This window comes from Callithrix jacchus, chromosome 7 (genome assembly GCF_049354715.1).
Source record: "Callithrix jacchus isolate 240 chromosome 7, calJac240_pri, whole genome shotgun sequence".
Lineage (NCBI taxonomy): Eukaryota > Metazoa > Chordata > Mammalia > Primates > Cebidae > Callithrix > Callithrix jacchus.
Genome location: NC_133508.1, coordinates 39,553,697 through 39,825,556, shown reverse-complemented (window position 1 = coordinate 39,825,556; position 271,860 = coordinate 39,553,697). Strand labels below are relative to the sequence as shown.

The following is a 271,860-nucleotide window of genomic DNA, read 5'->3' as shown; positions in this document are numbered from 1 at the left end:
GGCTGTGGGCCCATCCCTACTGGCTCTTGAGGATCAGCCCTGGAGCCTCCCTGCCTCCCCACGCCTGGAAGGAGCTGTCAATCAAGCCTTAACCTTCCTGGCTTTGGGAGCAGAGAGGCCCCAAGACATCCTCTGGCCCCACCCCATGGGTGTGGCTGCACAAGGCTGCCAGCCTCAGGCTCCATGCCTTAGAAACTTTTCCAGCCTGAAGCGGTGGCATCGGCGTCCCTGCCTGCACCCTGGGTACCTCTGTGCTGGGCCGGGCACCCCCATCCTGTGTCCCTCAGCCATGGTGTCTCCTCAGGCCAGGCCGAAGGCGGCAGCCAGGCCCAAAGACCCAGCCCAAGTCCCACAGGACCTGCGGGGTCTGGGCGAGGCCTGTCCCGCTGGGAGCCCAGGCGGCCTGGACCCTGGAACTGGAAGTCTGCTTGGAGGTGGGTGGCAGGATTGGGGAGAGCAGGGCAGATGGGTACAGGGTGCCCGGGAAGGTTGGCGGTGCTGGGAACGCAGGGGAAGGCAGGAGCTAGTCGGTCGGTCACTGTGGTTCAGCCGCTTCCAGCACATCCCACCCCAGTAGGACCTCGGCCAGGGCCTGGGCTGCCTGCAGGGTCTGGCGACACCAAAAAGCCAAGACACAGTAAACAGAGGCCACCACCTCCTCAGGAGCCCCCACCACCAGGGCATGCACCTGAAAGAGGAAGGTGGCCCCTGTGGAAGCAAGGTGGACGGGAGGCAGCGCCCAGGGAGGGGTGGTGGGGACCCGAGAGCCACAGAGGAGCTGGCTTGGCCACCCCCACACAGTAGGCATGTGGGCCTGTGCTCAGGCCTCACCATGGCTGCCCAGGCCCACATCCTGCTGAGAAGCCCCCAGGATCAAGATCCCCACCCTGCTGCTCTGTGCAGAGGGGACAGGAAGCCAGACAGAAAGACGGACAAATACACATACAGATTCACACACACAGAGACACACACACATACAGAGACACAGACATATAAACACACAGATTCACATACACAGAGACACAGACACACAGATTCACATACACAGACACACAGATTCACACAGACACACAGATTCACATAGACACAGATTCACACAGACACACATTCACATACACAGAGACACACAGATTCACACACACAAACATACAAACATTCACATACACAGACACATAGACATACACAGACACATAGACACAGATTCACAGACACACACATACACAAACACGGACTCACATACAGACACAGACACACAGATTCACACAGACACAGAGACACAGACACGCAGATTCACACATTCACAGACACAGAGACAGATTCACACAGACATACACAGATTCACAGACACACAGATTCATACAGACACACAGATTCACATACACAGAGACACAGATTCACATACACAGACACACAGATTTACATAGACAGATTCACACAGACACACAAACATACAAACAGATTCACATACACAGAGACACAGACACTTGCAGATTCACACATTCACAGACACAGAGACAGATTCACACAGACACACATTCACATACACAGAGACACAGATTCACATACACACACAGATTCACACACACAGATTCACATAGAGACACACACAGATTTACACAGATTCACATATACAGACACAGATTCACAGACACACAGATTCACATACAAAGACACAGACACACATAGATTCACATACACAGAGACACACAGACTTGCAGACACACAGACATACACACAGATTCACATACAGACACAGACTCACACAGATTCACACACAGACACACAGATTCACATACACAGACACACGCAGATTCACACACACAGATTCCCAGAGACACACACAGATTCACAGACACATACATTCACATACACAGAGACACAGACTCAAACACAGATTCACACAGACACATTCACATACAGAGACACACACACACAGATTCACAGAGACACATACATACAAACACACAGATTTACATACAGAGACAGACTCATACAGAGTCACACAGACACACACACAAACATTCACATACACACAGATTCACACACACACACAGATTCACATACACACACAGACACACATTCACAGACTCACACACATTCACACAGACGCACACAGATTCACATACACAGACACACACAGACTCACAGATTCCACACAGACACACATACACAGATTCACATACACAGAGACACACACACACAGATTCACATACACACACAGACACAGATTCGCATACACAGAGACACAGACACACACAGATTCACACACGCATACAGACACACACACAGATTCCACACACAGACACACACACACAAACACACAGATTCACATACACAGAGACACACATACAGAGACACAGACACACACATAGATTCACACACACAGACACACACACACACAAATACGCATGGATGCCACTGAGACACACACACTCATAGACACACAGATACACACACACCACACAGACTCAGACACAGAAAAATACACATGGATGCCATAGACGCACACACACTCGGAGACACACAGCAGTGTGCTCTGGGAAACAGGATGGCCCAGGAAAGCATGACCGGCCTGAGCGTGGAAGGTCCGCAGGCTGAGGGAACCTGCCCATGAGTGACCCTGGCCTGCAGAACTCCCTGGCCTCAGTTTACCCACTTGCTGATGAGGACAAATTGCAGAGACGTGAGCGGCTGCTGCTCCCCCACACCCCGGCAGGTGGCCGAGTGGCCTGCAGGCTGGGTCTCCAGGAGGGGACCCTCTGCTCTTCCTCCCCACCCGCCGGACCCTAACACAGACCCCACTCTCTGGGGTCTCTGTCCACGCCTCTCTGCTGTCCTCAACATCCCTTGGGGAACTTCAGCTCCTCTGGGAGGGCAGGTCTCACCCTCCCTATCCAGAGGGAGCCCAGACCTAGACTGAGCCTGGCTGGGGGACACAGAGGAGTCTGTGGGCCGGGGGGGACCTTGCAGGGGCGGCGCAGAACTAGCCATGACTGCTTTCCTTCCCACCTTCTAGAAGATCACCCAGGTCCTGAAGGCAGAGGAAAGGAATCCCAAGGGCCCCTCCCCCTGGGAAGACCCTTTCCTGAGGTCATCAGACATCAGACAGGCAGAGGAAGGCTGTGGAGGGCTCTGCCCGGGCTGTGTCCAAAGAGCAGCAGATCCTGGAGGATCCCAGGGAGCCAGGGACACGCTTTGGGGGCGGGGTTTGAACCGTGCCTGGACCCATCAGTCTCGCTCACAGCCAAGGCTTCCTGATTCCTAACTGATTCCACGTCATGTGAATAGAAATTCATCAATATGCATCATAAACAGAAGAGGACATGCAAGCTAGGAAAACATCTGCAACGATACAGCAGGTCCGTGTTCTCAGTACAGATAGAGCCCATGTCATTCATACAAACACGAGAGAAAGGCTGTCACCAGGTGCAGTGGCTCATGCCTGTAATCCCAGCACTTTGGGAGGCCGAGGCAGGCAGATCTTAAGGTCAGAAGTTTGAGACCAGCCTGGCTAATATGGTGAAACCCCAACTCTACTAAAAAATACAAAAAAAAAAAAAATAGCGGGCATGGCAGTGGGCACCTGTAATCCCAGCTACTCAGGAGGCTGGGGCAGGAGAACTGCTTGAACCCGGAAGGCAAAGGTTGCGGTGAGCCGAGATTGTGTCACTTCACTCCAGCCTGGGCAACAAAGCGAGACTCTGTCTCCAAAAAAAAAAAAGGAAAAACTATCGAAGGGTAGAAACTGGTGATTTAAGGAAAACTCTAATTAGCTAAGAAGTAAATGATCAATAATCAAACTGAAACATAATCAAAGAAAATCAAAATTAAAATTATTAATACACCCCTCCCAGGCAAAATAGCAAAGAGAGGTGTGGCATGGTGGCTCCCACCTGTAATCCCAGCACTTTGGGAAGCCAAGGTGGGAGGTCCTTTCCAGGAGAGAAAAGAAAGGAAGGTACTCTGGCCTCCCTGACATTCCAAAATCATTAAAATGCACAGCCCAAGCCCAGCATAGTGGCGGCCACCTGCAGACCCAGCTACTCGGGAGGCTGAGGCCAGAGGGTCCTGAGTTTGAGACCAGCCTGGGCAAAGCATGAAGAACCCCATTTTAAAGATAAAATGCATGGTCCCTCATGAAATATAAGGCTTTGCTATAAAAATTTTGAGAGGCAGGGTACTGTGGCTTACAGCTGTAATCCCAGCACTTTGGGAGGCCTTGGCGGGTAAATCACGAGATCAGAAGTTCAAAACCAGCCTGGCCAATATGGTGAAACACAGTCTCTACTAAAAATAGAAAAAAATTAGCCACCACAGGTGTGGTGGCGGGCACCTGTAATCCCAGCTACTTGAGAGGCTGAGGCAGAGAGAGAACTGCTTGAACCTGGGAGGTGGAGGTTGAAGAGGCAGGGGTTGTAGTGAGCCAAGATCGAGCCCCTGCACTCCAACCTGGGCAACAGAGCTAGACTCCGTCTCAAAAACATCACGCCCGGCTAATTTTTGTATTTTTAGTAGAGACGGGGTTTCGCCATGTTGGCCAGGCTGGTCTCGAACTCCTGACCTCAGGCGATCCGCCCACCTCGGCCTCCCAGAGTGCTGGAATTACAGGTGTGAGCCACTGCACCCCGTCAAAAATAATCTCTAAAGAGCCCTTCAGCCGAAAGTTCGTTACTGAAAATTATGCGGGCAAGTAAGGCGAGGAAAACCTTTGACAAAGGTCCGCTGCCAGGCTCCTCCGGACCGCAGGTGTGTCTGCTCGGGACGTCTCCCCAAAAGCCCCCGGCGCCTGCCTGGCAGCGGAGGCCACGCCCCGGAGCGCGCCATAAGCCAATCAGCACCCTGGGGCGGGGTCCAGGGGCGCGGAGGCCCCGCCCCCTGCGGCTCCGAGCCCAGCTTGCTCCCAACGCTTCCCCTCGCGCTGGGCGGAGCGTGGCCACTTCCGCCAGGAGATGCCTTTTGAGTCTTCTAAGTTAAGCCTACCCGATGGATTTCCTATTCCTTGAACCCAGACCTGGGTGGCAAACCCTCCGAGGCCGCTGTGTCCACAGACTGACAGATCCCGCCCTAAAGTGCCTGCGGTGGCACAGCCCGGGCGGAACTGACGGACGGCCGCGGGGGTGCGCTGAGCGCGCCATGCCTCCCCCGTCCGTCTGCAGTGGAAAGGCCCGGGCGTCACCAACGGGCGGCGGCGGGGTGGGGAGGATCTGAGCGCGCCGTGTTCCTCCGCGTCTCCTGCGGTGCAACGGCCCGGGCGGAAGCATCGGGCCGTCGCGCGAGAACGCTAAAAATCTCGCCGTGTTCTCCCCCTCATTTACCTTCAGTGGAACGGCCGGAGCGGAACCAACGGGCGGCCGCGGGGAAACACTAAAAATCTCGCCGTGTTCTCCCCCTCATTTACCTTCAGTGGAATGGCCCGAGCGGAACCAACGGGCGGCCGCGGGGTCACCGAAAAGGTCGCCGTGTTCCGCCCCCAACTGCCTACAGTGGAATGGCCCGAACGGAACCAACGCGCAGCCGCGGGGACGTTGTGGGCTGCGGCGCTTCTCCGCGGCCACGCCCGTGGGGCAGCGAGGAGCCCGGTGACGGGATCTACGCGTCATTTCCGGCTCCGCGGGCTCCCCGTGAAGCCCACCTGGGTCCGCCAGGCCTGTGCTCCGAACTGCCTTCGCCGCGCTTCTCAGGCCCCGCCCGCCAGCGTCTCTTTGTTGCGAAGGCGCGGAGGCCGAGCGCCATGCCTGCAGCGGAGACTGCGACCGGCTGTCGGTGGGTGCTGCGTGCTGGGTGCTCGGTGCTGCGTGCCGGTACTGGGGCTGAGTTCGCGGGCGCCCTGGGTTCCCGGGCCCAGATTCGCTTCTGGGGGTCCTCTCGTATGGCCGGCGGTTTGCGGGGAAAACGCTGCGGAAACGCGGGGTCTCCCTGGATTCGTACCCCTCAGCTTCTGCCCGGGAGCCCGTGGCGTTTCCCAAACGAGTTTGCGCATTTTCGCGTCCGTGGGTCCACGGCGACCCTCGCGCCCTGAAGCCCAGGAACGCTGTGTGGCGCGTCCACACAGAAAAAAAAAGAAAAGAAAAAAGAACGAGACACAAAACTCCTGAGAGCCGAGTCCCCGTTTGGTGCTTTTTAATTTTTTTAGTTTAGTTTTTTTTTTTTTTTTTTTAGTGGCGTATAACCTACTTAACCCAGAAGCCTACAAATCACATTTTAAGGCCAAACGAGACAGTGTTTTAATAAGGGTCGACTGGGCGCGGTGGCTCACACTTATATTCCTAGCACTTTGGGAGGCCGAGGCAGACGGATTACAAGGTTAGGAGTTCGAGACCAGCCTGACCAACATGGTGAAACCCCATCTCTACCAAAAATACAAATAACCAGGCGTGGTGGCACACGCCTGTAATCCCAGCTACTCAGGAGGCTGAGGCAGGAGAATTGCTTGATCCTGGGAGGCGGAGATTGCACCACTGCCCTCCAACCTGGGAGACAGAGCAAGAAAAGGGGTTGCTGAGAGAGGAATAGGAAGGCTTTCCCCTCCACTCACGTGTTTTCAATATAGCAAATCAGAAAATAGAGGGGAATAAAAATGAGTGGATCTGGGAGTCCAGGCTGGCTTTGTCTGCGTCTGTCACAGATGTTTCCTGGTGCAATGTGTAGGGCGCAGCGAGTCACCTGGCTGGGGGCACAGGGCATCCCTCCACTGGCACCTTTGGCGTTAGGCGCTTGTGTGGTCTCCAGCTTCTGGGTTTTGGAAGTGGCGTCAGCCCCGCAGCCTGAGCCTCTGCCAGGTGGTTTCCTTGGGATGACCTCCCTGGGGAGGTTTGAGCTCTGGGCATGGTTTGGAGATTTGGGACACATTTTGCCTGAAAGGCCCTTCTGGCTGTTTGAACCCACCTGGACTTTGTGACTGGAGCTCGGATTCTTAACCTCTGGTACAGGGGCCTGGGCAGGGGAGGTTCGCACAGTTGGGTGGGGTGGAAAGTGAGCTTGGTCAGTAACCCAGTGCTGTGTTGGGACCAGCAGCTCCTGAGGCTTTATCCCATGTTAAATCAAGGTTTTCTTTTCCTTTTAGACCTAGGGCTCCACCTGGAGACTTGCACCCAGACAGTGGAAAGGAAAGATGTCACGTCTGAGATGAGGTTGAGAAAGCCTGGGACACCTGTCCTGGGTGCTCTCTCTCACTGCCTGGTGAGCTTGCTGTGATGAAAGCCCCTGCCAGGCTGTGGGCATCCTGTGGAGAAGCTCACCTGGCAAGAAACTGGTTGGAGGATTTCCACCTACAGCCAGCATGGAACTCAACCTTGCATGCCAGCCCGTGTGAGTGAGCTCAGAGGCGGAGCCCAGCCCCAGTCGAGCCTTCAGATGAGGCCACAGCCCTGGTTCATGGTATGACTGCAGCTTCAAGAGGAACTGTAAACCCGAGGCACCTGGCTAAGATTCCTCCAGATTCCTACTCACAGGAGCCAAGATCAAAAGCACTTGTTTTGAGCTGGTAAGTGTGGAGTGACTGTTACAGGGCAGTAGAGAAGGAACATGCACCTTCCTCTTTTTTTTTTCTGAGACAGTGTCTCCCTCTTTTCGCCCCGGCTGGAGTGCAATGGCGAGATCTCGGCTCACTGCAACCTCCACATCCTGGGTTCCAGTGATTCTCCTGCCTCAGTCTCCCAAGTGGCTGGGATTACAGGAGCCCACTACCACACCTGGCTAATTTTTTTTGCATTTTTAGTAGAGATGAGGTTTTGCCGTGTTGGGCAGGCTGGTCTCAAACTCCCAGCCTCAGGTTATCTGCCTAAGTTCCAAAGTGCTGAGATTACAGACATGCCTTTTTTTTTCTTTTTTTGAGACAGCGTCTTTCTTTGTCACCCAGGCTGGAGTGCAGTGGTGCAGTCTCAGCTCACTGCAACCTCTGCCTCCAGGGTTCAAGCAGTTCTCTGCCTCAGCCACCTGAGTAGCTGGGATTACAGGTACACACCACCACACTTAGTTAATTTTTATATTTTTAGTAGAGACAAGATTTTTTCCTGTTGGTTAGGCTGGTCTTGAACTCCTGACCTCAAGTGATTCACATACCTTGGCCTCCAAAGGTGCTGGGATTACAAGTGTGAGCCACTGCGCCACAGCCCACTTTGTGGTATAGTTTGGTGAAACAAAATTCTTCATTTAGCCAATTTAGTCAGTCTGACTTTTTTTTTTTTTTATGGGTCATGCTTTTGGGGTTTGGTTGGAGATATTCTTGTCCTACCCTAAAAAGAGTCAGGAAGACATTCTCTTACACATTTTCCTGATCATAGGGTTTTACACATACAGGTTTCACGTAAGAGCAGGCCGCCTGGGTTCAAATCCTGCTATGAAGCTATATCTTCACTTTGTGTCTCACATGGGTGATGACCTCGCCTTTCCCAGAGGGCTGTTTCGGGGACTCACTGCTGTGCAGAGTGCTGAGGCCTCCTCCAGCACCACAGTGAGGGCTGTGTCAGTGTTACTAATTATTGTTGTCAACTGATACGGAATCAAAATCCAGTTTCTCTCTTCCACAGCCTGGTATCGTAGACTGAATACGTTTCCTTCGTCAACAATTCATGGTATCGCCTGTGTGGGTCAGAATTGTGCATGTGCTAGACCTATTTTTGTTTTTTTTTTGAGACAGTCTTGCTCTGTCACTCAGGCTGGAGTGCAGTGGTGCAGTCTTGGCTCATTGAAGCCTCCGTCACCAAGATTGAAGCAATTCTCCTGCCTCAGCCTCCCAAGTAGCTGGCACTACCAGCCCTCACCACCACATGAAGCTGATTTTTGTATTTAGTAGGGTTTCTCCATGTTGGCCAGGCTAGTCTTAAACTTTTGACCACGAGTGATACTCCTGCCTTAGCCTCCCAAAAAAGTGCTGGGATTACAGGCATGAGCTACCGTGCCCGGCCTATATATGCTAGACCTATTTCAAGGCCCTTATTCTTTTTTTCTTTTCTTCTTTTTTTGAGACAGAGTTTCGCTCTTATTGCCCAGGATGGAGTGCAATGGTGTGATCTCAGCTCACCACAACCTCTGCCTCCTGGGTTAAAGCGATTCTCCTTCCTCAGCCTCCTCAGTAGCTGGGATTATAGGCATTCGCCATCACGCCTGGCTAATTTTGTATCTTTAGTAGAGATGGGGTTTCTCCATGTTAGGCTGGTCTTAAACTCCTGACTTCATGATCCGCCCACCTTGGCCTCCCAAAGTGCTGGGATTACAGGCGTGAGCCACCACCGTGCCTGGCCTTTGAGGCCCTTATTTTTTTGCATTTGTTTATTTGCCCATCCCTGCACCAAGGTATCAGACTGAAGTACAAGTCCTCAGGTCTCTGGAGGATGCTGCTGCTCCCTCCCTGTGTCCCCGTCTCCTCGCAGGACACGTTTGTCTTTTACCCTTCATGCGCGCGTAGCTTTCCCTCTGTAATGGATACGTGTCTCATAGGGCTGGATTTGTCTTGAGATTCCATAGCTGCTGCCTCTGAGCTTTGACTCAGTAGCTGTGGTGTCCATTGGTGACTCAGTTGTGGTTATTAGGATTGTTGTGATGGTTGCCAGATGGTGGCTTCTAATCCCGTCCCTCCTCTGATGATCACGGACTGGGTTTGTACTGGGAACAACTTCCCTCCTTTGCTGTTGGTTCCTCAGTGTGGCCTCATGGGCTCTTGTTTTCATGGGGGTTTGAATCGTCGACCGTGTCTTTTACGCTGCCTTTCCAAGTGCATGAGCCTGCCCTCGGCTGGCGCCCAGTCCATTCCTGGAGCACAGACTTGCTGGCCCAGCTAATGTGACAGGCTCACCTGGTATTGTTCCCACCCCAGCCCTAGAATCAGTTATTTCTCCAAGGATCCTGATTGATTTTAGTGGAGAAAGAGATTTGTTGCTGTTATTTTTTGTTTTGTTTTATTTTATCTTGTTTTTTGAGATGGAGTTTCGCTCTTGTTACCCAGACTGGAGTGCAGTGGCGCGATCTCGGCTCACCGCAACCTCTGCCGCCTGTGTTCAAGCAATTCTTCTGCCTCAGCCTCCTGAGTGGCTGGGATTACAGGCACGCACCACCATGCCCAGCTAATTTTTGTATTTTTAGTAGAGACGGGGTTTCACCTTGTTGACCAGGATGGTCTCGATCTCTTGACCTCGTGATCCACCCGCCTCAGTCTCCCAAAGTGCTGGGATTATAGGCGTGAGCCACCGTGCCCAGCCTATTTTGTTTTATTTTTTAGACAGAGTCTCGCTCTTTGCCTAGGCTGGAGTGCAATGGCACAGTATCGGCTCACTGCAACCTCTGCCTCCTGGGTTCAAGCGATTCTCGTGTCTCACCGTCCTGAGTGTCTGGGATTACAGGTACCTGCCACAACACCCAGGTAATTTTTATATTTTTAGTAGAGATGGGGTTTCGCTCTGTTGCCCAGGTTAGTCTCGAACTCCTGAGCTCAGGTAATCCACCTGTCTTATCCTCCCAAAGTGCTGGGATTACAGGTGTGGGTCGCTGCACCCAGCCCCTTTAGTGGAGAATGATATTTAGAAACCAAGATGAGGTCACTGTGGGCGCCGTCCAGTTCTCGCCGTCTCTGGGCAGTTGTGTTGGTTTCGGGTGTATGTGTGCGTTTGTGTCGCCTGTCCATTCATCTGTTCAATGTTAAAGCCCGTGCGCTCTGGCCCAATAGCACCATCACAGGCCAACACCACAGGGTCATCCCATCCATCCTCCTTTTTTTTTTTTTTTTTTTTTTTTTTTTTTTTAATGAGAGAGAGTCTCTATTGCCTAGGCTGGAGTGTAGTGGTATGATCTCTGCTCACTACAACCTCTGCCTCCTGGGTTCAAGTGCTTCTTTTGCCTCAGCCTCCCCAGTAGCGAGATTATAGATGCACACTACTGCACCCCGCTAATTTTTGTGTTTTTAGCAGGGATTGGGTTTTTCCATGTTGGCCAGGCTGGTCTTGGACTCCTGACCTCAGGTGACCCACCCACCTCGGCCTCCCAAAGTGCTGGGATGACAGACATGAGCCACTGCATCCAGCCTCCTCTTTTCATTTTTATGTTTTCCCTGCAAGGCGGCCTTGAAGGATTTTTTCCCTATTTGCATCTGTCTTTACTTGGAATACCAAATCTGGCACCCATCATCTAGAAAATATGCATGTATTTGCTCAATCCAGAATTCCTAACCTATGACTCAGCAAAAAAATAAACAAAAGGGAGGCCAGGCATGGTGGCTCACACCTGTATCCCCAGAACTTTGGGAGCCCAGGAGTTCGAGACCAGCCTGATGAATATGATGAAACCTCATCTCTACTAAAAATACAAAAATTAGCCGGGTGTGATGGCTCACATCTGTAATCCCAGCTCTTTGGGAGGCTTAGGTAAGTGTATCATCACCTGAGGTCGGGAGTTTAAGACCAACCTAGCCAACATGATGAAACCCCGTCCTGACTAAAAATACAAAATTAGTTGCGCGTAGTGGCGCGTCCCTGTAATTCCAGTTACTTGGGAGGCTGAGGCAGGAGAATCGCTTGAACCCTGGAGACAGAGGTTGCAGTGAGCTAAGATCAAGCCACTATAATCCTGAGCTCAGATAATCCATGTAGCTCTAGCTGACAGAGTGAGACTCCCTTTCAAAAAAAACCAAAAGGGAAAAGCGTGCTTAGAGTTCAGTGTGTATCTGGAGCCCGTGTGCGTCTGGAGCCCTTGTATCTGGAGCTCCGTGTGTGTCTGAAGCCCTTGTGTGTCTGGAGTCCTTGTGTCTGGGGCTCCGTGTGTGTCTAGACCCCTTGTGTCTGGAGCTCCATGTGTGTCTGGAGCCCTTGTGTGTGAGGCTCCGTGTGTGTCTGGAGCTCTGTGTGTGTTTGAAGCCCTTGTGTGTCTGGAGTCCTTGTATCTAGGGCTCCGTGTGTGTCTGGAGCTCTTGAGTGTGGAGCTCCGTGTGTGTCTGGAACTCCGTGTGTGTGTGTGGAGACTGTGTGTGTCTGAAGCGCTTGTGTCTGGAGCTGCATGTGTGTCTTGAGCCCCGTGTGTGTCTTGAGCTCTTGTCTGGAGCCCTTATTTCTGGAGGTCCAGGTGTGTGCAGCTCTGTGTGCATCTGGAGCTCTGTGTGTCTCTGGAGCCCTTGTGTCTGGGGCTCCGTGTGTGTCTGAACTCCTGTGTATGTCTGGAGCGCCATGTGTATCTGGATTCCTGTGCATGGGGCTCTGTGTGTGTTTCTGGGGCTCCGTGTGTGTCTGAAGCCCTGTGTATGTCTGGAGCTCCATGTGTATCTGGATCCCTTGTGCATGGGGCTCTGTGTGTGTTTCTGGAGCCCCATGTGTCTCTGGAGCCCTTGTGTCTGAAGCTGTATGTGTGTCTGGAGCCCTGTGTGTGTCTGGGGCTCTGTGTGTGTTTCTAGAGCCCTTGTGTCTGAAGCTGTGTGTGTTTCTGGAGCCCTGTGTGTCTCTGGAGCCCTTGTGTCTGAAGCTCTGTGTGTGTCTGGAGCCCCGTGTGTCTCTGGAGCCCTTGTGTCTGAAGCTCTGTGTGTGTCTGGAGCCCCGTGTGTCTCTGGAGCCCTTGTGTCTGAAGCTCTGTGTGTGTCTGGAGCCCTGTGTGTGTCTGGGGCTCTGTGTGTGTTTCTGGAGCCCTGTGTGTCTCTGGAGCCCTTGTGTCTGAAGCTCTGTGTGTGTCTGGAGCCCTGTGTGTCTCTGGAGCTCTTGTGTCTGAAGCTCTGTGTGTCTAGAGCCCCGTGTGTCTCTGGAGACTTTGTGTCTGAAGCTCTGTGTGTGTCTGGAGCGCTTGTGTCTGGAGCGCTTGTGTCTGGAGCTCCTTGTGTGTCTGAAGCCCTGTGAATGTCTGGAGCCCCGTGTGTCTCTGGAGCCCTTGTGTCTGAAGCTCTGTATATGTCTGGAGCCCCCTGTGTGTCTGGAGCCCTTGAGTCTGGAGCTCTGTGTGTGTCTGGAGCTCCGTGTGTGTCTGGATCCCTTGTGTCTGGAGCTCCGTGTATGTCTGGATCCCTTGTGTCTGTGGCTCCCTGTGTGTCTGGAACTCCATGTGTGTGTGGTCCCTTGTGTCTGGGGCTCTGTGTGTATCTGGATCCCTTGTGTCTGGGGCCCCGTGTGTGTCTGGAGCTCTGTATGTGTCTGGATCCCTTGAGTCTGGGGTTCCGTGTGTGTCTGGGGCCCTGTGTGTGTCTGGAGCTCCATGTGTGTGTCTGGATCCCTTGTGTCTGGAGCCATGTGTGTGTCTGAATCCCTTGTGTCTGGGGCTCAGTGTGTGTCTGGGGCCCTGTGTGTGTCTGGAGCTCCGTGTGTGTCTGGATCCCTTGTGTGTCTGGATCCCTTGTGTCTGGGGCTCCTTGTGTGTCTGGAGCTCCGTGTGTGTGTCTGGAGCTCCATGTGTATCTGGAGCGCTTGTGTCTGAAGGCCTGTGTGTGTCTGGATCCCTTGTGTCTGGGGCTCCTTGTGTGTCAGGATCCCTTGTGTCTGCGGTTCCATGTCTGTCTGGAGCTCCATGTGTGTGTGGTCCCTTGTGTCTGGAGTGCTTGTGTCTGCATGTGCCTGGGGCTCCATGTGTCTGGAGCTCCGTGTGTCTGGGGCTCTATTTGTCTGGAGCGCTTGTGTCTGTCACCTGTGCACCCACATCCAGCGTCCATGCACCTGAGTTTTCTAGGCTCGTTCTGCTCCCCTCAGTGTGAATGTGTTGTTCATTTGATCTGTGGTGCGTTCTATGTATTCCTGTTTGTGTTCCATTTCAGAGACCCTAGTTGATTTAATTATTGCAAGTGACATGCGTTCATGATTCGAGAAGTCAGACTTGCAGCCGACTGCCTTCTCCACTCCCACCAAGCCCCTCCCCCATCACTGAAGAGTCTCCTAATTCTTGTGTGTATCCTTCCTGTGTTTCTTTTCTTTTCTTTTTCTGAGACAGGGTCTGACTGTGTCACCCAGGCTGGAGTGCAGTGGTGAGATCATGGCTCATTGCAGCCTCATCCTCTCAGACTCGAGCGGTCCTCCCCCCTCAGCTGGACCAGAGGTCCTGGGCACACCACCATGCCCAGGCCTAATTTTTGTCTTTTTTTTTTTTGTATAGATGAGGTTCTATCTTGTTACTCAGGCTGGTATCAAACTCCTGGGCTCAAGCAGTCCTCCTGCCTTGGCCTCCCAAAGTGTTGGGACTACTGGCGTGAACCACCACACCCAGCCAAAAAATGTTCTGCCTTTTTGTTTTGAGAAACTTTTTAGGCTTACAGAAGAGCTGCCGAAGCTTACCCATAGGCCCTTCTCTCTGCTTTCCCTGATGCGAGGACCTCACGGAGCCTCGGTTCCACTCACTGACATCACACGGCCCTGGGTGGACAGGCTGTGTTCAGGGCCAGTCTGCTCTCATCCACTCTGCGGTGTGAGCCGCCCAGGGTCCCGCGTGGCATCCAGCTGTCCTGTGCCTTGGGCTCTAGTCCTGGCTTTCATGGCCTGTATACTTTTGGATTTGCCAGGTGTCTTCTCATGATTAGATGTGCAGTTACACATTTGGGGCAAGAAAGGCTCAGTGGTGATGGAGCTTCCCCAGCAGCAGGCCAGGGAGAACAGGAAGTTGCTGTGTCTCCTGTCTGGTGACTTTGGCCCTTGTGAAGGCAGCATCTGCCAGTGTCTCCACAGTGAAGTTATACCTTCCTTCTTCGTAATCAGCAAACATCCAGCGGGGAAATCACTGGGGGAGGACACACGGCCATCCTTGAGTTTTATGGCAGGTCCTGTTTCCTCTCTGGATATCTGTTTGGTTTCGTTGGTGCCGCAGGGGCTGTTCCTGTCTGGTTTTGTCCACACCTGCAGGGCTGTTCCTGCTGGTTTCATGACTTTTCTGTCTACTGTGTTGCTTCTGCCTGAGAGCCTCTGCCCGGGGCTGACGGCCTCCTGGGAGCTTCCAGGTCACTGCTCCTCCCCCACTGCCACCACTCAGACTGGTGACCTTTGATCTTCTGTTTTCATTATTGATCTTCATCTGTAAACGTTCTCAGGCCTGAGTTGTGGAAGTTTCTGCCCAGAGAGGACTTGTTTCTCTGTCTGCCCACAGCTGGGTTCCCGGCAGGCCCTGAATCTGCCTGGCCACCCAAGCCTGGGTGGCCCAGCCCCACCTCCAGCTCCCTTCTCTTCCTGTTGGGAGGGTGGTCCTGCGAGCCTCCCTACGTCTCACGAGTGCCGAGACCCCTCACAGCTGCGCCGTCCAGGGTCCGGTTGGATTGAGTTGGAGCTTCCGTGGAGCCACCTGCCCATCCCCCATGAGGCAGAAGGCCCTGGTGAGGTTTTGCTTGTGCTGTCCTGTTAGTGATTTTCAAGGCCCACTTTGGTGCGGCCGGTCCCTACTTACTGTGGATGAGTTGTGATTTTATGACTTTATCATAGTAGAAAAGCTGAATGTGTTCAACAGAAACGCTGCCCTGAGTTCACAGCCGTCCTCTCTCTCTCTCTCTCTCTGATCTGAGCTCACAGCCGTCCTCTCTCTCTCTCTCTCTGATCTGAGCTCACAGCCGTCCTCTCTCTCTCTCTGATCTGAGTTCACAGCTGTCTACTCTCTCTAATCTGACCTCACAGCCGTCCTCTCTCTGATCTGAGCTCACAGCCATCCTCTCTCTCTCTCTCTCTCTCTGATCTGAGCTCATAGCCATCCTCTCTCTCTGATCTGAGCTCACAGCCGTCCTCTCTCTCTTTCTGATCTGAGCCCACAGCCGTCCTCTCTCTTTCTGATCTGAGGAGCTCACAGCCGTCCTCTCTCTCTGATCTGAGTTCACAGCCGTCCTCTCTCTCTCTCTCTCTCTCTCTCTCTCTCTCTCTCTGATCTGAGCTTACAGCCGTCCTGTCTCTCTCTTTCTGATCTGAGGAGCTCACAGCCGCCCTCTCTCTTTGTCTGATCTGAGGAGCTCACAGCCATCCTCTCTCTCTGTCTGATCTAAGGAGCTCACAGCTGTCCTCTCTCTGATCTGAGCTCACAGCCGTCCTCTCTCTCTCTCTCTCTCTCTGATCTGAGCTTACAGCTGTCCTCTCTCTCGCTGATCTGAGCTCACAGCCATCCTCTCTCTCTCTGATCTGAGCTCACAGCCGTCCTCTCTCTCTGATCTGAGCTCACAGCTGTCCTCTCTCTCTGATCTGAGCTCACAGCTGTCCTCTCTCTCTGATCTGAGCTCACAGCCGTCCACTCTCTGATCTGAGCTCACAGCCGTCCACTCTCTGATCTGAGCTCACAGCCGTCCTCTCTCTCTCTGATCTGAGCTCACAGCTGTCCTCTCTCTCTGATCTGAGCTCACAGCCGTCCTCTCTCTGATCTGAGCTCACAGCCGTCCTCTCTCTCTCTGATCTGAGCTCACAGCTGTCCTCTCTCTCTGATCTGAGCTCACAACTGTCCTCTCTCTCTCTGATCTGAGCTCACATCCATCCTCTCTCTCCCTGAGCTCTGAGCTCACAGCCGTCCTCTCTCTCTGATCTGAGCTCACAGCTGTCCTCTCTCTCTCTCTCTCTCTCTCTGATCTGAGTTCACAGCCGTCCTCTCTCTCTCGCAGGTCTGAGTTCACAGCTGTCCTCTCTCTCTGATCTGAGTTCACAGCGTCCTCTCTCTCTCTCTCTGATCTGAGTTCACAGCTGTCCTCTCTCTCTCTCTCTGATCTGAGCTCACAGCTGTCCTCTCTCTCTGATCTGAGCTCACAGCCGTCCTCTCTCTGATCTGAGCTCACAGCCGTCCTCTCTCTCTCTGATCTGAGCTCACAGCTGTCCTCTCTCTCTCTGATCTGAGCTCACAGCTGTCCTCTCTCTCTGATCTGAGCTCACAGCCATCCTCTCTCTGATCTGAGCTCACAGCCGTCCTCTCTCTCTGATCTGAGCTCACAACTGTCCTCTCTCTCTCTGATCTGAGCTCACATCCATCCTCTCTCTCCCTGAGCTCTGAGCTCACAGCCGTCCTCTCTCTCTGATCTGAGCTCACAGCTGTCCTCTCTCTCTCTCTCTCTCTCTCTGATCTGAGTTCACAGCCGTCCTCTCTCTCTCGCAGGTCTGAGTTCACAGCTGTCCTCTCTCTCTGATCTGAGTTCACAGCCGTCCTCTCTCTCTCGCAGGTCTGAGTTCACAGCTGTCCTCTCTCTCTGATCTGAGTTCACAGCCGTCCTCTCTCTCTCTCTCTGATCTGAGTTCACAGCTGTCCTCTCTCTCTCTCTCTGATCTGAGCTCACAGCCGTCCCCTCTCTCTCTCTCTCTTTCTCTCTCTCTCTCTGATTTGAGGAGCTCACAGCCATCCTCTCTCTCTCTCTGATCTGAGTTCACAGCCGTCCTCTCTCTCTCTGATCTGAGTTCACAGCTGTCCTCTCTCTCTCTCTCTGATCTGAGCTCACAGCCGTCCCCCCTCTCTCTCTCTCTCTCTCTCTGATTTGAGGAGCTCACAGCCATCCTCTCTCTCTCTGATCTGAGTTCACAGCTGTCCTCTCTCTCTCTCTGATCTGAGCTCACAGCCGTCCTCTCTCTCTCTGATCTGAGCTCACAGCCATCCTCTCTCTCTGATCTGAGTTCACAGCCGTCCTCTCTCTCTGATCTGAGCTCACAGCCGTCCTCTCTCTCTGATCTGAGTTCACAGCATTCCTCTCTCTGACCTGAGCTCACAGCCGTCCTCTCTCTCTGATCTGAGTTCACAGCTGTCCTCTCTCTCCCTGAGCTCTGAGCTCACAGCCGTCCTCTCTCTCTGATCTGAGCTCACAGCATCCTCTCTCTCTGTGATCTGAGTTCACAGCCGTCCTCTCTCTGACCTGAGCTCACAGCCGTCCTCTCTCTCTGATCTGAGTTCACAGCTGTCCTCTCTCTCCCTGAGCTCTGAGCTCACAGCCGTCCTCTCTCTCTGATCTGAGCTCACAGCATCCTCTCTCTCTGTGATCTGAGTTCACAGCTGTCCTCTCTCTGACCTGAGCTCACAGCCGTCCTCTCTCTCTGATCTGAGTTCACAGCTGTCCTCTCTCTCCCTGAGCTCTGAGCTCACAGCCGTCCTCTCTCTCTGATCTGAGCTCACAGCATCCTCTCTCTCTGTGATCTGAGTTCACAGCCGTCCTCTCTCTGACCTGAGCTCACAGCCGTCCTCTCTCTCTGATCTGAGTTCACAGCTGTCCTCTCTCTCCCTGAGCTCTGAGCTCACAGCCGTCCTCTCTCTCTGATCTGAGCTCACAGCATCCTCTCTCTCTGTGATCTGAGTTCACAGCCGTCCTCTCTCTGACCTGAGCTCACAGCCGTCCTCTCTCTCTGATCTGAGTTCACAGCTGTCCTCTCTCTCCCTGAGCTCTGAGCTCACAGCCGTCCTCTCTCTCTGATCTGAGCTCACAGCATCCTCTCTCTCTGTGATCTGAGTTCACAGCCGTCCTCTCTCTGACCTGAGCTCACAGCCGTCCTCTCTCTCTGATCTGAGTTCACAGCTGTCCTCTCTCTCCCTGAGCTCTGAGCTCACAGCCGTCCTCTCTCTCTGATCTGAGCTCACAGCATCCTCTCTCTCTGTGATCTGAGTTCACAGCCGTCCTCTCTCTGACCTGAGCTCACAGCCGTCCTCTCTCTCTGATCTGAGTTCACAGCTGTCCTCTCTCTCCCTGAGCTCTGAGCTCACAGCTGTCCTCTCTCTCTGATCTGAGCTCACAGCATCCTCTCTCTCTGTGATCTGAGTTCACAGCCATCCTCTCTCTGATCTGAGTTCACAGCCGTCCTCTCTCTCCGTGAGCTCTGAGTTCACAGCCATCCTCTTTCCTTGAGCTCTGAGCTCACAGCTGTGCTCTCTCTCACTTCCGGTGGGGTGTCTGTGAATTCCACAAGCCGTTCGGCCCGCTTATAGCCAGACTGCGTTAGGTGGCTTCGCCCAAGTGTCGCTGATGGGAGTGTTGGCACGCAAAGGTGGACGAGGCACGTTGAGTGCCAAAGGATGGGCGGGGGCTGTCTATGGAGACATCAGTGGCCTCGAAAAGATGGTGCACCGGGGCAATCGTCTCATGACGGCTGAGTGCCCACCCTGTTGCCCATGGGTCTCCTGGGCCCTGCTCCGAATGTGAGTGGACAGCAAGTAATTCTCCTTCCTCGGCCTCCTAAAGTGGTGGGATTCTAGGTGTGGGCCATGGCCCCTGCCCAAATAGGAATTTTTTCTTTTTTTCGAGACGGGAATCTTGCTCTGTCACCAGGCTGGAGTGCAGTGGAGTGATTTCGGCTCATTGCAACCTCTGCCTCCTGGGTTCAAGCAATTCTGCTGCCTCAGCCTCTCTAGTAGCTGGGACTACAGGCGCCCACCACCACACTCAGCTCATTTTTGTATCTGTAGTAGAGACAGGTGTCACCATGTTGGCCAGGATGGTCACGATCTCTTGACTTCATAACCCACCCGCCTCCGCCTCTTGAAGTGCTAGGATTACAGGCGTGAGCCACTGTGCCTAGCCATTCACAGCACTTTAGGTGGAATTCTTTTCCCCGACCCCGTGTAAATCTTGAACTCTCAGAACAACTTAGGAAGGACCCTGGGCCTTCGCACCCAGGTTCTGGCACCTGAGATGTGGCTTTTCCCCTGGGACCCATCCCCGAGATGAGGGATCTGGGTGCTCAAATTACCTGCCTTTCACTCTCAAGCACTTTCGAATTTGTTGTTCTACACAAGACGTTGTTCTTCCCGCACACCTGCCAGCGCTCTCCCCTGCCCCGGTGGGCTTGGGGTGCACCCTGTTGGCACCAGGGCTGAGCCCATTTTCCGTTGTAGCTTCAGCTCCATGAATATCATATTTGTTTCTCTTGTTGACAGGCACTTAGGCTGTAATTCTTTCGGTGTTTGCTTTGTCTTGTTTTGCTACTAACAAAAAATGCTGCATTGAACACTCACCTCTAAGACTGTTATGAGAAGCTGTGAAGAAACGTGGCCCTCTGTGCCCATGCCAGCCTCAGGGACATGCTTTATTGAAGAGACTTGGCCCCCTGTGACCAGGTCAGCCTCAGGGACGTGCTTTATTAATTTTCTTGTTTTTGTTGCTCCCTGTCATCTGCATGACCTTTGAAAGGTCGCACTCAGTCAGGCACAGTAGCGCACACCTGTAATCCCAGCACTGTGAGAGGCCGAGGAGAGCGGATCATAAGGTCAGGAGTTCGAGACCAGCCTGGCCAACATGGCAAAACCCCGTCTCTACTAAGAGTACAAAAATTAGCCAGGCATGCTGGCGGGTGCCCATAATCCCAGCTTCTCAGAAGGCTAAGGCAGGAGAATCGCTTGAACCCAGGAGGCAGAGGTTACAATGAGCCGCGATCACGTCACTGCACTCCAGCCTGGGCGACAGTGAGGCTCCTTCTCAAGAAATAAAAAAAGAATAAGCAGCTAGCATCAGGAACCACAGTTGTTGGTGCAGGCGCAGGTGCTTCTGTGGGAAGAAGAGGAGATATCGCCTCCTCCTGCAGCCCTGGAGCGTGGGGGCAGGGATGCTGCAGGCGAGGACCGTTCATGGTAGTAAAGTCATGTGGGAGGGGAGGGGAGAGGAGGGGAGGGAATGGAATGGAGGCCCAGGACCATGTGGGCACAACAGCAGGGACCAGATAGTCACCCAGACTGAGTCAAGTTGAGGCAGGGTCCTGGGGCCCCGGGTCAGTGTGACGGCCGGGGCTCAGCACACGCGTCCCAGGACTGGGCAGTTCCACCTCTGCACGTAGACACGGACAAGGGTGCTCCTAGTAGCCCAACCCATGTGCTCCTTGGCAGAATGGGTCCATCTGTCCTGCGGGGTACTGGGCAGTGACCCAACAGAGAACCTACATCCTGGTGTACCAGCACGGAGGGGCCTTTGTTTGCAATCGGTTTCCTGTTTAGCTCTTTTTATTTATTTTTTTTACTTTAAAAAATTTTTTTTAGGCAGGGTCTTGCTCTGTTGCCCAAACAGAGTTCGGTGGCACAAACAGGGCTCACTGCAGCCTTGGCCTCCCTTGCTCAAACGGTCCTCCCACGCCAGCCTCCTAAGTAATTAGGACTACAGACATGTGCCACCATGCCCACCTACTTTTTAAATTTTTTTTTCTTTTCTTTTTTTTTTGAGACAGAGTTTTGCTGTTGTCCAGGCTGGAATGCAGTGATGTTTTCTCGGTTGACTGCGGCCTCCACCCCCAGGTTTAAGTGATTCTCCTGCCTCAGCCTCCCGAGTAGCTGGGATTATAGGCATACACCACCACGCCTGGCTAATTCTGTATTTTTAGTAGAGACAGGGCTTCTCCGTGTTAGTGAGTCTGATCTCAAACTCCTGACCTCAGGTGATCCTCTTGCCTTGGCCTCCCAAAGTGCTGAGATTACAGGCATCAGCCACCACGCCGGACTTTTAAGTTTTTTTTTTTTTTTTTTTGAGACAGAGTCTGGTTGCTTCTCCCAGGCTGGAGTGCAGTGGCACAATATCAGCTCACTGCAACCTCTGCCTCCCTGGTTCAAGTGATTCTCCTGCCTTAGCCTCCCGAGTACCTGGGATTACAGGTGCACGCCACCACGCCTGGCTAACTTTTTTTGTATCTTTAGTAGAGATGGTGTTTCACCATGTTGGCCAGGCTGGTCTTGAACTCCTGACCTTGTGTTGTGCCCACCTCGGCCTCCCAAAGTGCTGGGATTCCAGGCGTGAGCCACTGCACCTGGCCAGACCCTCAAGTTCTTGATGCACAGAGAACAGCAGCATTGGTAAAGTGCGATTTCTGTGTTTTTGTCTCTCCACTGATAGTTAGCAAACATTAGGGTGGGGACTGGACTGCTTGTGTGGGGCCCATGGGCTTAGTGGGAGCACAGCGTTAGCAGAGAAGGGGACTGGGCCCTACTGCGGGGAACAGTTTTGCCTGGAATGCTGTGAGCATGGGCTTCTTGGTGGGAGCACAGGGTGGGCGGAGAAGGGGACTGGGGCCGCACTGTGGGGAGCAGTTTTGCCTGGGATGCTGTGAGTTTCTCAGATGGAAACTTAAGTAGACAGACTATTCTGGCAGAGAGCCATGCTTGGCCGGCCACGTGTGAGCTGGGAGACGCTTGTGCTTGAACTCAAGGTCCACCTCCACGTTGGTGGGAGATGAGTGGCCCCGTCTGCCCACGCCCGAGCCCGCGTGCTGCTGGTTGCTGGTCATTGATCCTGGGGGTGGTTTCTTGAGCGTCAGCTCCTTGCCACATGAGTGAATTTGCTGGTGACCGCAGAGTCTATGTAGCAGGTGCTATAGCAGTGTCCCCAGCCAGGGAGGCCCTGGTGCAGCAGCAGCCTTCAGGGTGGAAGGGAGAGGGCGAGGGAGTCTAGTGAGGTGGGGTGTGAGATCAAGACCTGCACCCTGGCCTCCACAGGGATTGGCTCGGGCAGGGCGGCCTGAGGCCCCGGTGTTCCAGCCTTTTGTTCTGCCACCCTGCAGCGCCCTTTGTTCTTAGATTTTCACCTAAGCCAGGTGGCTGCTCCACCCCCAGCCAGGGCCCCTCGGGAAATGGGCATAAAGTCTCCTACCTCCCTGGCTTAGGGCCTGTCCTGTCCTAGCTCCAGGGAGGCTGCAGCTCATGGAGGCTTTGCTCCCAGCTCCTTGTCACCCCATGCTAAGCAGTGGGCGTGTGCTGCTGAAAAGGAGAAAGGAGATGGTGTCTTTGTGGAGATCTGGTACCGTCAGTGGCCAGAGGAGTGGAGGAGCCCTTTGTTACTATGGGAACTGGAGGAGGGGCCAGCCTCCCCACTGATGTCTGTCGTGCCCTGGAGGCAGCTATCCTGGTGCACCGAGGGGTCAGGGTGCTTGGGAGCGTCCAGGTGGCACTGAGCGGGTGGTGTGATTGGCAGACAAGGAACCCTGGGTACATAGACACAGAGTAGGGGGAGGGAACGAGAGCGGACAGCCGCAGGAGCCCTGGTGTTGCTACCACTGGGGAGCACCAGTTCCCAGGTGTGGGGAGGCCGAGATTCAGGCACCTCTGAGCACTGCTGGGTAAGTGAACCAGGAGCTGGCACAAAGGCCAGCGTGAGGGCCCGGGAGAGGTCTCGGCCAGGGAGGGGGCGGCGTGCGGCCCTCAGTGTAAACAGAATATATCTGGTGTAGCACACATACAATTATGTAAACGTAGAAGGAGATTATGGGTGAGGTGGGAACCCCAGCTTCCTGGGGGAGAAAGAAGCGAGAGGAGGAAGGGTCCCGGGTTGGGCAGCACGGCCCACACCACACATGCTGGAAGCGAGGTTGGAAGACTCTGTGGGCGACCTTTCAGAGGCACAGCCGCCCCCCCAAAGTAGGAAGAGAAACCCAGGTGTGAGAAGCAGGAAATGGGCTGCCTGAGCGCTGTGTTGAGACCTGAGGGAGGTGGCGCCTGCGCAGACCCTGAGCTGGAAGGAAGATGCCCTCTGGTGCTCAGGAGGAAGCGTCTGTTCTGACCTGGCTGGAGCTCGTGGGAAAGGAAGGGGGGTGTCTCGCTTGAGAAGCCGCAGTCACCTGAACGTGAGGCAGGTGTGAGTGTGGTTTTATGCCACAGGGTCTGTCTAGAAAGTAGCACAGAATTAGTCCTGGGGCACACGGCAGAGGCAGCCACAGCACCCCTCACAAAGGCAGCTGCCAGCCAGGGCTTGAAGGGCCTCCAGCCCCAGGTCTGCCAGGAAGACGGTCAACTATGCCAGGAGACTGTCTCCCAAGAGCAAGGATCCGCCAGCACGAAGAGAATACAGGACTCCATTGCTAAAAATCTCTGGGCAGTGAATGATTGCAGTTTTTTTTTTTTTGAGACGGAGTCTTGCTCTGTCACCAGACTGGAGTGCAATGGCGAAATCTCAGCTCACCGCAGCCTCCGCCTCCTTTGGTTCAAGTGATTCTTTTGCCTCAGCCTGCCGAGTATCTGGGACCACAGGCGCATGCCACCATGCCTGGCTAATTTTTGTATTTTTAGTAGAGACGGGGATTCACCATGTTGGCCAGAATGGTCTCGATCTCTTGACCTCGTGATCCGCCCACCTCGCCTCCCAAAGTGCTGGGATTACAGGCGTGAGCCACCATGCCCAACTGAACAATTGCATTTTTTAAGTGATTTTCAGTTGGTGGTTAAAATGTCCTTTGAGGACATTAAATGATCAAAACAGGTAATGTGTTTCCTTTTCTTAGCGTTGTAGCATCTGCTTCTGTGCTTTGCTGGGGAGAGGCCCTGGTGGCCTCGTTCCTGCCACCCGGAGTCCCTGGGCGGTCTCGGTGGCCCATGCGGCCCAGCTCGGAGGCAGAGTCATCCTTTGTGCCGGTGGTTCCAGCATGTCGCCCTCAGTGAAGACCCTAGCACTGGGAGAGCTTGTTCCTGGCTCCGAGGAGAAGCCGAAGGGCAGGTGGCCTCTCAGCTGGGGATCTCTTTTTGGTCACCGAAGTGAGAAGATCGTTTTTGCCAAGAGTGACGGGGGCGCAGATGAGAATGTACTGACCGTCACCATCACGGAGACCACAGTCATCGAGTCTGACCTGGGCGTGTGGAGCTCGCGGGCGCTGCTCTACCTCACGCTGTGGTTCTTCTTCAGCTTCTGCACGCTCTTCCTCAACAAGTACATCCTGTCTCTGCTGGGAGGTGAACCCAGCATGCTCGGTATGTGGTGGCCCGAGGGAGCGGGGGCAGCTGGGGGAGTGGCCAGCAGCCACATGGGAGGGCGGGGTGGGGGCGGGGTAGCCCTGTTGGGATGGGACCCCAGCCTCTCCCAGGTGAGCCCGTAGATGGGGAATGTGCCTGCACTGGGAGGGCTGATTCCCCCTCAGCTCTGACCACCTCCCTTCTGCAGGCACGGTGCAGATGCTGTCCACCACAGTCATCGGGTGTGTGAAGACCCTCGTTCCTTGCTGTTTACATCAGCACAAGGCGCGGCTTTCTTACCCACCCAACTTCCTCATGACCATGCTGTTTGTGGGTCTGATGAGGTAGAGCATGGCTTGTTTGTGGTTGACTGTCTCTTTCAGTGTAAAATCCCTCTCCAGTTCCTAGAGTGGGGAATGCTGCGGGCCGCTGAGTTTTCAGTGCGGACTTTGTAAAAGTGTCAGGCTGTCGAGATACCAGATGAGTGTGGCTTCGTGGATCTCACTGCCACGTGTGTTTGTCAGCTTCTTTCCAGGCTGGCCTCAGGGCAGGGCTCCTCCTCCTCTCTGGGGTGTTTATAAGGGGTGGTGGAAGTCACTTCACACCAGGCGCAGTGCCATTTCCTAGGGGGTCGACCTAATGCAAGGCAGAAGTGGGTCCAAGGACCACATTGGTGACGAGGTGGGCGGGGTGGGGGCTGAAGGTACCCACCGGCCGAGCAGGCCCTTCGGAGAGCCTGCGGTTGTAAGTAGACGGACTTGCTCTAATCTAATGGTGCTTTTTCCTTATTTTTAGGTTTGCAACTGTGGTTTTGGGCTTGGTCAGCCTGAAAAATGTGGCGGTTTCGTTTGCTGAGACGGTGAAGAGCTCGGCCCCCATCTTCACAGTGATCATGTCTCGGATGATTCTGGGGGAGTATACAGGTGAGGGCCCCGGGCCCCACCCCCACCTGCACCCCACCGCCTGCCTGCACCTGTGCCTTGCCATCCAGGGCCTCCATCCGAAGTGCCCTTCTTTGCCGTCTCCCATGGGGCTCTGGGCAGGAGGCCACTTGGAGCGGTGCTTACACTGGCAGTGCCTTCATTTCTCTCCTGAAACATTTTCCACCCGGTCCCATGCTTGGGGGTGTCATGGAACCTGCCACCCACAAGGTGCTCTCATGCAGGCATTCGGAGGTTAGGGCAGGGTTGTGCCTTGTGACCCTAACTGGGTGGGGAGACAGGTGGGGACTGGGCAGATTCATGGCAAGCAAGATCAGTGAAGGTGCCAGGCACTGGCCTGAGGAGGATGAGCGGAGGCTGCCTTTGGCTGGTGCTGCGCAGATGGCTATGGCTCCTGGTCTGTGGGCCCACCTGTGCCAGCACCCCATGGCCTCTCCTGGGCCCAGCCCTTGACTTGGCTACAACCTAGGCTCCTGCCTCCCCCACCTTGTCCCTCCTCTCTCGCAAGCGATTTCCAGCATCCGCGTGCTGCATACGCAGTGTAGTGCATGAAATAAACCAGGGGCAGAGGCACCCACAGAGTCAAGCGTCTTGCACGGAGGGGTGGGGGGTAGGTGCGCACAAATGTTCGCTTGTTTAAGAAAACAAGATCTTAAGGCCAAGGCAGGTGTCTACCTTCGGGGGCAGGAGGACAGCCGAGGGTCTGAGGCAGGTGGGGCTGGTCCCACGTATGCTTGAGAACCACACAGTTTAGGTGATTATAATAAAAGGCCAAAAATCAACTCCATCTTTGTTTTTTGGTTTGTTTTTTTGAGACAGCGTCTCGCTGTGTTGCCCAAGCTGGCGTGCGGTGGTGAGATCATGACTCACTGCAGCCTCTGCCTCCCTGGCTCCCACGATCCTCCCGTCTCAGCCTGTTGGGGTAGCTGGGACATCAGGCGTGCGCCACCACGCCCAGCTAATTTTTGTATTGTGTGTGTTTGTGTGATTTTTTTTTTTTTTTACTGTGAATATACTTTAGTCTTTTTTTTTTTTTTTTTTTTAACAATTGAAACTTTGAGAATTCAGAATTACCAGTGTTGCCTGTAAGCTTCTTATCGATGCCAGACAAGGTTCCAACCTCACATGAGTTCCAGGCTGCTCTGCTGGGCTTTGTCCAGACGGACCTTTGTGGGGGCTGCTGTCCATTTCATGGGTTCTCCTGCCCCCAGTTTCACTTGGGAAGACCCAAGTCCTCGTGAATTGCATTGTGCGTGGCTCTCAGAGCACAGCTCCTGGCAAGCTTTTGCTTATTTTTTGTACAGCTTTTTTGAGTTGGCTAAGGCAGACTCCTCCTCAAAGCAATGAAGACACAAACATGCTTCCCAGTGACCTTTTCCTCCAATTCAAGTACTAGCCAGACTTGGATTTTCTGGAATGATTTCAGTGGCGGAACAAGAACAGAGATTATGATAGCTTTCGTTTTTTTGAGATGGAGTCTTTATTTAAGCATGGGATATGGGAAGAAAAAAGAAATGGAGTCTCGCTCTGTGGCCCAGGCTGGAGTGCAGTGGCACGATCTCAGCTCACTGCAGCCTCCACCTCCCGGGTTCAAGCGATTCTCCTACCTCAGCCTCATCAGTAGCTGGGATTATAGGTGCCCACCACCACACCTGGCTAATTTTTGTATTTTTTACTAGAGATGGAGTTTCACCATGTTGGCCGGGCTGGTCTCAAACTCCTGACCTCAGGTGATCCACCTGCCTCTGCCTCCTAAAGTGCTGGGATTACAGGCGTGAGCCACCGTGCCTGGCTTTAAAAAGCAATCCTAAAAATCATGTACAGAATGACACAGAGGAACCTTACTGCCCTTCGAGCCAGGCAGAAAGGAGCTGTTTATTTCCAGCAACTTTAACTTGTCAATTCAACCTCCAACCATGGTGGATGAGATGTTAGAAAACCAACTCTTGCTGACAACAGTGAGAAAATCTTGATATCATTTAGCAAAACGAAATCCTCAGGGGATGCATTAGAGAGCAATGGAGGTGCCGGGACCTGAGGCACACAGCTTCCAGAGCCTCAGGTAGCCCTGGGAGGTGACCCGTATTGAGCACCACCCTCCCCTGTCCCCAGTGCATTCGCTGATTGTTTCTGAGCAGAGCAGTCTCCTGGAGCTAGAGGGGCACCAGCTGGAATGGGCGTGCACCAAGGGGACCCCCAGACTCCAGACCTTTGGTGGGGATGGGAATCTGGTGCCGGAGGGAGGCGTCTCTGACACCCCAGCTGCACATCTGCAGCAGAACCGAGTCCTCCCTGAAGGGTGAAACGGCATTCACAGTTGCAAGTTCTCTCTGATTGTCATAAGCGTTTTCCGTGATTCGACCAGAGTTTCTGGCAGAGGATGAGACCAGGTGATGGCAAACGAGAGGACGTTCCTGGGGCTGGAGCCGTCCACATGGGCCCAGGTCCCTCCGCTACGCCAGGGTCTTGGCCAGGCCACATCTGTGGGCTTCCCGCCTTCACTTGTCTCAGAGGTTTCTGTTTCTTTTGAGGCAAGGTCTTGCTCGGTCACCCAGGCTGGAGTGCAGTGGTGTGATCACAGCTCACTGCAGCCTTGACCTCCCCCACGCAGGTGATTCTCCCACCTCAGCCTCCCTGGGAGCTGGGAGCACAGGCCATGTGCCACCACACCAGCTAATTTCTGTATTGTTTGTAGAGGTGGGGCCTCACTGTGTTGCTTAGCCCTGTTCTTCAACCCCTGGGCTTAAGTGATCCTCCTGCCTAAGCCTCCACACGTGTGAGCCATGTTTCATGGATTTTTTTAAAAATCCTTCACGTAAAAGTGTTCTGTTCCATTTCGGAAGGAAACAGGAATAAGCTCATCGTGGGTGCATGTGGAGGCTTTGGGTTTCACCCCCAGCCCCCCTTTCTTGTGCACTGCCCATGGGGACATATAAGTCTCCTTCACACACGAGCATTCACAGAACCGGGAAGGATTCCGTGGTTTGTCCACCCGTGACTGGGGCCCAGCCTCTCCTAGACGGTCTCGTGCAGCGTGAAGGCACCACTTTTGCGGGGGACATGGACTTCCATCTGCTTTATCTTCCAGTGTGAAGAACCTGACAAGTACTGTTTTTGGTTGTTGTTGTTGTTGTTTTTTTTTTTAAAGATGGGGTTTCACCATGTTGGTCAGGCTGGTCTTGAACTCCTGACCTCAGGTGATCCACCCACCTTGGCCTCCAAAGTGCTTGGATTACAGGTGTGAGCCACTACGCCCCACCAACAAGTATTGTTTTTGAATGGAGCATCTGTTCCTTTCCTAAGAGGGGAAGGGAACAGCCTGGCTCTTAGGAGGGAGCTTCCGCCGCTCACGGGTGATGTCCTCTCTCCAGGGCTGCTGGTCAACCTGTCCCTCATCCCGGTCATGGGCGGGCTAGCGCTTTGCACGGCCACTGAGATCAGCTTCAACGTCCTAGGGTTCTCGGCCGCACTGTCCACCAACATCGTGGACTGGTGAGTCACAGAGTGTGGGCGAGGGGGGTGAGAGCCAGTTCGCTTGCGTGCACTGTGGTGTGCAGATGTGTAAATGCAGATGAGCTGAGAATTTCTCCTGTCAGTCAAAGCTGGTCCATTCAATTCTGCCTTTTCCTACAGTCCTTGTAAGGTAATTTTTTCTGAGAAACAAGCCAAAATTTCAGGATGCACGGCCTTGATACTTAAAATGCCAACCATGGAGACACAGCTGATAAACGCTGAAAGGCCGGCGTGCACTCAGCACTGTGTCTCGCTTGGTGTGGCTGCCTGTGTCTTCACGTAGCCGCTTACGGCCAGAGCAAGCATGATCCCTGTGGCAAGTGCTCCCCATTTGGGAGCTGTGTGGCCTCCAGGTCAGGCGGATCGTCTGCTTCCTTGGTGGCCGTCTGAGTCCTGGTGTCATGATAGGATGAGAGGCTGACTCCCATGGTGAGGATGGCGCGTGGCAGGGTCCCAGCGGAGAGGGCCGTGTTACTTGCGTCCTGGTCACACAGCAGAGAAGAGGACTGGATGCGCACTTTGGGGGCTATTCAGATTCATTCAGAATTGAGCATCTGAGTCTCTGCAATGCTGTTAATAGCCACACTGCAGCCCTGGCAAAACCTGCCCTTTAAGAATGACCGACTGCTCCTGGGTTTCTCCTGCTCCCGGGCTTCTCCTCCTCCCGGGCTTCTCCTGCTTTTGAGAAAAGAAATACCCCACCAACAGTGTCTGAGAGTTTATCATTATTATTACTAATAAGCAAAGCAAGTTCTTGGGGAGATTTTGAATAACGTAGCTAAGTAAAAATAATAATTTGCTGGGCGTCGTTGCTCACACCTATACTCTCAGCACTTTGGGAGGCTGAGGCAGGCGGATCACCTGAGGTCAGGAGTTCGAGACCAGTCTGGTCAACATGGTGAAACTCCATCTCTACTAAAAGTTGGGCATTGTGGTGGGCACCTGTAGTCCCAGCTACTTGAGAGGTTGGGGAGGAGAATTGCCTGAACCTGGGAGGTGGAGTTGCAGTGAGCCGAGATCGCGCCACTGCACTCCAGCTGGGGCAACAGAGCGAGACTCCATCTCCAAAAAAAAAAGTAAAAATCATAAAAAATCATTTCATTTTTAACATCTCAATGCCTTTCCCTCCAGTGTTTCCCCTCTGTGTGGGTGGTTCTTGGGAGCACGGCATGGGTTCTGTCCCCGTCCCATCTGTGCCATTCCGTGTGCCTCGTGTCCTTCACTCTCCGCAAGCCTGGTTTCTGTGACGGCTTCGCGCACGTGTGCCATGACCTCACGATTCTCCTGTTACCAAACTGCCTCTGGCTCTTTGTATTGATAGGTAAATCTCCAGGGAACATCTTTTTCCAGAATCTGTGTAAATGCGTGAGTATCCTGTAGGGCAGATTCCAAGAAGGCCACGCAACAGAGCCCTTGAACTTTGCTAAAAGGCCCTTGCTCTCTTGTCAGATTGTGGAATGGGGCCTGATTTACGGTCCTGCCCACAGCAGTGCCCCACTGACCTTGCCCTCAACTGTTTTTCTACTGGAGGCCAGCACGGTGGTTCATGCCCATAATCCCAGCAGTGTGGGAGGCCAAGGAGGGCAGATCACCTGAGGTCAGGAGTTTGAGACCAGCCTGGACAACACAGCAAGATCCTGTCTCTAGTATTATTATTATTTTTTTTTTTTTTTTTGAGACTGTGTGTCATTCTGTAGCCCAGGATGGAATGCAGTGGCATGATCTCTGCTCATTGCAGCCTCTGCCTACCAGGCTCAAGCGATTATCCTGCCTCAGTCTCCCAAGTAGCTGAGAGTAAAGGCATGTGCTACCATGCCTAGCTAATGCCTGCCATGAAGCCCAGCTAATTTTTGTATTTTTAGTAGAGACAGGGTTTCACTATGTTGGCCAGGCTGGTCTTGAACTCCTGACCTCAGGTGATCCACCTGCCTCAGCCTCCAAAGTCCTGGGATTACAGGCATGAGCCACCTTACCCAGCCCTCTTATTTTATTATTATTATTTTTTGAGATAGAGTCTTGCTCTGTCACCAGGCTGGAATGCAGTGACACAATCTCGGCTCACTGCAACCTCTACCTCCTAGGTTCATGTGATTCTTTTACCTCAGCCTCCCAAGTAGCTGGGACCACAAGTGTGTGCCACCACGCTGGGCTAATTTTTGTATTTTTAGTGGAGATAGGGTTTCACCATGTTGGCCAGGATGGTCTTGATCTCTTGACCTCGTGATCCGCCCACCTCGGCCTCCCAAAGTGCTGGGATTACAGGCGTGAGCCATCGCGCCCAGACTATTATTTTATTAAAAAATAAAAATAAATTTAAAAAGTAAGCTTTTCCACTTGAAAAATTAGCTGGGCACGTTGGCACGTACCTGTAGTCCCAGCTACTTGGGAGGTTGAGGTGGGAGGATCAGTTGAGCCCAGGAGGAGGAGGCTGCATGAGCAGTCATCACACTTGCGCACTCCAGCCTGGGGAACAGAGCAAGACCCCACCTCTAACATGAATAAGCTAATTAATTACAATGTCTCTGAAAAGGCTTACCCCGCCTCCGTTTCAAGTCCACAGGGCAGCGTGTTGCCATCTGGGCTCTGGTCTGGCCCTCGTGTACCTGGATGTCTTGTCTTCACAGCCATCTGTTTTCCCTGTGGTTTGTGTGTCCTGATTTTGAGCCTTTTGCATATTTTTCTGCTGGGGTCTTCATCTTTTTTTCAGCCACGCACATGCCTTGAGAATCCCCAAGTGCCTGGCTGTGGCAGCTGCTAATTTACAGGAGCTCTTTATTCAAAAGAGGGTTCAGTGAAGTGCTGGCAGGCAGGGCCTTTGGGGTCCTCTGACAGCTAAGTGATGGGTAGCCTCAGGCAAGTCACTTACTCTCTGAATGCCTCGGTTTACCTGCCTCTACGGGGTATACCACCCTGTGTGCTCTGCCTGGACACCCCCGGCCAAGCGCTGGCTCAGCAGTTCAGCAGCCGCCCACTGAGGTCAGGCTGTCCCTCCGCTCGTGTGAACGCAGACACCTCATCCCCCGATGCTCTGTGCCAAGGGCTAGTGTTGATGCTTACTCTCTTCTTTTCTTTATTCTAGTTTGCAAAATGTTTTTTCAAAAAAGCTTCTCAGCGGGGACAAATACAGGTTCTCGTAAGTATTACTCATCACTGAAATCTCCAAGTCATAGACAAAGAGGACTTCCTGCTCACTTTAAGAGTCAGGACCCCCACAGACCTGACTCCCTTCCGCTCTAAGCTCCGGAGGGACCCACCTGGTTCACAGCTGCTCCCTGCAGCCCCTCAGCCAGCCTGGTGCTTGTTTGTCTTTTCGTTTCTGGGAAGCTGCAGTGGCCCTTGTCAGCTTGGGAGAGAGTGAACGTGTCGTGGGCTGGGTTGCTCAGGTGTGGTCTTGCTATGAGGGAACTTGGCCTCTCCGGATGCAGTGGGCATGTTCTCTTGCCACCAGTCCAGACGTGGTGGGGGCCCAGCGTGTTGTGTTGCCTGTGGTCTGGACGTGGCAGGACAGTGTGTTGTCACCCACAGGGCCCCGGAGCTGCAGTTCTACACCAGCGCCGCCGCGGTGGCCATGCTCGTCCCGGCCCGGGTCTTCCTCACGGTGGGTTTCAGAAACAGGCTGCCGTCCTTGCACGCCCGGCTGCCTTATCTGGCGATTGAGGAATAGACTGAATTCCCTTTCCAGGCTGTGTGCTGGGTGGTCGCGCCCAGCTCCGCGGTGGGCCCTGCTTAGCTGAGTTGCCCAGGGAGTTAGCTGCCCAGGTTTTTGTGTGTTGTTTGTTTTGATTCTTCATGATTCAACTTGAGATGACTTTTAGGTCAGCTTAATTTCTTTTTTTCTTAGAAAAACGTTTTTTTTTTAAATAGAGTCTGTTTTTGTCTCCCAGGCTGGAGTGCAAAGGTGCAGTCTCTGCTCACTGCAGCCTCCACCTCCCAGGCTCAAGCTATTCTCCTGTCTTAATCTCCCAAGTAGCTGGGATTACAGGCATGCACCACCATGCCCGGCTAATTTTTTGTGTTTTTAGTAGACACGGGGTTTCGCCATGTTGGCCAGGCTGGTCTCAAACTCTTGGCCTCAGGTGATCCGCCCGCCTGGGCCTCCCAAGATGCTGAGATTCCAGGTGTGAGCCACAGCACCCGGCTTCTCTAGATTGGAAACATCCTGTGCCCACTGTTGAATGGCCAGCAGATCAGACGTCAGCAAAGCAGAACCTCGAGTCAGCTCATCTGTCGATCTGAACACGCATCCGTCCACACGCGGCATGGAGCTTTAGCCGAGGTGTGCGTGTGCGTCTCGCAGACCTTGTTTTTCTCCACACCAGGGCACCTGGCCCTGGCTGCAGGAGTACATGTGGAGTGTACCCCTGCCCCTGCTGCGGCTGTCCCCTCCCTATGGACAGACATCGACTTGATTTCCCTTTTCACTGCTGGCCACAAAATGAAGAGCTTCCTCTGTCCTTTTGCAGATGAGGGTATTTCTCTGGCGTATGTTCTTGGGATTGGAATGGTTCACTGAAGGACTCTATATGTTTAAATATTCTTATGGCAGTGAAACATATAATGGATCATTTTAACTTTTTTTTTTGAGACGGAGTCTCACTTTGTCACCCAGGCTGGAGTGCAGTGGCATGATCTCGGCTCACTGCAACCTCTGCCTCCTGGATTCAAGCAATTCTCCTGCCTCAGCCTTCAGAGTAGCTGGGAATACAGGTGCACACCACCATGCTCGGCTAATTTTTTGTATTTTTAGTAGAGATGGGTTTTACTGTGTTGGCCAGACTGGTCTCGAATTCCTGGCCTCTTGATCCGCCCACCTCAGCCTCCCAAAGTGCTGGGATAACAGGTGTGAGCCTCCGCACCTGGCTGCCAACTCTTTTGCACTGTAAGCTGAGTAACGCGAAGTGTGTTGATGCTGCGTGTGGCCATCACTGCCCCCCATCTCTAGAACTCTTTTCATTTTGCAAACTGAATTACTATCATTAAATATTCCCCACTCCCACCCCCCAGCCCCGGCACCCCCATTCCACCTTCTGTCTCTGAGGTTGACGACTCCACGGACATCAGAGAAGCAGAATCGGATCTGTCCCGGGTCTGGCTTGTTTCATGTAGCATGCGTTTTCGAGGTTTATGCATGTTGTAACATGTATCAGAGTTTCCTTCCTTTTTATCTTGTTTACGTATTTCTTTTTTTGAGACAGAGTCTCGCTCTGTCACCCAGTCTGGAGTGCAAGTGGTGCGATCTCAGCTCACTGCAACCTCCGCCTCACGGGTTCAAGCGATTCTCCTGCCTCAGCCTCCCGAGTGGCTGGGATTACAAGTGCCGCCACCACGCCCAGCTAATGTTTTTGTACTTTAGTAGAGGTGGAGTTTTACCATGTTAGCCGGGATGGTCTCAGTCTACTGACTTCATGATCTGCCTACCTCAGCCTTGCAGAGTGTTGGGATTACAGGCGTGAGCCACAGTGCCCAGCCAGAGTTTTTCATTTTCTGTATCAACAGGGTCTTACTGTATTGCCCAGGCTGGTCTCAAACTCCTGGGCGCAAGCAGTCTTTTGTCTTCGGCTTCTCAACGGTGGCTCACTCCTGGGATTATAGGTGTGAGCCCCTGTGTTCAGCCTTCTTTCCTTTTTAAGGCTGAGTAAATACTCCATTGTGTGGGTGAGACCACATTATTTTCTTCATCCATCCATTGTGGGTTCTTTCTGCCTTTGGCTATTTGAATAATTCTGTAGTCAACATGGGTATGCAAATATCCCTTTGAGACCCTGCTTTCAATTCTGTTTTTTAGTATCACTTTTAATAATAGGTACCTCTGTATTAACTCATGAAATAACCAGACCTAGGGCTGGGCGTGGTGCTGGCACCTGTAATCCCAGCACTTTGGGAGGCCGAGGCAGCCAGATCACCTGAGGTCAGGAGTTAGAGACCAGTCTGGCCAACATGAAGAAACCTCATCTCTATTAAAAATACAAAAAGTAGCCGGGTGTGGTGGCGGGCACCTGTAATCCCAGGTGCTTGGGAGGCTGAGGCAGGAGATTTGCTGGAAACCGAAAGGCAGAGGTTGCAGTGAGCTGAGATCGCACCATTGCACTCCAGCCTGGATAACAAGAGCGAAACTCAGTCTCTAAACAATTAAAATTTGTAGAAATAATAACCAGGTCTAGCAGTAAGCCTAATATCTGTGGTAATTTGATGCAGTGATGAGGGCAGACATTATTTCAAGGTATCAGGAGCAACTGCTAACAAGATATGAAAGTATATATATGTAGATTTTTGGTTTTTTTTCTCTCTTGAGACGGAATTTCACTCTTGTTGCCCAAGCCTGTGTGCAATGGTTTGATCTCGGCTCACTGCAACCTCCGCCTCCTGAGTTGAAGGGATTCTCCTGCCTCAGCCTCCCAACTAGCACCAACAGGTGCACGCACCACCCCCAGCTAACTTGTGTTATTTTTAGTAGAGACGGGGTTCCACCATGTTGGTCCAGCTCATGACCTCTGTCATTTGCCCACCTTGGCCTCCCACGGTGCTGTGATTGCAGGCGTGAGCCCCGCACTGTGGTTTCTGTTTGCGTTTTCCTGTGACCGGTGACGTTCAGCCACTTTCATGTGCTTGTTGGCCATTTACATCCACATGTTGAAAACTGATCGTGCAAAAAATAAAAACAGAAAAAAAATGAAAATGGGTGAGCGGGAAGTTCAGTTGTCCCCTGGAGGCATTTCCAGAGCTGCCCTCAGTGCCGGCAGCTCTGCACGGTGACCGCGAGGGAGTGACGCTGGTGTTCGTGGTGGATGATTAGTACACGGAAAATGCACCCCAGTAGAGCGTCCTTTTGTTTTCCACATAGGATGTCCCGGTGATTGGGAGGAGTGGGAAGAGCTTCAGCTACAACCAGGATGTCGTGCTGCTGCTTCTGACAGATGGAGTCCTATTCCACCTCCAGAGTGTCACTGCCTACGCCCTTATGGGGAAAATCTCCCCTGTGACGTTCAGGTGCGCCGAGGAACTTGCCGGGAGGTTGGGGTGTAATACTGGGGTTCAGGGTGCCCTCAGCTCCCCTGAGAGGACATTTCTCCAGATTCCTGGTCTCCTGCCCTCTGAAGAATGAGAGGGGACCATGGCGCAGTGCGCAGTAAATGCCAGACTCAAAAGTGTATATGGAAAGTGATTTATTTTAAAGCAGAGAGAGAAAAAGGAGAAAGAGAGAGAAACAGCTAACTCTCACACTGAGTGAGAGAAAGAAAAGCCTCTCTCACTCTGAGTGGGAAGGGTTCCCAGAGGGGAAACCAGAGGAGGAAAGCTCTCACGCTGAGAGAATCCAGAGAGATGGAATCAGGAGACGAAAGAGCTTCCACACTGAGTGGAAGGGAATAGAGAGATGGAGACTAGGAGGGAAGGCAGCCTTTCACGAGAGAGTGTGGAAGGAGACTCCAAAGGAGAAATCCAGGAGAGGGAAAGATGGCTTCCACGAAGGGAGTGTTGGTGGAAGGGGACCCAAACATGGAGGCCAAAGGGGTGTGGAAGAAGGGTACTTGTAACCTTGGAGGAACCCCCACTTTCTCTAAGACACCAGGCCAATGAAAGGAGTTTCTCACAACTTCCGCTGGAGTGACTGACTCTTAGTTTCTTCCCACACCAGCGAAATTCAAACATAAACCATTAAGTCTTCCGGACTGAGAGAGATGGGAGGGGCGTGGCACTGGGAAGTTCTTGACCTTAAAACTACGTCCTCTGGCCAACCTGGAAAGGGAGAACATTCCCTCAAGTGTGTCCAGGTATTTTTATAAGGGACACGTGATTTTCTGCAGGGATGACTGTGGCTGTGTGCTGTAATTACTAGGCCTTTTCATACCCATCCTGTTTGAAATGCAAATGATAGACTGGGCCCAGTGGCTCATGCCTGAAATACCAACACTTTGGGAGGCCGAGACAGGCGGATCGCTTGAGGTCAGGAGTTCGAGACCAGCCTGGCCAAAGTGGTGAAACCCCCGTCTCTACTAAAAATACAAAAATTAGCCGGATGTGGTGGCGGGCTCCTCTAACCCCAGCTACTCGGGAGGCTGAGGCAAGAGAGTCACTTGAACCTGGAAGGCAGAGGTTGCAGTGAGCAGAGATCACACCACTGCACTTCAGCCTGCATGATGGGAATGAGACTCCATCTCAAAGGAAAAAAAAGAAAGAAATGGTAAACTGTGAAGTAAACTGTAAACTGTGTGAAACAGGTTTTTAGGGAAATCCCCACTAGAAGTAGTTGCATTTGAAGATTTTTGAAATGGAGTACTTTTCTGTCTAGAATAGCATGGCGTTCACTAGTCTTATCTGCAGGAATGGAATGGTCTCTTCTGGGCTGTCCAGTACAGAAGCCACTCTGCATACGGCTTCTGTGCACCTCAAATGTGGAGAATGTAACAGGAACCAAATTCTTAATTCTAGCTGAGGGTTGTAGTTTGAGCTTGAATAGATGCCTATAGCCACTGGCTCCCGTTTCACAGAGTGCAGCTGTACAAACTCGAGGGCATGGAGCCTTTGGCTTCTTTCCACTTCTGACTGGACAGATTGAAGGTGTGATTTTTAAAAATTAATTGTTTTATTTTCTATTTTTTCCTGAGATGGAGTCTTTTTTTTTTTTTTTTTTTTTTGAGACGGAGTTTTGCTCTTGTTACCAGGCTGGAGTGCAATGGGGCGATCTCGGCTCACCGCAACTTCCACCTCCTGGTTCAGGCAATTCTCCTGCCTCAGCCTCCTGAGTAGCTGGGATTACAGGCACGCGCCACCATGCCCAGCTAATTTTTTGTATTTTTAGTAGAGACGGGGTTTCACCATGTTGAGCAGGATGGTCTCTATCTCTTGACCTTGTGATCCATCTGCTTCGGCCTCCCAAAGTGCTGGGATTACAGGCGTGAGCCACCGCGCCTGGACTGAGATGGAGTCTTGCTCTGTCGCCCAGAGCTGGAGTGCAATGGCGTGATCTTGTCTCACTGGCAACGTCTACCTTCCAGGTTCAGGAGATTCTCCCGCCTAAGCCTTCCAAGTAGCTGGGAGTACAGGTGCAGTGGCTCACACCTATAATCCCAGCACTTTGGGAGGCTGAGGCGGGCAGATCGGCTGAACTCAGGGGTTTAAGACCACGCTGGGCAACATGGTGAAACCCTGTCTTCACTAAAATACAAAAAAATTAGCTGGGCTTGGTGGCGGGCACCTATAGTCCCAGCTGCTTGGGAGGCTGAGGCGAGAAAATCGCTTGAACACATGAGGCGGAGGTTGCAGTGAGCCAAGATCATGCCACTGCACTCCAGCCTGGGCTACAGAGTGAGACTCCATCTCAAAAAAATAATAAGGCTGGAGACCTTTTGGTAGCAAATAAAAAGGAATTAGCTTATGTCACCAGCAGGTGTAGAAATTCACACAGCTGGTATCAGCAGCTGCCCCTTCATATCCTATTGTGGAAGTCAGTGGACCTTTTTTCTGAAACTTCTGATCTGTCATGAGGAGGCAGAATTGTCCCCAAATGTAAAAGGAAAAGTAGACGTCAGGGCTGGTTGGGGCGGGGTGGGGGGGCACTCAGGTGTGACTCTCCCTCTTCTCTGCTTTTCATCTGGTCCAAGTCAGTGCGGTAAATTCACAGATACCCTCCGAGGTGGTAGCTGTGCGCGGTGCATGCAGTGTTCCTCAGCTGAGGAGCTTGCCCCTCCTCACCGGCAGGTTGCCTCATCCATGGCACTGCCTCGCCAAATGCTTCCTGAGTCCTGAGCAGGACGCATCTCAGCGATAGGAAGAATGGCTGTGCTTTCTGAGTTTTTCTGGAACTCATGGTGGTCTCCTAGGTTTGGTCACTGTCTTTCACCAGCTTGTTTCTTTTGGGGGTCAGGAATTATTTCCAAATGCTCCTGAAACCTGGTGTTTTAATGAATATTAGTGATTGTTAGCGATGGTTCAAAAAAAGAAAACTTTCTTTATTTTTATTTTTTTAATTTTTTGAGCTAGGGTCTTGCTCTGATATCTAAACTGGAATGCGGTGGTACCATCTCAGCTCACTGCAACCTCTGCCTCCTGGCCAAGTGATCCTCCCGCCTCAGCCTCCTGCGTAGCTTGGATAACAGAGGTCTGCCACCACACCAGGCTAATTCTTACAATTCTTTCTTTGAGAGGTGGGATCTTGCTGTGTTGTCCAGGCTGGTCTTGAACTCCTGGCCTCCAGTGATTCACCCACCTTTGGCCTCCCAAAGTGCTGGGACTACAGGTATGAGCCACCACACCCAGCCCAATTATTTTTCAGTAGTATTTTTTTGTTTTATCTAAGTTCATATTGTAAGAGCCACAAGTGCTCATTATGGAAAGTCTGCAAAGGGTATTTCACGGCTCCTTTATTTTTGCACAGCCCTAACATTTCATATGTGGTGCCCTTTTTCACCTAACTGGTGATCTCAGGGGATTGTTGTTCCCGGGGCTGCAAAGGCGCTGCGGGTGTGTGGCAGATGTTCTTGTTCTTTAGAGAGCAGGCTGCAGTACTCAGGGTGAAATGTCACAATAACTTTGATTTTCTTGCCCTTTAGAGAGCAGGCTGCAGCCCTCGGGGGTGAAATGTCACGATATCTTTTGCTTTTCTTTTTTCGTTTTTTGAGAGAGTCTCGCTCTGTAGTTCAGGCTGGAGTGTAGTGGCAAGATCTCGGCTCACTGCAACCTCTACCTCCCAGGTTCAAGCAGTTCCTCTGACATAGTCTCCCGAGTAGCTGGGACTACAGGTGGGTGCTACCACACCCAGCTAATTTTTTTGTATTTTTAGTAGTGATGGGGTTTCACTATGTTGGCTAGGCTTGAACTCCTGACCTTGTGATCCACCCTTCTCGACCTCCCAAAGTGCTAGGATTACAGGTGTGAGCCACCACGCTCAGCCAATATCTTATTCTTTAGCAAGCAGGCTGAAGCACTCGGATGAAATGTCACAATATCTGTAAATTACTTAAAAATATTTCATCCGGGTGCAGTGGCTCACACCTGTGATCCCAGCACTGTGGGTGGCCAAGGTGAGAAGTTCCCTTGAGCCCAGGAGTTGATGACCAGCCTGGGCAACATAGTGAGACCTACCTCAATTGGATGAAGCTGAAGAGGCAGATGTCATGGATTCCTGCCTCTAGATCATGGGACTTGGCTATTCCTCAGGTTTCTCTTTATCTGACTTTTTTAGTAATGAAAAGTACCCTGCAAAGAAAAGAAGGGATGAGGGAGCAGGCAAGCCCCCCTCAAAGTTCCGAAACCCCCTGGGCAGAGCTCACCATCACCTGGGTCCCCCGGAGCACCCTGGCCTCTAGACCCAGGCTCAGCCAAACTGCTGGCTGCCGGCCAGGGTAACCCTGACCCTGAGCTCCCCGGCTGCCCCCACCCCCCGTCTCTGCAGTGTCGCCAGCACCGTGAAGCACGCCCTGTCCATTTGGCTCAGTGTGATCGTTTTCGGCAACAAGATCACCAGCCTGTCGGCCATTGGCACAGCCCTGGTGACGGTTGGGGTCCTGCTCTACAACAAGGCCAGGCAGCACCAGCAGGAGGCACTGCAGAGCCTGGCTGCAGCCACTGGCCAGGCGCCTGAGGACCGCGGGGAGCCGCTGCTTATGCAGGACCCCAGGCAGCACCCCTGAGCGGATGCCGCATCCGTGGAAACGGGCAGGAACCCCCTCCTCCATGGCCCTGCTGGGCTGCAGGACATGGGGAGCTGAGTTGGGCATTTACTGCTCCTTTCTCGGTTTTCCTGTTGAGACCAGCAGAAACGCAAATGGGCTTCCAGGTATCACCTTCCTGGAGTGGAGAGCAGAGCCCATGTCAGCCGAGCCCATCGCCGTGTAATGTGAAAACAGCCTCTGCGGCTCCCATGCTGGGCAGAGTGCCCATGTCCTCCGTGGGCAGCACCCCAAGGTCCACTGGGAACCAGAGCTGAGTCCAGTGCCAATGAGAGCTGCTCCCTGCTAGAGCCGAGAGAGCACTCAGCTTCCCACACCAGCCTTCAAAGGCCCTGAGGCCCTGGACTGGCTGCAGACTGGCTCTGGGCATGAGGCCACAGAGCAGGGCTGACAGGAGTGGACAGAAGGGTCTCCTGCTGCCACCACAGGTGCTCAGAACTTCAGCCCACCTGGCTCAAGACTGTCCTAGAGGCATCGCAAGCTCCAGGCTATGATGGCACTCAAGGGCCGTGACCAGGAAGCCTTCCAGTTACTCTGTGAAGAGGGAAATCCTCTACCCCTTCCACACGCTGGGCTGCATGAGACTCCCCTCTGGGGTACCCTGCCCGTCACATTCCACATCCTGGGCTGTGTGAGCCTTACCCCTGTGGCACTGTGCCTTCCTACCTGTGGTGGTTTCCAGCCCTGAGGTTGAGGATAAATGCCTCGTATTTAACTAGGGGAGGAGATGTGTACATTCCTTTTCTTTTTTGGACTCAGTATTAGGCAGGCTGTTCTGAGGTCTCTGTGGGGTGTGCCACAGGACAGCTCCCTCAGAGCCCACTGCTCCCAGTCTGTCTCATCTTCGAGCACCTGTTCATTTCCCCACATGAGCACTCTGGCAGGACATTGCAGTATTGATGGTTTGGGCTGTGTGGCATTTACACAGCCATGCTCCTTGCTGAAATAGGAAGCGCTCACTGAATGTTTCTGGGGCACAGTGTGTGTCAGGTGCCCATCCCCCCAGCCCACTCTCCACAAGGGACAGTAGCCCTGCAACACAGGCCACGGGCCAGCTTGGCCCCTCCTTCCTCCTCAGTGTCACACATCCCAAGGGCGCAGGAGGAGCCATGTGTCAGGCAGAGGCTTCTGACCGTGCCTGAGCTCTTCACCCCTCATCTTGCACCCAGCGTGTTTCTCAGCTGCTGCAGTCTGCTGCCAGCCAGCTCCAGGGCTTGTCAATGGCCCCAGGTCTCACTTCCCTGCCATGCTCCTCAGCTCTTTGGCACCCATGGTCACTTCCCTGCCCGCCTTTTCAGGTCTCTGGCACCCATGGTCACTTCACTGGTTTCCCATTTGGCTTCCCACCTGGAAAATAGAAAAATAGCCCCTCTTGAAGATAAAATCATCCAGAAACAGAGCAATAATGATGACTCATAACTTCTACCTACTCAAAGTCTGCCGTGATGATGGGTCTTTTTAACCCACAAGCAACCTTATTTTTTTGAGGCAGTCTTGCTCTGTTACCCAGGCTGGAGTACAGTGCATGATCTTTGCTCAGTACAGTCTCGACCTCCCAGGCCCAAGCAGTCCTCCCACTCAGTCTCATGTAGCTGGAACCATGGGCATATGCCACTGTGCCTGGCTGCTTTTATTTTTTTGTAGATGGGGATCTCACTGTGTTGCCCAGGCTGGTCTCGAACTCCTGAGCTCAAGCAGTGTTTCCGACTCAGCCTCCCGTAGTGTTGGGAATACAGACATGAACCACTGCACCTGCCTCTGGCCACTTTTATAAAACCACTGCACCGTGAACACATTTTTCTCATGATTTTTCCTGGGTTTCCCTTTCTCTTTTCTCTTTCCTCAAAAGCTAATGGAAAGAAAATGCCCTGGAGGTGGCATGGGTGGGGGTTGGTGATCTGTGAGCACCAGAATTGAAAGCAACCCCCAGGGTGGCCCTGTCCACCTCCCCGTGGAGAATGTGGCTACCAGGTTTCCCACTGGCTTCTTTGAATACTGGTCTGGTGTAAGGAGAGGTGCAGATGCCTGGTTCTGAGCACCTTTGGAATTTCTGGTGCACATCCTGTGGTGCCTTCCCTTCCACCCTCACAAGGAGCTTCCAGCCTGTTTTGATTTTCTGTTTGTGGACCAGATAATGTTTTTCCAAATGATTAACAAATAGGGTGATTTCCTGTGTAATGCTGCTCTGGAGCCCGTGCAGTGGCCAGTGCTGTGCCCTTACCCAGGCACACCATCCCCTCCCCTGCCCCCTCCCTCAGTCACCTCTCCACTCCCAAGTCAGTTTCCAGTCACCAGTCTTCAAAGCATTCCCAGAACAGCCCAGCACCAGAGGCAAAACCCAAGGCCTGGCTGGGCCATGTTAATGACTATACAGACACATTTTTTAAATCACTTTGTCTAATACTCTTATAGAATAGTACGTTCTTGTTGAATGGTCACAGATGTGCTTACAGAAGCACTGGCACTGCATGTCTGACTTCCATTGGGTGTGTCCATCGTCACTGTCCGTGCCTTTGTAAACACACAACTCTTGAACCACCTCCTGGACTGAGTCATCTGCTCACTTGCATCGATACTTAGAGATGTGCAGCTCTCTGGCTTTCAAGGAAACTCCCTACTGAATGGCATAAAAAGATTTTGAAAATCCAGCAGTCATAATTCCCTGTATAACAGTATTAAAATAACCTGCCTGCTTGGGAAGAGGAGAACACTTGCACAACCCAAAATGTGTAATTTGTGAAAAATTAACATGCTGAGTCAGAAGCAGTAATCTTAAAAAGCTGTACAAAGAATATCAGCCAAATAGAGCTCTGCTTTGTAGCATGCCTTTAAAACCCTTGCCACAAAACCAGTGAGCTCTGCTTGCTGCTGCCCTGCTCCCAGAGGGTCACTCAAGTGGGTCAGTGGGAGGAACGGGAACAAGACAGCTTTTACCATCTGTCCAAATGATGTCCTGAGGCCTGAAAATACCTCCCTGTTGGAAGAAGTAAGGAAGAATGTTGTTACAGATAGAAATAGGCTGCTCTTTTGCCTTGACCAACATTGTACTAAGGGCATTATTCTTTCCCAACATACATACCCACGCTGCTAGGGGCCTTCGTTCATATAATGAGTGTCCCAGCTCCCCGATAAATCTGGCTAGTTCTCTGCCCTGGCTGAGGATACAACAGTGGGTCATCTACTCAGAGCACAGAAACCTGCAGCTTTCCTGCCTCGAAAGTATTTTTTCCATTTTCCTTGTGCGCCACCTGTTTCAGTGTGATGACTGCTGGATCCTTGTTCGTGGAAACTCAGTTGGAAACTTGCAACTAGCAAAGGCCTTTTCTGTTTTCCATTTCATTTGTCATTCAGCTGACTTGCTTTTTCAGACTGACTGCAGATGTGTGTGTCTTGACTTGCCCATGTGGTGTTTGGAGGCTCCACCTTGAAAAGGGAGAGTCAGGGCAACTTTCCCTACATGGGAAAACTTGAAAATTCGTTAGCAATATCCTACGTCAGAGCCAAATTCTATTTCCTTTATATCAAACTATGGAGAACTAAAAGCACATCATGTGTTTATAGTGTTTTGTATGTGACGCATTTCAGTATTTCTATTACTAGACTAGTGCTTTCTAGCAAATGATTCTGTTAACTTAGGGAGTCACTGGTTAAATCTGCTGTGGTGATAGGTTGATGCTGTGTAACTAATCCTGTGGATGCCTCCGTGTTATTTTTGTCTAAACTAAGCAGCCATGGTAGCCGCTATGATTTTTGCTCAGCAAAGTAAAATAAATGTTAAATATGGACTGCTTTGTTTTCTTCCTTCTGTAACTCTGGTGTTTATGCTACTGAAATGATCAAAGCTGGCTTCTTATTGCCTACACCAGCTTCTAGCAACCTAAAATGAGCAAGAGAAACCAATTCTCAAAAACAAGAGGCTGTTTGCAAACAGCAAAGGATTGCAATCCAGGGTTCGTCCACAGGCTCATCTCAGACTGGGACAAGGGCGAGCTTCTGTAGGCAAAAAGAAGTCCGCGTCAGCTATCCTGACACAAACATCAGTGGCAACAGGAGCCTGTGTGGTGGTGGCCTCTGTTAACTGGCGGGGCTGGCTGTTGCTCACAGACGGTCTTCACAGAAGTGGCTTAACCCAAACTTCTGGTAGGGAAAGACCTTTGTGGCGGCTCCCATTACAAGCACAAGTGCAAGGCCACCCCCCCCCCCCTTGTGGCCTCCAGCGTCAGTTTTCTTAGGGTTTGACATAAATGGCTGCATTTGGGTACTCACAGATTTCACAAAGGAAAGGTAAAATGGAGAGTTTCAACTGGGTGTGGTGGCGCATGACTATAATTCCAAAAATTTGGGAGGCTGGCAGGAGGATCACTTGAGGTCATAAGTTCAAGACCAGCCTGCCCAACATGGCAAACCCCCGTCTCTACTAAAAATACAAAAATTAGCCAGGTGTGGTAGCGCATGCCTGTAGTCCCAGCTACTAGGGAGGCTGAGGCAGGAGATTCGCTTGAACCCCGGAGGCGGAGGTTGCAGTTACCTGATATGCTACTGCACTCCAGCCTGGGTGATAGAACAAGACTTACCAAAAAAAAAAAAAAAAAAAAATTCCCCAATTCCCAATAACTCAGGAAGCAACATGAGAGCTTGGGTACACAAAAGAAGCATTTCATTCCAGGATGAAAAACATTCCCATACCCATCACCCTTGTGCCCTAGTCAATTTCTTCTCCCATTTTACATTTTCCCATTTCAGGCCCAGTAAATGCGGATATTTTTCTCCCATGGTCTCCATCCTGAGATTCAGGATGGGACTTTTCAAGTCAAGAAGATAACCTGACATATGGAAAGGGAATTACTCGTTTTGTCCACCTCTCCTGGAAGATTCTAATTCCAAAGGTTTGGAGTGGGGCCTTGAGAGTTAGGGGTTAGCACCTTACCCAGTTTGTCTGCACAAGCACTGTCAGCTTTCAAATCACAATGTAAAAGGCCAGGCATGGTGGCTCAGGCCTGTAATCCCAAGACTTTGGGAGGCCAAGGTGGGCGGATCACGATTTCAGGAGTTGGAGACCAGCCTGACCAACACGTGAAACCCTGTCTCCACTAAAAATACAAAAATTAGCTGGGGATGGTGGGGCATGTCAGTAATCCCAGCTACTTAAGAGTCTGGGGCAGGAGAATAGCTTGAACCGAGGACGCAGAGGTTGCAGCGAGCTGAGATCGGGTCACTACACTCCAGCCACTGCACTCCAGCCTGGGTGACAGAGCGAGATTCTGTCTCAAAAAAAATAAAACTTACATTGTAAAAGACCAAGCGCGGTGGCTCACGCCTGTAATCCCAGGACTTTAGGAGGTCAAGAAGGGCATACCACCTGAGGTCAGGAGTTCGAGACCAGCCTGGCCAACATGGAGAAACCCGTCTCTATCAAAAATATAAAAATTAGCTGGGCGCCTGTGGTTCCAGCTACTCGGGAAGCTAAGGCAGGAGAATCGCTTGAACCCGAGATGAAGGGGTTGCAGTGAGCCGAGATCGCGCCACTGCACTCCAGCCTGGGCGACAGAGCGATACTCCGAATGTAAAGTAACTATACAAATAAATAAAATCACATCATAAAAGCTCTCCCTGCCCTGCTTTTGCATAAGATTCAGAGTTAAACTCCGGGGATGGGCCTTTACAAGACGAACAGTTACAAGACGCATCTCGCGAGGTATCCAGCAGGTAAATGGGGCGGGCTCCACCCACCTGCCAGACTGGGGGCCCCAGGGGTCAAGGGGGTCTAATGCGGCGTCACAAGCGAAGGCACTCTACTCGCTAGCCTCGCGGCCGGCGCGGACAACGCGGCCAGAAGCGTCACAGTCGGATTCCGGGGGCCGGCCACACGTTCCGCGCCGGCGCAAACTGCTCCCAAAGCAGTAGTCGCTCTGTTCGGCGCCCTGATTAGTGCGTCACCAGCCCTCGCCGAAGTCGGAAGTGCAGCTCAAGGCGCTGATTCTTCTGGAGTCCTGGACCTGAGCAAGCGCGGTCTTATCAGTCCTTGCCGATACAGGAAGTGCCGTTCAGGGCGAGCCCCTGTCTTGGTCTCAAGTTTTGTGGCGGAGGCGGCTTATGCGTCATCATTAGGCGCCAACGCAGGAAGTGACGACACTCCTGGCGCGCGCCGGTCGCTGTTCGCTGTTTCTTCTCAGGCTCCGGGACCGGTGGCGGCAGCGGTAGCGGCGGCGGCGGCAGCGGCAGCGGCGGCGACGTAGGGGTGAGTGACGATTGGGCGGACTAGATGGGGGAGCGCGACGAGAACTGCGCACACTAGTTTCCCATCCGAGCGAGACTCGGAGCTGGGCGGACGTGGGGCCGGGGCCGAGCGACACCCTCGCTTCCCCGGCCAGTCTCATCCCGCGCGGAACTTCGAGTGGTGGAGGCGGCGGGCCCAAACGCTCCCTGGAGCCAGCGTCTGCCAGGCTGAACCCCAGGAAATAGCCCAGCGCCTGGGTCAGGCGTCCTTGTGCGCTAGCACATCTCGGACACCTTTCACCGCGGCCTCAAGGGGCAGCTGTCCAGTGTGCTGGCGGCTTCCCGTATTCCAAATATCTTTCTAGCGGATTCTGACAGTAAAAGCAGTGTTTGATGAGTGGCAGGCCCTGAGCTAAGAGCCTTTAAGTGGATGATCTTTAATCCGCTGTCGATACTGTCACGTAGGTGGTGTTATTCTGGTTGTGCAGAAGACCAAACTGAGGTGAATTACGTTACCCAAGACCACACAAGAAAACGGAAAAAAGATTTGATTTCAAGCAGTCATCTTTGAGAACCTATCTCTCTTTTTGTCGCCCATTCTATAATACTGTGGCTGCTTGTGAGCACACTGGAACTCCCGGGCTCCAGCGGTCTTCCTGTCTCAGCTTGCAGAGTGCCTAGAAGTACAGGCGCCCACCACTTTGCCTGGCTTACAACTTATTCTTTTTTTTTTTTTTTTTTTTTTGAGACAACGTCTTGCTCTGTAGCCCATGCTGGGGTGCAGTGACACAATCTCGGCTCACTGCAACCTCCGCCTTTTGGGTTCAAGCGATTCTCCTACCTCAGCCTCCCAAATAGCTGGAATTACAGGTACCCGCCACCACGCCCAGCTAATTTTTTTTTTTTTTTTTTTGAGACGGAGTTTCGCTCTTGTTACCCAGGCTAGAGTGCACCGGCGCGATCTCGGCTCACTGCAACCTCCGCCCGCTGGGTTCAGGCAATTCTCCTGCCTCAGCCTCCTGAGTAGCTGGGATTACAGGCACGCACCACCGTGCCCAGCTAATTTTTTGTAATTTTTAGGAGAGACGGGGTTTCACCATGTTGACCAGGATGGTCTCGTGATCCACCCGCCTCGGCCTCGCAAAGTGCTGGGATTACAGGCTTGAGCCACCGCGCCCTGCCTAATTTTTGTATTTTTACTAGAGACAGGCTTTTGCCGTGTTAGCCAGGCTGGTCTTCAACTTTTGACTTTGAGATCCACCGGTTTCAGCCTACAATTTAACCTTTTTTTTTTTTTTTTTTTTTTTTTAGTAGACTGAGTCTTTCATCCAAGCTGGAGTGCAGTGGCAATCTTGGCTCACTGCAGCTTTGAGTTCTCCAATTCAAGTGATCCTCTTGCCTCAACCCCCTAAGTAGCCAGGAATACAGGCGCACGCCACCACACTTGGCTGATTTTTGTATGTTTTGTAGAGAGGGGGTTCTGCCACATTGCCCAGGCTGGTCTTCAACTCCTTTGCTCAAGCAATCCTTCAGCCTTGGCCTCTAAAAATGCTAGGATTACTATCTTGAGCCACTGTGCCTGGCCAAAACTTCTCATTCTTAACGAGGATTTATTCTGAATCCAAAAGTGACTAAGTTCAAGTGTTCAGAAACAATAGAGCATCTAACCATAGCTTGCTGTGCCCTGATGTAGGCTGAATTATTTTTCTTTTCGCAGTGTTTTAACTCAAATGGGTGATGAAAAGGACTCTTGGAAAGTGAAAACTTTAGATGAAATTCTTCAGGAAAAGAAACGAAGGAAGGAACAAGAGGAGAAAGCAGAGATAAAACGCTTAAAAAATGTAAGCCATGTTTTTTAAGTAAGTGGTTTTCTTAAAGGAGATTTAATTTCTTTGCCCTCGTTTTTCCATTAGAACAACGCTTCTTCGGTGAAGTTCTTTTGTACTTCCAAATGTCTCAGGTGAGCCCAAAATCTATTCTAAAAATTACCAAAAACATTCAGATATTCAGTTAACAATTAAGGCAGATTGTTAACACACTAAAGCTGTATCTAGATTGGGCATATGTGGAGAATAAAATATTTTGAATGTTAAGTCATTAGGAAAATTGGACTAATTTTTCTCATTTTGTTATTAGTGTATTCATAATACTCTTTCCAAATATTTTTAATATAGTGGGAACTTGCCTTGAAATTAATAGAAATGTTTTACATCCTTCTTGGTTTGCATAAGTGTATTCAGAAAAGCTTTTTAGTAATTTGTAAGAGATATTGGCAAAATCCTCCTTCAGTAAGATTCCTAACACCATTCTGGGATGTTTGTGAGCACAGGCATACCTTGTTTCATTGCACTTCGCTTCACAGATGCTGTAATTTTTCCAAATTAAAGGTTTGTAGCAACTCTGCATTGAGCATTTTTCCAATAGCATGTGCTCACTTTGTTAGCTTTTTTTTTAAACGGGGTCTTTCTCCATAGCCCAGGCTGCAGTGCATTGGCACAATCTCAGCTCACTGCAACCTCTGCGTCCCGGGTCCAGACAATTCTCCTGTCTCAGACTCCCGAGTAGCTGGGATTACAGATGGCTTGCCACCATGCCCAGCTAATTTTTGTATTTTTAGTAGAAACGGAGTTTCACCCTGTTGGTCAGTCTGGTCTCAAACTCTGACTTCAGATGATCCACCAGCCTCGACCTTTCAAAATGCTGGGATTGCAGGCATGAGCCACCAGGCCCAGCCTAAACCAACTTTCATATGCACTGGGAAACCAAACACTTGTGCGACTCACTTCATTGTGGTGTACTGGAGCCAAACCTAAAATATCTCCAAGGTATGCCTGTACCGTCTGTGGTATCACCAAGTATTTGGTTTGTAAAATATTCCGTAGGACTCATTTTTGGTTCATATAAGCAACTAACATACTTGGCATAGAATCTGATGTTTCTTGTCATATATGCTATTTTTTTAATTCTCATCTCAGGTTTTCAATTACAGGGAGTTGTAATTTTTATGTAATGGGATTTGAACGAAAGCTTTTTATATGCTGTAACATTCAGAGTATATATGAAAGTTTGTTTTTGGATGTTGGCCAGGTTTGCTTATTATTAAAAATACTTGAATCTACAAATGAAAAATAATTAATCTATAAAGAAAATGATTAACTTTCTCTTTGCTTCTTAGTCTGATGACCGGGATTCCAAGCGGGATTCCCTTGAGGAGGGGGAGCTGAGAGACCACCGCATGGAGATCACGATAAGGAACTCCCCGTATAGAAGAGAAGACTCTATGGAAGACAGGTGAGCGGCTGTGCAGAAGCATAAGGGTGACTGGCGGCAGAAGACACTGAGTGCTGTACATAGCCGTGGCCTGGCTCGTCTTTCCTAGGGTTACTGTGATGGTGTATTGGTGTAACCTTAGGTTTACATCACCCTGTGACTGACTCTCATGTAGTATGCGTTGTCACCTCATGCCCTTGCCCTTTCTTTCTGTAAAGAAGTTTGCCATGTGTTAAAATGCTTAATAAAATTTACTATGTAAGATTTTGCACAGGCTGGGCCCATTGACTCATGCCTGTAATCCCTGCACTTTGGGAGGCCAAGGTGGACGGATCACCTGAGGTCAGGAATTCGAGACCAGTCTGGCCAACATGGTGAAACCCCATCTTAAAAGAAAAGGAAAAGATTTTGCGCAAATAAAGTAGAATGCTGAAAGATACCTGAGGGCCGCCCATCAGGAATGTTCATACTGGCTGGGTATGGTAGCTCATACCTGTAATCCCAGCACTTTTGGAGGCCAAGGCAGGCAGATCGCTTGAGCCTCAGGAGTTTGAAGTCAGCCTGGGTAACAGGGAGACCTCATCTCTACACAAAATAAGAAAGGAAGAAGATGAGAAAAACCAAATGAGTTTCCCTGCCATAGTCAGGTGCCATTCATGGTCATTGTTGGAAACACGATTGTAGGTGACACACAGAAAAATTAGCACTGAGACAAAAGATTTCTCAGTAAAGCAATTTTTACTTTCTGGACTTCAGGAAGGGTACCCTCACTAACCATCTTGCCACGAGGGTACAACAAACAAAGGAAAAGCAAACATATTTATCCCTTATGCATTTTGGGTTGTCCTTGCTGCTGTGTCTGATTTCCATTGACTGGAGCCAGACCTCACAATTCAAACGAAAACCCAATTGGCTAACAACTTAAAACTTTTTTATTTTTGAGATAGAGTCTCACTCTCTTACCAGGCTGGAGTGCAGTAGCGTGATCTCGGCTCACTGCAACCTCCACCTACTGGGTTTAAGCAATTCTGCCTCAGCCTCCTGAGTAGCTGGGGCTACAGGCATGTGCCACCATGCCCGGCTAATTTTTGTAATTTTTAGTAAAGATGGGGTTTCACCATGTTGGCTAGGATGGTCTCGATCTCTTGACCTCGTGATCCGCCCACCTCAGCCTCCCAAAGTGCTGGGATTATAGGCGGGAGCCACTGTGCCTGGCCTTAAAACTTTTTTAAACAGCTGAAAGCAGTGGCGAGCTATGATATGCCTGTGGGCATGTTCAGCACAGGTATCTTGGTTCAAGTACAAGGACGTAGAATGTACTACGTGCCTGTGCCTTTTGGGTTGAAGCAATTCTCCTGCCATAGACTCCTGAGTAGCTGGTATTACAAGCAAGTGCCACTATGCTCAGCTAAATTTTTTTTTTCCTTGTATTTTTACTGGAGACCAGGTTTCACGCTGTGGTCAGGCCAGTCTTAAACGTCTAACCTCAGGTACTCTGCCCGTTTCACCCTCCCAAAGTGCTGGGATTACTGGCGTGAGCCACTGCACCCTGCCAAAAGTGTAGAATCTTTGAACAGCTTTATTAAGGAATAAATAACATAAAATGAGCTGCCCATATTTAAATGTGGTGTGAGTGGCTGGGAGTGGTGGCTCATGCCTGTAATCCCAGCACTTTGGGAGGCCGAGGCAGGCAGATCTCCTGAGGTCAGGAGTTCAACATCAGCCTGGCCAACATGGTGAAACCTCATCTCCACTATAAATATATAAATTAGCCTGGCATGGTGGTGCACACCTGTAGGGAGGCTGAAGCAGTAGAATTGCTTGAACCTGAGAGGCAGAGGTTGCAGTGAGCCAAGATTGCGCTACTGCACTCCAGCCTGGGCAACAGAATGACACTCCGTTTCAAAAAAATCAAAATAAGTTTGGGCATGGTGGCTCATGCCTATAATCCCAGCACTTTGGGAGGATGGGGCAGGTAGATCACAAGGTCAGGAGTTTGAGACCAGCCTGACTAACATGGTGAAACCTCATCTCTACTAAAAATACAAATCTTAGCTGGGCGTTATGGTGGGTGCCTGTCGTCCCAGATGCTTGGGAGGCTGAGGCAGGAGAATCACTTGAACCTGGGAGGTGGAGATTGTAGTGAGCAAGATTACACCGTTACACTCCAGCCTGGGTGACAGAAAAATTAATGAATTAATTAATTTTGTTGCCTAGGCTGACAAAAAAATAAATATGATATATATATATATACATGCCCATGAAACTATCACCACAGTCAAGTGAATGAACCTGCCCTCATCCCCTACAGGTCCTCTGAGAGGCATTTCCTTCCCTCTCCACACAACGTCGATTTCTTAGATTTTTTATCTGAATCTTAAAACACCTAAAGTTTAGGAATTTATGTAATTTTTTTTTTTTGAGATGGAGTCTTGCTCTGTTGCCCAGGCTGGAGTGCAATGACATGCTCTTGGCTCACCGCAACCTCTGCCTCCCAGGTTCAAGGAATTCTCCTCTCTCAGCCTCCCAAGTAGCTGGGATTACAGGTGTGCACCACCTCGCCTGGCTAATTTTTGTATTTTTAAGTAGAGACCGGGTTTGACCATGTTGGTCAGGCTGGTCTCGAATCCCTGACCTCGTGATCCGCCTGCCTCAGCCTTCCAAAGTGTAGAGATTACAGGCGTGAGCCACCTCACCTGGCTTCATGTAATTTTTAAAATGATGTTTCATCTTCATTCTTAGCTGAATCTTGCATTTTTCTGGGTTGGAGAAACCTGATGCTTCTTACCACTTTCTCAAGCATGATATGGTGCTGTTGTGTTTTATTTCAGAGGAGAAGAAGATGATTCTTTGGCTATCAAACCACCCCAACAAATGTCTCGGAAAGAAAAAGCTCATCACAGAAAAGATGAAAAGAGAAAAGAGAAACGTAGGCATCGTAGCCATTCGGCAGAAGGGGGTACAGAAGCATTTATTTTCTTTGACGTCGTGTTCAAGTGTGGTTTCTTTTCCATTCCTACTCTTCTGCCTTCCCCAAAGCACCACTGAAAAAGAAGAGAGAAAGTTCTAGCTAAAAGCATCCATGTGTTCCAGACTGTTCAGAAGGCTGTTCCATTTTTTGCTCTGATGTTTTCTCCCAAATACAATTGTTTTGGAAAGTTTCTTTACATTTAAAATGACCTTAATTCCACAAGTTCGGGAGAAAACACACTGAAGTGGGTACTTGGTCAAGTCCAAATATGGATTTGGCTTGACCACTTTGCTCTCATACCAACAACAGGGATTCTTTTTTTTTTTTTTTTTTTTTGAGACAGAGTTTTGCTCTTGTTACCCAGACTGGAGTGCAATGGTGTGATCTTGGCTCACCACAACCTCCGCCTCCTGGGTTCAGGCAATTCTCCTGCCTCAGCCTCCTGAGTAGCTGCGATTACAGGCACGTGCCACCATGCCCACTAATTTTTTGTACTTTTAGTAGAGACGGGGTTTCACCATGTTGACCAGGACGGTCTCGATCTCCTGACCTCGTGATCCACCTGCCTCGGCCTCCCAAAGTGCTGGGATTACAGGCGTGAGCCACCTCGCCCAGCCAATAACAGGGATTCTTACGGGTGTTAGGCCAATTGGAGCTTCAGCCTGATTGAAATCTCATTTTATACATATAGTCGATTAACATGGCTTCATTACACAGTGTAGAAGCCCACTCGTAGCAAAGCTTTGTTATGTAGTCTTTATGAATAGTGTTTTTTTAATTATAAAATTAATATTCTAATTATAGTTTATTCAGAATAGAAAGTTTTTAAAAGCCATATTACAGTTCTGCTCTTCAGTGATATCAGAATTGTGTTTTTTTTCTTTCTTTATGATTAGGTACTTACTGCAGATACTTTACTATTTTCAAAGTTTTTTATTAAACGTAAAATCATGATTATTCAACTGGGTGCGCTGGTCCATGTCTGTAATCCCAGCACTTTTGGGAGGACGAAGATGGAGGATCACTTGAGCCCAGGAGTTCAAGACCAACCTGGCCAATATACTGAGATCCCGTCTATTTAAAAAAAAAAAATCAGAATTGTTTAACATCATTATTTAAATATATGGTGTTCTTTACTTCATTTAATATCATTTTCATGTAGCTTTTTTTTGTGTTTTATTTTTGTTTTGTTTTGTTTTGAGATGGAGTCTCACTCCTGTCACCCAGGCTGGAGTGCAGTGGTGTGAACTCAGCTCACTGCAACCTCTACCTCCCGGGTTCAGGCAGTTCTCCTGCATCATTCTCTAGGAGCTGGGATTATAGGCATCTGCCACCACACCCAGATAATTTTTGTATTTTTAGTAGAGACGAGGTTTCACCACGTTGGCCAGGCTGGTCTCAAATTCCTGACCTCAGGTGATCTACCTGCCTCAGCCTCCCAAAGTGCTGAGATTACAGGCATGAGCCACCCTGCCCAGACCTTTTTTTTTTTCTTCTTGAGAGAGAGCTTTGCTTTTGTCGCCCATGCTGGAGTTCAGTGGCAAAATACTGGCTTACTGCAACCTCTGTCTCCCCAGTTCAAGCAAGTCTCCTGCCTCAGCCTCCAGAGTAGCTAGGATTACAGGCACCCGCCACCATGCCCAGCTAATTTTTGTATTTTTAGTAGACATGGGGTTTCACCATGTTGACCAGGCTTGGTCTTGAACTCCTGATCTCAGGTGATCTGCCCATGTGTGGAATTACAGGTGTGAGCCACTGCATCCAGACTCATGAAATTTTTGAAGTGAGGTTTCTTTGCATGACACTTTATTTCTCATTAGGGAAGCATGCTAGAGTGAAAGAAAAAGAAAGAGAGCACGAACGTCGGAAACGCCATCGAGAAGAACAGGATAAAGCTCGCCGGGAATGGGAAAGACAGAAGAGGAGGGAGATGGCGAGGGAGCATTCCAGGAGAGAAAGGTGAGAGGGCTGGCTGCACTCAGGACTCTTCTCCTGAAAGGGTTGTCATGATGTATCCTGTCATGGTATGAAAGAAGAAGAATTTGGTAATAGAAGTCACATTTGGTGTAGAAGTGGTAGACATGGAAATAGCACAGTGAACGCCGGACAAGGCTGACCAAGAGAGCCGTCCCACGGGAGGGGCTTGTTACTGCGTCTGGAGTCACGAACAAGTGTGATTTGTTTGAGTGAAGACAAAGGGCTCAGAAATCTGCACGTCTGGCCAGGCGAGGCGGCTCACGCCTGTAATCCCAGCACTTTCGGAGGCTGAGGCAGGTGGATCACCTGAGGTCAGGAGTTCGAGATCCAGCCTGGCCAACATGGTTAAACCCCATCTCTACTAAAAATACAAAAATTAGCCTGGCATGTTGGCGGGCACCTGTAATCCCAGCTACTCAGTAGGCTGAGGCAGGAGAATTGCTTGAACCTGGTAGTCAGAGGTTGCAATGAGCTCAGATCGAACCACTGCACTCCAGCCTGGGTGAGAGAGCAAGATTCAGTCTGGAAAAAAACAAAACAAAACAGAAATTTGTGCATCTGATTCCTCCTGAGGGAGGTTAGGCAAGGGAGATTAGGAGCTGCCCTGAGCAGGGCCTGACTGCTGGAGTCCTCAGGCCGGTGGCACTTGATCAGGAGGAAGCTGGAGCTCAGAGTTAGAATCCGGATGTGATGCAGTGAAGGCTAGGAGGCCAGGCACACAACGGGGGAGGTGGAAAGGAAAGCACAGGGGTGAACTGCTCAGACCTGACGGCTGGCTCCAGGCAAGGAGGAGTGGAGCTATAAGGGATTCTGGGTATGGGGCATCAGGATGGAATGGAAAGAGGGTTCCTCTCTGACAAAGGTGAGATCTGCATGTGTGTTCAGAAGTGTTTGTGAGTTGTTTAGTCCAGAGTGGAGTCATCTCAGAGAGCACCAGTCAGGCCATATCCATGAGTTCCCAAAGTGAATGCTGTTGATAACTGTCTTTGGTGCAGCTGACTCTTCTTCACCTGTTCATTCAGGAGGTGCTGAGCATCTGCTCCATTTTGAGGTCTTCAGGCCAAGAAGCCGAGGGAAGCGGACTGCTTAGGGTTCTCTGGGTCATGCTGGAAATAGGCTCTGGTCCTTTCAAATAGCAGCAAAAACAACGATAAGAAAGGAGATTACAGGCTCACACCTGTGATTTCCGCATTTTAGGGGGCTGAGGTGGGAGGATCCCTGGAGCCTGGGAGGTCAAGGCTGCAGTGAGCTGAGATTGCACCAGAGCACTCCAGCATGATCAGCAGAGTGGGACCATCTCAAGAAGAAGGGGGATCCCAAAAACCTTGAAACAGTCTGGAAATAGAGACGCTATACTCTTGGGACTCCTGGCCATTAGTCTGTACGTTCCCCTTTATAAGCTCAGATTCCCAAGAAAGAACATCGCTATAGCCCCAGATCTGTTCTGTGTACCAGAAAAAGGCTATAGGCCAGGTGCAAGTGGGCCCACCTCTGCATTGAGGCTGAGTCCAGACAAAACCTGCGAGCCAGCCTGCTGCAGGGAAGGGAGGAGTCTGAAGTGGAAGGGTGTGGAGCCGTGATGGTTGCCAGCAGGCTGCAGCCAGGGCTGGGTGTACAGCACGTAAAGATTATGAGAGGAGGCCGGGCACAGTGGCTCACGCCTGTAATCCCAGCACTTTAGGAGGCTGAGGCGGGTGGATCACGAGGTCAAGAGATCCAGACCATCCTGGGCAACGTGGTGAAACCCCATCTTTAAAAAAATACAAAAAATTAGCCAGGTGTGGTGGTGCGTGAAACCGGAAAATGGAAGTTGCAGTGAGCCAGGATCATGCCACTGCACTCCAGCCTGGCGATAGAGTGAGACTCCATTGCAAAAAAAAAAACAGAGAGAGAGAGATTATGAGTGGAGCCTTGTTGATGCCTAAGGGTGTGGGAGACACTGAGGCCCAGAGGTCAAGGTCTGAGACCACTGGGAGGTGAGCAGCGTTTCAAGTTGTAGGGCCACAGCCCTACGGGGTCGTGGAGTATCCCCTATTGCTGTGTTGAGGCACATTATCCGAGAAGTAAAGAGACAGGACACAGAAGGACTAGAAAAGACAGCTGGGCTCAGGGGCCATGCCACTTATGAGCAGAGACAGGCGAGGCCCCGAACATCCACAAGTGTCAGTATTTATTAGGTACAAGGAAGAGGGAAGGGATGATCTTGTTAAGTGAGGTCATCATCTATAGGATTAGTAATGGGGCATATGTAATCACGTGAGTAGCAAGCGATGGGGCCACCTCATTAGGTCACCTGGGCAGAGAGGTGGGCCGTGCGCAGTAGTAGAGGGTCATGTACAGAAAAGGGGTCCACCCCCATTAGGTCACCGAGGCAAGGAGGTAGGCTGTGTGCAACAAATGTTGTGCGCAACACTTCTTACCAGGGGCTGGAGACTTCAAAGGGTTTCTAATAGAAGGACACTGTAAGCCAATGCAGTGGGAGCTGACAGACTTGTGCTCTTCTCTTAAGATATTTATGGGAGGATGATTTGAGCCAGCACAGAAGCGAGTAAAGACTGACAGGGTGTATGGCCGCCGTGACTGGTCACACCAGAGGGGTTCTTCTCCCTCGGTTACTTCCAGGATCTCAGGCCTGAGGCCCACTTTCCACAGGAACTAGATACAAGGTGCCACAGCTCCTTTATCAGGAGGAGAGGCTCCTGCTCCAAGCCTGCCATACAGCGTTTGCCCTTTCAGGCAGGGACGCCTCCACCTGGGTCTTTGGTTCTCGTCCTGATCTGCCTGTTTTCCCGTGTGCTGCTTCTGTTCTGTGACTGCTCTAGGCATTCCTCCTACTACAGACTATTATATGGTTATATAGAAGGATTCTATAAATCAGCACTAAATGTGTCGGTACAGCTCCAACTACAATATCTATATGATTATAGAGAAAATTATATAGAACTAAGTAGATATAAGTACTAAACATGATTATATAAGCTAGATATATGTAAGCAGTAAGTTATACCTCAGGCACTAATTGTTCTGACTGTAAACTAATACATGATTATATATAAAGGATTATATAAAGGAAAGAGCTCAGTAATAACACTATAAACTAAGTTATTCTTCAGGCACTAGTTGTGCCTGGGGTTTGCACAGCTCTCCTTCCTCAGTGCCCATCTGGGGGGTTACCCACACCAGTGACCAAATTCTTCTTGATGTATGAAGCATCCATGTATGCCAAGCCGTGTGCCAGACACCAAGTGTGCCTGGTCCCCGAGAGTGGAGCTTGGGATAGAAGTGAAGGTTGATAGGTGAAATTTGGGCTGTCATATTTATGTCCTAGAAGATGAAGACGGAAGAGTGAGCAAAAAGTGTTGGGGTCAGACTTCTGGCTAGGGCCAATTAAGAGCATCAAATCCAGAAATGGGCACAGTAGCATATGCTACTTGGGAGGCTAAAGCCGGAGGACCACACGAGGCCAGCCTGTGCAACACTGGGAGACCTTGTCTCTGACAAGAAAGAAACTGATAAAGGAGAATCTGAGAAGCACTGATGCTTGAAAAACTACTGAGCTGTGGGTAAAAGCAGTAAGAATCTGACCTTCTGGCCTGGGAGCTGCTCCCTTTACTGCCTCCTCTGTGCTTGTGGAGCATAGAGGTTCTGCTGGAAGTGAGGCCACAGGACCTGCAGTGCCCTTGCTGTCTTGGGAGCAGGTGCTCAGTTCAGAGCAGTGGGCGGTGCCCTTGCCCACCACCATCCTCAGTAGAGGGAAGAAGGAAAGGCCAAGAGGTCTGCCAGAGTGAAGTGCAGTGTGGCTGGGAACAGCCATGATCTAGCCAGAGATGTGCAGCAGAGACTGGAGAGAGCTCGAGCCACCCCCCGTCCTGACCATCCCTGAGGGCGCGCCCCTGTGAAAATGATGCCAATACAACCTGCACTCAAGTGCTCCCTGTCCACGCAACATCTGTGGGCCAAGGAAGCCTTGGTGTGGCTTGGGGTATTTGAGCCCAGCCTCTTCCAATGTTGGCTAATTGCTAAGCCATGCAGACACAGGGGTGACCCCCTAGGAAGCCAAGGTTGAAAGTTAAATCGGCATATGGGAAAGAACAAGGTGTCCATAGCTCTAAGGGGATGGATTTTGCAGACTTCAGCCAGACAGGTCATGAAACACATGACGATAAGTAAGGGGAAAACTTAGAACCCAGAATTGCTACGAATTCATTACCTAAGATTTAAGTATGACCGTATGACCCATATTGAGGGAGAACATCATCAGTAGAAACTATGTCTGAGTGTTCCAGATGTTGAATTTTGTGAAGACTTGGAAACAAAGACCTTATGGAAGGAACGGTAGAAATTGCCCATTCTGAAGAACAGAGAGGAAACAAGAAAAATGAGCAGATCCTCAGAGACTCGGGGTACAATGTCTGCTATGCCAAAATACATATGATGGGGGTCCCGAGAGAGAGAGATTTTTACAATAATGGTTAAAAACATGCCAAATTTTAATTTTTTTTAAAAGTGTCTGGACGTTCAAGAAGTGCGGGAAATTTGAACTAGAATAAATACAAAGTCACATCATAGTCAAACTGGGGAAAGCCGAAGAGAAAATGTTGAAAGGCTCAGGGAAGAATGACGCATCCCATGAAAGGCATACTTGACTACCACTGCCAGCCGACTTCTTAGAAACAGTGGAGGCCAGAAAGGCAGTGGAATGGCAGACTCAAACTGCTGAAAGGGAAAAACCTGTCAGCCAGGAATGAAAACTGTTCTACACCAGTGAAAGGGAACTGAAGACATTGAGAAACGAAGACTGGGGAGTCACTGTTGGCAAGACCTGCCTTAAAAGAAATACTACAGGAGGACCTTCAGCCTGAATGGGGATGACACGAGACGGTAGCTTTCACTGCAAACAGCAAATGTAGGTTGACTTAAATGATCGTAGAAATCTCTTTCTTTTCACATCTTAGGTGTTACAGGAAGTGTGATTGTATAAAATAGTTACACTGTGCTGTTGTGCGGTATAAGACACAAATGGACTGTGGGAAGAAGGCTGTGCCACAGGAGAAGAGGGTAGAAGGCCGGGCCACAGGAGGAGAGGGAAGAGGGCCGTGCCACAGGAGGAGAGGGAAGAAGGCCGTGCCACAGGAGGAGAGGGAAGAAGGCCGGGCCACAGGAGGAGAGGGAAGAAGGCCGGGCCACAGGAGGAGAGGGAAGAGGGCCGGGCCACAGGAGGAGAGGGAAGAAGGCCGTGCCACAGGAGGAGAGGGAAGAAGGCCGTGCCACAGGAGGAGAGGGAAGAAGGCCGGGCCACAGGAGGAGAGGGAAGAAGGCCGGGCCACAGGAGGAGAGGGAAGAAGGCCGTGCCACAGGAGGAGAGGGAAGAAGGCCGGGCCACAGGAGGAGAGGGAAGAAGGCCGGGCCACAGGAGGAGAGGGAAGAAGGCCGGGCCACAGGAGGAGAGGGAAGAAGGCCGGGCCACAGGAGGAGAGGGAAGAAGGCCGGGCCACAGGAGGAGAGGGAAGAGGGCCGTGCCACAGGAGGAGAGGGAAGAGGGCCGTGCCACAGGAGGAGAGGGAAGAAGGCCGTGCCACAGGAGGAGAGGGAAGAGGGCCGTGCCACAGGAGGAGAGGGAAGAAGGCCGTGCCGTGCCACAGGAGGAGAGGGAAGAGGGCCGTGCCACAGGAGGAGAGGGAAGAGGGCCGTGCCACAGGAGGAGAGGGAAGAGGGCCGTGCCACAGGAGGAGAGGGAAGAAGGCCGTGCCACAGGAGGAGAGGGAAGAAGGCCGGGCCACAGGAGGAGAGGGAAGAAGGCCATGCCACAGGTTTCGTATTTTACTGGAATTGAGATAAGATTGTGAGGCATGTTGTGATCCCTAGAGCAACCACCAAGAAAACGGCTTTTTTAGAAGTACAAATACTGAATTAAAATGGCGCGTTAACTGTGTGTAACTGAAAACCAAAAAGAGGGAAGAAAAAAAAACACGGAGCAAAGCAACAAAAGGTCAGTCCTACCACACGTGTAACTCTATGAGGTGCGAAAGGTCTCTATGCCCTGACAGGAGGGACAGATTAACAGACAGAAAAACAAGATCCAACTGTGCGCTGTCTCTTAGAGGGCGGGAAAAGACACACTATGCAAACACCAGCTCTGGTAGGAGAGCCTGAATGGCGATACTAAGATCAGACAACGCAGATGTTAGGAACTATTAGAGGCCGGGCGCAGAGGCTCAAGCCTGTAATCCTAGCTCTTTGGGAGGCCGAGGCGGGTGGATCACGAGGTCAAGAGATTTGAGACCATCCTGGCCAACATGATGAAACCCCGTCTCTACTAAAATACAAAAATTAGCTGTGCATGGTCTCATGTTCCTGTAATCCCAGCTACTTGGGGAAGCTGAGGCAGAAGAATTGCTTGAATCCAGGAGGCGGAGGTTGCAGTGAGCTGAGATCGCGCCATTGCACTTTAGCCTGGTAACAGAGCAAGACTCTCATTTAAAAAAAAAAAAGAAAAGAAAAGAAATATTAGAAACCAGCCTGGCCAACATAGTGAAAGCCCGTCTACTAAAAATACAAAAATTAGCTGGGCATGGTGGCACGTGCCTGTAGTTTCAGCTACTCGGGAGGCTGAGGTATTAGAAGCACTTGGACCTGTGAGTTGGAGGTTACAGTGAGCCAAGATCACGCCACTGCACTCCAGCCTGGGGGACATAGTGAGACCCTTTCTCAAAAAAAAAAAATGTTGGAAGCAACAAGGAGCAAGGACTTGATATCCACAAAAAGGCCAACGCAACAGGCAGACACAGTAATTATACATGTACATGCATCTAGCCAGAGTCCAAAGTCCATGAAGCAAACACTGATAGAATGCAAAGATATCAATAATTTATTCATTATAGTTGGAAATGTCAGCTGGGCGCAGTGGCTCACACTTACAATCCCAGAACTTTGGGAGGCCGAGGAGGGCAGATCACGTGAGGCTGGGAGTTTGAGACCAGCCTGACCAACATGGAGAAACCTGTCTCTACTAAAAATACCGAAATTAGTCGGGCGTGGTAACGCATGTCTGTAATCCTAGCTACTTGGGAGGCTGAGGAGGGAGAATCACTTGAACCTGGGAGACAGAGGTTGCAGTGAGCTGAGACCACTCCACTGTGCAACAAGGGCGAAACTCTGCCTCCAAAAGCAATTATTATTATTATAAGGAAAATAGAAAATATTTTGAACTAAATAAAAATGGAAAACATTGTGTCAAAATTGAGAGATGCAGCTATAGCAATGCTTAAAGAAGGCACTTATATGAAAAAAAGGAGGCTGTCAGGTCACAAACCAAGGCTTTCTTCACCTGAAGAGACTGAAGGAAGGAAAGCAGCAGAGCAGTCTCCCAGAGCGCTGGGTCCTGCACTGCAGGTGCCCACAAGGAGCGGCGCCAGGTGATGGAAGTGCTTAAAACTGGCTCATGGTGATTGATGGTTGCAGAACTGCATCAATTTCCTAGAAATCACTGGACTCAGTGGTTGAACTTTATAAGTTAGCTGTACCTCAACTTTTATTTTGAAGTAGGTTAGGATTCCCAGGAATTTGAAAGTAATACCTGGATTTGTGGAGGCCTTCAGCCTCCTCCAGCGGTGTGATCTGATGTGGACCAGCATTGGTCCAGTGCAGGTCACTACTAGACCATAGGCCTTTTGCCATTTTTCACGTGTTCATTTCTCTGCGCGAATCTTGATACTTTTTTTAAAAGCATGTTTTTCTCATTGTATTTGGACTTCAGAGGAACATGAAAAATTAATTAACTCTCACGGATCCATGTTAGCCATTTGGCCACTCGATGAGGCAGCCAAGCACACGTATTTCCGTCACTCATGGTTCCTGCATTCCCAATGACATCTTCTTTTCAGAGAGCTTCCCCTGCCCCTCCCTTATCATATTTGTGCCCACATAGGTGGGAAATGGTGGGGTCTATGTGCACAGACAATTCACCGAGTCACAGTCAGCATCGGGGCCTCAGCTTGAGTCTGCAGCCTCTTCCCAACTTTACCCAACAGCCTTTTATGCCTGTCTTTTTAGCCTGTACAGATTTATCTCATAATTAATTCAGGTTTAAAGTTGGTTCTCATACATACTTATGGAAATTCTCATGTTTTAGTGGAGCTGCTGAACAGAAATGTGCTAGGACCAGTGAGTGGTTTTTTTTTTTTCTTGTTTTTGAGACATGGTCTCACTCTGGTCAAGCAGTCTTCTCACCTCGGCCTCCAGAGAAGTTTGAACCATGGTGCTCACCACCATGCCCAGCTAATTTTCTAAGTTTTTGTAGAGATGGGTCTCACTATGTCTCCCAAACTAGTCATGTGGCTCATTAATAACAGGGCTCTCAGAATGTATATCTTGGCCAGCATAGTGGCTCACACCTGTAATCCCAGCACTTTGGGAGGCTGAGGCAGGAGGATCACTTGAGGCCTGGAATTCAAGGACCCATCTCTACTAAAAATTACACCTGTAATTCCATCAACTTGGGTGGATAAGACATGAGAATTTGAACCCAGGAGGTGGAGGCTGCAGTGAGCCAAGATCGTGCTACCACACTCCAGCCTGAACGACAGAGGGAGACTGTTTCAAAAAGAAAAGAAAAGAAAAGCAGCCAGGCGTGGTGGCTCATGCCTGTGATCCCAGCACTTTGGGAGGCTGAGGCGGGTGGATCACCAGGTTGGGAGATCAAGACCAGCCTGGCCAACATGGTGAAACACCATCTCTACTAAAATACAAAAAGTTAGCTGGCATGGTGACACACACCTGTAGTCCCAGCTACTGGGTAAGTTGAGGCAGGAGAATCACTTGAACCTGGGAGACGGAGGTTGCACTGAGCCAAGATCATGCTACTACACTCCAGCCTGGCGACAGAGTGAGACTTGGTCTCAAAAAACAAAAGAAAAGCTTTTTATGAATTAAACTACACGGAAAGCCCATTTACAAATGTGGGCAAAAAGCACGCAATAAGCAAGCTTTCTGTTTAGGGGGAATGATGGCGGGTGCCTCTTCCAGGGACCGTCTGGAGCAGTTGGAACGGAAGCGGGAGCGGGAGCGCAAGATGCGGGAGCAGCAGAAGGAGCAGCGAGAGCAGAAGGAGCGGGAGCGGCGGGCCGAGGAGCGACGCAAAGAGCGGGAGGCCCGCAGGGAAGGTAGGCAGAGGCGGGCGGCTGTGCTGGGTGGGACACGTGTCTGCTGTCTGGTGTTGGGCACTTGCTTTCACAGGCAGATTCTTAGTTCCTGCGCTTGGTTTTTTTTGCCTCTGCCTTTTTTTTTTTTTTTTTTTGAGACGGAGTTTCGCTCTTGTTACCCAGGCTGGAGTGCAATGGCGCCATCTCGGCTCGCCGCAACTTCCACCTCCTGGGTTCAGGCAATTCTCCTGCCTCAGCCTCCTGAGTGGCTGGGATTACAGGCACGCGCCACCATGCCCAGCTAATTTTTTGTATTTTGAGTAGAGACGGGGTTTCACCATGTTGACCAGGATGGTCTCCATCTGTTGACCTCGTGATCCACCCACCTCGGCCTCGCAAAGTGCTGGGATTACAGGCGTGAGCCACCCGGCCTTTTTTTTTTTTTTTTTTTTGAGACAGAGTCTCACTCTGTCACCCAGGCTGAAGTGCAGTGGCACGAAATCTCTGCTCACTGCAGTCTCCACCTCCCAGATTCAAGCAATTCTCCTTCCTCAGCCTTCCAAGTAGCTGGGACTACAGGCATGTGCCACCACACCCAGCAATTTTTGTATTTTTAGTAGAGATGGGGTTTCACCATGTTGGCCGGGATGATCTTGATCTCTTGACCTTGTGACCCATCCGCCTCGGCCTCCCAAAGTGTCGGGATTATAGGTGTGAGCCACTGCACCCAGCCTCTGCCTTTTTTTTTTTAAGACAGAGTCTCACTCTGTCACTCAGGCTGGAGTGCAATGGTGAGGTCTCGGCTCACTGCACCCTCCGCCTCCTGGGTTCAAGTGATCCTCCTGCCTTAGCCTGCAGAGTAGCTGAGACTGCAGGTGCCCCCTACCACACCTGGCTAATTTTTGTATTTTTAGTAGAGACGGGGTTTCGCCACGTTGGCCAGGCTGATCTTTGAACTCCTGACCTCAGGTGATCCACTCGCCTTGGCCTCCCAAAGTGCTGGGATTACAGGTATGAGCCATTGTGGCCAGCTGGCCTTTCCTTTTCATTTTCCCAATTTTTAGAAACTGTGGTAAAATATATAGAGAGTGTAAAATTTCCCATCTTAAGCATATCTGGCGTTGGGTGGTGTGAATGTGTTCACAGTGTTGTGCGACCACCCAGCCACAGAATCCTCTTCCTCTCATGAAACCAACACCATCCCCTGCGACAGCAGCATCCCACACGCAGCATCCCACTTTCTGTCTCTGGACTTGGCTGCTGGGGTGCCTCCTGTGAGTGGAATCACACAGTCGTTGTCTTCCTGTGACTGGCTTACTCACTCAGCGAATTCCTCCGGGGTGTCGAGCCGTGGTGGGGGTCAGGGCGATGAAGGAGGAGGAGGACTGGCCGGCTCACCGTGCTTCATTTCCTCGGCCTTACTGCCTCCCCCTCATTCTCCACGTTACTGTCTTGTGTTCAGTTGATTTTTTGGTAGAGAAATGTTTAAATTCTGCTCTCCTTTGATTTATATTCTGTCTCTTGACTTTGTGATTCCAGTGGCAATGACACTGAACATCCTGCATTTATAAAGCACGAGTTCGCATCATGCCAAGTTAACTGCAGTGACCTATGAAAACTTGGCTCGGGAGCATATATTCAGGGCAACTTAAATCTGTGCTTGCAGGCTGCAGTCCTTTGAAATAACACAATAGAGAAAACAGAAAACAAACTGCCCCTTTAGTGTTGCACCCCCACTTCTCTCAGTTCACATCACCAGCTCACATCTTTACACATTGTCCATAAATGATGACAATCACTTTGTAAATGCGGTTAGCCCTTTACGTAAAAAACAAAAGGCAGAGTTAAAAGTCATTGTTAAAACAATGCTTTTTGGCTAATAATTTCTGGTTTTTTTTTTTTTTGAGACAGAGTCTTGCTGTGTCACCAGGCACCAGGCTGGAGTGCAGTGGTGCAAGCTCGGCTCAGTGCAACCTCCGCCTCCCAGGTTCAAGCAATGCTCCTGCGTCAGCCTCCCCAGTAGCTGGGACTACAGGCAAGAGCCACTATGCCCAGCTAATTTTTATATTTTTAGTAGAGACGGGGTTTCACCATGTTGGCCAGGATGGTCTCGGTCTCTTGACCTCATGATCCACCCGCCTCGGCCTCCCAAAGTGCTGGTGGCGTGAGCCACCACGCCCGCCTAATTTCTGCTTATTATTTTTATTTTTAGTTTTTTTTGAGACGGAGTTTCACTCTTGTTACCCAGGCTGGAGTGCAATGGCGCGATCTCGGCTCACCGCAACCTCCGCCTCCTGGGTTCAGGCAAGTCTCCTGCCTCAGCCGCCTGAGCAGCTGGGATTACAGGCACGCGCCACCGTGCCCAGCTAATTTTTTGTACTTTTAGTAGAGACGGGGTTTCACCATGTTGACCAAGATAGTCTCGATCTCTTGACCTCGTGATCCACCCGCCTCGGCCTCCCAAACTAATTTCTGCTTTTTAAACGTGTTACTCTTAACACATTTAAAGATGCCCTTCATGGATCTTTCTTTCTTCGTCCAGCATCAGGTTTCTGTCTGGTGTCCTTTCATTGCACCCCACATAACTTGAAGGAGCATAGTCTCCAGGGCAGGTCTAGGGCTCGTGGTAATGAACTCCCTCCACTTTTGTGTATCTGGGAGCATCCTCGTCTCTCCCTCACCTTGGAAGGAAAGTTAATGTGTTTTCAGGCTCGCTGATGGTCTCTTCCACCTGCCCACTTCTGCCTTTGAGTTTCTGTTGTGAACATGCACTTTTTTTTGTTTTTTTTGAGATGGAGTTTCGCTCTTGTTACCCAGGCTGGAGTGCAATGGTGTGATCTCAGCTCACCGCAACCTCCGCCTCCTGGGTTCAGGCAATTCTCCTGCCTCAGCCTCCCAAGTAGCTGGGACTACAGGCATGGGCCACCATGCCCAGCTAATTTTTTGTATTTTTAGTAGAGACTGGGTTTCACCGTGTTGACCAGGATGGTCTCGATCTCTTGACCTCGTGATCCACCCGCCTCGGCCTCCCAAAGTGCTGGGATTACAGGCGTGAGCCACCGCGCCCGGCTGAACATGCACTTTTTAGCTCTGGAATTTCTCTCTGGTTTCTTGTTAGATCTTCTGACTCTATGGATATTCCCATCATGTTCACATGTCATTTTCTTGACTTTGTCCACATCTAAGTCTTTGTCTAGGACATCTACCATGAAGTGATTTTCAGGGACTGCATCTATTGGCTTATTTTTTTCCCTCTGAATGGGACATACTCTCCTGTTTCTGTGTTTCTCTTGTGTTTTCTTAGTCAAAAAATAGACATTTGACTCTCATATTGTGATTCTTCTGGTCCCCAAGGTTTACCACTTGCTGTTTTGATTGTCGGGGCTGTGGGGATTGGCCTGTTGTGTAAACATGAGGACTTCATGGGTCTTTTCCCAGCCTGCGCCTTTCCCTGGTCATGTGCAGTCACGTTTTAATTTTCCCATAAATACAGTTGTTTTTTATTGTTCTTGTCCTGAAACGTCTGCCTCCCAAAGAAGGAAAAGAGAGAAATGAAGTGGGGAAAGAAGGACCTGGTACTCATGCCGGAAACGCCTTCAGCTTGTGGGGGGGGCGGCCACAGCTGCTGCCTCTTCATGCCTCTAGGGTGTGGAGGATGGGTCCGTCTGCCCATCTGGAATCTGGGTCTGGCAGCTGCGTGCCGGGGGTAAGGGGCAGTGGGCTTGGGAGCTGCTCGTGTGCTAAGCAGGGACATTGACCAGAATTAACCACATTTCACTCTCCAAGATTTCCCCTGAAGTTGCAAACCTTCTGTCAACCCCAGGGACCCTAAGCAGTGCATGAGACTGATCCTGCCGATGCAATTGTCTAGGTGGGGAGACTGCTTCCCAGTGCTTCCTACTTCATCTTTCCAGAATCTTCTCCCACCCTTCCTTTTTGGCCAGTGAAGATGAGGCTTGAAGGTCCACCTGGGTCCTCAGGCTCACAGCCTCCAGGTTGGAGCTTTTTCTCCCTGGGCTTCTTGGACTCTGACCCTGAGTCTGTTGGCGCCGTGTGTGCGCCACAGGTGTGTCTGCCAGGTGTGGGTGTGGGAGATGAGGCAGTTGTGCCTGGGTGTGGCCTTTTGGGGAAGGTAGTGTTGCTAGTGCCATCTCCGTCCCTGCCCTGCACGCCAGTGTCTGCACATCACCGAACGATGAGAGAGGACTACAGCGACAAAGCAAAAGCTGGCCACTGGAGTCGCAGCCCGCCCCGGCCGCCTCGGGAGCGGTTCGAGCTAGGAGACAGCCGGAAGCCAGGTGAGGCCAGGCCGGCGCCTGCGCAGAAGCCAGCACCGTGTGAGTCTTTTCTGGGGGGTGTTTGGCATAAATTTGTAAGATTCATTTAAGGAAAGCCCAGCTAAGTGATTTTTTCTTCTAAAGAAAGTGATAGATGTGCTGGCTGCAGTACTCTCGTGTAGTGAGAGGGACGGAGAGCACCTGTGTACAGCCAGGTCATGTGTTTATCTGATGGGATATTCGTGACTGGCCCCATTGGAAGAGTGGCTCTTCTAGCATCTGTGGATGAGCTGGTTTTTTCTTTTTTTTTTCCGAGCCAGACGTTCACTCAGTTTTTTTCTTGTGTTGTGTTTTTGTTTTTGTTTTTGTTTAGACGGAGTGTTGCTCTTGTTGCCTAGGCTGGAGTGCAATGGCGTGATCTCGGCTCACAGAAGCCTCTGTGCCTCCCAGGTTGAAGCGACTCTCCTGCCTCAGCCTCCCGAGTAGCTAGGATCACAGGCATGCGCCACCACGCTTGGCTAATTTTGTATTTTTAGTAGGGATGGGATTTCTCCATGTTGTTCAGGCTGGTCTCAAACTCCCAACCTCAGGTGATCCGCCTGCCTTGGCCTCCCAAAGTACTGGGATTACTGCACCCAGCCAGATGAGCTGGTTTTCATACCAAGTGAAGTTAATCATTATGCAAAAGGCACTAGTTTTGGGGTGGTGTTAGCTTGTTTGTTTAAAAACCTTTCCCCAATTCACCTTTAATGGTTTATTTCATAAGTAAAAGAAGAGAAAATAGAAGAAAGAGACCTGCTGTCCGACTTACAGGACATCAGTGACAGCGAGAGGAAGACCAGCTCTGCCGAGTCCTCCTCAGGTACCTGGACCCACCTGGCTGAGGCCTTGACTGCTGCCACCCAGGAGGGCCCCAGTTCACCCTCCGCTCCGCCATCTTTCTACAGCGGAATCAGGCTCAGGTTCTGAGGAGGAAGAAGAGGAGGAGGAAGAGGAGGAGGAGGAAGGGAGCACCAGTGAAGAATCCGAAGAGGAGGAGGAGGAAGAAGAGGAGGAGGAGGAGGAGGAGACGGGCAGCAACTCTGAGGAGGCTTCAGAGCAGTCTGCCGGTGAGGCGCGTGATAGCTGTGTGTGAGGTGTGTTAGAAACTGCAGAGAAACAGCGTGGCAGGGGAGGAGTTGAAACTCCCTTCTATCTGGGACTCTCAGGAGACCTCCACATTGATTCTTTTTTTTTTTTTTTTGAGATGGAATCTTGCTCTGTTGCCTAGACTGGAGTATGGAGGCATGATCTCAGCTCACTGCAACCTCTGCCTCCTGGGTTCAAGTGATCCTCCCACCTCAGCCTCCCAAGTGGCTGGGATTACAGGCACGTGCCACCATAACCTGGATAATTTTTGTATTTTTGGTAGAAACAGGGTTTCACCTTGTTAGCCAGGCTGGTCTTGAACTCCTGACCTCAAGTGATCCACCTGCCTGGGCCTCCCAAAGTGCTGGGATTACAGGTGTGAGCCACTGCATCCAGCCCCCACATTTATTATTAAGAACACTTGTTGCTTATATAGGGCTGTTGGGTCCCACAGGGTCATGAGGTGTCCCTTATGCTGTGCTGAGGTGCAGGATCCGAGAAGTAAAGGGACAGGACATTGAAGAACTGGTGAAGAGCATTTGGACTCGGCGGGGAGGCGGGGCACGCCATCTGTGAGCAGAGATCAGCGAGAGCCCCAAATGCCCAGAAGCATCTGTATTTTCTGTATTTATTAGGTACAATCAGGGGGCAGGGTCGTGAGTGAGGTCATCATCTGTAGGCTTAGTAATGGGACATACATAATCACATGAGTCACAAGCGAGAGGGCCACCCCATTATGTCACCTGGGCAGAGAGGTGGGCTGTGCGCAGTAGGGGACCGTGCTGTGCCCAGTAGTAGAGGGTCGTATACAGAAAAGGGGTCCACTCCCATTAGGTCACCAAGGCAAAGAGGTAGGCTGTGTGCAACAAATGTTGTGCGCAACACTTCTTACCTGGGGGCTGGAGACTTCAAAGGGTTTCTAATAGAAGGACACTGTAAGCCAGTGCAGTGGGAGCTGACGGACTTGTGCTCTTCTCTTAAGATATTTATGGGAGGATGATTTGAGCCAGCACAGAAGCGAGTAAAGACTGACAGGGTGTATGGCCGCAGTGACTGGTCACACCAGAGGGGTTCTTCTCCCTCGGTTACTTCCAGGATCTCAGGCCTGTGGCCCACTTTCCACAGGAACTGGATGCAAGGTGCCACAGCTCCTTTATCAGGAGGAGAGGCTCCTGCTCCAAGCCTGCCATACAGCGTTTGCCCTTTCAGGCAGGGACGCCTCCACCTGGGTCTTTGGTTCTCGTCCTGGTCTGCCTGTTTTCCCATGTGCTGCTTCTGTTCTGTGACTGCTCTAGGCATTCCTCCTACTACAGACTATTATATGGTTATATAGAAGGATTGTACAAATCAGCACTAAAGGAGTCGGTACAGCTCCAACTACGATACTTGTATGATTATATAGAAAGATTATATGGGACTAAGTGTGATTATATATATAAGCTAGTATAGTAAGCCATGAGTTATACGATTATATATAAAGATTATATGGGACTAAGTGTGATTATATATATAAGCTAGTATAGTAAGCAGTGAGTTATGCTTCAGGCACATGGGGTCTGCACGGTTCTCCTTCCTCCATGCCCATGGTGGGTGTTACCCACAGCTTAGGTGAAGCAGAGCCCACATCGTGCTTGTGGCAGAGTCTCTCAGCACTTGACCCAGTGCCAATCTGAGCAGATGCCTCTTTTCCTTTGCAGAAGAAGTAAGTGAGGAAGAAATGAGTGAAGATGAGGAACGAGAAAATGAAAACCACCTCTTGGTTGGTAAGAGGCGCCCCTGGAGATAGGGCATTCTCCTTGTCTGTCTCCAAGTGCACAGCCCGCTCTTAGGTCAGCCTGTCCTGCAAGGCATGGGGCATGCCAGGAGCTGACTAGCTGGGAGGCCACCTCGTTCGTGGCCACTGCAGTCTGTGCTGGTAGGGCCAGCATCCCTCAGCGAGGCACAGTGCTGACCAGAGGCATCCTGAGTGCCCAGCAGGGAGAAGGAGCTGGGAAGCACCCCCTGGACCCACTGCCCACGAGAAAGGCCAGTCAGGCAGTGAGGGCTGTGTCCTTAGCCTGGGGGACATGGATCCAGGCATGTCCCCCATGTGACACTGCACACCTCCTCCCAGCTCAGCATCTGGGCTGTCTCAGCCCAGCCTGTGAGGACTCAGTGCCCTGTGTCCATGGGGCAAGAGCCCAGCACCAGCACCTCCCAGCAGGCCACGGGACAGCCCTGCCAAGAGCTTGGTGCCCCCAGGACAGGAGGAGGTTTGTGGTCCTTGCTTGTTACTAGCTTTGTATTTAGGTTCAACTTTTCCAGTTCCAGAGTCACGGTTTGACCGAGATTCTGGGGAAAGTGAAGAAGCGGAGGAAGAAGTGGGTGAGGGGACGCCGCAAAGCAGTGCGCTGACAGAGGGCGACTACGTGCCCGACTCCCCCGCCCTGTCACCCATCGAGCTCAAGCAGGAGCTGCCCAAGTACCTGCCGGCCCTGCAGGTAAGGCCCTCTGCAACCCCTGCAGGTCAGCCCCTCCCCCACCCTGTAGGTCAGGCCCTCCCCTCACCCCTACAGATCAGGCTTCCCCCACCCCTGCAGGTCAGGCCTCCCCTCAGCCCTGCAGGTCAGGCCTCCCCCACCCCTGCAGGTCAGGCCTCCCCTCACCCCTGCAGGTCAGGCCCTCCTGCAGCCCCTGGGCCACTATTCGCATTGGTAGTCTGAATTAGCACAGGGGCTGGCTCTGTCTGCTGCTTAGCACAGGCTGAGCAAAGCCTGGCCCCTGCATTGGCATCTGTTGCCTCAGGGCTGCTGGACCCACCTGGGCAGAGAGGTGCAGGCATGGCTGCCCGCCCCCTATGCTTCCCGGTCCTGCGTCTTCCTCTTGCTGGATGGCACTGGGTGGGCAGGGAGGCGCCGCAGGGCTGCTCTGGGGTGTGGAAGTAGAAGGAGGCAGCCTGGTCCTGGAGCCACTCTGCTGTCACTGCCACTGCCTCCTCTGCAGTGGAGACCAGTGCTCTCCTCTTGGCCCCTGTGTGGGTGGGTTACATGGGCCCCGAGGCTTCGTTACTGGCATAATGAGGGATTGGTGGCAGCTCTGGGAGTCAATGTTGATGTATGTGGCCATAAGCTTTTTGTTTGGGTGGATATCGGTGAGGGCAGGGTATTGCTGGGAGCAATTTGGAAGGGACAGGCCTGAGAGGGTGCCAGTGGCCTCGGCGGCCTGGGAGACCTGCAGGGGCTCAGCCTCCTCCTTGGCGCCTGTGGGTGGAGAGGTTCCCTCTGGCTTGTGTAGCCCATCTACTGCCCTGTGCCTGTGAGCACCTTGCCCGTACTCCTCCTGAGCAGAGGCATCTGGCACAGGCCACCCGAGTACATGAGGTCCAGCCCTGGTCAGCAGCCCCAAAGTCCACCCGTGGAAAGTGCCATGGCGTGGGGTGTCATGCTGCGCTGTGGCAGGTAGTGCCCGTCCTCAGTGTCCTCCTGGTACAAGCAGGTACACACCCAGTTTGACAGAGAGACTCTCGTGATAGCCTTTATTTGGAGACAGGGTCTGGCTCTTTTGCCCAGACTGAGGTGAAGTGGCTGGATCGTGGCTCACTGCAGCCTCAACTTCCTAGGCTCGCACAGTGCTTCCATCTTAGCCTCCTGAGTAGCTGGAACTATAGGCTCAAGCCACCATGCTTGGCTAATTTTTTTTATTTTGTAGAAAACAGAGTCTTGCCATGTTGGTCAGGCTGGTCTTGAACTCCTGGGCCTCCCAAAGTGCTGGGATTACAGGCCTGAGCCCTCACACCCAGCCAGATGGCCTTTAACACTGATTTTGTTTCATAATAAAGTGCCACATGGTCTTGAAACAAACATTGAAAGAAGTGAGCTGCTGCTGGCCCCACCCCCACCCTTCCCAAGGCTATGCCTTGCACCCACCCTGTGCCAGGTGTGCTACGCCCGTGGACACAGCCTCCCTCTCTCCGGCTGAGAAGGCCACTGAGACCTCACAGAGGCACTTCCTCCCCAGGGCTGCCGGAGCGTGGAGGAGTTCCAATGCCTGAACAGGATTGAGGAGGGCACCTATGGAGTGGTCTACAGAGCAAAAGACAAGAAAACAGGTGGGTGGAGTCCTGGCTCACTCTACCAGGGCAAAGGGAAATGGGGCAGGGCCTGGCTGTCCCAGGAGCTGCAGGCTGCACCAGGTCTCGCCTCACCTGAGCAGCTGCTGGAGGTCAGACCCCTCAGCACCTCTAGAAGCCAGAGGTCAGCCTGGTCCTGGGGCTCTGCTGCTTCCTGGCAATAGCAGGCGGCCTGCCCCACAGGGCCAAAGCCAAGGCCGGGGAGGGGTCTGTGCCGGCTCGCGTCTGCAGGGTTCTCTGCCTTGTGCCTGTTCATGTTCCCAGCGTTCCTGCCAAGCAGGGGTGTGAGCCAGGGACTCAGCCAGCACCTGAGGCCGGCTCTGTTGGCGAAGCCGCATGGCTTCGGGGCTCCCAAGTGGCTGTGGGTGTCTGTGGTGTGTGTGGAGAGTGGGGAAGCATGTCCTAGGTGTTGCCAAGACCCCGGCTGGGGCATTCTGGTGCCAGCCTGCCCCATCTAGAACAAGCCCTTCCTCTGTGAAATGCTAGTGCTTTGGGCATGGCCTGCGGTCCCCGCTGAATGAGGCTGTTATACTGTGATTTTGAGAACGCCCGTCAGTGCCATCTGTGTGTTCTTCACAGACGAAATTGTGGCTCTAAAGCGGCTGAAAATGGAGAAGGAGAAGGAGGGTTTCCCGATCACGTCGCTGAGGGAGATCAACACCATCCTCAAGGCCCAGCACCCCAACATCGTCACCGTTAGAGTGAGCAGGGCCCCGCTGCACCGGCCCTGGGTGGAGGCTGTTCCAAGCGGGGGCTGTCCTGTTGTGAGAGGGCTCCCCTGTGCTTAGCAGAGTCCTTCCCAGACCACACAGAAGCAAGCATTTGCCTCCCGGTGGCACTGAAGGTCCCTACCGTCCCCCAGCATGGAGGTGGTGGGGTGGGTGGGGCCTGGTGGCGCCCAGCACCCTCAGAGCCATGCCCTGCAGGAAATCGTGGTGGGCAGCAACATGGACAAAATCTACATTGTGATGAACTACGTGGAGCACGACCTCAAGAGCCTGATGGAGACCATGAAGCAGCCCTTCCTGCCAGGTATAGCTGCACCCAGGGCTCTGGGTACAGGGGCGGGAGTGGGGTCCTGGTTGCCCCCTTGGCGACATTGCTGCAGGGTGTGTGCCAGGCCAGCTGCATCCACGGGGAAGGCCTCAAGAGGCCTCTGTTGCTGCCGAGGCGAGTGGGCCAACCTGAGGGCCCCGGGCGGGGGCAGCCAGGTACACATGCATGGCTGTCCCCTCCCAGGGGAGGTGAAGACCCTGATGATCCAGCTGCTGCGGGGGGTGAAGCACCTGCACGACAACTGGATCCTGCACCGCGACCTCAAAACGTCCAACCTGCTGCTCAGCCATGCCGGCATCCTCAAGGTGAGCCCTGCCCGGGTGCTGTCCCAGGACCACCTGCCCGGCCCGCTCACAGCCACCCTTCTGTCCTTGCAGGTAGGGGACTTCGGACTGGCGCGGGAGTACGGGTCTCCGTTGAAGGCCTACACCCCAGTGGTGGTGACCCTGTGGTACCGTGCCCCAGAGCTGCTGCTGGGTGCCAAGGTGAGTCCCGGGCATCTGAGCACCTCCCTCCCCCCACACAGCCTCCCAGCTTGGCGGGCTCTGACCCTCCTGAGCCTCTCCCTGGCCCTTAGGAATACTCCACGGCCGTGGACATGTGGTCGGTGGGCTGCATCTTCGGGGAGCTGCTGACGCAGAAGCCGCTGTTCCCTGGGAAATCAGAAATCGACCAGATCAACAAAGTGTTCAAGGTGGGCCTGGGGCCAGCACATTCTCTGTGGCACGGGTCCCCTGCTGCAGGCGCCCTGTGTGGTTGTGGAGGAGCTGTGGGAATGCAGCTAGGGGGCCACCACGAGGCGTCCTCATGGCTTGTCTTCTCTGCTGGGACACAGGTGCCGGCACCGTAGGCCACTTGGCATGACTGTTGAAACACTTCTGTCTTTTAGGACTTGGGAACCCCCAGTGAGAAAATCTGGCCCGGGTACAATGACCTTCCGGCAGTGAAGAAGATGACCTTCAGCGAGCATCCCTACAACAACCTCCGCAAGCGCTTCGGGGCCCTGCTGTCCGACCAGGGCTTTGACCTCATGAACAAGTGAGTCCCTGTGTGGCCGGGCAGCCACAGAGGCCACAAGCCACAGCGCTGGCTTCCCTGTCCCAGGCCCACCTGCTGGCTCCCCCTGCTTCCAAAACTCTCCGGTGCTTGGCTCCCCATGCCCTTAGCCCCGTCCCACACAGCCCATCTTTGGGGGACACAGTGGGTCACACGAGCGCCTCCCGGGCCTCTGACCCTCTCCCCCAGGTTCCTGACCTACTTCCCCGGGAGGAGGATCAGCGCTGAGGATGGCCTGAAGCACGAGTATTTCCGAGAGACACCCCTCCCCATCGACCCCTCCATGTTCCCCACGTGGCCCGCCAAGAGTGAGCAGCAGCGTGTGAAGCGGGGCACCAGCCCGAGGCCCCCTGAGGGAGGCCTGGGCTACAGCCAGCTGGTGAGGGGTCTGGCGGGTGGGGCGTGCCCACGGGGGGGCTGGCTTGGGCAGTGTCCTCACGGTAGCCGACTCGTGTCCAGGGTGACGACGACCTGAAGGAGACAGGCTTCCACCTTACCACCACGAACCAGGGGGCCTCAGCCGCGGGCCCTGGCTTCAGCCTCAAGTTCTGAGGGTCAGAGTGGACCCTAAGTCATGGGGAGAACTCGGCGGGGACCACAGGCACAGCTTCTGCAGCTGGAGCTGCCATGAGTCTCAGAACTTCATCTTATTGTGTGTTCCATGTTTTATTTTGGTTTGTAAATTTGTAGAATTAAATCATTTTCCTTGTTGTGGAGGAAAGAGCTGTGTTTTCAGGTCTACTTGACTTGTGCCCAGGGATGGGGTGGGGGGCATCTGAGGGTCCCCCCCTACACCATCTCCCACTCTCGACACACATGGGGCTCACTGGGCTCTGGTTTTGGGGGGCTGGTGGGGGCAAGGTCAGTTGTGGAATCTTCGGAGCTGGAGACCCATTTCTGTGTTGGGATGAGCAATGCCTTCCTGCCCCGCCTCAGGCATCCAGACCAGCTGTCCACGCAGGCCCTGGCCCCAACCCCAGCCCAGGTGTGCTGGCAGCTTCAGCAGGTGTTCATACAAGGTGGTTAAGAGTTTTAAAATGTATTAAAAGTATTCTTGGAGGAAAGCTCCTGAGTCCTTTCAGTGGCCTGGGACCATGTCTGGGAGGGGAGTCGCAGGCCCCCCGGGCTCTAGGGGGACATGATGGGGTGGGCCAGTCTCTTCCCCGGGCAGGAGGGGTGCTCCTACCTCCCAGGGCCTCCACTCTAGCAAGATGGTCCCTTGGCCCCCACTTGCCCTGGCACCCTGTGCCAGTCCTCGCAACCCCCAGCCATACCCATTTGCAGAAGATCCCAAAGGCCCATCCCACCTCCTTCAGGAAGCCCCCGTTGCCTCCCTCCCCCATCTCTGAGCAAGTCCTAGACAGAGATCCCAGGATCCTGGGCTACCCCATGAGCTGCACCTGGCACTGGGGCCTTCCCTCGTCCCACTTTCCCAGGAGCCACCTCGGCAAAGCCCATGCCATCCTGGGCTGTATCTGTTGTCTGGTATGTGCGGAAGCAGGGGATCCCTGATCCTGAGGACGCCCACCTCCGGAGGGTCAGGGGCTAGGGTGTGTCCACCTGCCCAGACTGGCTGCCACCACCCTCCCAAGAAAGAGCAGGAAACATCAAGGAGAAAGTGCTTTATCAGCCGTGCTCCAAGTGGGCTCAGCCCCGAACTCGGACTCGCCAGGAGTAGGTGGTCAGCACGCGCTGCTGCCTGCGCACCACACAGGTGTAGGTGCCCTCGTTGACAGCGTTGGCGATGATGCTCAGGTGCGCCTCGCCCAGGGCCAGGTAGCCGGGGTAGGAGAACTCCAGTGGCTCCTGGTCCTTGTACCAGCTGTGGAGAGGGGGTGGTCTCCTGTAGGCTCAGCCCTCGCTGCTGCCTGGGCTGCCCACCCCGAGGACCACCAGCCTGCCCACTCACTACACTTTCCCCTTCTTGTGGAGAATCTTCTGGCCACAGCGAAAGGTCACGTTCCTGCCCTCAGGCACCAGCCTGGTTTTCGTCCTGGGGGGCGGTGGGGTAGCGGCCACCGTGGGGAAGGGGAATTCTGCTCGGGTTGGGGGGAAGAGCCCCGTCAGTGTCCCCCCAGCCCAGACCATGGCCAAGACCCGGCTCCCACGCAGCCCTGTCCCGGTCTTGGGCATCACCGTAGCAGAAGTCGCAGCTGCTAGGGCAGAGCCTCTTCATGAGCCGCCGGCGAGCGTCGCAGAAGCCCCTCCGCGCCCAGGACGTGCACACAAACAGCCTGTCCAGGCATCCTGCCGGGAGCGTGGGGAGCTCGGCCTGGCTCGGGACCCCCTGGTTACCCCCTCCCGCCCGACAAAGGGACTCACCGTAGAGTCGGTGCAGCCCCCACAGCTCGTCCTGGGACAACGCCTTCCAGCCGCGCAGCGTGGCGTTCAGGTGCATGAGCGCCCGGCCATGCTGCGAGTGCATCAGGCCCAGCGCGTGGCCGATCTCGTGGGCCGCCACGTGCACTAGGTCAGTGAGCCACACGCCTGCGGACCCCGCCGGTCAGCGCCTGGGAACCCCGAGCCCAGCCCCGCCGCCCGTGGCCAGCTCCCCGAGGCCCGGCACATCTGGAGCGCAGCAGCGGAGCCGCCCTCGGCCGCAGCCACGGAAAGATAAGAATGTTCTGGGCCCAGGCAGTGAGCTCGGCCCCCAGGAATGCAGCTCCAGCTACCGCTCCAGCGGCGCAGGGGGATGGGAAGGGGAGTTCAGAGCTGCCGGGACTAGGGGCTCCCACGGGCTCTCCTCCTTGCCTGCTTGACCCCAGTGGCAGCCACCACCCCGGAAAGTCCCTCCTGCCGTCCGCCCCAAATCCCGCCCGCCCGCTGCAGCCCCCGTGCTGCGGGGGAGAGGCCCCCAGAGGCCAGCCTGGAGGGTCACCTTTCTTCCAGCTGTAGCGCGTGGGGCCCAAGACCCAGTACTCGCTGTCGTCGAAGTGGATGCCGCCGTGCGGAGGGAAGAAGGCGTGGGCCAGCTCCCCGGTGGGGCCGTCGAAGCAGTGGTGCAGCGTGGACACCAGGCAGTCGGTGTGGTTGATGGGGTAGAAACCTGCGGGGAGAACGGGGCTGAGAGGCCGGGCGCGCACAGCCGGGCCGGGCTGGGGGCGGGCGCCCACCTATCCGGAGGTCGCTGGGCTGCTCGGGGGCCACCTCGCGAAAGCTGAAGGGGGACACGTCGCTCCACATGCGGAAGGCGGCAGCCAGGGCCCGCCGGGTCTCCTGAGGGCTCAGCAGGTTCCGCGGGAAGGAGAGGATCCTGCGGGGAAAGGTGAGCTCAGTGGGGGGCCGGCCGCGTCCCTCCCCCAGGGCCAAGCGACGGCGCACCTGTACGTGAGATTGAAGTGGTCCCAGCGCAGCCTGGCTGGGGTCAGCGTGTAGCGGCGTCTGCGGGAGGGCAGAGAGCCCGGGACGCGGGTGGGGGGGACGCCCGAGAGGCCCAGCACAGCGACATCTCCCTTCAGGGAAGAAAGTGTGAATGGGAGGCATCGGTGACGGTCCCCAGGGCCAAAAACTGCCCTGGAAAATGGACTGGAAAGAAACGGGGGTGGGGGTGCCCAAGGCTAGGAGCGGGCGTGACGGGTCCTGTCTGCCTGCGGTTTGGGGTCTACTATCCCGTTGTCCGTCCCTGGGAACGCGGCCCAGTGGAGTAGAAGGGGATGGACAGGAGGGCGCGGCCTCCCACCTCTCCCAACAACTGGACACAGGGGCCCTCTGGCCTCGGGACGCACATCCGGATCCTCAAACACCCCACAGACCCCGCATACGTCCTGCAGGCCCCTAGACAGACCAGACCCATAGACGGCAGACCCCAACCCAATACCTGGCCTCCCCGGGCCGCTCACCTGCGCTGCGTTCCCGGCCGGCACCGCCGGGGCCCCCAGCCGGGCCAGCAGCACCAGCGCGGGGAGGAGGCACAGGGCGACCAGCACGGCTCCGAGCCAGCGGCTCTCGACGCCGGCCCCCGTGGCCTCCGAGGGCACATGGCCCCCGCGGCCCATGGTGGACTTGCTGCGGGGCTCAGGGCTGCATGGGGCAGCACCGCGCGGGGGCCCAGGGCCGCAAAGCCGCCGGGGAGGATCCGGAGGGGAAGCAGCGGCTGGGAGGCTCGGGTTACAGCCCCGTGGGGGCGGGGGGGGGCAGATGGGACGGGAGAGCGGGGCAAGGCTGCCGGTGAAGGGAATCAGCTGGCCCGTCCGCTGGCCGAGCCGCCTGCTGCCTCGAGCGGGGGGCATGGGGACCTGGATCCGTTGGCCAGGGGCAGAGGCCTAGGCATGGGCTGCTGGCGGGGTCCTGGGAGTGGGGGGCGAAGAGGGCCCCACGCAGCCAGGGAAGGGCAGCGCCAGAGCTCCCGCTTCCGAAAGGGCAGCCAGTGGGGGGGTCCCCAAGCTGGCTGGGCACTGAATGGCCTGGTGGCTTTTTCCCAAACGGAATCCCCAACAGTCCCCTGAGCCCTACATGAGGGGAGCCTCCATCCCAGCCCAGGCGACTGAGCGGGGCCGCAGGGGACGCGCCGCCCGCCTGAGTGTCCCTGAGAGATGGGAGGGGACGGCAGGATGGGGACGTGGCAGTGAGTACGGTGAGGTGAGGGGGGTGCGTGGGTGGGGAAGGGCTGCAGAGGGTGTCAGGCTGCGGGGTCTCCCCGAGGGCCGGGAAGGGGCAGGCACTGGCTCGGGAACCCCCGTGGGGCGCAGCACGGGAGGTGTAGGGTGTATGGCTCCTGAATCCCCCTCTCCACGCTAGGCTCCAGCAAAGAGGAGAGGGAGACGGGAGGGGAACAGGAAGCCGAGCCAGGCGCCGGGCGTGGAGGTCTGGACCGTCCTGACTGTGGCAGGGGCGGGGAGCGGGTGCGCAGCAGCCCGAAGGCTTGACAGGGAGGCCGGCGTTCAGGCGCGAGCGGCTCTGGACTGGGAACCCAGGCCCGGCACCAGCGTCCCACGGGGCGGGGATAGAGAATGGGGCAGAGGAGTAGGAGGTTCGGAGCCAGACAGGCCTGGGTCCGGTCCCTCCCCGTTTTCCGCGCCGACCTCGGGCCCAGGGTGACTGCCGCGGCCGAGCCAGCTGGGTCAGCGCCAAGCAGATGGCGGCTGCCGCGGGCGGTTCTTGGAAAGCGCGAGCCGCTGGGCCCGGCGGTACATTTGCTCCGACACCGCCCCCCACGCCCCGCCCGGCTCCCCTCCCCCACGCCACGCCACGCTCGCCCCCGCCTGCGGGCGCCCTTCCCGGCTCTGGGCTCCCAGACCTGCCTGGGACGACCCCAAATCCCTCCTGGGCCAGGACCCCACAGGGATTTGGGGTCCTGGGGAGCGTTGGGGTCACTAGGTCAGAGGGCGATCCCTGCAGCCGCCCCCAAGACGCAAGAGAGAGGGGGACGGGCCCGGGGGCGAACGCGGGCGCCTGGGTGGCGGCTGCGCCCGCGCCCGAGGGAGTCCCGGCCTGGAGGCCGCAGTCTGGGCAGGAATCTGGATCTGAGAGCCGGGGGTGGGCAGGGCGGACCCCGAGGGAAGGGGAGGTCCCCGAGGCTCGCCCGCGTGTCCCCAGGGGAGGACCCCAGAGGCGCCCGGCCCCCCCAGGCAGACAACAGAGGCAACGTCGGAGAATCTTTTTATAAAACACACGGCGGGGGCTCGCGAAGGCAGCTCGGGCGCGGCGAGCGCGCGGCTCACACGAAGATCTGGATGCGGTCACGGATGGGCTGGCGGCAGATCGGGCAGGCGCTGAGCGCGGCGCCGCAGGGAGCGCATGCGCCATGGCCGCACTGGAACACGAGGCGGATGTGGCTGTCGATGCAGATGGGGCAGGTGATGCGCTCCTCCATCTGCCGGTAGCGGCTCTGCAGCTCCTCCACCAGCTGGCGCGGCGGGCCGGGGGTAGGGGCTGCGCTCACCACCTCGGAGCCGTCTGCAGGGTGGGGGGCGGGTGTGAGCTGGGAGCCCGGGGGCAGCGGGGACCCGGGGTGGAGTGTCATCTGGGACGGGTTGACCTGGAAGGGGAGCGGGTGCGGGTTGCGATCTGCAGGTGGGTGTGACCTGGAGGCAGGGCTGGGGCCGCCTGCGGGCTGGATGTGAACCCTGGGCGTGGGGCTTGAGGTGGTGGGGCGGAGTCAGGGCTGCAGGTGGGGTGTGACCTGGGGCGGGTGTGATATGGAGGCCGTGCTATGGATGGGGTGTGACCTGGGAGGAACTAATATCCAGCGAGGCTGGGGTGTGTTTCGGGGAGTAGGGTGTTACCTGGAGGTGGGGCTGGGGGGCAGGGTGTGAGTCTTGGGAGGGTGGGGCGTGACCTGGGGAAGGGCAAGTAGAAATATGGGTGGGGCCGGGGCTAGAAGGACCCCGGGTCGCCAACAGGAGCAGGAGGCCCCTTTGGGGCACCGAGCCTCACCCACCTGGGCGCAGTTTCTTGCTGACGACCACCTGGCACCTGATGCACTTCTTCATCCTGCGCGCGCACTCTGCCGAAGGAAGTGCGCGGTGGGCTAGGGCCGCACTGCCCCGACCCCCGACCTGGCACCCTCCACCCTCAATACTCCACCCTCCACTCACCCTCGCACACCGTGCGGTGCTGACACGGTGAGAAGAGCACCAGCAGCGCCAGCTCGGAGCACACCAGGCATTCGGCGGCCTCGGGCCCCGGCGCGGCGCCCACGTGCAGGTTAGTCACGGTGTTGGGGGTCCCGAGCGCGTGCCTGGTGCCCGGGGCCGCGCCCCCTCCCGCCTGCCGCTCCCTGCAGAGGGAGGAGGCGGCTTGAGCAGGGCTCAGAGGCCGCGGGGGCCCCCCCCTTTAGCCGCCCGCGGGCTCACCGGAAGCGCTGGGCGCAGCCCTGCAGGGCCTTGAGCACACGGCCCTCGGCGGCCAGGTCCAGCGGGCTCCGGCCGCGGTGGTTGGTGTAACTCACATCGGCGCCTTCCAGCGCCAGGAAGCAGGCAACCGCCGTGCCCACCGTCAGCTCGGAGCTGCCCGGGAGGCCCGAGGCCTGTAGCTGGGCGGCAGAACAGACGCCGGTAAGGGCGGGTTCCCGCACCCGGCAGCCCCAGCAAAGGGCGCTCCAGATCTCAAATAGAAGGCAGGGGCACCCGTTCCGGGAACCCGGGTGGGACAGACAGGAGGGGCGCCCTGCTGGGTGAGCTGAGACCCTAACCCCGTCCTCTCCCCACCCACGAGCACCACCCCGTCTCCCAGGCTGCTCCGGGGTGCACGCTGAAGGATCACACAGGACTTGGCTTCTGGCCGCTGCACCCCTGGAACTCCTGGCTCACTGGGCCGCCGCTGGAGGGGAAGGTGGACAGTGGCTCAGGCCCCGCCCCCCCGCCTGCAGCCAGCACCACGAAAGCCTCTCCAGTGCCCCGCGTCGCAATTCCTCACCCTGGACAGCAGCTGCAAGGGCCCTGGGTCCCCCCCGGCCCCATCCGCCACCAGGGGTAGCAGCTGCTGACGCTGCAGCGCCACGTGCAAGGCTGTGTCCCCCTCCTCGTCCTCGGCGTTGACACTGCAACCGGCGTCCACCAGCAGCGGCACCAGCCCCACGTGGGCCTGCTGCACCGCTAGGTGCAGGGGGGACTGCAGCTTCCGGTTACGCACATTCACGTCACAGCGGCCCTGGGGAGGGGTGGGCACTGGCTCAGCCCCGGGACCGCGGGCCTCCTGCTCCCCACCTTGGGCCAGCCAGTACCGCGCACCTCCCGGATGAGAATCTGGGCCACCTCGCGGTGGTTGTTGAGGGCTGCCAGGTGCAGCGCCGTGAAGCCGTCCTCCTTCTTGGCGTCCACCAGCTGCCGCGCCCGAGCCAGAATCTTCCTCACAGCTCTGTGGGAGCAGGAAGGTCGGTCTGGGACATGGTGCTGTCCCCAGGGCAGCACGGCAGGAGACTGGCGACAGCGGCGTGCCCAGCCCACACTCACAGTACGTGGCCCTTGAGGGAGGCATGGTGCAGAAGGGTGAAGCCCTGGCTGTTGGTGGCGGTGACGTCGATGCTGGGCACCTCGGTGAGGACCTCGACAATGCCACTGGCACCAGTGCCCGCCGAGATGGCAGAGTGCAGGGGCGTGTCTGAGTGGGCGTCCTGCCGGGGTGGAGTCACCGGTCACCTGGGGGGAACTTCCGTTTGGGTCAAGGGCCAGGGTACGCAGGGGCTGGCACTCACAGGCAGGTTGACATCACAGCCGCGCCCGCACAGGGTCCGCACCACCTCCAGGAAGCCCCTCTGCACGGCCACGTGCAGCGCTGTGCTCTGTGTGCTGTTGATGGCGTCCACCCGGCACCCAGCGTTCAGGAGCACCCTGGCGGCCTCAGGCTGGTTCCTGGGGGAGAGGAAGTGAGCAGGGGACGGCACTATGCCCACCGGCCAGACACCCAGGCACAGCTCCTCCGGACCCCTCCCAGGCCTTACCCCAGGGCCGCATAGTGCAGCGCAGTGTTGCCTTCATCATCCGGCAGGTCCACGCCCGCCCTGGCCTGTAGCAGCAGCCGCACCAACTCCACCTGGCCCAGGTAGGCGGCCACCTGCAGGGCAGTCCTGCCTTGGTTCTTGGTGTCCACCTGCCAGGAAAGCCAGCAGGTAAGTCCCTGGCCCTCTGCCCTCTGGCCGGTGCAGGAGGACGGGGGCAGGAGCTTGCCTGCTCTGGGCGCCTCCGCACCAGGTCCAGAGCCCGGGCTGCGTTCCCCAGCGCCACCTCCACCACCAGCCTTCCCGGGTGCTCCGGGTCACTCTTCTGGGCCCGAAGCTTGTCCAGGGCCACGCTCAGCGAGCCTGGGGGCAGGGCTGATGTTAGCAGTGTCCAGGGCGGCCCCACCTCCCACCGGCCGTGAGCTGGGCCGCACTTTTGTTCTCCCGGGCGCGCTCGGCCACGTCCAGGTTGGTGTCCTCCTCCGGCCGGTAGGCCACGAGGCAGGAGGGGCTGAAGGTCCACCGCTGACCACCGACCGCCACACGCAGGTTCCCATCTCCAAACACTTTCACCACTTTCCCGACGCGGCCCAGGGCCTGGGGGCAGAGGTGGGGGTCACAGAAGGTTGCAGGTGTGGGGGGCAGTGGCCTAGCAGCGGGGGCGGCAGGGGGACTCACGGGGGCCATGTCGTCCGTCCACTCGCCGTGGCCAGCCTGTAGTCGCTTCACTGTGTCAAGGTCGTCGATGACCCGTACCACGTCGCCCACCCAGAAGGAGTGGTGCTGAGCGACAGAGAGGGGCATGAGGGGCCCCCAGCTGTGTGTCGCTGGCCAGGCTCAGAGCGGGAGGGCAACCCTCAGAGCTTAATGAGACAGGCAGGCCTGAGGCAGCCCCAGGTCCGACCCCAAGGACCACCAGAGGCTCTGGTTGGACAAGAGCCCCAGGTGCCCAAGATTTTTCCCCAGCCCAGAGCCATGGGATTAGCATCCAGGCCGACAGAAGCCAGCTCCGGGCAGGTGTGAAGCCCTGGGGCACCATGCACTGGCCAGCAGCAGGCAGCATGGCCAGGACCCGTAAGTCAGTGTGGGGGCAGGGCCCCAGGACTGCAGGGTGCAGGACAGGCCCACTCCACCCCACCTGAGCCCCCCTCTGCTGGGAACCTACTCTACAAGCCTGTCTTGTGAGTCCCTTTGGCTCCTTCTTGAAGGTACCCGTGTGTCCTGGATCCCAGACCCAGAGCTAAGCTCTGACCCCCAGGCCTGCCCCTTCCAGGGCCGTCCAAGATGCCACTGCCGCCACCTCCAGCCCCACCCTGCCATCCTGCTTCCCAAGTGGCCCTCACCATCTCCTCCTCCCTTGGTTCCCTCCACCCTAGGCCAAGCATTCACCTCCCGGTCCTAACCAGCCACCCCCATCGGCCACCTGATGGCACCAAACGGGCATGTTAGGCAGCCCAGCTGCCTCCCTCCCAACGAGCTGTGCTGCCTTCCTGGTGTCCAGGAACGGAGGGAGGCCCTGCCCTGCCCACTCCAGCCAAACAGCTCCCAGAGACACACCATCCTCTGGGTTCCTTCACACCCGACCCCGCTTCTCCTCTACTCCACCCATTAGTTCCTCCCCTTCCTTCAGGGCTGAGGACTCATGGGTGTGGCTGGTACCCTAGTCCTTCCTGTCCTCATAAGGCCAAGAGTGCAAGTGAAAGGGTTACAGAAGTGAACAGATGGGGCGCAGCCCAGTCCCCCAGGCACCTTGGTGAGCGCCCCAGGGTGGAAGGTCCAGCGGGTCTCATGGTTGAACTGTACACGCACGTCCCCGCGGTCCGTGATGCGGTGCACGGTGCCCGTCTGTCCGATAAACTGTGGCGGGTCATGGAACTGTGGCTGGGTCAGGCTGGACACTTGGGGAGGAAGGGGCTGGGGGCCAGAGGGCTGGGCAGGCAGGGCACACAGGGCTCCGCGGTGGGGCAGCTCACCTCTGCCATCCTGGGATTCCAGCCGCCGTGGCCTTCCTGCATCTCCCGCAGGACATCAGTGTCCAGCAGACACTTGACTTTATCCCCGTGCTGGAAGGGCTGGCCATCAGCACTCACCCTGCGCTGCAACGGGGCCGGCTTGCCTGGGGGAGGGTGGTGGGCCAGGCCTCAGACAACAGCCCCTCCCTCCAGGACTTCAGCCAGGGCAGGAGGCTGATGGGGTCAGTGGGACAGCCCCATACCGAGCCTTGGGAGGTGGTCCTTGTAGTAGAAGCCGCCTGCTGCGTCGCCCACACACCTGAGGTCCACCTTGCCCTTGTGGCCCACACGGTACACGTTGGTGGTACCGTCAGCCCACGTCACGCTGGCCACACTCCGGCCTGTCTCCACATCCCAGCCACGGATGTCCACCACACGGCCTGGCTTCCCTTCTCCTCCTGGGGAAAGAGTCCCCGCTGGCAGGCTAAGGCTGTGCCTTCAGGCTGAGCTATAGCCAGCCACAGCCCAGCCCCCACCTCCCTGTCCCCTCTGCCTCAACTTACCATCCTGTGAGCCCCACTCCCAGTCGGGGCCTCGCACCACCTTTGCTCCCTGGAAGATGCCCCTGAGTGGGATCCTCGGGAGGCCCTGGCGGGGACTCAGTGTGACACTGCAAGAGAGCATGTCCTGAGCCACCTGAGAGCGCGGCACAGTGGAGTGGGCCCCTGCCCACCCAGCTTGCTAGGCTCCGCAAGATGGGTCCCAGCTCCCAGCCCCAGCAGGTCAGCGCCCTCCACAGGCTGCAAGGGGATGCCCCTGGGCTCAGGGGCCCGGAGTGAACCTGCGGACCATGTCCCTCCAGGGACTCCCTGATGCCAGGCTAAGGCGGCCAGGCCCACCCTCAGCAAGAATTCTGGGTGCAATCGTTCCTGCCTGCTGCCTCCTAGTGAGCCAGGGCACAGCCTAGCCCAGAGTGGGCTCAGCATGTGGGAAGGGAGGCATGAGGAAAAAAGGCCTGGCCAGCCGCACTCCACACACAGGCCCTGCAGGCAGCCAAGATCCAGACCACAGCTCCCTCCATGTACAGTGAGGGCCAAAGAAGAGAGGGTGACAAGGCAAGGGATGGGGAGGCGCCTCTGGCTGCCCTTGCCCCACACAGGCCAGACTCTCCAAGGCCAATGCCCTTGGAGAACAGCACTGCAGCCTCCAAGCCAGCCCAGGGGCTGCTCCAAACACGAGCCATCCTGCCGTCCTGCCGGAGGTCTCGTGCCTCCATGGGGGACGCTGGCTGCCTGATGGCCATTGCTCCCTGTGGAGCCACAAGCTGGCCACCCTCAGTGCCCCGCCTGTACCTGGCTCTGCGCGCCTGTCCATGGCACCACTGCTTAAGGCCGTGGCTTGGGAGTGGGTAGGAGACAGCGCCCTCCCTGGAGGCTGAGGCCCAGGTGGGCGTCCAAGGCCCCCGAGGCAAGGCCTGGTGCCCGCCACAGGGGGCTGGGCCTGGGACTCACGGGCGTGAGTGGGCCGTCTCGTAGCGGTCGAAGGCGTGGGCGAGCTCGTGCTTGTTGTGCATGTAGCACTGCGTGCAGAGGTCGTAGTCTAGGCAGACGCGGCACTTCCAGCGCATGCCCCGAAGCCCATGCTTCTTGCAGCAGTCACAGATGATGTTGGGGTGCCGGACGCCTGGGGGCAGGAGGGGGTCACAGGGGTGCTCCCACCCCAGGCCCCGCCCATCACACCTGCCCGCGGCACGCACCGATCTGGGCGTTGTCGTACAGCAGCAGGTCGTGCGCACCCTGGTAGCCAGCACGGTAGTTGGTGCGCGTGCCCTGGTCCCACTGCACGACCACCGTGCGGTCGGGTGTGGAGGGGCTGCCGTGGCGGCCAAGCTCCACCACCGTGCCCACGCCACCCTCGCCGCCGTCCTGCTGGCCCCACTTCCAGTCCACACCGCGCACCACTCGCATGCCGACCTGCACGCCCGCCTGGGGGTCTGGGTCCATGGTGGGCGGGGCTGCTTGAGACCTGTGGGCAGAGGGTACTCTCAGACTTTAACCACCACAGGGCACTCTCCCATTCACAGAGTGCTGCACAGGAGAGTGGAGAAGAGGCCCCAAGGGGCAGGCAGACTGGTGCAAGCCCTAGGGCTCAGGAAGGTGGTGAGGAGGCCATAGGGAAGGTGGGCACTGTGCCAACCTGGCACGGGACCCACAGGGCAGTCTGGCCCCTGGGATCAGGGATCCTGGCCCTGGGGCTTCCCTGAATGTCTGCTCTGGTCGGCACACAGTGGCCGTCAATAGGTATTTGTGTGAAATGTGATGCATTTGGATTGTAAATACACAAATAAAGCTTTCTGAAGAAAACCACCATCTCTTCCCGCAGCCAATTACTGTGTTGGACTTCACTAAAGTAAGAGCTGCTGTCCCCCAAGGCACTCACACAGGTGGATAGGCAGCAGCATGTGAACTGGCACCGTGGCACATGACCCTCAGAGAACTGGTGTCCACACAGGGTGAGGAGCTCTTACGACCCACATGAAAACGTCAGACAGCGCAACAGAAAAATGGTAAATGTGGCAGGTGCTATGCAAGACAAGCAGGCATCTCTCCCAGACACTGTTCCCAGGGGCCACCCGCTTTGGTCCTGCATATCAGGGACAGTACGGCGAGCCATAAAGTACCACGGAGCTTCTCTGGAAAAGTGGCCCCGGCCATGCCAGGGACTCACAACAGGCTGGACACTCAAGCAGAGGCAGGTTCCTGGGTCCTCAGGGGCCACTGGGTCCTGACACGGGGCTGAGTCCCAACCAAGCAGACGCGCCCAGCACACAGCGCAGGCTGGAGCTCACCAGCAGATGGGGAGGGGGTGCAGCCAAATGCAAAAGCCATGCCAGGTGGCTCCGGTTATAAAAGGTGCAAATCCAGGCTGCTGGAGTTGGGGATGAAGCCACAGGGCTCGAGGCCCAGGACTGCTCATCCCCAGGCTGGGCGCTGACCCCTAGAGCTCACGCTTCAGACACGAGTCATCGTGGGCCGCTGCTCTCCAGCGTGCCGGCCTGCAGCACGGCCTCGTTAACAAGAGTGGACGTGAAGTTAAGAGGGAAAATCAGGAGGTGGAGGCTGCAGCTGGCTGTGATCGCACCACCGCACTCCAGCCTCGCCAGGAGAGTAAGGCCCTGTCTGATAGGGGAGGGGAGGGCCACCATCACTCATTTCTCATTGAACCACTAGGACCCCACGGCCAGGAAAGGAGGCAGCCCAGGGGCACTGTCTGAGGCAAAGGTGCAGAGACACCACAGTCCTGGGAAACTGGAGCAGCACCTGAGGCTGGCTAGATGTGGCTGACATCCTCCACTGCCCAGGTCCACACGCCAGCCCTCCACCTGGACCAAAATGCAGTCCAGCACCTTCCATCTCTAGCCCAGCCAGTTCAGGAAGCATCCTGGCCCAGGGGAGCCTGCAGGTGGGTGACGAGGAGGGCCCACAGCAAAGCCCCCACTGCTGCTCTGGCTCAGGGGTCTGAGCCCCTCAGGTTGTCCCCCTAGTGAGGCCCGGCGGGGAGCCCAGACCCACTCCAGAGATTGAGTCCAGCGCAGGGGCTCTGCCTGCAGGGCTGCACTCCCAATCCGTGCCCAGCTGTGAGTCGGAACACAGGCAGGACTCCTGATTCTCAGGGGTACAAACCTGGCCAGCTTGGCCTCTGCAATTCTCCTTCCTCACCCCACCCAGGACCACTAGGGCTTCCACAGGAATGGGTGCTGTTTTAAAAGCACAGCTTTCCCTGGCCGTGCATGGTGGCTCACACCTGTAATCCCAGCACTTTGGGAGGCCGAGGCGAGTGGATCACCTGAGGTCAGGAGTTCAAGATCAACCTGGCCAACATGGTAAAACTCTGTCTCTAGTAAAAATACAAAAATTAGCTGCTGTGTTTTGGTGGTGCATGCCTGCAGTCCCAGCTACTCAGAGGCTGAGGCAGGAGAACCGCTTGAACCTTGGAGGCAGAGGCTGCAGTGGTCCGAGATTGAGATACTGCACTCCAGCCGGGGCGACAGAGTGGGACGCCGTCTCAAACAGAAAATAGAAAATAAAAGCACAGCTTTCCCTGTCAGTGACTAAAAGGAGCCCACCCAGCAGCTGGGCTCTGCTGCTTCAGGGAAAACCCGCATGGCCTTATCTGTCCAGAGGCCTCACCTGTTGGGTGACACTGCCTCCCTCACCTGGAGCCTCTGAGACCTTCCCAAGGTGTGCACCAAGCCTGGGACAGGGCAGGCTCCAGCACGAGGGGTTTCTTTTGCCTATGTCACCAGTGAGCCCCAGATAAGGGGAAGGGTCCTATGGGCGTCTCCATAGCCATCAGGTAAAGTGGCTGGCTCTGCCCTCCCCTGCAGCCTCCTGGCTGGGCCTCCACATCATCAGCTGCCACAGGTGGCAGAGAGCAGCCCCACCCTGTGCTCCAAGGCCCCACAGAGCTAGGAGCCCAGCCACCACCCAGGGTGACCCAGGCCCTCCCATGGGCCCCTGTGGCACCATTCCCCTCAGTGGGGCCTCTGAGGGCAGCCCCAGCCTGTGCTCTTCCTGTGCTGGGCCCGACCCCTACCAGCTTCAGCTTTGACTAAATGGCTGAGTGAGTAACAAAACGCAAGAAGCCGAGAGAATCTGTGCCAGGCTCCTGTGATGGCAGCAGCCCCCTTGTCCAGAGGACCCACCCAGCAAAGGCCACTTCCGGTCAGCCCAGCGCTGACTGTGCCTCACCCAGAGCAGGTCCAGGTGGTCACAGGTCCACCGGCCAGCCCAGCTCCACAGCCCCACCCTGATCATGACCCTTGACTCTCCAGACCTCTGCAGACCCTCCCATCCCCACTGGGGGATACCCTGGAGGGAGGTCACCCCTCCTGCCCCAGCAGCTTCCCACTGCCTGCTCTTCCACCAGCCAGGGGAGGCTCTTGGCGGCTCCGGCTCCCGGGATCCATGCACAGACCTCAGCTTCTGCCCGTGGCACACCCAAGAGGGCCGAGGCCTGGCCTGGCTGAACTCCCCAACTCCAGCCTCCTCTGCACAGGGCCCTTCCCCACAGAATGGCACAGGCAGGGGAGGCCAACTCGGCAGTCTGCCTGCAGGGGGGATGGGTGGGGCACTGCTCCTTAGGGGTGCAGGCCCCACCCCCTGCCAAGCTGTCCACCTCCACCAGAGCCACACGCAGCCTCCTTGCCAGGAGCCCACCATAATTGGCCACAGCCAGGGTCATGCTGGCCGGGGCCTCCTCCCTCTCTTTAGCCAGAGGTGGACTCGCTACAGGCAGCCGCAGAACAGACTGGAGGTCTCTGCTAGCAGGGGACACCCACCTGCCGAGACCCGAGATGGGGCTGGCAACTGAGATGAAGGACTTGGGGCAGGAAAAGCCAATGCTGCAAGCGGACAGTGTCACCCTCCTGCTGTGGGGTGGGGGCTGTCTCTGGCGCTGTGATCCCTCTGCTTTGAGGGGGGTGGAGGTGCCCTCTGTCTCCGAGCCCAGACTCTCAGCCACAGCCAGCCAGCCCAGGCTGGCGGCCACGTCTGTGAGACCCACTGGCCGATTCACTGCGGCTGTATGCCACTGGACCTTTCCAACAAGACGAGCCAGTGTACCCTGTGCCCAGCCTTGCCCTTGGGGGGAATGGGCAGAGAACAGATGTCTGGGGGTGGGTCACTGGTGGAGCCTCTGGGAATCAAGACCAAGTCTCAGTGGGCCCCCGCATCAGGGGGCAGCAGGGTAGGTTGCCAAGGCCATCAGCCTGAGACAGGGTGGCCGGTGCCCAGACAGCACCTGTCTGCAGTACAGCCTGTATTTTTAGCACAGCCAGCCAGCTCTCCAGCCCTGGCTCACAAAGTGCCACCCTCCCAGAGGCTGCCCTCATGGGAGCCCACCAGAGTTGGGACACAACTGAGCCAGACACGGGCAGGGCTTCCTCCCTGGCCTCACTTCTTGTGCCTGAAACCAGCCCCCAACTTGCCAAGGGCTGCCCCCCAAGGGAGAGGAGTACAGAGGAGCCCGGCAGGGGAGACGGTTGTGCCCGCCCACTCCACCTCTCCCCTGGCGCTGGATGTGAGCCCAGGGCCTGCAGCCCCAGTACCCCCTCTGTAGGGCCCCAACCCGAGGGTCTGGGGTATGTCCTCCCCTGCTTCCAAGGCAGCCCCTTTGTCCAGCATGGCACTGCCCTGGCGTAGCCGCCTCATCTGAGCGGGGCCTCCACCTGTGCCTGCCTGCCAACCCTTCTGCGGTGCCACTATGGAGGCAGACCACATGTAGGCGGCTCCCAGGCTCAAGAGCTCAGCATCCCAGACCCTCTGTGGAGGCCAGCAGCTTTTCTCTCCTCAGCTCCTTCCTGCATCTGCCCACCTGCCTTCCTCACTATCACCCCAGGGCCAGCAGTCACCCAAGACCACCTACCATCTGGCTCCCTGCTCCTGACACCCCAGCCCCGGGGCTCAGTACCTGCCTCTAAAGACCTCCCTGGTGTGCGTGCGGCAGGGTTAGGAGGCAGTGCTGAGACCCCCACAGCCAGGAAGGAGGAGCACCCTAGCCACGACCCAACACTTATGCCCCTCCATCTGGGAGGTCCCTTCTCACAGGGGACAGAGCAAACCTGCTAAGGGGCTAGAAGATCCTGTCCACCAGAGAGGGGCCTGCCCCATCCCCACTGTTCACGGGAGCTGGGGGCTGTGGGGTCGTACAGGCAGCCTGGCCATCTCAGAAGGAAGCTTGTGGACAAAAGGGCTCATCCCTGGGGCTTCCCTGACCATCCTGTCCTCCTCAGGCCATGGGACAGGCGCTCCCAGGTCTGGGATGGGGCCAGATCAAGCCAGCTAAGAGGGCACTGGTCACAGGCCCCATCCTCTGGGCAAGCCTGGGAGCAGCTTGGATCTGGGGACAGCGCTTACCTCGCCCGATGCAGACCAGGTGAGGAATTCCCGGAGATGCGCAGGTGAGGAAAGCCGGGTTAGGGCTAGGAATGGGGTGGGCAGTCCTGGAGACCAAACCCTCTGGGACATGTTCCCCCAAGGGCCCCTCACTCCCTCTGCCTGCACCTGGGACTTGCCCAGCATCCATCCCATCCTGGAGAGAAGGCAGCCTCTAGGCTGCCCACCCCTGTTTCTCTGTTCTAACCTCACAAGGCTCCAGGTACAGAGGAGGGGACCTGTGGGACCTGTGAGCCCTGATCACCTGCCCACAGCGGGCCAGCTCTGGGCCAGAGGCTGCTCTGGGAAGTGCAGATGCCCAAGGCTAGCCCTGCCCTCATGCCAACCCAGCCCAGGCTCTCCAGAAAGATGAGCCAGAGACAGCCCAGCCACAGCCCAGCACTGGTGGAGGGGCTCCAGGAAGCACAGTCCTGCCCAGCAGACCAGAGAGCGGCAGCTGTACAGCCCCAGGTGTACGTGGCTGTGGACATGCTTGCAGGGCTGACGCTCTTTCTCTTGTAAACACAGCCCAGGCTTCCGCTCCTGGGTGCCGCCTCACAAGGGGCATCATCATATCAGTAAGAAACTGACTCAGAGTTACCAAATGTTTTTCCTTTGCCAGAAATGCTGGACTCTGCCATCTACCCAGAGTTCGTAGGCCATGCCCCCCCGTGGGCATCTGAACCCCCACCCCAGGCAACTGCTCCCGATGTTTAAAATGACAGAGGAAGTCAGGACATGAAGACTCGCAACAGATGTGCTTTGGCAAATCAGAACTTACCTTAGAGCACACACCAGCCTCAAGCCAGCATCCCAGGCACTTAATTGCTACTTCCTGGGTCACAGACTCCCTCAGCTACCAGCTCTCCTGCTGGAAACCAGAAGCTACCACCGACACAATACAGCAAACCCACAGGCAGCCAGCAAGCCGGTCTGCAGAAAAAGGGTTTTTCAAAGGCAGTTTCACACATTTAGCATTACCGTATTTTTTTTTCTTTTGAGATGGAGTCTCACTCTTGTCACCCAGATTGGAGTGCAGTGGTGTGATCTCGGCTCATTGCAACCTCTGCCTCCCAGGTTCAAGCGATTCTCCTGCCTCAGCTTCCTGAATAACTGGGATTACAGGCATGTGCCACAAGGCCCCGCTAATTTTTGTATTTTTAGTAGAGATGGGCCATTTACCGTCTTAACCACACAAGTGGCCACTGGGTCTGTTCTACTGCTTTTAGTTTCTTTTCTTTTTTTTTTTCAAAACAAAGAAGGGGTTTCACCATGTTGGTCAGGCTGGTCTTGAATTCCTGACCTCATGATTTGCCCACCTCGGCCTCCCAAAGTGCTGGAATTACAGGCGTGAGCCCCGCACCCAGCCTGGTTTCTCTTTTTCAGGAGAAACTGACAGCTCTCAGAGGACAGGAGGATTTCTGAACCATCAATCAGGGCCCCAACCCGAGGGTCTGGGGTCTGTGTAGCAGAAGTGTTCCCTTATTGCAGATACTTTATTGGAAAAGCTTTAAAAGCCATAAAAACCAAAATCTATTTAGCAAGGAAGTTAGCAAATTGCCTTTATTCAGAAGAAGAAAGTGATGTGGAGCTGGGACTGGACATGAGGCTGCCCTCCTGGCAGCTGCAGCAGTGCCTCATGGCCCCGAAATGCCGATGTGTGGCACTTCACAGGCCATGGAGCAGCTCCAGCTAACGCAGGTGGACATCCCGGGTGCCCCAGGGAGTCCAGGCCCACCGAGGAGTGGGATGAAGCGCTGAGACGGGAGGCCAGCATGGAGACACCTACTGGGGGAACGCCCAGGAGCGCTGCGGCCACCTCCAATCCTGCCCATCAGGGTGGAGACCTGCAAGCACCCTGCAGGCTGGGGTGTCATCCCCACTCACTGCCCAGGGCTGCCCTCGGCCAGCAGAGAGCCACATTCAGACACCTGTTGCATGTGAAGCAACAGGCCAGGGTGGAAACGGGAGAGAGGGGAACTTCCGGAAAGGGCCAGGCTCGCCGGTGCTCCTGCCCCAAGCCTGCAAGTGCCTATCAGGGGCCTGTCTAGCACCTCTGCTTATTTTCTCCGTGGGTTCAGAACTCAGATGGGAGACACGGGATACTCACCACTCCCCTCCACTCACATGCATGCTCAGACACAAACACAGCCCCTCTGACGTGGCTTCCAGGGAGCCCCAGGGTGGAAGCACCACGTGCAAACGATCAGGCCGCGGACGGTCAAGAGCTCACCTGTCCGGCCGTCCAGTAGCCCGCCCGGCCGCCTTGAGACTCTTGGGCTGCAGGCCTGATGCCTGGAGACCTTGGGACTAGCCTCTAGCCTCGCTGGGCTTCCAACCCTGTGGCCGAGGGGAGATGCCAAGATGTAGTTAGCACCTCCACCCGCGGCTCGGTCGCCTGTCTGCCCCCGGGGCTGCCCGCCGGCTCGACGTCCACTCAGGCTACGGCCGCGACACCCAGGGCTGCCGCCTGCGCGGATGAGCTCCCTAGGGTGTGGGGTGCGCAGGAGACACCAGCGCCAGACCCGTAATTGCGTGCGCCCGGGGTCCACCGGCCGCGGCTCGCAGACGTCAGGGCCCAGCCGAGGCTCCGGGAGGCGCACGGGCGGCGGCGCTGGGGAACGGGCGGGCCGGGGGTGGGCACGGCGGGCACCCCCACCCGGAGCGCGCCCCGCCCCCTGTCATTCGTGCCCGTGGCTCGCGGAGGCCGCCCAGCCCCGTTCGCTACCAGACCTTGCCAGGGCCACGCAGGCCCCGCCGACCCCCACTTGCCCGGAAGTTTCTGTCCCGCCCGCTCCAAGCGGGGGCGCGGGGCTGCGGGCCAGTCAGTCTCGGTCTGTCCCGGCGTGCGAGGCCACCCACCAGCCTCGAATGATCAGCGGCGGCAAGGCCGGGCCAGGCTAGGCCGAGCGCCCGCCGCGCCCGCCGCTGCCCACCCGGCCCAGACTGCGACCCCGGCGCCGACCCCAGCGCCGCGGACTCCGAGCCGCGCGAGGTCTGCCGGGAGCTGGAGTCCCGCGCGGACGGCCGGACCACAACTCCCAGGAGGCCACGCGGCGGCGCTGCGCGCGCAGCCCTAACCCGTCCCGCGCGGACCCTGAACCGAGGCCGGTTCGGGGCGGCTAGGTCAGTGGGAGCTGGACCGGGGCGGTGCTGCGTTCTGACAGAGTGAAGTAGGACTCGTGGATGGTGGGGAGAAGCAGGGGAGCAGCTCCTCGCCCGCACGCACCGTCAGCCGAGAGAATGGCTCGCATGGTGCCGGTGACCCGGAGCGACTCAGGGACAGCCTCAGGCTCCCAGGCCTTCCTGGGCCACCGGGCATTGAAGAGGGCGGCGGCTGGAGACGGTGGGGACACGGACGGCGGAATGGCAGAAACCCAGGGCGCGCCCCCAACGGCGCGCCGCGGCCACGCCCCGCCGCGGGAAGGGGCGGGGCAAGCTCCGGAAGTGCGTTGCGCGGGCGCCACAGCGTCTCCTGCCCTTCGTGGCGCAGCTGGGTTCCAAGCGGCTTCGCCCCCGGGCGCCTGCGCAGTGGCGGTTTCGGAGACGCCCTGGGTTGCCGTAGAGACGGGGGCTCGGGAGCGATGTCGCGCTCGCGGGCTCTGGCGAGGCTTACAGCGCCGCCGCCACTTCTTTCCGACGCCACCAGAGCGGTGCGGGTTCGGGGATTTGGGTCACGCAGATTTGGGACGACTAATTTCTTCTTCAAAGACTCAACTCTGCTGTCATAAGTCGTAAAAGTTGTAAATCAATCCCACCCCCTCTTATTACCGCAAATCGCGCGTTCACCCTGTTTGGAAAAGTTTAAGCCTTAGCCAGTCGGGATCAGTTCGATTGTGCGGTGCAACTCCCCGCAACAGGGGAAGGACGCGGAAACCGCACCGGTTAGGATTGAAAACTGTGCCTCCTTTCGTTCGGTGTACTCTTGAGATTGTAGCAGACGCAAGCCTCTCCCTTCTGCAGAAGTAAAGGCGCCTTGCTGGGGAATTTCCTAAGTCCGGGTTTCTTTTGTGTACGCCGAGCACTTGTTTCCAGCAAATCTTGGGGGCTTCTCTGGAATCCTGTTTTCCTTTCGGAGGGGCTCCCCTCTGCCTCGTTGTGGTGGCCCCGGGAGCGGAGGAAGTGAGGAATAAATCCAGACTCTCAGCAACGTGGGCAGTAGGAAGGATCCTTAAGAATTCCGAGGAGACCAGATAACTGTGCACAGATCAAGGTAAGAAACGTCGCTATTGGGACAGACAAAGTATTCCTTGGTGGTCAGGGTCTCTGGAAGTTGAAAGTGTGTGAGAGGCACCATTGGGCACGAAGCCAGTGTGGAGTCCAGACTTGGTTCCGTGGTCACCTCCTATGGCTTAGGGTGGTTTTCCAGTCGAGGGATTATACGACCCGCCAATGCTAAGAGGGGCCTAAAATTTCTGCGAGGGAAGTGGCCATTGAGGACAAAGTGAGTGCTCACACAAGAATCCTCCAGTGGGAAAGAGGAGGTTGAGCCTCCGGGACACGGGAGTGCAAGAAACCACTAACACGAGGGATTGAGCCTCACCAGTCTCCAGGGCCGGAAATACCCCAAGTAAGATAGGGACTCTAGAAGGCCAAGCAGAAAATGAAATTCCCTGACATGAGTCCCCTAGGCCTTATGTTAAAATACTGGAAGGTTGATGAAAGGGCCAGACACAGGAACAGACTTCAAATGATAAAGTATTACTGTTTTTTTTTTTTTTAAAGAAACTTGATATTTATTTTCCATGAATCTTATATGTTAAGAGCCCACACAAGAACAGCTTACGACCATTCAGTGGTTGCTCCTACCCATTCAGTGGCCTGAGCAGTGGGAGCTGCAGTCCAGTCTTCTGTGGCAGGCTGGGCGCTCCAGTCTTCAGTAGGGAACTGCTGGATAGGCACAGAGGGCACCTGCACACCTTCAGACCAGTCGGCAACCTCAGGCTGAGCCGCAGTGAACTCAGCTGGAGCAGTCCCTTTGCCCTGAAATTCCTCTTTGGTCACAGCCTTTTCAGCAGCATCCTGCTCTTCTTTTTCAGTCTCTTCAGGATCTCTTTAGAAGTAGCAATCAGGCATGACCTCCTAACGGGTGTTCACGGAAATGGTGCCATGCATGCGCCAAACTTCAGCTTGCATCCACCACATCAGACCCACTGAGTGAGCTCCTGCGTTATTGCATGGGATGGCAATGTTGACATAGCGCAGAGGAGAATCTGTGTGACACAGAGCAATGGTAGCTAGGTTAACATAAGACTCCTCCGTGAGAGGCTGGTGGTCAGCCCTGGGGTCAGTGACCACAAGCAGCCGTGGCTCCCGGAAGGCTGCCTGGATCTGGTTGGTGAAGGTTCCAGGAGTAAAGCGGCAGCAATTGGAGTGGCTCCAGTGGCAGCAGCAAACCAGCACAGCCGTTTGGCCATTCCTGGATGATATGACACTGACATCAGCAGGGTTTTCAATGGCAACAATGGCATGAGCTGCCTGGAGAAGCTTCTCCCAGGTCCTCTTCAGATTTGTGATGTAGATGCCATCACTTTTCCTTTTATAGATATACTGCTCCATCTGGAAGTCAAGGTTGGTGCCACCTAAATGAGTTCCTGCTGCCAGGAACTCAAGGGCATCAAGGGCTCCGGACATTGTGAAAGTTTCCCTTTAAGTTACGACGGGAACCCAGAACAACGCTGTACAGAGCCCTCAGCAGGTAGTGCTGAAAGGAGTATTGCTGTTTTATTTGGACTAAGGAACCCATCCTCAGACCTTTGGTCTTTTGGCCAAAGTGGGGTCCGACGAGGACAGAATATGCCAACTCCTGACCCAGTATGTCAGTGATAAAAGTCCAGTTTCTCAAGAGGAGATAGATTATGCTCTGTGTTGGAGACAAGGGCCTGTCCTTCTCTATCCCCTAAAGGAATTCAGGGGATAAAAGCAAAGCCAAACACAAAACCCCCACAGACCACCTTCCCCCACCAACCCCTCCACCCCAAACTGAAGTCAGCCCTTCCCCCACCTACCCCTCCACCCCAAGCTGAACAGTCAGCCCTTCCCCCACCTACCCCTCCGCCCCAAGCTGAACAGTCAGCCCTTCCCCCACCTACCCCTCCGCCCCAAGCTGAACAGTTAGCCCTTCCCCCACCTACCCCTCCACCCCAAGCTGAACAGCCCTTCCCCCACCTACCTCTCCACCCCAAACTGAACAGTCAGCCCTTCCCCCACCTACCCCTCCACCCCAAACTGAACAGTCAGCCCTTCCCCCACCTCCTCCTCTGCCCAAGCTGAAAACTCAGTCCCACCCCCATATAACTGTTGTATCTGACCAAGCATAGAAAGTCAACACCAAGACAAAAGTATGCCAAATTGCAGGGTTTATTGCTGGCGACCACAGAGGACTCACCTCTCTCCAACCTGTGGCAGAGAAAGAAGGGTGACAAGACCTTTTTATACCCACAAAACCACCTTGGGAGTGGGGGTGAGGAGCGGAGATGGGATGAAAGACTAAATCATCTCCTAGGCTGAGACGAGGGTGAGGGGGGGCTCCAGACATTCCAAGGGCTAGGGGATTACTTGACATTTAAGAGATTTACAGAAATTAAGATAACCATTTGCTTACACATCGTCTGGGTAGGGGTTACTTGGCCCTAGAATGGAATTATCGGCAGGGGGGGGTGCTTACTCTGGCCATTACCAGTAAACAGAGGCCAGCAATTCTGGCAGTTACAGATAAGAGAAAGTAAGCAGCTTTACCTCTCTTTGCATTTTGCAAGGTAAATTAGCAGTTTACAGAAGCCAAGGTTAGCAGTCATTGTGAGGAGAATGGAAACGGTCTTGTCTCTTTATAAAATGGCATTGTACAGGTTCTAACTCTAGGCTAGCTATATCACATAACCCTGCCCCATGGGCCTTAACGTCCCACTGGACAGCCCCGGACACACCCCTCCTCAGGAAAGCACCAGGGGGAGATAGAACAATGCTAAAGGGACATTCAAAACCCTCCTTTCCCCTCTTCCTCAAGAAGTCTCCCCCAACCCTTTTTCCCTTCAGGGAAGTACCCCTAGGAGGAGGGGGTATTGGTTTTGTAAATGTCCCCTTAACAAGTTCACAGGTTAGAAATCTGAAAAGGGAACTGAAGCCACTGTTAGGTGACCCTTGTGGACCTGTAGATCAAATTGACCAATTTCTGGGGCTACAACTGTACACTTGGGCTGAACTGATGTCTTCTAGGTATTCTCAGGAGAGGAAAGAACCGTGGCTCAGGCTGGTCCAAAAGCAGTGAGTTATCTCAACTGATCGTTTACGGTCAGTTACAGATCGAACTCCTTGTTCTACTCTTTCCCCCCTTGTCACTACTACACTTGACTAGTCTTTAAAAAAAAAAAAAAAAAGACCCATGACCCACAGGGCCATTATGGTAGTCTGGGAGTGGGAGCACCCCCTGCTCAGAATGTCCTTGCAGTGGAGCATAAATGCCCAGCCCAGGACCCTCAATGGGATAACAACACTGTGGTCCACCTAGAAAACACAAGACCACAGGGACATGGTAATGAAAGGGGTTCCAGAGTCAGTTCCTCGAACCCCAGATATTTCCTGAGCATTTAATGTACAACTAGGGAAAGGTGAAGGGCCTGTGGAATTCTTAGACTGAAGGAACAGATAAGAAAATAGGCAGGTTTGGACATAGAGGACCCACTAGGACCAGGGCTGTTGAGGCTCCACTTGGTCACCAGTAGTTGGCCAGACATTGCAAAGAAATTACAAGAGCTAGAAAACTGGAAGGATAGTTCCTCTTTTACAAGAGGCCCAGAAGGTAGATGTAGGGAGGGACTGAGGAAAAGCAGAAGCAAAAGGCAAAAATTATGCTGCCCACCCTACAGCAGAGAACTCTTCAACAGGGATCCCATGGAAGTAGAACTCGTAAACCTCCTAACTGCCGGGCTGCCAGACCCTGCACGGGAAATGAAGTGATGAAACCCAAGTCAGGGAGCAGGGAAAGCAGGTGTTTCAGGGGTGGAAAGCCAGGACGTGCTAAGAAGGCATCTCAAGTGGGAGAGGGAAAAGAAAGTCCTTGCACTCATGACACGAGGAAGAATGGGGGTCATGGGCTCTTTGTCTCCCATCTCGATTCCCACCCAGAGTCCTTGAAACACTTAAAGGCGGGACCCAAATCAGAGACAGTTGCTTTCCCAGTCGATTCAGGAGCAGCTCCCTCCTCTCCGTTTGGGCGCCACGTCTGCCAGGAACTCTTGACCAGCAAGAGGGTTCCAACCTGAATGGGGAGTACGCTGGAAGTAATAAAGGAGACAGAAAGCGGGGTCAGGAGGAATGAAGAGACATTGCTCTCTCATCAAGTTTATTATCTGAGGGCTAAAAATATATACTTTTCAGGGTCTGATTGACGTCATGGTAAGGAGAAAAATAAGTAGCTAAATCATCGATTCTATACAATAAATTGACAGCTAAGTGAAAGGTGGCTATGGAAGATAATATCTTTGGTGCTTATAAGCAAGTTTCTTGTAGCAAAAAAGTTTGTTCCTCATGAATGCAGGGGGCCATCTGGTTTCACCCATCTGGTTATCTTTTAGCTAGATTCTCCTTTTTTCCTGTCCTCGACTTCCCTATCTCTACTTCTCTCTGCTTCTGGGGTCAACCTCCCATAAGGTAAACACCTTCTTTGCAGTCTCACATGGGAGGATCCCCAACACTCCCTGTTTTCTTCATCAGGTTTAGCCCATTCAGCAGAAGACCTTGTTGTCTCAGGAGTTAAGAGGGAAGGATTCAGGGAGAAATTCTAGAGGAAAAAGAAGTCAAATGTAAGAATAAGTGGATCACTATTAAGTTCTTGTTAATTCCCGAAGCAGGAACCAATTTATTAGGAAGGCACTGAATGTTAAGGTTAGACTTAGGCCTGTGTGTTAATTAGTCAGGGAAAGTTCCTTCCTTCCTTAAGCCTGGTGAGCAGGCCTAGGTCTGTGTGTTAATCAGGGAAAACTCCTTACTTCCTTAAAGGAGTAAGAAGTTTTATATACACATCCATCCTGACCTATGGTCAAAGGAAGGAACTTGAGGAAAACTACGGGTTCCTCCAATCCATGTCAGATTAAAAACTCCCAGGGAAGTAGTGAAAAGGAAACAGTACCCTAGTCCCTAGGAAGCCAGGATAGGGCTGAAACCTATCATTGAAAGCCTTGTCCACGACAGACTCCTTGAATCCTGTATGTCCTTCTGACAGTACATTGCCTATAAGGAAGCCAGACGGGTCATACCGGCTAGTGTAAGACCTCGGGCTATTAATCGAAGGTTCCCAGTCCTTACACCATTGTCAATAGAATCCCACACAACCAGCAGGAACTCAGGAGAATCTTAGGATTGGTTGGATATTGTCATCTGTGGATTGACTCTTAGCCTTAAAAAACAAAGCCCCTGTATCAAAAACTCACTCAACAAGGGCCGTACCGCCTCCTTTGGACCCCATCTGAGATCCAACAGGTAAAAGATCCACCAGGCCAGGTGTGGTGGCTCACGCCTGTAATCCAAGCACTTTGGAGGCCAAGGCAGGTGGATCACCTGAGGTCAGGAGTTCAAGACCAGCCTGACCAACATGGTGAAGCCCTGTCTTTAAAAAAAAAAAAAAAATTAAAACACCTACTTGTGACTGCCCTGTTTCAGCCTTGCCCTCCTCAGAAGAGCCATTCCACCATCTCATTAACGTAAGCAAAAGGAGTGGTCCTAGGGGTCCTCGCCCAAACACGGGCACCAGCAGTAGCCCATAGCCTCTCTGTCCAAACTCATTGACCCAGTAACCTGTGGATGGCCCGACTGTTTCCAGTCCGTAGCAGCAACTGCCTTGCTAACAGAAGAAAGCAGGAAAATAAGCTTCTGGGGAAGCCACCTCGCAAGTGCCCCCATCAAGTTAGAGCCATTCTGAATCAGAAGGCAGGGAGATGGCTCCATAATTTTAAAATATGAAGCTTTCTTATTAGAGAGGGACAACTGAATACTAACACCAAGGATTCGCTCAACCCTGCGGCTTTCTGATGGAAAATGCAAACCAGGAAGAAGCTGAGCATAAATGCTTAGATCTGGTCACCTGTCAAACTAGAGTCAGACTGGGTCTCAGTGAATCCGTCTTCCAAACAGGGCGCCGCCTCTTTCTAGACGCCTTCTCTCAGGTCACCGAAGAAAAAAGGCACAACGGGTATTCCACGTGGATGAGGAAACCCTTACACAGGTAGAGTCAGAAAGACTGCCAAGTGGCTGGTCTGCCCAAACATGCGAACTCTTTGCGTTAAACCAAGCCTTAAAGTCCCTGTAGAATCAGGAAGGAACTGTTTACATTGACTCCAAGTGTGCCTTCAGAGTAGTCCATACCTTTGGGAAGATCTGGACAGAATGAGGCCTCATGATAGTAAGGGCCAACATGTGGTCCACAAGGACTTAATTCTGCAAGTACTAGAAAACCTTAAGCTGCCGGAGAGATGGTGGTTGTCCATGTCCCAGGACACCAAAAGAACCCACCTTTTGGAAGCTGGGGAAATTACCTCACAGACCAAGTAACCAGGCAAGCTGCCTCCTCCCAAGAGGCACCCATTTTCCATCTAACCTTTTGTCCTCCGCTCCAGCTGCCATCCTCATCTTCTCCCACGCAGACCAAGATAAACTTTTTTTCTCTTTTTTTAAGAGATGGGGTTTCACCATATTGATCAGGCTGGTCTTGAACTCCTGACCTCGTGATCTGCCCACCTTGGCGTCCCAAAGTGCTGGGATTACAGGTATGAGCCACCTCGCCCGGCCTAGACCAAGAGAAACTAAAGAAAACAGAAGCTAAGGAGCGCCCAAGGGGAAGTGGGTGCTGACAGATGGAAGGACATGCTGCCTCAGCCGTACAAGCTCCGTGGATGCCTGTGGGTGTGTGCTGATAGAGCCCCTCGCTAGGCAAGTGGCGATGGTTGCAGAGTGTGAAGAAAAACGAATATGCAAACCCTAAAGAGGCAGCCTCCCAGGAGAATAAACGCAGGGTTGAGGCCGTTCCAAAGCGTCCGAGTTGACTAGACTGAAAGGCCCCCAGTGGGCCCTCCTAAGATTTACTAGGGATAGCAGACCATCTCACCCACTGGATAGAACCACCCGCTTCCCAAGCATAACAGCAGGCATTAGTCAAAGCCGCGTTGGAATGTGTCATCCTCAGGTTTGGACTAATAGCAAACGTTGATTCCGACAATGGGGCCCACTTCAGTGCACACATCATTAAGGGGCTAACCCAAGCCCTGAGAAGATGGGAATATCACATTCCCTGGCACCCACCCTTATCAGGGAGGACAGAAAGAATAAATCGAACTCTAAGAATTCGTCTCACCAAGTTAACCTTGGAAAACCAGTTACCATGGACAGAATGCCTTCCCATTGCCTTACTAAGAATCTGAAGTGCCTCTGGAAAAGATCTTGGCCTGTCCCCTTATGAGATGCTCTCCCGTCTCCCTTATCTAAATTCCACTACTAACCTTCCTACATTTGAAACAAAAGATCAGTTTCTCAAAAACTATGCATTTGGTCTGTCTTCCACCCTTCCCTCCCTCAGGACTGAAGGCCTCCTAGCGAAAACTCCACCCCTCGAATTCCCAGTTCACCAGCATCAGCCCGGAGATCTCATCCTTATCAAAAGTTCGAAAGAGGGAAAGCGCAAACCAACCTAAGGATGGACCCCACACACACTCGAGTAAAACCAGCCCCACCCCTACAAAGTCATGGACCATCACTCCAGCACCAACAGCCTCCAAACTAACATTCAGAAAGGTTTAATCTGTCTTTTTCTTCTTCCTTTAGCTCCCTGAGACATCATCAATGTAACCTGATCACCCTCCCCCACAAACAGTTACATTCGATGCCTGTCTTGTCATGCCCAATGGGAATCTCCAAACTCAGAGACAGCTACAGTCTTCAGAGAAGTTCCTCTTCCCCTCTAGGAAAAGCAACACCACCCCTGACTCTTGCAGCGAAGGAGTACAAAGATTCCCGCTTTGAGGACAAGTCCAAAGTTGGGGGTTTTGCTATACTTGGGGAGATGTTCTGTGGATTGCCACCTATCAGGCTGGACCTCCTGGAAGGATTGTGCCACCCTAAAACCCTGTCTCTCACTGGCACGGTGGCTCATGCCTGTCATCCCAGCGTTTTGGGAGGCTGAGGCAGGCGGATCACTTGAGGTCAGGAGTTTGAGACCAGCCTGGCTAACATGGTGAAACTGCACCTCTACTAAAAATACAAAAAATTAGCCAGGAGTGGTAGCAGGCGCCTGTAATCCCAGCTTCTTGGGAGGCTGAAACAGGAGAATCGCTTGAACCTGGGAGGCGGAGGTTGCAGGGAGCCAAGATGGCACCACTGCATTCCAGCCTGGGCAAAAGAGCAAGACTCTGTCTCAAAAAGCAAACAAAAAACCGCTATCTACACTTTACCAAAGGAACCACCCCTTCTAATTGCCAGTGTCACCATTGCAACCTAGTCCTTATCTCCATTAATGTCCCTGCCTCCACCACCCTAACCCTGCCTCAGAGCACTTCTGTGACCTAGTAGGAGCCGGTGTCCCTGAAAAGGTCCCTATGGGCATCTTTGAAATACTCTTCGTTCCTCCCCCTCCATCTTCCCCCATTACCCCTTCCCAAACTCACACAATCAAACGATTTCTTGCTTCATCCCCAATGACAAAACCAAAGTAGCCACAGTAGAAGTCAAGGGCGTGAAGCAAACTAGCCATGGAAACCAGGTATCAGGATGGACATGCCTGGCTGGAACGGATTAAGTATTTCGTTCACACCCTAAATAAAAGCAGCTGTTACTCTTGTTCAATGGGCAGGCCAGAAGCCCAGATTGTTCTATTCCCACTCAAATGGGCCAACCAGCCAGGCACGAACTTCATGGTAGCTCTCCTCCAGCCCCCCACAGCCTGGGGGACAAGTCTCGCCCTCTTACACTACTTTACCCAAAGGCCAGGAGCCCCATGAGACAGCACCCAGGACCATTCGACCTCCCGCCCTCAATGCCGTTTACCTTGTGTCTCTTATGGCAGGGGTAGAATTTGACATTTCTTGGAAACCTCATGGGATGTAGTGGGCCTAAACTTTTTCAAGAGCTAACCACTCGATTGGCCCTCTTCTGTCCCCACATGGTGAGCGGTGGTATTCAGTCGGCCGTGGCCCATCCCCGCGTGGATGAGCGGTGGTTTTGCTGGGGACCAATATGGGGTTCTGTGCCAGCAACAGGAGCAGCACTTGTGCTCTGGCTGGTAGGCCAGCCCTTCCACGTTGGCATTTCATCAACCAGACAGGAAGCAGTTGCCATGAAGGAAAAGAGAAGACCCCCACACTTACATAGACAGTAACAGGGCACATAGGGGTGTCAGGATCCTGTGAGGGGTACCAAATGAATTCAAAGCTCAAAACCAAACAGCCACCAGGTTGAGTCTGCCTTGTGGTCTGCTCGAAATAAAAATGCTGACTTGTTGGGGAAATGGCGTTGGAGGGAGCGCTCACAGAGTGCCACGTGAAACGGTTACAAGTCGTGGGAACAGTAAACTGTGGCAAACTGTGGCAGGTCTCCGGGGAGGCAAACTTCCCTAAGCCTCATGTTCCTGGTGCAGAGTGACCTTGACTCTGATACAGAGCATCACGTGCTCAAGGGCGTCAAACCCCTTTTGTAGCATCACAAAGCAACCAGACTTGCAGGCTCCTTGTGAGACTCACTCCCTCCAGCTGCGCCTAGAATACAACCTACACGGCCGACTGAATAACCACACGTTTCTGCTTTTCAAAGTTTCCCACAAAGCCACTACTGCCGGCAGTGTTTAGAATGACGGGCCAGCTCCCATTCACCGAGGAATGTCCACCGTCACGCCACCCCTCCCCACCATCACCTCAGCTTCACCCACCATCTGCTGACTGGTCAGAGTGATTGTAACCAATAAATACTGTGGAGAACCTCAGCTCGGGGACTTTGCTGCTTCCATTACAAGTGATGCCCCCCCCCAGACCCACTTTTTTTTTTTTTTCTATTTTTAATATATATATTTTTAAATATACAGACAGGGTTTCACCATGTTGGCCAGGATGGTCTCGATTTCCTGACCTTGTGATCCACCCGACCCGGCCTCCCAAAGTGCTGGGATTACAGGTGTGAGCCACCGCACCCAGCCCCACTTTTGTTCTTAATTTTGTTCTCATTCCTTTGTCGCCGCTAAACTCAGGGTACCCACAGGTGGGGTGTAGGGGCTCCCCGAGAGACTGGATAAATTACATATATTACAGTCAGCAGCAATTTGTCAATTATAAAGAGATGCCATCAAGGGAATCGCTGAACAGTTAGGCTCCAGCAGCCAGATGGTCGGGAGAACAGAACTGCCGGGACATGATGTTGACCAAGAAGGGCGGGGTCTGTGTCAGGGTCAGGGTTCCGTGTTGTGCTTTTATCCATAATAATACAGGGCTCCGACGGGACAGTCACAAAAGCCCTACAAGGCCTCACCACCCTAGCAAATGAATTATGCAAAAACTCTGGACTAGACAGACAACCCCTTTACAGGCCTTATAGAGATGAGGTTTGGAAAACGGAAAGGATTTGTGGCTGCTGTAGCATTCCTTGTATTCCTGTGTTAACCCAAAGGCTCATGGAAGCGGCTCTCACAAAAACCTCCCTTGGGCCAGGCACAGTGGCTCACACCTGTAATCCCAGCACTTTGGGAGGCCCAGGCGGGCAGATAACGAGGTCAAGAGATCAAGAGCAGCCTGGCCAATATGGTGAAACCCCGTCTCTACTAAAAATACAAAAATTTAGCCAGGCATGGTGTGCACACCTGTAATCCCAGCTACTCAGGAGGCTGAGGCAGGAGAATCACCTGAACCTGGGAGGCAAAGGTTGCAGTGAGCTGAGATCGTGCCACTGCACTCCAGCCTGGGTGACAGAGCGAGACTCCACCTCAAAACAAACAAACAAACACCTCCCTCATGTCTCCTCCTCTGTACGCAGATAAGCTCTTCCTCCTAGAAATTCAAGAAGAACCACAAAGCCAAATCGCACTGAAGGAATTTGAAGAGGAAGAACTATCACACAGAAGAGGGGAATTGATGGAACACCTAATTTCCTCTTCAGAGGTTCAGCTTTCCCGCCATCAGTAGTAAAAGTTGTAAATCGATCCCACCCGCTCTTCTTACCACAAATCAAGCGTTCACCCTGATTGGAAAAGTTTAAGTGTTAGCCAGTCGGAATCAGTTCGATTGTGCGGTGCAACTTCCCGCAACAGGGGAAGGACTCGGAAACAGCACTGGTTAGGATTGAAAACCGTCCCTCCTTTGTTCCACGTGCTCCTGTGATTGTAACAGGCACAAGCCGCTCCCTCCTGCGGAAGTGAAGGCGCCTTGCTGAGGCATTTCCTAAGTGCGGTTTCTTTTGTCTACACCGAGCACTTGTTTCCAGCACAGACCTGGACACAGTGTGACACGGCAGTCCTGGCCCGTCCTCCCGCCCCCGGTTCTGCACCCAGAGGTGGATGCATGCTTCTTGATGTTCCTGCTGAGAGAAGTCTCTGCATTTCTAAACAATGCACTGCTGTTTTCTCATTTCTTTTTTTTTAAAGACGGGGTTTTATCGTGTTGGTCAGCCTGGTCTTGAACTCCCGACCTCAGGTGATCCGCCCGCCTTAGCCTCCAAAGTGCTTGGATTACAGGCGTGAGCCACCACGCCCGGCCTTCTCATTTATTTTTTTATTTTGAGGCAGTCTCGCCCTGTCGCCCAGGCTGGAGTGTAATGGCGCGATCTCAGCTCACTGCAACCTCTGCCTCCTGGGTTCAAATGATTCCCTTGCTTCAGCTTCCTGAGTAACTGGGACTACAGGCACATGCCACCACGCACAGCTAATTTTTGCATTTTTAGTAGAGACGGGGTTTCACCATGTTGGCCAGGCTGTTCTCAATCTCCTGACCTCTTGATCTGCTGCCTCAGCCTCCCAAAGTGCTGGGATTACAGGCTTGAGCCACCGCACCCAGCCTCTAATTTCTTTTTTTTGTTTCTTTGTTTTTGAGGCAGTGTCTTGCTCTGTTGCCCAGGCTAGAGTGCTGTGGCACAATCTCAGCTCACTGCAACCTCCACCTCCCAGGTTCAAGCTATTCTCTTGCCTCAGCCTCCCAAGTAGCTGGGATTACAGGCACCTGCCACCAACCACACCTGGCTAATTTTTTTTATTTTTAGTAGAGACGGGGTTTCACCATCTTGGCCAGGCTGGTCTCGAACTCCTGAAATCTTGACCCACCTGCCTTGGCCTCCCAAAATGCTGGGATTGCAGGCGTGAGCCACTGTGCCCGGCCTCATTTCTTAACTGTAGACACCACATTCTTCCAGAGAAGGTCCCTGAGAACCTGGCTGTCCTTCCTTAGAGCACTCCCCAGGGGTCCTCTGAGCTCCCAGTCAACCTGAAAGGAAACTCAGAGGCGGGCTCTCCAGGACAAGCAGGTTCATCTGTGAATGACAGGGGGTTGCAGCCTGGGGTATTCATGTCAAGACTGGTCATCAGCCTACCTGAGGGGGAGGGGGAGGGGAAGAGGGCGCTGGGGCAAGGGGGGAACACAGATGAGCTCACAAATGTTGTTTTGTAACAAAACCTGAGAGGGAGACCCCCTGGCCTCCTTCTGTTTCCCGGTCTCCACCTCCTCTCTCCACTCCCCTCCAGATGGGAAGGAGAGGGAAAAAGAAAAAAATTAGCAAAGAGCTGGGAAAATGAGTCCCTTTTCAGCTGGCAGGGCTCTGCTATCTGTAAGCCTTGAAACTGTTGTAAATGCATGCTATCCCTGGCGGCTGGAGCGCAGCACTGAGTCCCCCCAATGTCTGCACGACCCAGGCTCCCTCCTGGAAACACCTCTCCCAACTAATAAATAGCTTACTGCCTTTGTGCTGTCTCTGTAAGCCCCTCCCTGCTGGGCCCTGCTCACGCTCTACATGAACTAGCAAATCAATGAAGCCAACAGATGGAAGGTGGGATGTCCAGCGTCCTGCCACCACACCCAGCTAATTTTTGTATTTTTAGTAGTGACAGAGTTTCACCAGATTGTCCAGGCTGGTCTCAAACTCCTGACCTCAGGTTATCCACCTGCCTCGGCCCCCCAAACTGCTGGCATTACAGGCCTGAGCCATTGTGCCTGACCTGATCTTTTATCTTTTGAATTAATGGTTACCTGGTATTTCCACATACCTAGCTTTTTACTAACCCACGGCCAGTTTTTTTCAAGCGCCCGAACATTTTCAACACATGCCTAACATTTTCCAAAGGCCCACACACACCGTTCCGTCTAACTGACCCTCCTGTTCCAACCAGACCAATGGCTTCTCGACTCTGTGGCAGAGTCTTTATCTCAAGCTCTTCTCTGCTCTCATCCTTGAGACTCACCTTGCCTCTCTCCTTTCTTGGGTTCCCTATGTAAACAAAAAATAAGATCCTAAGCCCTCTACCAACTGGTTTTTGTTTTGTTTTGCATTTCAGACAGGGTCTTGCCCTGTTGCCCAGGCAGGAGTGCAGTGGCACAATCCTGGTTCACTGCAGCCTCCTCTGCTTCTTGGACTCAAGTGATCCTCCCACATAAGCCTCCTGAATAGCTAGTACCACAGATATGCCCCCACCATGCCAGTTATTTTTAAATTTTTAGTAGAGATGGGGTGTCACCATGTTGCCCAGGCTGGTCTCAGCAATCTGCTCACCTCCACCTTCCAAAGGGCTGGGATTGGCTGGGCATGGTGGCCCATGTATGTAATTTCAGCATTTTGGGAGGCTGAGGCAGGCAGATCTCTTGAGGTCAGGCCAACATGGCGAAACTCCGTCTCTACTAAAAAAAAAAAATTAGCCAGGTGTGGTGGTACACACCTGTAGTCCCAGCTACTCAGGAGGCTGAGGCAAGAGAAATGCTTAAACCTGGGAAGCAGAGGTTGCAGTGAACCAAGATCTTGCCACTGCACTCCAGCCTGGTGACAATGAGACTCCGTCTCAAAAAAAAAAAAAAAAAGAAAAAGAAAAAAACCAAAGTATTGGGATTATAGGTGTGAGCCACTGTGCCCAGGTAGCTGTCCACCAACTGAACAGATCCTCTCTTGGCCGAGGGGATGGACCCCAGAGAAATTTTTTTTTTTTTTGAGACAGAGTCTGGCACTCTGTCACCAGGTGCCAGGCTGGAGTGCAGTGGCGCAATTTTGGCTCACTGCAACCTCCGCCTCCCAGGTTCAAGCGATTCTCCTACCTCTGCCTCCCAAGTAGCTGGGAGTACCAGCGCACACCACCACGCCCAACTAATTTTTGTATTTTTAGTAGAGATGGGGTTTTGCCATGTTGGCCAGGGTGGTCTCCATCTCTTGACCTCATGATCCACCCACCTTGGCCTTCCAAAGTGCTAGGATTACAGATGTGAGCCCCTGCGCCCAGCCCCACGAGAGAAATTTTTGAGACATTGGTGATGGGAAGGGAGGTCAGACACATCTCATTATACCCAAACCTTTTTGGAGCTTAGACACAACAGCTGAGCAGCACTAATGTTAAAACAGAGATCATGAGACTGATGGAGCCGACTGTTTATGGTGATAAGATATGAGTTATAAACAAGACAGAGGGCGATGCCAGGTAAGGGTGGCGTCACACAGGCCATTAATTTTGCCAACTGGGTCACAGTGCAGCTGACACTGAGCAGAGCATGTTTATCTTAACCTAAATGTTAAGCTGACTCTGCTGACTCCAAGTTTTAGACGGAGCCTCATTCCCTCAAGCAACTGCAAATTAAAGAATCTCTGGGGCTGGGTGAGGCGGCTTATGCCTGTAATCCTAGCACTTTGGGAGGCCGAGGCCGGTGGATCACAATCAAAAGATCGAGACCATCCTGGTCAACATGGTGAAACCCCGTCTCTACTAAAAATACAAAAATTAGCTGGGTGTGGTGGTGCGTGCCTGTAATCCCAGCTACTTGGGAGGCTGAGGCAGGAGAACTGCTCGAACCCGGGAGGCGAAGGTTGTGATGAGCCGAGATCACGCCACTGCACTCCAGCTTGGGGAATGAGCAAAATTCTGTGTCAAAAAGAAAAAAAGGGTATCTCTGGATCCATCTATAACCTAGACGCCTCTGCCTTGAGATCTCCCACCTTTTCAGGCCAAACCAATGTGTGCCCTCCATGTATTTATTTATGTCTTTGCTTCTAATTCCTGGCTTTCTAAAGTGAACAAAACCGAACTGAACCATTTACTCAAGGCTTCTCGGATTAATGTTTTCCTGGGGCCCACACTCATTCATGCTGGCTCAAAATAAACCTCTTGAAAGTAGTTTGTGAGGCTGGACGTGGTGGTTTACGCCTGTAATCCCAACCTCCCAGGAGGCCGAGGTGATCGAATCACTTGAGCCCAGGAGTTTGAGACCAGCCTGGGCAACATGTTGAAATCCTGTCTCTACAAAATATACAAAGATTACTTGGGCGTGGTGGCACACACTTGTGGTTCCAGCTACTCCAGGAGCTGAGGTGGGAGAATCGCTTGAGCACAGGAGGCAGAGGCTACAGTGAGCTGAGATTGCACCACCGCACTCTAACCTGGGAAACAGAGTGAAGCCCTCTTCAAAAGAAGAGGGCAAAAAGTATGCTTGGACTTTGTTCAAGGGAGCTTTCTTTCTTTTTTTTTTTTTTGAGACGAAGTTTTGCTCGTTACCCAGGCTGAAGTGCAATGGCGCGATCTCGGCTCACCACAACCTCCGCCTCCTGGATTCAGGCAATTCTCCTGCCTCAGCCTCCTGAGTAGCTGGGATTACAGGCATGCACCACCATGCCCAGCTAACTTTTTGTATTTTTAGTAGAGACGGGGTTTCACCATGTTGACCAGGATGGTCTCGATCTCTTGACCTTGTGATCCACCCGCCTAGGCCTCCCAAAGTGCCGGGATTACAGGCCTGAGCCACTGAGCCTGGCTCTTTCTTTCTTTTTTTTTGAGACAGAGTCTTGCGTTGTCACCAGGTGCCAGGCTGGACTGCAGTGGCGCGATCTCAGCTCACGGCAACCTCTGCCTGCAGGGTTGAAGCGATTCTCCTGCCTCAGCCTCCTGAGTAGCTGGGATTACAGGTGCCCACCATCACGCCTGGCTAAATTTTTTTTTTTTTTTTGTATTTTTAGTAGAGATGGGCTGGTCTTGAACTCCTGACTTTGTGATCCAGCCACAAAGTGCTGGGATTACAGGCACGTGCCACCACGCCCAGCTAAATTTTGCATTTTAGTAGAGACGGGGTTTCACCATGTTGGCCAGCATGGTCTTGACTTCGTGTTCCGCCCACCTCGGCCTCCCAATGTGCTGGGATTACAGGCGTGAGCCACTGAGCCCAGCCCTGCTCAAAGGAGCTTTCATACACAGCTGGACTTCTGAGGTTGGACCTGCCACATGCTGACTCCAGCAGCACTCTGAGCAGTCTCTTCCACTGGCGACGTCCTGTCCTGAACATCTCCAATTCGACCTCTCTCCTGAAAGGCTGTGTGCGACTTCTTTGTGAAGCCAGAAGGAAGTTCTGGAACGTCCCCTTCTCCTTTGGTGCAAAATGATACTAACTGTCATGATGTCGTTTCCTTTTTTTTTTTATTTTTTTGAGGCAGAGTTTCACTCATTGCCCAGGCTGGAATGCAACAGCACGATCTCGGCTCAACGCAACCTCTGCATACCCGGTTCAACTGATTCTCCCGCCTCAGCCTCCCCGGTAGCCGGGGTTACAGGCGTCCGCCACCACACCCAGCTAATTTTGTATTTTTAGTAGAGACAGGGTTTCACCATGTTGGTCAGGCTGGTCTCAAACTCCTGACCTCAGATGATCCGCCTGCCTCAGTCTCCCAAAGGGCTGGGAGTGTATTATTTGGCCAAGTGTAGTTTTACAATATCAGAAAAGAGAGCAAGACAGGCTCCTCTGAATTCTCAGCTCCAGGTGGAGAGAGGGACCCTGTGAATGTGCTCAGTGACACCCACGGAACTGCAGAAGGCAGGGGCCGCTCACTGTCTCCAGCAGCTGGTCACTAAGTAGGCTGGAGGCTGGAAGTTCCTGTTAATTTTCTAGAAAGGTGGGCCTCCTGGCAGGTTCCTGAAAAGAAAATAATGTTTTAAGAAAAAGAAAAAATGGGAGTATGTTTGAATTCAAAAAAAAAAGAAAAAGAAAAAAAAAATAGGGCCTGCAGAGCTCAAGCACACCAAAGAGGAGGGAGCGGGCAGAGCAGAGCTTTCCTGAGGACAGGATGTGGTGCCCTTGGCCAAAAAGAGGACATAATGACAGGAGCAGCAGGAATGGGAGCACCAGCGCAGCCAGTGGGCAGGGGCCAGGCTGATCCCGGGCTGGCCAGACCACCTGACACCTGACCAGCCCACCCCTCACCTGGCCAGCCCACCCCACACCTGACCGCCCCACCCCGCACCTGGACACCCAACCCCACACCTGGCCGCCCCACCCCTCACCTGGCCACCCCACCCGGCACCTGGACGGCCCACCCCTCACCTGACTGGCCTGCCCTGCACCTGGCCGGCCCGCCCTGCACCTGACCACCCTGCCCCTCACCTGATTACCCTGCCTTGCACCTGGCCAGCCCACCCTAGGTCAGTCTGCTGATCCTGTGCTGAGCAACCTGGCCCAATCCTCATCCTGCCTTCCCCATGGGCTCTGGTTGTCTCTGGCTCCAAATGGAGTCTTTGTATGGAGCAGAAACAAGACAAAGAAAAGCTGGGTGAGCCTCACCTGTGCCTTCTCACTGATATTGCTGATCCTCGGAAAAAAGCAGATTCTACTCTTCTCACCACTCCTTCTAATCAGTTTGATGCATTTTAGGCAAATGCTGCCATCTTGCCAAGGCTCACCCTCCTGGGCATTGGAGGTCAAAAAGATGGCGAGCCCCTGGGGGACACCGGGGGCTATAGGTCCCTCCACTTCCAGGTTCCCTCCATAGGGTATTGCCGCAGCAGACGCCCCTGGGTGGGCCCTGGCTCTACTTCCTGGCCTCATGGATCCTCTGAGCCTCCGCTTTCCTCTCTGCACCAGGGGCAGCCAGTGGGCAAGTGGCCCTTTGGGCCTGGCTGCTGCCCCTCACTGGCCAACTTACAGGTGTCTGCACTCGGAGTCAGGTGGTCAAGGGGTGGGTTCCAGGCCAGGTTCTCTTCCTGTGTGACCCGGCCACCACCAGGCACAGCTCCTTTCCTAAGTGGAAAGTATCTGAACACCCGAGGGTCTGCTGTGCTCCAGCCCACTTGGGTCTAATGGAACCACTGGACCTGAAGAAGCTGCCCAATCCCCACTGCTCAGAACTGGGTGGGCTGGGCCTCCTTAAGGGGACCCTGGAAGCTGGGGCTACTCCATCACTGTCCCACCAGGGAGAAAACAGAGGTCTGGGTGCTGGGGCCGTGGCTTCTGGCCTGCTGACCACCTGCCCTAGAGACGTTCTTCAAAGTGCTGCAGTCCAGGCTCACGCCTGTAATCACAGCACTTTGGGAGGCCGAGGCGGGTGGATCACCGGAGGTCAGGAGTTCAAGACCAAGCCTGGCCAACATGGTAAAACCGTCTCTACTAAAAATACAAAAATTAGCCGGGCGTGGTGGCGCGTGCCTATAATCACAGCTGAGGCAGAAGAACTGCCTGAGCCCGGGAGGCAGAGGTTGCAGTGAGCTGAGATTTCATCATCGTACTCCAGCCTGGGTGACAGAGTGAGACTCTGCCTCAAAAAAAAAAAAAAAAAAAAAAAGCATAGAAAAGAAAGGCCCAAAGGATGGGGGTTCGTTGGACAAAGGCTCTGCATGTGCAAGCTCGGCTCCGGGGCACCTGTCACTCTCACTGCAACAAGCAGCCGCACTGCGGGAAACAGGCATCTGGCAGCTACCTCTCTGCCCTCCCTGACGGCCCTGGAGGATGAGGCTCCTCCCAGCTCTTACAGCCACTAAGCCCTGGGCCTGGGATCTGTGGGGCCCCTCAGCTTCACCCTGTCACTGGCTGTGGATGCTCTTGGGGTGGGTCCCAGGAGGTCACCTCCTCCCCCAGCTCAGGCCAGAGATGCCCTCGCTGCAGCACCATCTGGTTGATTGGTTGGGCTGAGGCACCCGCAGGGCCTGGCTCCCCAACCGACTTGGGCCCAGGGAGGCTGAGATGACAGCACTTGAGAAAGTCACCCCCAAGAGGGGCTTTCAGGTTCTGATCCCACTGAGGTCGGCGGGGGCCCGGGCTCCAAGCCCAGGACCTGGTAAGAACAGGCACCCACAGAAGACCACTCCTCCCGACACCAGCGCAGAGCCAGCAAGGGCTGCCCACCTCTCTGCAGGGGCTGTCCCCTCCCTGGACTTTTGGAGGCATAACCGGAGGTTGTGAAGGGCTCTCGGGGGCCATGTTTCTGGAAGAGAAATTGGTCACTGCTGCTGGAGAAACGAGAGATCCACAGGAGCAGGAAAGAGCAGTTCGAAGGAGCCCTAAGGGAGACGTGTGCCAGGACGCCTGGATGCTGAAACTGGCACCCAGCTCCCAGGGTGAAGGGGCTGCAGGCCGGGGGGGTGGGCATGAGAAGTGGTGGCTGCTGCCCTAGGGCTCTCATTCTCAAAGCTCATAGGCATCGGCGCCGTTCCCCAGGTCCCCAGAGACCCACATGCTCAAGTCCCAGCAGGCCCGTGCCAGCCGCAAGTCACCCTAGAGGCCCTGGCCAGGAGAACACCACGTCCAGAAGCTCCCCAGACTCCAAGTCTCCACTGTTGCTGGTGACTTCCGCTGTTACTGGTCCAGCCTTCCCTGCCAAGCAAAAGCATTTCCCACCCGTCCTAGAGCTGGGGCAGCTGAGGGAAGAGGGGTCCCCGGAGGTTGGCCTGCCTAGAGGGCCAGCAGCTTCCTTGCTACAGGGAGGACTGAGCCCTGTGGCCCAGTCACTGGTGTAGTGAGGGGATCGGGAGTGGCTGGGTGTGACCTCTGAGGGGTCCCCTGGACAGACACCCCTCCAGGGACAGAAGGGCCTGAAAGGACAGGGCAGCACTTCCTGAAGCAGGGACCCGTTGGGTGGGGCTCATGCTGCTGCAGAGGATGGGCCGCACTGGGGGGCAGAGGGACGGCCTTTCAGAGTCAGTCTGCTGCTTCCGAGCAAGAAAAGCGGCCAAGAACGTCTGATAGTTATTTTTCTGACACCTTGTATTTGTGATCATGATACGAAGTCTGCTTTATAAAGCACTCCAGGTGAAAAATGAACTAATTTAAAGAAAACGGGTAGTGACTGTCAGGATGCTGGTGTGGGTATGATCAGCATGGGAAGTGAGTGCACGTGAAAGGCCACCGGGGCCCAAGCGCAGGCCCTGAACAGAGGTTGCCCCCTCCCCCTCCTCCTGGCCCCTCCCTGTCCCCTTCCCTCCTTCCTTCCTTAGGGCTGGCCCCAGCTGGCCCCTCCTGGTACCCAGTCCCCATGGCTCAGCCACCAGAGACCGGAAAACAAAGCTTTCCTCTCACAGAATCGGTTTCTGCCTGACACTCTGCTAGCAGCCCGAGGGGCCACTCCTTTCTCTGCTGGTCCCCTCTTTCCTCTCCTCGGGCCTCTCATCAGGAGCTCAGTCCTAGGACTGACTGCAACCACAGACCCAAGCTGGAGGCCTGATGCAAATCAGGCAGGAGTAGCCTCATAGGGGTCTGCAGGGTCTGCACCCCAGGACCCTCAGATGCAATGGTCAGAAACCCCGTGTTTCTGTGTTGACAGTCACTTTGCAGTGCAGGATCCACATGCTGGAAGCAGGTGGGCTGGGCCGGCTTCATTCTCCCACTCTTCCCATGACCCACCTTCAGGGTCACTGCAGCTGGAATCCAACACCTGTCAGCAAAGGCCTTGAGGCTAGAGAAGTCTAGTCTGGCTGGTCAGGCCCAGGTCACCTGCCAACTCCTAGGCAGCGGAGGGTCATCCCCACCCAAGCTTCCCACGGACTGAGAATGGATAAAGGGGGCTGCCCAGAGAGAAACAGAGGTGCTGCTACAAGAAGCTGGAACGATCATGGCACATGGCAAAGACCCCAGCTGCCCTCAGGCCGAGATGCAAGGTAGCTGGGGGTCACCCACCCCACACACCATCATGCAGGCCCCCGCCCTGCCCCACTGCCCTTGCCTTCTCACCTGGGGACAGATGGGCTTCCACTGGAAACTGGTGGCAGCAGGCCAGGTAAAACCCCGGGGAGTTCCGGGCAAGGACAAGGGGTTCCCTGGGGCAGCCACCGAATCACCTCATGATGCTGGGGCAGGAGTCGGAGCCCAGGGTCTGCCCTGCCTAAGCAGAGGTGGGAGCTGCGGGCAGGGAGTGCCAATCCCAATGCCTCTGCCCCCAACCTCTCCCTGCCAGGTGCAGAGGCCTCAGCAGATCCTGCCAGGGGCCCAACATCCGGGAGAGGTGGTGTGGGGTAAGAGCCCTCCATGCCGGGATGGAGGACCCTGACTGCAGGGACTGGGGGCCTGACCGCTGGGTCTGGGCTCTGCTTGGAGACCCTGAGATTCTGTGCTGCCCTGGGTTTTTCACGATGATTAAGAGTTTGTGAGGCTGGCTGGGGACTCCGTGAGGGACAAGGACATGGCCATCCAAGGGTTGGGGACCAAGGACACTATAAGCAGAACAGACAGTCTCTCCTTGCGGTACCCCCAGGGGTGAGGAGAGCAACAGGAAGGGTCGCGGGAGCTCAGGGTCCAGTTGCCAGAGACCCCTCCCCACCCCTGCAGGACCAGAGCTGGCTCAGCGGAGGTGCCGGGCCAGCCTTGGGTGCGCGGCTTGGCTCAGTTTCCAGTTAGGGCAGGCCGGCCGGGCCGAGCCAAGTCCACATCCACAGTTCCCGGCTGTCACCCTGGCCCTGGAGAGGTGTCCTAGTTGCTGGGTGATCTACGCAGGGATGAGATTGAGGGGTCAAGGTCTTGGGGTGCGTCCAGCCTTCCCCTCCCCCATCGGTGCCGTCTGCCCAGTGCACAGGGTGGGCTTTTTAGATTCCCTTTGTCCAGTCCTGATCTCCCCGCAGCGCCTCTGCGGCAAGACGGGAGCGATGAGGCAGGGAAGGTCGGCGCCTGGAGCTGCCTGCGCTGCGTGCGGAGAGAAGGGACTTCTTACTACGCGAAGCCTGGGCTTTCCCCCGGCGGGCGCTGTCCATCCCGAAAGGAGCAGAAGCCGCCGGGCGAAGGAAACATTCCCTGCGGGTTCCCACCCCTTCGGTACGAGCAGCACCCTGGTTGTGCCGGTCCCGGGCGGCCGACGTTGGGGAGTAAGGCCCGGGGTCCGGCTCGTTCCAGGCCACTGCGCCCCCTGCGCGAAGCAGGAAGCCCCGACTGGTGCGGCCACTGGCGGTCGAGGAGCTGCACGACGCGAAACGAAGTCGGCCGCGGCTGGGTAGAAAGGCTCGGGGGAGCCCCGCGGGGGCGAGCGAACGGCTGGGGGTCCGAGGTACGCTTGCTAGGCGGGAAGCGGGGGAAGCGCACCCGCGGCCGCCTCGCCGAGCGCCCCCAACCAGCGTCCACGACACCCGCAGGCCGCGGCCCGGCAAGGGTTAAAGGGGGCGGGGAGAGGGGCGGGGCCGCCTCCGCCGCCGCGCCGGGTCCGAGCGCGCACGGGGCGCGGGGGCGGGTCGGAACAGGCGGCAGCGGTGAGGGCGCGGCGCGCCGGGGAGCGCGGGGAGCGGGCAGCGGGGACGGTGGCGGCGGCGCGGCCCGCGTGACCCAGCGCCGCGCCCGGGTCCCCGCCGCGCCCGGCCCAGCCGCAGGATGCGCGCCCCGCCGCTGCTGCTGCTGCTGGCCGCCTGCGCGCCGCCGCCGTGCTCCGCCGCCGCCCCGACGCCTCCGGGCTGGGAGCCGGCGGCCGACGCGCCCTGGTGCCCCTACAAGGTGCTGCCCGAGGGCCCCGAGGCGGGCAGCGGGCGCCTGTGCTTCCGCAGCCCAGCGCGCGGCTTCCGCTGCCAGGCCCCGGGCTGCGCGCTGCACGCCCCGGCCGGCCGCTCCCTGCGCGCCAGCGTCCTGCGCAACCACAGCGTACTCCTGCAGTGGCGCCTGGCCCCGGCCGCCGCGCGCCGCGTGCGCGCTTTCGCGCTCAACTGCTCGTGGCGCGGCGCCTACACGCGCTTCCCGTGCGAGCGCGTGCTGCTCGGGGCCTCCTGCCGCGACTACCTGCTGCCCGACGTGCACGACGGCGTTCTCTACCGCCTGTGCCTGCAGCCGCTGCCGCTGCGCGCCGGGCCCGTCGCCCTCGCGCCGGAGCCCCCCGAGCCAGCGGAGCCCGCCGAGTGCGTGGAGTTCACCGCCGAGCCTGCCGGCATGCGGCACATCGTAGTGGCCATGACGGCGGTGGGCGGCTCCATCTGCGTCATGCTGGTGGTCATCTGCCTGCTGGTGGCCTACATCACCGAGAACCTCATGCGCCCGGCTCTGGCGCGCCCCGGCCTGCGCAGACACCCCTGAAGCGCGAGGCTGCCTGCCCGAGCGCACCGGAGCTCCCAGGTTCTCCGCCCGCTCTCCTGTCCTCGTTCCTGCTGCCTCCTTGAGATCCCTGCAGAGGAGGGCCTGCCGGCGACGACCACTGCACCTTGGCATCACCGCACGCCCCTCCCAGCCGGGCGTCAGACTCCCAGACTCCGGCTCCGGATTGGCCCTTGGGCCTGCGCTGCTGTGCCGGCCGCATCCAGAGGCCTTCATAGATGCGGCCAGGGCATGGCGCCCCTTCCAGCAAGAGCCATGGACACTCCGGATCACCCCGCACCTCCATCCTGTGCCAAATTGTCCAAGACGGACCGTCGCCATTGCTCGGTCACTGTGTGCTTTGCAGGCCCGGGGCGTAGCCCTCGGATCCTGTGCTCCCCACCCCACCCCACTGGGCTTAGGTTAGCTTCGTGCCTTAGTATCTTGGGCCCACCGCAGGAGCCAACACCCCCTGCTGTCCATGGGGGTCTGTGGCTCTGAGATTGGCCGGCCCCTCCATGCATCTGGCCAGCGTCCCCTCGGAGACACCCCCGTTCCAGCGTTTCGGAAGCATGAAGTGAGGGCCTGCAGCGTTCTGTCCGTTGAGGGTGTTCGACAAGCCGGGAGCCATGACGTGGGAGACCTGGCCCACGTTCCCCCGGGGTGAGTGTCCTCTGACCGGGGGCGGCTGCTGGTTCTTTAGGACCGGGCGTCCCTTTCCTTTTACGCGTGCGGTGTCTGACTAGGACTTCCTGTGGGACTGGGGATAGACGGCCGCAGTCAGCACAGGTCCAGTGCAGAACGTTAGATATCAGCCTCGAGCAACCTGGCCTTCCATTGCTGCCTGGATCCCAAGCCTCAGCAGACCCAGGCAGCCTCGGCGGCCATGGTGTGACCGACAGCACCACGCCCAGCCTTTGCACTCCTAGGGGTTGAGATCCAGGATCTGGCCCCAGCAATGCCACCCGCCATGGAAGCAAAGCCGACCCTGCCCACCTGCTGCAGACCCGTATCCCTGGCCGAGGTTGCTTTCTGTGACGCCCACCTGGTGACGTAGGACACTGAGGGGTATGGCATTGCCCTCCCCTCCTGGAGCCCCTAGCTCTGACCACCTGGACTTGACCTGGCGCCTTCTGGTCACTGTGGCCAAACACCCACTCTCACTCCAGCCACCCCGGGCCCCGGCTGGTGCCCCGTGACACCTGCAGCCCACCTCTGCCTTTGCTCCACCCACCCCTGCGTGGCGCTGGTCAGGCGCAAACCTGGCGTCAGTGTCTAAATGTCCATCATCCTCAGACCAACAGTGCTGTCTGTGTGTTTACTTGGGAGGTGGGCGGGAGGAAAAAGGACTCCCCTTCTCCCTGCTCCCCTGGGGCCCTTGGATACCGGTGGGTGGCTGGCCCAGAACCTTCTGGCCTGGGTGGCTGCAGCGGCTGGCAGGACCGGCAGGTGTCTGGGGCTTGTCTCTGCACCTTCTTGTCCTGGGCCAGCTGTCTCTGAGGGGGTAGGGGAGGTGGTACGTGCTGTGTTTAGAAATAACACATTCCCACAGCGATCCACTTGAGCTGTGACAGCAGCAATTAGGTTCTCCAGAGGGGCCCCCTCCCCGCCAGGGCCTCCCTGTGCAGAGCTAGAGCTGGGACGGGGGTTGATGGGCAGAGGACAGCCTGGGGCTCCTGTGTGTATCTGTGCTGAATGCCACTCTTCTTCCCCTACATCCTCTCCCAGGCTGTCCTTGAGTCACCTGCAGAGAGGGGTGACCCTGAGGACACAAAAACAGGTGGGGGAGGGGGAGGAGGAGCCCAGCTCTGAGGATGACTCATCCCTGGAAGGGGGTGCAGCCCTGTGTCTAGACAGCCTGGAGGGAGTGGAGGCTCCTTCCAGCCACCTTCTGCCCTGGGGCCCAGGCCACCTGCAAGAGTGTTTCCATGTCTTCTCCTAGCAAAGGTAGTGCCCAGGGAGCTGGAGACATATGGCTTCTTGGGGAGCAGCCGGGAAGTTCTGGGGGCTCCCAGGCCTGTGGCAGGATTCTGGCTTGTTTGTGAGCTTGGGCTCACACCGGCTACAGCCATGGGCCTGTCCTTTCAGTTCTGGGGGGCATCTCAGAGGCCTGGAGTCCAGCTGAGGGTTTGCAGAGGTGGACGAGCAGCCTGCAGGGCCCAGGGGATAAGCCTCGGCCTGGGAGCAGGTGTTCCTGCTGGGGTGACTGCATCTGAGCTTGTGGTCACTCCCACAGACTGCTCGGTCCCAGCTGGCCACCCTTCTGGGAGTGGGTGTCTGTCTCTGTCTCTCCCACCCTGCTCTCTCTGGACTGTGGCTGTCTGCTGTTCTGATTTGGTGGCTCAGGCTGGGGTGGGGGAGTTGGGTGGACCATGGCTCTCCGTGTAGCACTGGCCATATGCCGTGGAGCTGGAGGGCAGACAGCTCCACCTAACCTTTCTCACTGGTGCCTGGAGGTATAATTGGAGCTGACACTTTTCCCGTGTGGAGCAGAAGGCACCTGCTTCATCCTGGCTCATCTCTGCCTGCCTTTCAGGAGGCACGAGCCTTTCGGCGCCCTGTTTCCTTGTTTCCATGTGGAGTGGAAACAGCAGGAGCACCCGCCTCACAGATCGCCAGGTAGAGGTGAGAATTCTAAAGGACCCTCAGTCATTTAGACCCAAAGCCCAAACATTTTTTTAAAAAATTAAGTGTCCAGGCACAGTGGCTCATGCCTGTAATCCCAACACTTTGGGAGTCCAAGGTGAGCAGATCTCGGGAGTTCGAGACCAGCCTGGCCAAGATGGTGAAATCCCATCTCTACTAAAAATACAAAAATTAGCTGGGCGTGGTGGCGGGCACCTGTAATCCTAGCTACTTGGGAGGCCGAGGCAGGAGACTTGTTTGAACACGGGAGGCAGAGGTTGCATTGAGCCGAGATTGTACTACTGTACTCCAGCCTGGGAGAGAGACAAGAGCAAAACTCCATCTCAAAAACAAAAAACACAACAGAACAACTGATGGGCAAAGCCCAGGAAGGAGAATTCAGAGCTGTGGCTACTATTCCTACTCTCCAAGAAAACCTGCAGCTCTAGAATTTCCATGTAGAGCTTTCCCAGTTCTTGTCTGTATTTTCCTGCCTAATGTGAATGAGCTGCCATTTCTGCTTGTATTGAGATAAAGCTCACTGCTATGGCATTCTAGCCAAGATTAAAAACAAAAATTCAAGGGGGTTTAAAATTACTGGATTTACAAATTACAGTAGCTCTGAGGCAACCAAAACCCTAGACACGTTTTGGAAATGTAAATTTAAGTTTGGCTGTCAATGGCTACGGTGATAGAACAGTTAACTGAAGAATTGAAATACCGGAAGAAAAGGAACTAGAGAGATGTTTACTAAAGTTAGGCTCTGCTGGGAGCAGTGACTCATGCCTGTAATCCCAGCACTTTGGGAGGCTGAGGCTGGAGGATCACTTGAGGTCAGGAGTTCGAGGCCATCCTGGCCAACATGGTGAAACCCATCTCTACTAAAAATGCCAAAGTTAGCTAGGCATGGTGGCACATGCCTGTAGTCCCAGCTACTTGGGAGGCTAAGGCAGGAGAATTTCTTTAACCTGGGAGGCAGAGGTTGCAGCAGGCCAAGATCACACCACTGCACTCCAGCCTGGGCAGCAGAGTGAGATCACTCTGTCTCTATAAGTTAGGCTCCAGCCTGGGCCTGGTGGTTTACGCCAATGGTCCCAGCTCCTGAGGAGGCTGATATTGTAGGGACTGCTTGAGCCCAGGAATCTGAGGCCACTGTAAGTCATGATCATGGCACTGCACTCCAATCTGGGCAGCAAAGCCAGATCGTATCTCAGAAAAAAGAAAAAGTTTGTCCAAATGTAGTGGCTCAGGCCTGTAATCCCAACACTTTTGGAGGCCGAGGCAAGCAGATCCCTCAAGCCCGGGAGTTTAAGGCCAGCCTGGGCAACACACTAAGACTGTCTCTACAAAAAATGCAATAGTTGGCCAGGTGTGGTGGCTCACACCTGTAGTCGCAGCTACTCACGAGGCTGAGTGGGAGGATGGCTTAAACCCGGGAGGCAGAGGTTGCAGTAAGCTGTGATTGTGCCACTGCATTCCAGCCTGGGTGATACTGGGGGACCCTGTATCAGAAAAAAAAAAGAGGAGGCTTTCAGATTAAACTGGCCACAATCTTGAGCTCAGAGTAATTTTATGTTAGGTATCTCTATCATAAAAGTTTTGCTTTGGGGCAGTGGCAGTGGCGACGGGGCTGTGTGCAGGAGGAGCATGGGGCAGGCTGGATGTGGGCTGGGCACCCTGGGTCCCAGGACCTGCAGTGGTGGGCAGGGCAGGAACATCCACTCAGACTGGATTACTGGTGCACAGTGTGTCACTGAGCTGCTCCTGTGGCAGTGCCATCCATGCTGGGTCCAGCCGAGGTGCAGAGCCGCGTGGACATGGTCCTGGAGACCCAGGCAGCGTGCCTCATCTATGCCCTCCGGATCAAAGGGGCCCAGGGTGGGACTGCTTCTACTCCTTTGGGGGCTGCCGCTGGGATGAGCCTACCAGTAGCTCCAGCAAGAGCCATTCTGGCCGTGCCGGTCCGGTCCACCATCTCGGACCTAAGGGGGTCCCGACGGGCATCCACACCAGACTTGTAGTGGCAGTCCCCGTGGCACCTACTGTCTTGGAAACAGATGCTCAGGACCACAAAGGAAAATCAGCACTGAGACAAAGGATCTTTCAGCAACGCAACTTTTACTTCCTGGACTGCAGGAAGGGCACCCTCGCTAGCTATCTTGTCATGAGAGTACAATGAACAAAGGAAAACACACAAATTTATCCTTTACACATTCGGGGTTGTCCTTACTGCTGTGTCTGATCTCCTTTGGCTGGAGCCAGACCTCACAATCTAAACTAAAACCCAATTGGCTAACAAAAACAGGTAAAAGCAATAGAGAGCTGGGACATGCCTGTGAGCACATCCAGCACAGATATCTTGGTTAAAGTACAAGGACATAGAATGTACTATGTGCCTGTAAGCACGGAATATCTAACATAGGATAGGGCCTAACAGAGTTATTAGCACACTTATTCTTTAACAAGAAAAGAAACTTATGTAATCCCAGTACTTTTGGAGGCCGAGGCGGGTGGATCACGAGGTCAAGAGATGAAGACTATCCTGGTCAACATGGTGAAACCCCATCTCTACTAAAAATACAAAAAATTAGCTGGGCGTGGTGGCGTGTGCCTGTAATCCCAGCTACTCAGGAGGCTGAGGCGGGAGAATTCCATGAACCCAGGAGGCGGAGGTTGCGGTGAGCAACCATGCCATTGCACTCCAGCCTGGGTAACGAGCGAAATTCCATCTCAAAAAAAAAAAGAAAAGAAACTTAAAAGAGGAACTTTTCTACTTCCCAAATACTGTCACTTCCAAGAGCCCAGAAGACACATCTGGCCTTCAGGAGGCTGGGCTGTACAAAAGGGGTAGCTGAAATGCATTCTCTTTGCACTTGGTGGGGAGGGTATGACTGTGGCCGCTAGACAGCAGTGAACAGAATTATGGTTGAATAGACCCACTGTGTTCCGTCTACTGAGATTGTCACACTGCCTCCCTAAATGAGGATCTCGGGGCTGAGCGCGGTGGGGCACGCCTGTAATCCCAGCACTTGGGGAGGCCAAGGTGGGTGGATCATGAGGTCAGAAGTTCAAGACTAGCCTGGCCAAGATGGTGAAACTCTGTCTCTACTAAAAATACAAAAAAAATTAGCCGGACATGGTGGTGAGCAACTGTAATGCCAGTTTCTCAAAAGGCTGAGGCAGAGAATTGCTTGAACCTGGGAGATGGAGATGTCAGTGAGCTGAGATCATGCCACTGCGCTCCAGCCTGGGCAACAAAGGGAGACTCTGTCTCAAAAAAAATGTGGGATCTCGCTGGGCACGGTGGCTCAAGCCTGTAATCCCAGCACTTTGGGAGGCCGAGGTGGGTGGATCACGAGGTCAAGAGATCGAGACTATCCTGGTCAACATGCTGAAACCCCGTCTCTACTGAAAATACAAAAAATTAGCTGGGAGTGGTGGCACGTACCTGTAAGGAGGCTGAGGCAGGAGAATTGCCTGAACACAGGAGGTGGAGGTTGCGGTGACCAGAGATCGCGCCATTGCACTCCAGCCTGGGTAACAAGAGCGAAACTCCATCTCAAAAAAAAAAAAGGTAGTAGGTTTGTTTTATTACATAATGACTAAAATTCTTTTTTTATTTTTATTTCTATTATTATTTTTAAAGACGGAGTGTTACCATGTTGGCCAGGCTGGTCTCGAACTCCTGACCTCAGGTGATCCACGCATCTTGGCCTCCCAAAGTACTGGGATTACAGGTGGGAGCCACCGTGCCCAGCCTATAATGACTAAAATTCTAAAATGGAAGCAGTTGATGGGCGTGGTAGCTCGCACCTGTAATCTCAGCACTTTGGAAGGTCTAAGTGGGTGGATCATGAAGTCAGGAGTTCAAGACCAGCCTGACCAGCCGGGTGCGGTGGCTCACGCCTGTAATCCCAGCACTTTGGGAGGACAAGGCGGGTGGATCATGAGGTCAAGAGATCGAGACCATCCTGGTCAACATGGTGAAACCCCATCTCTACTAAAAATACAAAAAATTAGCTGGGCATGGTGGCGTGTGCCTGTAATCCCAGCTACTCAGGAGGCTGAGGCAGGAGAATTGCCTGAACCCAGGAGGTGGAGGTTGCGGTGAGCCAAGATGGCGCCATTGCTCTCCAGCCTGGGTAACAAGAGCGAAACTCCATCTCAAAAAAAAAAAAAAAAGAAAATTGAATAAAAGAATAAAAGAAAATGGAAGCAGTGAGATCTCTGCATATTTGTGTTTAGGTGTTTATGCATATGTGCATGTATGTTGATCTATATGTGGACAGAAACCACTTAAGAACTTCTACTCAGATTGGCTTAGTGCTCATATACAATATAAATTCACCTAGGTGCATTTTAGTTCTTTTTTTTTTTTGAGACAGTTTCACTCTTGTTACCCAGGCTGGAGTGCAATGGCGCGATCTCGGCTCACAGCAACCTCCGCCTCCTGGGTTCAGGCAATTCTCCTGCCTCAGCCTCCTGAATAGCTGGGATTACAGGCACGCGCCACCATGCCCAGCTAATTTTTTGTGTTTTTAGTAGAGACGGGGTTTCACCATGTTGACCAGGATGGTCTCGATCTCTTGACCTCGTGATCCACCCGCCTCGGCCTCCCAAAGTGCTGGGATTACAGGCTTGAGCCACCGTGCCCGGCCTGCATTTTAGTTCTTATACTTTTTTTTTCAGAAAGAGTCTCACTGTCCCCGAGACTGGAGTGCAGTGGTGTGACCACAGCTCACTGCAGCCTTGACCTTCCTGGGCTCAGGTGATTCCCACACCTCAGCATCCTGAGTAGCTGGGACTACAGGTACACACCACTACACCAGGTGAATTTTTATATTTTTTGTAGAGATGGAGTCTTGCTATATTTCCCAGGCTGTAAGTCTTTGACAAATAAGCTGGTTTTAAATTTGCTGACAAAATAAAAATAGAAATGTCATAAAAATTGGCCGGATACGTTTTTGCCTGAGTTTACTAGTCAGACAGTTTTCTATTTGTCTCGTCTAGATGTTTTGAGGTCATGAAACTATAAAGTCAGCCTAAAATAAAATGATCTTTTTTGTGTGTAACTATTTGATGAATGAAACTAATTTGATATTATTGGTTTAATGAAAAATCTGTATCTTCTGAGTTATTGACCACATACACATGCATTTAAAATTCTGATTTGGCTGGGTATGGTGGCTCATACCTGTAATCCCAACACCTTAGGAAGCTAAGGTGGGAGGAGCACTTGAGCCCAGGAGTTCAAGATGAGCCCTGGAAACATAGCAAGACCTTGTTTCTAATGAAAATAAAACATTAGCTGGGTATGGCCGGGCACAGCATCTCATGCCTGTAATCCCAGGACTTTGGGAGGCTGAGGTGGGCAGATCACAAAGTCAGGAGTTCAAGACCAGCCTGACTAACATGGTGAAAGCCAGTCTCTACTAAAAAATACAAAAATTAGCCAGGTGTGGTGGCACGTGCCTGTAATCCAGCTATTCAGGAGGCTGAGGCAGGAGAATCGCTTGAACCTGGCAGACAGAGGTTGCAGTGAGTGGAGATCATGCCACTGCACTCCTGCCTGGGTAAGAGCAAGACTCTCTCAAAAAAATAAAAAGAAAAAATTAGCCAGGCATAATGATGCATGGCTGTATTCACAGCTACTTGAGAGGCTGAGGAGGATCACTTGACCTTGAGTGTTTGAGGCTGCAGTGAGCCTTGATCTCACCACAGCACTCAAGCTTGGGCAACAGAGAAAGACCTTGTCTCAAAAAAAAGTTAATAGGCTAGGTGTGGTGGCTCCTGCCTGTAATCCTAGCACTTTGGGAGGCTAAGGCAGGTGGATCATGAGGTCAGGAATTCAAGACCAGCCTGGCCAACATGGTGAAACTAGTATCTACTAAAAATACAAAAATTAGCCAGGCATGGTGGCAGGCACCTATAATCTCAGCTACTCAAGAGGCTGAGGCAGGAGAATTGCTTGAACCCAGGAGGCGGAGGTAGCAGTGAGGCAAGACCATACTACTGCACTCCAGCCTGTGCAACAGAGAAAGACTCGTCTCAAAAAAAATTTTTAGGGAGCCGTGGTGGCTCAGGCCAGTTGTCCTGGAGCTTGAGGAGGCGAGGCTATGAGTTCAAGGCCAACCTGGGCAACATAAGAACCATGCATTTAAAAAAAAATTAATATCCCTTTTAACAAACTCATTTACACACACACACGTATATACATTATATGTGTATATATGTGTACGTATATGTGTATATATATGTGTAAACATATCTGTGTATAATTTTTTTTTTTTTAAATTAGAGACAGGGTTTCACCATGTTAGCCAAGCTAATCTCGAACTCCTGGCCTCAAGTGATCCACCCACCTTGGCCTCCCCAAGTGCTGGGATTACAGGCGTGAGCCACTGCGCCCAGCCAATTTTTTTTTTTTTTTTTTGAGATGAGGTTTTGCTCTTGTTGCCCAGGCTGGAGTGCAATGGCGTGATCTCGGTTCACCACAACATTCACCTCCCAGGTTCAAGCAATTCCCTTCCCTCAGGCTCCTGAATAGCTAGGATTACAGGTGTGTGCCACCATGCCTGGCTAATTTTTGTATTTTTAGTAGAGATGGGGTTTCTCTATGTTGGCCGGGCTAGACTTGAACTCCTGACCTCAGGTGATATGCCCACCTCAGCCTCCCAAAGTGCTGGGATTACAGGCGTGAACCATCGTGTCTTAATTTTTTTTTTGAGACAGGCTCGCTCTGTTGCTCAGGCTGTAGTGCAGTGGTGTGAACTCGGCTCAGTGCAACTTCCGCCTCCCAGGTTCAAGCAATTCTATGCCTCAGCCTACTGAGTAGATGGCATTACAGGCATGTGCCGCCACATCTGGCTAATTTTTGTATTTTTTTTTTTTTTTTTTGAGACAGAGTTTCACTCTTGTTACCCAGGCAATGGCGTGGTCTTGGCTCACTGCAACCCCTGCCTCCCGGGTTCAAGCAATTCTCCTGCCTCAGCCTCCCTAGTAGCTGGGACTACAGGCGTGTGCCACCATGCTGAGCTAATTTTTGTATTTTTAGTAGAGACAGGGTTTCACCATGTTGACCAGGATGGTCTCAATCTCTTGACCTAGTGATCCACCTGCCTCGGCCTCCCAAAGTGCTGGGATTACAGGCGTGAGCCACTGCGCCCAGCCTAATTTTTGTATTTTTAATAGAGACAGGGTTTCATGATCTTGGCCAGGCTGGTCTTAAACTCCTGACCTCGTGATCCACCCACCTCAGTCTCCCAAAGTCCTGGAATTACAGGCATCAGCCAGCATGCCTGGCCAATTTTTTTAAAAACAGAGATGGATCTAGCTATATTGAGCAGTCTGGTCTAAGATTCCTAATCTCAAGAGATTCTCTCACATTGTCCTCCCAAGGTGTTAGGATTACAAGCACAAACCACTGTGCCAGGCCAAACTAGATAAATGTGAAGGGACAAGTTTCATGCCTGATGCATGGATCACACAGAATGTTCACCAAACTGCATCCGGAAGAATGAGGTATGCAGATAACCGGAAGGTGAACAAGGAGGAGAGGAGCTTCACTGAGCGACAGAACAGCTCTCAGGAGACCCAAAGTGAGCAGCTGCTTTCAACAGGCAGGTCCTCCCGACGAGCTGAGGAGATCCGACTTGGACAGACCCATCCCACAGCCGGTAGTCCTGATGTCCCTGTGAGTATGGCTGAGTCTGGGGTTTTCATGGACTTCAGGAGAGATAAACTGTGTGCTGATTAGTCCATGGGCAGCCATGGGTGGCCCTAGAAAAAGCACCGTAAATTCTCATTCTGGGCAGCAGACTCCACCCAGAAGTGGCAGCCCAGCCCCCATCTTTCAGGCTGTCCCTAGCTTGAAGGTGGCTCTTCACTGGACACCCACCCCTTTCCACCCAGGAGCCTGTCTGCCTCTCGCTGTAATCAATTATTCCATCCACAGGCCACTGGCTGTTTAGCCCAAGGGTCGCCTACAGGACTGGGCTGAGCTGCCCTCAGGCCCTCCTCAACCTTGCTCCCATGCTTGTCAGCTTTTAAAGTCCAGAGGGGGATGAGGCAGCAGGGGGCTAGCATGTCAGCACTGCCCTAAGTGCACACACACCTGGCTGGGTTGCAACAGCGCCTGGGCTTGGCCTCAGCTTTGTTGGGAGTGAGGAGAGGCCAGATAGCAGGTGCAGGTACTTCTGAGCTTTCAGGGGTGGGGTGGGGAGACTTCCCAGCCCCGAGAGTACAGGGATGCCTGGGTCCATAGACGTAGCTGGGCAAATGCAGCTGCACCCAGGAGGGTGGGGCTCCTGTCCTGCCAACCTGGAAGAGGGCAGGGCTTCTACGTGCCCAGTCCCAGCTGAGCCTCCCCTGCTGCAGCAAGCATCTTCCCAGCATTCACTCAAGAGAGGCCGCCACTGCCATCAATGGTATAACTGACATTTCACAATCAATAGCTTCTGCTGGTAACTTCACAAAACCTAACCTACGAGGATCTTTAGTACCTATTGGTTAAATAAGGTACTAAATAAGTCTGTCAGTACTATATGCTGTACCTGGATAAATTCCTCTGGAAACACTGAGACCCGTTTACACAGAATAAGAAAACAGGTACATGGGCCAGGCACAGTAGCTCATGCCTGTAATCCCAGAACCTTGGGAGGCCGAGGTGGGCGGATCACGAGGTCAGGAGCTGAGGACCATCCTGGCCAATATGGTGAAACCCCCGTCTCTACTAAAATACGAAAAAAAACATTAGCTGGGTTTGGTGGTGCACACCTGTAGTCCCAGCTACTCGGGAGGCTGAGGCAGGGGAATCACTTGAACCCAGGAGATGGAGGTTGCAGTGAGTTGAGATCATGCCCCTGCGCTCCATGCTGGTGATGGAGTGAGACTCCATCTCAAATACAAAATAAAAAAAGAAAACGGCACATGGTTACAAATCTCGCCTAATTTCCTATGGCCACTTGAGTTATTCAATCAGTTTCCTTTCATTTCCAATCTTCTTCTGAGATGGAGTCTTGCTATTCACACCAGGCTGCTGTGCAGTGGTGTGAACTCGGCTCACTGCAACCTCCACTGCCCAGGGTCAAGCAATTCTACTGTCTCAACTTCCCGAGTAGTGGGACTACAGGCACATGCCACCACGCCCAGCTATTTTTTTTTTTTTTTTGAGATAGAGTCTCACTCTGTCACCCAGGCTCAAGTGCAGTGGCTCAATCTCTCCCAAAATGCTGGGATTGACTCCGCCTCCCAGGTTCAAGTGATTCTCTTGCCTCAGCCTCCTGAGTAGCTGGGACTATAGGTACATGCCACCACATCCGGCTAATTTTTGTAGGTTTTTAATTTTTTTTTTTGAGACAGAGTCTTGCTCTGTCACCCAGGCTGGAGTACAGTGGTGTGACGTCGGCTTACTGCAACCTCCACCTCCCGGGTTCAAGCAATTCTCCTGTTTAGCCTCCTGAGAAGCTGGGATTACAGATGCCTGCCACTACACCTAACTAATTTTTGTACTTTTACTAGAGACAGCGTTTCAGCATCTTGGCCAGGCTGGTCTTGAACTCCTGACCTTGTGATCCACCCATCTCAGCCTCCCAAAGTGCTGGGATTACAGGGTTGAGCCATCGCACCCTGACAAATTTCTATTTTTTAATCTTTATTTATTTTTGAGACCAAGTTTCGCTTTTGTTTTCCAGGCTGGAGTACAGTGGTGCAATCTTGGCTCACTGCAACCTCTGCCTCCTGGGTTCAAGCGATTCTCCTGCCTCAGCCTCCCAAGTAGCTGGGACTACAGGTGCCCGCCACCACACCCAGTTAATTTTTTGTATTTTTAGCAAGAATGGGGTTTCACCATGTTAGCCAGGCTGGTCTTGAATTCCTGACCTTACATGATCTGCCCACCTCAGCCTCCGAAAGTGCTGAGATTCCAGGCATAAGCCACCCTGCCCTGCCTTTAACCTTTTTTATTTCCTAATCATCATCATCATCACCATTATTTTGCTTTCCTTTAAGCCTAGGTTCATGGGTCAAAACTTACATGCAAACTGGGATAACATATTCCTATTACTTATACCTTGTATTTTCCCCTTTAAACTTGATCATTTTAATGTTTTGCAAAAGTGCAATTTCTTTCTTTTTTTTTTTTTTGAGACGGAGTTTCGCTCTTTTTACCCAGGCTGGAGTGCAATGGCACGATCTCGGCTCACTACAATCTCCGCCTCCTGGGCTCAGGCAATTCTCCTGCCTCAGCCTCCTGAGTAGCTGGGATTACAGGCACGCGCCACCATGCCCAGCTAATTTTTTGTATTTTTAGTAGAGACAGGGTTTCACCATGTTGACCAGGATGGTCTCGATCTCTTGACCTCGTGATCCACCCGCCTCGGCCTCCCAAAGTGCTGGGATTACAGGCGCGAGCCACCATGCCCGGCCAAAAGTGCAATTCCTAACAGAATAATGGTGACACAGTACTTTGAGATGATAGAAGACTACAGAAGTGACAAAAATTGAAGTTAATAATGGACTCCAGTAGACTTAGCCTGAGAGCCAGTCTCAAACCTCCTTTGCTGCTTAAATATGGTAAAAAGGGTTTTGCCAATGACTGCCGGCAGCCTCTCTCTCCAGCGTGGGACCAGGACAGCTACCTAGGACAAGTTCATCTCAGCACGGGGGCTTTCTTTTTTTTTTCTTTTGAGATGGAGTTTTGTTGTTACCCAGACTGGAGTGCAATGGCACGATCTGAGCTCACCGCAACCTCCGCCTTCTGGGTTCAAGCAATTCTCCTGCCTCAGCCTCCCGAGTAGCTGGGACTACAGGCGCGCACCACCATGCCCAGCTAATTTTTTGTATTTTTAGTATTTTCACCTTGTTGACCAGGATGGTCTCGATCTCTTGACCTCATGATCCACCCGCCTCGGCCTCCCAAAGTGCTGGGATTATAGGCGTGAGCCACCGCGCCCGGCAGCACGGGAACTTTCGAAACCTACAAGATGATTGACCACTGATGCATTTGGAGAAAGAGCTCAATCAAAAGGGGAAAATATCCACGTTGTCAAAATAAAAGTGGACTCACTTATTCAAAATACTCTAATACAGCTGGGAAAAGGCCATGAAGGGAGAGTCCTCGTGAATAAATAATAAAAACTATCACGAGATTCTGCACAAACCACAACCTTGCAGTAAGGCAACTTTACACAAAAGATCCTTTCCTGGCCGGTTGCGGTGGCTCAAGCCTGTAATCCCAGCACTTTGGGAGGCCGAGGCGGGTGGATCACGAGGTCAAGAGATCGAGACCATCCTGGTCAACATGGTGAAACCCCATCTCTACTAAAAATACAAAAAATTAGCTGGGCATGGTGGTGTGTGCCTGTAATCCCAGCTACTCAGGAGGCTGAGGCAGGAGAATTGCCTGAACCCAGGAGGTGGAGGTTGCGGTGAGCCGGGATCGTGCCATTGCACTCCAGCCTGGGTAACAACAGCGAAACTCCGTCTCAAAAAAAAAAAAAAAAAAAAAAAAATCCTTCCGCAAGGACATCTGCCCAGCAACTGCCTGTTACTGATCTCTGTAGCAAGGTTATTCCAAACCATTGTCTTCATTTTTCCTTTAAAAATCATCGTCTTTCGGGCTGGGCTTGGTGGCTCACGCTTGTAATCCCAGCACTTTGGGAGGCCGAGGCAGGTGGATCGCCTGAGGTCAGGAGTTCGAGACCAGCGCAAATCGTTGACTATTATGGCACGCACATTCGCCAGCGCCCTATTCCCAAATAAATACGATTTTCAATTAGCCCCTCTGCCTTAGGTTGACAATCATCATCATTACTCTCCCCTCTGTTGCGCCCCCACAAAAAACGCAAGCCCACCGCCCGCTGCTGCCAGGCTGCCTCCGGGGAGACAGGCGTAGTTGGAGTCACACGGCGCGTTGACTCGATTCTCTGTAACTTCATCCAAATCTCAGGCCAGCCAGAGGGCTCTCCAAGGAAGCCCGAGGCTAGGAAGGCCCTCGTCGGCGCGCACCCCCAAGCAGGTCTGTCACAGGTCGGCGTTCTCCCGGAAACGTTCAACGCTGAAGGCTTTCATCAAAGAGCGACGTGCTCCTGCTTGTATAAGCCCGGGCGGGAGCGACCCTCAGGATGCGGGAACGTCTGTGGGTCTCGGGGACAGCGGAGGGAACGGGTCTAGTGAAGCGCGACGACTCAGGGGACGGCAGGAGCGAGAACGACGGACCCCACGGGGACCGAGGGGACGTACTGCTTAGTCTACATCGTCCCAGGAGACGAGACGCCAGGCGCTTCGCAGCTTTCCCAGCTACGGCGGCGGCGACTACACACCTGTGACGTCTCAGGCGTTCGGCGCGGCGCGTACGTCACAATACGTCTGCGTCACACTAAGCGCCGGCGCGTGGCGCTGTGACGCTCAGCCGCGCCCTCGGAGTGAGGGTCTCTGCTGCGGACGCCGGGGGCTGGCGGGCCGTGGGCCGCCCCCGGCCTCGCGGAGTGTAGCGCGCCCGAAGGCCAGCGCCTGCCCGCAGTCCGCGGCCCGGTGCTCGGGCTGGGCGGGGAGGCAGACGCCGCACGGTACGCCGCCGGCACCGGCGCTTCCGCGTCGCCGGCTTCCGGCCACTGCGGCCGCCATTTTGCTCGCGCGGAAGCACCGCGGTGGGGTGGGAGCCCCGCGGGCTGTGCGGCCGCCACCATGCCGTCGTCCCCGCTGCGGGTGGCGGTGGTGTGCTCGAGCAACCAGAACCGGAGCATGGAGGCGCACAATATCCTCAGGTAGTTGGGCTCCGCCCTGGCCCCGCGCGCTCAGCCCCGGCGACCGGCCCGCCATTCTCCCCGGTTCCCCCTGGCCCGCGCCGGGCGCCCTGGGAGGAAGCTGGACCTGGCGGCGCTCGGGGGTCGGCTGGTAGGGATGGCAGCGGGACGGCGGCGCGCGGCGCCCACACGCGGGCGGACATCACAGGGAAGGCAGCTTCTGGGATGAGGCGCCCGCTGCCGGGGGTTCTCCGAGCTCCCCGAGGCTGGGCCCGGGGCGAGGGTAGCAGCCGAAGTGAGGGGCTACGCGTCGCCGGCCTATCAAGGTATTTCGTGTGCGACGTTGGTCACCTTTGCTGGAAACGCGCACAACATAACCTCGGCATAGAACAGTGTTGGAAATAACAAAGCGGTCTGTTTTTTTAATGCCATGGATTTGTGTGTTTGCTACTTCTTGTTTTCTTTTGCCAAAGATCCTCTTCCTCCCTGGAAGGCCTTCAACCGGTAGTTTCTGGAATACCACGTGGATTCGGTTTGGCTCTGCTAACTGGCCTTCTGTGACTCTTGCGAAGCCCGTGTCTGATGAAGGTTTAGTCCTGCTTGATACAAGTTTTTCGTTCAGTCTCATAGCAAAATCAGAAACTTAACACCAGAGTTACAGTTAGAATTTGGTATATGTGTCAGCTTTGATAGTAAGAGAAAATTGAAACGGCTTTTTTCCTCCAGTGTTACCTACATGAACTTTAAAGGAAAGCACCATCTCGCTTCTCTTACCACAGTCCAGCTTTAACTTTCCTGAGTAATGTGGGAAAATTAGCATCCCTCTGTTTGTTTACGCCTATTATCTCAGCGCTTTGGGAGGCTGAGGCGGGTGGATCACTCGACATCTGGAGTTCGAGATCAACCTGGCCAACTTGGTGAAACCCCGCCTTTACGGCCGGTGTGGCCAACATGGTGTAACCCCTTCCGTACTAAAAACGCAAAGTGTAGCTGGGCGTGATCGCCTGTAATCCCAACTACTGAGGAGGCTGAGGCAAGAGAATCGCTTGAACCCTGGAAGCGGAAGATCATGCCATTGCACTCCACCCTGGGCGGTAGAGTTAGAATGTCTCAAAAAAACAAAAAAACAGTGTCAGGTGTTCATAATCTGCTGATGCTGTTTTTAATTCTTTCTAATGTCTACATTGTCCACAGTATTTGCCTAGTCTTTTATTTTTATTTTTTTAGTAGACTATATGGTTTGAACTTAACAAATTAGTATGAAGGTTTTTGTTTTTGTCTTTTTGGAGACGGAGTCTCGCTCTGTCACCCAGGCTGGAGTGCAGTGGTGCGATCTTAGCTCACTGCAACCTCCACCTCTCAGGTTCAAGCAATTCTTCGGCCTCAGCCTCCCGAGTAGCTGGGATTACAGGCACCACTGTGCCTAATTTTTTTAGTTTTAGAAGAGACAGAGTTTCTTCATGTTGGTTAGGCTGGTCTCAAACTCCTGACCTTGTGATCCATCCACCTCAGCCTCCCAAAGTGCTGGGATTACATGCGTCAGCTAGCATGCCCAGCCCATCAGCTGTCTTTTTATTGCCACGAGGTGTGTTTTATTTTCGTTATTCTTACAAATAATTTTCTATAATACCCTGGGACAAATGGGAGAATTTAGCAGCCCAATTTGGGGGCTGGAGGGGTTCCTGCAGACCCACAGGCCAGTGGCATAGGCGTTCACAGTGCCTGGGTTCACAGTGCAGCATGTGGCATCAACACAGAGAATGCCGAGGTTCACGGAGCAGCTTGTGGCTCATGTCCATCTTGTAGGTGGTTCTTCCTCCACATCACGACGCAGGTCTGGATGCTGACGGGGGCAAGAAGTTCTCCAGGCTCTTAGGAAACATCACTCTGCTTTTCCTGCTCAGTGGTCTCTGGACAGCAGGGTGTTGTATGTCTCTGTTGCCTTTAGCTTGGCCTATTGAAGTTGGAATTTGTATATGTTGCTATTTTCACATCTTTTTGTTTGTTTTCGAGCCCGGGTGAGGCAGAATCATGGCTCACCACTACAGCCTTGAATGTCTGGGCTCAAACGGTCCTCTTCCCTCAGCCTCCCAAAGTGCTTGATTACAGGCGTGAGGCACCATACCCAGACTACGTTTGCTTTTGAAAATCACCCGTGTATGTGCTTTGTCTATTCGTTTGGGTTTATTTAGAGGGTTTTAAAACTTACTTAGGAAATCTATGTGATAGTGCTTTTCTGTTACAAGCTCGGAAGGATTGTGAAAGTCAGGTTTAGAGACTTTTAGGCCTAAATGATGTTTGTAAAAAGCATAGAAAATTCTTGTGATAAGTGAAAAAAGCAGAAGTGTGTATGCAGTTGGGTATGGCTACATGAAACTACAGAAGCTGCAGTGACATTGTCCCAGGAACTGTAGTTCACTAATCAGCGACTCACCCCATTTAAAAATGTTGGGTCTGGCAAGGTGGCTCTTCCATCTATAGTCTTAGCACGTTGGGAGGCTGAGGAAGGAGGATTGCTTGAGTCCAGAAGTTTTAGCCCTGGGCAACACAGGATGGACCCCCCCCTCCATTATTACAAACATTTTAAAAATTGGCCACGTGGGGTTGCATATTCCTGTAGTTCCAGCTACATGGGAGACGGGGCTTCAAGATCACCTGAGCCCAAGAGGTTGAGGCTGCAGTGAGCTGTGATTGCACCACGGAACTGCCTGGACAACAGAGCAAGTCCCTGTCTATAAAAACAAAAATAATAAAAATTTTACCCCATTGAAAATTAGCGGCTGGGCACAGTGGCTCACACCTGTAATCCTAGCACTTTGGAAAGCCGGGGCAGGCAGATCACAAGGTCAAGAGATTCAGACCATCCTGATCAACATGGCAAAACCCTGTATCCACTAAAAATACAAAAAGTAGCCTGTTGTGGTGGGCGCTTGTTGTCCCAGCTACTCGGGAGACTGAGGTAGGAGAATTGCTTGAACCTGGGAGGCGGAGGTTGTAGTGAGCAGAGATCACACCACTAAACTCCAGCCTGGGTGAGAGTGAGACTCCATCTCAAAAAAAGCAAAACAAAACAAAATGAGCTTGGCCTGTAATTTCCTGACAGATCCAAGTGATGATAGTGTTGACATCATAGTGTCCTCTGGGGTGATCATCTTTGATGTCTGAAGCTGACTTATTTCAAATGTCAGTCCTGGGAGGCCTTATATTTTGGGGGATGCTGGGAAGCTCTGCTCTGCATTTCCACAGTGCCTCCTGCACTTCGTGCTCCAAGGATTCACTTGTCCCCTGGGAACCACTTAGGTTTGGGGTTTTTTGTTTTGTTTTGTTTTGTTTTTTTTGAGATGGAGTCTCGCTCTGTCGCCCAGGCTGGAGTGCAGTGGCATCATCTTGGCTCACTGCAACCTCTGCCTCTTGGGTTCAGGCGATTCTCCTGCCTCAGCCTCCCGAGTAGCTAGAATTACAAGCTCACACCACCACAGTGAAACTCCGTCTCAAAAAAAAAAAGAAAAGAAAATTAAAAAGAAAATCATCTTCAAAGCAATGACAAATGCTCCCTCCTCCATGGGGACAAATCCCCTTTCCCTCTGGCCCTTGTCAGCACCTCTGCCTTCACTGAGACCCCCACAAATCGAGGAGCGGTGGGGCTAATTAGGAGTTTCGCTAATTTTCGTATTTTTAGTAGAGATGGGGTTTCATTATGTTGGTCAGGTTAGTCCTGACCACGTGATCCGCCCACCTTAGCCTCCCAAAGTGCTGGGATTGCAGGTGTGAGCCACCGTGCCCGGCTGTTTTTTTAATGTCAGACTGTCTTCTAGATGTTACGGCATGTGTTAGTTTTTGGAAGCTGTGTTTTTAATTATAGCAATTCTAAACAAGTTGTTGTAAGAGGCTTTTAGAAGGTACTGGACTGAATTCTGTCAGTTTTCAATCATAACTTACCGGATGGTGTGATTTCTGGAAAGATGAGCATAGTGGCTCCAGGGGTCCCAGGGTGGGCAACGCAGGGCTGTAGAGGCCCCTTGTGGGTGCCTTAGCCAGGCACCCTCCCAGAGGCATTGTTGCGGTCCTCACCCCCCTTCTAGGAGATCCGCTCATAGCAGCTGAGAAGAGAAAACCCACAGCTGGGAGCCAGGGCTTAGGAGCCATGAGGAGGCTCTGGACCCCAGGGTCTCTGGCCATGATGGAGCTGACAGAGGAGCAGAGGCGAGGCTCACACTCAAGGGACTCAGGGTGTGGGAGAAACAGTAGAGTCACCGGAGGCCCCACCGCTCCTCGCTTTGTGGGGGGCTCAGTGAAGGCAGAGGTGCTGACAAGGGCCAGAGGGAAAGGGGATTTGTCCCCATGGAGGAGGGAGCAGTTGTCTTTGCTTTGAAGATGATTTTCTTTTCTTTTTTTTTTTTTTTGAGACGGAGTTTCACTGTTGTTACCCAGACTGGAGTGCAATGGCACGATCTTGGCTCACTGCAACCTCCGCCTTCTGGGTTCAAGCAATTCTCCTGCCTCAGCCTCCCGAGTAGCTGGGACTACAGGCGCGCACCACCATGCCCAGCTAATTTTTGTATTTTTAGTAGAGACGGGGTTTCACCATGTTGACCAGGATGGTCTTGATCTCTTGACCTTGTGATCCACCCACCTCGGCCTCCCAAAGTGCTGGGATTATAAGCGTGAGCCACTGCGCCCGGACTTGAAGATGATTTTCTTATGGTTTCATCCTTGACCTTAATAGAAGGCGCGCGTGTGTGTGTGTTGTGTGTGCATGTAAATGTACGTATATATGTATGTGTGGGGTGTGTGTGTATATGTGGGGTGTGTGTGTGTATGTGTGTATATGAAACATGTACTGAAATGTGTTTAGGTCCCAAATTTCACTAATGATGGCATACATTTTCAGGGGATGTAACCATTTCAGAAGAGTTTTTTGTTTTTACTTTCCAAGTCTCATTTAAATGGTGATAGCCCATGAGCCGTTTATTTGGGCTCTGTAAACATGAGGTCACTGTGTAGCTCAAAGTCAGGCTGATTGGCATTGAGGCTGATTTTGTTTTTGTTTTTTTTTTTTTTGAGACAGGATCTCGCTCTGTTGTCCAAGTTGGAGTGCAGTGGCACGATCACAGCACACTGCAGCCTCAAACTTCCAGGCTTAAGTGATCCTCCTGCCTCAGCCTCCTGAGTAGCAGATGGGACTACAGGCATGTGTCTCCATGCCCTGCTAAAATTTTTTAATTTTTATTATTTTCATTTTATTTATTTATTTTTACAGATAGGGTTTCACCGTGTTGCCCAGGCTGATAGTGAACTCCTGGCCTCAAGTAATCCTCCCACCTTGGCCTCCCAGAGTGGCAGAGTGGTGGGTTTATTATAGGCATGAGCCACCATGCCTGATAGCTTCTTCTTCTTCTTCTTTTTTTTTTTGGAGGCAGAGTGTCTCTCTGTCACCCAGATGGAGTGCAGTGGTGAGATCTCAGCTCACCACAACCTCAGCCTCCTGGGTTCAAGCGATTCACCAGCCTCAGCCTCAGCCTCCTAGGAAGCTGAGATTAGAGGTGCACACCACCATGCTTGGATTTTTTTTCTTTTTTTTTTAAAGTAGAGACAGGGTTTCACCATGTTGGCCAGGCTGGTCTCAAACACCTGACCTGAAGTGATCCACCCACTTGGCCTCCCAGAGTGCTGAGATTATAGGACTTTTGATACCTGTAAAGACAGTTGTTTGACACACCAGACAAATACTTGTCTGGAAGTTGAGTCTGCAAAGTCACTGGCCCTTTAAGCGAAGCCTGTTGGCGTCTGGGCTGCCTTCCCAGCTCTCCTTGCTTTTCTGCAGGAAACCCTGTTGAAGCACAAGCTGGCTGCCCTATCAGTTGCATCAGTTTAGACAGAATAGTGCTACTGTAGCTAAATAGCCTTTTTGCCATTAGTGAACATTGTGTTGGGGGAAAACAGTGTATATTGTGTTTAAATAGGCTTGCTTAAAGGGGCTCAGCAGGTGGCAGTTCCTGTGGGTGCTGGGGACAGGCTGTTTCCCTTGGCTGCTGTGATCACATTATTATGGGCTTGTCTGTGCTTTTTTTTTTTTCCTGAAACGGAGTCTCGCTCTGTCACCCAGGCTGGAGTGCAGTGGGATAGTCTCAGCTCTGCAGCCTCTGCCTCTAGGGTTCAAGCGTTACTCCTGCCTCAGCCTCCCGAGTAGCTGGGATTATGCCACCATGCCTGACTAATTTTTGTGTTTTTAGTAGAGACAGGATTTCACCATTTTGGCCAGGCTGATCTTGAACTTTTCACCTCAAGTGAACCACCCGCCTCGGCTTCCCTGAGTGCTGGAGTTACAGATGTGAGCCTCTGTGTCGGGCCCTTGCTTGTGCTTTGATGGAAAGTATTTTATCTTATGTTATCTGAATTGGTCAGGAAGTCATTTTAGGCTTAGGGTGAAAAGTGCTTGCTCCTTCTCAGGTGTGCTGCCTTTGTGTTCCCTGTGTCTGGGCCTGTCACCCTCTCAGTCACAACCAACAGTTGACTTCATTCCTTTAGCCTCATGTTCTATCAAGATCTGTGGTTCTGAATGTGATGGATGAATGTCACGAATTTTGATTTTAGCATTTTCAGGTCTATTTCACAGTCTGGGTGGCCCTGGGCATAGGTTTGTAGTCATGAATTGCTGCTGTTATGCCACGTTTCTTTTTTTTTTTTTTTTTTTTTTTTTTGAGACGGACTCACTCTGTCACTAGGCTGGAGTGCAGTGGTGCAATCTTGGTTCACTGCAACCTCCACCTCCCGGGGTCAAGCAGCTCTCCTGGCTCAGCCTCCCAAGTAGCTGGGACTACTGGCACACCACCACACTCAGTTATTTTTTGTATTTTTAGTAGAGATGGGGATTGACCATGTTGGCCCAGCTGGTCTCAAACTCCTGAGCTCAGGCGATCTGCCACCTCCACCTCTCAAACTGGGATTTGAGGCCTGAGCCACCTTGCCTGGCCTCTGACAGGAGCTCTTTGTGCACGTCGAAGTTCAGCACTTGGCACTGTGTGGGGCCGGATTTCTTCACTGTAGGGGCTGTTCGTGCGGCTTTCCCACGTGACTCTGGATGACCAGTGGCATCCCGAGCCTCTAGACATCAGTAGCACCCCACGTTTCACAGCCACAGGTGTTTCCACACATTGCCACACATCCCAAGTTGTAATTAAAAAAATACAGAAAAGGGGCCAGGCGCAGTGAGCAGGCAGTTTGACCTTTACAAGTCCCTTAGGAATCCTGTGAACTGGGATCCTGCGAATTGGGGACACTGATCAGTGACTAAAATGTTCTCATGAAATCTTCTCCAAATCTACGTAAGTCAGTTTTGTTCAGTTTAAAGTAACAGCCTTAAACAATTTACGATGTAGCCCGGCTGTGGTCAGTTTCATTTTGATTGCTTTTACCTAGCTTTTGTGTAACTTACTCTGGAGTTTTTATGCTTACTTGAGACAAGGTCTTGCTCTGTCTTCCAGGCTGGAGTGCAGTGGTGTGATCTCAGCTCACTGCAGCCCGCCTGGGCTCAAGCTGTCCTCCCACCTCAGCCAAGATGAGGTCTTACTGTGTTGCCCAGGCTGGTCTCAAACTCCTGGGCTCAAGCAATTGTTCCATGTCAGCTTCCTAAAGTACTGGGATTACAGGTGTGAGTCACCATGCCTGGCCTAAAATATTTAATTAGAATTATTATTATTTTATTTCTGAGATGGAGTCTCGCTCTGTTGCCCAGGCTGGAGTGCAGTGGCGTGATCTCAGCTCACTGCAGCCTCTGCCTCCTGAGTTCAAGTGATTCTCCTGCCTCAGCCTCCTGAGTAGCTGGGATTATAGGTGCCCGCCATCACAGCTACCTAATTTTGTATTTTTAGTAGAGACCAGATTTCACCATGTTGACCAGGCTGGTCTCCATCTCCTGGCCTTGTGATCCACCCTCCTCAGCCTCCCAAAGTGCTGGGATTACAGGTGGGAGCCACCACACCCATCCTAGATCAAAAATTTTAAGACCCAGCCGGGCTTGGTGGCTCACGCCTGTAATCCCAACACTTTGGAGGGTGGGTGGATCACGAGGTCAAGAGATGAAGACCATCCTGGTCGACATGGTGAAACCCTGCCTCTACTGAAAACAAAAAAAAATCAGCTGGGCATGGTGGTGCGTGCCTGGAATCCCAGCTACTCAGGAGGCTGAGGCAGGAGAATTGCCTGAACCCAGGAGGCGGAGGTTGCGGTGAGCCGAGATCGCGCTATTGCACTCCGGCCTGGGTGGGTAACAAGAGCGAAACTCCGTCTCAAAAAAAAAAAATTTTTTTTAAGACCTGTTCTCTGGTATCGGCCAATGAAATTAATCATTTTGTTTCTTTGCCATTTCGTGTCCCTTGCTTTTGGAGTTTTGTGTCTTAGTCCAACTGTGATTCTTTGTCTGCTTTTGTCTTTCAGCAAACGGGGATTCAGTGTCCGATCCTTTGGAACAGGGACTCACGTGAAGCTTCCAGGACCAGCTCCGGACAAGCCCAATGTTTACGATTTCAAAACCACATATGACCAGATGTACAATGATCTTCTTAGGAAAGACAAAGAACTGTATCCCAGCGGGTTGCCCTTTAAAACCCCCAGGGTGGTTCTCCCTGGAAGGTGTCACATGTGGCTCGGGCACGGGAGGCTGTCACCCTGGGCAGTGCACACACTTGCTCCTCCTCTGTCTTTGCGAGAGCTTGGTTGCTAGTCCTGGCGCACATCGGATCGTCCACGGGTTAGTTCCAGTGCCACCCATGGCCTTAGGCGTTGTGAGACGCGCAAGGTGTGAGGTTTACATTGCTGTGGTCCAGCAGAGGGTCCTGACATGATGTAAACCAGGGGTGCTTAGGTGAGGACGCAGAACCCACAAAGCCCTGTTGGTTTTCACACTGCAGGTCTGCCCTCCTCTGTCCTTTGCCAGGTAGGGGTGCCTGCGTGCATGTGTGCGTGCATGTGCTTGCCCATGTGGTACACGTGGCCCCGGGCTGCTTCACACATCTGATGTCCTTAGAGGGCCAATTTTGCTATCTAGGCTGTTAGAAGCAAATAATGGGAGGGAATGTTCCTTCTTCTCAGGAGGACACAGAGCAGAGTGATTATTGCTAAGGCTCCTGTGAAGAGAACAGTATTCTTTTTCCTTTTTTTCTTTTTTTTTGAGACGGAGTTTCATTCTTGTTGCTCAAGCTGGAATTCAGTGGTGCGAACTCAGCCTCCTGAGTAGCTGGGATTATAGATGCCCGCCACCACAGCTACCTAATTTTGTAGAGACCAGATTTCACCATGTTGATCAGGCTGGTCTCCATCTCCTGCCTCGGCCTCCCTAGTAGCTGGGATTACAGGTGCCCACTACCATGCCCAGCTAATTTTTTGTATTTTTAGTAGAGATGGGGTTTCACTGTTTTGGCTGGGCTGGTCTCGAACTCTTGACTTTGTGATCCACCGCCTCAGCCTCCCAACGTGCCCAGATTATAGGCATGAGCCACCGCACCCGACTCCCTTTTTAAGAATTTTTTTTGGTGGAGTTTCGCTCTGTTACCAGACTGGAGTGCAATGGTGTGATCTCAGCTCCTCAGCTCACTGCAAAGTCTGATTCACAGCCTCAGCCTCCCGAGTAGCTGGGATTACAGGTGCATGCCACCATACCTGGCTAATTTTTGCATTTTTGGTAGAGACGAGGTTTTACCATGTTGGCTGGTCTCGAACTCCTGATCTCAGGTGATCCACGGTGCCCAGCCCTACTGTTGCAATTTTTAATAAGCTAAAAAAATTTTTTGTGCCCAGATTAATTGGGGTAGCCAGAAATGGCCCCTGAAGGTCTTTCTAGCAAAACCTAGAACTGGGTCCTAGGATGACACCACCTTCTGCCCCCCCCATCCCCACTGTCTCCTCTGCCAGTTACAGTTAAAAGTTTGTGGGTGGGGACGCCGGGCAGAGTCCCAGGCTGCCTGCTGCAGCAGAGGGTATGGTTCTGGTTGGGGGTGCGGGGGGGGGGGCGTCCAGGCGCAGGTAGGCTCTCACTGTGGGTTACTGTGCGTCCCGGGGTATGTCAGCAGCACATCCTGCTGCCCCTCTCTGCAGAAGCCCTGGTAACCTGCGTCTGGAAAAACCTCCCTGAGAATTTCTGAGGGGCTCAATAGGCCATGTCCTGGTCCGCCCGTGTTATGCACGGCTCAGACGTGGTCGCTTTTGCGGTGGGCTGAGAAGGACCTCAGAAAGCAGGCCCTCCTGATAGGCCTTTGTGCAAGCTCCCTGTCCGTGCTGTCTTCACCCCACCACAGAGCCTCTTCCAAGAATCTCGTTTAGGGGCTGGGTGCTTTTCATTGCCCTGGAGAAGGCTTTGGTCTCATCTCATTCATATTAAACTGTGCCATGAAGCTTATCCTGAGATCCCATTTTTGAAAATTACTCTTCAGTTAGCACTGTTCCTTTTTAAATTCTTGTATTCAGTAAGAGAAAGAAAAGCTAGGAATGCACAAGCTCATACTAGATTAGTGTAGGCTCAGCCCCTTTGTATCACTCCACTGTGGCCTCCCAGGCTCTGGACGTGGGACTGAGTCCAGCTTCAGTGGTCTCATCTGGAAGGACTTGGTATAGGGAGAGGACAAGCCTGTCTCTGGTCATTCTAGAAGGAGCTGAGCCCGGTATCCCAAAATTCAGAAGCTCCTTCTTTATAGAGGGACCGTAGGGGTCGGTAGGCTCCCAGGAAGCATCCCACCCAGAAGAGCCCTGTGTGCCTGCGCATGCTCTCATGGGTGGTGGGGTGAAGGGTGGCAGCATGAGTGCTGTGTGTCACTGACAGGCTCTGCCCTGGGGACCTCCGTGTGGGAAAGGCATCGCCTGTGGCAGCCCCTCATTAGGTGCTGGGAGGAGGGTGCCTTCATGGCCTTGCTTATTTTACTTGGGGGATCTTTGCCCCCTGGATGGGGGCAAAGGGGCAGAACAGTGTGCCTGCCACTTAGTGAAGGTCTTGCGGGTGCTGCCATTGCCTGCCCCAGGTAGTTCCCTGTGGATACTGGCACGAGGCCAGCTGGAGCATGTTCCCTAAGTGGGGATGGAGGTGAGGAAGGTGGGGTGGGCCCTCGGGGGTGTTCAGATGTGCAGGTTGGGGGACCCCGATAACGTTAGCTGGTTGGTGGAGGCAGGGGGCCTGCATGAAGTGACTCATGCAGATTAGAGCCCAAAACCAAATCTGTCATGCGGCAGCTGGTGTGTCTGCACAAGTGACGGCTGTAAACTGCAGTGGAAAGCAGGAAGTGTCTTTTAAGATGTTAGGCAACGATACAGTGCAGCATTTGGTAAAGTGTTTAAAATCTCAAGGGAAAGGATGATGCGACTTGTGAGGAAAATGCTGCTTGTTCAGAGGCAGAGCCGGGGCTGAGGGGACCCCACCACCTGCCGTCTGTGGCCAGGGGCTAGTTTCTCTGTGTGTACCCACCTCAGATTTTCTGATAATTAAATAAATTAGAACCTGCAAACGCTGAGCCTGAACCTAGTGTTTTTAAAGCCCTCAATAAATATTGGCCCATTGTCCTGTTAGTAGTGAAATATTTAATTTTTTTTTTTTAATTAGTCTCAAACTCCTGGCCCCAAGTGATCCTGCCACCTTGCCTACTAAAGCAGTTGCATTATAGGTGTGAGCCACTATTTTCAGCTTTATTTATTATTATTATTATTATTTTGGTTGAGACGGAGTCTTGTTCTGTTACCCAGGCTGGAGTGCAGTGGCGCAATCTCGGCTTACTGCAACCTCCACTCCTGAGTTGAAGCAGTTCCCCTGCCTCAGCCTCCCAAATAGCTGGGACAACAGGCACGCATCACCATACCCAGCTAATCTTTGTATTTTTGGTAGAGATGGCCTTTCACTGTGTTGGCCAGGATGGTCTCCATCTTGACCTCATGATCCGCCTGCCTTGGCCTCCCAAAGTGCTCAGATTGTAGGCATGAGCCACCACGCCCAGCTGCTTTAATTTATTTTTATTATTAACTTTTTTGAGACTGAGTCTCAGCCACCCAGGCTGGAATGCAGTGGCGTGAGCTCGCCTCGCTGCAGCCTCAGCCTCCTGAGTAGCTGGGACTACAGGTGTGTGCTACCACACCCAGCTAATTTTTTTGTATTTTTAGTAGAGACAGGGTTTCAGCATGATAGCCAGGATGATATTGATCTCCTGACCTTGTGATCCACCTGCCTCCCAAAGTGGTGGGATTACAGGCATGAGCCACTGCGCCTGGCCGCTTTAATTTCTTAAATACAAATTCTTCTTGACTTTCCATGAAGTTACCTGCTGGTAAGCCCATTCTAAAGTCCTGACGTTGAGCCATCATAAGTTAGAGACTGTCCATATTTGTCTATAGATGGCTGATTTTGATTTTTTTTTTGCCAGAAGCCAGAAGTGAGTCTTAGGGGTTGAGAAACTTGCTGTCTGTGAAACCTCCCTTGGGGATTGCTGACAGCAGTAAGCCTAGGTTTGCAGTGTTGGGATTTGAACCTTAAACTAGGCCGGGTGCAAGGGCCACGCCTGCAATCCCAACATGGGGAGGCGGAGGCCAGAGGATCACTTGAGCCCAGGAGTCAGAGGCCAGCTTGGGCAACACAGCAAGCTTCCACCTCTACAAAACGTAAATGAGCTGGGTGTGTTGTCGCGCTTCTGTGGTCTCGGCTACTCAGCTACTCCTCCAAGGCGGGAGGATCACATGCCCAGGAGGCTTCACTGAGCTGTGATCGCACCGTTGCACTCCAGTCTGAGCAAGAGAGCAAGACTTTTTTTTTTAAAGACAAAGTCTCACTGTCACCCAGGCTGGAGTGCAGTGGTGCAATCTCGGCTGTCATAATGTTCTCCTTTTTTCTTTTTTTTTTCTCCTGAGATGGAGTTTCGCTCATTGCCCAGGCTGGAGTACAAAGGTGCGGTCTTGGCTCACTGCAACCTCTGCCTTCTGGGTTCAAGCGATTCTCCTCCAAGACCAGCATGGCCAATGGTGAAACCCTGTGTCTACTAAAAATACAAACATTAGCCAGGTGTGATTGTGGGTGCCTGTAATCCCAGTTACTCTGGGGGCCAGGGCCGAAGAATTGCTTGAACCTGGAAGGTGGAGGTTGCAGTGAGCCAAGATCACACCACTGCAGTCCATCCTGGGCAACAGAGCGATACTACGTCTCAAAAAAAGTCCAGACGCCGTGGCTCATGCCTGTAATCCCAACACTTTGGGAGGTCTAGGTGGGTAAATGATGAGGTCAAGAGATTGAGACCATCTTGGCCAAATCGGTGAAACCCAGTTTCCACTAAAAATATGAAAAAATTAGCTGGGCGTTGTGGCACCCGCCTATAGTCCCAGCTACTCGGGAGGCTGAGGCAGAAGAATCACTTGAACTTGGGAGTTGGAGGCTACAGTGAGCTGAGATCACGCCACTGCACTCCAGCCTGGCGACAGAATAAGACTATTAAAGTTTATATCAGCATTTTCTTTTGGGAATTAATAGTATATATATATATGTGGGGCCAAATGCAGTGGCTCACGCCTGTAATCGCAACACTTTGGGAGGCTGTGGCAGGTGGATCACTTAAGGTCAGGAGTTTGAGACCAGCTTGGCCAACAAGGTAAACCCTGTCTCTAGTAAAAATACCAGAAGTGGCTGGGTGTGGTGGATCACACTTGTAATTCCAGCTATTTGGGAGGCTGAGGCAGGAGGATCACTTGAACCCAGATGGCAGAGTCTGCAGTGAGCTGAGATCGTGCCCCTGCACTCCAGCCAGGGGAATGGAGTGAGACCCCGCCTCAAATAGTTAAAATAATTATAATAATAGTAATATGTATACATGGACCGGAGTGGAAATCTAAATTTTTCTGACCTCTGTAGACAAATGGGAACTCTGCTGTGCAGGGTCTTTTAATGAGTGGGCTGTTTCATCCAGAATTGTTTTATTGAGATAAAATTTATAAGTCATACAGTTGCCTGAGCTGGATATCCAGTTCTTTGGCTTTCAGTACATTCTCAGAGTTCGGCAGCCATCACCACAGTTGGTTTTGGGAGCCTGAGGCGGGCAGATCACAAGGTCAGGAGTTCAAGAGCAGCATGGCTAATATGGTGAAACCCCATCTCTACTAAAAATACAAAACTGCAGGGCATGGTGGTGCACACCCATAATCCCAGCTACTCAGGAGGTTGAGGCAGGAGAATTGCTTGAACCAGGATCCAGGAGGCAGAGATTGCAGTGAGGCAAGACTGCGCCCCTGCACTCCAGCCTGGGCTACCGAGCGAGACTCCCATCTCAAAAAAGAAGAAACACTTTTGTCTCACAAGGCCTGTAGCTGCTGCTGCCCATTCCCCCCACCTACTGCTTGCCACTTTACAGATCCAGCCATTCCTCACTGTCCGCCATTTGTACAGCCTTTCGTTCCTTCACTGAGCATGTGTGGAGCTCTTTCTAAGTTTCTTTCCTAGACCTTCCTCGCTCTGCCTTAGAGGCACGTGGAGTAGAGCAGCTTTGCGCTTGGCATCCTGCCTCGTGGGCTGCAGCCTCGCTCCCAGGGTCACATGCAGAGGCTTTTCTGTTTTCATTTTACACTTGAGATACTTTCTATAGTTGAGCTTTCCTGCGGGACTTCTTTACTTTTGATTGACGGGAGTCTGTGATTAAGCCATCCCAAGCTTGCTTGGAGTGCCTTCGGGGAGAAGATAAGTTACTTCTGTTTCTGAGTTAGTTAATGGACAGTCTGACCTAATGAAGTGTCACTCAGCCCGATGAGGGGGTCCAGGCAGCAGCCACTGGCCCAGAAGGTGGAGGAGGAGGAGGGAGGGGCCGTTCTGAAAGGAGGGCCAGGGTGGCTGATACGGCCTGGACAGTGTCACCCCCTCCAGGACAGCACATTCAGCCACGGGAGAAGGTGTGTGGGATTCTCACAGGATCCCACAGCAAGGTCATCCTTTATGCGCTGAAGTTGGTGAAGGTTTACTAGCTCGTGTGATGAACTACAAGACCACTTGTCTTCAAAGGCAAGTCAGTGTTAATGTGACTGTTTTCCCGTGAAATGCAAACGCAGTTAACACTTTCCTGGGTCTTGTCTGACTGCAGCCAGGACAAGCCTCTGGTATATTGTTCGTGCTTCTTGTGGATTTTTTTGTAATTACCTTTGGGGTTTGGATTTTTACCATTGTTACTGTTACTTGGTTTTGAGACAGGGTATCTCTCTGTCACCCAGGCTGGAGTGCTGTGGTGCCGTCATAGCTCACTGCAGCCTGGTTGTCCCTGACCCAGGTAAGTGACCTTCCCAGTAGTTGAGACCACAGCCCCATGCCATGCCCAGCTTTTTTTTTTTTTTTTTTTGAGGCAGAGTCTCACTTGGTTTCCCAGGCTTGAGTGCAATGGTGTGATCTCAGCTCACTGCAACTTCCACCTGCCGCCCACTGCCTCCCCTGCAACCCCCCATCCAAGCAATTTTCCTGTCTCAGTCTCTAGAGTGGGCATGCACCACTGTGCCCAGCTAATTTTTGTACTTTTAGTAGAGATGAGGTTTCTCCATGTTGGCCACGCTGGTCTCCAACTCCTGACCTCAAGTGATGCTCCCAGCTCAGCCTCCCAAAGTGCTGGGTTTACAGGCATGAACCACTGCACCCAGCCTTTTTTTTTTTTTTAACTAATTTTTTTAAGAGACGGAGTCTCACTCTGTCACCCAGGCTGGAGTGCAGTGGTGTGATCTTGGCTCACTGCAACCTCCACCTCCCTGGTTCAAGCAATTCCCCTTCCTCAGCCTCCCCAGGAGCTGGGATTACAGGTGTGTCCCACCACACCTGGCTATGTTTTCTTTGCATTTTTAGTAGAGATGGGGTTTCACCATGTTGGTCAGGCTGGTCTCGAACTCCTGACTTCACAATCTGCCCACCTCGGCCTCCCAAAGTGCTAGGATTAAAGGCGTGAGCCACCACGCCCAACCTTTTTAATTAAGCCAGTGCCCTGCTGTCACCCAGGGTGGATGTTGTCTTGTACCCTCCACCTCCCAGGTTCAAGCGATTCTGTGTCAGCCTCTCTAGTAGCTGGGACTACAGGCACACGCCACCACACCCGGCTAATTTTGGTAGTTTTAGTAGAGACAGGGTTTCACCATATTGGCCAGGCTGGTCTCAAACACCTGACCTTAGGTGGTCCAGCCTCCAAAAGTATTGAGATTACAGGCATGAGCCACTGCGTCCAGCCCCATGTATATATGCTAATTCAGATAAATAATATAATTCCCAAAACGGAAATGCTGTGAAACTTTTTTAATTGTTATTTATTTATTTTTTGCTTTACCAAAAAAGCAAAGGGGAGTGTAACTTTTTTTTAAAGAGGCAGCCTTGCTCTCTTGCCCAGGCTGGAGTGCAATGGCTTGATCAAGGCTCACTGATGCCTCTTGGGCTAAAGTGATTCTCCTGCCTCAGCTTCCTGAGTAGCTGAGACTCCTGGCTCGCTTTTCTATTTTATTGTAGAGACGGAGTCTCGATACATTGCCTAGGCTGGCCTGTGATTCCTGACCTTAGGTGACCTGCCAGCCTGAGACTCCCAGAGTGCTGGGTGACAGGTGTGAGCCACCACATCCAGCCCAGAAATGATTTCTAAGGTTGTAATCTCAATCCCTCCTGGCCTGCATCCTCCTGAAGGCCTCTGCACCACCGCTCCTGTGGCTTTTGGGGGCCAGTTGGCTTTTCATTTGTTTCTGGTCAGTGCGCTTGGAAGGAGAGGGCGGCCTGGACTCCTGCCTCCTGGGGGCACTCCCTGCACTTGCAGGCTCTGGCCACGTTCCCTGGCCATGTGCTTGGGGCTCCAGTTTCCCTTTTCCACACACACTGCTCTTGGTGTCCTGGCACGTCCTGCTCCTTTGTGGTGTCCAGCCTGGCTCGCTAAGGCCGTGACGCTGGGGGCTCTTCTCATTTTCTCTGGTCAGCAGTTATGTGCTGTTTTGTATATTTATTTTTAATTTTATTATTATTATTAATTTTTGAGACAGTCTTGCATTGTTGCCTGGGCCTGGAGCACAGTGGCATGATCTCGGCTCACTGCAACCTCCACCTCCCTGGTTCAAGCAATTCTCCTGCCTCAGCCTCCCTAGTAGCTGGGATTACAGGTGTCCGCCACCACACCCAGGTAATTTTTGTATTTTTAGTAGAGACTGGGTTTTGCATGTTGGCCAGGCACGTCTTGATCTCCTGACCTCATGATCCGCCTACCTTGGCCTTCCAGGGTGCTGGGATTACAGGCGCGAGCCACTGCACCTGGCCCAGCAGTTTTGTTTTTTTTGTTGTTTGTTTTTTTGAGACAGTCTCATGCTGTTGCCAGGCTGGAGTGCAGTGGTGCCAGCTTGTGACTACAAACTCCGCCTCCCGGTTTCAAGCAATTCTCCTGCCTCAGCCTCTCAAGTAGATGGGACTACAGGAGCATGCCACCACACCCAGCTAATTTTTCTGTTTTTAGTAGAGACGAGGTTTCACCATGTTGGCCAGGATGGTCTCGATCATTTGACCTTGTGATCCGCCCGCCTCAGCCTCCCAAAGTGCTGGGATGACAGGCGTGAGCCACCGCGCTCTGCTATCTGTGTTTTACAGTTAGTTTTGGCTAATGGTGTTTATCAAACAAATGAATGTTTTCCTGCCAGACACCAGTTCCCAGAGAAACCATGATCTTGGGTTTTAGAAAAGCATTCACGCCTGCAATGTAAATTATGGCCTTTAGGTATTTCATGTAAGGCTAGAATAGAGATAGTGGCCTGCTCTTTGCTCGTCTGAGACCACAGGTAGAATGGAGCTGATTGGCTGAGGCGCTGGTGGACACTTGAGGGTCTGGATAGAATGGAGCTATGCTGACCGATCCTTCCTTCAAGAGCTAGCTCAGGGTCAGGGCCCGTAGGCCTGTGAGTTTTCTCCTAGTCTGTGGCAGGTGAGATGGCGTGTGCAAAGTGGTTTTGCAGTGCCTGCAGTTCCAAGCGACGTGAGGCCATGCTGGAGCCCCCAAAGCTGGCCTGAGCATTGCACAGTTCTGTGTTGAGGCTATGGTTACAGTTGGGTGTCCAGCAGCTCCAGAGCTGGCCACAAGAACCTCCAGGGGTTCCTGAGTTCTGTTTGTACAGCCTCTGTGCTTTGGCCAGAAAGCATTCCTTATCAAAAATGATTTTTTTTTTTGGACATGGAGTTTTCCTCTTGTTGCCCAGAGTGGAGTGCAGTGGCGCAATCTCAGCTCACTGCAACCTCTGCCTCCTGTGTTCAAGCAATTCTCTTGCCTCAGCCTTCTGAGTAGATGGAATTACAGGTATGTGCCACCACATCCATCTAATTGTTTTGTATTTTTAGTAGAGATGGGGTTTTACTATGTTGGCCAGGGTGGTCTCGAACTCCTGAAGTCAGGTGATTCAGAGTGCTGAGATTACAGTTGTGAGCCATTGCCCCAGGCCAGATTCTTTTCTTGTTTGAACTCAACTCACTGCAACCTCCACCTCCCCGGATTCAAGTGATTTCTCAGCCTCCTGAGAAACTAGATTTAAAGGTGTGCACCCCCATGCCCAGGTAATTTTTTGTATTTTTAGGAAAGATAAGAGTTTCTCCATGTTGGCCAGGCTGATCTCAAACTCCTGGCCTCAAGTGATCCACTCGCCTTGGACTTCCAAAGTGCTAGGATTACAGGTGTGAACCACCGTGCCTGCCTCAAAGTGAGTTAATTTCTTGAGGCTGGAAGGCGGCGGCTCCATCACAGCTGCCTGTAGCCTCGTGTCCCTGGGCTCAAACGATCCTCTCACCTCAGCCCTCTGAGTAGCTGGGATAGTAGGCGTGAGCCACCACACCTGGTCTCATTTTTTTTTTTAATTTTTAATAGAAACGGGGTTTGACCATTTTGCGCAGGCTGGTCTTGGACTCCTGATCTGAAGCAGTCCTCCTGCTGTGCTGGAATTACAGGCGTGAGCCACCGCGCCCAGCCCAAATGTAGTTGTTGGTGTGTTGATGTGGAAGCCGTGGCTATCAGGCTTGTGGCGTAGCGTGGTGAGTGGGTCCCAGTCCATCCCGGGAGCCCACAGCATCGTGCTGTGCAGGTGTGGTTGGTGGCACCTGCCCTTCTCACCCTCTCCTGAGTGTGGAGCTGCCGTCCATTCCTGTGAGGAACTCGGGGGTTCTTGTCACCAACATGCATGACGCTCCCACCAGATGGGCCTTCCACAGCTGCTGCCTGGCACCTGCCGCACTGGCTCTTCCCTTCTTGGCAGAGGTGTCGCTGCTGAGGCTGTCAGTGTCCGGGTCAGAGCCCTGGTCAGTCACTGTTTGGAGCCTCCGCGCTGTGCTGGCTGAAGCCAGGCTCCACCGAGGCTGTCTCATCCCACTGCGGGCTAGGAGCACAGATGCCAGAGCATCCCGTGTGGCTGCTGTGTGTTTTCCCGTTGGGACGACTTGACCCAGCTCTAACCTGACCTTTGAGACCTCCAACCTCCTCTCTGATGTGGGGAGTCTCCTGTGTCTGAGGCAGGGGCAAGCTCTCAGGATCGGCAGTGTTCCTGTGTGTCCTGTCACTTACTCGGTTACCGGGACAATCTGGCCAATAAGGTGGTAGCTGGCCCTCCTCGTGGGTGTGTCTGTCAGGGCAGCAGCTCTTGACGTGCTCCGGGCTGAGTCATATCTGCAGGGGAGATGGTGTAGCCTTCCCAGGAAGGACCGAGGCTCCCACGGAGCAGGGGACGCCTTCAGACTTGACGTCAGGAAGGCTCTGCCGCCAGCCACAGTTTGCAGATGAGAGGCCGAGGGCCAGCAGCAGCAGTGATCGGGGGTGCGGGGGGCTGGCACTGGCAGCGTGGGCCCCAGTTGGTGCTGGGATGCCCATGCATGTTGCTCTGATGGCCTGGTGCCTGTGGCCAGTGTCCTGCACCTGGCATGGCTTTTCCCCAGGCTGTGGGGGGACAGTGCGGCCCCTGGTGCCAGCCACACCAGCATGTTGGTGCCTGGGAGTGCTCTTTCAAGTTCCCCATGACTCCAAGGGGGGCCTGTGCCTCACTCACGGCAGGGCAGTGTGGTCCTGGGCTCTCCTGTGTGATGGGCCGCTGGAGGTAGCCACACTCATTCTAACTCCCCAGAATGCCCTGGGCCCAGCAAGGTCCCTAAGGAACGAACATAGAAAACCTTCGGAAGGAAATGCTCTACCGAGCTGTTTTGGGGTGCTTCCAGCTGTGTCCTGACACCTTGGGGCCCAGGGTGGTTTATCCCAAGAGTAACCGCGTCACGTGGGTGTGGGTGGGCGGCGAGGGCTTGTGGGGACCCCTCTGGTCCCGACCTGCCTCATGCTCAGCTTTGCTTTTTGCTGAAGGCAAATCTCAGAACTGTTCCTCTCCCCGGGGCTGCAGTCCTGATTTCTCTTTGAAGGCCCTGGCTGCAGATACGTGGCTTCCGTGGCCACCTCACGCCCCCCAGACCTGTTAAGTTCTCACCATGGACACAGCTTGGTGGTCCCAGGAGGAGCCCTGCCAGGGACGCGCTGTAGTGACCACGGGCCTTCTCTGGATGAGTTCTCTGTCCTCTCTTCTTTGAGTAGACGGTTCAGCTGCACTGTAAGGAAAACGTCGCTCTGGTGACATTTACACACGGGGAGCACTCCAGTCCACGCATCAGCCTGGGTGCTGTTCACTGTTTCCATTCTGTGAAGGCTTTATTTTTAAGGTTGTCTTCCGAAGCTCAATTTCCTGGTAAAACTGCTACTGTATTATTATTTTCTCAAATCACTAAATAATTGGAATGTCCTGGGGTGGAGAGAGATGCAATCCCTTAGGTTCCTCCTGCAGAGGGAGCACAGAGGGGCTGAGCCAGAGACCCTTTTCGGCTGGCATCCGTGCTGAGGGTGAAGCTGTGGTCACAAATGCCAGTGTTTCTGCCCAGAGCGAAGCCACAGATCCCACGGGCCACAATGCCCAGACCTGCTTTCCTCCAAGTGGAGTGTTTCCGATTTAGTCTGGTGGTTTTTTGTTGCAGACTAATTCACAATTTGAGACCTTTTTCTTGAAAACTTTAAATTTTTTTTTTTTTTTTGAGACAGAGTCTCAATGTCTCCCAGGCTGGAGTGCTGTGGTGCGATCTCGGCTCACTGCAACCTCCGCCTCCTGGGCTCACGAGATTCTCCTGCCTCAGCCTCTTGAGTAGCTGGGACTACAGGTGCCCACCACCATGCCCGGCTAATACTTGTATTTTTAGTGGAGAAGGGATTTCACTGTGTTGGCCAAGCTGGTCTCGAACTCCTGACCTCAGGTGATCCCCCCCACCTCAGCCTCCCACCGTTCTGGGATTACAGGCTGAAGCCAGCCCACCATTTTTATCTCAAAGTCTAGTAGTCCGCAGTTGGATTAGATAGCGTGTGGTGATGCCTGTCCATTTGCAGAGGCCATCTTGCCGGATGTTGGGCTTGCTCCTCAGGCTGACTGTAAGCATTCAGGAAGGAGTCAGATGGCCCTACCCTGGGGCTCAGGCTCAGAGCAGGGGGCACGGCTCAGGCACTAAGACCCCTGTTAGAAGGTGCTATGAATCACCCCGGATCATTTGTCAGGAGACTCCAGAATTGAAGGGGGTCCCAGGCAGGGTCCTGCTCCCTGGCCTCTGACCTCACGGGCAGCACCTCCTGGTCCCTGTGGAGGAGGCAGCGCAGGGATGATCACAGAAGCTGCAGAGCCCTGCTTCCAGAAATGACAGTCTTTGGGGAGCCGTTTCCTTTAGGGCTTCTTTTTTTTTTTTTTGAGACAGAGTTTTGCTGTTTTTAGCCAGGCTGGAGTGCAATGGCACGATCTCGGCTCACCGCAACCTCCGCCTTCTGGGTTCAAGCATTCTCCTGCCTCAGCCTCCCGAGTAGCTGGGATTATAAGTGCGCGCCACCATGGCCAGCTGATCTTTGTATTTTTAGTAGAGACGGGGTTTTACCTCGTTGACCAGGATGGTCTCAATCTCTTGACCTCATGATCCACCGGCCTCGGCCTCCCAAAGTGCTGGGATTATAGGTGTGAGCCACGGCGCCTGGCCTTTAGGGCTTCTTGAGGTGACTGCAGGTCCCGGTGCAGCCGGTGCCCTCCAGCGCATCTGCTACTATACAGGAATGGCAGAGCCGGGTCAGGATGCTGGTCAGCCTCACACCCAGTCTCTTTCGGAGTTGCTGATGCATTAGTGGAAGATGTGGGGGCCCCACTTGGGGATGAGTTTGGGGCTGAACTGCTGTGCTTTGTCGCCTGGTCAATAAGATCTGAGTCACTGGGCTGTGCCCACACAGGGCTGTTGTTGGGAAAGGTAGTGGGTGGCCCTGAACTCGTGAGGTGAGCACAGGCCAAGGGCCCCACCACCCTCCCTCAGGGCCATGTGACATTTGCGCAAGGATGGGCAGAACCTTCAGGATGTCCTGGACATGGTGCTGTGTCCCACGTGGAGTCGGGCTGAGACAGGCTGTGCTGTTGGCGTCTGTCCACGGGTACCCTGGCTGAGAAAGGCAGTCTGGTGAGAGGATGGGAGCTCGAGAAGCTGCACCCAGCTCAGCTGCTGTCAGGTCCCCCGTCCCTGACCAGTGGGGATGGGTTTTAGGAAAGCTGAGGATAAATAGCATTTTGGTGCAGCTGGCACGTTATGAATTTGATTGCAAGTGAAATTTACTTTGTACTTTCAATTCATTTTTTGCTGATTTTAGCCCAACAAAAGCAGCTTGGGTGTTAGTTGTGATTTGGAGAGAACCTGCCCGACACATCTGCTAGGGGGCTCACCCCGATGCTGTTCCCTGTGTGGCTTCTGGGTCCTCCCGTGCCCAGCAGACTAGAGAGCTGTGGCCACACACGGAGTGTCTCCCTGGGGGTCTCATTTTTCTAGTTTTCATTGCTGCGTTTCATTCCTGTGAATGGTGCTGTTTATACTTCCCGCAGTCTCTGGAAGGCATGGGCGGCTGTCCTCCTGTGCGGACGCAGTCTCATTTCTGACTGCAGTGAGCAGGTGTGTCCCCAGATCCGTAAGTGCTTCAGGCTTTGCCTGGTGTGTGGACTTTTGACCCACCGTAAGGTCCCGGTGCTGCTGGCCTGGGGAAGCAGCCAGGCCCGCTCTGCCCTGAAGGGATTTGTGAGGGCGCAGGCAGGTGGGGGGCGCTGGCAGGTTGGAGCTGTCTTGGGAGTGGTAGAGGGGCAGATGTGTCCACAGCAGACACCTGGGCCAGACTCAGTCCTGAACAGTTCAGCTTAAGAGAAGGCCCCAGGAGGTGAGATGCCCCCAGGGGTCTGTGTACCTCCCAGGTCTAGCAGCCAGGGAGGGCGCGTGGTGGGTGATGGCTCAGTGGAGTGAGTAGGGTGTGCAGCCTTCCCGCTGATGGAACCACCAGGCCTTCTGGCCAGCACTGGCCTGTGGTGCCACTTCCTGCCCTCCCATCACCATCATTGTCCTTGTCACCGTCCCTGGCCCCGGCAGCCTTGTCCTCCCTGGTGTGATGCTTTGCTAAACCTCCACCCTCCCTCCGTCTTCCTTCCACAACAGAACAGTGCTAAGGCTCTGCCAGGTGAGATCGCTACCTTGTGCTGACCTGACTCCCTGGGCCCAGGACCATCCCTGGCAGGCATTCGACGGGAGCCAGCAGCCTGGGGCCCAGAGCCCTGTGGGGTGTGGGGAGAGGCAATAAGGTGCGTCTCGGGGCCCGGGCAGCAATCCTCTGAGCACTGGCAAAGGGCCTGTGGTGTCCACTGGTGTGTGGTCACTAGAGGGTCAAAAGCATTAGGCTTCACCAAGAAAATCAGTTAGGGTTAAATTGATGTCAGCTGAAAATTGCCTTGAATTAGAACTGAACACATGCGCCTCCATGCTAAAGAAGAGAGCAGAAGTTCAGAATAACATGATGTCAAGAGTGGCCCCTCTGAGGTGCCACTGCCCCTGCTGGGCTGTCGTGGAGGGTGGCAGGGGTTGTCTGCAGGTTGGGTGTCGTGTTGACTTGTCTTGGATGCGATGGGTTGTCTTTTTTTTTCTTTTTTTTTTTAAGATGGAGTTTTGCTCGTTGCCCAGGCTGGAGTGCAGTGGTGTGATCTCAGCTCACTGCAACCTCTACCCCCCAAGTTCAAGGGATTCTTCTACCTCAGCCCCCTGAGTAGCTGAGATTACAGGCATGTGCCACCATACCCAGCTAATTTTGCATTTTTAATAGAGACAGGGTTTTTCCATGTTGGTTAAGCTGGTCTTGAACCCCCAACCTCAGGTGATCCACTCTCCTTGCCCTCCCACAGCGCTGGTATTACAGGTGTGAGCCACTGCGCCCAGCTGCAGCCTTTTTGAGTTAGGGTCTTACTCTGTTGCCCAGGCTGCCATGCAGTGGTGCCATCTCTGCTCACTGTAATCTCAACCTCTTAGGCTTGAGCAATTCTCCCACCTCACCCTCACTGTTAGCTGGTGTTATAGGCTTATGGCACCATACCAGCTAATTATTTACTTATTTATTTTCTGAGATGGAGTCTGACTCCGTCATCCAGGCTGGAATGCAGTGGTGCGATCTCTGCTCACTGCAATCTCTGCCTCCTTGTTCAAGCAATTCTCCCACCTTGGCCTCCTGAGTATCTGGGACTACAGGTGTGCACCACCACGCCTGGCTAATTTTTATTTTGGTAGAGACAAGATTTCACCATGTTGGCCAGGATGGTCTCAGTCTCTCCACCCCATGTTTGCCTGCCTGGGCCTCCCAAAGTGCTGGGATTATAGGTGTGAGCCACCGCACCTGGCTAATTTTTGTATTTTTAGTAGAGATGGGGTTTAGCCATGTTGGCCAGGCTGGTCTAGATCTCCTGACCTCAGATGACCTGCCTGCCTCGTGAGCCACCGCCCGGCCTTGAGCTCTTCTGTCTGCAGGACTTTGATTCTGAGCAGCTGAAGCACTAAGTTCCTCAAAGATGATGTGGGTGTTGTTGCTGCTTCCAGGGGCTTCAAGGACATAGGTGGGACCCCGAGTGTGTGGGAAGAGACACATCAGGGGTGGGTAGGTGACTTAGATGCTGCTGTCGCAGGAACCAAGGATGCCTCGCAGCTCAGGGTCAGATGTCTTTGCAAGTTAAACCTTAGATCAACCACTCAATGTATTATAAAAATTATTTTTAGGCCGGGCGCAGTGGCTGACGTCTGTAATCCCAACACTTTGGGAGGCCAAGGTGGGTGGATCACAAGGTCAAGAGATCAAGACCATCCTGGTCAACATGGTAAAACCCTGTCTCTACTAAAAATACAAAAATTATCCGGGCATGGTGGCGCGTGTCTGTAATCCCAGCTACTCAGGAGGCTGAGGCAGAAGAATTGCCTGAACCCAGGAGGCGGAGGTTGTGGTGAGCTGAGATCGCGCCATTGCACTCCAGCCTGGGTAACGAGCGAAACTCCGTCTCAAAAAAAAAAAAAAATTATTTTTGTTACCCAGGAAGGTATATTTTAGGTAATCTGAGCTTATTTAAATAAATTGACAGAACTGAAAGTTGAATGTATCACTCAGAATTCCTGAGTCAGCCAGGCTGTTTCTCTGAAGTAGAATTAAGCAGTTACTTGTCCCTGACCACCTGGAGTGGCACAAATGAGCTCCCACAGACCAGGGAGCTCATGTGGGGATTCAGTCTCTATCTCTTTTTGGGGATTGAGCCCCTTCCTGGGGAACCCGAGTCCAGGCATGGCCACTGTGAAGGGCACCCCCTGCCCAGGACCCCAGATGCTCCTGTGGTCCCTTCCTGTGACTGCTGGTGCCTGTGTGTGTGCCCGCCCCAGGGCCTCCTTTCAGCTGGACGCATTCAGGCGTCATCTGTGCTCCGTCGTCGGGTCGCCTGCGGGGCGTGCTGTCTGCTCAGTGGTCTGGCCCTGCTGGTTTTCATGGCAGCATTTTCCAGCCTGATTGCGTTGCCGTTGCCTTTTGAGTCTCCCAGTGTTCCTGACTGTTGGAGCTAAGCTGGACTTGTGATTTGCTTTGGGGTTTGCTTTGTCTCTGCTGAAGGCTCAGGTTTCACGGCAAGCAGGCACCTCACGGGAGCAGAGGGAGGGTGCGGCTGTGGAGACCGCGCCTGAGGCCTGAGGCCTGAGGCCAGGGGCAGTGATGGAGAGGTCCCAGCAGAAGGTGTCAGATGCTGGCAGGGTCCTGCAGGCGTTGGGTCTTCTGGCAGAGTTGGGGCTCCGTGGGGAGCAAGCGCCTTCCGTCCCCCACTTTGTTTTCTGTGGGACCTACCAGGACTGTGAGGACCCTGCCTCACCAGGGCATGGGCCACCCCCGACAGCTGTCCCCACTGCCCCTGCTGTGGGGCTGGGAAGGGGCCAGGTGCCCAGGACACAGGCGCTTCCAGGCTTCTTACACGGATGCTTTTTCTCTGACGTTCCTTAACTCCCATGTGTAGCTATACACAAAACGGCATTTTGCACATGCTGGACAGAAATAAGAGAATCAAGCCCCGGCCGGAAAGGTTCCAGAACTGCAAAGACCTGTTTGATCTGATCCTCACTTGTGAAGAGAGAGTGTACGATCAGGTGGTGGAAGGTGAGGAGGCCAGCCCTGTGGCGGCTGTCACAGGTCCCACGCCTGAAGGTCCCACCCTGGCTGCCACATCCTGTCTGGAGTTGGGGGAGGGGGCAGTCAGGCCTGAGTGCAAGCATGCGGAAGGCAGGCCAGGCCGCTGGTTGTGGGCTTTCTGCTTCTGAGGCCTGTCGGAGCAGAACCATTGTGCTGGCTGCAGCCTCTCATGGGCTCCAGGGGTCTGGTTCTTGTTTGTTTTTGTTTTTTTTGAGACAGAGTGTATCTCTGTCGCCCAGGCTGGAGTTCAGTGGTGCAATCTCGGCTCACTGCAACCTCTACCTGAGGGGTTCAAGCGATTCTCCTGCCTCAGCCTCCTGAGTAGCTGAGATTACAGACACTTGCCACCACACTTTGCTAATTTATTGTAGTTTTGGTAGAGATGGGGTTTCACCATATTGGCCAGGCTGGTCTTGAAGTCCTGACCTCAGGTGATCCACCCACCTTGGCCTCCCAAAGTGCTGGGATCATGGGCATGAGCCACTGGTCCATATTTCACGAGTGGACCCTGTGTGGAGCCGGGCCTGTGGTCAGGGAGGGCGGGGAAGCACAGGCCGCCTTGTGCTGAGCTGGGGACGTACCAAGGTTTGACGCTCAGTCCTTACTCAGCTCCCAAACCAGAGTCCAGAAACCGCCAGGGCTGGGCCAGGGGCCGGCAGAGCTAGGGACTGGGACACATTGACTGCCTGTTCCCTGGTTCTGGAGCCTCTGACCTCTGTGTCACCTTGTCCCAATCAGATCTGAATTCCAGAGAACAGGAGACCTGCCAGCCCGTGCACGTGGTCAACGTGGACATCCAGGACAACCATGAGGAGGCCACCCTGGGGGCATTTCTCATCTGTGAGCTCTGCCAGTGTGTGAGTACCGGGCCTGGCACCGTGCCGGGCAGAGGCTCTGCTGGGGCAGTGAGGCCTGAGGCTGGCCCTGCTGTTGGGGCGGGGTCTCCTGCTCAGCTGACCTGTGTTGGGGTACCTGCTGGCGGCTCAGAGAGAGCTGTCCCCCAGCTTTGGAGTAGGAGACCCCCTTTGCCCTCTGCTCAGCTGACAGACGCAGCGCAGTGACCTGCCCAACACAAGCTTAGGGCCTGGCACTGCCTCCTCCCTGGGGTGGACTCATCGCGCCTCAGCCAGCAGGCAAGTGGTGCTCCTGGATGCTGTGCGGTCGCAGGTATGCCCCACGTGAGCCTGGAGGCTCCCAGGGCGTCTGCTGCCAAGGGCTGTATGTCCACAGTCTGCCCCTGGACTCAGCCTTTTGCATGCCTGTCTTCCCCAAGACACCCTGAGGGGCCAGGGGGCACCCCAAGGGCTTCTGCAGCTGCGCTGCTGCCTTGCTGAGGTGCTGGGGTGTGAGGGGAGGGCCTGCTGGGGAGAGCCCCACACACCGACCCGCCTCTGCCTCTGGGATCTGTGAACGAGAGAGGAGATGGTGCGGTGTGGAGGCCCCGAGCCAGGCTGCCTGCGCTGGGAGAGGCTGCCGCAAGGGCGTGGGCTCCTGCCTGCCTGTGCTGCATGGTTTCTGGTCCTCACATGCCTCACGGCCCAGTATGGCTGGAGTGCCAAGGATGGTGCTGGTGACCGCCTGGTAGGAGGGAAGGCCACTGGAAAAGTCTCATCCCAGAAGTGGCTGCTCGATTTCTGCTCGGTCACGTTGGCCAGAGCTGAGTCACAGGCAGGCCACTCCTCACTTAAAGGCACTGTGTGCTGCCCAAGGTTGGGGACCAGGGGACACTGGCAATGGCAAATGACAAGCAGCCAGGGTCAAGGCCTGTGTGCTCAGGAGCCCAAGGTGCTTACTCCAGGCAGCAGGCCTCCGCCAGGGGCTCTGGTAGGTGGAGATCAGGATGCTCCAGTGACCGGGCTGCCCCTGCCACAGGGCACGGGTCTGGGTCCTTGCTGGCATTTGGGAAGTGCTGCGGTGAGGCTGTCTGGCTGTGCTGTGCATGAGTGGACCTGGGCCTGGGTCCCGGCTTCCCAGTCTGCTCTCTGAATCCAGCTCCCTGCTCCCAGCTTCAGGCTCGGTGGGGGCCAGTGGGGAGGTGAGGCCTGAGGCTTCCTAGGAACCTCTGCCCTTGCAGCCTCCAGCCATCCTTGTGAGGCAGCAGCAGCGGTGCAGGTGGGGACCTGTCTGTCACCCAGCTTCCTGGCCCAGGAGGGGGTTTCCCTGGTCATCCAGGTGCTGCCTGGGAGCAGACGGGAGGGCCGGCGAGGCCCTCACGGTGGTCCTGTCCTTGCAGATCCAGCACACGGAGGACATGGAGAACGAGATTGACGAGCTACTTCAGGAGTTTGAGGAGAAGAGCGGGCGCACCTTCCTGCACACTGTCTGCTTCTACTGAGCCGGGCGCCCCGGCTGCCCTCTCCAGCTTCCTTCTATTCATACTTTTTCCTTCCTGACGTTTGTTTTTACTTACAGGTGTTCTGCTGGTAACGGTAGCATGTGACACGGGAGGAGAGGTCCAAATGCCACATTAAAGCAATCAAGTCTTTTCCTTCCCATTTTTTAGTGGGATATTGATTATAGTTTTTTTCTTTAACCGAAGAGGAAAGACAGCAGTTTGTGTTAACTTCCCTGCTGTCCCCGTGTCCCCGTGCACCCGCTCCCTCCCCCCTTCCCACCCACGAGATGTTCAATGACCTGGAATTGTCCAATAAATAGATGCTGCTGTCACCTGTGCTTGGTCGTGAATTCCTGGCCCAACCCTGGCCCTCCGACCACTGCTGGGGAGGTGTAGCTCAGACCTGGGGTGGCTGGAGCCTGGGCCGACCCCGCCCTGTGCTGCCTGAAGTAGAAGCCAGCTGCTCCCACCAGCACTGCTACCTGTGGGGGAGCCACGTCCCAGCTCGGCATGGAAACTCTCCCCTCCCCTGACCCCCCACCTTGGTCGGCTGTCCCCTAGGCCACCTTCGAGGGAGGCTGAGCCAGGAGGATCACTTGAGCCCCGGAGTCAGCTGCAGTGAGCCTGGATGGCACTGCAGCCCCCAGGCTGGGCCCAGGCACTGCTTCCAGCTAACTTCCTGCTGCAAGGTGGCGGGGGCTCCTGTATCTGAGACGTGGTCACTGATTTTGGTTGAGTTTGGTCCCATAGCAGTGTGGTGACCACTTGGGCCTCTGAGTGGCAGGTGACTCCCTTGAGGATTCCAGGGGTCACCCCGTCCCTTCCCTCTGAGCCCCCCCCCATGGTTCCATGCACCCTGGAGACATGTGCAGCCCCGCACCTGGCTACCCGGGGAGACGAGGACGGAGGGTGGAGCAGTGGTGCGGAAAGAGCCTTGGCGCCCCTCTGGGCCAGATCGGGTTGGGACTGGCGTCCTGGGACCCTGGACAAGCGACCGGGGCTGGGTCTGACCAAACTGAGGTGGGACAAGAAGCGGAGGTTCCCGGGGAGGGGGTCCCCTCCCTTCGCCGGCGCTGGCACGGAGCGGCCCGCGGGCGGCGCGGTCCCTCCCGGGAGGCGGAGGAAGGCGGCAGGAGGGAGGAGGGAGGAGGAGGCAGGGAGGGGGCCGGAACCGAGCGGAGCCGAGCCGAGCCGAACGCAGCGGAGCGCAGGGAGGACCCGAGGGCGGAGCGGAGCGCGGCGGGCCGGGCCGAGCGACCCCCGAGAGGCCCCACGTCCCTCCGCGGCCCCCCCGTGCCTCCTCCCCCCGGTCGGCGCCGGGGTTGCCGCGAGCGGCGGCGGCCGATCCTGGGAAGCGCTGACCTCTGCGGAGGCGGCGGGGGCTCAGCATCGGGCCGGGGCCGGGGGGGCGCCGGGGCCGGGGGGCGGCGCTCCGGCCCGGCCCGGCCCCGCCCGATGTCCATGAGCGCGAACACCATGATCTTCATGATTCTGGGGGCGTCGGTCGTGATGGTGAGCGGAGGGGCTTCCCGCGCACGCCCCCTGCTCCCCGCCCGCGCACACCGCCTGCCCCCACCTCCCGCTCCCTGTTTACCGCCCGTTCGGCCTGCGCTCCCCGCTCCCCGGCCTGCTCTCCCCGTCCCCGGCCTGCGCTCCCCCGTCCCTGGCCTGCTCTCCCCACACCCCGGCCTGCGCTCCCCACACCCCGGCCTGCGCTCCCCCGTCCCCGGCCTGCGCTGTCCTCACCCCGGCCTGCGCTCTCCTCCCCAGCCTGCGATCCCCACAACCCCTTCGCTCCCCCTATTAAGGCCTACGCTCCCCCCACTCCGGCCTGCGCTCCCGCTCCCCGGCCTGCGCTGCCCCCACCTGCCCTGCACTCCCCACCCCCAGCCCGCGTTCGTCCCGCCCGTTCCCTGGCGCTGACCGGTCATGGGCTCTTCCAGGCCATCGCGTGCTTGATGGACATGAACGCGCTGCTGGACCGATTCCACAACTACATCCTCCCGCACTTGCGGGGCGAGGACCGCGTCTGCCACTGCAACTGTGGCCGGTGAGTCCGAAACCGATGCCGGCTCGATACGCGTGAGCGCACATGTGCGGCGGGGCCCACTCGGGGCGCAGGGGAGCCAGCCCCACGCAGGCCGCGAGCCGCCTTCCACCTTGAGGGCTGCCAGGTGCGCAGGGGGAGGAGCTGTCTCCCGGGGATCTCCCCGGGGGCGCATGGCTTTAGGACACCATCCTGGAATGCCTTTAGAGGCCTCCATGGTGATGGTAGAATGGATCATGGGGCCTCCTGCTCCAGCCTGGAGGCCGGGAAGCCACAGCCCAGTCTGGTGTCCACAGTGGAGACCCAAGCCAGCCTCATCAAAGCTGGGGCAGGAAGCGCCTGCTGGCACAGGGCTGGGCCCTGCAGTGAGGCCCAGGGCAGGGGAATGCGGGTCTCTGTGGGAGGGGCCTGCCTGGAGGGGCACTGGGCTGAAGCCCTTGGCTGGAGAGGAGGAGCTGAGGGGTGGGCTGTGGGTGGGCAGTGGGGAGGCGGGACTTCCTCAAGGTCACTCAGATTGAGAGGGGCGCCCAGACCCCCCACACACACTGTGTGAACCCCTCTGTGCACGTGTAGTGATGGAATCTTCCTGGCCATGCATGTTTGTATGTCCATGTATGAAATAAACATCTTCTCATGAGACGCGCATGTGTGTAGCGTCTGTGCATATACATGTGCGTACACACAGCGCCCGCGCACGCACGCACGCATGCACTCCCTCAGGATGCCCTCACTCAGTGACCGCTGTTAACCTGCTAGATGAGGAAGTGGACGGAGGCCGTAGAGGACAGACTTGCCCAAGGTCACACAGCTAGTGAAGGACAAAGTGGGCATGAACCCAGAACCCATGTTCTTCATCTCTGCCGCCTCCTGCTCTGGGGTCTCTGTGCATACGTGTGGGTGCAGGGTATATGTGTTCAGGACAGCTGCATGTCTTGCTAAGTGTGTTACCTGCCTATGGGTGGAGCCGGTGTGATGAAGAACACGGGTGTTAAGAGAAGGTAGAGATCGAGGCGTCTGTGACCCTCGTGTGTGCTGGGCACAGGGTGTTGGGTAAGAGCTTGCGGGGTGGCCTTGTGCTCCTCTTGGGCAGGTCCAACTAGCTAAGCCAAGGCCTGAGGTCCACTCCAGGCCTCCCAGAGGCTGGGCCCAGACCCCAGCTCCGGAGTATCAGAAAGGCTCAGCCCTCATGGGCGTGGGCTGTGGCAGCGCAGTGAGGGCTCGGCAGGGCAGGCAGAGGGCGTGCTGAGTGTTGCACAGGGGGTGTAGATGCATCTCAGGTATCAACGCCCAGACTACGCGTGGATTCAGAGTGCACTGGAGGCAACGTGTGTGGGAAACAGCCCCAGCCTGCTGTAGACGGCGTTGCCGCGTGTGTCTGTGTGTGTATGCTCTGTTCACATCTCCACATACAGGGCATGTACATTCCGCATACAAAATGCCCTTGTATATTGACAACATATATGTGTATGCAAAGTACATGTATGTCACAATATACAGTGCTCAGGGACATGTCAGAATGTCTCCGTGTGGGTGCCGCTGATGTGTGTGCAGATGAGTTTTGCTCACGGGGTATCTGCGTATACAACATGTCCATGCACTGCTGTGAGAGGCTCCCCGTGTGTGCACGCTGGTGTGCAGAGTGTGTGTGTGTCCATGCGCAGGCCTCGTACGTGCCCGTACATAGACTTCGGCGTGTTGCCAGGCATAAGTCCGCGCACATGGTGTGGCGGCCCTGGAGAGGGTGTCTGCTCGAAAAGCCAAGCGAATGTGCCCCCCGTGTGGCACCCGCCGTGCGGAATGGGCTGTGGCACGCCCAGCCCATGTCTGCAGTATCACACCCTGTCCCTGCATGTGGTGGTGTGCATATGTGACATGATTGGCCCTCGGTGGGCACGCAGCATGATTGGCCCTCGGTGCGGCTGAGGAAGGACACACGTATGTACATGTCACAGACATACGTGTGCAGACAGCACATCTCTGCCCAGGCCTGGCTCATTCTGCTTTCACTTGGGAGACCTGAGCCCCCCAGGAAGGAGGGCCAGGTGCAGGGTCGGGGGAGCTGCAGGAACCCAGGCCAGCCTTGGGGGCACAGGCTGTGACCTCTGACCCCCGAAGTTCCTGAGCCCCTGGGGTGGCTGGGGACTCACCAAGGGGTCAGGAAACACTTCCTCCCCTGAGGGCCTCTGGCAGCTGCACATTTGTCGGTGGTGATGGACGATGGCTGTGGACAGGCTCGTCACCGGGTGATTGCGGCCGCCAGGGATCAGCCACGGTCACTCCTCACCAGGAGCCCTGCTCTTTGGGTGTGGTCTGTGTTCCCAATATGCTGAGGGGTCTGACCTCCAGGGGTTTCCAGAAGAGCAGGAGGGCTCCAAGGAGAACCTGAGGCAGGGCCTCCTCCCTGTGCCTGGGCTCCGGCTCCAGGAACCCCACAGTGGCCACCTGTGTGGCCTCCGCTGGGTGCAGGTGGCCTGGGTTGGACAGACAGGCCGGGCTTTCAGGGAGGGAAGTGCCCCTGGGTGGGGTGTGGAACATGGGGTGGTCTCTGGGTCTCGGCTGAAAAGCAGGCCGAGGCTGATACCTCACCGAGGGGGAGGTAGGGGAGAAGCAGGTTTGGGGAGAGAGGAGTTATTTTTATGCCCAAGTTGAAGGTGTCTGTGGATCCCACGTGGAGACACAGGCAGCTGGAGCTCAGCAGACGTGGGAGGCAGCCAGGAGGGTAGATCCCAAGGCGTCCTGGGTGCCTGGGGCCTCCTCTCCCAGGCCCTCTTGTTGGCCTAGGGATCCCGGAGTCAGCTGTCTTGGGTGCCAGCCCAGTTGGCAGTGCCAACCCACCTGAGATCTTGGGGCCCAGAGGCCTTCCTGGGACGGGGTGGGCTGCCAGAGTGAGTCCCATGGAGAGCTTCAGTGTCGCCCCAGCAGTGAGAGAAGGACTGAGGCTGTGGTAGCCTTAGCCTGGGCAGTCCCCCAGGAGCCCAGGGAGGGGAGGTCAAGGGACACGGAGGTGCCGAGGCCTTGAGGACTACAGGGCCCTGGAGCCTGGACGCCGTCCATCCTGGGAGCAGCGGGGCAGGTCTGTGTGGCCACATAGGCAAGGGGGCATCCCCCAGGAAAGGAAGAGGACGGGGTGCTAGGCAGAGTCCCTGTGGCCTCTGACAGCACCTCCCAGGGATAGAGGAGCAGAAGGAACCCGAGAGGCAGGGGGCCCAGCCCGTGGGGCAGCAGCCGTGGAGAAAGGGGCCCCGTAGGCAGGTAAGTGTGCATGGGAGGGGCCAGTGGTCACCGGCAGTCCAGCTCTGCTCCAAGTGGCCTCCGCAGCCTCGGGCTGGGTGGGTGAGCAGTGACCCTGGCCGTGGGGACCACCATCCTGAGCTCCTCCCAGGAGGCCTCTTCCACCTGCAGAACCTCCCCATGAGCTCCAGGCCTAAGGGAGGAGGTGCTGGGTGAGGGCAGACACCCTCGACGGCTGCTGGTCCCATCTGCCTGGACTTCACGCTCAGCCTGCACAACCCACGGCCACTGACCTCCCACTGCCACCAGCCTGTGACCTGGGCCTGGTTGGGTCCAGAGCCCCCACCTGAACAGCCCACCCAGGAGGCTGCTTCAGAGAACCCCCTGGGCGGCCCTAAGTGCTCACGCCCCCACCACGGATGGGGTAGGCCCCCGGGGTAAGGCCAGGCCGGGGGCAGCGGGAGAGGTGCCAGCCCGCCCTGCCGCCCCCAGGAACCACATCCACTACGTGATCCCGTACGATGGGGACCAGTCGGTGGTGGACGCCTCGGAGAACTACTTTGTGACGGACAATGTGACCAAGCAGGAGATCGACCTGATGCTGGGGCTTCTGCTGGGCTTCTGCATCAGCTGGTTCCTGGTGTGGATGGACGGCGTCCTGCACTGTGCCGTACGCGCCTGGAGGGCTGGACGGCGCTACGGTGAGTGCCTCGTGCCTGCCGCCCTGCACGCCACCGCCCCGGCCAGCCCAGCGGCCTGACCGCCCCTGTCCCCCTGCAGATGGCTCGTGGACCTGGCTGCCCAAGTTGTGCAGCCTGCGGGAGCTGGGCCGGCGGCCGCACAGGCCCTTCGAGGAGGCCACAGGGAACATGGTGCACGTGAAGCAGAAACTCTACCACAACGGGCACCCCAGCCCGCGGCACCTGTGAGCCGCGAGGGAACTTGCCGGGGCCACCGAGGCACTGGCCGCTGTACAGATGTAAAAGGGACCTCATGGACACCCGGGCCGGCAGGACTGGACAGCAGCCCTGGGCCAGGGGAATCCGGGCTGTGGCCGGCCGGGAGAGTCCAGTGGAAGGTGCTGTCTCCTATTCTTTTTATAAAGGCGATTGGGGTGGGGGCTGGGGTGGGGGAGGCCAAAGGGCCTCAGGGGACAGGACCCTGAGCCCCTGGCTGGGCAGGGCACGAGGGCAGACTCGGCCCCAGAGGTGCTGGGGGGGCAGGGAGGGTCCTGGGGGGGCAGGCAGGGGCGGGAACAGCCAGGTGCATGGCCTGGGGCAGCATGTTTGAAGCTGCTGTTTCCCGTGCTCTGCGTCTGTCTGGCCAGCCTGACAGAGGGGAGGAAGGTGAGGTGCATCTGTGTGCACGGCTGCAGGGTGAGGCACAGGCCCCCAGCCCCACTGTGGCAGGTACCTCATGTGAAGCCCACCCCTCTGTGGTCAGTAAATTCTCCAGAAAGCTCCAGCCTCCGCCTCTTCTGTCACCTTTGACCCCAGGGGGACTCTTGGGGGCCCCGAAACCCCACCCCATGTCAGCCAACACACAGAAACAGTGGTGAGGCACCTGTGGGACTTTATTAGATTAACAGACCCCCGCTCCAGCCACAGGCTTGCACTGGCCAGCTGAGTGTGGCCTCAGACAACCCTGCCTGTTTCCTTGCCTCCCAGCCACCGCCTGGAGTTTCTCAGGGCCACAAATGTGTGCAGGGTAAGGGGTGCCCTGACACCTGGCTCTGCTGTGGGAGCTGAGAACAAAGACCCTGCCTACCCCATTCCTGCTGGCCCCTGGGGCTCCGTTCAGCACCCACCCTCCCAGTGGCCTCTGCGGGGGCTGAGGTGCAAAGCCTCCCCTCCCACTCTGAGCCAGACAGAAAATGCATCTCCCAAGTGTCTTGGGGGACAGGAAGGAGACCTGCCCCTCCCCAGCCAATGCCCACAGCAAGGGGTATCCTCGTGGGCGGAATGGCTGACCCCCATAAGATGTCCTGGTGCACAGAGGCCCTGCACGCAGCCCTGGCCCCACCCAGGAGCACTTCCTCAATGCACAGGGGCCGGAGAGGCGGGAGTGAGAGGGGTCCGCTGCCAGGCTCTGTGAGGTGTGGGTCACCGTGAACTCAGGATGGGGGGCGCTTGTGCCCCGACCCAGGCCCCTCTGCCTTCAGCCAGGACATCTTCTGCTGGTGCTGCTGGACAGCGTCCTGCACGCGGGCGTCCATCATGGCCTCAGTGAGGACCCCATCCTCAGAGGCATATGCCATGGCCTGCAAGGAGACAGGGAGCTGAGGGTGGCCGCCACAGGAAGCCCCTGCCCCAATGTACACCAGGGCCCAGAGAGGAGAGGGGCCAAACTAGGGGCACCAGCAGGGCCTCAGGGTGAAAGCCAGGCTTCCCGCACCACAGCAGAGTCCAGCATGTGTGTGGGCACCTGGAGTGGCCCCCGCAGTGCCCAGAGCCCTGCCTGCGTCCTCAGCACTGCTGTTTCTCAATGGACTGTCTAAAAATAGGAAGTCCAAGACCCAGCCCCACTGACTGCGACACAGGGCAGCTCCCGAGAGGCAGGGTGGGAAGCACAGACCCACTGCGAGTCTGAGCTGTGGCCAGGCAGCGCCCCTGGGTCACACTACACCTTGGATCCTCAGACCCTGATCCCCACAGGCCTCCAGGGCAGAGGCAGCCACTGCCCACATTGGGGCACATGGGTGGTGGCACTAAGGCCACCCTTGATCCCACCTCCTGTCCACCTGGGCATAGGGGTTGGCATCCAGCACGCAGAGGCCGGAGCAGCTGGGGCTGTGGCCCTTGGTGTGGCTTCAGGTCCAGCCCTTCTGCCATGGACTGGTCACTCTCCATCCCAGTGCCAGCAAAGGACATGGAGCCCCCAAGGGGAAGCACCCATGTCTGAGGGCCAGGGTGTGGGGATCCCACTGGGCCCCGTGCTCAGGAATTTACCAGGATGCCTGGAGGAAGCACAGGGCAAGGGACCCTTCCCAGACAGTTGAGTGGGCCCCTCACCCCGTCCTGGCTATGCTTGGATGCAAGGGCAGCAGCACACCATCCTCCCACACCGACACCATGACAGAACCTGCCAGGGCGATGACCACATGGTGCTTGTCCCCCGTAGCAGCGCCCAACCCTTGCCAAGAGCCACTGTGTGGTGCAGACACTGACCAGAGCTGGACCACCACTGCAGATTGGGGGCCCAGGAGAGCTCAACATCATTTTTCGTCTTGAGCCAACCCAAGAGAGGGCAAACAGGGGCAGGAATGCTCAGGGCCCACCCGAGTGGCTGCACTTCACCCAATGCCCAGTGGAGGACATCCCTGACGAGCTATGACTGAGTGACAGGCCGACATCCCTGACAAGCTGACTGAGTGACAGGCCGACATCCCTGACAGGCTATGACTGAGTGACAGGCCGACATCCCTGACAAGCTATAGCTGACTGACAGGCCAACATCCCTGATGAGCTATGAGTGACAGGCCGACAACCCTGACAAGCTCTGACAGGCTGACATCCCTGACGAGCTTTGTTGGGAAAGTCCTCAACAAAATGCCAGCAAAACTTAATTCAGCAGTATAGTAAGAGGATTATACACCCTGACCAAGCAGGATTTACTCCTGGAATGCAAGGATAGTTTAACATACAGAAGTCAATCCATGTTCAACATACGAAATGTTCAACATAGAAAAATCAGTATTAGTAGAGTGGAGGAAGGAAACCACATGACCCTCTCAACTGATGCAGGAAAAGCATTCAACACCCTTTTATGATAAAAACATTCAACAGGCCAGGCGTGGTGTTTCACGCCTGTAATCCCAGCACTTTGGGAGGCCAAGGTGGGCAGATCACTTGAGGTCAAGGAGTTCAAGACTGGCATGTCCAACATGGTGAAACTGTCTCTATTAAAAATATGAGTATTATCTGGGCATGGTGGTGCACGCCTGTAGTTCCAGCTACTCGGGAGGCTGAGGCAGGAGAATCACTTGAACCCAGGAGGCTGAGGCTGCAGTGAGCTGATGTCGAGTGACTGCACTCCAGCCTAGGCAACAAAATTGAGACTTCATCAAAAACAAAAAAAATTCAACAAAGGAGGAATTGAAGGAAACTCCCTGAACTCAACGAAGGCCATATATCAAGCCCACAACTAATATACTCAGTGGTGAAAACTACAAGCTTTTCCTCTGAAGTCGGGAACCAAGCAAGCATGCCTTTACCACTTCTATTTCACACACCACTGGGAGTTCTGGCCAGAGCAATTAGAAAAGAAAAGTCATCCAAACTGAAAAGGGAGAGTTAAAATCACCTGTTCTCAGATGACATAATCTTATATGTAGAAAATCCTGAAGTCCATATTAAATTAAAAAAAAAAACATGATATTAGCAAAGTTATGGGATACACAACAGAAAAAGAAGCTGCAATTCTATATATGAACAATGAAGAATCTGAAAGGGAAATTATGAAAGCATTTCTATTTACAATAGCATCCAAAAGAATAAAATACAGCCAGGTGTGGTGACTCATGCCCATAATCCCAGCACTTTGGGAGGCAAAGGCAGGTGGATCACCTGAGGTCGGGAGTTCAAGACCAGCCTGGCCAACATGGTGATATCCCATCTATACTAAAAATACAAAAAAAAAAAAGTTAGCTGGGTGAGGTGGTGAGTGCCTATAATCCAAGCTGCCCAGGAGGCTGAAGCAGGAGAATTGCTGGAACCCAGGAGGCAGAGGCTGCAGAGACCTGAGATCACGCTGCTGCGCTCCAGCTTGGGCAACAGAGCAAGACTCCATCCCCCCCCCAAAAAAGAATAAAATACTTGGAAATTCACTTAACCAAAAAAGTGAAGACTTCCACAAGGAAAACTGGCTGGGTGTGGTGGCTCATGCCTGTAATCCCAACACTTTGGGAGCCTGAGGCAGGAGAATCACCAGATGTCAGGAGTTCAAGACCAGCCTGGCCAACATGGTCAAGCCCTGTCTCTATTTAAAAAATGCAAAAAATAGCTGTGCATGGTGGCATGCACCTGTAATCCCAGTTACTTGGGAGGCTGAGTCAGGAGAATCACTTGAATTGGGGAGGCAGAGGTTGCAGTGAGTTGAGATCATGCTACTGCACTCTAGCCTAGACAACAGAGTGAGACTCCATCTCAAGAAGAATAAAAAAAAGAAAGAAAACCATCCGGGTGTGGTGGCTCACGCCTGTAATCCCAGCACTTTGGGAGGCCAAGGTGGGCAGATCAAGAGGTCGAGATCGAGACCATCCTGGCCATGGTGAAACCCCGTCTCTACTAAAAATACAAAAATTAGCCGGGTGTGGTGGCACGCGCCTGTGGTCCCAGCTACTCAGGAGGCTGAGGCAGAAGAATCACTTGAACCCAGGAGGCGGTGACTGCAGTGAGCCGAGATTGTACCACTGCACTCCAGCCTGGTGACAGAACAAGACTCCACCTCAAAAAAAGAAAATCACACAACATTGCTGAGACATCAAGTCAATATAGAGAGTGAATGCAATTCCTGCAAAAACACCAATTACTTTTTACGGAAATAGAAAAACCACTCCTAAAACTGACATGGAATCTCAAGGGATCCCCAATAGCCAAAAAAACAAAAACTTTATTTTTTTCAGGAGTCTCACTCTGTCACCCAGGCTGGAGTGTAGTGGCACAATCTCAGCTCACTGCAACCTCCACCTCCTGGGTTCCAGCGATTCTCGTGCCTCAGCCTCCCGAGTAGTTTCATCTACAGGACTGCACCACCACGCCTGGCTAATTTTGTATTTTTAGTAGAGATAGGGTTTCTCCATGTCAGTCAGGCTGGTCTCAAACTCCTGACCTCAGGTGATCTGCCCGCCTCGGCTTCACAAAGTGCTGACATTACAGGTGTGAGCAACTGGCCAATTCTTTCAATTTTTAGTAAAAACAGGCTTTCATCATGGTGGCCAGGCCGCTCCAGAACTCCTGGCCTCATGTGATCCACCCACTTTGACCTTCCAAACGTGAGCCACCCCACTCCATCTGTTTTGTTCTTTCAATGATTATTTGAGCCAGGGTCTTGCTCAGTCGCCCAGGCTGGAAGGCAGTACTCCCAGGCTCCAGCAACCCATTTCAGCTTTCCGAATAGCTGGGACCACAGCACGTGATACCATGCCTGGCTAATCTTTGTATTTTTTGTAGAGATGGGGTTTTGCATGTTGTCCAGGCCTGTCTCAAACTCCTGATCTCAAGCAATCCTCCTGCCTTGGCCTCCCAAAGTGCTGGAGTTATAGGTGTGAGCCACTGTGCCCCGTCAAATTATTATTTTATTCATTTTTTTTGAGACAGAGTCTCATTCTGTTGCCCAGGCTAGAATGTAGTGACACAATCTCGGCTCACTGCAACCTCCACCTCCCCAGGTTCCAGCAATTCTCCTGCCTCAGCCTCCCGAGCAGATGGGACTATAGGTGCCTGCCACCACACCCAGCTAATTTTTGTAGTAGAGATGGGGTTTCACCATGTTGGCCAGGCTGGTCTCAAACTCCTGGCCTCATCTGATCCTCTCGCCTTGGCGTCTCACTGTGCTGGGATTACAGGCATAAGCCACTGAGCCCAGCCCAAATTGTTACTATTTTTTAAGACATGGTCTCTCTTTGTTGCCCAGGCTCGAGTGCAGTGGCACAATCACAGCTCACTGCAGCCTCGACCTCCTGGACTCAAGTGATCCTCCCACCTCAGCCTCCCAAGCAGTTGGGATTACAGGCATAAACTACCAGATCCAGCTAATATTTTAATTTTTTGTAGAGATGGGTTCTCGCCTTGCTATACAGGCTGGTCCTGAACTCCTGGCTTCAAATAATCTGGCAGACTGGGCCTCCCCAAATACTGGGAATATAAGCGCCAGCCACAACATGCCTGGCCTCTGCTTTCTTAGCTGTGGAAACAGACCTGGTCCCAAGTGGGGATGGCCGAGAACAGAGACCTCGGCTGACTCAGATCTGGGCTCTTTGTCGCAGCGGCATAACCCAGCCTGTACTGACTAATACAGGTCCCCATATACCTGGGCTCCAATGTTCAAACCGAGGTAGCTGGCTGCTTCATTAATCTGACACACATTCCTTCAAAAGCACTATTCAATTTGGTGAGCAGGTTGTCACGCAGTCTCTGTGGACCCCCGAGGTGGCGATGACTGTGTGTGGCCATGGTGCCTTCCACCTCACAGACCTGGTTTTGCTTTTCCAGTGACCCCCAAAGACCAATGCTTTCTGGTTGGCCACACCCACACTCCCGTGGGTCCCAGCTCATCAGCCCTAGAGTGCCACGGAGCTACAGGAGGGGAACCTCCAAGGAAAAACTGGCTGGGGAACAATGAGAGGCCACTCCCACCCATGTGTCTGAGCCCATCAAGCAGGACCAAGCAGAGTCCTGCGTGACTGTCAGCCATAAACATGGCCCCACCCTCCCGAGGGCAGGAGCAGGTACACATTCCAATGGAGTGGCTCGACTAAGGTAGGGGCCATGTCACGTCTGTACACAGAAACCCCCTCAAGAGAAGCTCCCGTATGACACTTGTGCTGGGACAGACCTGGCACAAGCAAGCTTCTCCACAGCAACCAGGCTCCCATCCTGGTGGGCACACCCCAGTTGACTCACCTGCCAGGCCAACGCCAGCTGCGCGATCTCCCGGCCCGACATGCCCTCCGTCAGCCGAGCAACCTCTGAGCACTTCCTCCCGTAGTCAAACTGGGCCAGCTTCAGGCGCCTGGGGAGGGAGTTCCCATGTGGGCCCGCCATGGCAACAGCTACCACACCACCAGGTGGGGGATGGAAGACAGGCTGTAGGCCCAGGCCCATGCTGGACACCCCCTAGGAAGGGGCTTTCTTCCTGTGAAAGCCAAGCTCTGCCCCCTCCCCTGCAGGCCTGGTGGTGGAATGGGCAGGAAGGGGGAGGCTGCAGGGCCTGGAGGTGCCCCAGCCCTGCCCACACCTGTGCACTCCACACCCACAGGGCACGTGGCTGTTACGCTGGCAGCGGTGGAGCCCTGACTTCTACCGAAAGCGTCTGCCTGGGAGCCACAGAAGCTGGGTCACAGTGCCAGGGCTAGGAGCAGCCATGGGGGTGGGAGAGCACAGGGCAGGAGTGGCAAAGGGAAACTGAGGCCCGGACAGCTCGGCTCGCATGGAGCAGGCAGCAGAGTGGGCAGGAGGGGAGGCAGGGGCGAACCAGGCTCTTTGGAACAGAGTGGCTTTTGTCATCACTGGCGACAGCGGGATGTAGGTCAGGTGCACAGAAGGCCTCAGAAACCAGGGCCCTGGAGACACCAAGATGTAGAGCAGCCATTTCTCATCTGGAGAGTTCCTGATGTGGCTAGCACGGGCACCAGGGCCCCTCATCACCTGGAGGGCTCTGCCCATGGTGCCTGCTGCACTCACTGACAGCGACAGGGAGCCTGCTGGCCCCGAGACACACGTGCAGCTGGAGCCACACCGACCCCCCCCGCCCCCCCCAACAGGCCATGAGGCCCCAGGGCCGGGCATGGAGCTGGAAGGAGGCCAGGCTGGCCGCCAGCAGTGAACCACAAGAAGCCTCCCCCAAGTCCCCACTCAGGGGTCACAGAGCAACACTCTGCGTCACCTCCCCTCACTGCCAGGGCCTGGGGGTGGCCGGGGCACAGAATTTCCTTAAAACCCTCCGAACAGTGCATAGCTTTGGGAGGTCGAGGTGGGTGAATCACTTGAGGTCAGGAGTTTTGAGACCAGCCTAACCAATATGGTGAAACCCCGTTTCTGGCTGCGTGAGGTGGCTCACACCTTAATCCCAGCACTTTGGGAGGCTGAGGTGGGTGGATCACCTGAGGTCAGGAGTTCAAGACCAGCCTGGCCACCCATCTTTAAAAAAAAAAAAAATAATTAAAAATAAAAAGATACCCCGTTTCTACTAAAAATACAAACAAAAAAAGGGCCGGGAGCGGTGGCTCACGCCTGTAATCCCAGCACTCTGGGAGGCTGAGGTGGGTGGGTCACAAAGTCAAGAGACAGAAACCATCCTGGCCAATACAGTGAAACACCATCTCTGTTAAAAATGCAAAATCAGCTGGGTGTGGGATGAGGTGCCTGGAATTCCAGCTACTCGGGGCTGAGGCAAGAGGATTGTCTGAACCTGGGAGGCAGAGGTTGCAGTGAGCTGAGATCACACTCCTGCACTCCAGCCTGGGAGACACAGTGAGATTCCATTAAAAAAAAAAAAAAAAAAAAAAAATCCGTGTTTCTTCATAGAATAAAGATAGAAAAAAAAAAAAAGAGGAATGTGAAAGGTCTCTAAGTGATGGTGGACTCTGCCTCGAGAACCCGAGAAGACGCTACCAGGCTGTTTTCAGGTGAGGATGAGGAAAGGGGGGTGCGCCTCCCTGGATGTGCCTCTGGGACCCTTGAGGTTGACTTGGCCTGAGAGAGAAACCACAGGGAAGGGAGGCGATGCCCACCCTGGACACGGGGCCTGGTGGGTGCGTCTGGAGAGTTGGGCGGGGGGTGGCCCCTGAACAAGGGCCCCTGGACAAGGGGGGCTGGGAGGGGTGGGACACTTACTGCTTTCCTTCTGTGGCCGGCTTAAGAACATACTTGTCAAAATACATTCTCACCAGACGCTCCCGCTCCTCCTGCCGCGGCAGGTCGAAGCTGACTATCTCATCAATGCGGTCGTTGATGGCCCAGTCAAACTGCTCGGGTTGGTTGCTGGCCAGGACCAGCATGAACCTGTGGGACAGGGGCAGGGATGCTGGGGCTGCCGGCCCAGCTGCCCTGAGGGGGACCAGGGCTCCTCAGCCCCCTCAGGGAGACTTTGCAGGAGAATCTAAAGCGGCAACTTGCGAGCACAGGCAACACCAGAGGATGTGGGCACAGCCCTGGTCGCCCACCTGCCCCATGGCGCCCACACACCCCACGGCGCCCGCACACCCCACGGCGCCCAGCTACCCGCCCACCCACCCCAGAGCACCCAGCTGCCTGCCTGCCCTACAATGCGCACCTACACCATGATGCCCACTCACTCCACTGTACCCAGCTGCCCACCCACCCGCCCCATGGCACCCAGCTGCCTGCCCGCCCCAATGCCTACCTGCCCCCATGGTGCCCAGCTGTCTACCTGCCCCACAGTGTCCACCTACCCCACAGTGCCCACCTACCCCACGATGCCCACCCACCCGCCCACCTGGCTTCCTGGGGCTCTGTTCTAACCCTGTGTTTCACTTCCCCACTGACCCTGGCCCAGCCTGAGAGGCGGTGCTGAGAACACCACTCCCTCCTGCTGCCTCAGCCCCACTGTGCTCAAACCCAGAGTCTGTGTTGAGAATACGCCCACGTGAACCAGGAGCAGGACCCTGGGGGCCCAGGTCAGCGGAACAGGGGAGATGGGACCCAGCGGGGCCCAGCCTTCCTCTCTGGGAAGGACCCGAGTCAGGCTCCAGGGAGTGTCTCCTGGCAGCAGCTGGGCCAGCGAGCCCAAAATGCCTGCGAAGTCAGCCGCGGCCCACCACTGGGGCCTGATCCTCCGTGTGACGTGCGGCTGGCACTCAAGGGGCCCAGTAAACGAAGAAAACTCACAATCGGGATTTGGGAGGGACTAGGGAGCCTGGCCATAGGCAGCCACCCTACTGGTGACCTCTGGGCAGCAGCCAACAGAGGCTGCACAAAGATGGAGTGGGCCCCAAGCCTGGAGGGTGCACCCCTGCTCAGCATCCAGGTGCAGGGCCAAGGCCCCAGGCTCCGTCCCAACACACAGGACCTGCTCCCGCCCAGCTTCACATGGAAGAAAGCATGTCACCATCTCCTAGGGCACCACACCCTCCAAGGGAGACAGCAGGGCCTCAGACGGTGAGACCACCTCCCTTGCAGACACAGGACCACAGAAACCCAGGGGAGACAGACCTGCTGGCGGCGCACAGGTGTGAGGCCAGGACGGACCCTGGCTGACTTGGAGGCCTGTGTTCCTCAGTGACCCCTGTGCCAGCCCAAGCTAGGACCTTCCCAGGGGACATCCGAGGTGGGCCTGTGCCCTGCCCGGGGCCCAGGACCGGAGGCGCTCCCTCACTTGCTGCTGTGCTGGCCTGTGCGGTGCAAGAAGGCGTTCAGGGTGGCTCTGAGGTCCTCACTTATCTTCTCCTGCAGAGAGAAGGTTCCAGCCTCAGGCACCAGAAGCAAAGCCTTGTCAACAGCCACAGCAGAAAGTCCCACAGATCTCCACTACAGGGACGCAGCAACACTTTCATGGATCTACACTCAAAAGCTTGACCAGGGCCAGGCAAGGTGGCTCACCCATGTAACCCAGCACTTTGGGAGGCCGAGGAGGGCAGATCACCCAAGGCTGGGAGTTTGAGACCAGCCTGGCCAATATGGTGAAAACCTGTCTCAACCAAAAATACAAAAATTACCCAAGCGTGGTGGCACCTGTAATCCCAGCTACCTGGGAGGCTGAGGCATGAGAATCGCTTAAACCTGGGAGGTGGAGGTTGTAGTGAGCTGAGATTGTGCCACTGTACTCCAGTCTAGGCGGGAGTGAGACTCTGTCTCAAAAAAAAGCCTGACGGGGCGCCCAGCACTTCTGAAAGTCAAGGCAGGTTAATCTCTTTAGCTCAGAAGTTACAGCCCAGCCTGGGCAACATGGGGAAACTCCAACTCTACTAAAATTACAACAGAAATTAGCTGGGCGTGGTCTGGCGCCTTTGTAGTCCCAGCTGCTCTGAAGATTGAAGCAAAAGGATTGTTGAGATCGAGAGGTCGAGGCTATAGTGAGCTGTGATCGTGCCGCTGCACTCCAGCCTGGGCGACAGAGACCCTGTCTTAAAACAGTAACTTTATGGCTAGGCGTGGTGGATCACGCATGTAATCCCAACACTTTGTGAGGCTGAGGCGGGCGGATCATTTGAGGTCAGGAGTTCTTGACCAGCCTAACCAACACGGTGAAACACCATCTCCACTAAAAATACACAAAATTTAACTGAGTATGGTGGCAAATGCCTGTAATCCCAGCTACTCAGGGGGCTGAGGCAGGAGAATCAACTGAATCCAGAGACAGAAATTGCAGCGAGCCAAAATTATGCCACTGCAAGCCAGTTTAAAGGATAGAATGAGACTTCATCTCAAATAAAAATAGGCCGAGCATGGTGGCTCACACCTGTAATCTCAGCACTTTGCGAGGCTGAGGTGGGTAGATTACAAGGTCAAGAGATGGAGACCATCATGGCCAACATGGTGAAACCCCATCTCTACTAAAAATACAAAAATTAGCCAAGTGTGGTGGCAGGCGCCCATAATCCCAGCTACCCAGGAGGCTGAGGCAGGAGAATCACTTGAGCCTGGGAGGTGGAGGCTGCAGTGAGTCGAGATTGTGCCACTGCACTCCAGCCTGAAACAACAGAGTGAGACTCTGTCTCAGAAAACAAAACAAAACCTCAAAAGTCCAAACTTAGCTTTAAGGTGACCTAAAAAATACTGTTTTTTTCACATAAAACTCAGAGAAAAAGTACTTGAGTAGCAGGCTATGGCCTGGCCCAGGATGACGCCCACCCCACCACACCCCTGAGGCCAGACAGAGGCTTAGGGACACTCACAGTGGCTCGCTTCCGGAGAAAGGCGTCCGCTTCATCCACAAAGAGCAGGAGGCTGTGAACGAGAGGGAGGCCAGTGTGACGCCAGGAGCAGCCCAGAGGAGCAACCGGCCACATCAGCAGGTAGAGCGGGCAGGTCCCCACAGGTGCAGCCTGTGCCCCAGCAGGAGCCCTCACTCCTGGATCCGACAGAAGTCGACCCACCCGGCCTCTGGGCAGCTGGCCACACCCCGGCCTCAGAAGGCCGTGGGAAAGCAACCGCACACAGGCTGACAAACTCGGGCTGCACACTTCACCCAAAGAGCTGGTAGCCGCTCAGAGGCCACAACAGGGCAGGGTCTTCTAAAGTGAAAGGTCAAAGACCAGAGGGGAGGGTGTGAGCCATGAGGAACACGGTGCCAATAGGGAAAGCCGAGGCCGCAAGGGTGCCCAGCAGCGTCCTCCGTGGGGTCACCGTGGGACCTCGTGAAGAGCTCATGCCATGCTGTCTTCAGCTAACTTTCAGATGGTCCTACAAAAAAGGAGCCAGTACCCACACCACCCACACGTGTTCAAGGGAGGGGCGGCAGTGGAAAAGGGACCCTCCCCTGCAGCTATAAAGACCCTTCTCCCCTCCCCCCGGCCCACCTCCCTTCAGCCCTGAGCCAAGTATCCCACTGGCAGCCTCCACACGCTGCGGGCCTTGTGTCCACCAAGGTCCACACTCAGGGGACTTTCCCTTTGAGGGACCCTCCGCCGGGTCTCCTGTGTAGCCACAAGGACAGAGCTTCAGAAAGACCACAGGATCCCGGAAAGCCACCTGGATCGCGTTCCCAGAAAGCAGCCTGCTGGGCCATCGTGGAAGGCCCATGTGCGTGCTGTGGGGGCGTCTCACCCGCGCCGGCTGGTACTGGCCCAGTCGAAGACCTTGTGCATGGCGGTCACGCCTTCCCGCCCCATGGGAGCCACATCCCCGCCTGTCATGATGGCGTAGTCCATGCCTGAGTGCAGAGCGAGTTTCTGCACAGGAAGGGTGGGGGAGAGAGAACAGATGTTTCCTTCGCCTCTGCAAAGCCTGCACACTCCACCTGGAGTGTGAAGCCTCTGCCCGGCGTCCCTGCCCAGAAGCCACGCCCAGCCAGACAGGAGACGTCCCCTGCCGGAAGATGGGGGACGCTGCCCACACCAGCACCCTGAGCCTCCAGGGGGGTCCATTCCCAAGTGGCTGAGTCCCCGGCCCCTGCAGCCAGGCGCTCTCACCTTGGCAAACAGCGTCTTGCCGGTGCCTGGTGGCCCGCACATCAGGACATTCCTGTATAGACTCTGGTTTTTCCTGGTGTTCCTTGTTGCTATGGCAATGTCACGCACCCTCGCTTCCAGGCTGGGCTGCCGGGGAAGACAGGGGCTTGAGGGACACACTCTGCCCCCACGAAAGCCTCAGGGGCAGGGGCTTCGGGAATGCCCTGCAGTGAACCCTGCTCCCCGGAAAGTTACCCACCCAGCTCATGGCAGCCTCTTCCCAGCAGTCCATGCAGTCGCATCTCAAGAATCAAAAGCTTCTGGGTGCTACCACGAATGCCAGCAAGGGCCACACCCCAGCCCAGCTCCGGGGTCCCCTCCCTGAACCTCCCCACCCAGCACACCCCAGCCCAGCTCCAGGGTCCCCTCCCTGCGCTGCCACCCAGCACACTGACTTACACTGAGCACAACACCCTCCAGTGCATCCTGGGGACGACTGAGGAGCCGCCGGCTGACCTGCCAGCAAGGAAGGGGAAGCACCACTGGGTCACCTGCCGCAGCCACAGCACAGCCCCGACACATAAACTCACTTACACACAGAAATGGAGCTCCCCGAAGCACAGCCAGGACCGGCCAGGAGCTGGAACTCTGCCCACTGGCAGACCCGGCACCTGCTGTTGGGATTAGGGGCACTGCCCGGGTTCCTTATGGCTTTTACTTTCTTCACCACCCACTGAGTGACCTGGGGAGACCCCTCGCCACGTGCGGTGAGCAAGCACGTCAGGGAATGGTGAGCGACTCAGCTCCCCAGGGAAGCCACCATACACCGTGGCTGCAGCAGCTTCCCTGACAGACGGCGGCACACCCAAGTCATGGGATGTGCAAGGACCCCAAAGGGCACCCAGGCCCCATCCAGAGCCTGGAGCAGGGGAGACCCAGGCAGGCAGGGTTAGGGTCTCACAGATGCAGACCTCTGAGCTCCAGTGCTGGACACGAAAACCCACACATAAAGCAGCACGCAGGGGCCCATTATAAGAGAATGGGAAGGAACAGCATGGTGTGCACAACTGTGCTCATGGGCAGAAGGGACTCAGCCAGGAACCGCACTGGGGGGACGGCCAGGCCCGTGCCACTACCTGGATGGGGTGCCGCAGCGCCTCCAGCACCGTGACGCGGGACGTCTCCCTCACCAGGGACGGCTTCCCCAGCCGAGCCTCGATGTAGCGGCCGGTGACGGCTGTGGCATTCTTGGCCGAGTAGACCCCGACAGCTAGCAGCGTCAGCCCAGCCACCTGCAGCAGAGACACTGCACTGACGTGCCTGCCCCAACCCTCCCGCCCTCGTTCCTTCCTGAGCGGGAGACGCTTGGAGCTGCCCTCACCCTCTCCGCCATTGGGAGAGGCACAGTTATAGGAACCGAATTCCCGGCCCCAAATCCCACAGCCACTCAGTTACAGGAGGCAGGCTAGGCCGTCACAGCGCCCTCACTCAGGGCGATTTTCTCTGCAACTGGCAGCACAAATCCTCCTTAGCCCCAGCTGCCGAGCAGGGCCCCGGGCAGACCCAGCTAGATCTGTCACAGGGGTACACCCTCTGCTACTTTCTTGGCCGCTAAAAATGGCACTTTCTTCCTGAAAAACAAGGCTAACCTGAAATCTCCAACTTGTTTTAAAAATCGATTAGGCCAGCCTGGCGAGGTGGCTCACGTCTATAATCCCAACACTTGGGGAGGCCGGGGCGGGCGGATCACCTGAGGTCGAGAGTTTAAGACTGGCCTAACTAACGCGGAAAAACCCCGTTTCTACTAAAAATACAAAAATTGGCCAGCCATGGTGGCACATACCCGTAATCCTAGCACTCTGTGAGGCAGGTGGATCATCCAAGGTCGGGAGTTCGAGACCATCCTGGCCAAAGTGGCGAAAGAAAACCCGTCTCCATCAAAAACAGAAAAATCAGCCAGGCATGGCGACATATAATTCCAGCTACTCAGGATGCTGAGGCAGGAGAATTGCTTGAACCCAGGAGGCGGAGTTTGCAGTGAGCTGAGATGGCACCACTGCACTCCAGCATGAGTGACAGAGCAACACCCTGTCTCCAACAACAAAGAAAAGTCACCGGTGCACTAAGCAGCTCCCTCATGTCCTCATGTAACAACCTCTACCAACACGGGCAGCAACGCCACCTGTGACATTCACCATCATGCTGATGCTCATGGTCACGCTGACAGGGCCACGCTGACACCCATCCCACACTGACACTGTCACGCTGACACTCATCACGCTGACACTGTCACACTAACACTGCCGTGACACTGACAGTGCCATGCTGACAGGGTCACGCTGACTCTGTCACACTGACACTCACCGTCAGTGACACTCACCATGATACATCACACTGACACTCACTGCCACACTGAAACTGTCACACTAACACTCACCATCACCCTGACACTCGCCATCACGCAGACACTGCCACACTGATACCACTACTTGTCACACTGACACAGTTACCAGCAAGCACTGCACTCACAGCGATGGGCACCGGCAGCATGGCAGAGCAAGTGCCCACACGTGCCAGGCACCTACTGTGTGCTGGGCAGTGGGGGACAGAGGGCGCAGCCATGGGCGACGTGGTTTGCCACCACAGCAGGCCGGAGCCCTCGCACAGAACACAGTGAGTCTTTAAATGTGAAAGGAATCTGCCAACTTGGAACTCTCAGGTTTTATGAAAAATACAGAAGGTTTTTGCAAAAGAGTCAGGATGGCCTTTTTTTTTTTGTCCCAAGACAAACCCTCCCTCTCTCCCCAGGCTGGAATGCAGTGGCGCAATCTTGGCTCAATGCAGCCTCTGACTCCCGGGTTTAAGCGATTCTCCTGCCTCACCCTTCCAAGTACCTGGGACTACAGGCCTGCACCACCGTGCCTGCCTCATTTTTTATATTTTTTTAGTAGAGATGGGCTTTCACTGTGTTAGCCAGGATGGTCTCCATCTCCAGACCTTGTGATCTGCCCACCTTGGCCTCCCAAAGTGCTGGGATTACAGGCATGAGCCACCACACCCAGTCATTTTTTTCTGGAGACAAAGTCTCTCTCTGTTGCCCAGGATGGAGGGTAATGGTACAATCTTGGCTCACCACAGCCACAACCTCCTGGGCTTCAGTGATCCTCCTACCTCAGCCTCTGGAGTAGCGGGACCACAGGCGCCACCACCACATGAGCTAATGTGTTATCTTTATAGCGATGGGGTCTCACTAAGGACCCAGGCTGGCAACTGTGTTTTCTTCTCCCAGCTCAAAGAGGGAGGAGCAGCCATGACCAGCAGGTCCAAGGTAGGCTTGCTCCATGCTGGGAGAGAGCCAGGGCCTGTGCAGAGCCGGCAGGGACAAGACCGGCTCCAGGAGGCCTCAAAGGCTGCCCCACCTCCACAGGCCAGCCCTGCCCAGGACACGCGTGTTTACCGTGGCTGTCACTTTGTCCCAGTCTGTCACAAAGGCACGGAATCCTTCCCCAAACAAGGTGCCAGCCGTCCTACAGGGGAAAGTAGCCATGTGAGGGACACGAAGACCTGTGCCATGTGGCAAGAGCAGGTTGAGGGCGAGGCCCTGACAAATCGGCCTGGCCCTGCCAGGGTAGACGGGCAGTGTCCCCAGCAGGGAGCCAGCCTATAGCGGCCAGGCCCGGGGGAGCTGGAAAGCACCTGGGGACCAGCAACGCACACCTGCGGGGGTGTCTGCGGCCGGCCTGGGCCTGGGCAGCGCTCACCTGATGGACTCCACGACGGTCTGGCGGTGCTCAGCCGCCTTCAGGCGGATCTGCTCGCGGATGATGTCTGCATTCTCCCGCTCAGCCTTGGCGCGCGCCTGGGCCTCAGCCTCCACTCGCAGCATCTCATGCTTGTGCCGTAGCTCCATCTCCCTCTCCACAGTGGCTGCCCCAGAAAGAGGCAGAAAAAAAGCTCAGTGCCACACAGTGCAGCACGTCGGCCCACACAGTGGACAGGCCCACACCAGAGAGGCCCACCCCGCCAACGGGCCCACACCACGGACAGGCCCACTCCACAGACAGACACACACAGGCCTCTGTAGGGACAGCACCCTAGGTCGGCCCTGCCCATGGACAAGGGCCCCTGAAATCCAACCCAAAGTCCCAGGCACCTTCTCAGGACGATGCGTTTAAAGCAACAAAGTGGAAGGTGAAGTCAACAAGGAAGCCCCTCTTACACAGAAACACAGTGGTCAGGGAAGCCCCTCTTACACGGAAACGGTGGTCAGGGAAGCCCCTCTTACACAGAAACAGTGGTCAGAGAAGCCCCTCTTACACGGAAACAGTGGTCAGGGAAGCCCCTCTTACATGGAAACACGGTGGTCAGAACTCCACAGGTACGCAAGATGTGCTATGGGTCATGACATATTAAACATGCCACCAGCCCACCCCTGCCTAGTGAAAAGTGGTAACAAATGTCTGCTTGGGGCCCTCACCAACAAATGCTGCGTGTCACCAAACACCTGTGATGCCCACCGAGACCAGGACTGAGAAGACCATGTTCCAGGCCGGGCGGGTGGCCCACGCCTGTAATCCCAGCACTCTAGGAGGCCAAAGCAGGCAGATCACAAGGTCAGGAGTTCGAGACCAGCCCTGGCCAACACGGTGGAACCCCATCTCTACTTAAAATGCAAAATAATTAGCCGGGTGTGGTGGCGGCACCTGTAATCCCAGCTACTCGGGAGGCTGAGGCTGGAGAATCACTTAAACCCAGAAGGCAGAGATTTCAGTAAGCCAAAATTGTGCCACTGCACTCCAGCCTGGGCGACAGAGACCCCATCTCAAAAAAAAACCCCACAAAAAACAAAAAGACCCACGATCTTCTCATCAAATGAAGCAGCTCCCGTACTCCCCACACAGACCCTGGTATCCAATCGCAGAAAGACGTGTCTTCCGGGAGGAAGCTCCACCCTATGGAGGCTAGATGCCCTGCCCACGGCATCTGTAGCTACGAGGGGCCAGGCGCAGAACTCAGGCTCATGGGACACACTGGGTGAGCGTCTGCCGGGCGCTAAAGTCCACACCGCAGCCGCCTCTGCCCCAGCCAGGAAAGCGAACAGCCTACCTCGCCGCATGGCCTCCTGCTTCTGCACAGACTCCTCCTGCTTCCGTAAATTCTCCTCATTGAGAAGTTGCTGAGAAGCAGCAGCAGAAAAAGAGAAAAGCCTTTAAAACCACAGAAATGCTCAACACCAATCCAGAGATTGTGGCCACCCCAGGACCTGAGGCCTCCAAGCGTCCCAGGCACCTGGGGGCCTGCAGACGCCACACCTTGACAGACACAGGTGACATCAGCCACGATGGCAGATGCTATGGGGCTGGCTTCAGGGGTCCAAACTCCCCAGTGACAGAAACAGTGTCCACTGCGGTTTCACTGACAGGGGCCACTGTGGGGCAGGTGCCCAACACCACTGCCCTATTCAGACTGTGCTGAAGGAAGCCTCTGTCTTCTGCCAGTTACGTTTTAAACCCACAACCCCCCAGCAGGCAACACGTGAACCCTGCCCATGAGCTGAGGACTGAAGGTGAGCAACCCCACCAAGCTGGGAGCAGGTGTCACCAAAGCTTTCGCATGGGCCAGGGACCCACCCTCCACCACTCACCAGCCACCCCAAGTACAACCTCCCCTGCTCCCAGCCTTGCCCCTGGAGGGAGGCAGGGAGGCAAGGTGGGCCTAGAGAGCCTCTGCTGTGGAGGCCATGTAGGTGTGTGCAGGGGGCAAGGAAGGGGGGACATGCATGACTGTGTGTGTGTGGGTGTGTGTGTGTGCGTGCCCATGCGTTTAGGGGTATGTGTGTACACGCCCGTGTGTGTGCATGCCCACGTGTGAAGGGATGTGTGTGGGGGTGTGTGTGAAGGCTGTGTGTGTGCCCCTGTGCGGGGCGCTGTGAGTGCCTGTGTGTGGGTGCCTGCGTGTCCCCATGTACCTGTGCACACACATCTCCACACCTGTGCCTGTACACGTGTGCCGCTGCATGTCTGTCCGAGTAAAGTCTCCCCCACACCAACACCCATCATCAGCCACCCCAGTTCTTGCCCCATGGTCTCTGACCCACTGATGGGTCCTGGAAAGCCACCTACATTCTCAGGGACGCAGGCCCCTTGCAGGGGAAGCTGAGCTCACCTGCTGCTTCAGCTGGTCCTCATAGCGCTGCCGGGCCAGCTTGTCCTGATACTGGGCCCTCTGGGAGAGAAGAGTGCGGCAGGGACACATCTCAGCCGGGAGTGGCAGTCAGGGCCAACTGGGCCGGGTGCCGGGGCCTCCAACGCGCCATCAGCCTCCCACAAACGCGCGGAGGCATGCAGACCTCCGGTCCAGCTCAGCAGGGAGGGACCTCCCAGGCCTCAGGTGTTCCCGTGCAAGGCTGTTCCAGGGCAGCTCTAATGGCTGCCTCCAGTGAGCGGTTGGTCAGGAATTCAGAGCCCCGGGCCCACCCAGCTCCCAGTCCTGCCCCATCTCCGGAGTCAGGCGGCCTCCCTTACGGCCTGGTGCTGCCGCGTCTCTTCGCTCAGGGTCTTCCTCCTCTCCTCGGCCTGCAGCCGGATCTGCTCGCTCTTGAGCTGCTCCACAGCGGCCTCATACTCCTGCAGAGAACAGCGCTTACCGCCTGGCACGTGCTCGAGGCTCTCGCTGCCTGACAGCCCCTCCAGTGTCTGCACCAGCTCCAGCCCGGCAGAGACTCCCTGCCCAGACTACTGAGTGCAGCGGGCTCGGGGCTTCCAGCTGTATCTGCACCAGGCACAGGCCCTGGAGGAATCCAGACCCACGGTTGAAGAAGCACCAGCAGAAGCCTGCAAAGGCCCCTGGGATTGAGACCAGCCACCCCTGAACCCCAAGGCTGTTTCTGGGCAGCTCGGTTCAGGTGCTCCACTTCTGGACTGCGCGGAGTGCACAACTCGTGCCTGTTCTAAGAATCCTGCTGAGTGTCCCGGGCGCAACGGCTCTCACTATAATCCCAGCACTTTGGGAGGCTGAGGCAGGTGGATCACCTGAGGTCAGGAGTTCCAGACCAGCCTGGACAACACAGTGAAACCCCGTCTCTGCCAAAAATACAAAAATTAGCGAGATGTGGTGGCGGGCTCCTGTGCTCCCAGCTGCTCAGAAGGCTGAGGCAGGAGGTTGAACCCACGAGGTAGAGATTGCAGTAAGCCAAGATTAGGCCACTGCACACCATCATAGGGAACAGAGTGGCACTCAGTCTCAAAAAAAATAAAATGAACCTCTTGAACCCGGGAGGCAGAGGTTGCGGTGAGCCAAGATCCCACCATGGCACTCCAGCCTGGGCAACAGAGCGAGACTCCACTTCAAAATAAATACAATAGAAAACAATAAAACAAAACAAAACAATCCTCCTGAGTACAAAGAAATGAGATGAGAATGTCAGGAAGACCCCTGTCCTTAGGGCGACGGACACCTCAGCAACACCAGCCCCTCTTCGGGCAGCGTCTCTGACCTCCAGTTTCCTTCTATGAAATGAGCTGCCAAAGCTCAGCCCTGGGCCCCAGTGCTGCCCATGCACATGACCCTGGCCCTGCCCAGCAGCACGAGCCCCCACCAACCTCCACACCCAAACCTCAGGTGCGCCCCCAGCCTCCCACCCACGCCAGCTCCACTCACCTTGAGTTTGGATTGTTGCTCCAGCTGCAGCGTCTGCTCCTGCATCTGTGCCAGCTGCAGGGCGTCCTTGGCATGGCCTGCGGGCGCAGGGGCAGAGAGAGCAAGTGTTAGAATACATGGGTGCTGCCGGGCAAGCATGCACACGGCCACACCTCAAACCCCCCGCCCTGCCTCACCCATCCTCCCTCCTAGTCAGACCTTGCGTGATGCCCCGTCCCCAGCAGGCAGCCTGATGCACTCTCGGGCTTTACAGACCCCCAGAGATGGTCCTGGAGAGCCACATCAGGAAGGCACCCCACATGGCCGGGAGGAGGCTATTACCCAGTTCAGCAAAGAGTCAGGCAATGGTTGAAGTGTCCTGTTTCATGTTACACATATTTTTCCTAAGCTTCCAACAACTATTGTCATTGATCTGCTATCAAGCACGTGCCAGCAAGACATAGAATGAGTCAGAATCAGATCCCAGCTCAGGGTGACGAGAGCAAGCAAACCACAACATCCCACAGCTACGTTTTGTTTCTAGTGGGGAAAAGACACAGGTCGGCCTTCTCTGAGCCGGTGTGGCCTGAGCAGCAGGTCTGGAACTTTCCCAAGATGACACAGTCTTCCCATCACAAAATTCTACCATAAAAATCTTCTGGGCTGGGCATGATGGCTCAGGTCTGTAACCCCAGCACTTTGGGAGGCCGAGGCAGGTGGATCACGAAGTCAGGAGTTCGAGACCAGCCTGGCCATTACGGTGAAACCCCGTCTCAACTAAAAAAATACAAAAATTGGCCGGCACGGTGGCTCACACCTGTAATCCAAGCACTTTGGAGGCCAAGGTGGGTGGATCACCTGAGGTGGGGAGTTCAAGACCAGCCTGACCAACATGGTGAAACCCCATCTTTAGGAAGAAAAAAAAACCAAACAAACAAAAAACCAGGCCGGGTGCGGTGGCTCACACCTGTAATCCCAGTACTTTGGGAGGCCGAGGCGGGTGGATCACGAGGTCAAGAGATCGAGACCATCCTGGTCAACATCGTGAAACCCCGTCTCTACTAAAAATACAAAAAATTAGCTGGGCACAGTGGTGCGTGCCTATAGTCCCAGCTACTCAGGAGGCTGAGGCAGGAGAATTGCCTGAACCCAGGAGGCGGAGGTTGCGTTGAGCTGAGATCGCGCCATTGCACTCCAGCCTAGGTAACAAGAGTGAAACTCCACCTCAAAAAAAAAAAAAAAAAAACGCAGACAGGCATGGTGGTCTGTGCCTGTAATCCCTACTTAGGAGGCTGGGGCAGGAGAATCGCTTGAACCCAGGAGGCAGAGGTTACAGTGAGCCGAGATCATGCCACTGTACTCCAGCCTAGGCAACACAGCAAGACTCTATCTCAAAAAACAAAAACAAAAAACCTTCTGTCCAGCGTGGTGGCTCACTCCTGTGATCCCAGCACTTTGGGAGGCTGAAGCGGGTAGATCACTGGAGGTGAAACTCCAACTCTACTAAAAATACAAAACCTAGCTGGATGTGGTGACACACACCCGTAATTCCAGCTTCTCTGAGGCTGAGGTCGGAGTATTACTCAAACCCCAGAGGGGCAGAGGTTGCAGTGAAGCCAGATCAGCACTGCCCTCCAGCCTGACAGAGTGAGACCAAGAACACAGAAAGGCACGTGAAGAGCGCAGGGACGCCCCAGTTGGGTTGGTGCTTCCTTCCCGTCTCCACCTCCCACAGTCCGTCTTACTTTTTCAGCCTTCAGAGTAAACTGCAGCAAAACACATCATTAACTAGAGCTCAACATTTGTTCACAGCTCAGGTTCGTTTCTGGAGGTAACTGATGCAGGCGTGAAGCACCGCCGTGAGCACTCTGCATTCAGACAGGGGTGGCAAAGCTTTGGCATCTGGGGTGGGTCAGCCCAGCACGAACTGGGCTGACATGGGCATCAGCATCAGATTTCGGGAAGGCCCTTGGGAGGCAACCACCTGGGGCCTGTGACCTGAGCACAGGCGACACAGGGACCTGCCTCCCAGGGTAGATGGTGTCAAGACAACGGGTTTGGCTGGTGAGTGCAGGAAGCCAAGGGCTGGAGCGACCCCAGGCCCTCAACTGCTCTCTCTGACCCGGAGGGTGACGAGGGTGCGACAGCCCCCTGGGGTCTTGACCCTGAGCAGGGCACAGGGACGTGGACATCACGGTGCGGAGCTCTGCCTCTTTCCTCTCTTTGGCTGGATTAAGATGAGGCTACTCCTTCTCTAAAAATGGCTGACAGTTCCCACCCCCACTGCCTCTGGGGAGGATGAGGAGAAAGAGCAGGTCTGGGGCCATATGGCCTCTCGATTATGACGAGAACAATCAGTCACCACCTTGGAGCTACCCTGTGCCAGGTACGTGTGTCCCAGCGTATGAATTAAGCACCAACTGGGCATAAGGGCCTCCTCCAAGCACCCCTCTCTGTGGAGTGCAGGGTGAGCGCTGGTGCTCACAGGCAGTTCTGGGCCAACGTGCTGCTCTGACTTCCAAGGACAGGCCAGAGAGAGGGTCGGGGAAGACCATGGGAATGAGGCAGTGTGGGGCTGGCCTCAAGGGCCAGTTGAGGCAGCCAGTCCAGGTGGAGGAGCCGCCCATTCGCCTGGAGCGCAGCAAGGCAAAAGCAACAGGCCCTGGCCAGATCTCAGCGACCCTGCTGCCAGGAATGGGGCCCGGAGGAAGCCAGCAGCATCCACAGGGGACAGGCTTGCAGAGGGGCTACTAGGCAGACAGGCAGAGCAGGGAGCACCCCGGGAAAAAGAGGTCCAGGATGGAGAGGGGGAGGCAAACTATGGAGAAGCCTCTCACCAGCCAGCGTGAGGCCAGGAGGAAAAGAATAAAAATGAAAGCACTGACTCCTAGAAGGTTCCACAGGAAACAGAAACTGGCGGAGGCTCCCCACGGTGCACCTGGAGACCCTGTCACAGGCCCCGCTCCATCATAGAAAGGGCAGGCCAAGGCCCTGGGAACCTGGGCAGAGGAGTTGGCAGGTCAGGAGCTCTGGGGCAGCCAGGACTGGACCAACTCAGACGCACAGGTCCGCACGATGGGAAGGCCCTCGGTTGCTGACACAGGCCTGTGACACTGCAGGGGCCGGGGCTGATAACCAAGCTTCAGCTTCTGAATGTGGGAGAAGTTTCAATCTCTAGGTGATGTTAGCAGGTGAAAAGCCCCAGAACTAGGACAGAAAGGAACCCTCCAAATAAGGTGGCAACAAGAAAGTCAGTCACCAAACTCCGCTGTCCTCCAAGGTGCCCTGAGGTACAGCCACTGACTCTCTTCCTCACCTGATCATTACAATTACTGGAGCATGGCCAGGAGCAGTGGCTCTCGCAGGTAATACCAGCACTTTGGGAAGCCAAGGCGGACGAATCACCTGAGACCGGGAGTTTGAGGCCAGCCTGGCCAACATGGTGAAACCCTGTCTCTACTAAAAACAAAAATTAGCTGGGCATGGTGGCGGGCGCCTGTAGTTCCAGCTACTCTGGAGACTGAGGCAGGAGAATTGCTTGAACCCAGGAGGCAGAGGTTACAGTGAGCGGAGATAGCGCCACTGCACTCCAGCCTGGGCAGAACAAGTCTGTAGTCCCCTCTACTCAGGAGGCTGAGGCAGTTGGAGGACTTCTAGCCAACGAGGTCAAGACCAGCCTGGGCAACAAAGCAAGACCCCCATCTCCTAAAAACAGAACACGCAGGGGCAGTGGCGCCCAGCTATGGGGACTGATGGTGACCTGGGCCTGGGCCCAAACCTGAATGTCCCTCTGGGGTTTTGAAACCCAGCCGGGCCCAGAGACCTCTGCTCAGGATGTTCCCATAGCCCCCAGGGAAGGGCAGGGAACGGATCCACAAGTGTCAACCCTCCAGGTCTTCCCCTCCATAAACAGGAAAACTCTGCTTCTATCTGCTTTACCCAAAGTGCTTCCCACCATGTATTCCCTGAAGGATCTTTTTGAAAAGGAACCCCCGCATTCTTTCAATCAATACTTATTCAACACCTTCCACGTTCGATGCTCCTAGGCGTTTAAACCACATTGTGATTAAAGCCACAGGAGAAAGGAAGGCTGGGGAAGAGCCCCGAGCTCTGGGAATGTGGTCAGTGCTCACACCTGAGAGCCTTGCAAACGCTAAGGTCTTCCAATAAGTGCAAACCTGCTACACTCTAGTTAGAACCAAACAATTATTTTTTTTTTTTTGAGACGGAGTTTCGCTCTTACTACCCAGGCTGGAGTGCAATGGCGCGATCTCGGCTCACTGCAACCTCCGCCTCCTGGGTTCAAGCAATTCTGCCTCAGCCTCCCGAGTAGCTGGGACTACCATGCCCATCTAAATTTTGTATTATTAGAAGAGACGGGGTTTCACCACGTTGACCAGGATGTTCTCGATCTCTTGACCTAGTGAGCCACTCGCCGCGGCCTCCCAAAGTGCTGGGATTATAGGCGTGAGCCACGGTGCCCAGCCCCAAATAATTTTTTTTTTATGTTGCCCAAGGCTGGAGTGCAATGACGTGATCTCAGCTCACCGCAACCTCCGCCTTCGAAATTCAACCGATTCTCCTGCCTCAGTCTCCAGAGTAGCTGGGATTACAGGCATGAGCCACCATGCCCGATTAATTTTCTATTTTTAGTAGAAACGGGGTTTCACCATGTTGGTCAGGCTGGTCTCGAACTCCTGAGCTCAGGTGATCCGCCCGCCTCGGCCTCCCAAAGTTCTAGGACTACAGGCGTGAGCCACCGCGCCCGGCCAAGAACAAAATAACTCTCAAATATGCTTCCCTTGTTATGTGGAAATGGCTAGCAACCAGCAAGCAAACCCAACTACCGGTCCGGCCACGCCTTGGCATGTGCCGTGGGGTGGCAGCAAGAGCAGAAGGATGCCACGCGCTCGACGCTAACTGAAGACCAGGGCCGGCCCCAGCCCGGACACCGGTAACCTCTGAGCGCCACCTCCGCACCGTTTTCCGCACCTGACGCGCTCGTGACGGCCGGAGAGGCGCAAAAGGGTGACGGAAAGAGTCCGATCCTCCCGGCACGCGAGACGGCTCCGGCCGGGTGGGCTCCGGGGGCGCAGTCCCGCCTGGGAAACGGCAGCCGGCAGCCGACAGCCGCGAGGCGCAGCAAGGGCCCGATGTCCGGGGATGCCGGGCAGGCGCCGGGGCTCTGCGGAGGGGCTCCCGCTTCCCCCGCCCGGCCCGCGCCCCCGCTTCCCCGCACTCACGCGAGTGCTCCAGCTCGCGGGCTGCCTTGGCGGCGCGCTCCAGGCCGGTGGGGTCGAAGTTGCTCCATTTGTCCTTGGGCGCCTGCCGGTCTCCCGAGCCGCGGTCCCCGCCGCCCTCAGCCCCGGGCTGCGCGGGCGGCAAGGGCAGCAGCGGCCCCGCGCCTTCGCCCTTGGGGCCCTTGTTGATGCCAAAGAGCCACGACATGACCCCCGCCGCCGGGACCGCAACGCCAGTGTGACTCGCGCGCGGCGGGGAGCAGCTTCCACGTGCCGGGAGCCGGCGGCCGGGACTCAGCGGACGCCGCACACACCCCTTCCTCCCGGCGCCGGAAGCGCTTAAGGGACACGCGAAGCGCGGCGCTCGGATTGGCCACGAGGACCGTGACCCCAGGACTGCCCGAGCGTGCTCAGGCGCGGGAGTTGGGGGGGCGGCAGCCGGAGGCCGGGGGGAACCGGGGGCCGGGAGCCGGCCGGGGGAGGGGGAAAGCGAGGTGAAGCGTCTGGCTACGGGAGCTAGGCCGGGACAAAATTCCCGAGGACGTGCGCGAACCAGGGGCAACGTCAGTTCCGCTGCGCAACGGCGCCGGGGTTGTTGGCTGCGCCGCACAGTTCCGGCCTTGGCGGCTACTGGAGGCGAATGTCCAGGCGGCACCACGGTTCTTGACGCTTGCGGCGGGGCGCCCCGCGGTGAGTCCCCGATGCAGGAAAGAGCCGCGGGAGCCTCACCCGAGACGGTCTCGGCGCCGGGAGCTCACGGGAGGCGCCCGAGGAGGAGCTGGGACGCGCGCGCCTCCTCCCCTCCCCGGTGGCTCCGCAGCTCGCGGGGCGCGGCCGGCGAGCTCCTCTTGCGGTGCGGGGACGGGGCGCCCGAGCTGCGCCGCCCCGGAGCCCACGGTCCGCGCGCTCCCAGCTCCCGGCTCTCTCCTCAATGGAACTGGTTGACTTCGCAGAATTACGTGGAGTCACTTTTCCCACTGGATTGGAAACTATTTTAAGCCTGAATAATGTTGGATACAATGAGTTCTAAATTTCCTTTCAAAGAATCAGTTTGTCAGTACGTTCAGTTCTTTGTCCTCCATTTTAAACTTTAATTTCCTCATGGTTTCAATACACAGCCTCTTCCACCAGTTCTACGTAGTTCACATCTGTTCCCAGGTCCCCTGCTCCTTCCTGACTCATCCTGATCACCTGCTTTGACCTGAGTCACCTTTAGTTACCTGTTCCACATCCATTTTTCCCACCAAACCACTTCAGTCACAGCACTTTGAGAGGCTGAGGCGGATGGATCACCTGAGGTCGGGAGTTCTAGACCAGCCTGACCGACATGGAGAAACTGCGTCTCTACTAAAAATATAAAAAAATTAGCCTAGGGCCGGGCACGGTGGCTCACGCCTGTAATCCCAGCACTTTGGGAGGCCGAGGCGGGTGGATCACGAGGTCAAGAGATCGAGACCATCCTGGTCAACATGGTGAAACCCCGTCTCTACTAAAAATACAAAAAATTAGCTGGGCATGGTGGCACGTGCCTGTAACCCCAGCTACTCAGGAGGCTGAGGCAGGAGAATTGCCTGAACCCAGGAGGCGGAGGCCAGGGTTGCGGTGAGCCGAGATCGAGCCATTGCACTCCAGCCTGGGCAACAGAGCAAGACTCTCAAATAAAAAAAAAAATTACATTCGAGTGCTGCTTCTTTTGCGGCACCTAAAATTCACATATAACAATAAAAATAGGAAAAAAAAATCAAAATCCTAGAGTAATTCTGTGATTTTGTTTTCACCAGATGAAGAGAAAAACCAGGCCAGGGCCAGGCACTGTGGCTCACGTCTGTGATCTGTAATCCCAGCACTTTTGAAGGCTGAGGTGGGTGGATCATGAGGTCAGGAGATGGAGACCAGCCTGGCCAACACGGTGAAACCCAGTCTCCACTAAAAATACAAAAAGTTAGCCGGGCCTGGTGGCAGGCACCTATAATCCCAGCACCTCAGTAGGCTGAGACAGGAAAACCACTTGAACCCAGGAGGCAGAGGTCGCAGTGAGCCTGAGACTGTGCTACTACACTCCAACCTGAGCAACTGAGTGAAACTCCATGTTAAAAAGAAAGAAAACCGGAAATTGCCGGCCAGGCACAGTGGCTGACGCCTGTAATCCCAACCCCTTGGGAGACTGACGTGGGTGGATCACCTGAGGACAGGAGTTTGAGACCAGCCTGGCCAACATGGTCAAACCCCATCTCTGCTAAAAATACAAAAATTAGCTGGGCGTGGTGGCGCACGCCTGTAACCCCAGCTACTCCGGAGGTTGAGGCACAAGAATTGCTTGAACCCTGAGGTGGAGGTTACAGTGAGCCAGGATTGTGCCACTGCACTCCACCCTGGGGGAGCAAGACGTTTCCAAAAAAAGGGCTGTGCACAGTGGCTCACACCTATAATCCCAACACTTTGGGAGGTCGAGGCAGGAGGATCTCTTGAGTCCAGGGGTTGGAAACCAACCTGGGCAGCAAAGAGAGACCCCATCTCTACAAAAAAAGAAAAAGCAAATGAGTTCTGCTGCGAAAGCCAGATGCCCCCCCCCCCCACCAACATGGCTGTCATCAAGTCTCTGGTTCTATTTTACTTTGAGATGGAGTCTGGAACTCTCTCCCAAGCTGGAGTGCAGTGGCACGATGGCTCACTGCAACCTCTGCCTCCTGAGTTCGAGTGATTCTCCTGCCTCAGCCTCCAAAGTGAATGGGATTACAGGTGCCTGCCACCATGCCCAGCTCATTTTTTGATCTGAAGAGAAACCAGAGTATGCCCAGCGAATTTTTCTATTTTTTTGTATTTTAGTCAAGATGAGGTTTCACCATGTTGGTCAGGCTGGTCTCAAACTCCTGATGTCAGGTGATCTACACGCCTCGGCCTCCCAAAGCGCTCAGATTACAGGTGTGAGCCACCTCGCCCGGCCAATTTGATTTACTTATTTAGAGACAGGTCTAGTTCTCGAGGCTGGAGTGCAATGGTGCAATCTCAGCTCACTGCAACCTCTGCCTCCTGTGCTCAGGTGATCCTCCTACTTCATCCTCCAAGCCAAGAAGCTAGGACCACAAGCACGTGCCACCAGGCCCGGCTAATTTTCTTTCTTTTGAGACAGAGTTTCACTCTTGTTGCCCAGGCTGGAGTGCAATTGCACAGTCTCGGTTTACTGCAACCTCTGCCTCCCAGGTTCAAGTGATTCTCTGCGTCTGCCTCCTGAGTGCCTGAAATTACAGACACCTGCCACCATACTGGCCTAATTTTTATATTTTTAGTAGAGATAGGATTTCACCATGTTGGCCAGACTGGTCTCAAATTCCTGACTTCCAGGGTTCCACCAGCCCCAGCCTCCCAAAGTGCTGGGATTACAGGTGTGAGCAACGACACATGGCTTTTTCTTTTGTTTGTTTTTTTAAGACAGAGTTTTGCTCTTGTTGCCCAGGCTGGAGTGGTGTCGAGATCTTGGTTCACCGCAACCTCCACCTCCCAGATTCAAGGGATTCTCCTGCCTCAGGCTCCTGAGTAGCTGGGATTACAGGCATGCACCACTACACCTGACTAGTATTTTTAGTAGATGGAGTTTCACTCTTGTTGCCCAGGCTGGAGTGCAATGGCACGATCTCGGCTCACCGCAACCTCCACCCCCCAGGTTCAAGCAATTCTCCTACCCCCCAAGTAGCTGGGATTAGACATGCACCACCACGTCCAGCTTTTTGTATTTTTAGTAGAGACGGTTTTTCTCCGTGTTGGTCAGGCTGGTGTCTCCAGCTCCCAACCTCAGGCGATACACCCACCTCAGCCTCCCAAAGTGCTGGGATAACAGGCATGAGCCACCACACCTGGCCTACAACAAATTGTTTAAATTAGCTGGGCGTGGTGGTGCAGGCCTCTGGGGCTAATTAGGACCCTGTGGGGCCATGCTACTGGACAGGCTGACACAGAAGGGTCACGTGAGCCTGGGAGGTTGAGGCTGCAGTGAGCTATAATCACAGCACTGCATTCAGCCTGGGCTCAGAGTAAGAACCTGCCTCTAAAAGGAAAAAGAGAGCAAGGAGAGGTGAAGTGCCTCTCTCTAGGCGTGGCAGGTCCCAGGGGTCTCCTTGCGGTGGAGCTGAATGCCGAGGGTGCTCTTCTGTTTGCTCCTTAAACCAACACCCCTCCCCTTCCTAAGGACACAAAGTTAAGAAAGCATTTTATGTTCACTTGACAGGTATGAGGTTCTCTGCACTGCACTGTGCTGTCTTGCTGATGGGATTCCTCCACCCACCCCAGCACCCAGCCCTGCCCCGAAAGCAAAGTTTTCCTGTCTTGGAGAGTCCTCCAGCATTGAAGACCTGGAGGAGTGACCGTGCAGTCGAAGATGCAGGTGGAGAGCCTGGCCTCCAGCCCGACCTTGAGCCTAGACCATGACCCAGCTGCCTCCAGAAGCCATGGCCAGCAGGAACAGGGACTGGAGTCCCAGAGTAGCCCTACCCAGGCAGTGGATGAAGCGCTCTACTCCCAGAATCCAGGCAGTGCATGCATTTTTGAGCTCTCTGCATCTGACCAAACCTCTGGGGACAGGGAGCTGCATGGTATGCCAGGACAGTGGCCTCCCAATGTGGCCTCCGGCCCCCAGTGACCCCGCCCCAGGGCTTCCCAGGACCCAGGCTGCAGTGGCCTGCTACGTGTCTTCCACGGACAATGCCCATGCAGAAGTGTGCCCTCTTACACCTGAGAGTGTGGTCACAAGCTCACTGCTAGCCCCCCACATCTCTGCAGTCTTGTTCTTCTCAGGGGGCCCAGCCTTCAGGAGGGAGGGGCTGGTCCCATTCCCATTCTTTCTCTCCAGCTTCCAAAAGGACCCACGAGTTCTCGTCTCAGTCTGAGCCAGCATGGACTTCTTCCCCAGTGGGCAGGCCCTGGCACAGCCTCGACAAGAGCTCCCAGCGTGGCCCTCCTGAGCCACAGTGTCCAGTGTAGGGCCCTGGGCTGCTGGTCCCTCCCAGCACCCACCAGAAGCAGGGCTGCCTGAAACCTGTCACCCCTGCCAGGGCTCCCCAGGGTGCACTGATTCATGAGAGGCAAACAGAAGAAGCAGGTAGCCCGAGTGCCGTGGCTCCTGTCTGCACTCCCAGCACTGCGGGAGGCCAGTGCAAGAGATTCATCTGAGGTCAGGAGTTTGAGAGCAGCCTAGGTAACACAGCAATACTCCTAAAAAGAAATTTGCTAGGTGTGGTGTCTTACACCTGTAATTTTGGCACAGGGCTCTTACACCTGGGGTCTGAGTGCAGGTTTCTGAGGTGGGGTGTCCAAGAGTGGGCCACACTGCCAGGAACCACCCAGGGAAGCTTGCTGCCTCCCTGTTTCCATAGTGACCGTAATAAACCAAGTCCAGTTCCCAAAGCGCAGCCCACATGACAGCCTTCTGCTGGAGAGGGGACAGTTTAGGAAGATCAGTTCCAGCTCCAGTGTACTAGCTGTGTGTCTCCTGTTTTTTGTTTTTTTTTTTTTTGAGACGGAATTTCATTTTTGTTGCCCAGGCTGGAGAGCAATGGCACTATCTTGGCTCACCGCAACCTCCACCTCCTGAGTTCAAGTGATTCTCCTGTCTCAGCCTCCTGAGTGTCTGGGATTATAGGTGCCTGCCACCACGCCCAGCTAATTTTGTATTTTTAGTAGGGACGGGGTTTCTCCATGTTGGTCAGCTGGTCTCGAACTCCTGACCTCAGGTGATCCTCCCGCCTCAGCCTCCCAAGTGCTGGGATTATAGGCATGAGCCACCGCACCCAGACCCTCAGATTCAAAGACTTTAAAATGCTTGGGGCTACATAAAGGGCAGCACTTCTCACGAGGGCTTCAGGAAGGGGCATTCTTTGGCATGGAGATGGAGGTGGCAGTGCCTTTTCACTCTCCCCGTGAGGTCTTGTGCTGTGCTGGGCCTTGGTGTCCAGAGATGAGCAGAGAGGAGGCAGAGCCTCTGCCAGCCTGGTATGAGGAAGCAGGGTTGTGGCTGGCCCCCTCCCCTGCTGGCTCTGCCCTCGGGATTACAGAGGTGGAGCTTATCCATGAATTTGACTGTCAGGAATGAGCCTCCGGTGCTCTGCAGCCACCCGCAGGGTGCTCTGGTAGGCCCTGGGCTCAGAGTGCAAGGGGGCATCTCCTCTCGGGTAACCATGGGCTCAGATCTGTCATTATCCTGGAGATCAGGGTGGGGGCAGAGGCTGCATGCAGGAGATTCTAGCCCTCGAGAGGAGGTGGGGCCAAGTCCCAGGCCTGCAACCCTGGCCACCTGCTGACCAGCAGTGCAGTTGTGAGCAGCAACACACACAGCCCACGGGTCCTGCTCAGGCCTCCGTGGCCTGACTTGGGGGTTGAGGGGAGCTCAGGAGAACCCCAATGACCAGCCAGCAGAGTCCCCCTACCCACACCCAGTGCACACACAGGCAGGGGGCATCCCATGATTCAGGCATCGTCATACACGAGGGCAAACTCTGGGTGGTGAGCCTGACCCCAGCTGGCCCTCCACGAATGGTGACCACACCCAGCCAGTGGGCAGTGCAGCCTTGGGTGTCCAGTGGGGCTACGAGATGCACAGAGCCGGGTTCTGAGTATATCGTGCCAAGGCCAGATGTCGTGAAGGTGGCCCCTGGCACAACGCCCACCAGGTCCAAGAGAGGGACTGAGACCACCTCAATGCTGCAGTTCCTGGGGTCAGGCGGAGTCCACGTGGGGAAAGGGGCAGGGGAGACCACGTGGTGCAGAGTGCGGCTTTGCCAGCAGAGGGAGCCCTCGCGGGGCTGGGCCCAGGGCTGTGGGTGGCTGCAGAGGCTGCGGTGGGAATGTCCCTGCAGAGAGGGCCCAGCCCCCTGTCCTCTGCATTCCAGCCACTTGCCACAGGCCAAGCCCTAGGAGAAGGGCCCAGGCTCCGTGAATAGAAGGTGCACAGAGAGACCAAGGAGACCTGGTCCAGGGAGGGGATAGCTCCATCTCCTCTCCCCAGACACCCCAACAGATGGAGACCTTCACCAGCCGTCCTGTCCATGGCTGGTGTATTTGTGGATGAGTAAAGCATCTTAACGAGACTGCAGGCTGGGTGTACATCTGATTTACTGGATTGTAAAGTCTGGGACGTTAGTGGGGAAGAGTCGAGGTGAGCATTGCATGATGCTGCGGTCCTGGGGGGGGTGGGGGATGCACCTAGCCAGGCACCCCCACCCTGGACGATTCGCCCTTGGGCCCCAGGGCAGTGAGTATGACCCCTCACAGCCAAAAGAGGACACTGGGACCTCCACGAATGGTGAGACCTCATCTCCCTGGACAGCATCCTCCCTGCAGCCCTGGGAAGTGCCCCCCCATAGGGGAGGCTTCCGGTGGGGGGGCTGCCTCCTGTCCACAAGGTCCTGAATGCCTGGCTCTGCCCCATTCCTGTGCTTCCCAGTGGCTGCTAGCTGGACCCAGCTGGCGTCCTGGGAATGAAGGCAGGGCCACCGTGCCCAGCAGGCACTGCCTTCCGGGCCCCCTGAGCTTGCTGGCCACACCATCAGCGTCCCGGTGCTCCTACCCGCCCGCCCTTCTCTCCAGAAGCCTTTGGAGACCTGACCTGGGCCAGCTTCTGCCATGATTCCCTCCACTTTCTACCAACACACAGGGCCCAAGCTGCCTTCCCCCAGGCCAGCCCTGCCACCTGGGGCTGGGCCTACTTCACACGTGGGAGTCTGACTAGGCTCCTCCCTGGACAGTCCTATCTCTGATGTTCTCAACACCACCCACGGGTCCACACCACGACGGACTCTGGGCAGGGATGGGCCGGAGCTGCTGCGAGGTCCCTCCAGGCGAGGCCCGAGCCCTGGAGGTCAGGCGCCAGGCAGGGAGCCCTGCGGCCGCGGGGAGAGAGAGGGCCTGGGTTGCCCGGGGTCCACGTGGGTAAAGGCCGGGCCTGTACCCGTCGTCTCCCGGGCAAAACCTCGACGTTGGGCGCCTCTGCATTGGGTTCGGGACACGGGCCCACAGGTTGGCGCTGGCCCTCTCGGCGGGGCGGGCACGCCGGCTCACGGCTCACGGCTCGCGGCCCCCAGCGTGGGGGCGCGGGGCGCGGGGCACGGGGCGTGGGCGCTGGCGCGGGCCGTCGGGCGTGCAGGCCTTGGCCGACAGCGCGCTCTCCCGGCCTGAGCGGAAGGCGGCGGTCACGGTCACCAGGTAGGCGGTGCCTGGCGCCAGGCCCTGCAGCGTGGTGCAGTTGCGGCCCGCGGGCACCTCCACGCGCTGCGCCGCGCCGCCCTCCAGCGGCCCGAACTGCACGTGGTAGGCGAGAGCGGCGGCCGCACCCAGCGCCGGGGCCCAGCTCACGCGGAGGCTGCGCGGCCGCGCGTGGGAGATGATGATGCGCTCCGGGCCGGCCTCCGCCGGGGCGGGGAAGGCCGCGGGCTGGGTGGGGGCCGGGTCAGCCCCCGACTCCGGGACCCCGACCCTCGGCCCCACCTCAGCTGGCCGCGTGTGCACTCGCAGGTGCTGGGGCCTCAGGAGGTGCACGTTGGACTCAGGCACCAGCGCCGCGTCGTAGTCCGTGTCCGGGTTGAGGCCGGCCCAGGTCCAGTCTGTGGCGTCCCCTGGCAGCTGCTGGCGTCTCGCGGCCACCGGCTGGGCACTGGGCACCAGCTCCAGCACGTAGTAGCCAGCGTCTGCAGTCAGCAGGGGTGGCCAGGCCAGGCGGAAGCTGCTGGACGTGATCTCCGTGGCATGGAGCTGCTGCGGCCGCATCGCGTCTGTGGGTGGTGCCGGGGGTCAGAAGACAGGGGTCAGTTCCTCCTCCGCACCTGGAGGGCAGCCCTGACTGATGCGGAAGTTCTGGAGATTGGAGGCCCCACTAGGAAAGGTGGGGCCCCTCGGCCAATGCTGCAGATTCTCAGAATGTGCCTTGGCTGGAGGAGGAAGGAGGAAGGGGTGTAGCCCCCTCAGACCCAGTCAGAAGCACCCCTGCTTCCCTCAGCCCCAATCCCAGTCCTTTGTGGAGAGCTGCAGTGGCCAGATCAGTGACCAGGACAAAGGTCCTCACCGATGGCAGGGTCAAAGGTGGTGCCTGAGAACAGAGGACCAGCCCCAGCCCAAGTGGCCAGGCCCAGGTGAGAGCTCAGCCTGGCTCCCTGAGCTGCAGGCCCTGTCTGCCCCGGGTCCCCAGGAGAGTGTGGGGTGGGGTACTCCAGACGGAGATTCCTGGGCCTGGGACGCCAAGCCCCACATGGCCCCTGAGTGACCCTGCTGTGGTGAGGCTCAGAAATGTCTGCGCTGGGTTAGTCATCAGGACCCTCCTGTAGTGCTGGGTGCCTGGCTCACTTTCCTCCCACCCCCCACCCTCAGACCATGCCCCTTTTCCACAAGCCCCCACCCTGCTGCCTGGCCCCTCTGCACTGTAGCCTCTGGCTTTTCCTGGCTGCTGAAGGAACCCTTTCGTCCTGGTCCTCGCCAGGCCCAGCTGTGCTAGGTGACCCAGGGGGCCACTAGGGGTCAGACGTCCCTGGGGAAGGCCCTCCACCTCTCCCCAACCCACAATCCAACCCCTTCTGGCTCTGGGTGGATGATTAACCCACAGGCGGAGACTTGGTGAGAACCGTGGTTAGTGGCATGTCAGTGGCTACAGCCGGCCGAGCCAGTGACCAGGTTCCTCCTCTCCAGCCCGTCTCCTTCAGGGTCCAGCTGGGGCAGGGAGGTCCAGAAAAAAGCCAATGGAGCTGCTCAGCTCCTGCCTCAGGCCTTCCCTGGTCTGGCTTCTCAGGAAATCCTCATAGTGGGCCTGCAGTCCAAAGCAGCTCAAAGCCCTCAGTGGCTGTCCCCACCCGGGAGAGCTGCCCTGTGCTCTGGGGGGCAGTGTCTAACCTTCCTGGCTCTCCCTGCTCCAGATGCGGTGAACATGCACAGGAGTACGTGTTCCCCACTTGCAGAGTTCCCAGCCTGGGAAGCTTCTCCATGGGGCCTCCAGGTCTGGGCTGGACCGGTCAGCAGGGCGCTACGCCTTGAAGTGGCAACTCCAGCCTGCCCTCGTCTCAGTACGGCGCCTGGGTCACCCAGTGGAGAGCATGCAGAGAAGCTGCTCGATCAGCCCTGCACCCCAGAGGCACCGCAGCCCCAAGGCCCTGGCCGCTGCTCTGCAGACCAGAGATTTTCCCCAAGTCTCAACCCAGCCTCTCCTCCTGCGGCTCCCAGCTAGGGCCCCCTGGACCCTGCCTCGTCCCGCTTACCGAGAATGGAGCCCCTCAGCTCTTGGAGGATGATGTGCAGGTCATCCACATCCACAAAGTGCAGATGCTTCTCTGCAGGGGCTGAGGCAACGGCCGACAGCTCCAGGAAGTTGCCTCGGCCGGTGCTGACTATGAACACGGTGACGCCCAGGTCCTTGAGCTCCTGCATGGGGGGCCCCACAGGGTCACTGGAGCCGCCATCTGTCACCCACACCAGCACCTTGGGCACCCCTGGCCGGGCACCTGCTGCTTCAGCAAACAGCTGTTCCTTCACATACGCCAAGGCCAGGCCAGTGTGGGTGTCGCCCATGCGCTGGGCCGAGGCGAGCACCGCATCCTGGGCAGCCTTGCCTGAGCTGTGCTGGCCGAAGGAGAACTCAGTGTACGGCCGGCTGCCCACATGCACCAGGCTGGCACGCAGGGCCCCGGTGTCCAGGGGCAGAGGAGCCACCAGCTGCCCCACAAACTCCCGAACCCGGGAGAACTCGTAGTGAGACACGCTGGCAGAGCTGTCCAGCAGGAACATCAGGTCTCCTCCGGGGGCTGATGCTGGGGGACCTGGGGGAAAGGAGTGCTCAGCCTCAGGTGTGGGCCCCCAGACAGACCCACACCAAGGCGGGGTCCCCCAGGGCCTCAGCTTTCCTTAAGTGAGTGCTTGCCCTCACCCACAGGTCCCAGGTTGGGGGAAAGAGGAACTCTGAGCCAAGCAAGAGGCCTGTGCTTTTGGGGGTTTCACTCTACACACTGGCCATGGGGCCTAGGGCTCTCTCTGGGCTGGTATCTGATCTGTGAGAGAATGACTCACCACTCCAAGCCCCACACCTTCCCATTCCTCACACCCTGCAAGCAGGTGGTGACAATGGGCCTGGGCAGCGGGGCTGTTCCTTCTGGGCATGGCTTTCAGAGGAGCGGCCTGAGGCTGGAGTTCAGCCACTGCTCAGCATCCAGGGCAGCAGGGGAGGGTATTGGAGGCTGAGCAATAAGCACTCTGGGATGGCCAGGCCGGAGCCCAGACCCCACCTAACAAGTGGTGTCCCTCCCCTGGTCTCCATCCTCCAGCCCCTCTGGACTCAGACAGCAAGATACACCCACCAGCAGCCTGAAAGCATGACCAACCCCTCGCAGGCTTCCGCCTTCTTCCCGGCACCCCAGGCGTGGGGCTTAAGCTCCCCCAACCCCCTCCCCACGGAGCCAGGGCACCAGCGTGCCTCAATTCTAGTCTGGGCTTTGCGCTTTTCCCCAGTGCATGGGGCGACTCCAACCTCCCTACCATCCCTTCACTAAGGGTCCTCTCAAGGGTAGGGAAACTGAGGCAGGGGAGGCCCCTGGACGGACATCATCTCCCTCTTCCTGTCCCGCAGATACGCGGGCCAGGCGGCCCCTACGCCCCTGGACTCACGGGCGGTGTTGCCCGGAGCACCTGGGCCGCCCGCCGCAGGTGAGCAGGACGCTCCGCCAGCGCCCGGGCCCGGCTCCCGCAGCCTCCCCGCCTGCCCACCCTCCCACAGCGGGGATAGCGACGGCCCTGCGCTGGCAGCGGCGCAGAGCGGGCACCAGGAGCCCCAGCCCCAGCCGGGCCGCCCACCCTCCGCACTCACCGCGCGCCGCGCCGCTCCGCGCCAGCGCCAGCCGCAAGCTCAGGGCCAGGCCAAACGCCGTCCAGGGGAGCATCGCGCGCGAGGGACGGGGCGCGGTGGGCAGCTTGCTCGTTCGGGGCTGCAGGGCGCGTCGCGGCGCGGACCAGGCCGGCCCCGCCCCCGGGAGACCCCGCCCTGAGCAGCCACACCCACGCCGAGGCCATGCCCACGCCCTCCTGCGCGAGCAGAGGGCCACGTGCGCAGACTCCGGAGAAGCGCGCGCGAACGGATCCCAACACGCAGGGACACGCAGGAACACGCAGCACCAGTCGAGATTCGACCGAGGCACGCACGCGTGGGCACGCACAGACCCTCCAGTCTTTCTCTTCCCTGGCCAAGGCTGTGGGTCCCGCTGTCTCCACCCACCTCCGATCCCCAGCCAGGGGAGCTGAGCAGGGAGGTCCCAAGCTAGGCCCTCCCCATGCCCGCCACTGCCGTGACTCTGGGTGCTGGGGTCCCTGCAGTCAGGCCCAAGAGAACCCCAGGGGCTGACAGCGGCACCAAAAAAACACGTTCCCGCTACGGGCCCAGGCCCTGGCTTCACCTTGGCCACCGCGTTGGAGTGGGGGCTGGGGGCGGGTAGGTATCTCAGGGACTGGGACATGTGTCCCAGGGACTGACCAGCAGGGATTGGAAGGGCCTTGGGGTGGAACTTAGAAGGACACAGTGCCTTGGAAGGGGACAGAAGGCAGGAATTTGAGAGACTCGAGGCTCCCACCCTACCAGGGCTTCTTGGAGGAAGAAGCATGGGAGTGGAGATGGTTGGTTCAGGCCCTGTCCAGTGTGACCAGCCTGGCCTGGGACCCATATGCCCTACCCAACAAGGGGCCCAGACCCGGGACCCAGGACACACCGCAGCAGGACTACAGGGGCCCACTGGTGAGCCAGGAGCTCTTGGGTTTCGGGGTCTTGGCGAGGCCCAGACTAGAGATGGCTGGCTGCAGGGGGAGTCCTGAGGGACAGTGGCCCCCAGGGCAGATTTGCCCGGCTCAGGTGGAACTGGGCTGGTGGTGTCCCTTGCACAGGAGCTGAGGCTTAGGAGAACCCCACCCTGACCCTCCCAAGAAGCAAAGCCTTCCCTCCCTCAGAGTAGCCATGGCCCTCTCCCGGAGCCTCCTCAGCTCAGAGCCAGGGGTGGGGGACATAGGGGGGTGTCTGCCCGGATGTCCCCTCCCTCCCCACCCTCTCCTGGAGGATGCCGCAGGAGAGCGGATGGGGCTCTGTGGCCTTCCTTCCTCCCTTTCAGGCAGGTGAGACACCCCTGGGCGTGTGACCGGCCAGAGCTCTACTTTGCCTAAAAAAGGAAGCAGCAGGCTGAGGAGCTGAGTCTGAGGAGCCAGCGGTAGGAACAAGGGAGAGCTGTGTCCCCGTGGCGCCCCCTGCCCCCCCACCAGGGATCTTGGCAGTAGAGGTGCTGGCTGGGCTCCACAGACCTCAGGCCTTGGCAGGGACCAGAGACTGCCTGATGCTTCCGCCTGGGCCCAGAGCGGGGACTTTGGGTTCCCAGAGTTCGAGATGTGCCACTCCGAGGGGCCTCGCCAGGGCCCCAGCCCCCAGGGCTGCTGTGGAGATGATGCTCAAGGCAGCAGCAGCTGGAGGACCTGGGGTCTGACCAGGAGCCAGCTGCAGGCCCAGCGGAGGCACCCAGGTAGGCAGAGAGCTGGCCACCCACCATGGGTAGGCGGCTGCTCTGCTCACAGCCAGGGCCCACTGTCCCCCACCCCTGCCCAGCAGTCACACCTCGGCCTGCCCTCCTGGGCTGAGGGGGAAGTTTTCCTCACTTCTGGAAAAAGTGAGCAGGTCTTCTTGGCTGTGACTCAGGCCCTCAAGGAAGCTGCCGAACTCCTCCCTCCAGCTTACCATCAGCGGGAGAAGGCACAAGAGGCCTGGCCTCCACCCAGCCTGGGCCAAGCTCAGCCACCTGCCCTGCTCCCAGCTCTGCCTGGAGGCCCTCTTGCTGGGAGACCCCATCAGCTCTGCCCCATGCTCCGCTCTGCCATGTCACTCAGCCTTCAGCACTCATTCCCACATCCCCCTCCCCACCCACTGACTTCACCCTAGAGGAGAGACGTGGACAGACAGAGGGTCCCAGGGAGCATGGGGTCAGCCAGAGGTGCAGTGTCAGGCCCCCAGCCGGACTTGAGGCAGACAGTGGAGGAAGCACAAATATAACAGCCGGAAGCCTCTACTCTCCAGGGAGAAGGGCCTGGGGAAAGACACACAGAGGCAAGGGCAGGTCAGGCCAGATCACAGTGGGTCCTGGACCCGAGCCCTCTGCCCTCTGCAGGCACAGCCCCGGCCTGATCCTGGTGGGCTGGGGCCCCACAGGTAGAGAGCAGCCTGGAGTAGCTGTGGCTGCCCTGCCCCCACAGCCTTGGCCTGGGCTGTGGGAGTCCCTCTGCCTCACTTCCTGGAGCCAGCCAGGCCTGCTGGTCTGTCTGCAGGCAGGTGGAGGGGGTTCCGGGAAGCTGGGACGCTGCTCTCACTTGGGCACCGCCCCTGCCCCCACCCGCCTTTGGGAATGCTCCCTCCTCCGCACAATCCAGCTTCTGCAGAAGAAGAAGGGCCTTTTGTCCCCAGCTAGCTGTAGTCATGTTTGACCCCAGGGAAAAGGGCAACTCCGGGGGCCTCTGACCCCACCCCTGACCCAAGCCGAGGGCAGAACGCCCAGTCCCACAGCCAGGGCCTTTTGTTGCTGTTTTTTGTGTATCTCACAAACATGTCATGCACACCCGGGAACAGAGACGGGAAGGGGCTGTGAGGGGCATCGGTGCGGGCCTGAGGCACGGCTCTGGGGTGTGCCTGAACTCCCAAACAGTAAGTGGGGCAGAGCAGGGGTTGCCAAGAGAGCAGTGCCCACCCAGCTCCTAGACCCAACTATTCAATGGGGTCAAGGACATGCCAGGGCCTGAGGGCAGGTCCTGGGGGCCTCGGGGGTTCACTTTTCACTTCCCAGGAGCCCAGGCCTGCCCCTCTTGCCCCAGAGCTGACCCCTAGTCAGTCCCCCGTGCCAGTGGCAGCTGGGGTGGCAGACATCTGGTGGATAGCAGCCTGGGCAGGGGGTGTCTGTCCATTCGTCTGTCATCTGTGTGCTAGGCACGGCCACACCCCAGTCTCAATGCTGGGGACACGCAGGCGCCGGGCCAGCACTGCCAGGCTAGGAGGGGTGGGCCGTGCCCACGCAAAAAGATGCGGTCTACTTGTTTCCCTGTGAGAACAGGGGGTTACTGGGGACACGAACACAAGGAGTACTCGAGAAAGAGCCTTCCAGCAGAGAGAAGGAACAGCAGGGCCTTAATGTCCCAGGGTTTCCAGCCTGTGTGGCCGCCTGTCCCAACAGCGGAGCCCCTTCCTGGTGTGGGTCCCCTCACTTTGCCTCTCTGCTGGGACACCCCTCCCTGAAAGGGAGAGGAGGACCACATGCCACCCCCTCTCCAGACAGGTCCAGACAGGCTCAGGCCACAGCCCTGGGCAGACCCAAAACTCCCAGGGGCCTGGACCGGGCTGGGGAGGAGGCAGCAGGGAGGGACTGACCTCTGGCCACACACCACAGGGGGCTCCCCAGAGGCAGCTAGGGTGGGGTTGGGAGAAGGGGCCTTAGCCCACAGAATGGCCTACTCACCCCAGGGAGTTCCTGCCCTGAAGCCTGCCCAGCTTATAGGCCTGGGGGTGGGGGCAGGCCAGCACAGGCTGGAGGGACAGAGAGCCACGTCTGATGGTCCCCAGCTGCTCAGTCTTGAGCAACAACTGTGCTCCCAGGAAATGTTTTCCAAATCAGGAAATGACAGGGCAAGGTGGGAAGCTCACCCCTAGTCAGTCCCCAGTGAGGTGAGGTCCTTACTGCCTCCCTGCCCCAGCATGAGGCATGATGGGGACGCAGATGGGACAGGCACAGCCACGGGCACACACACGTACAAACATGTACATGTATGCACACGCGCAAACATGCACACGCATACACACGCACAAATGCACACACAGGAACACGCTGGGCTCCCTCTTGGGCGGGGCAGGGGCCCCAGCCATTGGCAAAGAACGTCAGGCAGAGGTCCCCACAGCAACCCTGCAGCTGGCTCCTCCACCCAAGGAGTTCAGGCCGCCAGGCCAGTGGACAGCTGCAGTAGAAACACAGGGAGAGGGAGGTCGCTCCTGGCCCTCAGGTCAGGGGAGGGGCTCTGGGGGAAGAGGTAGAGAGGCACCCTCAGGGTGGGGGCGGGCCTGGGGACCCAGGGCCCTGAAGCAGGGTAGGGAGTGGTTTCCATCATGGGCACCATGCTGGGCAAAAATTGGGAGAGATTTGTGAGGTCTAGGTGGGGTCCTGCCCAGACAGGGCTAGAAGGGCTGGGTGAAGGCCATCTGCATACCTTGGGCCTTGAGGAGGGGAACCTTGGAAGAGGGCCCCACATCCCCCTCATTTCTTGCCCCCTCCTGGCTTCCCAGATGATGGCCAATAAGGTAGCCACTTAGAGGCTGTCCTTGCCTGGCCACCCACCAAAGAGGCCAGGCAAGGACAGTGCCAGGAAGAACCAGCGGCCTCCCGCCAGCTGCCAGGGCCAGGCCTGCTTCTGCCCTGGGCCAGGCCTGCTTCTGCCCTGGGGGTGGGGCCCCTGGCCCGGCAGGCACTCGGGCTCTGGCCTTCCTGCATCACCCCTTCCAGGCTTCTCTTCTGCAGCCAGGCCTCTGCTCTCCAGGGCACATTCCTACACCCCTCTTTGAACAACCCACAGGCCTCGAAGGTGTTCCTTTGTGAGCTGGTCATGCAGCTGGGGCTGAGGCCAGGCATCACTGCTTTGTGCCCTCAACCTCCCTGATGGTGTGGGGCCTCGGAGTGGGCCTGGGAAGCTGGATACACCTTTGGAAAGAGGTGCCTGAGGCAGCTGTGCAGGACAGAAGCCCCTGCCCAGCAGCCAAGGGAACCGGCCTCTCGTTCAGCCTCCCCACCCACACCGGGCCCAGCTGTTGTTTTCACAGCTCTGGGGCCAGGCGGATCCTCTGCCAGGAGCTTCCCTGGAGAGCTCTCATCTGCAATCCCTGGTTGCAGGAGGGGAAGGAAGGTGGCAGCCCGGCCCAGGGGAAGCCATGCTGGCAGCTTGGCCACTGGCCCAGCTCCTGTCTGACCAGGAAAGGCATCAAAGCTGGACTCAGATGGAGGCTGGAAAACCCTGGGGCTTCTGCTGGACCTGACCCAGCCACACACCGGGCTCTGCTCAAGGCCACAGAATGAGCCTCGACCCTGGCCCCAGACGGAGCCCAGACCTTGCTGGTCACAGGCTGAGCCCTGCTGGCAATATGATGTACTAGATCCCTTAAAAGACCTTCCAGCTACACCCAACTTCTGGATAAATTACTGTGAGCACACATTTTTAATAGCCCCTGCTGGGCTTCCAAGAAAGTCAGTATCTCCAAGCCTCCCCCAAAATTAAACAGCAAAAATAAATAAGGCCCAGAGGGGTGGCTCACGCCTGTAATCCCAACACTTCAGAAGGCTGAGGCGAGTGGTCTGCTTGCACCCAGGAGTTTGAGACCAGCCTGGGCAACACGATGAGACCCCGTCTCTACAAAAAATTTAAAAGTAGCTGGGTGTGGTGATGCACTTTGTAGCCACAGGTACTTGGGAGGCTGAGGCAGGAGGATCACTTGAGCCCAGGAGGTCGAGGCTGCAGGGAGCTATGAGCTCACCACTGCACTCAGCCTGGGTGGCAGAGCAAGACCCTGTCTCTAAGTAAACAAACAGATGGAGTAGTGAGGAGGCCTGGATGGTGAAGGGAACTGGTTGGGAAAGCAGAAAATTCCCTAGACACACACAGGGACAGAGAGCCAGCCTGTGGCCAGGGAAGAAGTGTGCTTCTCTGCATAGAGGCTGCTAAACCAGGGGACTCAAGGGTCACCGAGGGGGTGCAGTGTGGTCTCACGTGTAAAAGAGGAATAGTCTCTGGAGGGAAGCATCCCCAAATTGGGCCTCAGAATTGTCACAGATAACGGCTGACAACTGAACATTACCAAAGGTTCAGAGAAACACCATGGTATTGATAAGAATTGGTAGAAATAACCAATCACAGATTTAGAGCCCCAAAGACGAGGAAACTGGAATTCTTTGACATAGAATATAAAATAACTATACGTGAAATATGTTTAAGATGCGGATACTGTAATTCAAAAAGTAAGCAGGTACCAACAGACTATAAAAAATGATCATACAAATCTAAAACTATCAGATGTAACTTTTAGATATATTAACCTTTTTTTTTGCTTTGAGACAGAGTCGAGTCTTGCTCAGCCATCCAGGATAGAGTGCAGTGGTACCATCTCAGCTCACTGCAACCTCTGCCTCCTGGGTTCAAGTGATTCTCCTGCCTCAGCCTCCTGAATAGCTGGGATTACGCCACCAAGCCTGACTCATTTTTGTATTTTTAGTAGAGATGGGGTTTCACCACGTTGGCCAGGCTGGTCTCAAACTCCTGGCCTTAAGTGATCTGCCCACCTCAGCCTCCCAAGGTGCTGGGATTGCAGGCCTGAGCCAAGGTGCCTGGTGTGCATATGTGAACGTAATAATTTAAGATAAAATGGATGAGTTAATCAGCAGATTAGATGGAGGAGACAATGAGGAGGGTAAAAGGAAAAGGTGAGGGTGTGGAGAAGGAATTCCTGGTGAAACTGGAGATCATGGTTGAAGGATTTCCGGAGCTGAGAACGATGTGAACCAGTGGCTTACACCTGATCCGGAGCTGAGAACGATGTGGACCAGTGGCTTACACCTGACCGGGCGGGTAAGAGCAGGCACTCCTAGGAGCACCAAAGTCACAGACGAGATGGCAGAGGCTACCGGAGAGAGTGGACTGATGCTGGTGCCTATCTGAATGCGAGCCTGGCCACAGGCTGAGCCCTGCTGGAACCCTAAGCTTGGCCGAGCCTGGGGGTCTCCCCAGGGGGCTCCACAGCCCTGGACGCTGGAGGCTGGGGCCTGGGCAGGTGCGGGAGGCCTTGAGGCTGGGGCCTGAGCCCTTCCGGAGAGCCGCCTGCCGGGCTGGGCCCTGCCCCGCTTGTGCTCCCCTCCACTCCGTGGCGGGGCGGGGCTCTGCGCGGAGGAGGCCGGGGTCGCAGCCGGGGGGACAGGAGCGGGCGCGACACCCAGTCTCCCGGGCCGGGCCACGCGATCGGAGGCCTCCCGGGGTTTTGCCGGGTCAAACCCAGGCGCAGAGTTGCCCCTCCCCGTCGGGGTGCCCCGGGGAGCGGCGGGATCCGGGGGTCGAAGCGGGCGGAGGCAGCAGCGGGCGGAGGCGTCGGGCCAGGCGGGCGCGGACGGCTGAGGCGAGCACCAGCAGTGGCGGCAGCGAGAGGAGCCCGAACGCGATGAGCGCCGCGGAGCCGCGGTCCGAGAACAGGGCGCGGCACCGGGGGCCGGGAGCCGGGTGGACCTGGGGGCCGGGCGGGCGGTCAGTGGGGAGCGGGGCGGGGCGGTGGAGGGAGGGAGGAGGGGGCGGGGCGGGGTGCAGAACGGGCGGGGCGGGGTGAGGAGCGGGAGGGATGGTGGACGGAGGAGGGGGCGGGGCGGGGTGAGGAGGGGGCGGGGTGAGGAGGGGGCGGGGCTGAGCTAGGAGGGCGTGGCGGGTGAGAAGGGGGCGCGGTGGAGCTAGGAGGGCGCGTGGCGAGGTGTGGATGGGGCGTGGCGGGGTAAGGAGGGGGCGAGGCGGTGGAAGGAGGGAAGCGGGGGCGGGGCGGGGCTAGGAGGGCGGGGCGATAATGGATGGGAGGGTGGGGAGGGGAGAGGTAGCCGGATGGGGAAAGGATGAAGTGGCCGAGCAATGGGAGATGGTGGGGTGCAGGGCGGGAGAGCGCGGAGTGGGCGATAGAGGGTCCAGGGTGGGGCTGAGCAGGGCGGGGAGAGGAGGGGGCGATGGAGGGGATGAAGGATTTGGGCCACGGCGATGGAGGGGCAGGGCGGGGAGAGGTTGGACCAGGCAATGCTGACAGGTGGACAGATCTGGGACTCAGAGGGTAAAGGCCAAGTAGGTCCCTTGAGGGGCAACTCAGAGACAGCGTCCTCTGGCCCTTTATGCCCGCTTCTGCTCTTCTGAGTTCTTTGGGCACCAGCTGGTGCCAGCCCGCATGACAGCAGAAAGGGGTCTAGGGCTATCTGCCTAAGTCCCTGCCCCACACCAGGCCACAGCCCACTCTGCAGGTGAAGCCCAGCGCTGACAGCAGGGCCTGGGAGGGGCTGTGTGTGTTTGGGGAGGGGCTGGGGGCTATGGGTTAGTGAAGTTTGACAACATTTTCATCTTCTCTTCCTGGAACTCCCTCTTCTCCCCACCCCCACCCAGCTGTCCAGGCCCTGGTGGCCCCTGGTACAAGGTTGGGAGGCCTCGGGGAGGGGACAGAGCTGTCCCTTGGCTGAAAAACAAAAGCCCTTCTCTGGCTGTGGTTGGTGGGGGTGCTTGGAAGAAGGGGTTGCCAGGGAGGGGCACACGTGTCTCCGAGGACAAGGAGTGATGCTGGAAGGGGCACAGTGGCCTTCAGCCCCAGGGATGCCCAGGACCCCAGCAAGTCCCCCACCCCTGGGGTGCAGGCTCACCCTCGAGTGGCACAGGAATCCCAGGTAGACGATGGCCGCTGCGGGCAGGAGCACCAGCAGGAAGGCTGTGGCGGGCAGCAGCAGGTGCAGCAGGAGGCCAGCCAGCAGCCGGCCCAGCAGCAGCAGGGGCCCGAGGCCTCGGGCAGCCAGGCCCAGCCACCCTGGGCATGTCAGGGCTGAGGCCTGGTCGTCGGGAGGTCTCCGGGGCAGCATAGGTGCTGTGTCCGAAGCCCCACCTCCCTCGTCCTCCTCCATCTCTGTCTCCCTTCCCTGCTCACTCATGCTCCTGCTGCTGCAGACTTGCGGGGAGACGTAGGTGCTCAGGCACTGAGCAAAGCTGGCCAGCCTACAAGATCTTTAACCCCACCCCCGGCAGCAGCCCGTCCTCAGGCCCAGCCAGACCCTGCACCCTGGCTAGGGAGGTCCCGCCTGATGTCTGCCCCAGAGCCACACCCCCACCTCTTTCCCCTTTGCCAGGCAACTGCAACTCCAGCCGGCCAGTCTCCAGTCTCCAGCCCCTGCCGGCTCCTGATGCTCTGGGCAGGCCTTTCGAGGGCCCTCCCCACTGGGGCCTCCTCCCTCCTTGTCCCACCCTCCCCCTCTGCAGCTCCCCAACACAAAGACTTCATTTCAAAGGCTTTGACTCTGACAGCTGCCCTGGCAGTAGCTGCCACCTGGAGGCCGGGCCCCCACCCCACTTCCCAGCCCCGGCCCCACTGCTCCTTCATCCAAACACCTCGCCCGTCCTCCACTGGGTTGCAGTGTGGATGAGAGGGCCCCTCAGGATGCTTGTGAGCCACAGGGTGTGGGGCCTGCACATGCAGGCACTGAGTAGGCAGCGGGGCACCCTTGCATCTGAACCCAAGCAGAGGAAAGGCAGATTTTCCAGGAGGAGAATCTGTGTTCCATCATTTCCAGTCAGGGACAAAACTTTTTCCAGCCACGCAAAACCCCAATCAGTCTCCCCGAAAGTGACTCCCAATTCTGACATTTATTTGAGACGGTCTTACTCTGTCACCCAAGCTGCAGTACAGTGGTTCAGGCACTGCTCACTGCAGCCTCGACCTCCTGGGCTCAATCAATCCTCTGACCTCAGCCTCCTGAATAGCTGGAACTACTGGCACCTGCCACGACAGCCTGGCTAATTTTGGTAGTTTTTATAGAGATGGGATCTCATCATGTTGCCCAAGCTGGTCTGGAGCTCCAGGCGTTCTGCGCACCTGGGTGTCCGACAGTGCTGGGATGACAGGCGTTAGCCCCCTTGCCCGGCACAGTCCCTGATGTCTGTCTGTCTCCCACTGACAAACATCAGCTCTATTGCACAGCATCGGCAGTTCCAATTCCCTTTTCTTTTTTTTATTTTATTTTATATCTATTTTTTAAAGACGGGGTTTCACCATGTTGGTCAGGCTGGTCTTGAACTCCCAACCTCAAGTGATCCGCCCGCCTTGGCCTCCAAAGAGCTTGGATTATAGGCGTAAGACACCACGCCCGGCCCCTTTTCTTTTCTTTCTTTCTTTTTTTAAGACAGAGTTTCACTCTGTTGCCCAGGCTGGAGTACAATGGCGCGATCTTAGCTCACTGCGACCTCTGCCTCCCAGGTTCAAGCAATTCTCCTGCCTCAGCCTCCCAAGTAGTTGGGACTACAGGTACCCACCACCAGGCCTGGCTAATTTTTTGTATTTTTAGTAGAAACGGGTTTCACGGTGTTAGCCAGGCTGGTCTTGAGCTCCTGACCTCAGATGATCTGCCCACCTCAGCCTCCCAAAGTGCTGGGATTATAGGCAGCCTGGGCCACTGCACCGGGCCCAAACTCCATTTTCATCATGAATTGACACTCAGGAGTAGGGTGTCTGTGAGCTGAGCTGTTCCCTGTGACGACTTCTCCTAGTGGGCTCCATCCCTTCCAACACTTTCCAGGCCTCTCCACCTTGCCCGCTTCCTTCAGACATGTGAACAGGTCAGACGGTGGCACCACGTGGCATGTGAAGTCCAGCAGGGCAGCTGAGGCCTCCCTGCAGTGTAGGCCAGGCCCTGTTGCCCATGGCACAGCTTCACTGTTTCCACTGTTCCACTGGTGCCCACACGCCAAGGTCTTTAGTGCTATTTGTTCATTCAGATAGTGATTTGGGGTTGAAAAAAAAAGGTTGCAGCCAGGCACCATGGCTCACACCTGTAATCCCAACATTTTGGGAGGCCAAAGAGGGTGCATCACCTGAGATCAGTAGTTCAAGACCAATCTGACCACTAAGGTGAAACCTCATCTCTATTTAAAACATAAAAATAAAAAAAATTAGCCAAGCGTGGTAGCATGCACCTGTAGTCCCAACTACTTGGGAGGCTGAGACAGGAGAATTGCTTGAACCCGGGAGGCAGAGATTGTAGTGAGCCGAGATTGCACCATTGCACTTCAGCCTGGGCGACAGAGCAAGACTCCATCTCAAAAACACAGATAAAAGTTTTAAAAAGTTGCAAAACCTTGCTTTCTAAGTCTCCTCACCCAGGTCCCTCCCTTCTTCATTCAACAAACACTGCTGAACTGCTACTGAGTCCCAGGGACTGCTACCAGAAAGGGGTTCAGATCCAGACCCCAAGAGAGGGTTCTTGGACCCCACGCAAAAAAGAATCTGGGCAAGTCCAGTGAGCAAAGGGAAAGCAAGTTTAATAGGGAAATAAAGGAATGGGAGAAGGGCTGGCCCCCGAGTCCACTCATTGTTGCCTCTTGATCCTGTGCCCAACATGGTGTGGCTCGTTCCTGAGTTTTCCAGGAAAGGGGCAGGCGGTTTTGGCAGGTTAGGGCTGGCTTGTTCGCAGCATCCTGTTTTATTAGCGGGGTCTTTATGGCCTGTATCTTGTGTTGATCTCATCTTGTGACTAAGAATGCCTGATCTCCTGGGAATGCAACCCAGCAGGTCTCAGCCTCACTTTACCCAGCCCCTGTTCAAGATGGAGCTGCTCTGGTTCGAAGGCCTCTGCAGAATCACTCCAGGTTCTTTAGATTCCATAGGAAAGGGGCTGCAGCCTCGGCCCTCTGTGCCCCACTGTGTGTGGGTCCTACAAGCATCGTAGAGGCAGCTGTGGCTGCCCCTGCTGCAGTGGGACCCAGGGGAGACGGGAGTCTTGGGAGGAGCCTGCTGGGCCTCTGTACCTCTGGGAAGCTGGCATGAGACAGTTTCTGTGGCCTCCCTGGCCCTGATGAGTGTGAGACTTTCTGCCGGCCCCCAGAGCTCCTCACTTCTTTCCTGGTGCCTGCTCCAGGCTGAGGCCACCTGACACTGTTTACCCAGCCACTTAGGAAAGCCCTGCCTTCTGCCTTCGGACCAGCACTTGCCTAGCATGCTTGGGAGCCTCACAGAGCTTTCTTTCTAGAAAAGGAAGGCAGACATTTAAATAAAATAAACACATGGATACTTTCCCGTAGTGATAAATGCTAAGAACGAACTAAAACAGGGTCAGAGGCACACGTTGCTTCAGGTGCATCGGTGGTCAGCTCTGGGAAGGTGACAGATGAGTAACGCGATAAGGTTTTCGGGGCAGGGTCTGTGTGGCTGGGGTGGTGGGATGGGACCCCTGGTCTCTTGCTTGGAGACCCTTTGGGCCTTTGGAGAGGCGGCCTTCTAGGGAGTGAGGGAGGCCAGGCCAAGGCCCTCAGGAGACCCAGTCCTTGAGGACCTGGGAGGCTGAAGGCGGCTGGGGTGGGAATGGGCAGGCCCTCCCGTGTCCTGTGCAGTTGCTGGAGAGCCAGGCTGCTGCAGCCGCCCCACAAGGCATGCTGCCTTCTCCTGCCTGGCTCCAGGTACTTAGAGATGGGAAGAAGCCCTCAGGACCAGCCCCACCCGCCCTACCCCAGGCCCCCAGAATCCTGCTGACCCAGGCCTTGCTCTGGCAGAGCGGCTTTTCTAAGATGTAGACACACTCTAAATTCTATTCTCCCCACACTCCCTCCTGGCCTGCTCCACCCCTGCCCAGACATTTGTCCCTTCCCTGGCTCCAGACTTCCCCATCAGCCCCCAAGGAGTTTTTGTCCCTACCACGCCAGCACCACCCTCTTCCCCAGGACACCTGCCTGGCATTCTTGGTGAATCTTTTGTCCTGTGTAGCATTTGCAGAAAGGGAGGCTAGAACCTTACCCTGCCCTCCTCCTCAGCCTGGAATTGGGAGGAGGGGCTGGCACCCACCTCTGGGTGGGCTTAGCCAGCAGGGACAGGAGTGAGGGTGAGGGAGGCAGCCCAAGGGTGGGCCTCCTGGAGAGGTCTGTGGGGGTGCCTTCCAGGGGCACGTCGTGGCACATCCAAAGTTGTGCTTCCTGGGGGTGGTGGGATCTGAGGAGCTTTTGCCCACGGACGTGTTCCTGCTTGTCCTCCCCAACCGCCCTGGCCTTTTCCCCAGGAGGGCAGCCGAGCTGGGACCCTGGCAGCTAGCAGGGGAGGAAGCATGCTTGGCAGGGGCTGGTCTGAAGGCAGAAGGCAGGGCCTTCCTAAGTGGCTGGGTAAACAGTGTCAGGTGTCCTCAGCCTGTCCCAGGGACTAGCTGTGTTCTTCCACCCTCTGCAAGGCTGAAGCTGCCGACTTTCAGCTTTTCAGCAGCAGACGCTTCACCCCAAAGCCTGCAGAAGGGATTTTGTGAAGAGGGTCACCAGGTTGAGTCTGCGCCAGAACCTGCCTAGAGGACCCTCAGCCAGAGCAGAGAGCTCCTGGGCCAGCCCCCTTGGGTAAGGGAGCCAAGCCCCTCTGAAGGCTAAGTGGTGATTGGAATGTGTGGCTCCAGGGTGGCTTGGGACACTGGGCTGGGGCAAGTCAGAGGCTTCCAGGCTGAATGCAGATCCCTGCTCCCCCAGATGGACTTCCAGAGGCCAGAACTTAGAGAGGAGGAGGAGGAGGAGCAGGAATGGCAGTGGATAGAGCTGGACTCCGAAGAGGCCCTGGGAACCAGGACAGCAGGGTCTAGTGTCTTCCAGGGCTGGGGGCACCTGCTCCAGGCCTTGTGGTGGGGTCCTGCAGGCCTGGTGATGCAGCTGCTGCAGCAAGGGGCCAGTGTGGAGGAGAGGTGCGTCTGTGCTGGCGGGTAGGGGGGTCCCTTCTCTGGGTGAAGTAGGATGGAATTCCAGCACTGAGTGGGCAGAGGGGGCCCTTCTCTGAATGAGGTAGGACGGGGATCCCAGCACCGGGTGGGTGGAGGGGTCCCTTCTCTGGATGGGGTAGGAGGAGGTTCTAGGGCAGGGTGGGTGGCACGGGTCCCTTCTCTGGGTGGAGCAGGACCGTGTTCCCAGCGCTGGATGGGGCAAGACGGGGGTGTGGTCAGGGGTCCACCCGGGCGCCGACGCCCTTGCCCCCTCAGGGACCACGCAGGCCGGACCCCCCTCCACCTGGCCGTTCTGCGGGGTCACACGCCCCTGGTGCGCCTCCTGCTGCGGCGCGGGGCCCCAGTGGGCGCTGTGGACCGGGCGGGGCGCACAGCGCTGCACGAGGCCGCCTGGCACGGGCACTCGCAGGTGGCAGAGCTGCTGCTGCGGCGCGGGGCCTCGGCGACCGCGTGCTCCGGAACGGGCCTCACGCCGCTGCACTGGGCCGCCGCCCTGGGCCGCACGCACTGGCCGCACGCCTGCTGGAGGCTCCCGGGCCTGCGGCGGAGGCGGAGGCGGAGGCGGAGGACGCGCGCGGCTGGACTGCGGCGCACTGGGCTGCCGCGGGCGGGCGGCTGGCGATCCTGGAGCTGCTGGCGGCCGGCGGCGCGGGCCTGGACGGCGCCCTGCTCGTGGCGGCCTCGGCGGGGCAAGGGGCGGCGCTGCGCTTCCTCCTGGCACGCGGGGCTCGGGTGGACGCCAGGGACGGCGCGGGGGCCACGGCACTGGGTCTGGCGGCTGCCCTGGGCCGCCGGCAGGTACGTCCCGCCCTCCTGCGGCAGTGACGGGAGGGGGCGCAGCAGGCTGGGCTGGGGACAGTGTCCCGGCTCGAAGGGCCTGGACGCCCGGCTGTGCCCCTTGGGTGTGGCTCCATCCCGAGGAGACCAGGGCAGGACCCCAGGCCCGGCCCCCGTCTTTATGTTGGTGACAGCAACAGACTCTCCGACAGCTCTCAGCCTGAGCCTGAGCCCCCCTACCACAGGCAGCAGGCAGGGTGGTGGCTGCAGACACTTGAATTTGCTCTAAGGACCCTTAGGGGGAAAAGTGGACTTCCCAGCAGAGCCGATGCAGGCCGGTCCTGGGTTTGGTGTCGCTCACCACATGAGGAAGTGGTGCCAGGAGCGTCAGGCCACTGGGGGACCGGAGAGGCCCAGTGGCTCTGCCCCTCACCTGCCAGGCTGATGCCAGCCCTTGCCTTCCTCTCCTGTTCCAGGACATTGAGGTGCTGCTGGGCCATGGGGCAGACCCAGGCCTCAGGGACAGGCATGGCCGCTCTGCATTGCACAGGGCTGCCTCCCGGGGACACTTATCCATCGTCCAGCTGCTAGTTACCCGGGGAGCTGAGGTGGATGCACGGGACACCCTGGGCCTCACACCCCTGCACCACACCTCTCGGGAAGGCCACATGGAGGTCGCCAGCTGCCTCCTGGACAAGGGTGCCCAGGTGGATGCTGCCGGATGGCTCCGAAAGACCCCCCTGCACCTGGCTGCAGAGCGAGGGCACGGCCCCACCGTGGTGCTTCTGCTGAGCCGAGGGGCCAGCCCCATCCTGAGGACTCAGTGGGCTGAGGCAGCCCAGATGCCTGAGGGGGGCCTGCCCCAGGTGCTGCCTGAACTTCAAGGGGGGCGGAAGGAGTGTGAGGGTGTAGAGCCCACGAGCTGAACTGGACAGCAAGCCTTGGGCCCCACAGCCTCAGCCATTTCCAGGCTCTCTGGCTGAGACTCCCTGCCTGGAGGAGACAACAGGGGAGAGGCTCCTGGAGGAGGCGGTGGGAGAAAGTGGGGGATGTGGCTTGAGTTGCAGTCACAGGCCTTGGCTAGACCTGAGATGGCCCCTAGCTCCCAGGGGGACCATTGACCCTGCAGCGCCAGCCTTCTGCACACTCCAGCAAAGAATGAGTGGTGGCAACAGATGTGACCAAAATCTGATGGCCTTCCCTCTGTCTGCAGACCGGGGCTGCTCTCTGAATGCCGGGGTGTTCCAACTGTGTTTTCTTAGATTCTGTATACGTCGCCTTGGCAACCATGAATTACACGGCCCAACTCCTGGCCACAGCTATTCCCCTACCGCTTCTATTCAGAGTCCATACTCTGACCTATGTCCTCATCTAATTCCTGAACAACAAGCCAACACTCCCCCTGGCCTGAGCCACCCAGGGCCAGGAACAGGTGACCAGGGCAGCCCCCAAGCACAAAGGCCAGATGGCAGTTTTCAAGCTGGCTCATTCCGAGCTGCTCACCCCGCCCTTCCTCCCCTTCCCACAGAATCCCTAGTCAAGGCTCTGGTCTTAGCTTTCCCCTCTCTCTCTGCCTCCTGACTGAACACAGGGCCTTCTCATGTGGCCCTGCATAGTGTGGGTGGCCCCACTGCTCAGGAAATGCAAGTAATAAAAATCGCCATCAGCTTCTCCAAGTCTCCATTCAGTCACCTCCATGAACTTGAAACTGCAGGTAGGCCAGTTTTGCCTGTAATCCCAACACTTTGGGAGGCCAAGGTGGGAAGATCGCTTGAGCTCAGGAGTTTTGAGACCAGCCTGGGCAATATGGTAAAACCACTTCTCTATCAAAAATACAAAAATTGGCCAGGCATGCACATGTGGTCCAGCTACTCAGGAGGCTGAGGTGGGAAGATCACTCAAGGAGGCAGAGGTTGCACTGACCCAAGATCTCACCACTACACTCCAGGTTGGGTGAGAGTGAGGCTATCATAAAAAAAAAAAAAAAAAAAAAGTAAGTTTTTCCTCCTCCTCCTCCTCCTCCATCTCCTCCTCCTCCTCCATCTCCTCCTCCTTCTCCTCCTCCTCCTCCACCTCCTCCTCCATCTCCTCCACCATCTCCTCCACCACCTCCTCCTCCTCCTCCTCCTCCTCCTCCATCTCCATCTCCTCCTCCTTCTCCTTCTTCTTCTTTTTTGAGATGGAGTTTTGGTCTGTCGCCCAAGCTGGAGCAGTGGCATCTGATCTCAGTTTACTGCAACTTCTGCCTCCCCGGTTCCAGGGATTCTCCTGCCTTAGCCTCCGGAGTAGCTGGGATTACAGGCGCAAGCTATCATGTCCAGCGTTTTTTTTTTTTTTTTTTTTTGTATTTTTAGTGAAGACGAGGTATCACTCTATTAGCCAGGATGGTCTTGATCTCCTGACCTTGTGATCCACCCCCTCAGCCTCCCAAAGCGCTGGGGTGCTGGGATTACATGCATGAACCACCGAACTTAGCTTTTAAAAAATTTTTTTTAGAACCCACAGTCTTTATTGTGTCTGAACACTCAGCCGGCCTGAGAAACAGGGACTCCCGGGACAGAGGCAGAACGAGGTCCAGGGGCAGCCTGGTACATGGGCATTGGAGAGGAGGCAGCCTCCCCAGCCTGCCCACCCCCCAGCAACATCATAGGCCAGACCTGGTCCAGACCCTCAGCAACCATGGCCACAGGCTGCCAGTGGGGAGCGGGAAGCGCCCAGACACCAAGTGGGTCCCCCCCGGCAGCTCTGCCGGCAGCTTGTCCTCCGGATGCGGGAGCTTGCTAGGGGCCAGGAGCATTCGGCAGTCCCTCAGGTTCGCCTTCCAGAGACCCTCGCGGCCATAGCAGACGCTGCCGCGTAGCGGGCCCTCCAGGTGTGCGGTGCGCCAGCCACGGTTCAGCTTATGGCCCACCCGTGGGCTGCCAGCAGGGTCTGCCGTCGCCAGAGCCCAGATCCACCATTTTTCCCGGGCAGCCCTCGCAGCAGGGACAACACGTGCTCCACCTGCCTGCCACTCGCCGACAACTACGGAGGGCACCTGCAGCCGCAACGGCCCGCGCGCAACGAGCCCTAGCAGCAGCGCCCACAACGCGTAGGCCGGTCGTCCTGCTCCGTGGCGGCGGGACGCGCGGCTCCCGGTCGGCTGCCCAAGGTCCTTCCTGGCTCGGGCCCGCAGCCCTCGCGACCTAGCCTGAAGCGGGCGGTGCGCCCTCCCCTTCCCGCCGGCCTTTTTTTTTTAGCCTCCCTACCATAGCCAGCTTCTGCCCTCATAGCTTCCTAGTCTACCAGAGGCTCTGGAGGCTGAAAGAGAGTAACAAAAGAGCCCTAATGTAGGCTGGGTGAGTAGGGGAAGCCTCTCTGAGCAAGTGACATTTAATTTGAAGACTCAATAATGAGGAAAAGTTAGTTGGGTACAGAGTTGGGGAAGAGCATAACATGTTTGAGGAAGTAAAGCGAGATCTGAGTGGCAGGAACAGAATGCCCAGGGGGAAGGTGGGACAAGGTGAGGTTGGAGAGGCAGGCAGGGACTGGATCGTGCTGGGTTGGAGGTCAGGATGAGAAATTTCCATTTTATTCTGAGTACAAGTGAGAAGCCACTGGAGGATTTTAAGCACAGAGTGACACGATCCGATTTACATTTTTAAAAGATCACCCTTGCTGCTGCACAGTGAACTGGAAGCAAAGACAACAGTTAGGAGCCTCTGGTGGCAAGAGGTGGTGATAACCTGGCTTCGGAGGCGGTGGGATGGGTCGCAGATTTTTTAAAACAACAACAACAAAAAAGAGCAGAAGATGTTGAAGAGGCCGAACTGGGCGCAGCGGCTCAGCCTGTAACCCATCACTTCGGGAGGTGGAAGTGGGCAGATCACAAGGTCAGGAGTTGGAGACCAGCCTGGCCAATATGGTGAAACCCCATTCCTAATAAAAATACAAACATATTAGCTGGACGTGGTGGCGGGCGCCTGTAATCTCAGCTACTCGGGAGGTTCAGTTTACTGACCCAGCACTTCTGGGGGAGGCAGAAGAAGCGCTTGAACCAGGGAGGTGGAAGTTGCAGTGAGCCGAGATCAAGATCGCGCCACTGCACTCCAGCCTGAGCAACAAGAGCGAAACTCCGCCTCAAAAAAAAAAAAAAAAAAAAAAATTAGCCAGGCGTGGTGGTGAACACCTGTAATCTCAGCTACTCAGGAGGCTGGGGCAGGAGAATTGCTTGAAACCAGGAGGCCGAGGTTGCAGTGAGGTGAGATCTCCCCACTGTCTTCCAGCCTGGGTAACAGACTCCATCTCAAAGAAAAAAAAAAAAAAAAGTAGACACAAAAACGAATGCAGTGCGTCATCCTGGACTGAATCCTTAATACGGGGTGGGGGGGGGGGGTGGAAGCTACAAACAGCCAGGTGTGATGGCTCATACCTGCAATTCCAGCACTTTGGGAGGCCAAGGACGACAGATCACAAACAAGGTCAGGAGTTTGAGACCAGCCTGACCAACATGATGAAACCCAGTTTCTACTAAAAAGACAAAAATTAGCCAGGCATGCTGGCACATGCCTGTAATCCCAGCTACTTGGGAGGCTGAGGCACGAGAATCACTTGAACCTGGGAGGCAGAGGTTGCAGTGAGCCGAGATTGCACCACCATACTCCAGCCTGGGTGACAGAGCAAGACTCCGTCTCAAAAGAATAAAAAAAGCTACAAAGGACATTTGAGTTAAATCTGGACTGTGGGCTAGGATCTGACTTTGATCATTGTACTGTGTGGTTCCTAAGAGAATGTCCTTGTTTTTAGGAAATAAACAGCAAAGTTTTTAGGTATCTTCAACTTCTCAAACGGAAAAAAAAAAGACTATCCAATATGTTTATATAGGAAATGATTCAAAGATGGAGCAGACAGTAGGTGAATTGGGTTTGAGAGTATTAAACAGGGCCTGGTGTGGTGGCTCGCGCCTGTAATCCCAGCACTTTGGGAGGCTGAGGCGGACGGACCACGAGGTCAAGAAATCGAGACCATCCTGACCAACATGATGAATCCCGTCTCTATTTAATAAAAAAAAAAAAAAAAAAAAGAGTATTAAACAAATGGAACAATGAAAATATTGGGTCATTTTGGGAACAGCACTAGGGAGTTTTCCTTGAAATTAGTCTTGCAACTTTTCTATAATTTAAAAATCATATCCAACTATAATTAAAAGCTAAAGAAATTGCACACCTCCCATCATTTTTATTGTAGTAAATAATACAGAAATATAAAATTACACATACAATTTACTTTTTTGACAGACCCGGACTCTGTTACCCAGGCTGTTGTGCAGTGGTGCAATCTGAGTTCACCTCAGCCTCCACCTTCAGGGCTCAGGCGATCCTCCCGCCTCGACCTCCCGAGTGGCCCAGTTAATTTCTTTTTAGTTTTTTTTAGACATGGGGTCTCACTATGTTGCCCAGGCTGGTCTTGAACTCCTGGGCTCAAGTGATCCTCCCGTCTCCGCCTCCCAAGCTGCTGGGATTACAGGCATTGGCAGCACATTTACCATTTCAAAGCTTGGAATTCCCACACAGGGCGGACGCGGTGGCTCCACCCGTAATCCCAGCACTGAGGCCTGGGGTCAGAGAGCAGCCTGGGCAACGCCCGGAGACCCCCCCCCTACAAAAAAAACAATAAATTAGCCGGTGGCGGCGCGGGCCTGAAGTCCCAGCTACTAGGGAGGTGGTGGCGGCGGCGAGCGAGGTGGGGCCGCGGCACCCCAGCCGGAGCTACCGGGCGAGACCCCGTCTCAAAACAAATAAATAAAGGAAGTGCAGGGTTCGGAGGCAACGGGCAGCATCCCCGTGGCCCCAGAGGGCGGCCTGGCCCTCCCCGCCCATGCCGCACTCGCGCTCCCGGGCCCCGCGCCCTCGGCCCGGGACTGAAAGGAGAACCCGGCTCCACCACACGCTCGACCACCGTCAGGTCAGGGGCGCTGCCCGGCACCCGCAGACTGCTGGGAGGTGACCCTCGCCCCGGAAGTCCTTGTCAGCGCTAACCCGGAAGCACTCGTGGCCGCTGTTTCCACGCGGGGCAAAATGGCGGCGGCGCGGCGCGTGCGTTGTTGAGGATTCGGGACGCGGGTCAGTGGGCACCATGGTCTTCCTCACGGCGCAGCTCTGGCTGCGGAATCGCGTCACCGACCGCTACTGGCGGATCCAGGAGGTGCTGAAGCACGCCAGGGTTAGTGCCGCCCGCCTGCCCTGCCTGGGAACTGGGCTCCCGGGGGGTCCCCCGGGCCGAGGGGCGCCCGGCGTGGGCCCTGACAACCCTGGTTTCACGTTTTCTGATCCAGCACTTCCGGGGGAGGAAAAATCGCTGCTACAGGTTGGCGGTTAGAGCCGTGACTCGAGCCTTTGTGAAGTGCACCAAAGCCCGATTCCTGAAGAAGAGGATCATGAGGACCGTAAGCTGGACCCGGAACCCTCGCCCGCCCGAGCGCTCGCGGCCCCTGCGTCTCTGGCCCGAGAGCCAGCGGGTGTGCAGCCGCTCGGCCATCCTCGGCTCCTCGGCTCCTTCGCTTCTTCCTTTCATCCCTCGCTTCGAAACCGACGAATTCTGCCACCCCGCAGACTGTGGGACATCCGTTCTCCCGCCCCCTCGCCACCCCCACTGCCACCCCCTGCTCCAGCCCCTCACCCGGGCTCGCTGCGTCGCCAGCCATCGCCCTAGTCGCTGCTGCTTCTCATCTCCCGTCTGCGTCCAACCTCCAGTGGCTTCCCTTCCTGCCGGCAGCCCCTTGCTCACCTTCCAGGGCTGCGGTCGGCTGCCGTGGTGCTCCTAGAAGAGACCACGTCTGCTGACGAGCTCCGCCCGCCCGGGATCCCGCATTTCTGTGAGGCTGGCTCCTCCACTCTGTCCACCTGCCACCATCTCTTTACTGCGCCTCACCACCCCGCCTCAGCCTAATGAACCTGTCCTCTAACATAGCAGGGTTTATTTTCCCCCTCTTCCCCCGAGACCGAGTCTCTGTCGCCCAGGCTGGACTGCAATGGCGCGATCTAGGCTCAGTGCAACCTCTGCCTCCCGGGTCCAAGCGAGTCTCCCATCCCAGCCTCTCGAGTAGCTGGGCCTGCAGGTGTATACCACCACACACGGCTAATTTTTGTATTTTTAGTAGAGATGGGGTTTCGCGATGTTGGCCAGGCTGGTCTTGAACTCCTGACCAAATGATCTGCCAGACTCCGCCTCCCAAAGTGCTGCGATTACAGGCGTGAGCCGCAGCGCCCAGCCGGGTTTTTGCTGTTTTTAATTTTGAAACACGGTCTTGATTTCACTCAAGCCAGATTGTGATGGTGCCATCATAGGTTACTAACTTTGCTATTTACTTTTAGAAAAATAACCTTTAGTTCAATTAGAGCCTTTGCTGGGACATGACATGCAGAAGTCATTCTTAAGCATCTCCATGTTTTTTTCATTATTACTATTTTTTGAGATGGAGTCACTCTGTTGACCAGGCTGGAGTGAGTGCAGTGGCATGATCACTGCACCAGGTTGGTTCACTGCAACCTCTGTCCCCGGGGTTCAAGCACCCTGCCTCAGTCTCCTGAGTAGCTGGGATTATAGGTGCCTGCCACTGTGCTCTACTAATTTTTATTTTTTATTTTCAGTAGAAACGGGGTTTCACCTTCTTGGCCAGGCTGGTCTTGAACTCCTGACCTCATCATCCACCCATCAGCCTCCCAAAGTGCTGGGATTACAGGCATGAGCAACCACACCTGGCCAACATCTCTGTGTTTTCTTATTTCAGCTTTGGATTAATCGAATTACAGCTGCTACCCAGGAACACGGCCTGAAGTATCCAGCATTCACTGGCAATTTAATTAAGGTATGGGTGAGCACGTGGGCCCCGCTGAGATTCTGGACATCTGCAGAAATTTTCCTGCTGGGTGTGGTGGTGCCTTATGTAGCCCCAGCTACTGAGGAGGCTCAGGCCAGAGGATCCCTCAAGCCTGACTTCTGGGCTGTAGTTTGCTATGCTGATGGACTGTCCTTGCTAAATTTGGTATGAATGTGGTGACCTCTTGGGAGCAGGGGACCACGAGGTTGCCTAAGGAGGGGTGAACAGCTCAGGTTGGAAAGGGAGCAGGTCAAAATTTTCAGGTTGATGAGTGATGGGATTGTGCCTGGGAATAATGCCAGCAACAGACTAAGCAACTTAGTGAGACTATCCTCTACAAAAAATTAATAAAATTAGCTGAATGTGGTGGCATAGACCTGTAGTCTCAGCTACTGAGGAGGAGTCTGAGGCAGGAGGATCGCTTTTAGCCCAGGAATTTGAAACTGCAGTGAGCTATGATGGCACCACTGGACTCCATCCTGGGTGAGAGCAAGACCCTGTCTCAAAAAGAATGAAGGAACCCATGGCGGGGCGCAGTGGCTCACTCCTGTGATCCCAGCACTTTGGGAGGCTGAGGTGGGTGAATCACCTGAAGTCAGGAGTTCGAGACCAGCCTGGCCAACATGGTGAACGCTGTCTCTACTAAAAATAGAATTAGCTGGCCATGGTGGTGGGTGCCTATAATCCCAGCTACTTGGGAGGCAGAGGCTGCAGTGAACCAAGATTGTGCCACTGCACTCCAGCCTGGGCAACAGAGTGAGACTCCGTCTCAAAAAAAAAAAAAAAAAAAAAAAAAAAAAAGAGAAGACACTAGGTGTGTTGGCTCATGCCTATCATCCCAGCACTTCTTTGGAAGGCCAAGGTGGGTGAAGCAGGAGGTCAGGAGATCGAGACCATCCTGGCTAACATGATGAAACCGAATCTCTGGTAAAAATACAAAATATAGGCCCAGCATGGTGGCTCACGCGTGTAATCCCAGCACTTTGGGAGGCCGAGGCAGGTGGATCACGAGGTCAAGCGATTGAGACCATCCTGGCTAACATGGGGAAACCCCGTCTCTACTAAAAATACAAAAAAATTAGCTGGCATGGTGGTGCATGCTTGTAGTCCCAGCTACTTGGGAGGCTGAGGCAGAAGAATCACTTGACCTGGGCGGCGGAGGTTGTGCCACTACACTCCAGCCTGGTGACAGAGCAAGACTTTGTCTCAAAAAAATAAAAATTATCCAAAAAGTTAGCCAGGCATGGTGGCGGGCACCTGTAATCCCAGTTACTTGGGAGGTGGAGGTGGGCAAATCTCTTGAACCCTCGAGGCAGAGGTCGCAGTGAGTGGAGATTGGGCTGTTGCATTCCAGCCTGGGCAACAAGAGCAAGACCCTGTCTCAAAACAACAAAAACAATAACAAGCCCTCCCATCAGACCTGACCCAGCCCGGCAGTGGTCTATGCAGCACAGGTGAGAGGTGCCGCTGGAGCTGGAGCTTTGCTGTCTTGGTGTGGGATTCTAGCAGGTCTGGGTGCTTATCTATCACTGGTTGGCAGCAGAGTATAATTGGAAACGGGGCTTGTGTTTCCCCCATTAAGAAAATAGGGGTAGAAGGCGGGCGCAGTGGCTCACGCCTATAATCCCAGCACTTTGGGAGGCCGAGGCGGGTGGATCAGGAGGTCAAGAGATTGAGACCCTCCTGGTCAACAAGGTAAAACCTCATCTCTACTAAAAATACAAAAATTAGCTGGGCATGGTGGTGCGCGCCTGTAGTCCCAACTACTCGGGAGGCTGAGGCAGGAGAATTGTTTGAACCCAGGAGGCAGAGGTTGCAGTGAGCCGAGATCGTGCCATTGCACTCCAGTCTGGGTAAAAACAGCGAAACTCCGTCTCAAAAAAAAAAAAAAAGAAAAGAAAATAGGGGTAGAAAAACTTGGCTTTAACGTCAAAGTTTAATTTGAAAGGTTTTTTTTTTTTTTTTTTTTTTTTTTTTTTGAGATGGAGTCTTGCTCTGTAGCCCAGGCTGGAGTGCAGTGGTAAGATCTGGGCTCATTGCAGCCTCCGCCTCCTGGGTCCCAGTTCAAGCAATTCTCCTACCTCAGCCTCCCAAGTAGCTGGGATTACAGGCACGAGTCACCATGGCCAGCTAATTTTTGTATTTTTTAGTAGAGATAGGGTTTCACCATGTTGGCCAGTCTGGTCTTGAACTCCTGACCTCATGATCCGCCAGCTCTTGGCCTCCCAAAGTGATGGGATTACATGCGTAAGCCACCGCGCCCGGCAATTTAAAAGTTTTAACGAGTCTGGGTGCAGTGGTTCATGCTTATAATCCCAGCACTTTGGGAGGCACCTAAAGTCAGGAGTTTGAGACCAGCCTGGCCAATGTGGAAACCCCGTCTCTACTAAAAATACAATACAAAATTACCCAGGTGTGGTGGCGCTCACCTGTAATCTCAGCTACTCAGGAGGCTGAGGCAGGATAATGGCTTGAACCCAGGAGGTGGAGGTAGCAGTCAGCCAAGATCGAGATACTACACTCCAGCTTGGGTGACAGAGCAAGACTCCATCTCAAAAAAGGAAAAAAGTTTTAACAATGAATAATTTCTGATAACATAACAGGTGAAGTGGAAACTTCCGGTAAGGAATGGGGAATGTTTTGGAGTGAAGGGATGGTTTATGCAAATGCTCCAAAATCTTGGTGATGACCTAATCTGGTCATTATGCTATGCTATTCCTTCTGCTTTTGTGTACATTAAATATTTCTTAAAAAGTTAAGGGGTTGGCCAGGCATGTTAGCTCATGCCTGTAATCCCAGCCCTTTGGGAGGCTGAGGCAGGTGGATCACCTGAGATCGGGAGGTTTTTTTTTTGTTTTTTGTTTTTTTAACAGAGACAGGGTTTCACCATGTTGGCCAAGCTGGTCTTGAACTCCTGCCCTCAGGTGATTCACCCACCTCAGCCTCCCAAAATGCTAGGATTGAGCCACCACGCCCAGTGAGATTTGGGAGTTTGAGACCAGCCTGGCCAATGTGGTGAAACCCTGTCTCTACTAAAAATACAATAATTAGCCAGGCGTCATGGCAGGCATCTGTAGTCCCAGCTACTTAAGAGGCTGAGGCAGGAGAATCACTTGAACCCAGGAGGAGGAGGTTGCAGTGAGCTGAGATTGGGCCACTGCACTCCAGCCTGGGCAACAAAGTAAGACTGTCTCAAAAAAAAGAAAAAGTTTAAGGAGGTAGACGTTTTGCAGAAGGCTGTTGCTTTACAAAGATCCTCAGGGTATGCTTAGGAGGTTTCATATTCCCATTTTACTCAGGGAATTGTAGCTCAGAGAGGAGACAGACTTTGCACAAGGCACACAGGTCACAGGGAGTGCGACTGGTCCACTTTGTCCTTGGTAGCAGAATTTTTTTTTTTTTTTTTTTGAGACAGAGTTTCACTCTTGTTGCCCGTGCTGGAGTGCAGTGGTTCTACCTCAGCTCACCGCACCTCCGCCTCCCAGGTTCAAGCGATTCTCCTGCCTCAGCCTCCAGAGTAGCTGGGATTATAGGTGTAGGCCATTGTGCCCAGGTAATTTTGTATTTTTTAGTAGAGATGGGGTTTCTCTATGTTGGTCAGGCTGTTGTCGAAGTCCTGACTTCAGGTGATCCACCTGCCTTGGCCTCCCAAAGTGTTGGGATTACAGGCATGAGCCACCGTGCCAGGGTTTGGTCGCTAAATTGAATGCTCAGAGACTGCTTCCCTTCTTCTCTGCTCCTTTAACTCTGGCATTGTTCATTAGCTTTCTGAAATCATCTGCAGTTCTTAGCTCTCTTGTGGAACTTCCAGGGTGACTTAAAGAATTACTCAGGGTGAGGGCCACTGACCCTGAACGAGGTCTTTGGTTCTGTGGGCTGACACCGGCACTGGACTGCAGCCTCCCCTCAAATCACACCAATTCCACAGGTGCCTCCCTCACCCTTGTCCACATTTATCCATCAGCATCCTGCCTGGAAGTCCTCTCCTGGGCCCCCACCCCCCAGGGAATGTTCATCTGTATTCTTCCTGAGCCAGGGCAGAGCAGAGCCTCCCTGAAGTGTGAGTGCAATGCTGACTGCAGGCTCTGATTGTTTTCCCAGTGCCAGGTGGAGCTCAACAGGAAAGTCCTAGCGGATCTGGCCATCTACGAACCAAAGACTTTTAAATCTTTGGCTGCCTTGGCCACCAGGAGGCGACATGAAGGCTTTGCTGCTGCTTTGGGGGATGGGAAGGAGCCCGAAGGCATTTTTTCACGAGTGGTGCAGTACCACTGAGGATTGCTGTATTCATCAGGAAAAGACAGTCATTTGCAGTTTCTTTGATTTGTACTTGTGTTTCTCTACATTCTGGTAACAGGCATGAGGGGTCCCTCCTCTCTGGGACAGAGTCTCACAGATGACTTCTGTGTTTCATGGGAGTGAAACTCAAACACTGTTCAGTTTTTAGAGCCATTTTCCTGTGTCAGGCGAACACTCCGTGGAGCTCACCTTGCCTCCAAGGCTGCTGCAGGCACCTGGTTGTGGGATGCAGTCAGCAGGCTGTTGCCTTCTGCACACTGGGAGGGCTACTCCAGGCTCCCCTCAAGGGCTGCCTGTGCAGCGCCCGCTTGCCAGTTCCCTGAGCCCCTACCTGCTCCATCCTGCCCAGGACCTCAGACCTCGCCCTGCCCTGCCCCCTGGGGCTCATGTCCAGTAGAGCCCTGTGGCTCAGCTCTGCCACCACTCAGAACACCAGCCTCAGCTTCCCTACGTGCCCCACGTTCAGCAGTCTAGCAGGGACTGGGGTAAATGCCCCACATCAGGTGGGTGGTGGCCTGTCCCTGCAGGCTGGACTGACGTCAGCTATCTCCAGGAAGCAAGACCCAACAGACAACTGTCCATTAACCCCAAGGCTGATGGACGTCTCCCCTGGTCTTTCTGCCCCAGGAAGGCTCTTGAGACCCAGGTTACCTGCTGCTGTCTGCCTGCTGATGCCTCCTCCATTTACACAGCAGTGCACACACCCCTGCCCCAACCTGCTTGTCTTGCTGATCCTGCCATAGGAGCACTTAAAGTGAGCGCCCATCTCCCCACCAAAGGCAGCCAGTTTGCATCCTATCCCTGGGGACGTGCCCTTCAACCCTTGGCCAACAGTTGCTGGGGAGTCACCTTCTTCCAACCTTCAACAGAGCAAGCAAAGTCCTGGCCACTTGCTAGAGATGGCTTCAGTCCAACCACTCCATTCTCATGCAGGCCATCATCCTTTCTGGCTTCTATCACTGCATGGCTCTCTAAGAGGTCCCCCTCCTGGCCCCTGTCACTGTGCTTGACGGCCACCATGGCTGAAGCCTTTGGAGGCTGGGGACCAAGTCTCATTCAGCGTTCTTTCTCCTGCATGAGTGCAGCAACTGGCCATGTGCATGGGGTGTTAAATGCCTGACAGAGCCTTGGGCGGCCACATTCTGTGCACACTGCTGCACTGTGTCAAAGCTGCCTGTTCTACATCCTGTCTCAATAAAGGAATACACAGATGTGGCAGACCACTATGGGCTGCTCCCAGCATGCACTCGCTTTGTGCCAGTAGGCGCTCTGGTGCCATGGTCCTGTTCCCAGGCAGCTCCAGGGCTTGGGCCTGATTGGCTGCAGGCACTACCACCTCCCACTCCTCTGGCAGTCACAGCTGAGGAAATGGGCATGCAGCACCAACAAGAAACCAGCTGTGTGGTGAGGTTTCCTGCAGTGTGTAGCTATAACACACAAGACTGCCAGCTTGGGGAAAGAGGACATGGGTGAAGCTGTAACCATATCCTGTTGCCCATGGCAGACGGTGAGGAGAGTGGGTCTTGGTTGGTACTGTTTGAGCTGCAGTGTCAAGTCATGGCAGAGCTAGTGGACAGCTGGACCTGGGGGCGGGGTGAGGGGCAATGGTGGCCTCTGGATTTCAGCCCGTGTAAACTGAGCAGTCATTCAATTCTAAATCTTCTGAAAAAAAACAAAACGGTGCAGTCACTGGCAGGTCGGTGTGAACTCACACTCGGGCCTCTGCTGACCCCCACTCTTCCTCCTGCCCCACACTTCCCTGCCCAGTGCAGGCTTCCCCACCATCTTCATCCGGGGTCCTGTACTAGTCCTGGCGAAGGTTTGGGTAACCGCAGCAACAGATACCTCCTGCATCTGCTCCTCCTGTACAGCGGTGATCTACCCCAGGAGCGCCGCAGGTGGTGAAAACCCGTGAACCCATGGCGGGCAGTGCGTGAGATCGCCTGGGGGAGGATCAGCGGTGTCACGAACTCCTTCACTGTCTCCCAGCCGTTTTTGGGGTTCTGTCCAAGCTCCTTCAGACGGAGCGCACCGCACCTCGCTCCCCGGACTCCTTCCTTGGGCCTGCACCTTGAGGTACTTGGGCCTCCCCACGCTGGAAGGGACGTCGAGGCCACGTTTCTAGTCATCCTCCACCCATCTCTCCCCAAGGGCTGAGTTTTGAAGGCAAGACTTTGAGGGAGTCTGGCGTTAACAGGCATCTCCAAAGCCTGGAGTCGGGAAGAACTGGAGACACGATGCCCGCGACGGCCGGCGAACATCAGGCACGCGAGACTCATTCAGGGCGAGGCCGAGTGGAGCTTCTGACCAAGCCCGCACCCAGGGGATAGCGGTGGGGTCGTCCCACCCCAGATCCCGCCGACATGGACCCCCTTGACCCATAGGACTTCCGAGACGCACGCTTCCGCGATCATGGATCTCCGGTCGAACGTGGGCGGCTTCGAAGAAGCCCCGCCTCGCTCGGGGCGCCCGGGCAGGCGCTCTCAACCAGGCACCCGCGTCTCCGCTCGGGGCAGACGTACTTCCGGGTCGGCCGGCACCGCGGAGTACCCTGGGTAACGAGCCCGCCCTCAGATCTGAGCCAGGTTCCGGCGACGGCGTTAGGCGCGTTACTGACGGGTATGTGGAGTAGCCAATTGCCGCTAGGCTACGTCACTCTGCCCGCAGGCCGAACCAATGGTATGAGACGGGGTGGGGCGGTGGCAGCAGGAGAGCGCCGCGAGGAGCCGCCCTGCGGGAAGAAGTCGTAGGGGAGTCGGCAGCACAAAATGGCGGCGGCGGCTGGGGCTGTGGGGTCGGCAGCTCCTGCGGCCGCGGCCGGCGTCCCGGGCTCTTGGGGCGCAGTCCCCGGGTCGCAAGGTGTGCTGATTGGGGACCGGCTATACTCCGGGGTGCTCATCACCTTGGAAAACTGCCTCCTACCTGACGACAAGCTCCGCTTCACGCCGTCCATGTCAAGCGGCCTCGACACCGACACGGAGACCGACCTCCGTGTGGTAGGCTGCGAGCTCATCCAGGCGGCCGGCATCCTGCTCCGTCTGCCTCAGGTGAGGGTGCGGCCGCGAGCCTCGGGCCTCGGGCCCAGGTAACCGCCCGGGCAGCGGCCGCCCTTTGTTGGCAAGAGTGGGTCCCGCGCCGCCCGCATCCAGGCCCCGGCCCCGGCCCTGGTGCCAATCCCAAGCCCGCCCCTGCCCCTGACCCGGGGCCTTCCCTCTTGCGCTGGACCCCGAGACGGCGGGAGGCAAAGAACATTTGTGGACCTGGGGAACGTTTCAGTGTTTGCTTCTGAATGGGGAGTCCCACGTTACTCTATGACTTTTGGCTGCGAAGGCTTTGGACCGTGCGTTTGAAAATACAGAAACTTTCCTCCACTCTAGGTGGCCATGGCTACCGGGCAAGTGTTGTTCCAGCGGTTCTTCTACACCAAGTCCTTCGTGAAGCATTCCATGGAGGTAAGGGCCCCTCCCGCGCTTCATTCCCAGCGGAATATGTTGAGGGGAAGCGGCTTTTGTTTGCCCGGTTACTCGGGAGGGAGTGCCCGCTCCCCAGTCTGAGCTCTGGGCCGGAGAGTTCTGTTTCTGAGAGTTCTGTTGCTCGGCTTCTTTTCCCCTGGGTGCATTTTGGTCTGAATAGCCCTCAAGCCTTTGGCCTGTCAGGATGCGGTGGCTGGGGACAAACATGGGTGTATTGCGATGCTTCCGCTTCAGCATGTGTCAATGGCCTGTGTTCACCTGGCTTCCAAGATAGAAGAGGCTCCAAGACGCATACGGGACGTCATCAATGTGTTTCACCGTCTCCGACAGCTGAGAGAGAAAAAGTGAGTCAGTTAGCGCTGTCCAGTTGATCTTTGTCTGCGTTTTTTTCTGGTTAAATTATGCTAACATTTCTATAACAAAGTACAGGCCTGAGGTTTTAAACCTGGGGGATGTTCCTGAGTGCATTTTCAAGTTCCTCGAACAGGGCCTGCTTAGAGGCGTCAGCAGGTGCTGTTGAGCGTGAGGGCAGGGGCTCCAGTGAGGACGGGGCACTGTGGCCCATGGCCCTGGTGCTGGCTTCCTGCTTTACCTGTGTCGGTGCACGACCCTGTTGCTGCTTGTTTCCCATAAGTTTAGAGCAGGAATTCTTAATCTCAGCACTGTTAACATTTAGGATGGATAATCCTTTATTTTTCCTTCTGAGACAGGGTGTCCCGCTGCCCAGGGTGGAATACAGTGGCATGATCATGGCTCACCGCAGCCTAAACCTCCTAGGCTCAAGAGTTTCTCCTGCCTTAGCCTCCTGAGTAGCTGGGGATGGGGTCTTGCTACGTTGTCCAGGCTGGTCTCAAATTCCTGGGCTTCAAGGATCTGCTGGCCTTAGCCTCCCAAGGCACTGGGATTACAGGCTGGGTAATCTTTATTTGTGGTGGGTTGTTCTGTCTGTTGCAGGATTCAGCAGCATCACTGGCCTCTACTCACTGGATGCCAGGAGTACTCCACCTTAGTTGTGATACCCAGAAATTCTCTCATACCAGGTGTGGTGGTTCATACCTGTAATCCCAGCACTTGGGAGGCTGATGCAGGAGGTTTGCTTGAGGCCAGGTGATTGAGGCTGCAGTGTTACCACTGCATTCTAGCTTGGATGATGGAGTGAGACTCTTGTCTCAAAAAAAAAACCCAAAAGTCTCTTGATGTTGCTTCATGGCCCTAGAATAGCAAAATTGCTCCAGTTGAGAAACACTGGCTCCAAACTTAGCAGTGTTTATGCTCCTGAAGTTAATGGAAGTTCTTTAGAAAACACGACCTCTGGCCGGGCAGTGGCTCACATCTGTAATCCAAGCACTTTGGGAGGCCAAGGCAGGTGCATCACCTGAGGTCAGGAGTTCAAGACCAGCCTGCCAACATGGTGAAACTGTGTCTACCAAAAATACAAAAAAAATTAGCTGGGCATGGTGCCTGTCATCTCAGCTACTCGGGAGGCTGAGGCAGGAGAATTGGTTGAACCCAAGGGGGAGGTTGCAGTGAGCCGAGATCGTGCCATTGCACTCCATCCTGTCAGAGAAGAGCAAAACTTCGTCTCAAAAGAGAAAAAACATGGCCTCATATTTAATTTTTGAGATCGAGTCTTGCTATGTTGCCCAAGCTGGAGTGCAGTGATGCGATCTTGGCTCACTGCAGCCTCTGCCTCCCGGGTTCAAGCAATTCTCCTGCCGCAGCCTCCCAAATAGTTGGGACTACAGGCTCATGCCACCTTGCCTGGCCATCTGTGTTTTTGTTTTTGAGACAGAGTCTCACTCTGTCACCCAGGCTGGAGTGCAGTGATGCAACCTTGGTGCTCTGAAACCTCTGCCACCCACCCCCGACTCCCTTCAAGTGATTCTCCTGCCTCAGCCTCCGAAGCAGGTGGCATTACAAGCACCTGCCACCACGCCTGGCTAATTTTTGTATTTTTTTTTTAGTAAAGACAGGATTTCACCATGTTGGACAGACTGGTCTCGAACTTCTGAGTTCAGGCAGTCCGCCTGGCTCGGCCTCCCAAAGTGCTGGGATTACAGGAGTGAGCCACCGCCCTGGCCCATCAGTATTTAAATAATGTCTTTTATTGGTTTACTGGTTATTTAACTATGAGTATGTATCCTTATATCTTGAGCCACACAAAGTGCTTTTAGCAGTGGTGCCATGAGATCCTAAAACTGTTACTGCGTTCAGTCTGTGCTTGCGCACCAGAAGCTGTTGATATGTAAGGAACAATGGGGAGGATCCTTGGGATGGGATAAGTAGGTTGGCACTGGGCTGTGAAGAATGTTGTGCAGTCTTGTTAGGGGACGTGGACATTGCAACCATGTGTGTGTTAGGTTTTCATTAGGTGCTCACAGTTGGAGGTAATGATGGCATGTCGGAAGCCTTGTTCTGCTTGACCATGATGCCGACCCTGTGCTCTCTCTTTTGTAGGAAGCCTGTGCCTCTACTACTGGATCAAGATTATGTTAATTTAAAGAACCAAATTATAAAGGCAGAAAGACGAGTTCTCAAAGAGCTGGGTTTCTGCGTCCATGTGAAGCACCCTCATAAGGTGGGTGTGTGGCTCCCATCCTGCAAGCCTGCGCAGACCACTGCTGCAGCTTGGCCGCCTCTCCACCTCAGTGCAGCTGAAGGCTATGACAAGTGCTGAGGGCATCCCTGACTCGACTTCCCGCTTTACACCCTTAGTTCAAAAATGGTTCCTGATGCATTAATCTTCCAGGGTTAGCTGTTTATCTTAGTAACACATTTATAAGAGTTTTGGAAATGGCATGGCTTAAGTTTGGGCTTTCAAAGATAGTGGTGAGTTTATAAAAATTAAATTTGTTAGTATACGTTTTTCCGGAGTGCCGTGGCGCGATCTCTGCTCGCTGCAACCTCCACCTCCTTGGTTCAAGTAATTCTTTTGCCTTGGCCTTTCAAGTAGCTGGAATTGTAAGTGCCCACCACCATGGTTGGCTAAGTTTTTGTATTTTTGGTAGAGATGGCGTTTCACTATGTTGACCAGGCTGATCTTGAACTCCTGACCTCAGGTGATCCACCCACCTCAGCCTCCCAAAGTGCTGAGATTACAGGCGTGAGCCATCGTACCCAGCTTTTTTTTTTTCTTTGAGATGGAGTCTTGCTCTGTTGCCAGACTGGAGTGCAATGGTGTGATCTAGGCTCACTGCAGCCTCCGCCTCCTGGGTTCAAGTGATTTTCCTGCCTCAGCTTCCTGAGTAGCTGGAACTACAGGCCTATGCCACCACCTGGCTAACTTTTATATTTTTATTAGAGACAGGGTTTTACCATGTTGGTAAAGGTCTTGATTTCTTGACCTTGTGATCCACCCACCTCAGCCTTCCAAGTGCTTGGATTACAGGCGTGAGCCACCACACCTGGCCCTGTGTGTGTGTGTGTGTGTGCGTGTGTGTGTGTGTGTGCGTGCGCGCGCGCGCACATGAGGGAGTTTCAGTCTGTTACCATGTTGGAGTGCAGTGGTGCAATCTCGGCTCACTGCAGTGTCTGCCTCCCAGGTACAAGTGATTGTCTTGTCTCAGCCTCCCAAGCAGCTGGGATTACAAGCATGCGCCACCATACCTGGCTGATTTTTGTATTTTTATTAGAGACAGGGTTTTACCATGTTGACTAGGCTGACCGTGAACTCCTGAGTACAGGTGATCTGCCCGCCTTGGCCTCCCAAAGTGCTGGGATTACAGGCATGAGCCACCACGGCCAGCCTTAAGTGCTTTATCCTGTTTGCTGAAAGTATGTTCATATTGTGTTTTGGTGAGTTGGTAACTGGGGTCCAGAGCCGTGTAGGATAGGCCAGCCTCAGTGGTGGAAAGTACTGAAGACGAGAATGAAACCAGCCCCGAAGAAGGAGGCCTCTGCTGTGCGTTGTGCGTGCATGCATCCTGCCTGGCTGCCAACACAGACAGCAGGTGCATCCGCAGAACTCCCTCCCGCCGAGCTGTCCACCAGACATGGCCAGGAGCCACTCCTGGGATCTAGCATGAGGCTCTTGTTTGCTGCATGGACACCCACAAGATCTGAATTCTGGGCTTTTAAGGTTCTTGCTAATAACTACCTGACCCGTATCTTCCAGATAATCGTTATGTACCTTCAGGTGTTAGAGTGTGAGCGTAACCAACACCTGGTCCAGACCTCATGGTGAGTTGAGCTTCCTTGTTTTATGAGACCAGCAAGGGCAGTGCAGGAATGTGTTGACTTGAGGCACTTGGGCAGTGGGTAGGCCGCCCAGTGACTTGGTTTTGGGCTGGAGTTGTCCGAGTGCCCAGTGCTCCTGCTGTGTAAATTCCAATCAGACTCCCAAAATGGGCACTGGCAGTAACGGTAGGTGGCCCGTTCCCTCCCTGCAGCCCTGCGCTTCCTGTGCCCCCACCCTGAGGAGAGCAGTCAGTGGGTGTCCTCAGAGAGCTGTTGATGTGGCACAGGGGGGCCATTTCCCAGGGACATGGAGGCTAATGTAGACTTAGCGTCTCCCTGAAATCACATCTCATGGGAGAGGGGCAGAGAAGGCTCTGGGACTGATGTTAACAATGCATGTGCCAGAAAGGAGACCGAAAGTGGCAATTTAGTATTTGGGGTTTTTTGGTGAATTTTTTCCCATGGAGTTAAGTCTGTAAGGGTCATATTTTTGCTGACTGAATTGTCTGGTGCTATGACATGTTTAATAGAGAACCTATTTTGACTTTTCTTTTCTGTACTCTTTCAATCAAAGGGTAGCCTCTGAGGGTAAGTGACTAAGACTTCTCCTCTGCTGTCCAAGCGCTTTGGTGCAGGGACAGCGGCATCTTCAGCCAATCCAGTGCAGGCTCTCCACCGAAGGCTGGCCCTAGACTGGTGGTACGCGCACATAGCATAGCCATGGCCGACTGCTGCTTGTGGTTCTCTGACGATTGTGCTTCTTGTTAACCTTCTGTCGTGCTTTGGTAATTGTATTGATTAGAGTTGATAACTGTCTTGACTTGAATTTTGTCCCTTTAAAACTGCTGTACCTATATGATAAAGATGCAATACCTTTCTCTTAAAAAATGGCATGGAAAGCTGTCAGAATTGAAGTGACAAATTGGCTGGGGGGAACCCAAGTGTCCGTGGGGGTTACGTCATGATTTCTAGAAGTCTCAAGTTGCTCTTTCAACAGTTTTGCATGACACATTCCAGTAAAGGTGTGCATCTTTAAATTATTCCATGGATACTTTAAAAAATATTGTAACATTTCAAATATAGCAATAAGTTTATATGTTCTGAAGATTGCATTTGTTTTTAAGACTTAAAAGTTAATGGATTAATATTATAACTACTTGAATACTGAAAATTGTTTATTAGAAACCAAAAGGTTACTGATTGTTGATCTGTGTTTGAGCTGCTCACTGCTCCTTTGCTTCAGGGGGTGTGGCTTCACGGCTGTCACACAGATTCTCTCTTGATACCTGGAGCTGCTTCCAGAGCCACGTGCCTCTAGGCACCTGTAGAACTTAACCATTTAGAAACCTCTGAGTGAGTTTGTATGTTACCTTCTCCAAGGTTTCTGTAGGACAGAGATCGGGGGAGGGCAGTCCTTCAGAACCCTGCATGACTCATCTCATTGTGGGTGCAGCCCAACTCCAAGGCTCGCTGTTACTGGGGTACGTGAGGAGCAGTGAATATAAGACCAGATCACCTGTCCTCACGGGATCAACCCTTTTTGTTATTGCAGTATTCTTAAAGCTAGTATATGGTCTGGTTTTAGACTATTAAATCTTAGATGTATCTAAAGGAAAACGCTAAAAATGTCAGTTTTTAAATGCTTTAAAAAGATGTGAAGTTTTGTATTTTTATAGCTTCTAAATATGATGAAATTTAAAGAATGTACTGTGATGAAATGTTCAGTATTGTGTTGCTTCTGATTCTATGAATGTTCATTTTAAGACTCCTTGTTGAAATGGGACAGTTGGCAGCGGCTCTGGTGAGCCCAAGAAGAGGCCTGCCCTTGGGTGCTGAGCCTCCCTCTGCACGACGCTTCCATGCGTCCAGCTTACACCCAGGGGGCTTTTCCCTCTTCCAAGTGGACTCCTTCAAGCAAGTCCCAGCTTGGTCACCAGAGGAGGGTCCTGCCGCCAGCGGCCTCGAAGAGGAGGGAGAGGACGGCAATAGGACGGCCTGTGTCCCAGCAGCCGCCGGCTCTGTGCCCAGCCAGTTCATTTGAGTTTGCATGTTTCTCTGCACTATGGATTTTGAGCATTTAGATTTCTTTAATCAAAAGCGTTTTAGTGACTACAGTAGACGTTTTCTTTCGGAGGCATCGTGCTTTGCATGAGAGCAGGCCAAAGTTGAGGGGAAAAGTCAAGTTAAAGTTGGTTCTCTTCCATAGCAACACACATTGTCTGACATTCAGCCAGCTTTTTTTTTTTTCTGATTATTTCTATGCCTTCCTGTCTTGTATTTAGAAAAAGCAGCTAGAAGATTTCTCCATTAACTCTTGAGATTCACTGAACTGTCCAGCTCTGAGTCCTAGCAATAGACTCCTTAGAGCAGTAGTGAATTTATCTAGACTTATCTAGATAATGCAGGCGGATGTCCTGGGTTCCCGGGTGGGGCATTGCAGTTCTTCTTGTGTTTGGTTTCCAGGAATTACATGAACGACAGCCTTCGCACAGACGTATTCGTGCGGTTCCAGCCTGAGAGCATCGCCTGTGCCTGCATTTATCTTGCTGCCCGGACACTGGAGGTCAGTGTGTTGCTACTATGGAGAGATTCTAGTCTGATTTCTTTTCCTCCAGCCTCCAGTAAACTTTACTGTAGTATTCTTCAAATTATACTAATCTGGGCCAAAGCGTTTTGGCGACCAGTGGCTGTTTTATCTTCTGAGTTGCTGGCGTGCAGTGGAGGAAGGTGTCACAGTGATGGTGTTTGTGTCTACAGATCCCTTTGCCCAATCGTCCTCATTGGTTTCTTTTGTTTGGAGCAACTGAAGAAGAAGTTAAGGAAATCTGCTTAAAGATCTTGCAGCTTTATGCTCGGAAAAAGGTTCTTCTGCATTTTTTCTTGTATGCGTTTGTGTTTGGCCAGAAAAACCTGGTTCTGAATGTCGTCCTCTGGCTTTTATAGGTTGATATCACACACCTGGAAGGTGAGGTGGAGAAGAGGAAGCAAGCCATCGAGGAGGCGAAGGCACAAGCCCGGGGCCTGCTGCCAGGGGGTACTCAGGTTCCCGATGGCACCGCGGGCTTCTCACCGGCCCCCAAGCTGAGTGAGTCTGTTAGGTGGTAGGAATCAGCTCCCCACAAGGCTCAGAGGCTGGTGATCCTCATGGGCCTTCATTCTGGGGTATGTGCTCCTTCCAGACTCTTTTTTTGAGACACGGTCTCTGTCACTCAGGCTGGAGTGCAGTGGTGTGATCATAGCTCACTGCAGCTTCCACCTCCTGGATTCAGGAGATCCTCCGACTCAGCCTTCTGCATAGCTAGGACTGTAGGCACATGCCACCACGCTCGACTGATTTATCTTTTTCATTGACACTGGGTCTCGATATGTTGCCTGGGCTGGTCTTGAATTTCCTGGCCTCAAGCGACTGTCCTGCCTCACCATCTCAGAGTGCTGGGAGTATAGGCACCTGGCGTATCTGTTGATTAGCAGGGAGTTTGGACAGGCTGTTTAAAACGCTTTTGTTTGCCTGCTGCCCAGTAGCTTGTCATCTAGGGAAGGTGTTAGAGTGTGGGGCCGTAGATGATGTATGTCGTCACACGTAGAGTGTGTAGTGTCATGCAGAGGGCCTGTCTGCATTGCTTCTGTGGTTTCTTTTTTTTTTATTTGAGACGAAGTTTTGGCTCTCATTGCCCAGGCTGGAATGCAATGGCGCAAACTCTGCCTCCCGGATTCAAGCGATTCTCCTCCCTCAGCCTCCTGAGTAGCTTGGAATATAGGCCTGTGCCATCATGTCTGGCTAATTTTGTATTTTTAGTAGAGATGGAGTTTCTCCATGTTGATCAGGCTGATCTTGAACTCCCGACCTCAGATGATCTGCCTGCCTTGGCCTCCCAAAGTGCTGGGATTACAGGCTTGAGCCACTGCTTCTGGACTTTTTTTTTTTGATGAGAGTCTCATTCTGTTGCCTAAGCTGGAGTGCAATGGTGAGATCTCGGCTCACTGCAACCTCCGCCTCCCAGGTTCTGGTGATTCTTGTGCCTCAGCCTTGCAAGTAGCTGGGATTATAGGTGCATGTCACCACACTCAGCTAATTTTTGTATTTTTAGTAGAGACAGTGTTTTACAATGTTGGGCAGGCTGGGCTCGAACTCCTGACCTCAGGTAAATCCACCTACCTTGGCCTTCCAAAGTGCTGGGATTACGGGCGTGAGCCACCGTACCTGGTCCCATCCGCATTTCTGTGATGTCTGTGTAAGTTCCAGGTCCTAGGCTGAGAGCAGGAAGTTAGAGTTGGCTTGCGCTTCCACATGTAGAGGGGCCTGACTTTTTTTTTGAGACAGAGTCTCAGTCTGGAGTGCAGTGGTGTGATCTTGGCTCACTGCAATCTCCGACTCCCTGGTTCAAGCTAGTGTCCTGCCTCAGCCTCCCAAGTAGCTGAGATTACAGGCATGCGCCACCACACCTAGCTAATTCTTCTGTATTTTTAGTAGAGATGGGGTTTCACCATGTCGGCCAGGATGGTCTCGATCTGACCTTGGCCCCCAGAATGCTGGGATTACAGGCATGAGCCACCGTGTCCAGCCTAGGGGCCTTACTTGCTCTACTAACTTGTTTCTGATTGGGAGAGTTTTTTGTGGTTGGCTTTTAACCTCTTGTTCTGATTCTAGCGGAATCCCCCACAGAAGGTAAGGGAAGCAAGCCTTCCCCACTCTCTGTGAAGAACAGCAAGAAGAGGGCGGAGGGCACCAGGAAGGCCAAGGCAGGCAGTCCCGTGAACGGGTAAGACCCAGAGCTGCCCAGGTGGCTGTCGGATAGGCTGGAGAGACTCGTGGTCTGTAACTGGCTCCTGTCCTGTTCATAGCTTGCCAAAGGGGCGAGAGAGTCGAAGTCGGAGCCAGAGCTGTGAGCAGAGCTACTCCAGGTCCCCATCGAGATCGGCTTCACCTAAGAGGAGGTGTGTGCCTCAGGGCGTCCTGGGGAGGCCCACACTAGGTTGGGGTGGGGCCATCCCTGGGGGTAGTCATTCTCACCCTGAAGTGGTTTCTCTAAACCGGGAGGTTGTGTGTCTGTGTCTGAGATCCTGTGGGTGCGTCAGGCCTGGCCAGGCCAGGTGGTCACACATGTGTGGTGGTGCTGTCCTTCTTCCCAGGAAAAGTGACAGCGGCTCCACGTCTGGCGGGTCCAAGTCGCAGAGCCGCTCCCGGAGCCGGAGTGACTCTCCACCGAGACAGGCCCCTCGCAGCGCCCCCTACAAAAGCTCTGAGATTCGGGGCTCCCGAAAGTCCAAGGACTGCAAGTATCCCCCCCAGAAGCCACACAAGTCTCGGAGCCGGAGCTCATCCTGTTCTCGAAGCAGGTCACGGGAGCGGGTGGGTAATCCGGGGAAATACAAGAAGAAAAGTCATTACTACAGAGACCAGCGACGGGAGCGCTCCAGGTCATACGAACGCACCGGCCGTTGCTACGAGCGGGACCACCCTGGGCACAGCAGGCATCGAAGGTGAGGCGGAGTTGCAGTGACTGGCGGGCGCAGGCCCTTCCCGGGGAGGTACCTGATGGCTGCCCTCTCTTATCGCAAGTGGCCCTGTGGTAGGGTTCTTTTTGGAAATGTATTTTGACTGGACCTTGGTGGATTTGGAAATGGAATTGGGGGGCCGGTGACATGGGCTTCATTCAGGCCTGTCTTGGGGGCGGTGCACACCTGGGCTGTGCAGAGCCCCGCGGCAGCGGCAGCTCTGAGGGCAGCTGGATGAAAATGGGAACGCACACACCCTTGTGGCGTGGCCTGGTGCTATTGGCAGCCCCCTCTCCACTCCCCGACCGACACTCAATTACGGGAAGCCAAGAAAGATGATTTTTAGAACCTTTGCCTATATTAGGTTGTACCTATGTACATATTTTGCAGTGTTTCACAAGAGAAAATGGCCTTAACTGCCCCTTATTCTCTCTCCATGTTGTAAATAAACATGTGTTTAATACAAGTTAAAGCTATATATGAAAACTCAGAACTTTAATCCTGTCAGCTTAAAACTTGTATAGGGAATCCTGAGTTTAAAATGTGACGGTATCTGGATCTGTGTTGAAAGTCCTACATTTTTATCTGTGCAGTGCTGAGTGCAGGCCACCAGCTCTTCCCCATGAGTGCATTTGACATGGTGAATAAACACCTCTCTCTCCACTCAGGATTCCGGGAGAGTTACAGACTTGGTAGGTGGTTGTTGAATGTGCTCGTGCAAGTGTCCGGGCGTGCACACAGCCAGCGTGCCAGCTCTCGGGGTTCTGGCTCCCCGCTCATCCGATTCCGTTTGCCTGCCCTTCTGCTGAAGGCTTGTGAAGTCCTGAGCCCCGTGCCCTTGAGGACACAGGCTCCTTCCTGCAGGGCGGTAGGAGGGAAGTTTTGGAAACAACAGAATGATTCTGGAGTGCTCTCCGTGCTGCGGGGGACTGGGTTGTAACCCATGATGTCTGTGTGCAGGCGCGAGAGGCAGCCGGGCGCAGGGCACTTGGAGGGTCGCACATGCAAATCCCAAAGTACTGGGATTATAGGCGTGAGCCACCCGTCTGGCCTACAGCAGTCCTTTTCTTGAACTGGAGCTGGTTCTTGTGGGGCAGGGACAGTGCAGAGGCAGCTGTATTTATATGCAGGTTTACTTACATTCAAATTAAGGGATGAGTCACCAGGACTTTGTAGGGAGGAGTGGTAACATCTGGATTGTTACCGGGTTTTGTTTGGAAAGGGGTGGTAATAACCTCCCCGTTGTTGCCACAGCATTTGTAAATTGTCAAGGCACTGGTGGGGTGGCTTATACCCATGAGCAGTGGGGGCCATCAGGGATCACCTTCCTGGCCATCTGCTGCTTCCTTCCAGCTTCTTCATCCTGTCTGGAGGACTGTCCTGCAGGTCTCCTGCCTCCCTGCTGAAGCCAGCAAATGGGACAGGGCGGTCCTGCTCTTCCCCAGCTGGAGACTGGCTGGTTTAGGACAGAGCACGTGGTGGCTGCCTCCAGCATGGCGTGCATCTCCTTGCACTCACTGCTGCAGAGACGTCCAAAGCACTGACCCCATGCAGAGCCCCTTTGGGACCCGGTTGTCACAGGCCACCCCTCTGTCCTGGGTGAAGGGTCGTTCCTAGAGAGTTGACACTAGTCATGGTCCTGATCTTTTACGAGATGAGGGCCTGGGGAGGGTGCTGGACGGGAAGGGCAGGCAACAGGGTAGCCTGCCCCCGTGACTCCATGCAGCCTGCACCTCTACCATCTGGAGAAAGCGGATGGGAGGGAGCTCAGGGGGCTCAGGCTGGGGGGACATGGCGAAGGGTTGTGAGCTCAGGGACATGCCGCTGGGCATAGTAGTGCCCCCAGGGACACTGTTCAGCACACTGAGCACAGGACAGTCCCCAAGCGTCAGCTGTGCCGAGGTGGAGAAATGTGACCCATGCCCTGGAGCACAGCCAGGGCCCAGTGTCCCCAGAGCCTCCAGCCCCACATCTCTGGCAATGCCCAGCTTTCATGAAGGGCACCGCTGCTGCCTGAGGCAGGTCCTCCCTCGGGCTTTCCAGAGCCAAGTCTGGAGCTCACTAGATGGGTGGGCTAAAGTGAGGGTCTGGCTCAGGTCCTTTGAACATCCACACTAGCCATGAGGCCCCACAGACTCATCTCTGCCTAAGGACACAGCAAGAGGCCATGGCACCAGCTCCTGGCATACGTGCCCTGGAGCTCTGGCAGCTGGAGCCTGGTTTAGCACCCTTTGGCCTCCAATCCCAAGTGGCTCAGTTCCCAGCCTGGATCCAGAAGCAACGACCTGAGGGTATGGGGTCCTTGCCCAATATGCCTGGGGCTGCAGCAAGGCTAGGGCCAGGGGTCACTCCAGCCCTGGGAGGATCTGCAGGAGGAACCCACGTTGGGAGGCATCTGGTAGGTGGGTACCTCCCTGGCAGTCCTCAAGGTCACCCTTGGCACTTGGGGTGGCGGCAGGTCTTGCCACAAATCTTGTCTTCCCAAGGGAGGCAGGCAGGGATGGCCTGCCCCGCACCCATGAAGCCACTGTCCCCGTCTGCCTCAGATTTGCCCTCAGGCACTGGGCCTGCGTAGTGACCACTAGCTCTGGCAGGACCAAAGGAAGGAGGAGCATGCACCAGTGTGGTTCTGCAGACAACCCCACCCCAACCTCCGCTCCACCTCCTCAGGCCCAACCCTGGGGGCTACTTTCATCCCACCAGCACTTTCAGAGCTTCACAGCCAGTTGTGCGAATGTGGGGATGGCATAGGCAGGACTGGGGCCCAGCATGGGTGTACCCCAAGTTCCTCAGTGCAGGGCACACACAGAGCAGCGCCTGTGTTGTGGAGTTGCTGGGCTGGCTTTGCTGGCAGTGGCTTTGCTGGAGTGTCATGGCCCAGGGCCCCCAACCCTGAGAGGACACACCTAGCAGAGAGGCTGCCACCTCATCAGCAAGGGGTTTGAGCCCTGCTCCAGGACAGCTCAGTGCAGCGCCCGTCCCAGGGGTGGGGCATCCTGAGCCAGTCCCTGCTCCTGGTCCCTTACCCTTTGGTGCAGGTGCCTGGCTCCTGGGAAACCCTCTGCCTGCTGCACTGGTGAGCATTTAACTAGCACCCTGAAAAAAAGGTCCTAGTTTTTCAATGTTTGTAAATACTTCCTTCATGGCCTATTTACTTCTTTCTGAGACAGAGTCTCACTCCGTTGCCCAGGTTGGAGTGCAGTGGCATGATCTGGCTCACTTCACTTCCACCTCCTGGGTTCAGGTGATTCTCATGCCTCAACCTCCCACGAGGCTGGGATTACAGACATGTCCCAGCACACCTAGCCAAATTTTGTACTTTCAGTAGAGATGGGATTTCACCACATTGGCCAGGCTGTTCTCGAACTCCTGACCTGAGGTGATCTCCCCACCTTGGCTTCCCAAAGTGCTGGAATTACAAGCGTGAGCCAGTGTGCCTGGCCCAGCCAATTGAGACAGTCTCTGTTGCCCAGATGGGAGTACAGTGGTATGATTTCTGCTCATTGCAGCCTCAATCTCCTGGGCTCAAGCAATCCTGCCACCTCAGCCTCCCAAGTAGCCTCAGCTACTCCCCGTCATCCCTGGCTAATTTCTTCTTTTTTGTAGAGTTGGGGCCTCACTATGTTACAGGCTAGTCTTCAATTCCTGGACTCAAGTGATTGATCCTCCCACCTCAGCCTCCCAAGTAGCTGGGACTACAGGTGTGAGCCACCACGCCCAGCTAATTTTTGTATTTTTTGTAGAGACAGGGTTTCATTATGTTCCCTGGGCTGGATAGGGGCAGTTTTAACTGCCAACAGTTCATTCCATGCAGTAGCCATTACGTAGTTTTTCTATCATCACTTTTTTTTTTTATTTGATGGGGGAGTCTTGTTCTGTTGCCCAGGCTGGAAGTGCAGTGGCATGATCTCGGCTCACTGCGACCTCCGCCTCCTGGATTCAAGTGATTCTGCCTCAGCCTCCCGAGTAGCTGGGACTACAGGTGCACGCCACCACACCTAATTTTTGCATTTTTAGTAGAGACGGAGTTTCACCATGTTGGCCAGGATGGTCTGGATCTCTTGACCTTGATCTGCCCGCCTTGGCCTCCCAAAGTGCTGGGATTACAGGGGTGAGCCACTGTGCCCAGCCCCAAGAATGAATTTTTAGGAGTAGGTCTAAAATTAGGATAGACATTGCTGATCTGTGTAGGTCTAATAACATCAAGGCAGGATCTTTCTGAGCCATTGGCAGGGGTTTTGCACTGAAATGGGTACTCCTGTTTAAGCTGAGCCTTTTTGTTTTGTTTTGGAGATGAGTTTTGCTCTTGTTGCCCAGGCTGGAGTGCAATGGCGCAATCTTGGCTCACCGCAACCTCTGCCTCCTGGGTTCAAGCGATTCTCCTGCCCCAGCCTCCCGAGTAGCTGAGATTATAGGCATGTGCCACCATGCCCAGCTAATTTTGTATTTTTAGTAGAGGCGGGATTTCTCCACATTGGTCAGGTTGGTCTTGAACTCCCAGTCTCAGGTGATCTGCCCACCTTGGCCTTCCAAAGTGCTGGGATTACAGGGGTGAGTCACCACGCCCAGCTTGTTTTTGCTAGGGGCGGGGGGATATGGTCTCACTCTTTTGCTCAGTCTGGAGTGCAGTGGTGTGATCTTGGCTCACTGTTACCTCCACCTCCCAGTCTCAAGCGACTCTCCTGCCTCAGGATCATAATCTTTTTTTTTTTTTTTCATGTGAGATGTAGTTTCACTGTTGTTACTCAGACTGGAGTGCAATGGCATGATCTCTGCTCACCGCAAGCTCTGCCTCCTGGGTTCAAGCAATTCTGCTCAGCCTCCCGAGTAGCTGGGGCTACAGGCACCCACCACCATGCCCAGCTAATTTTTGTAGTTTTAGTAGAGACGGGGTTTCACTTTGTTGACCAGGATGGTCTCGATCTCTTGACCTTGTGATCCACCCGCCTCGGCCTCCCAAGTGCTGGGATTATAGGCGTGAGCCACTGCGCCCGGGGATCATAATCTTAAGATTACTGAAGTATTATAGGTAGCTGTGCACTGGGTCACCAAGATGTTTCCCAAGTATACTCTGTTGCACCTGGCCACTCTGCCCTCAATCCAGTCGGGAGGAGCTAGAACTACCGCCCTGCACCACCATGCCCAGCTTTTTTTTTTTTTCTTCCTCGAGGCAGAGTCTCACCGTCGCCCAGGCTGGAGTGCAAGGGCAGGATCTTGGCTCACTGCAACCTCTACCTCCCAGGTTCAAAAGCGGTTCTCCAGCTTCTGCCTCCCGAGTAGCTGGGATTACAGATGTGCATCACCACACCCAGCTACTTTTTTTTTTTTTTGTATTTTTAGTAGAGAAGGGGTTTCACCATGTTGACTAGGATGGTCTCAAACTCCTGACTTCAGACGATGCACCTGCCTCGACCTCCCAAAGTGCTGGGATTACAGGCATGAGCCACTGCGCCTGGCTAAATTTCTGAAGTTTCTAAAGAAAAACTTTTCTGAAGACAAAAGGGTATTTTGGGGGGAAAAAAACGTGTAGTAACTGTGTACTTTCCTTTGTTTAAAAAAGGGATCATAACACACGCACCCTCCCCATTTCTCACACTGCATTTTTTCTTCCTCATTGTCTATGAAGGATGGATCTTCCTCCGCTAGTTCCAGCTCATGGAGCTTGGCAGCTCCGCTCACACGAGCATCTGGCGCTTCCCACAAGTGTTCCCACCACTCCTGTGGAAGGCAGCCAATCGGATCTGGCCTAGGCATTCATTGCGGTAGCCACTCTGTAAGCCTCCTGGGCCGACTCTGTGCAGCACCTGTGGCTGAATAATGCCCCAGCCTCGTGACAGCTGGGTCCTGCCCCAGCTGGGACCTTTCCCTTTTGGCCAGAGCCTACTGGGTACAGGGACCCAAACAGACTGGTCTTCCTCAGTTCACCTCCCTGAAATTGCTTCCTGAGAAGGGGAAGGAGGTTCTGGTTCATCCTGCCCCCACAAGGCCTTCTCTGACTGAAATGTCCATATCCCCTTCTAAAGGTCCCTAACTCTGAGGGAGGTACTTTTTGTTTTGTGACGGAGTTTTGCTCTTGTTGCCCAAGCTGGAGTGCAATGGTGTGATCTGAGGTCACCGAAACCTTCACCTCCCAGGTTTAAGCGATTCTCCTACCTCAGCCTCTCGAATAGCTGAGATAACAGGCATGCGCCACCATGCCCGGCTAATTTTGTATTTTTAGTAGAGATGGGGTTTCTCCAGGTTGGTCAGGCTAATTTCGAACTCCCGACCTCAGGTGATCTGGCCGCCTTGGCCTCTTAAAGTGCTGGGATGACAGGCGTGAGCCTCCGCTACTGGCCAAGTCTGATTTTTGTTTTCAAAATCACACTATGGGGTCAGGCGCAGTGGCTCACACCTGTAATCCCAGCATTTTGGGAGGCCGAAGCGGGAGGCTACTTGAGGTCAGGAGTTCGAGACCAGCCTGTTTAACATGGTGAAATCCCGTCTCTACTAAAACTGCAAAAATTAGGCCGGGTGTCAATACACCCAGCGGGGCAGACAACGGAGTCACCATCACCCATCTGCCACCCTCGCCTCCCGCCAGGCAGCTCCCCAGCCCCAGGAATGAGGAGTCGGGAGACCCGGTACCACAGGTTCAGCACTTGTTTGGGGTCCTTCGCCTCCAGCACTAACGGGGAATACCTCCAGCCACTTCCGTCTTCCAGATAATTCCACTTCCGTCATCTCCGTAGCTTTGAGCTTGCACTTCCGTTGGCTCTGGCTGGTCCGGAAACGATTCCTAACCCGAAGGCACATCTAGGGCCCGCACCCCCTGGGATTATGGGAAATGTAGTTTTTTTTGTTTGTTTGCCTCCGTAAGGGACCAGGCAGAGTTGAGGAGCCGTGCGAGGGGTCGGACCATGACTTCCTCAAACGGAAACCGTCGCCTTTCGGGCCCGGTGGGGCCTGCGACGATGCAGAATCCGGGGCCGCGGGGACGCCAGGGTGCGCTGCCCGTAGGAACCGCCAGGAAGCCGCTGCCGATCCGAGCGGGCTCGGGGACGGACCGGAAGTGCCTTGAGGGCGGCCGTGGCATGGTCGGTTTGAGCCGCGCGTAGGGAAGGGTCAGTGGGAGGCCTGAGGGCGTCGGACGCCACGGCGGGCGGACCCGGGGTTCTGCCAAGAGGGTCCCGGCGTCAGGTAGCGCGATCCGCGGGGGAACTTTCGGAGCGCCCAAGCGCGACGCCGCTTGCGTCGGGGGCTTGGGAGCCTTGGGGCGCGAGCTGTGTTTGAAGCAGAGTCCTCCTTGTGGGTTGGGGTGGCGGAGGGAGAAGGGGTGCGGCGGTCGCGGCGGGACCGGACGCCCCAGTCCCGGCCTGCCCGCGACTGCTCGAAGGCGCTGCCGCCTGAGCTGAGCAGGCACCTGTGTTTCAGCTTCCCTTAGCCCCTGGGCCGCCGCACGCAGACCATGCTCCTGGTGCGCCTGACTTCCCCGCTGTTCAGGGCGGTTCCCTGGGCAGGTAAGAAGCCCCGCGGGGCGGCGGGGAGGGACACGCCTGGGCAGGAGTGCGGGTCTCAGCAGCCCGGCTGGGGCAGGGGCCCGTGGCCACGCACGAACTCTTTTCCCTCCAAACTTCCGAGGCTCACGTAGGGAGCCTCGGGTTCAGGCCAGGAGTTAGGTGCAGGGGATGCTCGCTGGGACGAACGTGCTGCTCCCCAGCCCGCAGGGCCGGCGCGGTGTCGCGAGCGGTGACTGTGCCGTCTGGTTTTCTGCAGGCTGCCGCCGGCTCTGGCCCAGCTCTGGAGAGCTGGGCGGCCGGGCCTGCGGGCACTTTTACAGCACACAGCCAGCCGGCCGGGGCAGGACGGCCTCCCTCCCTCGCAAGGGGGCCCAGCTGGAGCTGGAGGAGATGCTGGTCCCCAGGAAGATGTCCATCAGCCCCCTGGAGAGCTGGCTTACGGCCCGCTGCCTCCTGCCCAGACTGGACTCCGGGACCCCGGGTACTGTGGCTCCACCCCAGCCCCACGAGTGCCCGCCTTGCCACACAGGGGAAGGGGCCGAGCAGGGGGATGAGGGGGTCGGGGATGCGCCTGTGATGCAGTGCAAAAACGTGCTGAAGATCCGCCGGCGGAAGATGAACCACCATAAGTACCGGAAGCTGGTGAAAAGGACGCGGTTCCTGCGGCGGAAGATCCGGGAAGGACGCCTGAAACGGAAGCAGGTGAGCGGCCCCCTCCTTGGCCCTGGGAGGGACAAAGTGCTGAGAACGCGTGGCTTTGTCACGAATTACATGGTGGTCCCTCCCTCTGTCCCTGGCAGCTCAAGTTCGAGAGAGACCTGAGGCGCATCTGGCTGAAGGCGGGACTGAAGGAAGCCCCCGAAGGCTGGCAGACCCCCAAGATCTACCAGCGGGGCAGATGAGTCTGGCACCGCCCTCCCTCCCGCTGCTGTTGTCATCCGTGGTAATAAATGCTCAGAGTACTCAGCTGTCCCCGCAGATCTAGAGCCAGTTTTGCCTGGTGTGGCGACTCAGGATGGCAGCTGGTGCCAGTCCCTGGTGTTGTAGGAGCCCTGGGCACCAGGGTGGCAGATTGGCCATCTCTCTTTCTAGCTGGCCCTCAGCCACCCTCCCTAGGGTGCTGGGCCTGTGGGACAAATGGGTGCTGTGGAATCACTGTGAAAGGAGCCCGAAGCCCCTCCCTGAGTGCTGCATTCCCTGGGGGAGGTCGACCGAATGAAGACCCAGATGGCGGAAGTGCAGGAGGACAAGACTGGGGTCGAGGGAGCGCCCAGAATGCTGCGGGGAGGGGCTTCAGTGGGAAGTCAAGGAAGGTCCTGGTGCTGCTGGTGGTGGTGGATGGTACCCACCACACTCCGTGGATGTGGCCTCTAGTGGCCCTCTGAGCCGTCCAGCCGTCAGGGCCAGGCTGTTGGTCCGGCTGTCAGTTTTCCCAGGCATGTGTGCCACCTCCTGGGGCCCTGAGTGGAGGAGGGGGCTAAGCAGGAAGAGATGGCTCAGATGGGGTTCAGGGTGGCAGGGTGGGGGGAGAGCTGAGGAGACAGTGTCGTTTACAGGGCTGGAGAATCCCTGAGGCTTAACTTGAGGTCCCTGGTATTTTCAGGTTCCTCTTGATGAAAAGGAAGAATACATTATTCCTTTTTTTTTTTTTTTTTTTGAGATGGAGTCTTGTTCTATCACCAGGCTGGAGTGCAGTGGCACGATTTCGGCTCACTGCAACTTCCATTTTTCGCTTTCAAGCAATTCTCCTGCCTCAGCCTCCCAAGTAGCTGTGACTACAGGCATGCACCACCACGCCCGGCTAAATTTTTTCTGTATTTTTAATAGGGACGGGGTTTCACCACGTTGGAAAGGATGGTCTCGATCTTTTGACCTTGTGATCCACCCGCCTCGGCTTCCCAAAGTGCTGGGATTACATGTGTAAGCCATCGTGCCTGGCCTTTTTTTTTTTTTTTTTTTTTTGAGGCAGTCTCGCTCTGTTGGGCAGGCTGGAATGCTGTGGTGTGACCTTGGCTCACTGCAACCTCTACCTCCTGGGTTCAAGTGATTCTCCTGCCTCAGCCTCCTGAGTAGCAGGGATTACAGGCGCCCACCATTACACCCAGCTAATTTTTGTATTTTTAGTGGAGATGGGTTTCACCATGTTGGCCAGGCTGGTCTCGAACCCCTGACTTCAGTGATCACCTACCTCGGCCTCCCAAAGTGCTGGGTTGCAGGCGTGAGCCACTGTGCTGGCTGGAATACAGCATTCCTAAGAGCAGGGGTGTGGACTTGGGTAGCAGGACATGGCAGGCAGGGCACCAAGAAGGTGCTTCCGCCACTAACAGCTCAGCAACAGGAGAAGAGCCTCTCCCATCCCACCTGTTGGGAAGGCTGGGCTGCCTCTCACCAGGGATGTGGTGGCCTCCTGTTTATTTGTCACAGAAACGTGTTTGTGGCTCAAGCTTGATTCCCTTGCCCATCAGATCTTGGGGAGAGCTTGAGCACTGTTCCCAGCAGTTTATCTAGAACAGGACAGACTTGTGAATCACGTATTGTCCAAGGCGTTAGGCCCTGCACTTGCCAGCTGGTCAGGTCAGCAGGGCCTGTATTGTTGCTCCCTGTCCCCACAGAGAGGCTGTGTGGCTGCCCCTGGAGGAGCCTGGAGCCAGTGGCTGGTGCAGGTGTGCTTCCCCAGGCCACCACACGGGGCAGCAGCCAGGCTCCTGGGTCCAGGACTGGGGACTAGGACAGGTGGCAGGAAGCAGCTTGCGAAGCCCCAGCTGTGGTCACAGTCATCCGGGTCTGTTTCCCCAGGTGTGAACGGGGCAGGGGTCCCAGGGCCAGAGCCTCAAAGGCTGAAACTCCCTCAAGTTAAGCGGGGCCAACTCAGTGCCAACACTGGCCCTGTCCTAGTGTCCCAGTACCCTTTCCCACCACTGGCACCCTCAGCAGAGCAGCTGCTCCTGGCATTTCCTTCCAGCCCTGCCTCAGGAGTTGCCCCGGAGCTCACTTGCCCCATCCCTGGGTGAAGGAGGAGACACAGGAAGCTGAGTTGAGCCATCTGGAGTCTGAGCCTGCAGAGCTTGGGGGGTCAGCAGGCCTACCCAGCTCAGGCACAAGCCTGGGGACACCTGCCCTGCCCCTGGTCTCCTCCCCTGTGTGGGGGCTTTCTGGGGTGCTCTTTGGAGCCAGGTCAGCCATGGCTTTCAGCCACATCTGGAGACATCTGTGGTCGTCACAATGGGAGGTGCGGCTGGCACAGGTGGGTGGAGCCCAGGGATGCTGCTACACACCCTGCACCATGAGGACATACCCACCACAAACCCATCAGCCCAACGTCAGCAGCGGTGGGTATCCCACTTCAGAAGTAACGGTCTGCCAAGGCAGTGCCTGAGCCGCCCACCCCAGCTCCTGCAAGCCTGGACTCTGCTGAGCCTATAGAGCTCACCCTGCCTTGGCTTGGAAGCCTTTGTTGCCCAACCACAACCTTGGGAAGCAATTTGGGGGTTTTATTTTTAATCTCTGCGGCTGCTTGAAGGCCACAAGAGGCCATCCCTCCCGTCTTCTCTGTGGGGCCTCCGCCCTGCCCCTGGTCTGTGAGACATGCACCCCCCTCCCTGTTGCCTCCCCTTTTCTGTCCCTGGGCATCATCTGGGCGAGGGGGCAAAGGTGGGTGGGGTGTTGTGGGGGCATGTGGAGCTGCCAGCGACCCACCCCTCACCACCGCGTGTCCTGATGCTCAGAGCTTGGGTTCCAGCCAGGGTTTGGCTCTGCTGGGGGTGGTCTTGGACAGTGGGCATGGTGCACCCAGCCTCAAGCACACAGGAAAGATTTGATGGTGGCCTCAATAACGGGACATCTTGGTGAGCTCAGCCTCTGGCAGGCTAGTGTCTTCTGTGGATTCCACTGGGGCTGAGCCTGGGGCCTGCCCAGCCACACTACTGTGGGTTCAGAGCTCTCATGGACTGTGGATGAGGCCCTCAGCTCCCCGTCCCAGTGCCCCTCCAGGGCCCTGCCTGCTTCAGATGTGTGTGGGGGTGGGGGTGCAGCAAACGTGTGTGCCAAGCAAGGCCCAGAACCTCCAGGGAGCTGAGCCGAGCACTCACTGCATGCCCTGTCTGAGGAGCACGCAGGCCGGTGAGGCCAACAGAGAGGCCCTGGGTGTGGAGCGGAGTCTGGGAGGAAAGCTGGCTCCCTGGGCTGGGCTAAGGCCCCCTGAGCTTCCGGGAAGGGCACTGGGAGGTGGGAAAGAACATTCCTGTTGATCAGGCTGGAGGAGTCTGGATCCTGTTTCCGAATGCCATGTTTTCAGAAATAGTCTCGCCTCTGTACTCCGGCCGGAGTACAGTGGTACAATCTCAGCTCACTGCAACCTTCCACTTCCTGGCCCAAGTGATTCTCCTGCCTCAGCCTTCCAAGTAACTTGGACTACAGGTGTGCGCCACTGTGCCCGGCTAGTTTTTGCAGTTTTAGTAGAGATAGCGTTTTACCGTGTTGGCCAGGCCACTGTCCAACTCCTGACCTCATTCCATCTGTCCACCTTGGCCACCCAAAGTGCTGGGATTACAGGCATAAGCCACCACGCTAATTTTGTTTTTTTTTTTGTTTTGTTTTGTTTTAGTAAAGATGGGGTTTCTCCACGTTGGTCAGGCTGGTCTCGAACTCCTGACCTCAGATAATCTGCCCACATCAGCTTCCCGAAGTGCTAGGATTACAGGCATGAGCCACTGTGCCCGGCCAAGTTCTTTTATTTTTGAGATGGAATCTTGCTCTGTCGCCCAGGCTGGAGTACAGTGGCATGACTTGGCTCACTGCAACCTCCGCCTCTAAGGTTCAAGCGATTCTTCTGCCTCAGCTCCTCAAGTATCTGGGATTACAGGCACCCGCCACCACACCCTGGTAATTTTTGTATATTTAGAAGAGACAGGGTTTCACCATGTTTCCCAGGCTGGTCTTGAACTCCTGACCTCTGATGATCTGCCCACCTCGGTCTCCCAAAGTGCTGAGATTGCAGGCATGAGCCCTTGCACTAGGCTGTGATAAGATCTTTAGAGTTATTTGTAAAATAAGCTTACTTGTAAAAGTAAATTTTTATAAAAGTTATCCTTTGGCCTGGCATGGTGGCTCATGCCTGTAATCCCAGCACTTTGGGAAGCCGAGGTGGGCGGATCATGAGGTCAGGAGTTTGAGACCAGCCTGACCAACGTGGTGAAACCCCTTCTCTACTAAAAATACGAAAAAGAAAATTAGCCAGGCATGGTGATGAGTGCCTGTAGTCCCAGCTACTCAGAAGGCTGAGGCAGGAGAATTGCTTGAACCCGGGAGGCGGAGGCTGCAGTGAGCCGAGACCACACCACTGCGATACAGTCTGGGTGGCAGAGCGAGACTCCGTCTCAAAAAAAGTTATCTTTGAGGCTGGGCACGATGGCTCACACCTGTAGTCCTAGCACTTTGGGAGGCCGAGGTGGGCAGATCAAGAGGTCAGGAGATCAAGACCATCCTGGTCCACATGGTGAAACCCCATCTCTACTAAAAATACAAAAATTAGCTAGGTGTAGTTGCATTTACCTGTAGTCCCAGCTACTGGGGAGGCTGAGGTAGGAGAATCACTTGAACCCAGGAGGCAGATTGCACCACTACACTCCAGCCGGGGGGATAGAGTGAGACTGTCTCAAAAAAAAAAGAAAAGAAAAACAGTGTCTCCTCCCCCATCCCCTTTCCCAGAGGCAATTTTAGCACTTAAGATTCTTCTGGTAGTACCATGTTTTAAAGCTGGTGGCTTTTAGACCTTTTTTTTTTTTTTTTTTTTTTGAGGTAGTGTCTCACTCTGTACCCTAGGCTGGAGTGCAATGGCACGATCTTGGCTCACTGCAACCTTCGCCTCCCAGGTTCAAGCAGTTCTCCTGCCTCAGTCTCCCTAGTAGCTGGGACTACAGGCACCACCACGCCCAGCTAATTTTTGTATTTTTACTAGAGACAGGATTTCACCATGTTGGCTAGGCTGGTCTCAGATTCCTGACCTCAGGTGATCTGCCCGCCTTGGCCTCGCAAAGTGTGGAATACAGGTATGAGCCACTGTGTCTGGCCAGATCTTTTTTTATTTTTTGAGGCAGGGCCTCCCTCTGTCTCCCAGGCTGCAGTGCAGTAGTGCCATATTTATAGCCCAGTGCCGCCTGTAACTCCTGGGCTCCAGCTACCCTCCCACTTCAGCCTCCCAGGTAGCTGGGGATACAGGCGCACACCATCATGCCCAGCTAATGTTTTTTTCCAGCAGAGATGGGATCTCACTAAATTGCCCAGGCAGACCTCAAACTCCTGACCTCATGATCCTCCTGTCTTGGCCTCCCAAAATTGGGATTACAGGTGTGAGCTACCACACCCAGCCTACTTTCAGACGTTTTTGATCAAAACATAAAATAAATACCTTTTTACATGGCTATGTGATGAACACACACAACTGAAAGTTGTACAGAGTAATCTCGCTCATAAATCCAATAAACTCAGTGTCTGCCGTAGTCATGCTGCTCCTTCGTGCCTGTGATCCCAGCACTTTGTGAGGCTGAATCAGGTGCATCCCTTAGGCCTAAGAGGTTGAAACCAGCTTAGGCAATGGAGCAAGACCCGGTCTCAGCAGCAGCAGCAGCAGCAGATTTTTCATTTTTCTTAACCATGTGTGGTTGTGCTCATCTGTGATCCCAGCTACTCTGCAGGCTGCGGTGAGCTGAGATTGAGATCCTGCCACTGCACTCCAGCCTGGGCAACGGAGTGAAACTGTCTCAAAAATAGAATGAAAGACAAAATGTTGGGCCTGGCGCGGTGGCTCACGCCTATAATCCCAGCACTTTGGGAGGCCGAGGTGGGTGGATCACGAGGTCAAGAGATAGAGACCATCCTGGTCAACATGGTGAAACACCATTTCTACTAAAAATACAAAAAATGAGCTGGGCAAGGTGGCGCGTGCTTGTAATCCCAGCTACTCAGGAGGCTGAGGCAGAAGAATTGCCCGAACCCAGGAGGCGGAGGTTGCGGTGAGCCGAGATCGCGCCATTGCACTCCAGCCTGGGTAACAAGAGCGAAACTCCTTCTCAAAAAAAAAAAAGAGAGAAAGACAAAATGTTTGTCCTGACTCCCTAGACTGAATTCACACCCACTAATGGGCCGGAATTTCATGCAGTTTGAAAATGCTGCAGCTAAGTTTCATACTCATGTTGCTACATTTTGTTTCTTCCTCTCTGGTCCCTGCCTGACATCCGCCTCCTTACTCCTCCCATCCTCCCAGCACAGCCGGCCTGTTGGGATTCGTGAGTTGTGGGTATTCACTTGATAGCGAGGTGACACTGTGGAGAACTGAACCATGTGCTATGTGCTAGGATGACTTTTCCTTCCCTGTGCAAGTTTTTCCTTTCCCCATAGTCAGTCATTGTTTTTTTTTTCAATTGCTTAGATTTCTTTACTCTCCACAGTTCCAATACCCAGTTCCCGAGCAGCTCCCAGGCACACTGAGGCTCTGTGGTTTCATCTCATTGATGAAGTCTCCCCCAGAACTTCTGACTCCCAGCTGGGCTGGGTGCCTCCTGCGTCCGCAGCACCAATGTCTCCCTGGAATCTTACTTTATACTTCTAGGGAATTCTCTCAGCCTCTCTCCCGCTTCCCACATCCCTTGTCTCTCATTTTTCTTCCCTTTGGAAGAGCACATGTTCCATAGCTTCCTGAGGAAAAAGCACGAGGGGAAAATTTGGACCCTTAGAGGGAAAATTTGGACCCTTAGATATCTGAAAATGTCTTCGTTGTATCCTGTTACTCAGTTGATAGTTTGTGGATAAGAATCCTGGAATGGGAATCGTCACCTACGAAATTCCGGGACAGGAACCCTCCCCCACGGGATCCCAGCACGGGGGCCCTCACCCACAGAATTTTGCAAGCAGTGCTTTGTTGCCTTCTAGTTCCCAGGGTTGCTGTTGAGATAGTTTTAAACTCAGTTTGAGTCATGAGCCTTTGTCAATTACTTTTTTTTGATCTATTGAGGCTTTTTTTTAAATAAGATACAGTCTTGCTCCGTCACCCAGGCTTGGGTGCAGTGATGCAATCTCGGCTCACTGTAGCCTCCACCCCCTTGGTTGGGTTCAAGCCATTCTCCTGCCTCAGCCTCCCGAGCAGCTGGTATTACAGGTGTGCACCTGGCTGATTTTCGTATTTTTAGTACAGATGGAGTTTCATCACCTTGGTCAGGCTGGTATGGAACTCCTGACCTCAGGTGCTCCACTTGCCTCGGCTTCCCAAAGTGCTGGGATTTTAGGTGTGAGGCACTGTGCCTGGCCTAGATGCTGCTTTTTCTGTGACTGTTTGAGAAGTTCATGGGGAGGAACTCCCTCCTACAGTAGCCCTGGCCGATGTGGAGAAGCAACACTTCGATTTTGGGACATTTTTCCTTGGGTTATTTTGTTGTGATTTCCTCCCCTCTCTTTGCTTTTTCTGAAGATTCTGTTACATGATTTATTTTGTCTCCTGTCAACATTTAACAGAAATGTTCATAGAAATGTTTTAACACAGGCAGGGCTCACGCCTGTAATCCCAGCACTTCGGGAGGCTGAGGCAGGTGGATCACAAGGTCAAGAGATCGAGACCATACTGGCCAACATGGTGAAACCCCATCTCTACTGAAAATACTAAAATCAGAGTGTGTCGTGGTGGCTCATGCCTGTAGTCCCAGCACTTTGGGAGGCTGAGGTGGGTGGATCACCTGAGGTCAGGAGTTGGAGACCAGCCTGGCCAATATGGCAAAACCCTGTCTCTACTAATAACACAAAAACTAGCTGGGCATCGTGGCACACACCTGTAATCCCAGCTACTCAGGAGGCTGAAACAGGAGAATCACTTGAACCTGGGAGGCAGAGGTTGCATTGAGCCAAGATTGCACCATTTGCACTCCAGCCTAGGTGACACAGCGAGACTCTGTCTCAAAAAAATGTACAAAATACAAAAATAGGCTGGGCATGGTGGTGGGCACCTGTGGTCCCAGCTACTCGGGAGGCTGAGGCAGGAGAATCACTTGAACCCAGGAGGTGGAGGTTGCAGTGAGCGGAGATCTCACCACTGCACTCCAGCCTGGTGACAGAGTGAGACTGCGTCTCAAAAAAAAAAAGAAATGTTTAACAGAAATTTTGTGTTTTCCATTCAACATTTTCTCCAATTGATGTAGTGATTGTTTTATTTCATTTTTAATTTCTAAGAGACTTTTTTTGAAATTAAAAAAATAGCGTCCTGTTTTTGTTCGGTGGATGCAGTATCATCTCTGAAGATATTGACGATATATTTTTCTTTTTTTTTTTTTTTCCCAAGACGGAGTATTGTTCCGTCACCCCAGCTGGAGTGCTGTGGTGCGATCTCAGCTCACTGCAACATCTGTCTCTCAGGTTCAGGCGATTCTCCCTCCTCAGCCTCTTGAGTAGCTGGGATTACAGGTGCCCACCACCACACACTATGTTTAGTAGAGACGGGGTTTCACCATGTTGACCAGGCTGGTCTTGAGCTCCTGACCTCGTGATCCACCCGCCTCAGCCTCCCAAAGTGCTGGGATTACAGGTGTGAGCCACCGCGCCTGGCACGATATGTTTTTCTTTTTTTTTTTTTTTTTTTTTTTTTTGAGATGGAGTCTTACTCTGTAGCCCAGGCTGGAGTGCAGTGGCACAATCTCTGCTCACTATAACCTCCGCCTCCTGGGTCCCGGTTCAAGCAATTCTGCCTCAGCCTCCCGAGTAGCTGGGACTACAGGCGCGTGCCACCATGCCCAGCTAATTTTTGTATTTTTTTAAGATAGGGTTTCACCGTTGCACTCTGAGCAGTCTGGTCTTGAACTCCTGACCTCCTGATCTGCCCACCTGGGACTACAGGCGTGAGCCACTGCGCCCGGCACAATGTGTGTTTCTTAATCCTTCCCTCACCACTGTCTAGTTTCTGCTGCTTTCCAGTTGCTTATTTGTTGACTTTGATCTTTCTTTTCCATGTTTGCAGTTTCCTCTGGTAGTACCTGGTTTTCTACTTATATTTAAGAATGTGGTCTACAAACCAGCAGCAAGAAGTGTCCAAGACACCCAGAAGTAGTCCCTGAATCTCCTTTGCCACTTTTAGTGGGACCCAGGACTCTTTGGACACGTAGCTGATTCCAGATAGGGTTGCAGACTTTAGCAAATAAAAATACAGGACTCAGGCTGGGCGTGGTGGCTCACGCCTATAATCCCAGCACTTTGGGAAGCCAAGGAAAGCAGATCATTAGGTCAGGAGTTCGAGACCAGCCTGACCAACATGGTGAAACCCCGTCTCTATTAAAAATACAAAAATTACCTGGGCGTGGTGTCGTGCACCTGTAATCCCAGCTGCTCAGGAGGCTGAGTCGGGAGAATCGCTTGAACTTGGGAGGCGAAGGCTGCCGTGAGCAGAAATCCTGCCACTGCACTCCAGCCTGGGTGACAGAGCAAGACTTCATCTCAAAAAAAAAAGAATACAGAACTACTTCTTAAATTTGAATCTCAGATAAATAATTTTTCAGTACCAGTATGTCCAGTGCAATATTGAATCTGGCAACTCTTAACTCCAGCTCTTTGGCAGGAAGTGTACTAGGAGAGCCTGGCACATCCTTTAATAAAGGAGGGTGAGAGGCTGTCAGAGGCCACGGCAGGCACACCAGGAGGACTCAGGAGCCAAGCTGGAAATGCCTTCAGTGGCCAAAGATGGGGCAACACGAGCACCAAAAAGAATAGGGCCAGGCGCGGGGCTCATTCCTGTAATCCCAGCACTTTGAAAGGCCAAGGTGGACAGATCTCTTGAGCCCAGTTCGAGATTGGCCTGGCCAGGATGGCGGAACCCTGTCTCTACAAAACATACAAAAATTAGGCCAGGCACAGTGGCTCACACCTGTAATCCCAGCACTTTGGGTGGATCACTTGAGGCCCGGAGTTTGAGACCAGCCTGGCCAATGTGACGAAACCCCATCTCTACTAAAAATACAAAAATTAGCTGGGTGTGGTGGCAGGTGCCTGTAATTCCAGCTACTTGGGGGGCTGAGACAGGAGAATTGCTTGAACCCGGGAGGCAGGGGTTGCAGTGAACAGATCATGCCACTGCACTCCTGCCTGGGCAACAAGAGGGAAACTCTGTCTGAAAAAAAAGAGATGGAAACAGATAGAGGGGAAAGAGGAAGAAAGGAGAAGGGAGGAGAGGAAAGGGGAAAGGAGGGGAGGTTTCGACTGGGTGCTGTGGCTCACTCCTATAACCCCAGCACTTCGGGAGGCCAAGGCAGGCAGATCGCCTGAAGTCAGGAGTTTGAGACCAGCCTGGCCAACATGGTAAAATCCCATCTCTACTAAAAATATAAAAATTAGCTGAGTGTAGTGGCGCATGCCTATAATCCCTGCTACTCAGCTACTGGGGAGGCTGAGGTAGGAGAATTGCTTGAGCCTGGGAGGCAGAGGTTACAGTGAGCCAAGATTTCGCCTTTGCACTCTAGCCTGGGCAACAGCTGGATTCCGTCAAAAACAAAAAACAGAACTTTCTGCTCCCTCACCTTCAGCATTGCTGGCTGTGTACGTTACCCAGAGCTGACCTGTGTCACCAGCAAGTGGGGCGTCTGCTTTCCCTTACACTGACCTAAGGCCCCTCCGCAAACTGCAGACCTCCTGTAACCCCAGCACTTCGGGAGGCCAAGGCAGGCAGATCAACTGAAGTCAGAAGTTTGAGACCAGCCTGGCCAACATGGTAAAATCCCATCTCTACTAAAAATATAAAAATTAACTGAGTGTGGTGGCACATGCCACCTGTGTCCCCAGGGGCAGATCGGGGATTTCTGACTGTCAGTGCCCAGGGATCAGCCTCACTGGGTCAGCTACCTGTGGCCATGCCCGGCACCTGGCAGTGGGCCCAGGAGACCAAGTCAGGGCCTGGGCGTCCTTACACCGAGGCAGATGGCCTGTGAGCGCATTCCCCAGGTGCAGACCTGGAGGAACTCTTGAGTTGCGAACTAATGAGTCTGTTAAACAAACTTGTTTCTCCCCAACCCTCGAATTAGGCAAGAGTACTTGCACAGTCTGCAATGAAGTTTTTTTTTTCGACATGGAGTCTCGCCCTGTCGCCAGGCTGGAGTGCAGTGGCATGATCTCGAGTCACTGCAACCTTTGCCTCCAGGGTTCAAGCAATTCTCCTGCCTCAGCCTCCTGAGTAGCTGGGATTACAGGTGCGCACCACCATGCCCGGCTAATTTTTCTATTTTTAGTAGAGGCGGGGTTTCACCGTTTTGGCCAGGCTGGTCTCAAACTCCTGATGTCATGATCCACATGCTTCAGTGAAGTATTCTTTAAATGGTATTTCTGGCCGGGAGTGGTGGCTCACGCCTGTAATCCTAGCACTTTGGGAGGCCGATGTGGGTGGATCACCTGAGGTCAGGAGTTCAAGACCAGCCTGGCCATCATGGAGAAACCCCATCTTTTTTTTTTTTTTTTGGCTCACCGCAACCTCCGCCTCCTGGGTTCAGGCAATTTTTCTGCCTCAGCCTCCCGAGTAGCTGGGATTACAGGCACACGCCACCATGCCCAGCTAATTTTTTGTATTTTTAGTAGAGATGGGGTTTCACCTTGTTGACCAGGATGGTCTCGATCTCTTGACCTCATGATCCACCCGCCTCGGCCTCCCAAAGTGCTGGGATTACAGGCGTGAGCCACCGTGCCCGGCTGAGAAGTCCCATCTTTATTTAAATAAATAAATGGTATTTCTGGGCCAGGTGCAGTGACTCACACCTGTAATCCCAGCGCTTTGGGAGGCCAAGGCAGGTCAGCAGTTCAAGATCAGCCTGGCCAACCTGGTGAAACCCTGTCTCTACTAAAAAAAATACAAAAAACTTAGCCAGGTGTGGTGGTGCGCACCTGTAGTCCCAGCTACTCGGGAGGCTGAGGCAGGAGAATCACTTGAACCTGGGAGGTGGAGGTTGCAGTGAGCTGAGATCGCGCCACTGCACTCCAGTCTGGGCCACAGAGCGAGACTCCATCTCAACAAAAGAATAATAAATAAATGGTATTTCCTTCCAAGCGACCCTCAGAATACAGAAGAAAACCTCACATGAAAATTTTAGTATAGTTCCTTTCTGCTGGAACCACCCTCTTCCAGTAATTCTGGAAATGATGGACACAAAGGAAAAGAGGAGAGGCCCCTGATGCATGTTCTCGAGGCTTTTAGAAAACATGGAGTGGCTCCTTTGGCCACGTATATGCGAATCTGTAAGAAGGGTGATATTGTAGACATAAGGGAATGCATGCTGTTCACAAAGCAAGCCCCACGAGTGTGGCCGTGTAGAACTGGGATAGGCTACAGTGTCACCCAGTGTGCTGTTGGCATTGTTGTAAACAAACAATTGAAGGGCAAGATTCTTGCCAAGAGAATGAATGTGCGTATTGAGCATTCAGCAGGCTAAGAGCCGAGGCAGCTTCCTGAAACGAGGGAAGGAAAATGATCAGAAAAGGAAAGAAGCCTAAGGGAAAGGTTCCACAGAAGGGCCAGCCTGCTCCACCCAGGGAAGTGCCCTGTGTGGGAGCCAGTGGGAAGAAGCCTGAGCTGGTGGAACCTCTTCCCTATGAGTTCATGGCATAATAGGTGTTTAAAAAAAAAAAAAAAAATCACTGGGCTATTAAAAAAAAGAAGACAGAAAATCTTAGGATAAGTCCAGGCACGTGACTTATGCCTGTAATTCCAGCACTTTTGGAGGTGGGCAGATCACATGAGGTCAGGAGTTTGAGACCAGCCTGACCAAGATATTGAAACCCCGTCTCTACTAAAAATACAAAAATTAGCCAGGTGTGGTGGCTCACGCTTTGGGAGGCCAAAGTGGGTGGATTGTCTGATCTTAGGAGTTTGAGACCAGCCTGGGCAACAGGGTGAAACCCTGTCTTTACGAACATACAAAAAATTAGCTGGGTGTGTCAGCGGGTACCTGTAGCCTCAGCTACTCAGGAGGCTGGGGCAGGAGAATTGCATGAACCTGGGAGGCGGAGGTTGTGGGGAGCCAAGATGATGCCATTGCACTCCAGCCTGGGCAACAAGAGCAAAACTCTGTCTAAAAAAAAAAAAAAAAAAAAGGCTGGGTGCGGTGGTGGCTCACGCCTATAATCCCAGCACTTTGGGAGGCCAAGGTGGGTGAATCATGAGGTCTGGAGATCAAGACCATCCTGGCCATGGTGAAACCCCATCTCTACTAAAATACAAAAAAGTTAGTTGGGCATGGTGGCACACACCTGTAATCCCAGCTACTCAGGAGGCTGAGGCAGGGGAATCAGTTGAACCCAGGAGACAGAGGTTGCAGTGAGCAGAGATCATGCCACTGCACTCCAGCCTGGGCAACAGAGCAAGATTCTGTCTCAAAAAAAAGGAAAATCTTAATAAATATATAAAGCCAATGAATCTTCAGGAGAACCAAGACTCTCCAGGAAGTAATGAAAGGTGTTCCCTGGACTTATCCACAGGGCTGCTCAGGGCCTTGGGGTCAGAGGGGACTGTCGTGCCCAGCCTTTCCCTCATATCTGATCTACAGCAGACCGGGCACTCAGAACAGAAACCACAGAGGAGGGCCAGCCCTGTGGTTCCGGGTCCACCCCCACCCCTGGGTTGCGGAGAAGTGCGTTGCTTTGCCCAGGCTGCAGCTGGTCTGCAGTCGCTGGACAAGCAGTGGGCCATGTCCTATCAGGGATGGGACGCTGGCAGCGTTCACGCCAAGGGCTTGAGACAGTAGCGTGACTCGCCCCATCTTGGCTGCTGGACCTATCTGCTCTCTCTCCCCGCTCTCGAGGGCTGTCGAGTTGAGGGGAGAATGGCTAAGCCACTGAGGCAAAAAACAGAATGCAGAGTAAGGGCCTGCGGTTTATGAGGACATTGTGCTGGCTATTTTATAACCCCTTTAGTCTCTGTGTAAGCAATAGGCTTGCTGCAATTGAGATACCTGAGAGGGGCAAAAGACCCCTGCCCATATTTTCTCAGGAGCTGAGCCTTTGCTCTACCTCCTGATGGAAACATAGTTAACAAGCCACCTTAAGGGAACCATTGTTTGTTTGCACTGTGTATCTTTGAAAAACATATATTAACTCTTGAACTGCTTTGTAAGCTATTATCACAAGCCCCCTTGAAACTGTTTTGTGAGCTGTTATCACAGGCCCCTGATAACTATTTTTGCGTGATTTCTGTTCCCTTTTCTGTTTGCCCCCTTTTTCTGCTGAGCTAAAGTAAATGCTGAGCTAAAGTAAATGTAACAAGAAAAAAGGTATAAAAGCTGTCACCCACAGAAATAAAGTTGCTGCTTGACTGCAAGTAGACCTCCAGACTCCACTTTCCTATATTCTTTCACTTCCACGTGCTCTCTCCCTCAGGTTGAACGAGACATCTACGTTGGTGGTCTCGGGGACTCCTGCAGGCCGGTAGCCCCCTGGTAGACGTGCCAGACCTCAACATCTGGCGCCCGAACAGGGACCTGAGTATGAGAGGTACAGTGATGCACCCCAAATCAGAGGAGACAAGGTAAAGCTGTGGTTCTTGTAGTTCTGGACTCAAAATTCATCTGGAGTAAAAAAATGGAGCAGTGTGAGTCCAGAAATCAGTCTGTGTTTTTAATGTTGATGCATCAAATGTTAAGAAATAGAGGTGCCGATGTAAAAATGAAACGTGTTTCTAAGTTTTTAGAGATTGTCTATGTATTGTGTCCATGGGTCCCTGAGGAGGGATCCTTAGATGAATCTACGTGGAGTAAAATAGGAACTAAGATTGAGGAATATGCCGCCACTCATCAATCTTCCCCGCAGGCAGAGCTGCTGCTTTCAGTTTGGCCAAAGCTGCACCAGGCTGTCTGCCTGCCTTTCTGCAACACAGCAAACGCTGACACTCACTGCTCTCCTGCTGCTTCTCTTGCTTCTAATCCCTCTTCCTCTTACAAATCTAAACCTGATGATGGGGGCGGGGGGAGGGTGGCTGTAATTTACCACCTTGTAATCCTCTAAACGAGCTCGATTCCGCCCTCGGAGTCAGACCTGGAGCTGGAAATGGAGGAGCTTGGGACGCCCCTG

General features: G+C 54.9%; 14 protein-coding genes, 4 long non-coding RNA genes and 2 pseudogenes across 98 annotated transcripts; 10 read left to right on the top strand and 10 right to left on the bottom strand.

Moving 5' to 3' along the window:
- Window positions 1-5,595: 5,595 nt before the first annotated feature.
- Window positions 5,596-44,409, top strand: SLC35E2B (solute carrier family 35 member E2B). Of its 7 annotated transcripts, none has more exons than XM_035307364.3 (10): window positions 5,596-5,763; window positions 7,064-7,483; window positions 24,311-24,522; window positions 24,713-24,848; window positions 25,300-25,427; window positions 28,817-28,937; window positions 32,038-32,091; window positions 32,484-32,556; window positions 35,800-35,945; window positions 40,348-44,409. In XM_035307364.3, the coding sequence occupies exons 2-10, from the start codon at window positions 7,380-7,382 to the stop codon at window positions 40,583-40,585; spliced, it is 1,212 nt and encodes a 403-aa protein (XP_035163255.1). In that variant the 5' UTR covers window positions 5,596-5,763; window positions 7,064-7,379; the 3' UTR covers window positions 40,586-44,409. The 7 variants fall into 7 exon arrangements, with proteins under 7 accessions (XP_035163255.1, XP_008998503.2, XP_078186163.1 ...); XM_009000255.5 differs by having other exon boundaries at window positions 24,060-24,522; XM_078330037.1 differs by having other exon boundaries at window positions 24,060-24,522; window positions 40,138-44,409.
- A 1,123-nt stretch (window positions 44,410-45,532) lies between these two features.
- On the bottom strand, window positions 45,533-46,027 carry LOC128928311 (uncharacterized). Its single transcript, XR_008473182.2, has 2 exons — window positions 45,911-46,027; window positions 45,533-45,714 (listed from the first exon to the last, which is right to left on the bottom strand). It is a non-coding gene; the product is annotated as an uncharacterized LOC128928311 (long non-coding RNA).
- Window positions 46,028-46,755: 728 nt separating this feature from the next.
- On the top strand, window positions 46,756-76,544 carry CDK11B (cyclin dependent kinase 11B). 8 transcript variants are annotated; one of them, XM_078330029.1, is made up of 21 exons: window positions 46,756-46,862; window positions 48,558-48,681; window positions 48,754-48,800; window positions 50,016-50,131; window positions 52,942-53,039; window positions 54,902-55,040; window positions 64,083-64,219; window positions 68,374-68,496; window positions 69,242-69,337; window positions 69,423-69,584; window positions 71,301-71,366; window positions 71,908-72,083; window positions 73,600-73,690; window positions 74,291-74,412; window positions 74,638-74,743; window positions 74,951-75,072; window positions 75,145-75,252; window positions 75,345-75,461; window positions 75,657-75,805; window positions 76,013-76,202; window positions 76,283-76,544. In XM_078330029.1, the coding sequence occupies exons 3-21, from the start codon at window positions 48,792-48,794 to the stop codon at window positions 76,373-76,375; spliced, it is 2,220 nt and encodes a 739-aa protein (XP_078186155.1). In that variant the 5' UTR covers window positions 46,756-46,862; window positions 48,558-48,681; window positions 48,754-48,791; the 3' UTR covers window positions 76,376-76,544. The 8 variants fall into 8 exon arrangements, with proteins under 8 accessions (XP_078186155.1, XP_078186153.1, XP_078186154.1 ...); XM_078330027.1 differs by having other exon boundaries at window positions 68,374-68,535; XM_078330028.1 differs by having other exon boundaries at window positions 52,942-53,069.
- An 886-nt stretch (window positions 76,545-77,430) lies between these two features.
- MMP23B (matrix metallopeptidase 23B) lies at window positions 77,431-79,907 on the bottom strand. 5 transcript variants are annotated; one of them, XM_002750187.6, is made up of 8 exons: window positions 79,663-79,907; window positions 79,145-79,275; window positions 78,937-79,076; window positions 78,702-78,869; window positions 78,146-78,310; window positions 77,960-78,070; window positions 77,733-77,859; window positions 77,431-77,645 (listed from the first exon to the last, which is right to left on the bottom strand). In XM_002750187.6, the coding sequence occupies exons 1-8, from the start codon at window positions 79,816-79,818 to the stop codon at window positions 77,471-77,473; spliced, it is 1,173 nt and encodes a 390-aa protein (XP_002750233.1). In that variant the 5' UTR covers window positions 79,819-79,907; the 3' UTR covers window positions 77,431-77,470. The 5 variants fall into 5 exon arrangements, with proteins under 5 accessions (XP_002750233.1, XP_008998500.1, XP_008998499.1 ...); XM_009000252.5 differs by having other exon boundaries at window positions 77,736-77,859; XM_009000251.5 differs by having other exon boundaries at window positions 77,960-78,310.
- A 1,502-nt stretch (window positions 79,908-81,409) lies between these two features.
- Window positions 81,410-96,508, bottom strand: MIB2 (MIB E3 ubiquitin protein ligase 2). Of its 50 annotated transcripts, none has more exons than XM_078329971.1 (22): window positions 95,860-96,086; window positions 95,321-95,427; window positions 93,869-94,020; window positions 93,070-93,134; window positions 87,909-88,177; window positions 87,664-87,835; window positions 86,716-86,822; window positions 86,416-86,628; window positions 86,174-86,316; window positions 85,950-86,075; window positions 84,879-84,983; window positions 84,635-84,797; window positions 84,430-84,563; window positions 84,204-84,352; window positions 83,958-84,114; window positions 83,716-83,876; window positions 83,494-83,620; window positions 83,180-83,413; window positions 82,618-82,796; window positions 82,360-82,541; window positions 82,203-82,268; window positions 81,410-81,800 (listed from the first exon to the last, which is right to left on the bottom strand). In XM_078329971.1, the coding sequence occupies exons 5-22, from the start codon at window positions 88,153-88,155 to the stop codon at window positions 81,502-81,504; spliced, it is 2,964 nt and encodes a 987-aa protein (XP_078186097.1). In that variant the 5' UTR covers window positions 88,156-88,177; window positions 93,070-93,134; window positions 93,869-94,020; window positions 95,321-95,427; window positions 95,860-96,086; the 3' UTR covers window positions 81,410-81,501. The 50 variants fall into 50 exon arrangements, with proteins under 50 accessions (XP_078186097.1, XP_078186102.1, XP_078186112.1 ...); XM_078329976.1 differs by having other exon boundaries at window positions 86,416-86,610; XM_078329986.1 differs by having other exon boundaries at window positions 85,950-86,057; window positions 86,416-86,610.
- Window positions 96,152-107,047, top strand: LOC128928310 (uncharacterized). Its single transcript, XR_008473180.2, has 2 exons — window positions 96,152-97,300; window positions 104,899-107,047. It is a non-coding gene; the product is annotated as an uncharacterized LOC128928310 (long non-coding RNA).
- A 6,633-nt stretch (window positions 107,048-113,680) lies between these two features.
- LOC144576908 (uncharacterized) lies at window positions 113,681-116,509 on the bottom strand. Its single transcript, XR_013519718.1, has 2 exons — window positions 116,391-116,509; window positions 113,681-114,188 (listed from the first exon to the last, which is right to left on the bottom strand). It is a non-coding gene; the product is annotated as an uncharacterized LOC144576908 (long non-coding RNA).
- A 3,183-nt stretch (window positions 116,510-119,692) lies between these two features.
- On the top strand, window positions 119,693-124,369 carry FNDC10 (fibronectin type III domain containing 10). The gene has a single exon (XM_035307327.3). It carries the CDS (start codon window positions 119,832-119,834, stop codon window positions 120,519-120,521), a length of 690 nt encoding a protein of 229 aa, XP_035163218.1. The 5' UTR covers window positions 119,693-119,831; the 3' UTR covers window positions 120,522-124,369.
- Window positions 124,370-124,517: 148 nt separating this feature from the next.
- Window positions 124,518-135,163, bottom strand: LOC144576909 (uncharacterized). Of its 4 annotated transcripts, none has more exons than XR_013519722.1 (4): window positions 134,996-135,163; window positions 126,592-126,701; window positions 125,070-125,185; window positions 124,518-124,645 (listed from the first exon to the last, which is right to left on the bottom strand). It is a non-coding gene; the product is annotated as an uncharacterized LOC144576909 (long non-coding RNA). The 4 variants fall into 4 exon arrangements; XR_013519719.1 differs by having other exon boundaries at window positions 126,592-126,676; XR_013519720.1 differs by lacking the exons at window positions 124,518-124,645; window positions 125,070-125,185 and adding an exon at window positions 125,746-125,872.
- Window positions 135,164-135,541: 378 nt separating this feature from the next.
- On the top strand, window positions 135,542-165,084 carry SSU72 (SSU72 homolog, RNA polymerase II CTD phosphatase). 2 transcript variants are annotated; one of them, XM_002750185.5, is made up of 5 exons: window positions 135,542-135,907; window positions 144,323-144,466; window positions 162,245-162,384; window positions 163,156-163,274; window positions 164,651-165,084. In XM_002750185.5, exons 1-5 carry the CDS (start codon window positions 135,828-135,830, stop codon window positions 164,750-164,752), a joined length of 585 nt encoding a protein of 194 aa, XP_002750231.1. In that variant the 5' UTR covers window positions 135,542-135,827; the 3' UTR covers window positions 164,753-165,084. The 2 variants fall into 2 exon arrangements, with proteins under 2 accessions (XP_002750231.1, XP_035163216.1); XM_035307325.3 differs by having other exon boundaries at window positions 135,542-136,212.
- Window positions 165,085-165,919: 835 nt separating this feature from the next.
- TMEM240 (transmembrane protein 240) lies at window positions 165,920-171,494 on the top strand. Its single transcript, XM_002750184.6, has 4 exons — window positions 165,920-166,264; window positions 166,696-166,802; window positions 170,523-170,731; window positions 170,811-171,494. The coding sequence occupies exons 1-4, from the start codon at window positions 166,208-166,210 to the stop codon at window positions 170,957-170,959; spliced, it is 522 nt and encodes a 173-aa protein (XP_002750230.3). The 5' UTR covers window positions 165,920-166,207; the 3' UTR covers window positions 170,960-171,494.
- Window positions 171,495-171,585: 91 nt separating this feature from the next.
- Window positions 171,586-197,011, bottom strand: ATAD3A (ATPase family AAA domain containing 3A). 2 transcript variants are annotated; one of them, XM_035307324.3, is made up of 16 exons: window positions 196,450-197,011; window positions 191,479-191,555; window positions 190,344-190,445; window positions 189,985-190,044; window positions 188,926-188,995; window positions 187,581-187,746; window positions 187,277-187,346; window positions 184,956-185,111; window positions 184,279-184,335; window positions 183,841-183,966; window positions 183,476-183,600; window positions 182,605-182,656; window positions 181,086-181,156; window positions 179,585-179,752; window positions 177,653-177,761; window positions 171,586-172,290 (listed from the first exon to the last, which is right to left on the bottom strand). In XM_035307324.3, the coding sequence occupies exons 2-16, from the start codon at window positions 191,521-191,523 to the stop codon at window positions 172,144-172,146; spliced, it is 1,524 nt and encodes a 507-aa protein (XP_035163215.3). In that variant the 5' UTR covers window positions 191,524-191,555; window positions 196,450-197,011; the 3' UTR covers window positions 171,586-172,143. The 2 variants fall into 2 exon arrangements, with proteins under 2 accessions (XP_035163215.3, XP_035163214.3); XM_035307323.3 differs by having other exon boundaries at window positions 196,701-197,011.
- A 6,770-nt stretch (window positions 197,012-203,781) lies between these two features.
- VWA1 (von Willebrand factor A domain containing 1) lies at window positions 203,782-208,635 on the bottom strand. The gene is made up of 3 exons (XM_002750195.7): window positions 208,522-208,635; window positions 206,924-207,481; window positions 203,782-205,453 (listed from the first exon to the last, which is right to left on the bottom strand). Exons 1-3 carry the CDS (start codon window positions 208,592-208,594, stop codon window positions 204,747-204,749), a joined length of 1,338 nt encoding a protein of 445 aa, XP_002750241.3. The 5' UTR covers window positions 208,595-208,635; the 3' UTR covers window positions 203,782-204,746.
- Window positions 208,636-214,689: 6,054 nt separating this feature from the next.
- TMEM278 (transmembrane protein 278) lies at window positions 214,690-217,652 on the bottom strand. Its single transcript, XM_002750183.6, has 2 exons — window positions 217,130-217,652; window positions 214,690-215,975 (listed from the first exon to the last, which is right to left on the bottom strand). The coding sequence occupies exons 1-2, from the start codon at window positions 217,409-217,411 to the stop codon at window positions 215,742-215,744; spliced, it is 516 nt and encodes a 171-aa protein (XP_002750229.1). The 5' UTR covers window positions 217,412-217,652; the 3' UTR covers window positions 214,690-215,741.
- A 4,115-nt stretch (window positions 217,653-221,767) lies between these two features.
- Window positions 221,768-224,659, top strand: ANKRD65 (ankyrin repeat domain 65). Its single transcript, XM_035307319.3, is given in 4 exon segments — window positions 221,768-222,175; window positions 222,467-222,714; window positions 222,717-223,009; window positions 223,465-224,659. Coding segments are annotated over 4 exon segments (1,284 nt in total). The 5' UTR covers window positions 221,768-221,882; the 3' UTR covers window positions 223,915-224,659.
- Window positions 224,660-225,342: 683 nt separating this feature from the next.
- LOC118143122 (adenine nucleotide translocase lysine N-methyltransferase pseudogene) lies at window positions 225,343-229,104 on the bottom strand (annotated as a pseudogene). Its single transcript, XR_013520600.1, has 2 exons — window positions 228,953-229,104; window positions 225,343-226,218 (listed from the first exon to the last, which is right to left on the bottom strand). The product of XR_013520600.1 is annotated as an adenine nucleotide translocase lysine N-methyltransferase pseudogene (transcript).
- Window positions 229,018-236,371, top strand: MRPL20 (mitochondrial ribosomal protein L20). 4 transcript variants are annotated; one of them, XM_054236845.2, is made up of 5 exons: window positions 229,018-229,189; window positions 229,302-229,412; window positions 230,757-230,834; window positions 234,262-234,399; window positions 234,948-236,371. In XM_054236845.2, exons 1-5 carry the CDS (start codon window positions 229,103-229,105, stop codon window positions 235,119-235,121), a joined length of 588 nt encoding a protein of 195 aa, XP_054092820.1. In that variant the 5' UTR covers window positions 229,018-229,102; the 3' UTR covers window positions 235,122-236,371. The 4 variants fall into 4 exon arrangements, 3 of the variants coding, with proteins under 3 accessions (XP_054092820.1, XP_054092821.1, XP_008998479.1); XR_013519716.1 differs by lacking the exon at window positions 234,262-234,399 and having other exon boundaries at window positions 229,302-229,841; XM_054236846.2 differs by lacking the exon at window positions 234,262-234,399.
- A 425-nt stretch (window positions 236,372-236,796) lies between these two features.
- On the bottom strand, window positions 236,797-237,791 carry LOC103794211 (uncharacterized; annotated as a pseudogene).
- Window positions 237,792-237,893: 102 nt separating this feature from the next.
- Window positions 237,894-248,766, top strand: CCNL2 (cyclin L2). 5 transcript variants are annotated; one of them, XM_002750194.6, is made up of 11 exons: window positions 237,894-238,192; window positions 238,523-238,597; window positions 238,853-238,962; window positions 241,076-241,196; window positions 242,733-242,797; window positions 245,258-245,357; window positions 245,552-245,656; window positions 245,738-245,879; window positions 247,443-247,554; window positions 247,637-247,729; window positions 247,925-248,766. In XM_002750194.6, exons 1-11 carry the CDS (start codon window positions 237,914-237,916, stop codon window positions 248,277-248,279), a joined length of 1,557 nt encoding a protein of 518 aa, XP_002750240.1. In that variant the 5' UTR covers window positions 237,894-237,913; the 3' UTR covers window positions 248,280-248,766. The 5 variants fall into 5 exon arrangements, 4 of the variants coding, with proteins under 4 accessions (XP_002750240.1, XP_017829718.1, XP_054092796.1 ...); XM_017974229.4 differs by having other exon boundaries at window positions 238,779-238,962; XR_004745653.3 differs by lacking the exons at window positions 245,258-245,357; window positions 245,552-245,656; window positions 245,738-245,879; ... (1 more) ...; window positions 247,637-247,729; window positions 247,925-248,766 and adding exons at window positions 243,369-243,579; window positions 244,559-244,904.
- Window positions 248,767-255,332: 6,566 nt separating this feature from the next.
- Window positions 255,333-256,767, top strand: AURKAIP1 (aurora kinase A interacting protein 1). 2 transcript variants are annotated; one of them, XM_009000226.4, is made up of 4 exons: window positions 255,333-255,366; window positions 255,704-255,789; window positions 256,046-256,491; window positions 256,590-256,767. In XM_009000226.4, exons 2-4 carry the CDS (start codon window positions 255,738-255,740, stop codon window positions 256,689-256,691), a joined length of 600 nt encoding a protein of 199 aa, XP_008998474.1. In that variant the 5' UTR covers window positions 255,333-255,366; window positions 255,704-255,737; the 3' UTR covers window positions 256,692-256,767. The 2 variants fall into 2 exon arrangements, with proteins under 2 accessions (XP_008998474.1, XP_008998473.1); XM_009000225.4 differs by having other exon boundaries at window positions 255,333-255,469.
- The last annotated feature ends 15,093 nt before the right edge of the window (window positions 256,768-271,860 follow it).

Coding starts and splice junctions, on each gene's coding strand:
- MRPL20 (XM_054236845.2), top strand. CDS start 229,103: ATGGTCTTCCTCACGGCGCAGCTCTGGCTGCGGAATCGCGTCACCGAC. Junction 229,413..230,756: donor AGAAGAGGATCATGAGGACC/GTAAGCTGGACC, acceptor TTCTTATTTCAG/CTTTGGATTAATCGAATTAC. Junction 230,835..234,261: donor TCACTGGCAATTTAATTAAG/GTATGGGTGAGC, acceptor TTTTTGAGACAG/AGTTTCACTCTTGTTGCCCG.
- FNDC10 (XM_035307327.3), top strand. CDS start 119,832: ATGCGCGCCCCGCCGCTGCTGCTGCTGCTGGCCGCCTGCGCGCCGCCG.
- MIB2 (XM_035307336.3), bottom strand. CDS start 88,155: ATGGACCCAGACCCCCAGGCGGGCGTGCAGGTCGGCATGCGAGTGGTG. Junction 87,836..87,908: donor GTACGACAACGCCCAGATCG/GTGCGTGCCGCG, acceptor TCCTGCCCCCAG/GCGTCCGGCACCCCAACATC. Junction 82,269..82,359: donor GCACCGCACGGTGTGCGAGG/GTGAGTGGAGGG, acceptor TTCCTTCGGCAG/AGTGCGCGCGCAGGATGAAG.
- VWA1 (XM_002750195.7), bottom strand. CDS start 208,594: ATGCTCCCCTGGACGGCGTTTGGCCTGGCCCTGAGCTTGCGGCTGGCG. Junction 207,482..208,521: donor GCGGAGCGGCGCGGCGCGCG/GTGAGTGCGGAG, acceptor CCTTTCCCCCAG/GTCCCCCAGCATCAGCCCCC. Junction 205,454..206,923: donor GCTGAGGGGCTCCATTCTCG/GTAAGCGGGACG, acceptor CACCACCCACAG/ACGCGATGCGGCCGCAGCAG.
- SLC35E2B (XM_035307361.3), top strand. Junction 32,092..32,483: donor GGGGACAAATACAGGTTCTC/GTAAGTATTACT, acceptor TGTCACCCACAG/GGCCCCGGAGCTGCAGTTCT. Junction 35,946..40,347: donor ATCTCCCCTGTGACGTTCAG/GTGCGCCGAGGA, acceptor CCGTCTCTGCAG/TGTCGCCAGCACCGTGAAGC.
- AURKAIP1 (XM_009000226.4), top strand. CDS start 255,738: ATGCTCCTGGTGCGCCTGACTTCCCCGCTGTTCAGGGCGGTTCCCTGG. Junction 255,790..256,045: donor CAGGGCGGTTCCCTGGGCAG/GTAAGAAGCCCC, acceptor GGTTTTCTGCAG/GCTGCCGCCGGCTCTGGCCC. Junction 256,492..256,589: donor GACGCCTGAAACGGAAGCAG/GTGAGCGGCCCC, acceptor TGTCCCTGGCAG/CTCAAGTTCGAGAGAGACCT.
- CCNL2 (XM_002750194.6), top strand. CDS start 237,914: ATGGCGGCGGCGGCTGGGGCTGTGGGGTCGGCAGCTCCTGCGGCCGCG. Junction 242,798..245,257: donor CACCTGGTCCAGACCTCATG/GTGAGTTGAGCT, acceptor TTTGGTTTCCAG/GAATTACATGAACGACAGCC. Junction 245,358..245,551: donor TTGCTGCCCGGACACTGGAG/GTCAGTGTGTTG, acceptor TTGTGTCTACAG/ATCCCTTTGCCCAATCGTCC.
- SSU72 (XM_035307325.3), top strand. CDS start 136,112: ATGAGGCGCCCGCTGCCGGGGGTTCTCCGAGCTCCCCGAGGCTGGGCC. Junction 136,213..144,322: donor CGCGTCGCCGGCCTATCAAG/GTATTTCGTGTG, acceptor TTTGTCTTTCAG/CAAACGGGGATTCAGTGTCC. Junction 144,467..162,244: donor CTTAGGAAAGACAAAGAACT/GTATCCCAGCGG, acceptor TCCCATGTGTAG/CTATACACAAAACGGCATTT.
- ATAD3A (XM_035307323.3), bottom strand. CDS start 196,905: ATGTCGTGGCTCTTTGGCATCAACAAGGGCCCCAAGGGCGAAGGCGCG. Junction 190,446..191,478: donor AGCAACAATCCAAACTCAAG/GTGAGTGGAGCT, acceptor TGTTCTCTGCAG/GAGTATGAGGCCGCTGTGGA. Junction 188,996..189,984: donor AGGACCAGCTGAAGCAGCAG/GTGAGCTCAGCT, acceptor GCTGCTTCTCAG/CAACTTCTCAATGAGGAGAA.
- TMEM278 (XM_002750183.6), bottom strand. CDS start 217,411: ATGAGTGAGCAGGGAAGGGAGACAGAGATGGAGGAGGACGAGGGAGGT. Junction 215,976..217,129: donor GATTCCTGTGCCACTCGAGG/GTGAGCCTGCAC, acceptor CCCGGCCCCCAG/GTCCACCCGGCTCCCGGCCC.
- MMP23B (XM_009000251.5), bottom strand. CDS start 79,818: ATGGGCCGCGGGGGCCATGTGCCCTCGGAGGCCACGGGGGCCGGCGTC. Junction 79,077..79,144: donor CACTTCAATCTCACGTACAG/GTGCGCCGTCGC, acceptor CTTTCCCCGCAG/GATCCTCTCCTTCCCGCGGA. Junction 77,860..77,959: donor CAGCTGCGACTTCTGCTACG/GTGATGCCCAAG, acceptor CAACCCGAGCAG/AATTCCCCTTCCCCACGGTG.
- CDK11B (XM_035307354.3), top strand. CDS start 48,571: ATGGGTGATGAAAAGGACTCTTGGAAAGTGAAAACTTTAGATGAAATT. Junction 64,220..68,373: donor GCGGGAGGCCCGCAGGGAAG/GTAGGCAGAGGC, acceptor CCTGCACGCCAG/TGTCTGCACATCACCGAACG. Junction 76,203..76,282: donor GCCTGGGCTACAGCCAGCTG/GTGAGGGGTCTG, acceptor ACTCGTGTCCAG/GGTGACGACGACCTGAAGGA.
- TMEM240 (XM_002750184.6), top strand. CDS start 166,208: ATGTCCATGAGCGCGAACACCATGATCTTCATGATTCTGGGGGCGTCG. Junction 166,803..170,522: donor TGCCACTGCAACTGTGGCCG/GTGAGTCCGAAA, acceptor TGCCGCCCCCAG/GAACCACATCCACTACGTGA. Junction 170,732..170,810: donor GAGGGCTGGACGGCGCTACG/GTGAGTGCCTCG, acceptor GTCCCCCTGCAG/ATGGCTCGTGGACCTGGCTG.